Source organism: Dreissena polymorpha, chromosome 16, assembly GCF_020536995.1.
Source record: "Dreissena polymorpha isolate Duluth1 chromosome 16, UMN_Dpol_1.0, whole genome shotgun sequence".
NCBI lineage: Eukaryota > Metazoa > Mollusca > Bivalvia > Myida > Dreissenidae > Dreissena > Dreissena polymorpha.
The window spans coordinates 30,724,832-31,013,189 of record NC_068370.1 but is presented as its reverse complement, the minus strand read 5'-3'; the positions used below and the strand labels follow the sequence as shown (position 1 = coordinate 31,013,189).

Below are 288,358 nucleotides of genomic sequence, written 5' to 3'. Positions count from 1 at the left end.
GATAAAACACTATCTGGACATAGATTACTATTCCAATTATCTGATTATTGGATAGATTATGGTACTGACAGCTGTAAATGGTTCAAGCAATTTAATCTGGCTAAAAAATCTTGTTTCATTTTATTAGCAATACACTGAACACATGTTTTAATTGATACAAGCATGAGGTAAGAAATAAAGTGCATTACAGGAAATTAAAGCAAATGTATCAAAGAAACATTAATTGCAAGCAAAATTCGATTCTATGTCAAATGGGTTCAAAAACGAGGTCACCATATTAAACCTTATCACTCAACATGTGCTCTCTCTATAAGTCATATGTATTACTCAATCTTGTTGAAACTTCGTAAGAAACTTAATCTATACAATATTTAGACCAAGTTCAAATCTGGTTCAGGTAAGGCTAAACACTAGGTCATCACAAGGACAACCTTTAAAAAATAAGGATCAGTGATTCAGGTAAATCAAATTGAAATAAACAATTAAATAAAAAAATACTCGAATCGATCGTAATAGATGGAAATGTATACAGAAAAATTATCTTTTTCTTTCGTTGATACAGTTACAAATTTAAACAAAAAGAAAATTAAATTTGAGTAATCAATTGATAATTTGTTTATAATCGCGGGCTTGAAACCATTGATATGTATTGCAAGGACAAACATCCCTTGTCATTTCTAACAATGGATCCCCTTCACAGTCAATAATTCGGGTACTGTTTTCAAATTTATGGCGAATTAAGGAAATCTAACTTATTTTGTTATTACCTGGTCCGGATTTCCCTGCATCGTCAATGTCTGGGTTCTGTTTTCAATTCTACCAAAACCTGACAGTTTAGACAGGTATTCCTCAATTTCATTGTTAGGCTCGAATGTTATTGAAACTTGAACATGAACAGAGTTCCCCTTTAGATAGGCTTCAGCCTGTGGTATTTTGTCATGGCATTTTCTGCTGGCTATAAAAGACAGATCTAGATTGCTTTTATCACATATGTCCTGTATGGCATCTCGAAGTCGTTTCAATTCATCCCGAAGAGTGGCACATTTGTCGACATCACTTTTAAGAGAGGACTGCAGTTTGGTCAAAGCATCTTTCATTTCATTCAGTGTCTTTTTTTCGATCTGGTCTAAGGCTTCATTTATTTTTCGGCGAGTTTCATGTATCTTCTGTACCTGCTCTTCGTATGAGCTTTGCACGGACCGAAAAGAAGCATCCTTGTTGTCTAGAAGTTTCTTCATATCTTCTAGAATTTTTTGGATACAATCGGATTGTTGCTGCAGGTCTATGGCGTTATATTTTACGTAGTCTGATATAAGTGTCACCGTCTTGCATAGTCTGTAATCAAATTTTATTTTTATTAAAACGCTGAAACAATGTATTAATTTTGCAAATGTACCTTATTTTAAAGTGCGATCTTTAATATATCTCTTGATAAAATACAGTTAGCTAAAAGGTTACCATAAAATGAAGGTTCTTTATTTTAGAAAATATATTTTATAATAGATCTCTTTTATAGTGTTGCATTTCGGTCAAAACATCATAGCTACAAACATGACCACTTCGTTCAACAAGTATCAAAGGGATACTAAATTTCTAACTGTATACGTACAAACGAATTGCAGGATAGAATTATTTTATAGTTAACCTACTATTACTGATTTATTTTACATCAAACATTATGCATATAAAATCATCGTTGTGGCAAACGAAAGAATCAAGATTACAAATTTCTTTAATTGCTCGCAAAGGATATGGATTTACGTACGTTTTCAAATTTTAGTTTCCGGTGTATGATATGCGGCGTGTTCTGAAACTTTTGGTCCTAATTTTCAAGCCTGTTTGAGAAAACGTCATTAAAAGGCGTCACATAATCTACGCTTAGTTTTGCCTTCATTGATACGTATTTGAGAGATTTTAGTGAGAATCATTATGAATAAATACAACGTAATATAAAGTCTTAAATTTGTTCCCTGACATATGTTCTTATAAAAAAGTTGTTGATGTTATTTTTAAAAATCACTCATAATATCACTTTTATCAAAGTTGGAACTAGCTGATATTTAGCCACATTCAACTTTCTTACACATTATTATGACGTTTTTAGCTTGGTGATAATCATTCTATTTTGATTTAATTTCCTTTTGAACAAGGTAAGTTTTTTTCTATGCTCCATTAAAATTACTTTTGATGGTACTATAGTCGAATTATTTTAAAAACAAAACATTTTTAAACCGAAAACCATAGTAAAACATTGAAGAGAAAATTTTTGTTTACATGTGTACAAATATCACTGTTTTGTTAAGAATGACAATGTGTTCCCATCTGATAGTTGTACCACTTTTCCACCTACATTTGTCGCCAATGAAACAAATGTTAATAAAAACGTTCTGGAGATGCTTCAATTGACACACTCAGTGTCACTGACACTATAATACGATTATATGATTACAGGCATTTAGCCAAACTGTAGTCGATAGGTGTTGATGTAAAGAAATGATGGCCATGAAAGTAACATTAGTATGTGAATGATTCTTGTCATAAATTTGACGTATAAATAAACAAGACTTCAATGTTGTCCACCAATAAACGGTCAATTCAAAAGAACGGTCTGTTTAAACTGATTTTATGACGCCCAGAACTATTCTTTGAACATTAAAACATCATACAAAAATAATTGGTTAATAGGAAATAGTGCAAAGAAATGATATTATAAGCCCAAAAAAAATATGTTAACATTTTGTTAAAAGTGTTGTCATTATTTAAATGTTAATGGAATTCTCTGATCGCCACTTCCAACTATAAACACAAATAAATACATGTTTTAGCTTTACCTTAGAAATTGCATCTGCAACAGGTATGCTATGAATTATATATATGGTTTTTGTCTTGACGCTTTAAGATTATGGTTTATTTTAATAAACGACTGAAATAATTATGTGAAAACCTAGACTCCCGTTGATTTGAAATGTTCATTATTGATGGCAATCAATGTTGAATTTATGATTTTAACATTGTTTATTAACACCTAAGTGGTATTTATTGTAGCACTGTAAAATAATACACTACTAATTTATTTATACATTTGTATATGTGTTGAAATTTCATTTTCTTAAGTTACTGACATTGAAATATAATGTTAACTGTCTACTTTTGTGCTTTCGTGGGTATTTATTAGGCCTCTGTTTTCATCTTGAATAGAGTAATATTGCACAGATAATTGTTCCTGTGTTTGACATACATTAAGGCTTATGGCCATGTACATATCTCAATTTCGTCAATACACTCGATTTTGACGGATTGTCTCAGATCAGGCCATACATTATCCCACGTACATTCCTAGCATGCATCGTTCTCATAAATTAATGGTTATTAAACCAAAAACAGTTTGAATCTTATTGTTGCTAAATTAAATTGTAAATGTCAGAGGTATTAAAAAAGGAAGTAAAAAACTGCAAGAGTTTTTGCACATTACCTTGTCTGTATCTAATTACAAGTACATGTGCTTTGTTGCAGAATTCAAATTAACTTCAAAGAAGTTGTAAAACCCTACACTTTGTTTCTAGTTATTACCGAACATATTGACAGAATACCTGTGATCAATGAAAGCACAGTTGTTGCAGCATAGTTGACTGTGATCTTGGCAAAACATTTCCAGGTTTTTATCTTTGTGAACGACACATTTTTGAAGAAAATCTTCCACTTTCTTGGAAACCGGCCATTTCTTCACATCCTCCCTTCCATAAGGGGAATGTTTCTTAAACAACTGGTCGTGTGGGTTGATACATTTTCGACAGTAAAACTTCATACAAGTTTCGCAGTAGAAATCGGCCGATTCTTCTAGTTTCATGTCTTCACAGGTCGAACAACAGAAGTCCTGGATCGTGTCAGATCCCTTTTCAATGGTAGATTGCGAAAAAGTTGCCATTTTTGTTGACCTAGTTTAAAAAACACAGCAAGTTAAGAACTGTTTTTTACTTTAACTCAAGTATTAAAGTATCTAATAAAGAAAAATATAAAAAGTCAAATCACTTTTTGTCCAAGTCAAGAAAAAATAAGGTCCATATTAACGGACATATTAGCGGAGTTAAACAAAGATTACATTTGAGTTTGTTTTAAATCCTATCATTTCAGGAAACAAAATATCTGTATGTAAACTGTCACTTGACATGTACTGTCTGCATCCGCCGTAAAGGGTTGTGGTAGATTGTTTGAAAGCGATATTTGAAGATCGTTTGTAAGCGATAACAAAATGAAACATTTCAACAGACAAATGTATCTACCAGTCTAGATAGTTTAAGTTTACGGTAAATTGATATCATGGGCATAGCCAAAGAAGCATTGGACTTTAGACTGCTTTCTTTATATTAATTGTTTAAATAATTTCTTGTGAAATGTACAACCAATTTATTTTATGCAAAAACATTCAGCTTAAAGATACAATCAAATAATATTATGTAAAGCGAAGGAATATCTATTTGAATAAAGAACAGAACAGATAATTTATTAAGACTTGCACATAGTACATCGTCTTCTTAATATGTGTACATAATATACAAAAGGTCTTGTGTCAACATGGTAATGACAATGTTTGCAATACATGTTTTATCTTATATATTCAAATAAATAAATTTCAGTAACAATATACATTTATAAAGTAGTAAGCAAAGGGGATGTAATCTAATATATTACAATAACTTAATTTTCTATAACAGTATACAATTATAAAGAAATAAGCAATGAGGATGAACATATATAATTCTAAAACAGTATACATTTATAAAGAAATAAGCAATGAGGATGAACAAAAAGAATAGTGTGATCCTTTATAAACAAACTTAAGACCAAAAATAAGGTAAACAACACACCACAACTACAAGAGTTTTACAATCATTTTAAAGAAATTAATACCAACACCATCAATGACCACCGCTTCAACAACACAAACTCAAACTGTCCAACCAACACAAGCAACAGACTTAACAACCCAATAACTAACAAAGAAATAGAAAAATGCATTCAGATAATCAAAAAACTAAAAAAACCGAGCACTTTTGACAATATCCTTAACGAATCTATCAAGTCTACCAAACATCTTCTAATGCCAGTTTACATTAAACTATTCAAGTGTGTCCTGGAAACCGGCTTTATCCCACAAAAGTGGTTAAATGGTATAATAATCCCCATATTTAACAAGAGGGTCATGATGGCCCTGTATCGCTCCACTGCTGAAAAAAGGCTATTCAAATATTCTCTGCATGTGCAAATACTTAAATATAGGCCCTATTTAAGCACATGTACACTTTTGTGACCCCCTGGGCTTGGTCAAATGTAACCCCAGGGGCATAATTTGAGCAAACTTTGTAGAGGACTACTATATCTCACTACATGTACATACAAAATATGGTAGCCCTAGGTCCTAGAGTTAAGGACAAGAATATTTTTAAAGTTATCACAAAATAAGCATGATATAAGCGTATATAATGTTCAATTTTGTGACCCGCGGATCAGGGTCAAATTTGACCCAAAGGGCATAATTTGAACAAACTTGGTAGAGGACTATAAGATGTTCCTGCATACCAAATTTGGTAGCCATAGTCTGAATGGTTTTCAACAAGAAGATTTTTAAAGATTTCACAAAATAGGCGCTTTATAAGCGTTTATTCAATTTTGTGACCCCCCAGGGCAGGGTCAAAGTTGACCCCAGAGGCATTATTTGAACAAATTTGGTAGAGATTTATAAGATGTCACTACCTTTCAAATTTGGTAGCCCGAGACCCAATGGTTATGGAAAAGAAGATTTTTCAAAGTTTTCACAAAATAGGCCCCATATAAGCTTATGTTCAGTTCTGTGACCCCCCCCCCCCGGGCAGGATCAAATTTGACCCCAGGGGCATAATTTGAACAAACTTGGTAGAGAACTGTAAGATGTCACTACATACCAAAATTTGGTAGCCCTATGCCTAATGGTTAAGGACAAGAGAATTTTTTAAGTTTTCACAAAATAGGCACTATATAAGCATATAATCGATTTTGTGGCCCCCAGGGAAGGGTCAAATATGAATCCTGGGGCATAATTTGAACAAACTAAGTGGAAGACTATACAATGTCACTCCATACCAAATTGTGTAGGCCTAGGCCTAATGGTTATGGGCAAGATTTTGTTGTAAGTTTTCACAAAATAGGCAATATATAAGCTTATGTTCAATTATGTGACCTCCGGGGCAGGTTCAAATTTGACCCCAGTGATAAAATTTGAACAAATTTGGTAGAGGACTACAAGATGTAACTACATACCAAATTTGATAGCCCTAGGCTGGATGGTTATGGACAGAAAGATTTTTGAAGTTTTCACAAAATAGGCCTTATATAAGCATATGTTCAATTTTGTGTCCCCCGGGGCTGGGTCAAATTTGACACCAGGGGCATAATTTGAAGAAATTTGCTAGAGGACTTTTAGATGTCTCTTCGTACCAAATTTGATAGCCCTAGGCCCAATGATTATGGACGAGAAGATTCTGAAAGTTTTCACAAAATAGGCCTTATATAAGCAACTTTTCATTTTTGTGACCCCCGGGGTAGGGTCAAATTTGATCCCAGGGGCATAATTTGAACAAATTTGAAAGAGGTTCACCCCAGGAACATTCCTGTGAAATTTCATCAGAATTGGACCAGTAGTTTAGGAGAAGATGTTTTAAGGAAAAGTTAACGCACGCACGCACGGACGCACGCACGACGGACACAGGACCATGACATAAGCCCCGCTGGCCTCTGGTCAGTGGAGCTAAAAACAAAGGTGATCCCAAAGACCCAAACATCTATACTTAATGACAGGCTTACTTTATTCTTAAATGAAAATAACAGCTTAGATGAAAATTAAGCCGGTTTCAGGAAAGGCTATTCATGCTCTGACCATATCTTCACTTTACATTCATTAATAGAAATTCTGAAAAAGAGAAAACAAAAACTTTTCTGTGCATTCATAGATTTTTCTCAAGCGTTCGACAAAGTATGGCGTGCTGGCTTATGGCATAAACTACTCAAACATAATATTAATGGAAAATTTCTACAATTGATTCAGAATATGTACAACAATATAAAATCAAGCATTTCTGCAAATGGTAATATATCCGAGCCCTTCATCACAGAAATAAGCGTTCGCCAGGGCGAAAATTTATCACCTTTACTCTTTTCACTCTTTTTAAACGATTTACAAACAAGTTTGCATCTCAATGGCTCAATTTGCATAGAGTAAACACATCCCTTGGATCTATCCCTATGGCTTAAACTTCTTGTCCTTCTCTATGCTGACGACACAGTGATCCTTTCAAACTCAAAGACTGATTTTCAAAACAATCTAGACATCTTCAATAACTACTGTGATAACTGGCATCTAAAAGTAAATTTAAACAAAACTAAAATCATAATATTTGGTGCTAGACAATTACAGAACTTCAATTTTAAACAAGGGCTGTTTATAAAACATGCATGCCCCCCATATGGGCTGTCAGTTGTAGTGGCAGCCATTGTGTGAATACGTTTTTTGTCACTGTGACCTTGACCTTTGACCTAATGTTAGTTATCATCCGGAAACCATTGTACTATTTCGAGTCACTGTGACCTTGACCTTTGACCTAGTGACCTGAAAATCAATAGGGGTCATCTGCCAGTCATGATCAATGTACTTATGAAGTTTCATGATCCTAGGCGTAAGCATTCTTGAGTTATCATCCGGTAACCATTTTACTATTTCGAGTCACTGTGACCTTGATTTTGACCTTGTGACCTAACAAGAGCTGTCAGAGGACAGCACGCTCGACTATTTGAGTGTTTGACAGTATAACGTAAGCCATCATGGGGAAATTGTTCATATTCAATAATGTTTTGGATGATCTTTTAAAAATAAAAATAAAAAAAAATAATTTGGGGGGAGGGGCGGTAGGGGGGGGGTAGAGGGGGTAGTGGGTGAGAGGGGGGTATAATGTGGGGTGTGGTAATTTATTAGATGTTTAAAAAAATATAATTGGGGGGTGGGGGATGGGGGGTAGGGGGGAGTGAGAGGGGGATATAATGTGGGGTGTGGTAATTTATAAGATGTTTAAAAAAAACCTTTTTTTTCGGGGTGGGGGTGAGGGTTGAGAGGGGGGTATAATGTGGGGTGTGGTTATTTATTAGAAGTTAAAAAAAAAATTGGGGGGGAGGGTGGGGGCTGGTAGGGGGATTGGGGGGAGGGTGGGGTATAATGTGGGGTGGGGTAATTTATAAGATGTTTAAAAAAATAAGGGGGTGGGGGTGGGGGGTAGGGGGGTAGGGGGAGCGAGAGGGGGGTATAATATGGGGTGTGTGGTAATTTATTAGACGTTTAAAAAAAATTTGGGGGGGAGGCGGTGAGGGGTAGGGGGTTGGTGTGAGAGGGGTTTTGGTGGGGGGTGGGGGGTAGTTCGGGTAGGGGGGAGTGTGAGGGGGGTATAATGTGGGGTGTGGTAATTTATTAGATGTTTAAAAAAAATTGGGGGGTGGGGGTAGGGGGATGGGGGTGAGAGGGGGGGTATAATGTGGGGTGTGGTAATTTATTAGATGTTTAAAAAAAATTGGGGGCGGGGAGGGTAGTGGGGGTGGGGGGTGGGTGTATGGGGGGTGAGAGGGGGGAATAATGTGGGGTGTGGTAATTTATTAGATGTTTAAAAAAATAAAATAAAAATTGGGGGGTGGGGCGTAGGGGGGTAGGGGTTATGAGAGGGGGTATAATGTGGGGTGTGGTAATTTGGTAATTTATAAGATGTTAAAAAAAAAATAAATCGGGGGGGGGTTAGGGGGAGGGGGAGTGAGAAGGGGGTATAATGTGGGGTGTGGTAATTTATTAGATGTTTAAAAAAAAAAGATCTCACACTGACATGAACAAAATTTCGAGGGGTTAGAGCCAGAACGTGGAAAGTGCACTTTTTATCACTTTTTTGCACGTTTAGAAAGCTATTCCAATACTCTTCAATTTGCACTATTCCCTGGAATCATATCTTGTATACAACATAGTATATCCGACAGAACCAAGGTGCACTAAGTGCTTATCGACAAATCCCTTGTATGCCAGAATGCTTTATATCCTTTTCATGCCTGCAAGAAAGCTTAAATAGCACTAAAGTCTTTTTGGCACAATATGTTTTCATACATATTGAGAGGTAATACATGTGCCAAAAGGATTTATGTGCACTTAAATCATTTTAGCATAAGCCAGTTGTGCCCCTTATTCACGGTAAAAAATAAAATATGAAGCCCTTACCTTGTAAAGGAATTACTGTATCTGGTTTATATCAACTCGAAACACAAACTATTGTGCTAATGGGTAATTAGATAGGGAGAAATATGACTTTATCGGTGTTTATGTTGATAAAAGACACTGTTCTCCCAATAAGATGGTAAAATAATATAATTGTTTCAACACCTTTCACATTGAAAGTTATTTCTTATAGAAAGAAGATGTTTTCTAAGAAAACTACTTTTGCAGTAAAAGATAAGATTTTTAGGTATTATATTTGTGTGTAAAAGGCTGTCTATTATAATTAAAATACTAAAATGTTTCAAATTTGGACTTGAAAGGCAGGAAGAAATTAATGCTTATATTTTTTAGATTGTGCAGTAATTAATTTTATACTTGTATTACAGGTATATGTCTCTCTGACTTCAGTGCCATTTGATATGGTCACTATAGACAGGCTTTATTGCAGATGTATACTTTTATGGTTATAGCATTCAAGCAGTTCATTACACATTGAAAGATTGAAAAAGCATGTTAAAAGCTGTGCATCTATTAACTTATTTTCAAATAAAAGTTTAACATGCCAAAGTTGTGCTTATATTTTAACAAATAGTTCATATCAACGTCAGAAGAACGTCTTATGTTCAAACATAACGGCATAGGGTGTTACGACTGATCTGATTCGACGTTTCACTATGAACGTGAAGAATGCGGAAAACCTAATTGGTAAATATTCCAGTGATCATAAATTGGAGAAATGGTAGGTGTGCGAAAATGAGACCTCCTTAAAATAAGTGAATCCACAATATGACGGCATTAGAATGTGCGTTTAAAAACGTCAATCTTTATGTTTAAAAGTATAAACTGGTGGACAAAACTTGTCATAGTGTTCGCATCGTTATAACTTTTTTTCTAATGATTTATGATAAACACATGGTTTGTGGATATTCTGAAGACATAAAATATTTTAATCATTGTTCTTATATGTTTACTGTAGTGAATAACATATTATCTTTAATTTTTTCATTGAAAATAAAGAAGTGAAACTCCAGGTGCTGGAGCAGTATTGCATGTTAGTGACATGCAATTAGTTGGTCATTAATTTAAGGCAAGTGACCAATTGCCAAATAGTACAACACAGCACAATACAAAACAACATAAACATATAAAAGAATAAAGCTTGGGTCACCGCCTTGGAACGGTCAACCTCACACTTGGCCCAGCAATATTCATGATACATATAAGTGTGAATAAAATTTAACCTCATAGCATTGCAACTCAAATTAAACAGTGATAAAAGGAAACCAAAACGCATTCACTTTAATCACCATTTAATTACTCAATGGTAGGGAAGAGACCAGAGCAACAGAGTTACAACCTTTTGAGGAACGATAAAATGAAATTACGAACAAGTGTCAACTACATCCCTTATTTTTAGAAAAAAGATTTGAGAATATAGCAAACCAACTTTTATTTGAATGACATAAATCTTTACTCAAATTAAAATATATAAGGCGTAGGTTAAAACTAAATCCATACATTCCAGAGTAGGTAAGCAGCTAGAAATTCTCGCATGATTTCTTGGCTTCCTTAACTGACTTTTATTCTCCTGGCAGTATTTGATGTAACATTATGCAATCAATTTGTTTACTGAAAATGACGAACACATATTTTATATAAAATATTTAAAGACATATTCATGTTCTGTAATCAAATCCCTTATCATTAAAAGAAGGCAACAATTTTTCCCCATACATGTTGCAAACTGACACAGATTGAGCAATATTTAAAGGACACGTTCTTGATCGTTCTTTTTGATCCCCTGTGTTATTTTCTTAACAGATTATGATGGAACAATATTGCATAAATTGGTTAAAAAGTTCGCAATTTATTTTAACAATAATTATTAAAGCGAGACTATACGATTTTTGTATGTGTTAAATTGTAATATATTGATTAAAATATGTTACAATAACCCAAATAGGCAAGAACAAATATACATTGAAGACGAATTTCATAAAATGCAGCAAAGACAAATTAGACCCCCGAGCCGATTGTGACGAATATATTTCGTACATATTTTCCTACAATAACCGAAGCATTCATCTTTTTATTAGGTTCGGAGTTATTGTTTGTGTGTCATATGAATATATATCGTTGCAGGAAATTAAAATGATCCGTAAAACAAAATTTAGATTCACATCGTGCATGCATGATAAACATGCTGGCGAACTCGACGGTACAGACATTGTCGATTTCAGAATTAAATATCAGGCTTATTTCGCATTTTTCGACACATGTCCTTCTTAACTTTTATTTTAATTTATATTGAAATATATGTATAATAAGTTTTTACACGTTTTATATAAATTCATAAATATTTGACAAAATCGTACAGTCTCGGTTTAAAACGGAAATAATACAGTTTATGAAATGACATAAAATAAATATTTAACAAAGATATGCATGTCTATTAAAACATGCCTACTTAAAATAATATACAGATTAAAAAAACAGTAAAAGCATATTATAATACCATACAATATGTACTGCTATATATTTGTATAATTTGTAGTTACCGGTATATGTCTGTTTTTGTTTAATTTAAATTTGTTGCTGTATTAATTTCTTTTAGTTATATCACTGACTTATGTCAGTCAACCTTCTCACAAACTATGTGAACAAGTCCCTTCAAAATCTTAAACTTTCTTCCTTCCATGACCATCCCAGCCCATATGACAATAAAAATGACCCACAGGTCAGTACAGGGGCAAAGTGGGGGCCATCCTTAACATTGTTAGAAGAGGCAGAATGATAAAAACAATGAACAATTATTCAAAGCAAAGTTTAATATATCAATATGCTTAAATGTTTTTTGAAACAAATATAACTAGTTAATATTAAATGATTGAGAATAAACTAAATTTATACAGACATGTTTGCATTCATATTTAGATGTACAGTGGCATAGAGATAACATTAACTCCTCTTTTTATAAACTGCACTCCTCTTTTTTCTCCATCGTTCCCACGACATACTTACTAGAGGGAACGAGTTAACTATGTCGTGGGAATGATTTATTAAGTCGAGAGAACGAGATACAAACAAGAGTAGTGCAAAACTAAATAAATGAAGAGTGCTATGAACAAAAGAGCAGTGCATTAAATAAAGGAGAAGTGCATTAAACACTTTACTGCACCGCTCTTTGTTTCGTTGCACTCCTCTTTTATTTAGTTGTGCACTCTTTTTTTTCTATCTTGATCGTTCCCTTAACTTAGTAAATTGTCCCACATCATAGCTTACTCGTTCCCACAAGTTAGTAAGTCGTTCCCTTGAGATAGTTAAAATGCTCTCTTCTTTTGTTTAATGCACCCCTCATATATTTACTGCACCGCTCTTTTTGATTTTTCACTCGACTTAGCTGACTGTCCCCTCGAGTTCGAGTTAGTAGGTCGTTCTCTCAAGTAAGTATGTCGTTGGAACGAGATAGAAAAAAAGAGGAGTGCAATGTAAAACAAGAGGAGTGATTAACAAAAAGGAGTGAATGTCACCTATATGCCACCGTACTACTGATGATCAATACATGCATCTTACTAGATCGTTTTGAAGAACTTTGATAGAGGATCACCCATTGATCATTTATGTGAAGGTTTGTTCGAATCTTCCCAGTGGTTGAAGTGGAGATTTGAAGCTGATTGTAGACAACACAAAGAGAAGCCAATAACCACGTTAGCTAACTCTCAGTAGAGGACCAAAATACAAGTTGCAATGCAAATACTAAAGCACAGAAGATTTAACAGTATGCAGTCGATAAAATTGTGACCAACCTTCAACTTCAACTATGCATTCACAACATAGGCATCAATTTACATAACCTAAGTGACAAGGCGGTTCAGAATATAATAAGTTTTAAGTAGTTTTTGGTCTATCAATGTGTTTAAAAGGATGTTGTCCCTGGAGTGCGGAATGTAAAGACTCCAGGATCATAATTAACAAGGATGTTAGTCAATATATATAATATGAAACTTATTGGCATTGCATTTTGAATGCGCTGATGTTGAATATTATGTTGATATTTATAAAATCTATATAACCCATGCGACCCTAAACCATTCAGGCTATATTTCATTTGACTAAGTTAAAACAATCAAAGCATTAAAGTGTTCATAAGCTTTTTCTCATATTTGACATGGTAACCTAAGTTTTGAATACACTTTACTTAGATTTCATCTTTGTTGTGATATTGTGATGATACAAATTCTTACCAAATGTGATCAACATTTAGTCATAAGGGTAGCTTCTACAGTTGTTACAACTTTAGCGTAACCTTTAACCTGTTGACCAGGTTTTTGATATCAATTGGCCCAAATTTTACTTTGATTTAAATATTGTCGAGATAAACATTTTTACTTTTATATTTTATTTGGCCTTTACCGAAAATCGGAGTTTGCTTTATTAGATCTGTACTGTAACTTTGCTCTACTTTGCTGTCGGTGTCATGAACTGTAATAAAATCCTTGTAGGTCCCGACTTTGATGGCATGAAAGTATTAAACTTTGCATGTTTTGTTGATTTACCCAGACAAAATGGACATGAGTTAATTAGAAGCGAATTAATTATTGTCTTCGTGAGGTAATCACCAACGGTTTGGAGTTCCAATGAATAGGAATTAATTACAAGCATCAAAATAACAAACCGTTGGTTATTACCTTAACAAACAACGTAAGCTATAAATTATTTTAAATCTAACATGATTGTTTATACATAATATGCCCTTTTTGCACACAAAAATACATACATTTGTTTTCATGACGACAACAATCTTAAATTATAATAACTTTTGTCAGGTTCATTAAGATTATTTGAGGAAATTACATTTAATAACAATATTAAGCTAATCATGCAAAATGTATACCAAGTAAACTATGGAAGGGAATATCCGCCAGTCCATTCATGTTACCAAATGACAATTACATATTGCTAAATGACAATTGCATACTGCTAAATGACAATTGCATTTTGCTTTATTTTATTTGTCACAAAAAACTTCGTCTTCCTTGCGTCTTTATGCTTGTTTCTATCAGCTAGTGAAACATTGCTTGCATACTTTGTTTTAATGTTTACTCGATGTAAGTTTATCATGTATTATTGCGAGTAAATGACAAATGAATTATTTCTGTTAATTTTCATGTGGCTATCTTCTTGTTGCTAAAAAATTATCATTTCAATACTTAGTAAAAACGTAAAAAGGCATATTTTTGTAAGCTCTACGCGAAAGGAATAAGCACAAGGCAGCAGCTAACATGAAGTAAGCCGAATGCCGAATGCATTAAGACGAATGCATTAGTAATATTGAATTCATACAAGACGGAGAACAAGAGTTTTCTGTACTTTTCGGTAGTTTTCGTAAAAGGTTAATATTTAGAACGGTGTTGTATTCCATATCGACCAAATGAATTACTCTGCCGCGTCTTTTCGACCGTATCTTCCACTGTTCTTATTCAGGTAAAAGTTGCTTATTTATTGTACTTGCTTATTAGGTAAATTGCATACGAGCGTAATCCCCATTTCTAACGTTTCAAGTTGTCATTTGGTTTGTGATTAAGGTCTACTGTATTTAAAGTTAATGGACGTATTAAATCTTGTTTCATTTACACGTTACACGTACCACTGTCAAAACGTCCCATAGTATCATTGTGACGAAGGCGAGTTACGATGATCAAAACGTCTAACTGTTGGCTTGTTTCAGTTTAACTATTAATTTCATACTGTTTTCATTGCATATCTTCGTAACACTGTCTTTATAAAATCAAATCGTACCTATGTTCATGGTATCGTCAATGAGGTAACAGTGCATACTTATTTTCTCACATTGCTTTCCATTTTAATTAAATATGAATGTCTATGCCGTATTTGGGATATAGTAAAAAATAGTGAAATTGAGTGCTTTTCGGTCTTCAAAAATAATTATGTTTTCTGGAATTTAACGGTTTCTCTTTTCCATATCAAATGTTTATATTTCTGATACTGTTGTATATTATTATCAATATATATTGACCATCTTACACCTATTTCTGTATATTGGGTACGAGATGACTTTGGATTGGTACCAGTTGACCAAAAAAACAGGTATAAGTTGACCAAAATGGGTTTGAGTTGACTACAGTAATACCTAACAGGAATCTTCAAACAGACACATTTTGATGAAGATAAGAGTGTTGACTGTATACTTAAATGGTAGATTGATCTTGTTTGTCTTTGCATCTATAATGTGTAGCTCAGTGACCCAGTTAATGTTTACGATTTGTAACTCAGGGGTCCTGGGTTCGATCCTCACATGCGGCGCTGAGTTTTTTCATGGACGTTTTCTCTGGCAAGACTGCAGAGCCCTAGCCTAGTACTGGTGAAAACCAGGAAGCATAAATAAGTGAATCTTTGTCTTAATGTTAGTTAAATACATGGACATAAACACCATACAAACAAACACATCAAGATGTTGGTACATGTAGGATTATGGGGATATGAAGATTTCCCATAAAGATGGTACTTAGATAAACAAAACAGATAAGATCATATAACTGTGAAAAAAGTATAGATACTTAGATCAGCAAGTGTAATATCTGACTACGTAACAGTTATTATCTCTCGAATCTATCATTATACTACATAATAGTGACTTGTTTTGTAAATAAACAATAATGTACATGAATACATTTGCAGATATGAGCCAACAGCAAAGAGCAGCTGCTCTTTTAAGGCAGGCAGCAGATTTGTTGAATGTCAACACAAGTGACAGTACATGTAGTACACAATACCAGCACCTGCACCAGTAACCTCTGTCAGTAGCACCAGTGCTGCAAAGGCAATTTTTGCACCCGACAGTAAAAGAAGGAGGCATGGACATGCAAATACAGGAACTGTGGCAGTGTCAGCACTGGACTATTACACTCAGGTGTTATCAGGTAGGCATCACGAAAGAGGACTGTGCTAGATATTTTGGAACTACAGTCTATACCAAATTAATTCTTTTTTAATGTAAAGATTTCTATTGTTTCATAATATTCATGCATATACATTTTATTTTACTGTGCAAACTTAAAGAAGTCATTTATTATTGAATACTTCCTAATTATTGTTTACAAGACCTTCCTGTTATTTCAATTTGTTCTGGAAACCCTCTAAATAATTAATGATGAGGAAACATGCTTTTAGCAGCTAACGTTAAAAAAAGGTTTATGGTTTGAGTTCCATAGTTTAGGATATTTCAAACACTTTTGAATTAAAAAAAAAATTAATTCCCAAGTGTACCCGTCCTTTTTCCAATTGGGTAAAGACATTACTGCAATACAGACAATAAGATTCCACAACATGGCACTTATAAGTACTGTATACAAATAAACATGTGTATGGTGTTGAGTCAGGTTCAAACTGCAAAGGCTATACCGGTAACTCTGCTGGTATCAGTTATAGCATTTGCCCTTAAATCCAAGGCCAATAACTATAATAAGTAATCAGTTATACAATTGCATATACTTAACATTTCTTAATAAGGCCTAAGCACTTGCATACATGTAAGTCAAGCTAAATATTAAATGATTTCAACGTTAACAAGACAAATGTGTTGCATTCACTTTCCTACTGTAAATGCAGGTCCCTGGTTACAACTAAAGACCACCTGTTGACGGAGCTAGACAGACCCGGGAGAGACACCAGTACAGAGGTGAATCAGATTAACTGGAGCTACAAGCAGGTTAAGAAAAGTCTTCAGGGACCAGTCTAAATGTTCGGATAATGATAATAGAGTGTACTATGTGTTTTATTTCTAAGAATTTTGGCCACTCTGTATCCAATATCCGAAGTGTTATTTAATTAAGATTTAGGAAAAATAAGGCCAATCTTAATAAAAAATATTCTGCTAGTTGGAACATATTGAACTGTTTATTCAATCATACAGCCATTTGTTGTTTGCCATTTGAGCATTTGGCATGCTTAGGCTCAACAAAATATTAGAGAAATTGATTTATTTCACATTATTTAACTTATCTTGCGATGATTTTACAAGCATATTGTTCACACATCTTGTACATTGGTAAGCAGATATGTTCCTGCTAGATTTCAATAGTGTATTTTTTAGTAAAAATGTCTTGCCTTTCTATTTTGTTGTGCTGACATTGAGACATTAGTTATAATTTGTTTGCAGTAAACGGCCTAGGTTAAGTAGACCTGGTATTCAGTCAAATTGAGCTGCGTTCTGGGGAAATTGGCTTTATGCATGAGTGTGAAGTGTCATCCCAGATTAGCTTATGTGGTCCACACATGCTTATCCGGGACAACAATTTCGGCCTAGTTTCTTCCCTGATTAGCCTGTGCGGACCGTACAAGTTTATCTGCGACAACACTTTAGGTACATGCATTAAAACCCATTTTCCCCAGAGCAAGGGTCAATTGTATGTTTTTCCTTTCAATATTCACATGCCCTTTATTTAAGGATCATACAGATTCTTAATGCCTATTTATTGTAAGCTGACTATTCAGTCATAACCAAAAAGCGTTATAAGATCTTTGTTAAAGACAGGACACTGAATTCTAGCATTTAATGAGGTTATGTGCTTTTCCACACTTATTCTATGTCTTTTATAAGTAATAGGTGAGCACTAGCAACAATACAATTTGCTACCAAAAATGTTTTCCATACATTATTCTTTTACATGAAAGAAGTTAACACGTGCAAAAAGTTTGGCAATCAAAATGACAGGTATTAATTTCTTTGTGGTTTAATTGCATTTATTTTACACAAAATTATAAAACCATGATGAAGTATATGTAATTAACAAATATAAATCAGTTTATTTATTTAGCATCCATGCATTTACATATAACCGGACAGTAGTGCAATCTCACATGTATGTGTAGGTTTTTAACTTACATTGCACCAGTGTATATATTGTTTTGAAAACAATTGTATGATCATGGTAAAGTTGCATATGTCTAGTCATAAGCAGTATGTGTGGGATACACTAGCAACAGGACCGGAGAAATCATTTTGTTTTCACATGATGTTTATATAATGTGTGTTTCATCCTAATATTTATTTAACCAGTATACCATGTAATACATATATTTAACCAGGTTTTCCGAAGGAAAAAACTGGTTATTAGATTGGCGAATGCGGGCGGGCTGGCTGGCTGGCTGGCGGGCTGGTGGGCTGGCTGGCGGGCGGGCGGAACAAGCTTGTCCGGGCCATAACTATGTCGTTTATTGTCAGATTTTAAAATCATTTGGCACATTTGTTCACCATCATTGGACGGTGTGTCGCGCGAAATAATTACGTCGATATCTCCAAGGTCAAGGTCACACTTTGAGTTCAAAGGTCAAAAATGGCCATAAATGAGCTTGTCCTGGCCATAACTATGTCATTCATTGTGAGATTTTAAAATCATTTGGCACATTTGTTCACCATCATGGGACGGTGTGTCGCACGAAAGAATCACGTCAATATCTCCAATGTCAAGGTCGCCACGACTAAAAATAGATTTAAAAAAAAAAATTACAACAAAGGGGGTTAATTTTGTTTGTTCATTTCAAAAGTTCTGTTTGAGTTTTCTCCCTTTATCAGATTTTTTTTCACAATGAAAACCTGGTTTTGTGACAATTTTGTCCCTTGTTTCTAATAAAATTGTAAAAAGGTTATTCAGTATTTTGATTATGTTGACATGCTATTTCATGATGGATGGCTTCATCCAAATTCATTACAAGACACACAGCAACAACATAATTGAGCCTCTGTCTGGGAAAATGGGTCTTAATGCATGTGTGTCGAGTATTAATCAGGGCAAATCAATGATGAACTTTCCGCTAAATGGAATTTTTCGATAAAAAAGTCTTTGGCAGAAAGTGTTGTCCCTAATAAGCATTTGCTGACGTAATTTGAGACAACATTTTGAGCACGTGCATTGAGTCAAATTTTCCCCGAGCCAGACTTGAATGTTAAAGCAATGGTCGTTAAATTAAGAAATATATCCAATGAAGAGCAGCAATAGTGGTTTGCAATTTATTGAAAATCTCATAATTGTTCAAATAAAAAAGATTTATACATTATTTACAACAAGATGCAATTATCTTTTCAAAACAACAACACAATTGGCATTTCATGTAAAGGCTATACACACTAGATGATAAATTAAACTGGTATTTATTACAAACAATACCATACTAAAGAAGCACATACAGTTCTCAATATTCCATTCATAGCAATTCATATTGAATTAAACAAAAACTACCATAAACAACATTCCCATTTGGGTCTTTTAAAAGTTACAAGTATTTCAAATGCTGTATTTCAAAACACAACCTTTCATGGAAACAACATGTTGACTTTTGAAGAGGCACTGTCATATAAAGCTCTGTCTTAAAATGCACGTTTTTTAGTCATTAACATAGAAAATTACGGTACCTCTTCGACTACTTCAAAATATATTGGTACATAAAAAAACACAAACTCATAATGATGTAACCACCGGTGACACGCAGTCTGATGTCTGGTTATCTGCTGAAACACCCTTAATATAGTGTGAAAATTACATCAAAATATTATTTTATCTTAAGACATTTCTGGCTGAACAAAAGCTTATTATAACATAAAACATATTCTACCAGGTAAATATAAACAATAAAATTTTAAGTTATATCTAAGAAAAGGTTGTTGTTGTTTTTTACAAAATCATTACCTCAAGTGTAAACAAGAGCTGTGTTCGTGAAACGCAATGCCCCCTACTGCGTCGCTTTGATGCCATATATTTTACCTTTGACCATGAAGGATGACCTTGACCTTTCACCACTCAAAATGTGCAACTCCATGAGATACGCATGCATGCCAAATATGGAGTTGCTATCTTCAATATTGCAAAATGTGACCTTTGATCTTGACCTTGAAGGATGACCTTGACCTTTCACCACTCAAAATGTGCAGTTCCATGAGATACGCATGAATGCCAAATATCGAGTTGCTATCTTTAATATTGCAAAATTTGACCTTTGACATTGACCTTGAAGGATGACCTTGACCTTTCACCACTCAAAATGTGAAGCTCCTTAAGATACGCATGCATGCACAATATCGAGTTGCTATCTTCAATATTGCAAAATTTGACCCTTGACATTGAAGGATGACATTTCACCACTCAAAATGTGCAGCTCCATGAGATATGCATGAATGCCAAATATCAAGTTGCTATCTTCAATATTGCAAAATTGACCATTGACCTTAAACTTGAAGGATGACCTTGACCTTTCACCACTCAAAATGTGCAGCTCCATGAGATACACATGCATGCCACATATCAAGTTTCTATCTTCGATATTGCAAAATTAGACCTTTGACCTTGACCTTTCACCTTGAAGGATGACCTTGACCTTAACTTTTCACCACTCAAAATTTGTAGCGCCATGAGATACACATGCATGCCAAATATCAAGTTTCTATCTTCAATATTTCAAAAGTTATGGGCAATGTTAAAGTTTTCGGGCGTACGGACAAACGGACGGACTGACTGATGAACAGACAGAGTGACAGTTCAAAAATTATATGCCACCCTTCAGGGGCATAAAAAAGTTATGGCGAAGATTAAAGTTTTCGGACGGACGGACAGATGCCATATATTTGACATTTGACCTTAAAAGATGACCTTGACCTTTCACCTTCCAAAATGTGCAACTCCATGAGATACACATGCATGCCAAATATCAAGTTGCTATCTTCAATATTGAAAAAGTGATGGCCAATGTTAAAGTTTTCGGGCGGACGGACAGACGCCATATCTTTGACGTTTGACCTTGAAAGACGACCTTGACCTTCACCTTTCACTACTCAAAATGTGCAGCTCCATGAGATACACATGCATGCAAAATATCAAGTTGCTATCTTAAATATTGAAAAAGTTATGGCCAATGTTAAAGTTTTCGGACGGACGGACAGACGCCATATATTTGACCTTTGACCTTGAAGGATGATCTTGATCTTCACCTTTCACTGCTCATAATGTTCAGCCCCATGAGATACACATGCATATCAAATATCAAGTTGCAATCTTGAATATTGAAAAAATTAAGGCCAATGTTTAAGTTTTCGGACGGACGGTCAGACGCCATATATTTGACCTTGAAGGATGACCTTGACCTTCACCTTTCACCACTCAAAATGTGCAGCTCCATGAGATGCACATGTATGCCAAATATCAACTTGCTAACCTATGTTCAATATTGAAAAAGTTATGGCCATTAAAGTTTTCGGACGGACAGACTGACACACTGATTGACTGACGGACAGTTCAACTGCTATATGCCACCCAACCGGGGGCATAAAAATCTTGTATAATCTATAAAAAAAATCATTTTAAAGTTATTTTTCAAATTTCTTGAATCATTAACAATAGTTTTCTTATAATGTTCATTCATGTATTTACATGTTTTTTAGTGGATACATTTAGGAAATAATAATAGTACATAATGATGTTATTTATCATGTCTTTTGCTTGTTCTAATCCTGCAATAATTTAAAAGCGAACAAGAAGTCTTTCCCATCAAACCCGTGATTAGTCATGATGCAGTAAATCTGATGAGAAAGAGACCCATATGGTGTCAGTGACTTCACTGCCTTCACTGCGTTTTGAGCAAGACCCAGGTCCTACAATGTTGAAAATTAATGTTTATGAGCATTGTCATGCGAAATGGGTCTTAGAATCTAACTTCAACAGATGCAGACCAGCGTGCACATCTGCCTACCTGTCTGCCATAAAGTCACGCAAGGTTTTGTGGTCGCATAAGAGGAAATTATGACTACTTATCAAGTTATCAGAGTGTACGGATGGCAGAGGCATATCTGCAGCACTGCGCTGATATGTCTTAAGACCCATTTTTGCAAGATTGTCTGAAGTAAATTTCTCCTTTAGACATTTTGTGTGATCAAAATCTCAAAGATAACATGCTGGTATATATTGGTTATAACTTGTTTGTAATGTGGTAAAATAAGAAGCACCTGTGGATTCTTCGCCATAATAAAACTATTAAAGGGAAAATAAACCAAAAAACAAGAAAATTCAAAATCAGAGGCACTAATAGTAGAGGAATCGTTCGTAAAATGATTAAGGGCTAGTCTATAGATGCATTTTAACAATATTGTTTTCACAATAATAGATGGATGTGGATGTTCTGCTATTGCAGTGGTATATTGAATGCTTACTTTGGTAACCAGAGATCCTCACACAATGCCGCATTGTCATGACAAAACGTCATAAACTTTAAAAACAAACACACATACAAGATATGCACTCATCTTGGTCATAAAGGATGTCCCGATTCCACCATTGGAGTGATTGCTGGATTGAGCCCCCTAAACAACACCAGGGCCTAGGTTTAACATTTCAGAAGATCAGCATTGCCCTGAACGCATGTTAAGAACCTTGGCCAGCAACATTGGACACAGCCGGCATCTGCAAAAACACAGCAGACATATGGGTTTTTGATGGCATTCACACTTACACAAGAACATGCCTAAAGTAATTAACTCATCTCTTCAAAGTCTTTTAGTCATGCTAAAGGGACTAAGAAACAATACTTGACTGAGTAACTCACTTTATGCACGTGTTCAAATTTAAACATGTGGCATAGTTCGTCATTTTTATGCCCCCGGATCGCATGATCGGGGGTATATTGCTTTTGGTCTGTCTGTCTGTCTGTCTGTCTGTCTGTCTGTCCGTCCGTCCGTCCGTCCGTCCGTCCGTCCGTCCGTCCGTCCGTCCGTCCGTCCGTCCGTCCGTCTTTCTGTCTGTCTGTCTATCTGTCTGTCTGTCTTTCTGTCTTTCTGTCTGTCTGAGTGTCATTGTGCGTGTCTGTCCAAAAACTTAACCTTAGTCATAACTTTTGCAATATTGAAGATAGCAACTTTATATTTGGCATGCATGTGTATATCATGAAGCTACACATTTTGAGTGGTGAAAGGTCAAGGTCAATGTCATCCTTCAAGGTCAAAGGTCAAATGTATGGCTTCAAAGCGTCGTAATAAGTGCATTGTGTTTCATAAACACAGCTCTTGTTCCAGTCCGAAAAAACAAATGAACTGACTATACTCAACACAATAGGAACCATAAGCTTAAGGTATGCTTCTTGACAGTTTGAATACATATTTAGAATCAAGAATTAGCCATAAAGCATTAATACATTATGATAAACAATGGTTGTGAGACAAATTCTCCAAATTTATACTATCACTCTCTAGTCTGCCACCTGGATACCTAACCAGTAGGCCTACTTGTTTCTGATGTTGATTGATGCATTGTGCTTCAGTGATGTTACGCTTGACCACAAATCCAAAAGTCTAAGAATGGAATCCAACGCAGGGCAGTGGGTTTTTCAGAGACAATTTCCATGTTTTCAACCCAACTAGAGGTGAACTTGTATGAAACCCAGAGGGTAGCCCAAGTATCTGTGCTTTACACAGAGGGGACGCCTACACAGAGCACGATAAAGAAACAAGAAAGTTCATAGACATTTCATAGAAAGAGCTAGGGTATCGCACCCTGATATCCATTTGTGACTCTAATCTTTATATGCCATTTTATGTTGATATTTATATTTCTCTTCGCTACACACCGGTAGCTGTATGTAATAATTGAAAAAGGTGTTGGCAGGAATTAGAGAAAAATGGGCTGCCTCCGCTCTTCACGGGACTCGAACCAATAACTTTCGTATCCCGATGCTATATCCCTGGACCACCATCCTACCCAAGTTATTGATTCAGTTGTTAAGGCTTTGGGCATTCCTCTATTCCTTATGAGCCGGACATTATAAATGAAATACTGTTGACGCGATGTAAAATTCAAACCAAATCAAATCCCATGCGATACATGTTACAACAGTGACACGTTAAGCTTTTAAGTTTCTGTTATAGCGTAAATAAATCACAAAAAGTTAAACTTACCTGGGCATCATTTTTCTCAAAGCGATAACAACAGGAATAAGGTGTCGATAGTGGGATTTTTAACATTCCAAGCAAAACAATAGGCATTATGTAGACGGGTAAGTTTTTTTTACTCTATCACCGCTTTTTACGGAGAATTCCAGAGATAGCCGATGCATCACGGTCGATACCGGAGATTTTGATTTTGATGTTTAGAGTGATCTCCCGGCCATAGTAATTAACGCTGCAATTTGCGCTGGAATTAGGTTTTCTTATACTGGTTCCCCTTTTCGCATTGTGAACTATTTAAGCAAAACCGAAGACTAATTCCAAATCAGAGATTTGGTCGATTAGCAATCGACTAAAAAAGAAATATAGATCCACAAAGATATTAACAGCTTGTTAAATTCAGTAGCAACATAGCCAACTGCACATTGTAAAACAAAGAACGCCGTTAGAATTAGCAATAATACAAATTCCAAAAGTTTAACTGCAGTTGTCAATAACACACACGAAGTATAGATATATATGAAGTAATTATTAACTTATCAATATGTGACGTCTCCTATATCACATATTTAAGGAGCCACATTTTACTGAACTGAACATCTGGGAATTTCTTGAATTACCATGACAACAGAGGGCTCTCTTTCCTTTTTTGTGAAGTAAAAGTAAGACGCTCAATTTATTTGAAAAAAAAATCCCACAAATTTCAAAATTGTGAGAAATTTAGTCACAAACTCCTCAAAATTTTACAAACAATATTCACATACTTGTAGAAATTGTAAAATGATGATTTTTATGCATAGGTTTAGTAAAATATTTTCATTGGCTGGACACTTATGCTTTCGAAAAATAAAATCATACATCATATGAGCAACTAAATTCTGACAGGTTCAATGATCCATAGTCAATATTTTTGACAAACATTAAAATGTTTGTCTATGTGATTTCTGTTGTGTGGCTAGACACATTAGTTATACATTGAATTTTAGTTCTCGTGTGAGAAATGTACGCCATATAATTTTTCCAAGTTTAAAACCTTTGTCAATAACAATTGTGCCATGTCACATGCGCATAGGATTCCCTATAAATCATACATATTAACAATATTTGACATTAAAATGCATTTCATGAAAATGCAATTTAATCTATTTGAAAAGAAATTATTCAAGCGTTAAAGAATATTTACACATATAAACGGATAAGAATACGAAAATCTACTCCAAATTGCTGCCCTTTCCCTGCTCTCTGCCAGTACTACATTACTCAAGTGTTTTCACTTTCGTCACATGATCTTTCTGATTCAAGGTATTTCCGTTGTAAAAGTGCATGCTTAAATCTTACTGTAATATCTTTAAAGTGACTCCTCATTTAAACAAATCTGGATCCCCATGCTGACTTTTTAAACAAAGGATCTCAAGTTTTACTATACAATTTACTGACGGTCCAATGCACTGGTGTGGTTTTTTAACCGAACTAACGTTACAACACTGGTTTCAACAGTTTCATACTTGTAATTCCTTAACAACAAGCAAATTTGTTGAATTGATATCCCCTTCTCCTCATTTAAATATAAACACCTATGAAGTTTCATGTTTAAAAACTTAAATAGTTTCTGAGATATAGCTCTAAAAAGTGTGTGACAGGCAGACGGATGAATTGTACTTTTGAATATAAATTGTCTGTTAAATGTCAAACAACTTACAAAGGCTGGTTTTGTTAAATAGTGTGGATATATTAGATTTCTGAAATGCTTGCATCAAAACTGTGAGATGGCTGACCCAGGCCACACGCAAAGAAGGAAAAAAGCCCTACAACATTTACAGGTTTTGATAGCAGACTAACTCCATAATGTATTGCAGTATAACCACATGATTTGTCGCAAAATAACCTTTAATTTCAAACTATGTCTACATAAAATAGGTAAGGGTGGTGGAAGAATGATTATTAATTAAAGCAAAGTTAAAAATGATTCTGTAAATTGCAGTGGAATTGTAAACTTGTTAAAATCCACTTTATACTGCAATTTGAACCAAAATGTTTGCTTATGCCATTTTAATAAGGCAAAAGGAAATTATTACTTATATTGAGGTATAAAAACCATTGAAAACAAATGCTAGATAGATTTATTCGGCATATACATGTCAAATAATAACATAAACAATTGATCACATTTTACATACGAACAAGATAAATTTAAAACAAACACCTATACTGTGCACTAAAAATATCACAGATCAAATTGAAATAATGTGGTATGCATGTGTGTTACATTTACAATACCTTAATACAATTTCTCAGAAATTTAAAACAAACACATATACTGAGCACTAAAAATATCACAGATCAAATTGAAATCATGAGGTATACATGTGTGTTACATTTACAATACCTTAATACAATTTCTCAGATGCTTAAAACAAAATCAGATTAGAACAAACACATATATTTAGCATCACAGAATTAAAATTGACTCAATGAGGTACATTTACATACCTTAATAAGATTTACAATTTTCACAAAGAAGTTTAAACCAAATTCAGCTGAAGGCAATCACATACATTGAACACAAAAATATCACAGATTAAATTGCCTTCATATGGTATACAATTATAGGTACATTTACATTAGACTGTTTACTTATAGTTTATTTTAGTCTGATATAAGGACATGTACTGCCAGGAAAGCCCTTGAAAGTCTTGCGACTTATTTCCAAAGGGGTCCTTTATCCTTGATAAAAAAAATTATATGCAGAAATATGCAAGAACTATACTGCCATAGATGATCTAGGACATAACATAGCACATGCAAGTATTCTATATGATTAAACTATACATGTCAGTCAATTACATTTAATTTGCAAAGTATCTTGTGGAGCTTGCTTAAAATAGTATAATAAGTGTACGAACTGAATGTTCTAAAAACAAACCTCTTTAACCATTGGTGGGTTTTCATACTCAAAATACTTTTTCCAAGTATATAATCACAATGATGGTAATGTTAAGTTGAGTGTGTCTTTCAAAAATCACTTAGTTTCAATTAATCATTTCTCATTATGAATAAAATCTTCCTTGTTGAGGAGAACACTTCTATTTATTAACTAGTGGTTGAAGTATGCATTCATGACTCTGTATTGAACCACTTGAGAACAATCTACCATTCATCCTCCTCCAGTCTGAATGTTAAATTATTAAAAGTGTTTTTGGAAGAGAGCATAACAAAATTGCCAAGTAAAATGTTTTTTTATAGATTAAACAATGTCTAGCATTCATATTTCATGTACAGTAAATTGTGGCCTTCAATTGTTTGCGTAAAATCTACTTAAGTTTACATGGAAGGGGCCAGATTGTTTGCGTGAAATCTACTAATGTTGACATTGGAGGAAGATGCAAATAGCATGAACATACAAAAACATGTGCGCAATTATATCTGCCATCAATTTTCTCGCTGCATACAAGTATGGAAAGGAATCTAGGTCAAAACCTCTGGATAAGACAGCTACAGTAAAACAAGAAGGTCAACACACACCCTTGTTGACTGTGAGTACTTAAATAGTGGATGGCTGGAAATAGCAATTAATAAAAATTGCATCCGTTTTCTGAATTAGCGGCTCTTGACTGACTTCATAGAAATGCATATTGAATGATATTAAGCACGAATCTTTCCCCACTGCTATGTGTTGATAAAGATACATAATTATGTATATTGGGCACCTATTATACATATTTTCATGTGAGCTGGTAGGGTGTTGGTAGTGAAATTCTGTCTAAAAGAGGACTTATAAAAACACATGATGAGACAGCATACTTTGCACAAGAAACAGATTTTAAGATACGATGTATAGATCAGTATTGTTAAGTCAGTAATTAGTCACTAGCCTTAAAGGGGCAGTCAACCAGATTGACAAAAACAGAAAAGTTCTAAAATACCGTTCTAACTCTAACCCTGCGAGTAACTCGCAAACTGTTCAGGTTTTTATGCTGTTCGCTGCTAATCAATATCTAAGGGTTGAAAATGAGGCCTTTACAACTTGCATCTTGTTAAATAGGAATTTAATTTAATATTATTTTGTAAGAGACTACAAATGTGTACAAATATGTATCTAAGTGGAAAAGGGTTAAACAAGAGATTTGACTCTGCATTAGTCTGAGCAAAATGTAGGTCAGCGTCAACAGCAACATGAGGTAAGGTTAGAGTGGGTGTGTTGATAGTGTTCAAGGACAACATCCATGCAATTATGAAAGCTTTGTAGGAAACATAATTTATATTCTATGGAATGTGTCATTTTGTGTTAACCATGTAGAGATGGAAGGATGAGTCAATCATTATATACCTCTCAGTCAGTCAATGCCGGGGCATACACAATATTTTCGGATTGGGTCTACTTTGTAATATATTACTATAAGTACCACATACAATTTGGTGTCACAATCAAGATCAACGGAAATAACTACTTGTGAGGAGCGGCAGATGTGGTAAACGAAAGGGCATACTTAAATGTTGACTGTGAAGGACCGATAGTTAAGTATTGCTATTATGAACATCATAGTTCATTAATACAATAACAACCAAATTAAACACGATAAGAGTTAACAAATTAACAGATATATCAGATAGTCACTAACAAATTGTCCTATGTATATTTCGCTCCGGATTCATACAAACATTGCTAATTTTGACCGGAAAACATCAGTTGGACTGCCACGATCATGCTGACAAGCAAAACTTAGAAAGGCAATATACATGTTATAATATTATCTGCAACATAGCACTTTTTTAAATTGCCATATCCTTAGGGATGTTTCCTATTGATTATTTATATTTGTATGACACGGAAGTTTTGCCTAACTGATCCAGATTTTGTTTTTTTGTTATTAAAAAACAATTAATCAAATAGAAATGTAATGAAATAGGTTGTGGGTAAATGACGTGTATTATTTTACAAAAATTAGGTCTATGCTCTGCAATGTTGTTACCTTCTAGCACTTAAACAATATATCAGAGGAAGATAAAACGCTGCAATTTGAAAACTCGGATATCAATAAGAAGAGCAAATGAACGAAAAATCAAATGCATACATCACTGTAAAAACTAATTTCTTTGTCAAGGTATTGACATGATTTAGTTTTATTATGCAGCGAGCACACTGACCTGATTGTTGTATAAAGCAGGGAGCACATTTACCTCAGTGTTGCATTTTACAGATAACACATTGACCTGATTTTTGTATTATGCAGCCATCACTTTAACCTGATAGCATTACGCAGCGAACACATTTATCTGATTTTTGTATTATGCAGCAAACATATTGACCTGATTTCGTTGCATTTTGCAGCCAACGCATTGACTTGAGTGTTGCATTATGAAGCAAACACATTCACCTGATTTAGTTGTGTTATATAATGATCACATTGACCTGATTTAGAAGTATTATGCAGCGAATACACTGACCTGATTTCGTTGCATTTTGCTTCAAACACATTGAAGCGAGTGTTTAATTATGCAGCATTCACATTCAAGTGATTTAGTTGTTTAATTAAAAACAACACATTGACCTGATTGTTGTATTATGCAGTGAACACATTGACCTGTTTGATGCATTATGCAGTGAACACATTGACCTGATTGTTGTATTATGCAGTGAACACATTGTCCTGTTTGTTGCATTATGCAGTAAAAACATTGGCGTGATTGTTGTATTATGCAGTGAACATATTGACCTGTTTGTTGCATTATTCAGCAAACAAATTGTCCTGATTGTTGCATTATGCAACAATCACATAGACATGAACGTTGCATTATGCAGCGAACACAATTTGATCTGACTGTTGTATTATGCACCAAACACATTAAACTGATTTAGTTGTTTTATGCAGTGAATACATTAACCTGATTGTTGCATTATGCAGCAAACACATTGACCTGGTTTAGTTGTATTATGCAGCAAAAACATTGACCTAATTTAGTTGTATTATGCAGCGAACACATTGTCCTGTTTGTTGCAATATGCAGCGAACATATTGACCTGTTTGTTGCGTAATGCAGTGAAAACATTGACCTGTTTGTTGCATTATGCAGCGAACACATTGATCTGATTGTATTATGTAGTGAACACATTGACCTCATTGTTGCATTATGCAGCAAACACAATTTTACACGATTTAGTTGTATTATGCGGTAAACACATTAACTTGATTTAGTTGCATTATGCAGTAAACATTTTTACCTGATTGTTGTATTATGCAGCAAACATATTGACCTGATTAATTTGTATTATGCAGTGAACACATTGACCTGATTTGGTTGTATTATGCAGAAATCATATTCATGTGATTTAGTTGTTTTGTAGCGAACACATTGACGTGATTTTGTTGTTTTACGCAGCGAATGAATTGACCTGGTTTAGTTGTATTATGCAGCAAACATATTGACCTGACTAAGTTTTATTGTGCAACGAACACATTGACCTGGTTTAATTGTTGTATGCAGCAAACACATTGACCAGATTTAGTTGTATTATGCAGCAAAGTCATGGACCTGATTTTCAAAATCTCAATTTAAATAGGTTTATGTTAATTCATTATCTACAAGGCTGTCCGGTTACGGTTAGAGCAGTGGTTGGTACATGCACTTTACACTTCTGCAACTGGGGTTCAATCCCCATCCCCAAGGCACCTGAGTTTGGTAGGTGGTCACTATAACGACCAGGTGGGTTTCCTCTGGGCAATCCGGTACCCCCCCCCCCCCCGCCAACAGCATAAGACCACGCCAAAATTGAATAACTTTCAGTAAAACCTAAATACATATGTAGCTAAAAACTGAAGCTTTAATTTAAAATTCGTTTCAACTCTCATGAGTCTAGTACTTAAATTAGGTAGGAGTGGTGGGACACACTATGGGTCTCCACATAATGCAGGCAGTGTTCCGGAAGGACCACATGGACATTATCTTTGATTATAATCTTTTTTTTTTGCAACACCCCGCATCAATTTACTTAGATCACTTGTTTAAGCAATGAATGAGTATCAGCATGTTTCTCAGCATGTGACATCCTGCCAATCTCTCTTAGAGTAATAGTTACGTCCACCTTAAGTCTCGAATAGCATCACGCACATCACGGTGTTATACTTTACTACGCATGTATCACTGTTACCACATAGTTTTTATTTTAATGAAGGACATGACCACAAAGGCCAATAAGAAACATACAAATATAATTAAACACAAATAATGCTACATTTATGAATACAATCAGTCAATATGTTAGGGTCGAATGGTATAACAAGGATGTATTTTACTCAAGTTCAAAATGTAATTCACGCACATGAAATGGAGAACAAACATAAGTTTCCCTCCTACCAGTTTATAATACACACATTATAATAATTTTAAACACAGTAACCATACTAGTATTATGCATGAGGAATTTGAGTTAAAACCTATGTTACTTTTTTTTTATACCAGACAATGGGTATACAATGTATTAAATATTATAGTCTGATCGGGATATATGTTAATCCAACCTCATTCATATTCACATAATACAGAGATTGTTGTCAATATTTTACAATTGCCATTCACGGGGGATGTGCCGAGTCGTGTAATGACACACTCATCAAAGCTCAGAGCTATTTCCAGAGTATATCACTTAGATACGAAATGTGTTTGCAAAGCTTTCTTCCAGAAGACGTTAGCTATTTGTGGCAGAATGATAGATACAGCACTGAAATCACATCATCAGGAACATTTGCTTCCTTTGACAAGCGTGGAAAGCACACTCCCCAAAACAAAACCCCAGATGCAATCATAGATGTTCGTAATCATATAGAATCTTTTCCTACTGTAGAAGCACATTACACACGCCAAGACACTAAAAGGCGTTTTCTACGATCTGATTTAAATATTATTAAATTGTATTAATTATACAAAGAAAACTGTAAAGAAACGGGCAGGCAATACATATCAAGTTCAATGTATCATACAATTTTCTGTGAGGAGTTTAACTATTCATTCCATATAACCAAGAAGGACCAGTTTCAGACGTGCGCTGTGTATAGAAATAAGGAGATAGCAGGCAAGCTAACCACCGATTTGAAAATTGCTTTTGAATACCATATCAAAAGAAAAAACAGAGCGAGATATGAAAATAAGTTGGATAAGTCTCGTGCAAAACAAGACAAGTCATACCATGTTGCAACATTTGATCTAGAGGCTGTTTTACCGATTCCATGTTCTCTTGTGAGTAAAGTTTATTATAATCTTAAGCTCAATAGTTACAATCTTTCCTTTTATTATTTACAAAACGCAAGTTCGACATGGTTTTTGTGGAATGACACTGAAGGAAAACGGGGCTCTTGTGAAGAGGGAACTTGTCTTTTGACTTACATGAAATTTCTTCCTATCACAGAAGAGAATGTCTGTTTTTATTCTGACTGTTGTTGTGGTCAAAATCGAAATAGGGTTGTTACTGTTGCATTGATGCATGCTTAAGAAAAATGTAAAAACATAGAGACACTATTGAACAAAAGTATTTAGAAAGTGGACATACCCACATGGAGTTGTGATAGTGTACATGCTTCGATAGAACGAGCAAAGAAACTTACATCAGTATATGTACCAAGCCAGTGAGAAACAATTGTGAAGGCTGCACGTAAAAAGAAATCCGTATGTTGTAGTGCCGATGAAATACTATGATTTTTTAGATATCAAGCATGTAGCCAAATATGTACTACTGTTAAACGTTGTAAATGTAAGTGGACAAAACGTTTTATGGACAAAAATAACATGGATAAAACTGCAAAAAAGTGATCCGGGCGTGTGTGTTTTAAGAGCAGTTTCGATGACACCAGTTTTCAGTGTGTGCAACTTAAATCCTCAAGGAAAGGACCTTCTATAAAATGTGACTTAAAACCCTTGTATGATGCCAAACTTCCAATTACAGTAGCAAAGAAAAAATACCTGCTATCACTTTGCTCTGATGAATAATTCCTTCAGAATATGACCAGTATTTCAAGGACATTCCATCTGATAAGACAACTAGGGACAGTCTTTCAGAACCAGATACAATGGAAGAAAGTAAAGATTCGAATGTGGAATAGAAAATCTGAATCTTGACTTTCTTCCATTGTGAAGGTTAGAGACAAACAAGTCCATACTGATTGAAATATATGTATTGTTACATGTGTATGTCCTGTTAAAATCTAGAATGCAAAAGGAAATACCGATGTACTTCTGTATAATAATATCTTGTATTATGAATATTAATATGAACTTGTGCTAAGTGCACATGTTTCGTTCAGTCTCTCAAAATAAATGCATAGCACAGGGCTGTTTTGCCTTAAGGGCACTTAGACCTGTATGGCATAGGAAAAGCAGGGTACTATTCTTATGCTAAGTAGCACCAAGTGCACTTAACACAGTGGCACACAGAAAATATATATGTTTTACCTTTATGCAATAATGAAGTAAGTGCTATTTTGATAACAAAAGCATTAAATATTGTATGCAATTCTATGATATGTTTATAATGCCATAACAATACTTTTACCTAATATTGTAACATAATATTATGCTAATATTCATATTCAAATAAAAGTTGTAGTTTGTTAAACCTTCTTTTGCGTTTTTCTCCACTATTTGAAAAATGGACTTATTACGTTCTGGCTCTAACCCCTCGAACTATCCTCTATTTATTAAACATGAAATTTAAACTTATTGCATTTGTTTCCTCTGTATATAAGAAAGATATAATAGTGTATTACCTCCCCTGCCCTGCTTATATTTATATCAATCAACAAAATTAAACATTAACACAATATTTAATATACAAAATATACAAAAAAATCTCATATTCTGAAAATATTTTTACTGATCCACTTTATTTTACTCAAATGATGACGTTTCATTGGACTGATAATTATAGATTTAGGATTACAGACCAGTTGCTTCAGTTATATTGTTCAGAGTTCGCCCTGTAGGCCAAATATGCGTTCATGAGTTATCATCCAAAAACCATTTTACCATTTCGAGTCATGGTGACCTTGACCTTTGACCTAGTGACCTCTAAAATCAATAGGGGTCATCTGCGAATCATGATCAATGTTCCTATAAAGTTTCATGATCCTAGGCCCAAGCGTTCTTGAGTTATCATCCGGAAACCACCTGGTGGACGGACCGACCGACCGACTGACCGACCGACCGACATGTGCAAAGCAATATACCCCCTCTTCTTCGAAGAGGGGCGTAACTAGGTAACAATCCTATTGAGATTACTGACCGTTATCACTACCTAGGCACAACCCTTTCTAGCAATGGTTCCTTCCTTAATGCCAGAAAATATATCGCTGAACAAGCCAATAAAGCGATGCACCTTTTATACACATGTGCAAACAACGCACACTTGCCCATTGACCTTACCCTAAAACTATTTGATCAAACTGTTTTACCTATCTTAACCTATGGCTCAGAGATATTTGGCTTCGAAAACATAGATATCCTTGAAAAAATTCATAACAACTTTCTCAGAAAAATCACAAATGATAGAAAATCAACGCCAATGGCCTTCCTATATGGAGACTATTTTTGGGAGAACTCGGCAGATACCCTATAGCAATTAAAATCAAATGATCTCATTCTGGAACAGACTATTAATAGGCAAAGAACAGAAAATATCTCACCAAATTTACAAATACATGATGGATCTTCCAAACTCTAAGTTTAAGTGGTCTAACAAAATAAAGGAAATTATCACCTCAGTAGATTTAAATGACCTATGGGAAAACCAATTTATAATAACACAAAATAATAACATAAAACACCCAGTTAAATCTAAACTTCTTACTCAATTTCAAACACAATGACACACTCAACTACAACAAACAAACAAAGGACAAATATATAAAAGTTTCAAACAAACCCCATCTTTTGAAAATTACCTAATAAAACTCACCAAATCTGAATACACATACCTCTATAAATTCCGAACAGCTAACCACTGGTTACCAGTCAAAACTGGCAGATACGATAGAACCCCATTTGATGAAAGAACTTGTTCATTGTGTAATTCTGGTCAAGTTGGCTCTAAACATCACTATCTTCTAAACTGCGCTGTCTTTAACCCTAAAGAACAATTCTTGGGGCATGAACTGCATGAAGCCAATCTCAACACATTTTTATCGTCCGATTCTATACATATACTTAAAAACACATGCAAATTTATTCGTTTTATCTTTAGTAAATTCAGGACTAGTCTATAACTCAACAATGCCTCCAGCCATCCACTTTTTACTTGTTGATGTATTAAATAACTGTTTGTTGCTGTTACTATGTTGAATACCAAATTTAATTGTAATGTCTGTAGTTATTTCAAATATGCTATTTGGCCTTGTGCAAATACAATTTTGTATGATATGCTAACACCAATTATATATTAAGTATTATTAACACATTCTATTTTACAATACTGAAATTGACTGGGATAACAAGACCTCAGTCACTTGCATTATCAAAAATATTTTATGATCACCAGGAGACAGACACAAGCTACAGTTACAGCCCCTAACAATAAATAGATATGAGATGTACAAGTTAAGTCAGTGTAGTGAATACAAATTTATAAATAATATGTATAACAAGAGATCATATTTTCCCGCAACATCAATCGGTCCGGATATAAATGGGGAAAAAGTATCCGAAAATTTATGTCCGAAATCATGACAAATTACCTTAAATTATATACCATTGATTTTGCCATTCATGAAGGTGATATAATAAATGTACAAGCAAAATTCCCTTAGGCATTTTTGTTTTAAACGGAACGAGTTTTCTCAACTGGTTTAATCATTTGCTATTTTATGGTTGTTTCGTGTGCTGTTTTATCAGACTTTTTCATAAGTCTATATAGATACCGATGTTTTAAATTGTTGTCGACTCGATAATAGCTTACAAACATGCATTGAACCAAACAAATGTCTGTGCGTAGGTTGGCTACTGACAATAACACATCAAATAATTAAGAAATAATTCGTGTACATTATAGTTTGTTGTCAAATAACCCACGGCCACGGCCGATAGTTCAGATGCGTAGGGATTTAATCACGTGAACGAAACATTTGAAACCACGCATCTAATTTTCCGGTCGTGAGTTATTCAACAACAAAGTATAAAGTACACGAATTATTTCGATTCGGTTTTACTAAAGATTTTTACAATGTATATTATTTTCTTGTGTACTATGTTATGTGAAGTTCCGCCCATAAAAATAACTTTCGGCTGTTCTGTCGATCAGATCCGCGACTTTCATTCATAATTTTATTACCGGATTATTACCGGTACGCTGGTGGAAAATGTATGGGCATGTTTTGTTTAGTTACAGCGCGTGCTTTCAGACGCGTCTTTTCGGATGCGTCTTTAATCCGCTGTTCACATTTTTTTTATTCTTGGTCTGACGTGCAATAAACCGGTCCTGACCGGTTTAGAGACTGCAGCGAATGATTTATCACACCTAATCGAGATAAGACACACTGTGTAATCGGGAAAACACTCATTTCCATATTCGACTTTCCATATTCGACACGCCATTCGCTGTTTCGGTTATGGAAGCTTTAGTTTCATGGCCATAGTCGGGCCATAGCCAAGAAAGACGTCGGAGGACTAAAAGATATAAAGTAAATTATACTACAATAACATAAATTTCATTCTAAATACGAATTAAATGATATTCACTGTTAATAGTATTCTTTATACAATGGTCGAATATGGATGTTTATGGTGTACTTAATAAACTAAACGTATGGTTTATAAGTTTAATGTATTTCCATAATAAAAATATAATCAGACAGCTTGATAGTGCGCGTGCATGTGATGAGCGCTAGCAATGGACTGAGTAGATTTAGGCATGTATGTTTATACTAGCAGGCTACATATGGCTATAGTGAATGACTCTTATAACGGCACCATTGTTCATTACTGCAAGTCGACTATGGCTACAGTGAGTGCCTCTTAAAATGACACGATTGTTCGTTACTGAAAGTCGAATATGGCCACAGTAAATGACTCTTATTATGGCACCATTGTTCATTACTGCAACTCGACTATGGCTACAGTGAATGCCTCTTATAATGGCACGATTGTTCATCACTGCAAGTTGACTATGGCCACAGTAAATGACTCTTATAATGGCACCATTGTTCATTATTGCATGTCGACTATGGCTACATCGAATGCCTTATAAAATGACACCATTGTTCCTTACTGCAAGTCGACTATGGCCACAGTAAATGACTCTTATAATGACACCATTGTTCATTACTGCAGGTCGACTATGGTCACAGTACATGACTCTTAAAATGACACCATCGTTCATTACTGCAAGTCGAATATGGCTACAGTGAATGCCTCTTAAAATGACACAATTGTTCGTTACTGCAAGTCGACTATGGCCACAGTAAATGACTCTCATAATGGCACCATTGTTCATTACTGCAAGTCGACTGTGGCCATAGTAGACTTTCAGTAATGAACGATGGTGTCATTTTAAGAGTCATTTACTGTGGCCATAGTCGACTTGCAGTAATGAACGATGGTGTCATTTTAAGAGTCATGTACTGTGGCCATAGTCGACCTGCAGTAATGAACAATGGTGTCATTTAAAGAGTCGTTCACTGTGGCAATAGTCGACTTGCAATAATGAACAATGGTGTCAATTTAAGAGGCATTTTCTGTGGCCGTAGTCGAGTTGCAGTAATGAACAATGGTGTAAATTTAAGAGTAATTTACTGTGGCCATAGTCGACTTGCACTAATGAACAATGATGTCATTTAAAGAGTACTTTACTGTGGCCATAGTCTACCTGCAGTAACGAACAATGGTGTCATTTTAAGAGTCATTCACTGTGGCCATAGTCGACTGGAATTAATGAACAATGGCGCAATTATATGAGTCAATTACTGTGGCCATAGTCGACTTGCATTAATGACAAATGGTGCAATTATAAGAGTCATTTACTGTGGCAATAGTCGACTTGCAGTAAGGAACAATTTCGTCATTTAATGAGCCGTTAACTGTGGCCATAGTCGACTTGCAGTAATGAACAAAGGTGTCGTTTTAAGAGTCATTTTGCTGTGGCCATAGTCGACATGCAGAAATGAACAATGGTGTCATTTAAACAGTCGTTCACTGTGGCCATAGTCGACTTACAGTAATGAAAAATGGTGTTAATTAAGAGGCATTTACTCTGGCCGTAGTCGACTTGCAGTAATGAACAATGGTGTAAATTCAAGAGTAATTTACTGTGGTCATAGTCGACTTGCACTAATGAACAATGATGTCATTTTAAGAGTAATTTTCTGTAGCCATAGTCGACTTGCAATAATGAACAATGGTGTTTTTTTAAAGAATCATTTGCTGTGGCCATAGTCGACTTGCACTAATGAGCAATAGAGTCAGTTTAAGAGTCATTTACTGTGGCCATAGTCGACTTGCAGTAATGAACATTGGTGACATTTAAAGAGTCATTTACTCTGGCCATAGTCGACTTGCAGCAATGAATAATGGTGCAATTATAAGAGTCTTTTACTGTGGTCATAGTCGACTTGCCGTAATGAACAATGGTGTCATTTAAAGAGTCGTTTACTGTGGCCATAGCCTACTTGCCGTAATGAACAATGGTGTAATTTCAAGATCGTGTACTGTGGCCATAGTCGACTTGCAGTATTGAACAATGGTGTCATTTAAAGAGTCGTTTACTGTGGCCATAGTCGACTTGCATTAATAAACAATGGTGTCATTTAAAGAGCCATGTACTGTGGTCATATGCGACTTGCAGTTATAAATAATGGTGTCATTTTAAGAGTCATTTACTGTGGCCATAATCGACTTGCAGTAATGAACAATGGTGTCATTTTAAATAATAATTTACTGTGGCCATAGTCGACTTGCACTAATGTACAATGTTGTCATTTTAAGAGAAATTTACTGTGGCCATAGTCGACTTGCAGTAATGAACAATGGTGTTTTTTTAAAGAATCATTTGCTGTGGCCATAGTCGACTTGCACTAATGAGCAATAGGGTCAGTTTAAGAGTCATTTACTGTGGCCATAGTCGACTTGAGGTAACGAACAATGGTGTCATTTTAAGAGTAATTTACTTTGGCCATAGTCGACTTGCCGTAATGAACAATTCTATCATTTTAAGAGTCATTGACTGTGGCCATAGTCGACTGGACTTAATGAACAATGGTTCCACTATAAGATAAATTTACTGTGGCCATAGTTGACTTGCAGTAAGGAACAATGGTGCCATTATAAGAGTCATTTACTGTGGCCATAGTCGACTTGCAGTAATGAACAAAGATGTCATTTGAAGAGTAATTTACTGTGGCCATAGTTGACTTGCAGTAAGGAACAGTGGTGTCATTTTAAGAGTCTTTTACTGTGGCCATAGTCGACTTGCCGTAATGAACAATGATGTCATTTAAAGAGTCGTTTACTGTGGCCATAGTCGACTTGCCGTACTGAACAATGTTGTCATTTAAAGATCGTGTACTGTGGCCATAGTCGACTTGCTATAATGAACAATGGTGTCATTTAAAGAGTCGTTTACTGTGGCCATAGTCGACTTGCCGTAATGAACGATGGTGTCATTTGAAGAGGCATTTACTGTGGCCATAGTCGACTTGCAGTAATGAACGATGCTGCCATGTTAAGAGCCATTTACTGTGGCCATAGTCGACTTGCAGTTATGAACGATGGTGTCATTTTAAGAGTCATTAGCTGTGGCCATAGTCGACTTGCAGTAATGGTCAATGGTGTCCTTTTAAGAGTCATTTACTATGGCTATAGTCGACCTGCAGTTATGAACAATGGTGCCATTATAAGAGTCATTTACTGTGACCATGGTCGACCTGCCGTAATGAACGATGGTGTCATTTTAAGAGTCATTTACTGTGGCCATAGTCGACTTGCATTAATAAACAATGGTGTCATTTAAAGAGCCATGTACTGTGGTCATATGCGACTTGCAGTTATAAATAATGGTGTCATTTTAAGAGACATTTACTGTGGCCATAGTCGACTTGCAGTAATGAACAATAGCGGGATTTTAAGAGCCATTTATTGTGGCCATATAAGACTTTCAGTAACGAACCATAGTGCATGTTTAAGTGTTATTTACTGTGGCCATATTCGACTTCTAGTAAAGACTATAGACTATTTATAGTCAATAACAATAATTCGATTTTATAATAATCCACAGTGCTAGAAGATGAGGTGAACTTACGAATGCAATTTGAATTATTATTTTCTCACGTCGTGGCTAGACTCCAAGAAGGAAACAACAAAAAAAATTACAAGAATTGTTTTTAATGTATAAGTCCGTCGGTACCGCACATATTACAAAATTATTGCTTTATACTGTAACCGTTTGAAGATCATGCACAAACTATTAAGCGTTAAACTGTTTTGCTAAATAAAACAAAATTGTTACGTAATTTGGCGTTTCACTGCCTATTTTGCCGAGTATGGAAAAAAGACTGTGCCGAGTATGGAAAAGAGACGTACCCGTGTAATCGACTGACTGACTAATGGGGTTGTTTAACCTCGGTACTTCGGTTAATAAACCATTGCCCGAGCACACTGCTTAACATAAAACTCTGCATTAAAAGGTCGAAAACGGCCATAAAATGGACAGCCCTATTTTACTTGGCTGTACCATGGATATAAATAGAAAACTTTGCAGTGTTGGTGCGGTGCTTTAATAAAAATCTATTGGTTTAAAAATATCTATAATTATTCAAGAAGCGTTAAAAACGCAGAACTCAATAAAAGTAATAAGCAATGTCTTGCCTAAAGCTGTAAGAAAGCGGTGTTTTTATTGGTTGACAGTATTTAAAAGCATGGCTATGATTGGTTATTTCTGTCACGTCCGCGCAAAAGCAAGTAGGTCAATCCGTTTTGGGATGAAAATTTCGCACAGAGAACGACCTTGACACGCGTTCCGGTCGCCATCTTGTAGAGAGGTAGAAAAAGAAAAGTGAAGACTGGCGTAAAACGAAGAAGAACCTTCCACTTCTATACCATTACCATCAAGCCACCGCTACATTATTGTACCTTGCCCGTCTATTGACCCTTTTTTTCTTTTTTCGTAATTATCCAAAACTTACAGTATTTCGGACGTATTTTGGTATTCGGAAATTATTTTTTTTTGCTCTTTCATTATAACAAATAAATTACCAAATGACCTAATTAACTAACTCCATTAACATATATACTTTATTGGGTTGTTTACCGGTGCGGTGCTCACATTTAGTGCTGTACTTTGTACTGTTATAAAATTACTGTGATAATTGACACTATATTGGTTGACACACTGCATACTTTACCAAGGGTTATTAACTATATCATTATTATTCCTTTTTGGTTACTATTTTTTTCCAATCCAATACAATGGTCTCTAATAACAAATTCAAGGGGCAGAGTCAAAACCTGACTCCTTAACTAGGGGAGGCACTTTCAGGGTTAGATTCTCATCACCTTACCCACAACATCATGCCCTTTAGGTACCTCCTCCAGTCAGTCGGAAGTGTAGGCTCCATTATGTCTTTCTTTTCTATAATCCAACTGGCCTCGTGTTTGGCTAGGGAACTTCCTGGACTCGTTGAGCGGACTGTGCATCTTGCGTCCGGCTGCGTCTTATTGCAGCTCAAGTCCGCTCAGGCGCTTGCTACCCTTCTCTCTAGGGGGACTTTCCACCTTGGCAGCGTCGCAGTCCGGGCCTTATCTCCCTCAAACATGAGGTCAGTTTCAGGTCTTATAGCAGGGATCCCGAAAAGTCAGGAACTAACGGAACTTCAAAGATGCCTTGAATTTAGCCCTGCGATTCCCCTTTCTGAACTTTCTATTACCAACTTGGAAAGGGTTGGTCCCTATCGCCCCGCGCCGCCTGGCTTTCCGAGACTGGTTAAAATATCTTTTCTTACCTCTATTCCAGTCCCTAACAAAATTCGTGTGAAGGGCACTTATATTGCCCTTGACATTCGTCCCTGCCCGGTCCATCCTGCCCGGTGTTTTAACTGCCAGGGTTTCGGCCACATAGCCAGCAGGGGCAAATGTTCAAGTATTACTACCTGTTGCCGCTGCGCCGGATCTACTTGCCAGAGAAGGTGCACCAACAAAACACGTTGGTGCGCCAACTGTGGCGGCCCGCACTCCGCTTCCTACCAGGGGTGCCCCTCCTATAAGAAGGCTGTTACTTTAGCCACTTTTGCCCATTTTTATGGGGTCACCTGGTCCGAGGCGGAGAGCAGGCTATTTGCATCTGATACTGCGAGCCACAGCGTTGGCGCCCGTAACACGATCAACACAACCGGTCCCACGTCATCACCCAAACATGCCTCTACTGGTAGTATCACGCCCCAAACCGAGAGGTCATGTTCTATAGTTGAGGGGTTAGTGGGTAAGAGTACCCCACCTCAACCTATTAATAGGGACCCCCAAAGGTTACTTTTGTGGAACCGGTACCCATTCACACATCTGATTTACGCACCGACCCTCCTGTATCGCCTATCCAGGGGGATTCACCCACTCAGAGACGCCCTCCTGTGGCTACCAGGGGGTCCTCCCCGTCCAACACGTTGACCGACGTTGCTAGCGACACCACCTGTAGTGGCCCTACACTGTCGGACGACTCCATGTTTGATGTGACGGGGAGAGACTCTCTGGTGTCAAAGCACTCCAGTATATTGGAGAATCTTACTATCTCTGTTGTCTGCGAAATAGAGGAGGAGCCCCGAGTTAGTGTCCCCCCTAACCGTCCCAGAATGGTCGACTCCCAGACCAATGAGCTCCCCTGCCGACAACACCAGCAGACGTAACTCGTTTGCTGGGGATTCATTCATCAAAATCAAGGATCCGCCAGCAACAGATCCTACATATAGGAAAATATATCTCAGCGAGCTGGCGGATCTGGTTGCTGAGATACTAAAGGACCAGAAAAGGCCCACTGGGAGTCGTGTTATCTCGTACATCTATAACAAAATTGATTCTCGGTTCAAAAATTGCAGAGAATCACTAACAAAGGTCATCCCCCCTGATAAATCCCTAAATAATAAAATCCATTCTGGAACTGGGGATCCTCCAAAAATAGCAGACCCAGGATGCCCCCCCCCCCCACCCGGCCGGCGGTCCCCTGTCCGTAAACAAGAAACCTGTTCGGCTTGCCAGGACCCCCGCGAAACTCAAAGGGGCCTGTGCAGGCCATAAACTAGGGGTAAAATCTCCACATCATAAAATCAATCAGTTTAAACTCAAGTTAATTTCTCACCACTATGGACAGTAATCTGCAAATCATTTCTTTCAATGTCGGTGGTCTTACCGCCAACAAACTTAAGAGTTAAAGTATTTTATTGATAATAACCCTAATACCCATATCCTATGCTTACAGGAAACCAAATTATCCAATAGTACAGTATAGCAAATACCTGGGTACAACTGTGAAATAAAATTTTTGTTAATTTAAACCATAATATTGCTGGTGGCCTTGCCATATATATTAAAAACTCAATTAATTATGAACACCTGGGAGTGAACAACCAATTTAAATCTGATTGTAGTACTGCTATTGAGGCATTAGCAATTAAATTGGTTATTTACGAGAACCGGCCTCTTATCCTGGTCAATTTATATTCAAGAGGATGTGTTCTTGAAACTATGAACGGCCTCTTTAAGGAATTAAGGACCATTAAAGGACCCTTTGATGTAATATTTACAGGCGACTTTAATGCACATCACCCTGCTTGGGGTTCCATCAATTCAGATGCAGAAGGTCGGGCGGTAATAGAATGGTTGGACGAGCAAGATCTTATACTGCTCAATGACGGTTCTCCAACCAGACTTAACCCCACTGGTTTAAACTCCCACATTGACCTTACTGTTGTTAATGCCAGGATAGCAAGTGCGTCTGCATGGGCAACGTTAATGATACCATGGGATTTGATCACCTCTCACAACAGGTTACCCTGCTCAACTTTAATGCACAGGGAACTGAGGCTCAATGCTCAGGAGAGCAAAAGTTTTTATTAGAAAAAGCTAATTGGGCTCAGTTTAGGGACCTCTGCTCAGATCTCTCCCTTGCAGATGTTCACTCCCAGGACCTAAATCTGTTTTGTAACAACTTAACTAGCAAGATACTGTCCATAGCGGAATGTAGCATACCGGTCTCCTCCGGCAAGGTTAAGACCAGAAATAGGGTCCCGTGGTGGAATGAGGCGTGCTCCAATGCGGTACAGGCCCGTAAAAATGCTTTAAAAATTCTTAAAAAGGACCCCGCTGAGCATAATTTTCTTAATTATAGGTCCCTTGAAAATCAGGCAAAGCGGGTTATTTTGGACGCAAAAACTCAAAATTGTAAAGAATTCTGTGATTCAGCTATCATTAATAAGAAAAATACTAGGGATTTTTGGCAAAATATTCACAGAATTAAAGAAAATTCATTCACCCCTGTACCGCTACTTAAATACAAAGGCGAAATTGCCACTACCCCAAGGGAAAAGGCTCAATTTTTGGTACGACACTTCCAATCCGTCTTCAGTGACTTAAACCTTCCCGTTGAAACTTTGAATTATCAAAAGCGGTTTGAGACTGAGCACCAAAATATTTTAAATGAGCCTGGGGACAACAGCACGCCTCTCAATTTATCATTTACTATAACAGAATTATTAAGTGCCATTAACACCAGGAGTAACACCGCCACGGGCCTGACAAAATAGCATATTTAATGTTTAAAAATATGCCAGCCATAACTCTCAAAATTTGGCTTAACCTATTCAAACAGGTGTATAGGACAGGCCCCCCGAGTGAAAGCAGGCCACAGTGATTCCAATTCCTAAACCCGGTAAGGACAAAAATGATCCAAACTCATATCGTCCAATAAGTTTCACATCACACGCAGGTAAATTATTAGAAATAATGGTCAAAAATAGATTAACACTTATTGGAATCAAATAACACACTAAACCCCTTCCAGTCTGCCTTTAGGAAGGGGCGATAAACTCTAGATCAGCTAGCCAGATTACAACATGATATTCTTTCTGCAAAAAATCAAGGGCAATCAGTATTAGCAATGTTTTTGGACCTTCAGGCTGCCTTTGATTTAACATGGACCTTTGGCATATTAAAAAAGCTAGCTGACTATGGAATCACTGGATACAGTTTCCACTACCTCAGAGCTTTCCTAGAGGGCCGAAAAATCCAGGTCACTATCGATGGGGAGTTATCAGAGGTAGCCATAATTGACCGCGGAACCCCCCAGTTTGCCGATGATTCAGGCACTTGGTTAAAGGGGTCTAACATGTTACGCCTGCAAAAGAGGGCTCAAGCAGGCTTAGACTCCATATGGAAATGGGCCATTGAATGGGGATTCAAAATTTTACCAACCAAAACAGTAGGAGTACTATTTGGCGACCAAATTCAGAACTCTTTGGACTTAAATTTAGGCGGCACCAAAATTATCTTTGAAAAAATGGTGAAATTTCTAGGTATATACCTAGATAAACAGTTAACTTTTACTCACCACTTCAAATATTTGGCAGAAAGGTGCGAAAGGAACCTTAATTTAATGAGAACGTTAAGAGGCACAGGTTTCGGATCAGATAAAAATAGCCTCTTAACTCTCTACAAGTCCCTTATACGTCCAACGCTAGATTTTGAAGCCCAGATCTATGCATGTGCAAAGCCAAACGCCCTAAAAATGGTTGATGCCATTCAACACAAGGCCCTAAGGATAGCTCTGAGAGCCCTAAACTGTACACCGGGTGCACTGCTTGAAGAGGAGGCCGGAATGCTGCCTCTTGACTTGCGCAGAAAACAACAGTCCCTTAACTTCTGGGCCAGGGCTAAGTCTCGGCATGGTTCAAACCCCGTTAACAAACTTGTCGGGACTGGCGCCTTCATCAAGGGCAAAATACTTAAGCGTAAGAATGTCGCCCTACCTTTTGGTGCGAGTATTAGGACCCTTGTTGAAGATGCCGGCCTCGACAAGGTACCTGTAGCAGACCTGAGGCCCTCCAAGGCCCCCACCCCCCCCTGGACGCTGGGACCCATTGATGTTGACCTATCACTCTCTAATAAAATAACGAAAACTGACTTGCCACAACTCATCAAGTCAGAAGCTCTCTCCCTTATAGATAATATGTATGCTGAGCATCTAAAAATCTACACTGACGGCTCCAAATGCCCTAACTCTGGTTTGGTAGCCAACTCTTTTATAATTCCTTAAAAAAATATTACCAAAACGCACAGGCTCAGCAACAATCTCTCTATTTTTACAGCAGAACTTTTGGCAATTAAATACTCTTTGTGCTGGATATTGGTCAATAAACCTACTAAAACTGCTATTTTATCAGACTCAATGTCATCTCTTGAGTCTATAAAAAACAGAAATAGCAGATCTAGGCCTGACATTTTAGCTAGCATTTTGGAACTTCATCAACAGTGCCTAGATAAATCTTTAAAGGTCACATTAGTATGGTGTCCAGCACATGTCAACATCAGCGGGAATGAGCAGGCTGACAGGGGGGCCAAGGAGGGCCTCTTGAGGGGGCCGAAGATGCTGGGGAACCCCTGGCACCTACTGAGATCTTCGCCCTGACAAAGAAATTTGTCGTGGGTGAGTGTAATCTCCGGACCGACAATTTGTCTTCCCGTCGACATACTTTTACCAGACCCGCGAAAACCCTCAGGCCGCCTGACAGATACTCAGCAAGCATTGTGCTTGACAGAGCCATCACGCGCCTGAGGATGGGAACCACCCTATTACCCGGTGGCGCGGGAAAGTATGTCCTCGGTGTGGACCCTGCATGTCCTGGGTGCCAGGAACTCCTCATTGCGCCCCACATGCTGCTGCACTGTCCTAACCATAAGGCGCAGAGGGACCACCTCGAAGCTGCATTGCACTCCCATCAACTAGTTTTAAACCTTTCCAACATGCTAGACCCCAAGGGAGCAGCTAGGGGCCCGGTCTTCTCTGCCCTCGCCAAATACCTTCTGGATTGTCAGATAACTGACAAAATCTAGGTCATTGGGGGAGGGAGAGCAGCCAACACCCACCCAATTATTCAGTCTTGTGACTATCTTCTTTTAAACTGTGTATCTTTGCACAAACCTGACGTAATCTAGTAATTGTGTTGGATTTGTGTCACTTTTACACAATTTTACACGGACATGACAGAGATAACCAATCATAATGATTGCGTCTGCTCTTTTGCACTTTTGAAATGTAAACAAAGCATATGAAACAAGAGGGAATATTACTACTTGAATCTGTTTGAATTTAATATGATTGGTGTATGTTATTTAAACTATTATGATGAAGTTATATTAATATTATAAAACTCATCAAGTCAGAAGCTCTCTCCATTATAGATAATATGTATGCTGAGCATCTAAAAATCTACACTGACGGCTCCAAATGCCCTAACTCTGGTTTGGTAGCCAACTCTTTTATAATTCCTTAAAAAAATATTACCAAAACGCACAGGCTCAGCAACAATCTCTCTATTTTTACAGCAGAACTTTTGGCAATTAAATACTCTTTGTGCTGGATATTGGTCAATAAACCTAATAAAACTGCTATTTTATCAGACTCAATGTCATCTCTTGAGTCTATAAAAAACAGAAATAGCAGATCTAGGCCTGACATTTTAGCTAGCATTTTGGAACTTCATCAACAGTGCCTAGATAAATCTTTAAAGGTCACATTAGTATGGTGTCCAGCACATGTCAACATCAGCGGGAATGAGCAGGCTGACAGGGGGGCCAAGGAGGGTCTCATGAGGGGGCCGTAGATGCTGGGGAACCCCTGGCACCTACTGAGATCTACTCCCTGACAAAGAAATTTGTCGTGGGTGAGTGTAATCTCCGGACCGACAATTTGTCTTCCCGTCAACATACTTTTACCAGACCCGCGAAAACCCTCAGGCCGCCTGACAGATACTCAGCAAGCATTGTGCTTGACAGAGCCATCACGCGCCTGAGGATGGGAACCACCCTTTTACCCGGTTGCGCGGGAAAGTATGTCCTCGGTGTGGACCCTGCATGTCCTGGGTGCCAGGAACTCCTCATTGCGCCCCACATGCTGCTGCACTGTCCTAACCATAAGGCGCAGAGGGACCACCTCGAAGCTGCATTGCACTCCCATCAACTAGTTTTAAACCTTTCCAACATGCTAGACCCCAAGGGAGCAGCTAGGGGCCCGGTCTTCTCTGCCCTCGCCAAATACCTTCTGGATTGTCAGATAACTGACAAAATCTAGGTCATTGGGGGAGGGAGAGCAGCCAACACCCAGCCAATTATTCAGTCTTGTGACTATCTTCTTTTAAACTGTGTAATCTTTGCACAAACCTGACGTAATCTAGTAATTGTGTTGGATTTGTGTCACTTTTACACAATTTTACACGGACGTGACAGAGATAACCAATCATACTGATTGCGTCTGCTCTTTTGCACTTTTGAAATGTAAACAAAGCATATGAAACAAGAGGGAATATTACTACTTGAATCTGTTTGAATTTAATATGATTGGTGTATGTTATTTAAACTATTATGATGAAGTTATATTAATATTATTGTTACTATTGTTATTATTATTATTATTATTATTATTATTATATGTATGTTGTTTGTGTTGAAAAGAGAGAGAAGGAGGAGAATAGCCCAATGTTTATAAGTATTGATGGTAAAAACACATACTATTATATGCGGTATCATCATTACTAGACCCATTGTTCAGTATTTACTGCAATGGGGTGTTGGAGTCTTTAAACTTTGTGATCTGTGTTTTAAATGTTAAAATCCAAATAGGATTACTTTTAGTATTATGCCTATAGAAAAGTAAAGGAATACACGGATGTGTAATATGTTTGAAAAACAAAAACAAAATAATAATATTTAAAGATTTTCCAGATCACAAAGTGGTTTAACATTGCCACTATATATTTGCATACATAGTAAAGTACCAAAATTAGGTGTATATTTAAGGTTTAAATGAAATGTCATACAACAAGATCTAATCGATGGGAAAATATGCTAATCTTCGAACATTAATTAGTAGGAATGCTAGAGCCTGATTTAATAGCTCTCATATGTAAAGTGAATTTGCATGTAGACATGCAAGTATATGGAAAAACAGAAAAGAAAAAAGATAATATATAATAACAAATAGGGAGTATAACTCTCAAATCTATATTAATGTTGCAATTGAGTATTAAGAGTTATTAAAAATTGTAATGTGTATAAATTTATGTATGTGGCTCAATGTTTAACACTTGCAGACAGGGATTATAGCCGTAATGCTCCAAAGTAAGACCATGTCTGTATAGAAATTAAAGAGGATTGGGCTATGGAGAAGAGAAGTCCCCCCAGAGTGGCGTTAAAACAATATTTAAAAGTGAGATTCGTAAAAAACTTATATATTAAGGGTAATGACTTACGTGTCTCCAAACGGTCACCTTTATAGGGCCACATAAAAATAAATGGTAAAACAATGTGCTTTACAGTTAAAAATGAGACAAAACAACTAAATTTGTATTAAAAGTACATTATTTACAATTGTACAGTACTGTATGCGTTTATATATTTAAAATACAAGTTGCCACCCTGGAGGGTTTAAAGAAGAAGAGATTTTGGAAGTGGATGCCGGTGTGAGTGGGGGAAAAAGCCAGCAGGGGTGATGTCACTCAGTTGAACTAAGGGAGGTAATTGTGGGGATGGAGTCTACAACGGTTGTTTCCCCAGGACCAGAGGGAGTGCACGGTAGATGAAAAATAGTTTGTATACAATTGAAGGAAAATTGGAATAAGGTATGATGTAAAATGGTAAAAAGACCAAATATTACCTAGATGCAGTAAAACAAACCCAAAAAGCTCTAATCCAACCAAAATTATTTATTTATTGGTGATAACAATGGAAGAAATAGTACTAAAGTACCTTGTGTAATCGATTTCATGACATGGGAATTTTAGCAAACAGAATCGGACCGACTGTTTGGGATTTTCAATCGGTCTTTCATGACCCCAATCGGTCTAGGACCGACAAAACCGAAAAAATATGATCCCTGTAAATTATAACCCTATGTATCTGTATCTGTATCTATACGTTGAAGATCCCGACTTGCGGTTTTTATTCAACGGGGTGAGAGAGCGCGTTATGTTGCGCGGTAGTTCTGTAGAGCGTTTTTGAACGACTCTACGCTTCTGCATCACACTGTCTGGGAGGTGGTTCCAATGAATGGCTGTGTCCACAAAGAAGGAGTTTGTATACTGTATAGCTTTGCTATCTGGGATTTGTAGGCCTGTTGAGTTGTTGCAAACTTGACTGTTTACGAAATTTGTTGCTTTATGGTCCGAAAAGGTTTTTGCTTGAATTTTGCGTTTAGGTTTAGAGAATTTTAGGAATTTGTCAGGTGGAAGTGACGGTACCAACCCCTCAACCACCTTGTACATAAGGATGAGGCGAAGACTGATCCTTCTTTCCTTGAGCTCTTCCAACTTGAGGTCATATTTCATGCTTGTTACTGCACCGGGGCTTCTGTTGTTATAGTCTTTCTTTATGAACCTAGCTGCTCTGTTCTGTAGTCTTTCTAGTTTGTCAATGTCCCCTTGTAAGTATGGGTTCCATATGGTTGCCCCGTATTCCATGGTTGATCTTATTTATGCTATGTAGGCTGTTTTTCTGCATGCTTCATATGTATTTATTTGTAAATTATTGTTTGTACAAACAAATGTATATACGGCGCAATTAACGGGTTAATCCCTTATTTTATATATGTTATCCTCAGTGAGTTGACGAACAAGCTAGAAATGATTAAGCTTGAAATGAAAATTATCAATGAAATTATATTTTTTTAAGTACATACAGTCAGTTTATCTATTCCGGCTCCTGTCCGATTCCGACATATTTCTAGATTGAATGGCTGGTACGGAGAGAGTATGTTTAGAAACTTAATTTTGTCTGTTGTTTCATGTAAAGTAATTATTTCTTTGTCTACTGAATGGATGTTTACAAAATGTATAAACTCTTGGTCTGCCAGCGCTTGGATTTCCAAAACGAGGCTTCAGATCGGTTGAATTTCCTGCGCGTTTTTTCGGACGTCTGAAAAGTCGGTGGACAACATTAATCTGTTCAATGACCGAGGTTACCAAAAGGTTCGTGTTATTTTCTTGAATTATATATATTTTACTCGTTACAGTCATCAATATGCATTTCCACCTTCATTTAAGAAAGATAAACACCATTATATAAAGGCCAGTCAGTGTATCTATTCCGTACCACCTGGATGCATAACTCGGGGGCCGTATAAACATTACCGTAACTTCGACAAACATTTTTGGTGCATGTTTTGCGGATTTGGTCTGTTGTTTAATGCTATAGTTCGTCATTAAACTTGGTTGACATGCAAAGTATGCCTTGAAATAAAATGTTTGCAATATTTTCTCCCCATTTGTAAATGTGTAATGAAAATAAATAAACTTTCAGTGGTCAGACAAACTGTCTTAACTGTCAGAATTACACCACAGGAGCTTGAAATTCTTTCACTACATAAAGTCTATGCATAAATTATTTAAAAAAAAATACCCCACCCACCCCTCTTCTCTATATATAAAAAGACAGCTTGTCTTTTTATATATAGAGAAGAGGGGTGGGTGGGGTATTTTTTTAATAATTTATGCATAGACTTTATGTAGTGATAGAATTTCAAGCTCATGTGATTACACACACACACACACACACATATACATGTATGAACACTATTATAAACAAAAGCTATGATGAATTCTTTCAAATAATTGGTCTCATTATTCACAGTGTGTCACAATGTGTTCACTATATCCCTGCTGCAGGCTCATTAATGAGCAGTTTATAATTTTGTCACAATATTTACACAAATTATCCAATGCATTGAATAATATTCTTTGCATAAGGGAAATGCTAAATGTATGCTGTCTCAGAACAAATTTAAAGAGTATATGCTGACAGATATTATTATAAAGATAAAGTTATAATATTAATTCAAATAAATTGGCGGATTTCTAAATATTCATGAAACATTCTGTGTAGCACGCATTACCTTAATTTTTAGGTTAAGACCATCCCAAACTGAAAGAGGTTGCAGATAACACACTAAGTTGTAATGTAATAAGACAAAGTTGATTTAGAAGGTTATATATCATTTTGATAAAAAGGGAAATTGCTCAAATTTGAGCAATTTCTCCTTTTATCACAATTATATCTAGTGTCATCATCAAAATCTTGTAAAACCCTGTTATTGCATTGTAAAGGGTTAACACTTGTTATATCATTTACATTTGCAGATACAATTGCCATGGGAAAGCAGAAGACAAACAGATCATCAGTACATTGTAGTCCAGCTGTAGAGGCAGCAAAATCTGTAAAGCGGGTAATTAATTATCTTAATCAATCAAATAGTTATGCGGTAAAAAATATTTCAAAGTATAATGTGCATCTTATAATGGTACACATAACAATTTTGACTTAAATACCATTTTGATTGATGTGTGTTGTTAACTTAGTTGTGAACTTCCTAAAGCCATTTTCAAATTCATTGAATACAGAGCACAGTTTCATACTTAACTTAGCTATAAATTAAAATGTATGTTATACTCACGCAGTACTGTATAAATAAACTATGATATCATAGGAAATATTTGCCTTTAATAAATGTAAACATATAAGGTTACATACAGTATGAACTGTAATAAAAATGAATACAGTATGGTACATGTGGTATTTTCTCACATGATCAGTTGATCACATTGTGCAACAAGGTGAACACAAAAGGATTTAGTTTTTTTAATTTTACCCCATGTACAAAGTATGGGGCTGAATTGGATTCACATCGGTGGGTTGGTCCAGTGTCTGTTAACAAAAGTTGAAAATCTTTGTGGCCATTCAACAGAGTCAAATGATATGTTATACTAATATGCAATACAGTACTCCACAATTGCCTGTAGGTTTGTTTAATGATTCACTTCAAAATATACTTGTGGCCATTTGAATATGCCTGTCATTTATGACAGGTTGTATAATGTGATCACTTGTAGCTGGTGTGTGGGTGGGCTTCAGAGTTTGATTTGCTAAATAACTTAAGTACCCTTGCATAATGAACACCAAACTTTGTGTATAGACAGCTGGTACTTACATGAAAATCCCTTTAGAATTTAGTCAAGGTCATTGTGGATATAAATATAATTTGAGTGTCCGCTTAATTACTCAATAGTTTCTGCATGTATGGACAGCACATTTTTATGTCCACCAGTATATGCTGGGGGACATATTGATTTTTGCCCTGTCTGTTGGTCTGTTGGTTTGCGCCAACTTTAACATTTGCTATAACTTTTGCCATATTGCACATAGCTACTTGATATTTGGCATGCATGTCTCTCTCATGGATCTGCACATTTTGAGTGGTGAATGGTCAAGGTCATCCTTCAAGGTCGCACAGGTCAAATACATGGGTCAAACTTGCTCATTTCATTCACACTTTTGCACTAATTAACATACCGACTTGATATTTGGCTTAAGCTGTAAGAACTTGTTTCCCAAATGTTGTAAAATTATTAAGTTTAAACTAAATTGTTGCTGTAAATTGTAACAGGTATGAATGAGTTAACACATAACCAAACAATAAAGATATTTTAGATGTTTGTTGCAGATGACATAGGACATCACTAGGATAAAAGTAATATTTACTCATTTTAGCAATTTCTCCTTTTATCATAATGATTTCTACCCTACCAAATCAATTTCTTCCTTCTCTATCAAAGTTCCATTTTTTTCTGCAACCTCATTGAATTTAGGACATTCCAAATGTATTGTTTGGTAACAAGTTGACACCGAACTTCATTTTTTCTCCCACAAAATATGTGATAATATACTCAATGAATATGCTAGTCCTTTATGTCTTGTTTGTTAATTATATATTTTTATATATTTTTATTTTGTTATTGATTTTAAACCTTTCAATGCTGCATTTCAAGATTTGGAATTAATGTGTCTATGGACTGGATTTAAGCACTTGCATCCAATTAGCTCAGCCTTCCAAAATAGCCAAAATGATTTGAGACAGTTTGTAACAAAGATTCAACTACACGAATGTGTGTGTTATCTTTGAAACACATTGTTGATAAGACACGCAAAAAATATCCAGCATTGAAAGTGTTATTTCAACAGGCAGTTGATTTGCTAGAAATAAAATTGTAAAATTATTACTTAATCGTGTTTTTTTATTTACACCCCATATTTTGTAACAATGTCTCGATACCTTTTTGTACAAAAATCTGCTCAAAGTGACAGTCAAAAATCATTTTGAGATGACCCCCGAGAGCACACATCTAAAAATAGATATGCGATTCGGAATAGTTTCTCTGCTATCGCAAACGGACACGTCGGGTGCAGGTTTACACGCGTGGTTTTACCTACTTACACGTGCTCGATTTAATTCAAGTAAGTCTTAAATTATCGATAAAAAAAAGTGTCTCTCATCATACGAAAACAGAGAAATGTGTCTATCGCACGTGAGAAATTTGCAGCGAAAAAGCGTAAGGTGTGACGGAATAGATACACTGACTGTACCAGGGCTCGAAATTAACACTCGCACACTCGCAAAATGCGAGTGAAAAATACCAATTGCGAGTTTAGTTTTAAGCCACTAGTATTTTTTTGCGAGTAAAGAAATAGTGAGAAAAAAAGTAATATTGCTAAATGCGCTCGACGTCGCGAAGGCCAACCATAGGTCAATTTATAGAATGTCCAAATACCCGTATGCGGAAGTGCGCACCTTGTATGTAGACGGATATACTTATGGTACAGATACGCGGATTGTATTGGTACGAAGATAGTGAAACAGTCGACTAATTCACACGTATTCATTGAACTTGAACAGACAAGGCGTCAAAGCGAAAATTAACTAGTTTCTTTTTGCCCACAGACGTAAATAACAATACGAAAGATAAAGCAAGTTAGCCGTTCAGTCAGAAAAAAAACGGAAATTAAATTGTGTTTCCAGCTAAATTTGCGATAATGTTTTTGATTTTGCGAGTTGGTATTAAAGCTGCTCGCAATGTTTTGCAGGTAGAAAAAAAGTAAAATTTGAGCCCTGCATACATGTTTGGCATGTCAATGCTGTGCATGTAAATTGTTACAAGAGCTCCAGATAAGGGTCGTATTTTCGTAATTATGAATTATTTTCAAGTCAGTTACTTATTTATTTTAAAATCTTGTCGTACCATTAAGAATTACAAAATCAAGTTACAAATATTATTTTTACATCGGTTCGTTTCGATTTTTATTTAGTTCTTTTCGCGTATTTAAGATCTTTTCGGTGCTTATATAAAATGGTTATAGGGTTTGACAAAGCGCATTTTTTGCAATAAAAGCGGCGTTTACAGTCTATCTGTCAAAAAACAATGTCGGCGATCAGAGAGCTTCCTAAAAAACTGCAAAGCGTGCAAAAACACGTTTTTAACATATTGTACGCAAATCGAGCTGAAGTTGAATGCTAAGAAAGACATTATAGAAAAGATGTGGAAGGGACAATGCCCGTGGCCAATCGTTGAAAAGATTGGAGGGGAGACCCGTTTTAATTGTGAAATATGTAAAAATTCATCAAAGGCATGCAATCTTAGCACAGTTTGGGCATATGAAGGTATTTGAAAAATAAAATTGTATAATACTGAATAGACACTGTTGAACTCGTATAAATAAAGTTGCTAGTATGTTAATTTAGATTTTTTACATGAAAATAACCATTATTAATTATATTTAGGTCATTTAGAAATGTTAAGAATTATTTTCCAAAACTAAGTAGTCACGTTAAGAATAAAATTTCAGAGTTAAGAATTCTTTTTGAAAATCTGGTAGTAACGTTAAGAATTTCACAAAACCTTATCTGGAGCTCTGTGTTACTATATATATATATGTGTGTGTGTGAATGTTTGTAAATTATTGAAGATGATTGTTTCATCCCAAATCCACTAATATAATGTAACAATGTTCATTTGCCTTACCCTCAAAAACACACCCTTTTTTCTCTTTCTGATCACATTATTCCCTTTTAATTTATGTGTATTTCTTTGTAACCACAGTTTGAAGCCTAAAAAAACAATAATTGCTTTAAGGCCTTTTTAGTTCAATTTTCGGCCTTTTTGATACGCTTTGAGGCCTTTTTGAAAGGCCTTCTTGGTATTCGGCCTTTTTGTATGCGGCCTTTTTGGTTTTCGGCCTCTCTGGACCTAAACCCTTGTGTCGCAGTTAGGATTTTGAGCTTTTTTGCATGAAAGGTATCGTTTTAATTTAATGAATGATCGTAGTTTATTGCCAAGTTTATTATTTTCTGAAAGATAAATGTCTCTGCTGTTGGTATACCGTTTATTTTGTGTAATTAATGCTTTTGGAAGATATTTTTTTGCTTTTGTTCAGACCATGGTGTTGTGCAGGAATTTTGACAGATGTATCCCTTGTATACTGTTATATAGTATGTAGGTTTTTTTTCTTAAAGATCCCTGTGTTTCTGATAGTGTCAGGTACAAATGCAACTAATAAAAAGACACTTGCATGCATGCTCGACCAGCCCATATAGTATTGAACGAGTATTATTAACGGTATTTCTATTATCTGCCTATTAGGCTTAGATAATCTGTAATTACCTTTTCAACCTGCCGTAAATTGCCTTTGTACTGTCAACACGCCTACCTCGTGACTTCCGTGTGTACTGGCGCACTCATGCGTTTACAATGCTCGTGAAATGATTGTGGATTGAAACTTTCCAACAATAGCCACATGGTGAAATCCGTTACGCAACCATCCTTCCTATATGATTTTAAGTTCCTTGGTAAATAACTAGAATTGAAACTATCGATATTCCCAAACATTTAAACAGACATCTATCTTTCTGGAAAATACGCACTCTCTAACACTGCGAAAGTTCTGGCTACCATAACTTTAAATGTCGCTTTTTATGATTTTTGCATACATGCCAGACGTCCCGATCTCGGCGGGACAGTCCTGCTTTTGGGCTCTATGTCCCGGCATCCCGATATGAGACGATTTGTCCCGACATTCGTTAAAAACGATGTAAGGTCTATAAGTTCCCAATAAAATTCGCTTTTCAAGCTCTTTCTGGCTAAAACTTACCATCGCTAATCCCTTTATTGCCCCCAATTTACAACCCACTGCTACTACTCGGGTGCACCAGTGTTGTTTTTGGCACCTTATCAGCGATTTATTGGCAACTTATTGATTTAATCAGCATTCACACGCTAATTGCTATCCAAACATGTATCGTACAGAAATAAACGCCGCCTGCGTTTGTATTTCATGGTCCAATCAAGTACAACAATAATATTATCCTGTGTATTATACAACCCAAAGTTATAAAACCTGTCAAAACACCGATTTTGTACATCAAACAAATTGAATACTGACCAATACACATTGATGTTTCTCACAAATTACCTTTCGTTTTCGACGGATTTTCAGAAAATAGTTTGTACATATTGCATCAATCTAAATTTAGAGTTAATTTACGATTGGTTGAATAAGAATAGTGCTCGATGCGCTCACATCGTGTCACACGAGGGAGGCGGAAAACTACAACGGGGCGAGGCATGGTATGGTATTGCGCAAGGGGGGTAAGAGGGTTAGGGTTAGGGTTTGGGTTAGTGTTAGGGGTCGGGTTAGGGTTTGGGTTAGCCTTAACCCAACCCTAACCCTGACCCTAATCCTAACACTAACCCAAACCCGCCTCCCCACGATTTACAGGTTCAAGGGGATATCCCTGCACCAATTGGATGTCAAATCGAGGCAAACAGGGACACCCCACATTTCAGTTCATGGAGTGTGTTTACTTCTGGAAAATGGAGAACGTATGCGTTCACGAAATTCTGAACACACATTTATCATCAATATTGGGCAGAAATTAAGAGTTTTTTAAGTAATATACTGACTACTGACTAAAGAAAAGGTGAAATGATTGATCGTTTTAGGTGTCCCGCTTTGGTCAAATGTCCCGACAATTTTTAAGGAAAGTCCCGATTTGGACCTGAAAAATTCTGGAATGTATGGATTTTTGACAGGCGCGACTTAATAGTTTTGGACCAACCCCATTAGGAAAGTCAACCAGAAATTTCCGAAACGTTGACAGTTGACAAAGACCGGTCCAAAACAGCTTTTAAATGCAGTTATTGGCCCAAATCAACAACTTGATCGGAAAGATTGACATTTTTCACATTTAACTGATATATTCTTTCACAAAATACTATCTTAAACATTTAAAATTTATCTTTTCTGCTCTTACATATCGAGAAAAACAGTGATGTGACAGACTTTTTTGAAATGCGAATCTCCCGAGATTTCACGATAATATGACGTTATTTCTATTTTTAGTAACATACCATGTGCTGAAGTATTTTCAAATTCAGAATGACATTTCCTGGTATTTTAGATTATTCTGGCTTGTTTTGTAAACAAATTGTAGTGTAGATACAAACTCAAGGTAAATATTATTTAAAACTACCTGATTCACACTGAAATCAGTCTTATAATCCATCAGACGTAAGTTGTTAATCACAAATAATATATTTCAGAAACAAAAGTAATGTTTACAATTTTAGCAAAACATGTTAAGGTCGATCCGAAAGTATCCAAATGAAAACTCGTCACTTGACAAAGCGACAATGGCGTCAAAATTGTGAATTTCAGACTGATGAGAGTTATTTTCATCTGTTGTAAGATGCATTTTAAACATTTGAACCTTAAAATATTCCACGATGCAGTAATTTATATTCATTCACCAATATACGTAGAAATGTATCCAAGAAAATGAGCTTTCTTTGATTTATAGCGTGACATAAATATGTTACGACTCTGAATGACTTTCGATACGGGGTTGGCTTCAGCGTACAGGTATGTCAATACAATATAAACTGTACGCTGAAGTTTCTTTAGATAACACTGCGGTTCATTGCATTCACATGTATGGTGAGGAACGAACGACAACTCTGCTAGGAGAATGGAAAATACGATGGCTAAACGCCGTGTGCAAAACTTAATGCTATACCGCACATCTCCGGCCAAAAAACACTAATTATCGTAAAGTTTGTAATATATTTACCCACATAAGTACCCCCCACAATTGTCCATACTCCATCAATCATATTTGGCAAATATCTTTTGTAAATATTACCGGAAGTTTATCATTTACTTAAGATATTTTTTGTTTTGTTATATTGCCCTTATTGTATATTTTGTATACTTGGGTGAAACAATAAACGTTTTGTTCTGTTCTGTTCTGACAATACAAATGTATTAAAGAGTTTTTCGGAGAAACATAGCTTCTTTGATGTATAAGCAAAGTTTGATAAGATCTTCTCTTTTACACAACGAGTGCAGTGTTTTACTTTTTTCCCTTTCGATCCAAGTAACACCCGATATTTCCTCGTATTCGATTAACGAGTATTATATCAGAGCGTAAATACAACAAACCATTGATATTGTTATTATTTTCCAAAACTGAATAAACTTGGCAATCGCAGACATCCCGATTTAAGTTCCAGTTACTCGCAGTTTAATGTTTAAGTCTCACGAGTGCCATATTTGCATATTTTATTTTTTTGCGTGTTTTTATTTGCAAATTTGAAAATGTATTATATGGAAAATAAAAGTCAAGCTGTTGAATTCAAAATCAAAATATGTAGCAAAAAGACCTTATTTGCGCGAAAACAACTGTCAAAACAACATTTAAACAGAAACATGTTTGAGGTTCTTATAAGCGGTGATATATTCAGTTTGTTTTCGTTTTTTTTTACGAAACTGTTTACATTTTAGACAAAGTGTTTTTAAACACCAGAACTATTTTCATGCTCACATTGAAATAATATATCAAATTAAAATTAAAATAAAACCAATTAAAACACAGACATTTGATAAATCACACCAAAACTAGTGAAATACCTCACCAATGAACAGTATGTCTTAAACATCCTATATATGTTATATATATATTATCAATGGATTTGGTCTGACATCAAAGGCTTTGATGTGAGTGCCCAGTTGGGTCAATTTCAAGGTAGTTTGAGCTGTAAGCTGTAACAATCACCACATTGCAATTAAGAAGGCAGCAATAACAACTATTGTATTGCAATAATGCAAGCTCAGTTAATCGAGTATTTTTTTAGTTATTAGTTTTTTACTAGGGTTTTCACTATGTGATTTTCTGCGAAAATAAAGATAATAATCAATAAAGATAATAATCTGAAGTAATTGCAATAATTAATTTGAGTAATAGAAAACTTCGATAATAAGAGTTTTGGTTTGATGATCATGCTTCTGAATTCATCACCAGTATCATCATGGCCTTATTCTTCTTCTTTTCATCATCACAACATTCCGCCCATTCTTATAATCGCTCATTCTGGTTCATGCACTGGAAGAATTATGCTAAATACCTCAAAGCTGTACCATTTGTTTATGTTTGTATACATGACATGTTTTGGATATGAGAATGATCATAAAATTATCCAGTGGGAGAACTATTTTAATGTGTTTGACCAGAGCACCACGATATGTTATGCAAAACAACTATAGATTATCATTTAGGCAAAATTGTGTTTAAAGATTGGAAATCAGACAAAGGCAGAATACTGCATTTAGTCTTATCTTGAATACCAGATATAATTGAATACCAAACTCATCACTATTATCGTAGGATTAGCGCTCAAAATATCAAATAATTGAATACAAGACTCATCAATATTATTGTAGGATTAGCGCTCAAAATATCAGTTAATTGAATACAAGACTCATCATTATTATTGTAGGATTAGCGCTCAAAATACCAAATAATTGAATACAAGACTCATCATTATTATTGTAGGATTAGCGCTCAAAATATCAAATAATTGAATACAAAACTCATCATTATTATTGTAGGATAAGCGCTCAAAATATCAGACAATTGAATACAAGACTAATCACCGTTAGTGTAGGATACCGCTCTAGGCATCAGATAATTGAATGCAAGACTCATCATTATTATTGTAGGATTAGCGCTTAAAATATCAGATAATTGAATACAAGACTCATCACCATAATTGCAGCATAGCGCTAAAAGTATCAGATAATTAAAAACCAGAATCATCCCAAATAATGTTGGGGTGGCGCTCGAAATATCAGCTAATAATAAGAGCACCGCATGGCGGGTGCCAACGCTCGGCTGCGGGTGCAGTTTTAAATTATTAGTTTTTTAGAGGTCACAGTGACCTTGACCTTTGACCTAGTGACTCAAATGGGTGTGGCGTGTAGAACTCATCAAGGTGCAGCTACATATGAAGTTTCAAAGTTGTAGGTGGAAGTAATTTGATTTTAGAGCCAATTTTAAGGTGGGTTCCCACTGTCGCTCCGATCAACTCGATCATCCCGATCACCGAAATTTCCCGACCAAACCCGACCAAGTTCGACTAAAAAGGGTATACACATGTACACGACTTCTTCTCGATAACATACGACTCACTCACGACTTATTCACGACCTTTACGCGAGCCCTATACGATCTCAGCTCGACCAAGTGGACCTCAGATCGATCGCCACCAGATCTTCACACGACCAGATCGTGATGGTCGCACTACAGTCGTACAAAGCGATCTAAAATAACTCAGGTAGAGGTAAAGTAGATCGGGTACAGAGCTCGTGTATGGTCGAATAGCAATCGGAAAGTGATCGTGTACGGTCGAGTAGCCGTCGGGTAGCAGTCTAGTAAATGTGTACATCAAATCGAATAGAGGTCGCGTGGATCGTGTTGCGATCTAAAATAACTCGGGTAGAGGTCGAGCGGATCGGGTACAGATATTGTTAAAGATGTCAATACGATCGCCACACGATTGCTTCACGATCAACTCGATCTTCTTATCGACTAATACACGACCACTTCCCGAGCGATTCTCGATCCATTTCCTACTCGACCGCTACTCGATATTTTTGATATGTCAAAAACTATCGGGTAGGAAGCCCGACCAATGCCGACCTACCCTACCGCCCCCGACCACTCATGCCGACCGAACCAGACCAGTACCCGACCGCTTGATCGGGCTTGATCGAGTTGATCTGATCGGCAGTGGGAACCCAGGTATTAGCACGACGCGGACTGCAGACGAGCTGGCTCTGACAATACCTAGGTTTTTTTCCGAAAACAGCTGAGCTCAGAAACAGAATTATCACAATTTACATATTTACAGCGCTCGAAATGTAAATAAATAAACATTTAAAAGATATGAAAACGTACAATACTGTTTCACCTTTTGGTCAGTGTCTTCAGCAACGGTTTTAACTGATATCGGTTGTTTGTATAACGTATTACATAAGTCTTTCGATTTAAATTATAAAACAAATCTGTATAAATGATTTTATTTCACTCAGATACATAGACATGGCATTTTAAGCACAAAATAAATGACAATAATTCTAAATTATTTAAATTACCATAATATACAACATTAAAAGTTTATAGATAAACTTATAAATAGTTCAACCGTAATACAAATCTTTGGCAATTGAACTTTTTCGAAAATGTTAACACTTCAAACTAAAATATTAACTTACGTTGCATGAACATTTGTTTCCCAAAATTAACTTACATACTTAATTTCAATTAGTTTGTCATTGCCCATAGAGTTGACATTTAATGTCGTGGATGTTATTTTTCAGAATATTGCGAACGTCAGTTCAATATCAACACAAGGCTTAGCAGGTTACTGTGTCTTACACCGCAACACGACGAATGATACATGCTGTTATCTCCCAAATGAAAGTCACACGATAAAGTTTGGGGAAAAAATTCCCTAAAAAACACAGGATTTTGTTTTTTTGGAAGGTTCCTGGAGAGGTTTCATGAAGGCCAAAAATATCGCGTTTTGGAAATGGAGGCAAAAAGATCACATTTTGCAATCTCTCTCTGGAAGCAGCAGAACTACGTTTTGATAATGTACCATGAAAGATATAGAATGAATTTTGGAAATGTTTAGCGGAAGCCAAAATGTTTTGGAAATGCTACATAGAAGCTTCAAGATTACGTTTGAAAATGCTTATTGGAAATCACAAGATTGTGTTTTGAAAATGTTCCATGGAAACTACACAATTTCATTTGACAAGTGTCATGGTAGCTACAAAATTAACATTGGAAGCGTTCCATGGAAGCAAACATACTTTGTGTTGGAATTGTGCATTGATGCCAAATTATTGCGTTTTTTGGGATATAGCATGGAAGCAACAAGATATGCATTAGTTGTCATGCATCGTACCCAGAGCGATTTTTTTCAAAATCGAATCAGAACAGTTTGTTTACTTTTTGCTGACATATTTCTATATATTAGAAATAGTGATACGTTTTAAGCTCTGCAGTCAGTAAAAAATGTAATAAGTTTACAATCAAATGAGTACATGCAAGATTATTCGATTCCGCTCTTTTTCAGTTCAAGTCATTTGTGGCAAAGAAGCGCAATTTCGAAAGCAAAAACTAATCGATTCATCATTATGTAGTGGGTATGCTCGATCTTTCCAACATTTCATCCGAATCTTGAATCAGGCGCTCCGCCGGGCGACGTAGAGAGCGCCTCCGATTGCCAATGATGGATTTCAGGATGACAGCTAGCTCCTTAAAGTCCGGTCGGTTATTTTTACTGCAACAAATTGTAGATCAGAAATAGTGACAGTCGTAATTATATATGCTATTCAATGGATGTTAATCTGTATTCGGTTTGATTTTTTAAACGTGACCAACCACTCCATTTTCATTAAGATTCATTTGTGCAACAATGCGGTGTTATTAAATCTATTATTTTTAATATGAGTGTGCAAAAAGGGCGGGCACGTAAGACCACAGTTATCACATTAAGTTGATACATATACTTTCTACAGTAATTGCAAACCTCTAAAATTGAAATGCAGAATCATCACCAGTATCAGAGAAAAGCAGTGGCATACCTTGAACTTTGAAAATTATGCAATCCCAATAGAATGAGTTAAACATTAAAAATGAATGAACTTCGAGCTTTACAAATTAGAATTGATAGTGTTTCAAACCACGGACTCTAGAAGAGACGGATATGAAACGGGACCGTATCGGCAAATAACTTGTCGATACTTTGTCACGTGACCGGTAGCTATCGATTAGCGTACATCGAAGCGCCGAGGTAATACATTTTGATGTAACCACTCGCGTCTTCTTTTTAATTATACTTTCATTTCTCGTGACAAATTATATATCATTAGAAAGCCTACGCTACGTAGTTTTCAGATATATAAATATATATTATGTTTTCATTCTGATTCGGGCAGCCCGGCGAGTTATAACTTTAACTTTATTTCTCGGTCGGGATTTTCAAGAAATTTTTAATAATTTTAATTAATTGATAATTTAAGGTGAATAACCTTTCATATAATTATACATAATAACCTCTTTGAAAAAAAACAACAAACGATGAATGTTTTGACACCCATTTCATTTTAAGTATGCAAAGCCGAAAAATATCAAGAGGGTCCGCTATATTCGCTGTCTCGTCATAAAATTAACACCCTGTCTGTATTATAAACAAGAGTTGTAATCGTTAATTTATTAAGCTTCGATAATAATTAGCTTAATTGATATGTTTCTAGAACAAAATATTTCAATTTATTCCATAAACAAGAGATGCGTTTGTCAGAAACACAATGCACCCTACTACGCCGCATTGAAATAAAATTTATATTTATCATTTGGCAGATATAGAAATCATCTCCCTTCACTGACAACCAAGGCCTGTGGTTTAAAAGAGATCATAGCCAGAGTTGAGCATGTATCTATGGACATAAGTACACAGGTATGTAATGAACATCAAAGAAATTATAATTGCATCATTAAAAAAAGAACTTTGAAAAATCAATCATTTGGGTTATAAATAATCAAAATAATAAATTAATACAGTAACTGTGAAAAGAACTTCAATTCTTGGTAAGGAAATATATAATATGAGATTTATAATTATCTCAATTACTTCCCTTGAAAATAATTGTCTGTAACAAATCTCTATTTTAGTAGCAAATAATTTAAAGCCACTACCGTGACTGTAGATTCACCACTCACAATGTGCAGCTCCATGAGATACACATGCGTGCCAATTATATAAAGTGGCTATGTTCAATATTGAATAATTTTCTCCCTTTTTAAAGCTTATTACTTCCCTTAAATCTGTATTTTTTACCGTAGACCGTAAAGGTTGACCTTGACCTTGACCTTTTACCACAATGTGTTCGTCAGAAACACAATGCCGCCTACTGCGCCGCTTTGATTTATTTAACAACAAGGGCTCTTTGTAAAACATGCATGCCCCCATATGGGCTCTCCGTTGTAGTGACAGCCATTGTGTGATAATGTTTTTGTCACTGTGACCTTGACCTTTGACCTAGTGACCTGAAAATCAATAGGGGTCATCTGCCAGTCATGATCAATGTACCTATAGAGTTTCATGATCCTAGCCATCAGCGTTCTTGAGTTATCATCCGTAAACTATTTTACTATTTCGGGTCACCGTGACCTTGACCTTTGATCTAGTGACCTCAAAATAGATAGGGGTCATCTGCGAGTCATGATCAATGTACCTTTGAAGTTTCATGATCCTAGGCATAAGCGTTCTTGAGTTATCATCCGGAAACTATTTTACTATGTCGGGTCACCATGACCTTGACCTTTGACTAAGTGACCTCAAAATCAATAGGGGTCATCTGCGAGTCATGATCAATGTACTTATGAAGTTTCATGATCGTGGCCATTAGCGTTCTTGAGTTATCATCCGGAAACCATTTTACTATTTCAGGTCACCGTGACCTTGACCTTTGATATAGTGCCTGAAAATCAATAGGGGTCAACTGCGAGTCATGATCAATCTACCTATCAAGTTTCATGATCCTAGGCATAAGCATTCTTGAGTTATCATCCGGAAACCATTTTACTATTTCGGGTCACCGTGACCTTGACCTTTGACCTAGTGACCTGAAATTAATAGGGGTCATCTGCGAGTCATGATCAATGTACCTATCGCGTTTCATGATCCTAGGCATAAGCGTTCTTCAGTTATCATCCGGAAACCATTTTACAATTTCGTGTCACCGTGACCTTGACCTAGTGACCTGAAAATCAATAGGGGTCATCTACCAGCCATTATCAATCTACCTACGAAGTTTCATGATCCTAGGCATAAGCGTTCTTGAGTTATCATTCGGAAACCATTTTACTATTTCGGGTCACCGTGACCTTGACCTTTAACCTAGTGACCTGAAAATCAATAGGGGTCATTTGCGAGTCATGATCAATCTACCAATAAAGTTTCATTATCCTAGGCATAAGCGTTCTTGAGTTATCATCCGGAAACCATTTTACTATTTCGGGTCACTGTGACCTAAACCTTTGACCTAGTGACCTGAAAATCGATAGGGGTCATCTGCGAGTCATGATCCATCCACCTATCAAGTTTCATGATCCTAGGCCTAAGCATTCTTGAGTTATCATCCGGAAACCATTTTACTATTTCGGGTCACCGTGACCTTGACCTTTGACCTAGTGACCTCAAATCAATAGGGGTCAACTGCAAATGATCAATGTTCCTATTAAGTTTCATGATCTTAGGCTCAAGCGTTCTTGAGTTATCATCCGGAAACCACCTGGTGGACGGACCGACAGACCGACCGACATGTGCAAAGCAATATACCCCCTCTTCTTCGAAGGGGGGCATAAAAATATATACGTGGGCAGGTCAGATAACTATGTCCATTTAAAGCTTATAACTTCCCTTGACTTTGTTTTTTCGACCCTAGACATTGAAGGATGATGTTCACCTTGAAATTTTACCACTCAAAATGTGCAGCTTCATGAGATACACATGCATGCCAAATATCAAGGTGCTATCTTCAAAATTTAAAAAGTTATGGCCAATGTTTAAGTTTTTTTCGAACGGACGGACAGACTGACATACTGACTGACGGACAGCTCAACTGCTATATGCCACCCTACCGGGGGCATAAAATATAATAAGTATGTCAAAGGAAATTAAATGGCCGATATCTAAACAAAAGCATAAGCGCCAAGACCGTAGCATCAGTTCGGTGCGTTAAGACCGCGCAATCCTTTCTTCCGTCTTCATTCCTTACTTACTTTCATTTTTAACCCATTTTTTTCTATCGTATACAGAATTCTTTTCTACTTAGCAAGATGTACTTTTTAAAACTGAACTCCAAATATAAACGCTACAAATCGGTATAAAGTACGAACATGTCAACCTAGATTCTAAAACTCCAAACGTTCGGAGCGTTATGACCGCGCGCTACTTTCGTACAAATTCATTCCTTATTTACTTTCATTTTTAAACCATTTTTTCTATCGTATACATAATTCTATTCTCCTAAGCAAGATGTAGTTTTAAAAACTGAACTCCAAATATAAACGCTACAAATCTGTATAAAGTACGAACATGTTTACCGTAAATATAGATTCTAAAACGGTATGATATTTGCAAAAGTTAAAGTTATAACTCGCCGGGCTGCCCAAATTAGAAGTAAAACTTCATATATATTTATATATCTGAAAACTAAGAGACGTAAGCTTTCTAATGATATATATAATTTGTTAAAATTGGCCGAGAAATAAACGTAAAATTAGAAAAAAGACGTTAGGGGGTATATGATCAAAGTACTGACAGTACTGGTGTAACGATGCTTTTGAACAGGATTGATATAAAAGCATCTATTTAAGTTTATCTACATCACCACAATTGTGTATGTGGGTACGAAAATTTTGGGTAGGAAAAAAATGGGTACGAACATTTTGGGTACAACAATTATGCCCAAAAAAATTAAGTACGTAAAGAGATTTGGTTACGAAAAAAATTTGGGTAGGAAAAAAATGGGTACGAAAAACAATTTGGTTATGAGCTAAAATTTGGGTACGAAAAAAAAATTGGGTACGAAAAAAATTGGGTACGAAATATTTAGGGTACGAAATAAAAATTGGGGGTACGGGGAAGTAGTACCCGTGGGGAACTTGATCCTTTCTGCGAAACTGGGAGGCGGGTTACATTCTCGATCAAATATAACAAGAAATATCTTTAAAAAGGTATTCGACGTGTATTTTCTGTACCACTTATCTTAAAAAACTGTCTGTTACAGTAAAACGTTTGTGGGTTATAACATTACGTGTCAGCATATAAATTCAAAACTTGACATGCTCTTTAATTACACCATGCTCTTTAATTTCACATGTATATCATACCAAACTTTATATTTCGTTGTTTCCTTTCCTAAGTTAATGATGCTATGTGTACGGACGTGATTTCACAATCCCATGTGCATGAACATTTACTTTTTCTCTTTTGATTATTGTTCTTTTTCTCTAATTCAATAAGCTTAGGCATGTTTGTTCGTTAAGTACGGCAATAATTTCATGATGATTCCCGATCAAAAGTGGGTATGAGCACATAGTCGTAAGAGCACTTGAATACGTGAGTTCGCCCATGAACACATGGTAAGGTTAACTAAATCTCCGCGATATGACCTAATATGTGTTTAAAACAGCAAACAATATCCAACAAACGAATGAATTGTCAAACATAGTATGTGCACTGATGTGGCTCTGTAATTTATGTTTGAAAAGTTTATAAAATATGCAAAATGAGAAAGCACGCAGAAGAGCGAGTATCACAGATATGTAATGGCTATTATGCTGTTTATATACCATAGTCGCTTCTACGTTTACAAATGACAGGTTCGAAATAATTCGTTTTCTTTACACTCATGATCGCGTTGAAAGTTAATTATACACGTTTTAATTCGCAATGTATTTACTGAATCACGACAAATGTCAAATACAATACAGAAAATGCATAGTTGTTTCATTGATCTATAAACATATAATGGATTGAATATAACTGATTTAAAATTAACGTTTTCAAACTATTATTAAATCTTTTCCCAGAATATGTTGTCCTATTTATAGCTGAGCTTCCTATACCTTTATCAATGATAATCAGCGAAGTATGCCGATTTGAAAAATCGAGCTATCTCAATCGGACTGGCTCGGTCTATTACATAGGTTGCCATTGTGAAGAATTTTTCATGATATGATAACTTAGACGAAGTTATAACCATGACGCTTCGGTGTACGCTAATCGATAGCTACCGGTCACGTGACAAAGTTACGACAAGTTTAAACGCGCGGGGGTAAAACATAACATGTTTATTTCTCGTGTTTAACTCGCTATAAATCCATTTATAACAACGGAAATATACTGAAAGTTATTTTTTTTTAAGAGAAATTAATAAGCAACAAGTTAACGCGTATAAACCAATAAAATCAGATGATTAGTTTTTTGGCATAAAATTGAATTTACTACAGTAAGGGTCAAGTACTCGATTCAACTCCTGTCAATATACGCTCCGTGTTCAAACATAATTTATAGCCATCATACTCGATTGTTTCGAAATGAATTTAATACGTTGAATGGTGCTTAAAAGTAAGTCCCCAAATGTTAACCCTTTTTTACAAACAAGCGTGCAGGATGCACGTGAAATATTATATTAACAGTGTGTACATTACAATAAGAGCTTGTCACCGTAGTGCCAAATCCCCGCCGAAATCTGTTTTGCATGTATGACAACATTTGTGTTAGAGAGTAGAATAATATTTGTAAAACATGGCACCTGTGTCATCTATTTATATTTCAATGATCAATTAGTTATTTAGTGTTTGAGTTATGCTGTAGAGAATTGAATATATGGAAAACAAAGAAAGAGAGGTAACTGAACAAGAGGGCCATCAGGCCCTAAGGCGCTCACCTGAAAGCCAAAGGAACTAGACTATTCTGAAAAAAATTCAAGCTGATTCATGAAGATTATTTTGGACCTAAAAAGTGACTTTTAACATGTTTTTTTTATATTTGACCTTGTGACCTAGTTTTTAAGCTCATATGACCCAGCTTCAATCTCTGGCAAAATTTCATTGGGACAAATGTTCTGACCAAGTTTCATGAAGATTGGCCAATAAATGTGGCTAATATAGTGTCAACAAGTTTTCACTAAAGCCATATAAGGACAACTGCCCCCCCCCCTGGTGGCCATGTTTTTCAACGAACCATAACCATTTTCAAACTCACTCGAGCTATTGTTAAAACAAATGTTCTGATCAAGTTTCATAAAGATTGGAAAATAAATGTGACTTCTAGAGTGTTAACAAGGTTTTGTAGTAAATAGCCATTTAAGGAAAAATGCCACGCCCCCTGGCGGCCATGTTTTTTAATTGATGTCAACCATTTTTAAACCTAGCCCAGATATTATTAGTTCAAATATTCTGACCAAGTTTCATGAGCATTGGACCACAAATGTGACTTCTAGAGTGTTAAAACGGTTTTACCATACAGTAAAGCCATATAAAGAAAAATGCCCCGCCCCATGGCGGCCATGTTTTTCATTCAACTGGAACCATTTTCGAACTCGTCCAAGATATTATTGGGACACATGTTTTGACCAAGTTTCATGAAGATTGGAGTAAAAAAGTGACTTCTAGAGTTTTAACAAGGTTTTACTATAGCCATATAAGGAAAACTGCAACACCCCTGGCGGCCATGTTTTTCAACCAACCGGAACCATTTTCGAACTCGTCCAAGATATTATTTGCACACATGTTCTGACAAAGTTTCATGAAGATTGGATTTAAATTGTGACTTCTAGAGTGTTAACAAGGTTTTACTATAGCCATATAAGGAAAACTGCCCCGCCCCATGGCGGCCATATTTTTCATCCAACCGGAACAATTTTTGAACTTGTCCAAGATTTTATTGGGACACATGTTCCCACCAAGTTTCATGCAGATTGGACTAAAAATGTGACTTCTAGAGTGTTAACAAGGTTTAACAATAGCCATATAAGGAAAACTGCCACGCCCCCTGGCGGCCATGTTTTTCAACCAATCGGAACCATTTTCGGACTCGTCCAAGATATTATTGAGACACATGTTCTAACAAAGTTTCATGAAGATTGGACAATAAATGTGACCTTTAGAGTGTTAACAAGGTAAATGTTGACGACGCACGACGGACAAAAGGCGATCACAATAGCTCACCATGAGCACGTTGTGCTCAGGTGAGCTAAAAAGAAGACTATTTAAACAGTAATTGTTCTTGATCACTCTATTTTTCCTTAAACTCATCTATTCATTTTACAGTGAATACTTTAGTGTTCAAATTAAAATATTATTGTAAAATGAGATAAAGGAAGATATTAAAAAGTGAAAAGCTAAAATATTTACTATAAAATTAAATTAAATATAATTTAAAATTATAAATAAATAAATAAAATATAAAAAAATAACAAGGGCTGATTGTAAAACATGCTGCCCCCCATATGGGCTGTCAGTTGTAGTGGCAGCCATGGTGTGAATACGGTTTTTGTCACTGTGACCTTGACCTTTGACCTAGTGACCTGAAAATCAATAGGGGTCATCTGTCAGTGATGATCAATGTTCCTATAAAGTTTCATGATCCTAGGCGAAAACATTCTTAAGTTATCATTCGCAAACCATTTTACTGTTTTGAGTCACTGTGACCTTGACCTTTGACCCAGTGACCTGAAAATCAATAGGGGTCATCTGCGAGTCATGATCAATGTACCTATGAAGTTTCATGATCCTAGGCATAAGCATTCTTGAGTTATCATCCGGAAACCATTTTACTGTTTCCAGTCACTGTGACCTTGACCTTTGACCTAGTGACCTGAAAATCAATAGGGGTTATCTGCCAGTCATTATCAATGTACCTATGAAGTTTCATGATCCTGGGCGTAAGCATTCTTGAGTTATCATCCGGAAACCATTTTACTATTTTGAGTCACTGTGACCTTGACCTTTGACCTTGTGACCTGAAAATAAATAGGGGTCATCTACCAGTCATGATCAATCTCCCTATGAAGTTTCATGATCCTAGGCCTAAGCATTTCTTGAGTTATTGTCCGGAAAACATTTTACTTTTTCGAGTCACTGTGACCTTGACCTTGACCTAGTGACCTGAAAATCAATAGTGGTCATCTGCCAGTCATGATCAATGTACCTATGAAGTTTCATGATCCTAGGCCTAAGCGTTCTTGAGTTATCATCTGGAAACCATCTGGTGGACGGACCGACGGACCGACGGACAGACCGACATGAGCAAAACAATATACCCCCCGAAGGGGGGCATAATAATAAAGAGAGATAATTTAAAAAAATACGGCCTAAATAGTTATGGTTCATGTTCACTGCACTTCTGTTTATATTTCTAGTTTCAAGTAAATCCCTTCAGTAGCTTTAGTTATGCTCAGGACAAAAATTTACATTGAAATTAAATAAAGGGAGATTATTCAAATACTTAGGTAGATAGAGTTATGGTTCTTAGTCACTGCACTTCTTCTACTTGCCATCTGTTAATATTTCTAGTTTCAAGTAAATCCTTTAGGTAGATTTAGATTTATGCTCCGGACACAAATTTACTTTTAAATTAAATAAAGGTAGATAATTTAAAGAAACTAAGGTAGATAGAGTTATGGTTCTTAGTCATTGCACTTCTCATACTTGCCATCTGTTTATATTATAAGTTTCAAGTAAAACCCTTCAGTAGATTTAGAGTTATGATCCGGACAAAAATTTACTTTGAAATTAAATAAAGGGGGATAATTCAACAAGAGGGCCATGATGGCCCTGAATAGTTCACCTGACTAACCAAATACAATCTCAACCCAGATTTCATCAACATAAACATTGTGACCAAAATTCATAAAGATTAGATAAAAACTGTGACCTTGATTGTATACACATGGTTTTCCTATTATTTGACCTATAGTGACCTAGTTTTTGACCCCAGGTGACCCAAATACAATCCCAACCCAGATTTCATCAAGATAAACATTTTGATCAAATTTTATAAAGATTGGATGAAAACTGTGACCTCTATTGTCTACACAAGGTTTTTCTATTATTTGACCTAGTGACCTTGTTTTTGACCCCAAATGACCCAAATACAATCCCAACCCAGATTTCATCAAGATAAACATTCTGACCAAATTTCATAAAGATTGGGTGAAAACTGTGACCTCTATTGTCTATACAAGGTTTTTCTATTATTTGACCTATTGACCTAGTTTTTGACATAGTGACCTAGTTTTTGACCCCAGATGACCCAAATACAATCCAAACCCAGATTTCATCAAGATAAACATTCTGACCAAATTTCATAAAGAATGGATGAAACTGTGACCTCTACTGTCTACACAAACAAATTGCTGAGGGTCATTCTATTATTTGACCTAGTGACCTAGTTTTTGACCGCAGATGACCCAAATACAATCCAAACCCAGATTTCATCAAGATAAACATTCTGACCTAATTTCATAAAGATTGGATGAAAACTGCGACCTCTATTGTCTACACAAAGTTTTTCTATTATTTGACCTAGTTTTTGACCTAGTGATCTAGTTTTTGACCTCAGATGACCCAAATACAATCGCAACCCAGATTTTATCAAGATAAACATTCTGACCAAATTTCATAAAGATTGGATGAAAACTGTGACCTCTACTGTCTACACAAGGTTTTCTACTTCTTGACCTAGTTTTTGACCTAGTGACCTAGTTTTTAACCCCAGATTACACAAATACAATCCCAACCCAGATTTCATCAAGATAAACATTCTGACCAAATTTAATAAAGATTCGATGAAAACTGTGACCTCTACTGTCTACACAAGGTTTTTCTATTATTTGACCTAGTTTTTTACCTAGTGACCTAGTTTTTTACCACAGATGACCTATATTCAATCCCAACCCAGATTTTATCAAGATAATCATTCTGACCAAATTTCATAAAGATTGGATGAAAACTGCGACCTCTATTTTCTACACAAGGTTTTTCTATTATTTGACCATAAAGATATAATGAAAACTGTGACCTCTACTGTCTACACAAACAAATTGTTGACGGACACACACACGCCTGCACACACATACGGACGCCGGACATCACACGGTCACATAAGCTCACCATGTCACTTCGTGACAGGTGAGCTAAAAACTAAGGTAGATAGAGTTATGGTTCTTAGTCACTGCACTTCTCCTAGTTGCCATATGTTTATATTATAAGTTTAAAGTAAATCCATTCAATAGATTTGGAATTATGCTGTGGACAAAGTTTTGAACGGAAGAAAGGACGCACAGACGGACGCACAGACAGACGGACGGAGACTATTACTATATCCCCTCCAAAAAAAAATTCGGCGGGGATAATTAACATTTGAGGAGTTTATGTGTTATGAAGAAAAAACTTTGAATTTTAATCCACATAATTATCATTGACAAGAAACACATCAATGATGTAAATGCGACGTTATTTTAGCTGGAATTTAATAACTAGTCTTTGCGTTTTAGATTTTTTGGAAAATAATTAATTTGTCTTGTTTTTCGCCTGTGAAAAAAATCTGTGAAAGACAACATAAAAAAGTTTAGATGCCACGTGACTTTAAAGTAAAACAAGGGACAAAATTGTCACAAAACCAGGTTTTCATTGTGAAAAAAAAATCTGATAAAGGGAGAAAACTCAAACTGAACTTTTGAAATGAACAAACAAAATTAACCCCCTTTGTAAGTTTGTTTTTAAAAAATATATATTTTTAGTCGTGGCGACCTTGACATTGGAGATATTGACGTGATTCTTTCGTGCGACACACCGTCCAATGATGGTGAACAAATGTGCCAAATGATTTTAAAATCTCACAATGAATGACATAGTTATGGCCAGGACAAGCTCATTTATGGCCATTTTTGACCTTTGAACTCAAAGTGTGACCTTTACCTTGGAGATATCGACGTAATTATTTTGCGCGACACACCGTCCAATGATGGTGAACAAATGTGCCAAATGATTTTAAAATCTGACAATGAACGACATAGTTATGGCCCGGACAAGCTTGTTCCGCCCGCCCGCCAGCCAGCCAGCCAGCCAGCCAGCCCGCCCGCATTCGCCAATCTAATAACCAGTTTTTTCCTTCGGAAAACCTGGTTAATAAGCGCCTTTCAATGCTTTGACATATTGCAGAATATAAAGGCTTAGTCCTGACTCATTTGTGACTGGACTATCAATACTGGTGAATACTGGTGAATGTGCCACGTTAGTTGTGTTCAGATATTGGACATATACAAACTAGACTTTTAATTGTGATCATAGAGATGCATGAACTATGCAACAAGGTACTGGCTATAATATCTGCATTATAATGAACAATATTACAGTTGATTAGAGGTTATAGTACAAAATCAATTTGCCTTGACTAATAAATGTGACATAGACGTTTTAAAGACAATCATAAGTCATGCGGGTGACTCCATATCTGGTCATCTGAATGCAATGGGTTTAAAATACTTTCCTGCAATAAAAAGTTATGAAACACAACAAGTTTGATTTAACCTTGCGTTGTGCTATTGAATCCATTAACATGCACGGTACATGTACGCGACAGATATTTATCTAGTTAACTGTGAAAATAATTTGCAGCAATATGCATATATTCCTCCTATAAACAAGAAATGTGGAGCAGTTTTAATTAGAATTGCACTTGTAACCTTGACTTAGTGTCATTTACGTTGCTATCTGACCATCTGGTAAAGTTATTTGCAGTTAAATCATCACCCGTCTAGTTGATTGTGAGTTATCGAGAACTCTATTTCTCTTTATGACCTTTAATTGTGACATTGACTTTCATTTAGTATAAACATACGACAATATGTCATGTAAACATTTGACACAAAATCTCTTCAGTTACGTTTTTGTGGGCGCGCGGACAAACAAACACACGTAAAACAATAAGATCCCCTATCTTTTTCGTCAAAAGTCGCCCACTGAGTGGTTAAACGATAGTGAAATAAATTATAAAAGACAGAGGATTGATAAATGAGATATTGCATTACTATAAATAAAGGTAACAAAAATACTATGGAACACATGACATATAATATAAACTCAAAAAAGGCACGATCTTTCTAATAAGTTAAATTCCTTATAAACTATCTTTCTCATAAAATAAATTTCCTTATAAAAAGAAGCGAAGTAGATAACAAGAAGAACGGCAACTTAAAGATATACAATGTAGGACATGCTAATCAATTATACACTCAAAATCATGCATTCAAACTGAAAATCAGGCATAACCAGTCATATCAATAAGGCAGAAGCATGTTTTGATTATCGTACAATGTAAATCAAACAGGAAAGCGATTGAAAAGAACAAAAGGCTTTTATTCAAAGATTGGTATTACTTAATGCACTGGAATAACCTATATGATGCATAGCACATGAGATAGATTGGAATTTTTAGAAAGAAACCTCAAGCAAAATGCAAAATGTTTAATTTACTCCTAAATTTTATCTTATTTTAAAAGTATGTACTTATATGAAAGGTATTTTTTATATCAGGTGTTCCACAATAAGTATTGGTCATGTTGTCCGTTTGATACTTAGCTCAGAGTTCTTAATTGATAATAGTAATAATGTAATCATATAATTATTACAAAGCATAATCATGAACAATGAAATTGTTTATGTGAATAAATATATATTCATTAATTAACGGTAACAACAAAATTCAGTATAAAAATATAGTTACAAAGTCATAATTTTGAAATCCGTGAAATAGCTAGTGAAATAATTTTGAACATTAGAAAAATAAAGTCTAAAACTAAGTTAATGATTAATTTACGGTAAGAACAAAATTCAGTATAACAATATAGTTACAAAGTCATAATTTTTTAATCCGTGAAATAGCTAGTGAAATAGCTGTGAACATTAAAAAAATAAAGTTTAAAACTATGTAAATAATGAACGGTAACAACAAAATTCAGCTACAAAGTCAAAATTTTTAAATAGCTAGTAAAAGACTTTAAGAAAATCATAAAGCATACTTTAAACAAGTTAGCAATGGTGGCCATGAAGTGCTCACATGAGTTTCTTGGAAAATCAATTTATAAAACTTGACCTGTTGACTTTATTTTTGAAAAACGTGACCTGACATGGCCTCTGTAGTATTGAAAAGCTTTTTCTCAGATTTCATCAGGTGACCTAGTTTTTCGACTCATGGGAACCAGATTTAACTTAGCCTTGATATTGAATGGATAAACATTCTGGCCAAATTTTGTAAAAATGTATGTTCTAAATCAGGCTTATACAAATGAAACAAGGTTTTCTAGGATTTGACCTAATAACCTAGTTTTATTTTCCCGTGACCTAGAGTCACAAACACCTCATAGACAAAGTCAATTAACACATTCTGACCAAGATTTATTGAGAGTAAGTTATAAATGTGGTCTCTCAAGTGCTTTTTCCCCTAGGATTTGACCTTGCAACCTTGTTTTAGGATCCAAGCGACCAAGATTCTTAGCCAATCTAGATATAACCATGATTCATCAAGATTTACTTATAAAAGTGAGTGCAAAAGTTTATCTAAGATTTATCCAAAAGGCGGCAAGTTTTTTGGAGGCACAAGATCCAGATTCAATCTCAATCTCAATATTTATACAATAAACATTCTGACCACTCTAATGAAATGCATAGATTTTATTTACCTCTATAATAGCAGTCAAGTTGAATTGTTAAAAAGAACTCTATTTTAAAGAACTGTATTATATACTAACAAATTAACATGTATACTAACAATACAATTTGTAATGCATGGAGGTGAATAAATGCTTTAAACAAAAATACGTTCTGACCACGATTACTTGAGATTGAATTTTAAATGTGGTCTCAATACACTGAATCTTCATCAACAGTCTTCCTTTAAACCAAAAGTACAATAAAAGCGAGAAGTGTCTTCCCTGATTAGCATGTGTGGACTGCACAGGCTACTCTGGGGCAACACTTTACACACATGCATTTAACCCTCTTGTCATGAAGCCCGGCCCATTTGCATTTAAATTAGCCTTGTTACATACTTACTTGCATGTTGCAAAAACATCAACAATATGTAAAATGATTGGACAATATGGTATGGATATCACAAACTAACTCATATTTAGACAGAAAATTACAATTAACTAAGGTGCATTATTATTAACATTATTTGTATTTCTGGCTCTTACTTTTAGTATATCTAACAAATCAGATATGGTTCTATATCATATCTGTAACAAAAATAAAACCTTATTCTTCCAAACAAAACAGTTAATAAGCAAAATGCATGTATTATGCACTCAATATGGCTTTTGTTTAGCGGAACACGTTCAAACAAGTAAAGTGTGTTGATTTTGCATATGAAAAATATACCATCAAACACCACTTACAACAAGGGCTGTTTGTAAAACATGCATGCCCCCCCATATGGGCTCTCCATTGTAGTGACAGCCATTGTGTGAATATGTTTTTTGTCCCTTTGACCTTGACCTTTGACCTAGAGACCTGAAAATCAATAGGGGTCATCTGCCAGTCATGATCAATGTACCTATGAAGGAAACCATTTTACTATTTCGGGTCACCATGACCTTGACCTTTGACGTACTGACCTCAAAATCAATAGGGTCATCTGCAAGTCATGATCAATGTACCTATGAAGTTTCATGACCGTAGTCATGAGCATTCTTGAGTTTTCATCCAGAAACCATTTTACTATTTCCGGTCACCGTGACCTTGACATTTGATATAGTGACCTTAAAATCAATAGGGGTCAACTGCGAGTCATGGTCAATCTACCTATCAAGTTTCATGATCCTAGGCCTAAGCGTTCTTGAGTTATCATCCGGAAACCATTTTACTATTTCGGGTCACCGTGACCTTGACCTTTGACGTACTGACCTCAAAATCAATAGGGTCATCTGCAAGTCATGATCAATGTACCTATGAAGTTTCATGACCGTAGTCATGAGCATTCTTGAGTTTTCATCCAGAAACCATTTTACTATTTCCGGTCACCGTGACCTTGACATTTGATATAGTGACCTTAAAATCAATAGGGGTCATCTGCGATTCATGATCAATGTACCTATGAAGTTTCATGATTCTAGGCCCAAGTGTTCTTGAGTTATCATCCGGAAACCACCTGGTGGACGGACCGACCGACAGACCGACATGTGCAAAGCAATATACCCCCTCTTCGAAGGGGGGGCATAAAAATGAGCCAGGAAACAGATTATGTACAAATATGATGTAAATATAACAAGATCAAAATAAAAATCTAAGTCTAATGTATACAATTATCAACAGAATTCAAACATTCGAAACTGATTAAACATGATCTAGAAACATATCCACAATTTTCCACATATTTTTGCCTACCTGTAACTTGAAGTTTGTCACTTAAGAAACATGCGATTTTAGTGGTTTTTTAAGCTTGTCAATATAAACGTTAAAATGATAGAATAAAAAAAATGAATTCAAAGGTTACATTTTAACAACAACTAAATCCACAAAAGAAAAAAAGAAAAGTTTACCTAAACTGAACCAGTCCAAATATGATTAAAAGGCTTGTTCAGTCATCCATTTTAAACTTTATGTAAGCCATCTATGTAATCTTCACAATATAATTTAATAAGAAAAAATAAATAAATTATCCAATTCTTAAGCATATAAGCATGTAATTCTTTATTTCATCACTTTCAAATGAGAATGATTTATTAATAAAAATGTTTTTATCACTATGCCCCTGCTCCCAAATGTTGTTGTTTTGTAATCTGAGTAAAACAAGTTTACCCAAAAAATATTTTTTTAAGTATGAACAAGTTTCTTTAAGGACTTCTCTTACAACAGATTTTAGCATAGAAACTGCAAAGGTCAATATTAAAATACAGAAACAAATCAACCGCATCTTTTGGAGAGTAAGCACTATCACAAAGAAGCAAACAAGGGCTGTTTGTAAAACATGCATGCCCCCCATATGTGCTGTCAGTTGTAGTGGCAGCCATTGTGTGAATACGTTTTGTGTCACTGTGACCTTGACCTTTGACCTAGTGTCCGGAAAATCAATAGGGGTCATCTGCCAGTCATTATCAATGTATCTATGAAGTTTCATGATCCTAGGCCTAATTATTCTTAAGTTATCATCCGGAAACCATTTTACTGTTTCGAGTCACTGTGACCTTGACCTTTGACCTTGTTTCCTGAAAATTAATAGGGGTCATCTGCCATTCATGATCAATGTACTTATGAAGTTTCATGAACCTTGGCGTAAGCATTCATGAGTAATCATCTTATCCATATATATACTCATACCAAGTTTCAATGAAATCCGCCAAAGCACATCTAAGTTATCATCCAGAAACCATTTTACAGTTTTGAGTCACTGTGACCTTGACCTTTGACCTAGTGACCTGAAAATTAATAGGGGTCATCTGCCAATCATGATCAATGTACCTATGCAGTTTCATGATCCTAGGCGTAAGCATTTATGAGTAATCATCTTATATATATATATATATATACTCATACCAAGTTTCAATGAAATCCGCCAAAGCACATCTAAGTTATCATCCAGAAACCATTTTACAGTTTTGAGTCACTGTGACCTTGACCTTTGACCTTTGACCTGAAAATTAATAGGGGTCATCTGCCAATCATGATCAATGTACCTATGAAGTTTCAGGATCCTTGGTTTAAGCGTTCTCGAGTTATCATCCGGAAACCATTTTACTGTGTTGAGTCACAGTGACCTTGACCTTTGACCTAGTGACCTGAAAATCAATGGGATCATCTGCCAATCATGATCAATGTACCTATGAAGTTTCATGATCCTAGCCGTAAGCGTTCTTGAGTTATCATCCGGAAACCATTTTTCTGTTTCGAGTCACCATGACCTTGACCTTTGACCTAGTGACCTGAAAATCAATAGGGGTCATCTGCGAGTCATGATCAATGTACCTATAAAGTTTCATGATCCTAGGCGTAAGCGTTCTTGAGTTATCATCCGGAAAGCATTTTACTATTTCGAGTCACTGTGACCTTGACCTTTGACCTAGTGACCTGAAAATCAATAGGGATCATCTGCCAGTCATAATCAATGTACCTATGAAGTTTCATGATCCTAGGCCTAAGCGTTCTTGAGTTATCATTCGGAAACCATCTGGTGGACGGACCGACGGATGGACTGACATGTGCAAAATAATATACCCCCTCTTCTTTGAAGGAAGGCATAATAAAGAAAACAAGAGGGCCATGACTGTCCTTAATTAAGTCTGCACAAGAGTCTATAGAACACATTTTGGCACACTTCACTGAAATTAAAAAACATAGCCTTGATATTGTGAAGATTCTGTCAAAGTTTTATGGAGATTGAATTTTATTGTAATTGAAGATTGAGTAACAAATATGGCCTCTATAGTGGATACAATATTTTTGAAGATTGACTGTCTGAACTAGTTATTGGATGAAAATGACCCAGTTTGGAACTTGGCCATGACATTTTACAGAAAACAATTCTGACAAAGTTTTGTCAACATTGAGTTAAAAATGAGGCCTCTTAAAGGGTAATTTTTGTTCTTCAGTTTGGCCTGGTGACCTAGTTTTTGGACTCATGTGAACCAAATCGGCCAGGATATTGTGAAGATTAACATTCTGCCAAAATGTATCACGTTTCATCAAGAGTATCATTTTAAGTTATATATTTTATTGCTGGGTTTGTATGGTAGTGTTCAATATCACTCAAATGCATGGTCAGTCATTATTGAAATGATCCTGCATGTTAACAATATTTCAGCTTCATACTTGTGATGTCTTCACATGACAACATTCATAAATTGTATTGAGCATGCACATATTATGACAATTTTTAAAAAGCTTTTATTGTATAAATGAAGCCATTTTTCTATAAAGGCCATGTAAACAGTATGTGTTATTGTCTTGTTTTATGTAAAAAGCTATACTAATTAAAAATGGAATGAATTCTTAATCTTGAATATATATCGAACTGTATGCTAAACTAATGTATGTATAAACATTCATCTTGGTTTAAATGAAAACCTGACATTAAACCAAAGTAGAAATGTATATTATTGTACAATAACAATACAAAATAGTATTTAGTTTATGTTTTTGGAATGTAGCAAAGTGTAAAATACATTCAAAATCTCGAAACTTATTCCTACATATTGTAAGTAGAGGCAAAACATATATCACAGTATGTGGAATAAAAAAAAGCAAATCAGGTTTCCACAATCTTTGCCAAAATCCCCTTGACATTGTGGTAATAACAATCCTGTTCAAATACAACACACACATCAACTTGGATGACATAATTCACAGGATTTTTGTGGAACATTTTTTTGTTATATATTAGGTTTTCTGTAGTTTTATCATGAATAATTCATTAATAGGTCGGATTAATACTGGATAAGCACTGATAAGGTTTAAGCTCCAGCAAAAATATAAACCCCTTCCAAAGGCTTCATTATTTGAATATGCATACCTGAACAGAATTTCGTTTAAGACAATGTGACAAGTTTGAAAAACAACATAAAATGGGAATGATCTGGAATGAACATATTTGGTTTTCTGTAACATATATTGTTGCAACATAATGACGATATGAATAATAATGATGATGAAGGGGAAGCTCAAAAAGATAATGGCAATGGTGATGATTATTTGCTTTGATATACTGGGGTATTATTACATTTCACAAATATGGCAACTTACTAAAATTTCAATTAAAATGTTTTATTTATTTATTATTATAGGGCTGCATAGGCTTATCAGGGGCAACACTTTTATGGTATTTTTCTTTTAATATGAGTCTCTTCTCTGAGACTGCAAAAAGTGTTGTCCTTGATTAGCAGTTGCAGACAACAAAAAATAATCTGAGATGACACTTTACGCACATTCATTCAGCTCTATTTTCCTTGAGACCAGCTCAATTGAACTTTACCTGTTAATTATTAACAGAACGTTCTCTGTGTAAATGTCAGAAGATTTAAATATAAGATTGCTGAAATTTGGGTACAAATGCTTAAAAGGACCGTCAACCAGATTTACGAAAAAAATAAAAGTTCTAAAATACCGTTGTTGTTTTTTATTATAAGTTTATATTGATTAAAATATCACGACTGGTATATTACATTACTTGAAAAAGTTGTTAAGTTTACATATTTTCAGTATATTCAGTAATATAATTTTACTGGGTATGTGTACCAGATAACTACCGTTTAACTATAAATAACGCAAGTATATTGATCATCATCGTCACGTGGTAAACTCAGGAATGCAAATTGTGTATGCGTAGTGAATTGTATATATTTTATATATAAAATGATCACTCTATTTGCGTTATTTATAATGTGTATATCGTTATGTCACCTATTTTCGCGATGTACTTTCGACTTCACATCCGACATTTTATTACTAAATATACTAAAAATATGAACTCTTTTCAAATTATTTAATCAGAGCTCCAGATAAGAGGCGTATCTGCGTATTTACGCATTGAAAAAATAAACAAGAGCACCGCCTTGCAGGTGCAGACCGCTCATCTATTTTCTTTTTAAAGGTGAAGGGACTCTCATTTTCAATCACAAAGGAGGGAGGGGTGGAGTTAAGAGGGGTGTAGTGTGGGGGTGTGGACATTTATTACATTATCTTCCAAAAATGCGGAAAAAAAATGCAAACAAAATTGCAAAAAAAATTTCGGGGGGGAGGGGGGAGTGGGGGTAGGGGGGGATTCTTGGGTGCGATGGTTGGACAGTATTTCAAACTTAAAATAATAAAAATAAATATTTTTGTTTTTTAACCGTTTAAAAAAAAATTGGGGGGTGGGTGGGGTAGGGGGGGTATAGTGTTAGGGTGTGGTAGTCATTTGTGAGATGATCTTAAAAAAAAAAAAAAAAATTAGGGGGGGGGGGGATTCGGGGGGGGAAGGGAGGGGGGGAGAGGGCACGGGGGATGGTTTTGGTGGAGTCTATTGTGGCATGTCAGGTAAGAGTAGTTTTGTCAAAGTATCAATCAAATCTAATCATAAATAAAGAAGTTATGGCAATTTTAGCAAAATTTAATAATTTTACCTTGAGAGTCAAGGTCATTCAAAGGTCAAGGTAAAATTCAACTTGCCAAGTACAGTAACCTCATGATAGCATGAAAGTATTTGAAGTTTGAAAGCAATAGCCTTGATACTTTAGATGTAAAGTGGATCGAAACACAAAATTTAACCATTATATTCAAAGTTACTAAGTCAAAAAAGGGCCATAATTCTGTAAAAATGACAACGAGAGTTATGCAACTTGTCCTTTTACTGTACCCTTATGATAGTTTGCGAGTGTTCCAAGTATGAAAGCAATATCTATGATACTTTAGGGGTTAAGTGGACCAAAACACAAAACTTAACCAAATTTTCAATTTTCTAAGTATAAAGGGCCCATAATTCCGTCCAAGTGCCAGTCAGAGTTACAAACTTTGCCTGCACAGTCCCCTTATGATAGTTAATAAGTGTTGCAAGAATGAAAGCAATAGCTTTGATACTGTAGGAATAAAGTGGACCTAAACACAAAACTTAACCAAATTTTCAATTTTCTAAGTATAAAAAGGGCACATAATTCTGTCAAAATGCCAGTCAGAGTAACATTACTTTGCCTGCACAGTCCCCTTATGATAGTTAGTAAGTGTTGCAAGTATGAAAGCAATAGCTTTGATACTTAAGGAATAAAATGGACCTAAACACAAAACTTAACCAAAATTTTCAATTTTCTAAGTATAAAAAAGGCACATAATTCTGTCAAAATACACGCCAGAGTTATCTAACTTTGCCTGCCCACTCCCCTCATGATAGTAAGCAAGTGTACCAAGTTTGAATGCAATAGCATTGATACTTTCTGAGAAAAGTGGACCTAAACGCTAAACTTAACCGGACGCCAACAGACGCCGACGCCGACGCCAAGGTGATGACAATAGCTCATAATTTTTTTCAAAAAATAGATGAGCTAAAAAACGCATTAAAAATCAGCCCAGTACATAACAAAACGCAATACAACTCTTGGTACGTAATTTAAATTGATTAAAGTGCGTAACCGGTTTTACCAATAATCTAGTTGAGTTTTTAGTGTAAGTTTACCATTCCTTTGAATCAAAAGTAAGTCAATCAAAATAAGCTTGTAATGAAAATGGCGGCCCATCATGTTTGTGGATCAAAAAAGGACGTTTTAAGCGACCAACGGCTTCTGCTGGAATATTTTTAAAGAAAGTCTGTTCATATCATCATTTTAAATTCCATCTGTTTGCATTTAATAATATAAATAACAAATGATAATAATATTTCTAGATTTAACACGCCATTTTATTTTCCAGTTTTCTATGGAAATGATAAATACCCCTAAATATTCCTAAATACTCTTTATGGCTGAAACAAAGGAGTAAAATACGCTTTAACAATACTATCAGGGGGTGAAATACCATTTAGACTTAATCCTTATCTGGAGCTCTAAATTTAATATACCGGTCATGATATTTTAATCAATATAAACTAATAATTGTAAAAAAAATACAGTATTTTGGAACTTTTCTTTTTTCGTCAATCTGGTTGACAGTCCCTTTAAGAATTATTATAAAAGATTATAATTCAGATTTATAACAAAAATAGTTGCTAACATCTGTCTCAGACTAAAAAAATACTTATCATTATTTACCATGTTATACCTATTAATTGCCTTTCTTGAAAAAAGATTATAACAAATTGTGTTGCCATTTATAATACATGTTCAGATTTGTAAAAAGCCTGTACAAACAATGAAAGAACATCTGCAAATAAAATTGATGTAAAACTCCCACACTCAATAATTCATGAACAGTTTTTGCGTGAAATATAATCAAAATATCTCCACCGTTGAAAACAACAACAACAAAACACTAGTTCTTGTTGCCATAAAAACATGCTTAGGATTATGCACTAGGTCCGGGAATGAGTTAACATAAATTTATGTATTTTGCTCATCTTAATTACAATCTCTCCAAACTTCGGACGGCGTTCTTTTCTGAAATGAAGAAAGCAAACAAAGATTTCTAAGAATAATATACAGAAGTTTGTTTGTACAGACAAATGCAAGAATACCATGCTAAAAGGTATGCAAAAGCAATGTCACAAGAAACGAATATTTCAAAGACTCATCAAATGTGCATAAGACATGAAATTGAAGTTTTTTTAAGAGTTTGTAAGTTTATTGCAACTCTTTAGACTTTCAGCCGATACAAACTAGCAAGAATGGTTTGAAGATGGAAATGTAGATAGCTGATACAGAATACAAATGTAAAATCAAGACAAATATATTTATGATTAAGTTTTTTCAACATACAACAGTCTGACCTTTAAATCTGACCTTCATATTTAAAAAATATGAGGTTTAAAGATGCTTTTTATATTCTAGCTTTGTTAGTTTGTTTGTATTCTAGTTTTGTAAGTTGCACATTGCATAACGTGAAAGTCACTATATTTACTTATAATTTATCAAAACATTTATCCCTTAAAGTTTGATATAACATACCCAATATGTGGCTATGTCAACCCTATACTTAAAACTTTGACCCATTGATCTTTAAGATATATAGCAATAAATGGCCTTGATTGTTAAACCCCATAAAACAAACTTAGAGGATCCCATTTTACAGTGATGGTTGTTTTTTGCAACATATTGTACGCATATATATTTTACACAAAAAGAAAATCATATAATTTTTAATAAAATTAAAAATTGTCATGAGTACTGCATTTGCAAGAAATATTATATGGTGACATTTTTTTCAGCCCTCATTTAAGTCACTAGAACCATGTAAAACATGAAATATAAAAGCAGTCTGGACGTTTTTTTATGTAAACTTAACATTGATCCTACTCATGTGAAACAGAGCTGCTGCTACGGGAGTAGTTATACCTGCCAGAAAGAATTATAAACTGTTTGCTTCTATGCTGGTCAACTCAGCCGAACAACAAGTTCTAACCTGCTCATCTCAAGTAGCTGAACAGATAAACCAAGCCAAATGGAATGTTCAAAGGCATGACTGGGCCCTCTGTTTAAACAAGACCCATAATTCTTAAAAAAAAATCTTCAGAAAAGCAGACAAGTAGCAAACGTAAACAACCAATTAGCTTTAGGTGAATAGGAAAAGTATGACTAGAACTTTGACAGTTCAAATAAAGGTCTTTTGTTTATGTAAGTGGACGTCTGATTGCTTTTGTCTGGAGAACTTATGTAGATGGATTATCATCATTCAATTTATAAAGGAGGAAATGTGAACGATGGACAGACAAGTGTGAACTACAAACACGGAGTGCCACCTCTACAGGTCAAACTCAGAAGGTAAATCTCGTAAGGTAAAACTCTGAATATCAAAATATATGAAGGTGAAACTCTGAAGGTCATACTCTGATGTCAAACTATGAGGTAGAAACCCTTATGTCAAAGTCTTTAGGAAAAACTCTTAACGTCAAACTCTGAAGGTCAAACTCGTAAGGTTAAACTCTGAATGTCAAACTCTGAAGGTCAAACTCTGAAAGTCAAACTTTGACGTTTTAATCTGAAAGTCAAACTCTGAATGACAAACTCTGAATGCAAAACTCTGAAGGTCAAACTCTGAAGGTCAAACTCTGAATGCCAAACTCTGAATGCCAAACTCTGAAAGTCAAACTCTGAATGCCAAACTCTACATTCCAAATTCTTAAAGTAAAACTCTGAAGGTCAAACTCTGAGGGTCAAATTTTGAAGGTCAAACTCTGAAAGTGAAACCAAAGTTTAATGTTCAGAACTGTCTCAGAGAGAAATAGACACTTACTCGTATTTCCAGCAGCTGAGCATTACATTATACACTGCTTCATCACACAGAGGGGGCTTCTCCATTCGCTTATCTTCCTCTACGAGGAAGTTGAGAATCTCCTGACCACGTTTGCCCTGAATACATGGCACGTATGTTAGCTATTGATCTCCTTACCATGTTTGCCCTAAAAGCATGGCATGTATACAAAAAATTGATCTCCTTACCACGTTTGCCCTGAATACATGGCATGTGTATTAGTAATTGATCTCCTTGCCATGTTTGCCCTAAATACATGGAATGTATGTTAGTTATTGATCTCCTTACCACGTTTGCCCTGAATACATGGCAAGTAAGTTAGTAATTGATCTCTTTACCATGTTTGCCCTGAATACATGGCATGTATGTCAGTTATTGATCTCCTCACCATGTTTGCCCTGAATACATGGCATGTATGTTAGTTATTGATCTCCTAACCATGTTTGCCCTAAATTGATCTCCTTACCACGTTTGCACTAAAAACATGGCATGTATACGAGAAATTGATCTCCTTACCATGTTTGCCCTAAATACATGGCATGTATGTTAGCTATTGATCTCCTTACCATGTTTGCCCTATATACATGGCATGTAAATTAGTAATTGATCTCCTTACCATGTTTGCCCTATATACATGGCATGTAAGTTAGTAATTGATCTCCTTACCATGTTTGCCCTATATGCATGGCATGTATGTTAGTAATTGATCTCCTTACTATGGTTTCCCTATATGCATGGCATGTATATTAGTAATTGATCTTCTTACCATGTTTGCACTGAAAACATGACATGTATGTTAGTTACATGTATTGATCTCCTTACTACGTTTGCCCTAATTAAATGGCATGTGTGTTAGTAATTTATCTCCCTACCATGTTTGTACTGAATACATGGAAGACATGTCAGTTACTGATCTCCTTAACACTTAATACATGATAGACATGAAAGAATTTAATCAGTTAACCCTTGACCTATCAGATATGCATTTTGATCCTTTTGTCATCCCTTAGAAAATCAAATTAAATGTAAGACCTTTCTTAATAAATTCAAGTGTTAAATGTCTCACATCCAACCCTAAAATACTGATAAGCAGCAAACAGCATCTAACCTGAACAGACTGCGATTTTCTCGCAAGCTGTTCTGGTTTAATGCTGATTGCATAAAGCCACTTTCACTTTGCTTTGAGCCAGAATGAGAGAGTAAATGGCAACAGTGCCAAGCCCTACCTTATAAGGTTTGTCTCCATACGATGTTGCCTCCCACATAGTGACCCCATAGCTCCACACGTCAGACTTTGAGTCAAACTTCCAGTAGTACACACACTCTGGGGCGAACCACTTCAGTGGCCACTTGTCTACGTCTTTGGCCTACATAAGGAACAGAAGGAGCCTTGTTCTGAGATAACTGGGCTTAATGCATGTGCGTAAAGTGTTGTCCCAGATTAGACTGTGCAGTCTGCACAGCATATCAGGTACAATATTTTCCCTCTAAACAAGATTTTTGTTCCTTTAAACAAAAAAAATTAAAAGAAGATAAAATCCTCTCAGATAAGCCTGTGCCAACTGCTTAGGCTCATCTGGAAAGTCACTTTGCACACATGCATTTTCATTTTTGTCCAGTTTTCCCAGCAGCTCATTGCCCTAAATTTTAACTTTATGAACTTTGATAGCTGTAAATGCACTAATTACCAGAACATGTGTTGGGCTTAGAGAGAGTCCAGTTTGGAGAGGATTTGGTTTTGATGGTTTCCACTGTAAAAACTCAAGTGCAAGTTCTTGCTTCAAACAACTTGGTCCATATTACATAGACAGAGGCTTTGAGCCGAATATGAGGTACCATAGTTAACATACCAAAGTTTTCATAAGTAAAATTTGGATTTAAACAATTTTAGTGCGTAAAGTGTCATCATGGCAACTTAAAACTTACTCTGTCATATATTTTCTGATAACTTAACGGCATAATTTATGTATTCAAGCACATGACTCGTTCACCTTAACAGTTCAAACAAATTGTGTAAGAAAGTAGTTTTTGAAACAAATATGTTCACATATAATTGTTTACAACCAACACAATTTATTCACAAGGGCCGTATGCCCATAAGATAAAGACCATGCAACAGAATTACAAATGGTTGTATATTGGCAAAACAATGATGACAATATGAACATTTTTGTGATTCTTGCACATCTAAATTTCATGGTGATGACATATTTTGAAGTTCCAATTAAATCACACAAAAATCTTTACAACATTTTAAGCAAACTGACAAACCAACCAAAACTGTGACCCTGATATACTAGTGTAGCTCTCATATTTGGTTTGCAGGTTTATAATTAGTAAACAAGCAAATATGTTGAGGTGATATCCCCAGCTGCAAAAAAAAATGTAACAGATGGACGGACTGACGGACGGACGGGAGACAGACAGACAGACGGACGGACTACGCCAAATCTATATCCTATTGCTTTTTGTGGGGTAAAACAAGAGCTGTCAGAGGAGAGCAGGCTCGTCCCATCTTGTTCTTTTCAGGGTTTCTGACATTTTAACCTAAAACAAAATGCTTGATATCTTATGAATCAACCCAAGTAACTCATTGTTGCAATCAAGCAATCCAGTATTTTCATATTAGCAAAATGACCAAATGGTTCACCTGAACATAGATTTAAAACAATTATCATTAATTCATTCATTCAGAAATGCTGCTTTTGAATGTTGACATAAACAAATCCAATCCTTATGGCATATAAAACTATACAACATAGTTTTATATTAAAATGTATGTATGCTTGCTTTTTCATCATAAAAGCTAAATTAATTCACGAGATATAAAGCCGCTACCTTTTTCTATATTTACGTGCAGTGACCTTGACAACGCACATCTCATGTTTAATTAAAATCCCAAATTTATTTAACCGTCTTTAAATAACAGTAAACCATTTACCTATGATTAGTCATTGTGACCATGATCCTTTCTGAAAAGCTAAATGAAGTTTTGATACAACAAATCTTCATTTGTAGTTTCAATCAATAGCTCCATTTGTTTTATTAGTTTTTTAAACATTAAGCATAATTGCTATTTTTAGTAACAGTGACCTTGACATTCACCTCATGCTTGCCTCATGCAACCCTAGCGATGTCTAGATAATTGGTATAAATGTATAATGAGTTTTATACAAGAGTAAATTTGTCACTGATTTGCTACGGAAATGTGTCTCTGTACATTTACTAGATATGTTAGTGGATGCAAGAATTCATATAAGGATATGTTTAGAATGCCATGTAATATCCGGATAACCATAAAGATCTGCACCATCTGCAAACAATATGCAGTCATATTTGAAATAGACAACAAGTAATAATACCTGTATGAGTAATTTGTGTTTAATGGATTAACACCAATCAAATTACTAAAATCCACACAAAAATGACTCGTTAAGTTTATATGTTTTGCCATTATTACAATACGTAACATGGTAAATATCAGCATATGGAAAAATTCAACAAATGTACTGTATTCTTACCTAGTTTTTTTTTCATTTTCATTGGTTTTGGTAAATAAGAGATAGTTTCATCAACTTATAATTAATAATTGTGCGTGAACTAGCTTACTTAAAAACTTGGAAGCCCATGTTTACACCGAGGCAAATATGATAGCTTGCATTTTCTTAATAATCAAGCATCACATAAGGGAATGTAATACATGTGCATAAAGTGTCTCCCATATTAGCCTGTGCAGTGTGCACAGGCTAATCACGGACAATTGTTTCCGTCTAAACTGGATTTTTTATCAGAAGAAACTTTTGTTTAACAGAAAATATCATAAAAGCGGAACATATCGTCCCTGATTAGTCTGTGCAAACTGCACAGGCTAATCTGGGATGACACTTTACGCATATGCATTAAACCCTCTTTTCACAGAGCATGGCTCATATAAGTTCTACAACTAGGAGTTAAATACTTGCTTCATAATAATTGTTGTCTCGTTGAAGAGCCTTAGACATTCCAAAGTCACTGACTTTGGCAAAAGTCTCTGTAACAAGAAGAACGTTTCTGGCCGCAAGATCTCGATGCACAAACTTCATTGACTCGAGGTATTCCATTCCCATGGCCACCTGGTGTAGCAACAAAACAATGCCAGCTTGCGGAAAATTTCTGAAAGAGTAAATTAATTGATCAAACTTAGACATCTTCATAAATACGAACTGCCATGGCAACAACACTTGTTGCTAGCATAAAATTTCTAAAAGTGTAAATTATTGATAAAAGCAGTCTTCGTCTCCAATTTTTCAGAGCATAAGTCTATTGGGCTCAGCAAAATCCTAAGGCTGTTCTTTGGTCCAATGTTTGGTAAAAAAGCTCATCTAAATGCTATAAGCTTCGTTGATTAAGGTTGTTTTAACAGTAACCAAGTTTCAAATTATTCAATGGGCATGTCAATAAAATACTTCTATTTTGGATGCTGCTATCATAAATTGACAATTTACTTCAGGTAAAACAATTGTTGTAATTTATAAGCTTAAAACTTTAGATTGACCATAAATTGGTGCAATTATGCCTTCAAAACTTTTGGAAACAAGAAACCGTCAGAGACGGATGATGCTCACCAAAGGTTTTTTTTTGTCACAATATTGCACTATATATTCAGAAAAAAGGAAACGTCTTGCGGGGCATAACTTTGTACAAAATAATACGATGGATGGTTTAGCAACTTAAAAATTTCAAAGGGCCATAACTCTCTAAATAAATCATCTAGCCAGAACCCACAAATAACATGCGCATCTCCTCAAGGTAGTTAAGCTTCCCATAAAGCTTCATTGAATTCCAGTCAGTAGTTGGGGGGACAAGAATTGCACTATATGTACAGTTTATAGAACATTTTAGAGGGCCATAACTCTGTGAAAAATCATCCGACCAGAACCGGTTGATAATATGAATATCTCCTCTTCTAGTGAAGCTTCCCATAAAGTTTAATTGAATACCGGTCATTAATAGCTGAGAAATAGCCCGGACAAAAATTGTGTTCTGACGGACGCACGGACAGACGAAGAGGCGACTATATGCTCCCCCAAAAAATTTGGGGGGGGGGGGCATAAAAACACAAGCCAGATCGAACCAGTGTGTACAAATGACCACCAGGCCCAAATCAAAAGTACTCGAGCTTTAATTCAAGCTAGTTTGTTCAGGTAAAGACTGCTAGTTAAAAAAAATAGTGCAGTCAATGGTAGATAACATAAATCTGTATAAAAACTTTTAAAACTTTTTAAAAAACATGTCTTTTGTACTTCTTGGCTGGTAATTGAGTTTTTTTATCAATCAAGTGCAATCTGTAATCCATAAGAACATAAAATAAACTAAATTCTGTCTTACTTGTGAGCACTCAAAAAGGTGTTTAAACGTCCTAAGGGAGCCAACTCCAGCACCAGCATAAGACATCCAGATTTACACACCCCTGAAAATAGAACAAGCAGGTTTTGCAATTTCAGAAACATACAACAAACACTGGCTTACTGAAACGCATCAAAACCTGAGCTGAGACCATACTTAGTTTTTTTTAAGTTGTTTGTTTAGTTTTTGTTATTTATGTACTTGTTTGTGCTTGTTTTTTGTTGTTGTTGCTTTTTGTGTTGTTGTTGTTTTTTGAGGACATACCTGAACTGTATCGGGGACTTGAAATCACAAAATCCAAAGGTATAGTTATTATTATGAAGGATATAAGTTTAAAATATTTATTATACATATATATTACTTGCATAAAAATTACACAAATAATATGGGAACACACAGAACAAATATTTACATTAACATTTTAATTAAAGAAAATTTATTCCATTAAAATCATGTATATTATTTTGCATCTTAAATCACTCACCAATCATACGAACAATGTTTTTGTGACTCAGGGGCATCATGATTCGGGCTTCCTTCAACAATTCAGGCTACAAATCAAAAATAAATAATGAACAAGACTATTGTCAAGCAATATAAGTCCCCTACCGGCTCCACCATTGTCAGAAATTCCACCATTTTCAGATTTATATATATATATATATACATATATATATATATATATATATATATATATATATATATATATATATATATTTGTTGCCATAGCAACTAGAATTTTTGACGTAGGAACAAAATGAAATGACGTGCATAATGCCAATATTGCCATCTATCCATGTTTCAAGTTTCATGAAAAAATATTAAGAACTTTCAAAGTCATCGCAGGATCCAGAAAACCACCATTTCAATAGTATTTCTAGTCTATTTGTTGCCATAGCAACCAGAATTTTTTACGTAGGAACAAAATGAAATGACGTGCATAATGTCCATATTGACATCTATCCATGTTCCAAGTTTGATGAAAAAAAATTAAGAATGTTTAAAGTTACCGCAGGATCCAGAAAAGTGTGACAACAAACACAATTAAACAAAAACATCAAATAAACTATAGCTACAAACTTTCGAAATTGACCAAGAACTCATTACATTGAAAATTTTATCAGATTTTGACACTCCTGACATTTTCCGCTGGCAGATTAAATAAAGGCATGTTTTCGGGAAAATTTTGGGTTGAAATTTGGCTCCATTTTTCCCCAAGCCAAAAGTATATATTATAATAAACTTGATTTGTCACGAGTTTAACCATGTTTTCAACAAAGTTAAAAGTCCTGATTATTAGACTTGGGTATGGATGGTGGGTGGTAGTGTCTTGTGACAATTGTTTTAATAAAATAAACATTGAAAACCTGATGTATGGTGTTTAATGGTCATAAGTCTTGAAATTAGACTAGAATTATTCTTACCCTTTGTTACATTATAGTTAAATTCGAGATATAAAAAGGAGCAAAATGGAGCCGAATTTCAACCCCAAATTTTCCCGAAAACATGCCTTAATTTAAACTGACACACTGACCTCAATATGTGGCGTCCCGTCCTCTTGTTTCAATGTCTTCACAGCAACCGGAATTGTCTTGCCATTACGCAGTTTGCACGTCCCCTTACACACACGCCCAAAGTGGCCCTCACCTAACGTGAACACAGGTATGGTTGCATTCTTAATGTGATGTGCATGTTAGAAAAGTGTTGCCCCATTAAAGCCTGTGAAGTCTGCACAGGCTAATCAGGTAAGAATTTTTCTCCATAAAAACTGGATTTGTGCTTAGTGGAGACTTCCTTAAAACAAAACATAAAAACACAAACGAAAAGTGTCATCCCTGATTAACCTGGCTCGTCTGAGATAAAAACTTAACCCACATGAATTAAACCTCGTGTTTCCAGAGTGCGGCTCAAATACTGTTTATCCAATTATTAGACGTTTCACTGTACAATACAGAGATATATTTGGACGAGCACACAGTTTGACGTCATATTGGACGAGCCATTTGGCGAGTCCAATTTGACTTCAAACTGTGTGCGAGTCCAAATATATCACGTATTGTATAGTTTAAACGTCTAATAAGCTTTTTATTCTATATCCCTTTCTTCAGCTCTTTGTTTCATTTTAATTTTAATTTTGATTTTAAAATGCTTTAATTGCATCTATGTTATTTTCAAGACAAGCGCTCGTGTGAATCGATTATAGAACATTCAGATACTTTTTCTCGGTAACGGCTTTTATCGTTAATAAACAATTGCTTAGTGCACTTGTACTCAACTGTCCAATATGGAAAAAATACAGACTTTTTGGATCCAATACCGGAATATATTGGACGGTCACGTGGTACATATGAAGAATGCCTATTGGATGAATTTATTGGATATAGAATAAATAATCTTATCACTTGCCTTTAATTCTTTCCTCAAGCATAGTATTCAATGTCAACACAAAATACTCTAAGTGCTTAATTAGTATAAACTAATAAAGTATTTTTTATAAAAATATATTGTAGTCACTAATTAAAAGTCAGTCGGATTGTTCTTTGCATCGTTAAATGTGCTAGTTCTTATGTCTATACATACAAATGAAATTGCTCTAGAGTCGTCTCTACGAAACATCAAAGGCCAATCTCAACTTTGCCGGTGTATCCGATGGCCATATACACGCGCCATAGTTGGTAAACGTTACGTTTCTAACTCACTGTTCGTAATTAGATCTATTTTCGTCTTAATTACAGTCGTCTTATTTACATGGATTTATGCTATCATGTTGCTTTCTGGGGATATCGAATTGAACCCAGGCCCTGTATCGATTAGCTCTCTTGATTCCAATATAACGGAGTACAATTCACTAAACTGCTTATTAGCAATGCCCAATAACCTTTCCTTCTTGCAATACAATGTCCAGAGTATACGGAACAAAATAGAAATTCTTACAGCAGAACTTTCAAATTTCGATATATTATCCTTTTCTGAGACGTGGCTTAACAACTCTATCGAAACTGATGAACTCCTTATCCCTTCTTACCAATGTCCCGAACGCAAAGATCGAATACATGATAGCCATGGTGGGGTTATGCTTTATGTTAAAGATTGTATCCATTATAAACGCAGAGTTGACCTCGAACCGATTACGTTAGAGTGCATTTGGATTGAGCTCCACTTGCTGAGTATGAAGCGTGTTTTATTTTGAATATTTTATAGACCACCAAACGCGGATGCATCATATACCAGCTTAATTGACGACTCGATTGGTTTGGCAATCGAAACTGGTATATCTGACATCATTATAACCGGTGACTTCAATATGAATAATAGTCAACCAATACTAGTAAGAAAGCTTGACTCCTGGTGCCTTGAATACAATCTTGTTCAAGTTATCAATGAACCTACGCATTTTACGGAAAGATCCTCGTCAATTCTTGACCTATTGCTATTAACAAACCCCAGCAGCTTGGTATTGTCAGGTGTTGGTGATCCCTTTCTTGATCAACAACAACGCTATCATTGTCCTATATATGGTCTTTTTAAATATAAAAAGCCAAATGCGAACGTATACGAGCGTCATATATGGAGCTATGAGGATGGTAACTACGATTTGCTACGTGAAACGTTTTCTTCACTTAATTGGAATACAATTTCAAGTTTGGATACTGACACATATTGTACTAATATCACCGACACTATTATTCGTAATGCCAAACTTTGTATCCCAAACAGGGTTATAAAAATCAAACCGCGTAATGCTCCATGGCTAAATACACATATACGTCGAATGATTAGAAAACGCAAACGGGCTTACCGTATTGCAAAAACTAAAAAAAGTGATTATCATTGGTCCAAGTTTCGAACAATCAGAAACCAGACAATTTTTTTTTATTCGCCAAGCGAAAAATCAGTACTACGACAGTCTAAGCGATAAACTTAAAGAAAATAATGACACACCTAAGAACTGGTGGAAAATACTTAAGTCCTTTATCAATAAACCTAATAATAACATGAACTCTCATATTATTAATCCATTGGACAACTCCACCGTGACTGATTGTTTTGAAAAGGCGAACATTTTAAATACATTCTTTCAAAGTCAATCAATTATTAACATTGATAACGTAGGTACACCAGAGCTCACTTATGCTCCAATTACTAACTCTTTAGAAACTTTTATTATTTCACCTTCTGATGTCCATGACATCCTTAAGTCTCTTTCTGTTGACAAAGCATCAGGACCTGACGGCATAAGTAACCATATTTTAAAGGAATGTCGAGCTAAATTATCCACTCCTTTATGTGATTTTTTTAACTTCTCACTTAACAAATGTATAATGCCAAGCTGTTGGAAAGAAGCTAATGTCACTGCAGTACTTAAAAAAGGTGATCCTAAAGAAGTGAGTAACTACCGTCCAATTTCTCTACTTAACACGATGGAAAAAGTCTTTGACAAAATAATATTTAAACATGTGTACAATCATCTTGTAAGTAACAAAATTCTTACCCCATTCCAGTCCGGTTTTCTGCCGGGGGACTCAACCACCAACCAACTCACTTATATATACGTTTTGCAAAGCCCTTGACAATGGATTAGAGGTCAAAGCTGTCTTCTTTGACATAAGCAAAGCCTTTGACAAAGTATGGCACCAGGGTCTATTACTTAAACTCAATGCCTATGGCATCCGCGGTAAGCTGCTATCTTGGATTCAAAATTATCTTAATGGTAGACGCCAACGAGTAGTCATTCCAGGCGCCGTCTCTAATTGGGCTTTACTAGAGGCCGGGGTTCCCCAGGGCTCTATACTTGGGCCCCTCCTATTTCTAATCTTCATAAACGATATTGTAAATGATATCCAAAGTAGCATCCGTCTATTCGCTGACGACACATCCCTGTACATTATTATAGACGAGCCCAACCATTCAAATGCAATATTACAAAATGATATCAATAAAATTTCTAACTGGGCTTTAAAATGGCATGTTCTATTTAATCCATCTAAATCAGAATCACTAACATTCTCCAGAAAGCAACAACCTAATCAATACAACTTCACAATGCTCGCTACACAAATACCTGGTGTTAGTTCCCACAAGCATCTAGGAGTCTTCCTGTCGAAGGATTGTAAATGACACATACATCTTAAATATATAACTGATAAAGCATGGGGTAGAATTAATATTATGCGCAAACTAAAATTTAAGCTTGACCGAAAATCTTTAGAAATCATTTATACGTCCTTTATTCGCCCACTTATCGAATATTCAGATGTTATCTGGGATAATTGCACACAAGAAGAAAAATATGAACTGGACAAAATTCAAAACGAAGCAGCGCGAATTGCCTGTGGAGCAACCAAATTAGTGTCCCTAAATGATTTGCAACACGAAATTAACTGGGAACCGCTGCAAGATCGACGCGATAAACATAAACTCATATTATTTTACAAAATGCAAAACTCTCTAAGTCCTCAATACTTATCCGATCTGGTACCCCAACAGGTAGGATCTATTGCGAGGTATAATCTTCGAAATGCAAATGATTTACGCACTACCGAATGTAGATCAACCCTTTATTATAATTCATTCGTTCCCGCAGTAATACGAAAGTGGAACACATTACCAGACGAGGTTAAAAATAGTGAATCGCTAAACATCTTTAAATCCAAGTTAAACAGAACCTTAGTTAAAACTCCGGCGTATTATTATGTAGGTAAACGCTATCTCCAACTAACTCACACGCGGTTAAGAACCAAATCAAGTGCGCTAAATGATCACCTTTTTGCGAAAAACATTATCTCGTCGCCTCTTTGCTCTTGTGGTGCTATTGAAACTACTAACCACTTTTTTTTCTTATGTCCGAAATATAACCACATTCGCACTGAACTTATTAACATCATAACCGGTATAACTAGTGATGTGGAACTCGATACACTACTCTTTGGATGTTCGCACCTCGACGAAAAGGAAAACTCCAAAATATTTAAATGTGTACAACAATATATTAAAGAATCCAGGCGCTTTTCATAACAATCTGATACTGACCCAGTCACAAATTGCTGCAACCTCATGTACGATCTCTTGCATAAACAGTCCTTCATCCCCATATTTCTCTTTCAACACTTTTTATTTTTCAGATTTATCGCGTATAGCTCTTATTTCTGGCATATCCACTGCTAACTAGTCTTTTAATACACCCATATATTGCGTAACTATTACTGCAAGGAGAGAAACTATATAAGATTTATTTCTTTCGTTTCAATCCTTTTCTTATACTGATTGTTTTGTAAATTACTTGATGTACACTGTGTTTGCCAAAAGAAATAAATATGTTTGAACTAATTAAAAGTTGTTTAAAAAATGCACATGTAAAAATTGTGTACCTAAGTTAAAATATTTCAAGTTAAACTTAGGAAGTTTACGTAACATGGTGTTGGGATTACAAAGTATAACTTAGTTATCTAAACGTTCAGGAAAGGTTTAAGTGAATTACAACTTTATACCTTTCTAATTGAATTTAAAATAAGAACACTTAAAATTGTAATGTTTAACTCAATTTATTGAATATCTCCAAGAGGTTTCCTCTCTCGACAAGAGCCTTTACAAGAATTGTTTCATGTTTAATTCTTAAGCGTTTAAGCCTTTTTAGTTAAATAATTGATTGGTTTCAGCTTAATAAATGTAGACGCATTCTTGGCAATCATAACATATTATAAAATAGTATTATGTAATGGAATAGAATATATATAATATTAAATTATATAATATAATATTAAATAATATTATATATTATTAAACTATATACAGATAATATACGATCAATATTGTATATAATTATATAATATACGTATATATTATTAATATATTAACACTAGATAATAATTAACAATATATTTATCAAACAATATTAGCACTTGCAAAAGCCAATAACTTATTTAAGTTTTTTAAATTCAGGAAACATCTACAGTTTTCACTCAACGCAAATATGGACCCAAATCCCTACCTAATGCGTCTAGCAAATCAATCTTATCCCTTCGCAGCTCAAAGTCGGCCAACGTTTTTGGCACGGGGCTATAAATCACCTCAAAATCTTCCGGATCCACAGCCAGACCTTTCAAAGCCACGCGCGGACTGTCAAACCCAGCAGTCGCTCCTGAAGCACAACGTAAAATAATCTTAACAAGGGCTGTTTGTAAAACATGCATGCCCCCATATGGGCTCTTCGTTGTAGTGACAGCCATTGTGTGAATATGTTTTTGTCACTGTGACCTTGACCTTTGACCTAGTGACCTGAAAATCAATAGGGGTCATCTGCCAGTTATGATCAATGTACCTATGAAGTTTCATGATCCTAGCCACATCGTTTTTGATTTATCATCCTGAAACCATTATACTTTTTCGGGTCACCGTGACCTTGACCTTTGACCTAGTGACCTGAAAATCAATAGGGGTCATCTGCGAGTCATGATCAATGTACATATGAAGTTTCAAGATCCTAGGCATAAGCGTTCTTGAGTTATCATCCGGAAACCATTTTACTATTTCGGGTCACCATGACCTTGACCTAGTAACCTTAAAATCAATAGGGGTCATCTGCGAGTCATGATCAATGTAACTATGAAGTTGCATGATCGTAGCCATTAGCGTTCTTGAGTTATCATCCGGAAACCATTTTACCATTTCAGGTCACCGTGACCTTGACCTTTGATATAGTGACCTGAAAATCAATAGGGGTCATCTGCGAGTCATGATCAATCTACCTATCAAGTTTCATGATCCTAGGCATAAGCGTTCTTGAGTTATCATCCGGAAACCATTTTACTATTTCGGGTCACCGTGACCTTTACCTTTGACCTAGTGACCTAAAAATCAATAGGGGTCATCTGCCAGCCATTATCAATCTACCTACGAAGTTTCATGATCCTAGGCATAAGCGTTCTTGAGTTATCATCCGGAAACCATTTTACTATTTCGGGTCACTGTGACCTTGACCTTTGACTTAAGTGACCTGAAAATCAATAGGGGTCATCTGCGAGTCATGATTAATCTACCTATCAAGTTTCTTGATCCTAGGCCTAAGCGTTCTTGAGTTATTGTCCGGAAACCATTTTACTATTTTGGGTCACCGTGACCTTGACCTTTGACCTGGTGGCCTCAAAATCAATAGGGGTCATCTGCGAGTCATGATCAATGTACCTATGAAGTTTCATGATCCTAGGCCCAAGCGTTCTTGAGTTATCATCTGGAAACCACCTGGTTGACAGACCGACAGACCGACCGACATGTGCAAAGCAATATACCCCCTCTTCTTCGAAGGGGGGCATAACAATGCGTTACACGCCTCGCTGAGCCCCGCTCATGAAAAGCTTTACGCTTTCAATGCAATTGAGCTTAGATAATTTGGTTTAAACTTTACTCGTAATGCAGTGGCTGTTCCTTGTATAGTAACTGATTGAATTCCTCTATTTAATTCAATACTCAAAATTTAAATTAGGTGCGTTTCAGGTTTTTAACTTAAAACTGTCATGAAATCACAGCGCTTCCGTTAGTGGGCGTCCGGGCGTAAATTACGCCCGATAACGGCAGTCGTACGTCCATTATGCAAATGGTGGAAGTCCCTTGGAAGTCCGATAATCCGCTATTTTCTCATACACAACACGTACAAATGTCAACGGTAAATCGGGTTATTCAGGCCTTTTAATCCGCCCAAGAGCTACTGTTTTCAATGAATTTATCAGCGAGTGGCCAATATTGATTTATCCAGCTGTCAATCAAAGTCTTCTTGGTAAGCGCATCAGCCAATCAGCGCTCAGGCAGCCAAATACACGCCGACCCCACGTGAAGCTGTAAGCTGCTGTATGCAATAATATTGGCGACCTCTGCAATACGAAGTTTTTAGTCAGCAATCAAATATTTGAGTCCACGCTTTCCCCCGAGGAAGAATGATGTGACGTACATGAAGTCTAATTTTAGCATGATTTTCATCTGTACACGAAATACAAAAGAAATGTTTATTTGTTGCTATAATTTTCGTAACTTTCTGTGAATATTAAAATCTTTAATTTTTCGGAGAAGACGTTTGATTATACTTATTTGAAAATAAGAAGTCTGCAAAATTAACCATCCCTGATCGCCTATGCGATGAAATCTCGGCTCTAGAGATAGCAAAAATCTGAAAAGACAGTTAGGAAATAAACCGACAAATTATCAATTCACGAAAATTCGTTCGCGTGCGCGATCATTTGAGAACTAATTCGGAGTTTCGGAAATGTTTGTTGGTACCGATTTTTCCCGGTATTTTATTTATTTCCGATTTGTTAGCAGATAGTACGGACATGGACTGCAATTGACAAAATATCTTCGCTAGTTTTCAAAAATCTTAAAAGTCAAATGTCCGCCATCTTGAAATATTTTAAGTGTCGATTTGCAAAGTAAAGCAGTGCAAACGCATATTGTAAAGCAATATGTTAACGAAATTATATATTGATGACGTATTTAATGAGTAATTGGTTTTCATTTTCTGCAGTCAAAAGATATGCTCATATTATTTCATGTACAAAACACTACATTCTTTTTCGGACAGTCGTTTTCGGATAAAGTATTTGTCGTCGATCATAATTTACATGTTACATTTTAAATTCAGTCGTTGATTTGTCATATTTACTACGTATGAACAGTGCTCTATGCTCTCAAATCGTGTCACGTGATTAACACATGTTCAATGGGAATTCCCCCATCCCACAAGTCAACTTGCGTAAAATAGCACACGGTAGCGGACGTCAATATTGTCCGTATTTTGGTTTTGAAAATAGAAATCGTAATAATACTGGATTATCGAGTAATGGATAGAGTTGGAACATGTACGTAAATTAAAATTCTAAAATAAAAGTGGGACTTCAAAATTTATGTCTGGGACGTCCAAAATTTTAGGCTTGGAAGTCAGGACTTCCAACTTTTAAAAGCTAACGGAAGCGCTGAATTATGACATATAACATGACCAAAGTATTTATTTAATAATTTTGCAGCACAACAAATTTTACTGTTATCCAATTGAAGAATTATATGTAAAATAGTGTGCCCTAATCACTGAATAAGTGTTAATTCATCTAATATTTCTGCTCAATCTATTTTAGCAATATGATTCATTTTGTGTTAGTTATATAACATTTCAGTCATTAGAAAAAACACTTTAAGTTAAGTAAATAACATAATCCAAGGCAAAATTACACTTAGCAATAAAAAATGAATTATGGATTTGATCTAAACAAACTACATCCTACTCTACTATATTGCAATCAACTGTTGTATTATTAAGCCATTATTTCACAAAGTGTCGTTTGATACATACATGTTTGCATTGTGCAGAGCTTTAACAACATTTACAAAAACATGTCTTGGTCAGGATGTTCATATGTGGTTTAGAAAAGCAGGGCTTACCAAGTCTATTTCAACTAATGTATTACTCATATCAACTATTTAATTGCACGTGTATTGTTGATGTCTAATGTGGTTTTTATTATTGCACATGCTTTTTACATTCTAAAGCAACAAGTCTATTGCACATGTAACTATTTTATTGCACTTGAACTGTTCAAGTCTTAAGCAAGCCCATGCACTTTTGAAGTCTCAAGCTACAAATCTATTAAACATGAACTTTTTAAGTCTCAAGCAACAAGTTTACTGAACATGCACTTTCAAATTTCAAGCAACAAGTCTGTTGAACATGAACTTTTCAAGTCTCAAGAAACAAGTCTATTGAACGTGCACTTTTCAAGTCTCAAGCAACAAGTATATTGAACATGCAGTTTTAAAGGTTCAAGCAACACGTCTATTGATCATGCACTTTTTAAGTCTCGAGCAACATGTCTTTTGCACATGCAGGTTTCAAGTCTCAAGCAACAAGTCTGTTGAACATACACTTTTCAAGTCTCAAGCAACAACTCTATTGAACATGCATCTTTCAAGTCTTAAGCAACAAGTCTATTGAACATGCACTTTTCAAGTCTGAGGCAACACGTCTTTTGATCATGCACTTTTTAAGCATCAAGCAACATGTCTTATGCACATGTAAGTTTCAAGTCTCAAGCAACAAGTCTGTTGAACATACACTTTTCTAGTCTCAAGCAGCAAGTCTATTTAACATGCACTTTTCAGGTTTCAAGCAACAAGTCTATTGAAATTCACTTTTAAAGTCTCGAGCAATAAGTTTATCGATTATGCACTTTTCAAGTCACAAGCAACATGTCTATTGAACATGCACTTTTTAAGTCTCAAGCAACAAGTCTTTTGCACTTGCAATATTCAAGTTTCACGCAACAAGTCTATTGAAAATGCACTTGTCAAGTCTCAAGCAACACGTATATTGATCATGCACTTTTCAGGTCTCAAGCGACCAATCTATGAACATTCACATTTTAAGTCTCAAGCGACACGTTTATTGGTCATGCACTTGTCAAGTCTCAAGCAATAGGTCTATTGATCGTGCACTTTTTAAGACTCGAGCAACATGTTTTATGCACTTAAGTCTCAAGCAACAAGTCTATTGAACATGCACTATTCAGGTATCAAGCAACATGTCTATTGAACATTCCCTTTTCAAGTCTTGAGCAATAAGTTTATCAATCATTTTTAATAAGTCTCAATCAACAAGTCTATTGAAAGTGCACCTTTCAAGTCTTAAGCAACAAGTCTATTGAACATGCACTTTTCAAGTCTCAAACAACACGTCTATTGATCATGCACTTTTTTTATTCAATATAACACATACAATGTATACATGTATATAATCACACAACCAAGTGAAACCATGTAGCAGCAATAATGTTCAAAACATGTTATAAAAGATATGCTAATATATCTTTTTGACCTTGTGGTTTTCTTTTGGTTTAAAAAAGGTTAATATGTATTATTTTTCTTTGGTTGTTTGTGAAACATGTAGGAGTTAAAAAAAATTAAAAAGGAACAGGATAGTTATGAATAAGGATGGGTTGCATAAAGAGGGTAGAAAGCATACTGGACTTGTTTATGAAAGTTTAATGCGTTTCCATTTTTGTTCAAAAATATAAAGTGTATCATTGTTTAGGTCTATTTCTTTTTCAATTTGAATCTTCACTTTTAAATAATTGATAAAACAGTTCATTGTGGGTATTTGTTTTCTGTTTTTCATGCGGAATATAACATATTTCATTAATATAATTATGTAATTCACAGCATTATTAATATCTTGAATTTTGAAGGTATTTACTCCTAAACTGATGTCTAAGAGAAATAGTTCAACATTTAATTATTGTTTCTCTAGAAAGGTTGTCGATTGATTGCATAGAGATTGAATGTTTTTACACTCCCAGAAAATGTGTTCTATTGTTTCAATATGTTCACTACACATATCACATAGATTTGTTGCAGGTTGGATAGGTTGCATTTGAAAAGATATTTATTCGTAGCTATTATTCTCTGGATATGTTTATATTGAAAATTTCGTAGTGTGCTATCAGTAGTTGATTTGTATGGCATGACAAATATTGGTTTCAGATTCAATTATTTTTCTCCAAGAAGGTTTTGCCATTAAGTTTGAGCTTTAGAGCTTTCGGTTGGGTTTTTAATTTGAAGTGTGTAAAAAAAAATTTTTTGCAATTATATTTTCTACACATGTTTTTTGAGTGCATGGTGTGTTATTTGTATTGGTAACAGCTTAAATATGTATGGGAATACTTTTGATCAATGTGTAGTACATCAGGAAATTACTTGAAGGTAATCCAAATATGTAGCAGAAGTTACCAAAAGAATAGAAGTCGTTTATTCTGTAGTCGTACAATTGATCTACATATGTTATGTTTCCTTCAAACCAATGTTTATAGAAAAACGTTTTATTGTTAGAAGTTATGTCTCTATTATTCCATATAATGACTTTACTGTTTATTTTGGTTTCTAAATTATGAGTAACTTTACACCATGCCGATAGAAAATTCGATAGAAATATGTTTTGGGTTGAAATTTCATCTAAGATTGTCGATATTACATTCAAAAAGTAAGGAGTCACCATATTTTTAAAGAATTTCTGGTAGAATAATTTCCATTTACTCGTGTTGGTATTATCTAAATATCTTTTGACCCAACTGCATTTGATTGCATTCAATAATGAATCTATATCGGTTAGTTTGATACCTCCAAATTCTACTGATTGAATTGAGTTCGCTTAATTTTGTCAGGTTTACCGTCCCATATGAAATTAAATATTTCTGATTTTATATCTTCAATGATATCATTTGATGGGTTTGGGAGAACTGTTAGTGTATAAATAATTTTGGGGAGTGCAAACGTTTTCAACACGGTGTTTTTTCCGATTAGTGAACGTTTACGATGCTACCGTGATTTCAAACAATATTTATGTTATTGTAGTTTAGGCAATATGTTTTTAGAACTGTTTCATGTTCATTGTTTGTAAAGGTTATTCCTAATGTTGTTGCTTCATTTGATGTCCGATTGAATTTCATTTTTTTTAAGAAGAATATTACTTTGTTTAAATTTACCTCCTCGAAGCACAGTGCATTTACTTTTGTTTAATTTAAGACCTGATGTCCTTCCAAAAAGGGTTAGCGATTCGATAAGATTATTGAATGAGTCACTACTGTCATTTAAAAAATAAGTTGCATCGTCAGCAAATAGGGACTGTTTATTTTCTTCGTCAGGTTCCAGTGATATTCCCTATATATATTTATTTGATTGGATATATATTGTGATAGATACTCGATGCATATAATAAATAGCGAGGATGAAAGTGGACATCCTTGTCTCAATCCTCGTTTGCTGTTAAAACTGTTTGAAAAAAACCATTGTTGATAAGTATACTGTTAATATCGTTATATAATAGTTTAACCCATTTAATTAGACTTTCACCGAAATTCATATTTTTTAAGCAAGGGAACATAAACGAATGGTCTATTGAGTCGAAAGCCTTTCCGAACTCTGCAAAGAAATTGAAGCTACACTGTTCGAGTCTCGAGCATCAAGTTTATTGATCATGCACTTGTCAAGTCTCAAGCAACAGGTCTATTGAGCATGATTGTTTAAAGTCTCAAGCAACAATTCTATTAAACATGCACTTTTCAAGTCTCAGGCAACATGTCTATTAAACATGCACTTTTCAAGTCTCAAGCAACATGTCTTTTGCACATGCATTTTTCAAGTCTCAAGCAACAAGTCTATTGAACATGCACTTTTCAAGTCTCAAGCAACAAGTCTATTGAACATGCACTGTTCAAGTCCCAAGCAACAAGTCTATTGCACGTGCAATTTTCAAATTTCAAGCAACAAGTATATTGAACAGATACTTTTCATATCTCAAGCAACATGCCTATTGATTATGCAATTGTCAAGTTTCAAGCAACACTTCTATTGATCATGTACTTTTTAAGTCTGAAGCAACAATTACTGTAATACATGGCCCATACATAGCCAAATAAGGAAAAATACCCAGCCCCCTGGTGGCAATGTTTTTTAAGAACCCGAAACATTTTCAAACTTGTCCAAGATATCATTAGGACAAATATTCTGACAAAACTTCATGAAGATCGCACAATAAATGTGGCCCCTAGAGATTTAACAAGGCGAATGTAGACGCAGCACAATGCACAACGGACAAAAGGCGATAACAAAAGCTCATCATAAAAGAGCAAAAAATTGATTTTTTTTATCAGACACTACAAGACAAGAGGGCCATGATGGCCCTGTATCGCTCCACTGTTTTTTTATGCGAACAAAAAACGTGCAATTCGCATGGGTTGAAATGTACTCAAGCATGTGACTTTCTCTTTCTATCCCTTGGCCCACTGAGCGCTCAAAGTTGGAAGGGTGAGCATTTTTATATATGGAAAAAGTAACTGCCGTGTTAACTAAACAGACTAAAAAGCCTGGGAATTGTTGCACAGGTCCTTTGCTTATAACGTAGGTACATTTATCTCTCCAAAAGATATTGTCGTTCTTTCTATTTCACATATTTTTAGATGCTGAAGATCAAATCTACCCATTTGATTTGAAACAGATTCACAAGACCCATATGAATCAAAATGCCTTAACCCTTTACCAAACGACACATTTTTGACATTCCCAATTTGAAAGAGGTTGCAGACGCCAATAAAATTGTAATGGAATCTGAAGGAAATGATCAGGGAAGAAATAATTGTGATAAAAGGAAAAATTGCTCATCTTGAGCAATTTCTCCTTTTATCACAATTATTTATAAAGTCGTCAGCTACAAACCTGTAAAATCCTGTTAGTGTTTGGTAAATGGTTAATAATCTCTGGTTCCTTCTTAAGAGCCTTTCACACATTAATAACAAATACAATAGTAGCATCTTTCTTTGTAAAGAATCGTCTCAAAATATAACAAGGGCTGTTTGTTAAACATGCATGCCCCCAAATGGGCTGTCAGTTGTAGTGGCAGCCATTGTGTGAATACGTTATTTGGCACTGTGACTTTGACCTTTGACCAAGTGACCTAAAAATAAATAGGGGTCATCTGCGAGTCATGATCAATTAACCTATGAAGTTTCATGATCCTAGGCATATTAGCTTTCTTGAGTTATCATCCGGAAACCATTTTACTGTGTAAAGTCACCGTGAACTTGACCTTTGACCAAGTGACCTGAAAATCAATATGGGTCATCTGCGAGTCATGATAAATGTACCTATGAAGTTTCATTATCCTAGGTGTAAGCCTTCTTGAGTTATCATCCGGAAACCATTTTTCTAAGTTGAGTCACCTTGACCTTTGACCTAGTGACCTGAAAATCAACAAAGGTCATCTGCGAGTCATGATCAATGTACCTATGAAGTTTCATGATCCTAGGCATAAGCATTCTTGAGTTATCATCCAGAAACCATTTTACTATTTCAGGTCACCATGACCTTGATCTTTGATCTAGTGACCTAAAAATCAATAGAGTTCATCTGCGAGTCATGATCAATATACCTATGAAGTTTCATGATCCTAGGCATAAGCGTTCTTGAGTTAACATCCGGAAACCATTTTACAATTTGGGTCACCGTGACCTTGACCTGTGACCTAGTGACCTGAAAATCAATAGGGGTCATCTGCGAGTCATGATCAATGTACCTATGAAGTTTCATGATCATGCGTTTTTGAGTTATCATCCGGAAACCATTTTACTATTTCGGGTCACCGTGACCTTTGACCTAGTGACCTGAAAATCAATAGGGGGTCATCTGCGAGTCATGAACAAATTTGGTAGAGGACTATTAGATATTACTACATACCAAATTTAGTAGCCCTAGGCTCTATAATTATGAACAAGAATATTTTTTAAGTTTGCACAAAATAGGCCTTATTTAAGCATATGTTCATTTTTGTGACCCCCGGTGCAGGGTCAATTTTGTCCCCAGGGGCATAGTTTGAACAAACTAAGTAGAGACCTATTAGATGACTCAGGGCCCTCATTCTATCAAATCTGCCGCCGAATTTCGGCTGCAGTCCCCCACCTGAAAAGTATATTTTATTCCCCCAAAATCTGATTTTTTCCCCCTCAGAAAATGTTTTTAAAAAATCAAAAAAATCGCTGATTTATAGTTGCAAATTGTCTCCAATATATCACGGTCCGTTATATCGCTTTGTCCAATATAGGCTAACAAAAAAGAAGTCTTGTTTCCGGTTACCCAACCGACCCTGTTTTTAACAGCCGACACAAAAGTTTTTTTCTGTTATGAAATCCGCATCCGAATTTAATGTCGAAATTTACGAAAATGCGGAAAGCGTCTGAATCGTTCAGGACTGTTATTTTTGTTAATGTTTTGTTTCATTTACATTTATTCTAATCAATAAATGCTTTATTCAAAATGCAGTCTTTAGTTTTCAAAGAATATTTATTTGTATAGTAATTTACAGATAAAGACAAAAGCTTTTTCTGTTACAAAATCCGCGTCCGAATTTTATGTCCGAAATTTACGCAACTGCGGAGAGCGTCTGAATCGTTCAGAACTGTTATTTTTGTTAATGTTTTGTTTCATTTACATTTATTCTAGTCAATAAATGCTTTATTCAATATGCAGTCTTTAGTTTTCAAAGAATATTTATTTGTACAATAATTTACAGATAAAGACAATCTGGATCAAACATCTTCTCGTTAAGAACTATATCTGAAAGTTAGTACTATGTTTTCATGCATTTCACACTGCTTATTCCTGAAAATTATGACATTCTCGTTGAGTTAAATATTCAATTAAGTGTTGTAGTAAGAGAAAAAAAGCCAACCTACTGACCCACATTTAAATTAGATTACTATTATATAGATTGAGTTAAAGTCCACTCTTTTGTCCTATAGATAGTCCCATATATAGAAATATATGTTTATAACAGTTAAACACAGTTGTAAAACTTGTTGTTTTTTATATAAAAAATCCCCCATTTACAAAAAAAATAAAATTAATTCCCCCTCCTATGGGCTGCGGACCCCTTCCCCCAAAGTAGTGTGAGGGCCTGGATCATGTCACTACATACCGAATTTGGTAGAAATAGGTCCCAATAGTTATGGACAAGAGGATTTTTAAAGTTTGCACAAAATGGGCCCAATATAAGCACATGTTCCATTTTGTGACCCCTGGGGAACGGTCAAATTTGACCCCAGGGGCTTAATTTCAACAAACTTGGTAGAGGACTATTAGATGTCATTACATACCAAATTAAGTAGCCCTATGCCATACAGTTATGGACAAGAAGATTTTTAAAGTTTGCCTTATATAAGCAAATTTTCAACTTTTTGACCCCCGTGGCAGGGTCAAATTTGACCCCAGGCGCATAATTTGAAGAAACTTGGTCAAGGACTATAAGATGTCACTACATACTAAATTTGGTAGCCCTAGGCCCAATGGTATGGACAAGATTTTTTTAAGTTTTCACAAAATAGGCCTTATATAAGCAAATTTTCAACTTTTTGACCCCCAGGGCAGGGTCAAATTTGACCACAGAGGCATAATTTGAAGAAACTTGGTAGAGGACTATAAGATGTCACTACATACCAAATTTGGTAGCCCTAGGCCATATGGTTATCGACAAGAAGATTTCTAAAGTTTTCACAAAATAGGCCTTATATAAGAACATTTTCAATTTTTTGACCACCCGGGGCAGGGTCAAATTTGAAGAAACTTGGTAGAGGACTATAAGATGTCAGTACATACCATATTTGGTAGCCCTACCCCAATGGTTATGGACAAGAAGATTTTTAAAGTTTTCACAAAATAGGCCTTATATAAGCAAATTTTCAATTTTTTGACCCCCTTGGCAGGGTCAAATTTGACCCCAGGGGCATAATTTGAAGAGACTTGGTAGAGGACTATAAGATGTCACTACATACCAAATTTGGTAGCCCTAGGCCCAATGGTTATGGACGAGAAGATTTTTAAAGTTTTCACAAAATAGGCCTTATATAAGCAATTTTTCAATTTTTGACCCCCCAGGACAGGGTCAAATTTGACCCCAGGAGCATAATTTGAATAAATTTGGAAGAGGTTCACCCCAGGAACATTCCTGAGAAATTTCATCAGAATTGGACCAGTAGTTTAGGAGAAGAAGATGTTTAAAGAAAAAGTTAACACACAGACGGACGGACGGACGCACGCACGCACGACGGACACAGGACCATGACATAAGCCCCGCTGGCCTCTAGACCAAACATGATCATGAGAACTAAACACTTCAGTCATAATCAATAGACTGCTTACATATTTGCCATGAATAATTACAACTCTAACCATACTATTTTCAAAGATTTATATCCATTCATCAAATATCACAAACGTAATTAAATGCGCTTTTGTATGAAATTGTCCACAACTTACCCAAAATACATTGCAGTTCAGCTATTAAGAAGTTTGTGGGTCAACAGACCGACAGATGGCATCATTAAAAGCAATCAATAGAGAATGTTGTCAACGGCAACACGCGCAATGAAGTAAAACTAATATTATTTTATTTTTGGCAAGATGGTATTTGTCTCACCCACTACACAAGTCCTGAAAATCTGGACCAAACTGGTTTTAGATCAGTCCGATTAAAGAGAAAATTAAAGCACATGAAAAACAAGAGATATGTTTGTCAGAAAAACACTGCCCCCTTTTGTGTCGCTTTGAAGCCATATAATTGACCTAGAAAGATGACCTTGACCTTTCACGACTCAAAATGTGCAGCTCCATGAGATACACATGCATGCCAAATATCAAGTTGCTATCTTGTGTCAGAAACACAATGCCCCCTTTTGCGTCGCTTTGAAGCCATATATTTGACCTTTGACCTTGAAGGATGACTTTGACCTTTCACCACTCAAAATGTGCAGCTCCATGAGATACACATGCATGCCAAATATCAAGTTGCTATCTTCAATATTGCAAAAGTTATTACCAAGGTTAAAGTTAAGTGACAGACACACAGACAGACAGGCCAAAAACAATATACCCCCGATCATTCGATCACAGGGCATAAAAACTGGGGTCCATGGCTGACTTGCAATATACTGGACATCTTGGAATAGCAGATCCCGACATAGCAGATCTGCAGTATATATATCCTAGTGTGATGATTGGATATATGTCTCATATCTTAGACCTTTGTTAGAGTATGCGTCCATTGTCTGGGACAACTGCGCAAAATACAAAAAAGAACTGTTAGACAAAATTCATTTGGATGCAGCTCGTATTGTAACAGGACTAACAAGATCATTTTAAATTACTCTACTTTTAAAAGAAATTGTTTGGGTTTCTCTCGATGACAGACGGAAAATTCAAAAACTTGTTTTCGTTTATAAGCACAATAAAGGTGCCTTACCACAAAATTTAAACGATATTTTCCCAGCCACAATAGATAACATTCCTTACATGTTACGTAATCGTGGCGACTATGCAACAATCGCTCGTAGACTGCGATTTACTCAAATTCAACTACTCCTTCGTCTCTTATGGAACGAACTTGACATAGATACAAGGTCTTTACCAACGCTTTCTAGTTTTAAAAGTGCAGTAAAGAGGAAGTGCAATCCTTCTATAGTTCCTTCGTATTTTCTTGTTGGCGAACGTAAGCAACAAATTCTACATGCTCGGCTAAGAAACCACTGTAGCTACTTAAACTACGATTTACACTTAAACCACCTATGTGACCATCCAAAATGCGCTTGTAATAGTCCTGTCGAAGACGTGGATCATTTGTTCTTCAAATGTCTTCTTTTCTCCGAGCAACGTATCGTGCTATTTACCAACACTCGTCCATACCACACTCTTAATGCAAACAAACTATTATACGGTATCCCAGAACTAACTGATAACCAAAACAATGTGTTATTTTTGGAAGTTCAACGATATATCAAGACTTCAAACAGGTTCATTAAAATATTTGACTGTAAACACATTTTCAATGTTGTTCGCTTGTTCATCTTATTCAACAGAGTTCAAGATTTTTCGCTGCAGATTTTGTGCTATATTGTAGTTCGTAGAGTCGGGATGTGTGGAACAATTTATTGTTATTTGGTATTCTTTGTTGTGGAGCAGTTAATTTATTAATTAATTATTTATTTTTGTATTTGTTTTTTTTTTCACTTCTTTTGTTCTTTTGTATATATATATAGGGAGGAAGGTGTGTGAACAACCAGATAACAGACATACAAACAGACATACATATTCCCATTTGAGACTTCGGCGTGTGCGCCTAGCTACGGTGCAGAACGAGGCATACATACTATGAAATCCCCATCCCCCCCCCCCCCAAAAAGGATGGTTCATTCACAGTTATATATCTCGCGCTTACACCGCAACACATCTCGACGTGGGAACAATTTTTACATACACAGAATGGACAATGTTACACACATAAACACTTATTTACAAACATGAAACCATAGTTGTATTAGGGCAAGATCTGATAAGGATTCTAAACTTCCCTCACACTATGTTAGAGACACCGCGGAAATCCGTTATATTTATATATATATATATATATATATATATATATTAGTTCAGTTAAGTGTTATATTATAACATTCTTTTAAAACTTAGTCTACATTTTTTCTCTAAACCATTTTGAGTGTAAAACAGTGAATGACACTAACTCTTTGTTTACACATTTACCCAAATGTTTTTGTCGTCTGCTAAAGTCTACTTATTTACTTACTGAATTGTCAATATTACACTCACTTTATGCACTTTGAATGTCCCTATTTACCGAATCGGAAATACTGGGAAGGGTCGTCATCTTATGTTTTTTAAAACTTATGACCCAAACCTTTTGCTTTTTTCTATACATTCGATAACATCAATTTGTATTATATCTACTCTATGCACTATGAATCATGTGTATATTTGTATGAATGCATGAATAAAAGAAAATGCAATAAAATAATATTAAAGTATGATATTCTATAAAATATAACTGGCAAAAACTCTGGAATAATACATTTTTAATTTGTAAGCGTGTTTATTATAGTTAAAACATCTTTCCATTTTATAGTAAGCAACCTAATTATTATCCCCACGCTTTTTGAAAAGCGTGGGGAAATTGTGGTTATCTCCGCCATCTGTCTGTCTGTCCGTCCGTCCGTCCTGGCCACTATCTCCTCCTACACTATAAGCACTAGAACCTTGAAACTTACACACATGGTAGCTATGAGCCTATGTGTGACCCTGCACTATTTGGAATTTTGATCTGACCCCTGGCTCAAAAGTTATGGGGGTTGGGGTGAGGCCAGGTCAGAGATTTTCACTCATTTTTTTATGTTATTTTACATTAACTTCTTCATTTCTACACCGATTTACTTCAAATTGATACTGAACATCTCTTATGACAATATGGTCAATCTCAACTATGTATGGCCCCATTACCAACCCTGGGGCGCCCCCGCCTACATAGACCACGCCCACCCAATGATGCCTTTTACTATTAATTCCTTATTTCTACACAGATTTACTTCAAATTGAAACTGAACATCTCTTATGACAATACGGTCAATCTCAACTATGTATGGCCCCATTACCAACCCTGGGGCGCCCCCTGGGTCAAACATGCGGCGTGGGGATACGCGTCGGCCTCTGCCGCGCAATTTTTAAAGTATGGTACAGTCCCCTACCACCCAAATTTTCGGGGAATGTTAAAAATATACACTTTATTTAACTAAACTTGGGAAATGCAGAAGGGTTTTTTGTTTCTCATAGATACTTCAAAATTGATAAATAAATTGTGATAACATTATATTTATTAAGGTTCGTATCAAAGAGCAGGTTATTTTGCAATAAATAACAATATGTACTATGTTTCACCTTTCCCCGGTTCTGGTTTGGCTTGCTCAGCAGATATCACTGGCCCTCTATCTGGCAGCTTGGGAGGCCCTGGTTTAGACACAGCAGGCTGGACAGGGGGAGGGGGCTTCTTAGGCTTGGGCTGCAACAACAAGTCACATCAGCAGATCCATCTAACACACAATGATGAACATCCATCAGAAAACAGTAACATATCAACGATATAAAACCTTTAGAATAGAACACTTATCATACACGAAGTCCATAAGAAATATCTGAATTATAAAGATGTTTGAGCAGGTGATAAAATATATTTAATGAACAGGCATGCGTTACGTGTAAAGCATTTCCATTTGCATAGAATGACAAAGTAGAATACAATAAAAATTAGGTACCTCAAAGCAAATATGTGCAATATGTGTAGAGTTTTTATAATGAAAATGTGGCTAATTTATTAAAGTGTAAACATAATTATAGAACAAATAAATCTGGAAATACGATTTATTTTAGCACAATTAAAACAGATTTTGTATAAATAATATTTGCAAATGCACTGTCGCCCTTCTAAACTAATATATAAGTTAAATGTTATTATATTCAAAATTCAATCTCGACGCCATTTCAATGTGTTGAGTAATGCTCATGGGTTAACTCAGATACAACAAGATACAATACTGCAAGTTGAATCTATATTAGCCGTAGCCAAAAAGGCCAATACCTACTTAAATCTCAAATCGGCTACTAAAATTAAGGTCAATAAATAATAATAAAATAAAGCAGTTTTTCACACTTTTTGAGCTAAAATTCTAAATATCATACAATTTGGGTAGTTACAAGTGATCCAGATTTCTATGCACTAACATAGCATCAGATCACTTTGTTTATTTGTTAAAATAATCCTATTCATCGTACCAAATATTCTGTAATGATATCGATAGTCTACTTTATCATAAGATTTACAGTTTAATGGTGTTTTAGTCTATTAATATAGAGTTGAATGCAGTCAAGATCTATGTACATTAAGCTGATATGAACCACTGGAAGTATAACTAAAGCACTTGTTATGCTCACTGCCAAGTTGTACTGCAAACTAATCATAGTTTCATTGATCATCATAATTTCGTTTCTCAATCCAAAGCTGATGACAAACACTCTTAAGTCTGTCTCCTGGGTAGAACATGTACTTGGACATTTTTTGAGATTGCTACACATACTTATCTGTGACATCCCAGTCAATTTTTTGCTCTATTAATTTATTTGCGAAGACATGATGCTGACTACCATATTATTTGTGCATAAAACAACATTATGTAAACGACAACTATGCAGCTATCGGTACGTTTCTTTTTAACTCGTTAACCTTATAAGTTTATCTTTAACTCATGAACCTTGTATAACTGCTTAGCATGTGAATGTCAGTTTAGTGCTGTTGTGTAACTTACTAAGGTGTAATGAATTCGTATATCAACTTTTTAATGCTTGCACTTTTTTTCTTAATACGCTTGCTGACCACTCAAATTAAATAACTGTAAATAATCCATTTTTTATAAGCATTTATATTTGATTAAATGATAAGATTTTTGCCAAAAAAGAAAATTTAATCAAACCACATACTTTTTCCTGAAATGGTAAGAAAAAGAAAAGCCTTGAATTTCAGATAAGCAAAGTTGAACAAGAATTATGTTGTTTATATTACCAACAATTAAAAGATGCCTTTTTCCATTTGCATGGTTTGTATAACAAGAAAATCCCCATTAGTATTTGTATGGCTAATTAGAGGCCAAAAACTGTATAATGTATTTCCCCCTTTATTAACCTAACATTTCTAATTAAATTGACAGCTTTATTTGACAACTAGAAATGTGTCTGTAGGATTTCGCTTTAGTGTGAAAAATCCACTTATGTCGGAAAAAAAAACACACTAAACCTTAATGTGGAGTAGTGCAAGATTAGAATCTGATGGACAAAAGAAAATATGCATGACCTTCCATATACAGTTTGGGCATTAAAATGATCACAATATGTCAAAAAAGACTCAAATAGACAAATTTTTACAAATGATTCAACCAATATTTCATCAAACAAAGTCTTATTTATAATTTGTAGTATGTCAGTTCATTATCGTTGTAAAAAAAAGGAATATAATAATGCTTTTTATTATATTATTATATAATATTACAAATATTAAAAGTTGTCATTTTGAAGCCATACACCCTACTTAAGGTTTTCCTCTAACAATTTTTTTTGAGACATAAGCAATGATTTTAAATATAACAACTGTGACTGCTAATAACAGGTGGCTATTTGAGTAACATATTCTTGGGTAACAAGCAGTGAGGTTGGGTTGACAACATCAAGGCAGATAATGAACACATACTTGAGGTGCTGGAATAACCATGGGCCTCGTAACTTTGTCTGACGGCTGAAACAATGAGGCCAAACATTGTCATGCAAAACACAAAGGTCCGGCCGAAGTCTTGGCGATGGAATATTTAAAAATAAACATGCATACATAAATAGTGAAAAGAATGTATTACTTTGATTGTATAAATACTTCATAAGACGAAAGCTTTTGAAAACAGAAAATGATGCTTCACAGAAATTTAAGTTATTAAACAGCGCATTGCCTGGACTGATGCAAGGTTATATTTATATCTGCTTTGATGTCTAAACAGCAAACTTGTGAACAAGAAACCGTCGGAGATGGGTGATGCCATCAAAAGTTTTTTTTGTCTCCATATTGCACTATATATTCAGATAAAAGAAAACGTCTTGAGGGGCATAACTTTGGACAAAATAATACGATGGCTGGTTTACAATTTCAAAGGGCCATAACTCTCTAAATAAATCATCTAACCAGAACCCACTAATAACATGCGCATCTCCTCAAGGTAGTGAAGCTTCCCATAAAGCTTCATTGTATTCCAGTCAGAAGTTGGGGAGAAATAGCCCGGACAAGAATTTCACTATATGTACAGTTTATAGAAAATTTCAAAGGGCCATAACTCTGTGAAAAATCATCCGACCATAACCGGCTGATAATATGCACATCTCCTCTTGGTAGTGAAGCTTCCCATAAAGTTTTATTGAATTCCCGTAATAAGTTGCTGAGAAATAAGTCAGACAAGAATTGCACTATATGTACAATGGAAAATTTCAAAGGGCCATAACTCTGTGAAAAATCATCCGACGAGAACAGGCTGATAATATGCACATCTCTTGGTAGTGAAGCTTCCCATAAAGTTTCATTGAATTCCTGTAATAAGTTGCTGAGAAATAGCTCAGACAAGAATTGCACTATATGAACAATGGAAAATTTCAAAGGGCCATAACTCTGTGAAAAATCTTCCGACGAGAACAGGCTGATAATATGCACATCTCTACTTGGTAGTGAAGCTTCCCATAAAGTTTCATTGAATTCCCGTAATAAGTTGCTGAGAAATAGCTCGGACAAGAATTTAACTATATGTACAATGGAAAATTTCAAAGGGCCATAACTCTGTGAAAAATCATCCGACGAGAACAGGCTGATAATATGCACATCTCCTCTTGGTAGTGAAGCTTCCCATAAAGTTTAATTGTATTCCGGTCATTAATTGCTGAGAAAGAGCCCGGACAAGATATGCACTATATGTACAGTTAATGGAAAATTCAAAGGGCCATAACTCTGTGAAAAATCATCCGACCAGAACCGCTGATAATATGCACATCTCCTCTTGGTAGTGAAGCTTCCCATAAAGTTTCATTGAATTCCGGTCATTAGTTGCTGAGAAATAGCCCGGACAAAAATTGTGCACGGACGGACACACGGACTGACGGACAGACGAAGCGACTATATGCTCCCCCCCCCCAAATTTTTTGGGGAGCATAATAAAAGCAGCATCTCAAATGACAGTTCTAGAATGTCTGGCAGAGCTCTTAAATGTACAAGCATTGAACAGACTGGCCAGAATACTCAACCTTGGGACGATTTCCATAATAGACAAATCAAGCACAACTATGTTAGTTCCTGCACATGTCATGCAGAGTGAATATGTATATTACATGATAAAATAATGATTGTACATTTCTATTATATGCACTAATGCACAGTGAGTATAATACATATTAAATCATGAAACAAAATAACCTTTAAATGAGTGATTTTTTTCCCCTACCGGTGAAACCGGAGGGGACTTATGGTTTGCGCTCCGTGTGTCAGTCAGTCTGTCAGTCCGTCACACTTTTCTGGATCCTGCGATAACTTTAAAAGTTGTACATATTTTTTCATGAAACATGGATAGATGGCAATATGGAGAGTATGCAAGTCATTTAATTTCGTTCCTACGTCAAGAATTCTGGTTGCTATGGCAACATTTTTTTATTTTTTATTTTTATTTTTACTGACAATGGTGGAGTTTCACTGGTAAGGGACAATATTGCTTGGCAATCTCTTGTTCTTAATGTGTGTAACATATAATGAAGCAACACATATGAAAATAGCCACCCCACTTCTGCATTGTTTCACTTCATTATGCGTTGGATAAAAAGATTGCAAGTGTTAATTGAAATTGACTGTCTTGTTATGTTTAAGAAACATGTACAAACATAAAAAGCGAAGAATTTTAAAAACTGAAATAAACCACCGAGGACAAGTGTTTTGCCTCCAACTTTCAGTAAGAATACAATGTATGTCTATTGTTATTTTATGAAAAAAAATGTTAGTGAAAAGACTTGGCTGTCATTTGATTATGAAATGTTTGTTTGTAAATGGCAACCAGTAGTTAAAATGATGAAATGGATCTATAATTGAAATATAGGAGAGCTATAACTTTGAAAAAAATACATCTAAGAAAAAGTCAGTAGTATTAAATTGTACCACCGGACCAGGAAGTGAAATTCTGTCAAAGAAATACATGAGAGAGTCAATGTCACTTTTGTTCATGTTACATAGGCTACACACCACAAACCCCAAGTCTTCTGAGTGCTACATGAACCACTATGTAGCTGTTACCAATATCAGTAGTATTACACATAGTTTACCCGATACAAGGCTTTTCTGCGTTCCTTCAAATATTGCATGTACATGTGTGAAAGTTTGAAAGATTATGCTACCAATACACAATATCACAACCTAAATGCTTTTAGACACAGGAAATAAAATACTATTTAATATACATTAATAAATGTGCATATGATTAACTCCAGTATTTAGTATTCAGTGATTAAACCAAATCCACAAATACCCTGAATGTTTTGGTTTTAAAAGTCAATTTTTACTACCTAAAACATAACTTGTTCAGGACGAGTGAAATACACACAACATGTAACTAAATGAATTGAAGAAATCTATATTTACATAAAACCAAACACAAAAACCATAATTATGAAATATGGAAATACAAAAATCCCTTCTCCCTTTCCCTACCATCAGCACAAACTGTGCATAATTGACACCTCAAAGCATGCAAGCAAATCCACAATCCCACCTCTTCCTTGATTAGCTCCACAAAGTTGTCGGGGAAGGTTCTGACGCCCCCGTTGAGTTCACCGCACCACAAGCCACTGTATTCTAGATCCTTGTCCAGCACGTTAATTATCTCCCCCTCAGTGAGGGATAACTCATCCTCATGCTCCCCCACGTAGGAGTAACGCACCAGGGCCTTCTCCACGGGCTTTGTGTCTGCAACAGATATGTGGTTGTAAATATGATCAGTAAATCAGAGTCAAGTCTCCTGCCAATTGTTAGTACTAAAAGCAGTAAAGGATCACTGGAAATTAGTAATAAACGAAATAATTGTGTTTATTGAAATATATGATTCATGGATAAGCGGGCACTAAGAAAAGTAATTTAGATGCAAACTATCCAGGTTAAGTTAACCATAAAAAATAGAAAATACATAATTATACATTGGCACAATAGTGTAAAATAATACCGCCCAATGCCTCATGTAGTAACATACGTGTATTGCATGATGTTATACAAATTCAAAAATGAACAACAGCTGTCCAAAGACATTATTTTGTTATTAGTTTGTTTTTGTTTAATTTCTTGGGTTTTCATCAGTATTTTAGCTATTATTATTGCTATAAGTTAACCAATTCACATATTTTCTTTGTAAGCTGGTAAGCCAGTAACTGACTCTGCTTGAACCAGACGTAGAGAGCATGGCCCTAGAAAGAATGCTATGACCGGTCTTCGGAGTGATTTGAGATGCTGCGTGCAGTTCAACCAAACCACAGCATTACCGGGGTATATAGACGCCTACACTTGTGAGAGTACAATAGCTTGGACTAATTGCTAAACAGTCTAGTGTAAAAGAGGCATAACTTTTGTAATTACTCACGTACATGTAGGACAATACAAAATAGATCAATCATAATCCACAAAAGAAATTTAGATGCTTTCTTTAAAGAGTGAAGTATTTTTAATAACAGTTACAGCTTTTCAATTCTTTTCAGCCAAGGCTCACACTGCCATTTGCAATAGTTATACTCTTGAAAAGTCAAAACCGTCCAAATTAAACTTTCGACCAAACCCATATATCCTTTGTAAAAGACCATAAACATCTCGGTATTACGCTAAGTGAAGACGGTTCGTTGCACAAACATATTGACAATATTACAAAATCAGCTTCCCAAATACTTGGATCCATGATAATGCTAAAATACAAACTTAAGCGGGAAACACTCAATCAAATATATGTCTCATATCTTAGACCTTTGTTAGAGTATGCGTCCATTGTCTGGGACAACTGCGCAAAATACGAAAAAGAACTGTTAAAGTTCATTTGGATGCAGCTCGTATTGTAACAGGACTAACAAGATCATTTAAAATTACTCTACTTTTAAAAGAAATTGGTCGGGTTTCTCTCGATGACAGACGGAAAATTCAAAAACTTGTTTTCGTTTATAAACACAATAAAGGTGCCTTACCACAATATTAAAACGATATTTTCCCAGCCACAATAGATAACATTCCTTACATGTTACGTAATCGTGGCGACTATGCAACAATCGCTCGTAGACTTGCGATTTACTCAAATTCAACTATTCCTTCATCTCTTAAGTTATGGAACGAACTTGACATAGATACAAGGTCTTTACCAACGCTTTCTAGTTTTAAAAGTGCAGTAAAGAGGAAGTGCAATCCTCCTATAGTTCCTTCGTTGGGAAACGTAAGCAACAAATTCTACATGCTCGGCAAAGAAACCACTGTAGCTACTTAAACTACGATTTACACTTAAACCACCTATGTGACCATCCAAAATGCGCTTGTAATAGTCCTGTCGAAGACGTGGATCATTTGTTCTTCAAATGTCCTCTTTTCTCCGAGCAACGTATCGTGCTATTTACCAACACTCGTCCATACCACACTCTTAATGCAAACAAACTATTATACGGTATCCCAGAACTAACTGATAACCAAAACAATGTGTTATTTTTGGAAGTTTAACGATATATCAAGACTTCAAACAGGTTCATTTAAATATTTGACTGTAAACACATTTTCAATGTTGTTCGCTTGTTCATCTTATATATAGGGAGAAAGGTGTGTGAACAACCAGATAACAGACATACAAACAGACATTCATATTCCCATTTGAGACTTCGGCGTGTGCGCCTAGCTACGGTGCAGAACGAGGCATACATACTATGAAATCCCCATCCCCCCAAAAAAGGATGGTTCATTCACAGTAATATATCTCGCACTTACACCGCAACACATCTCGACGTGGGAACAATTTTTACATACACAGAATGGACAATGTTACATACATAAACACTTATTTACAAACATGAAACCATAGTTGTATTAGGGCAAGATCCGATAAGGATTCTAAACTACCCTCACACTATGTTAGAGACACCGCGGAAATCCGTTATATTTATATATATATATATATTTTAGTTCAGTTAAGTGTTATATTATAACATTCTCTTTAAACTTAGTCTACATTTTTTCTCTAAACCATTTTCAGTGTAAAACAGTGAATGACACTAACTCTTTGTTAACACATTTACCCAAATGTTTTTGTCGTCTGCTAAAGTCTACTTATTTACTTACTGAATTGTCAATATTACACTCACTTTATGCACTTTGAATGTCCCTATTTACCGAATCGGAAATACTGGGAAGGGTCGTCATCTTATGTTTTTTAAAACTTATGACCCAAACCTTTTGCTTTTTTCTATACATTCGAGAACATCAATTTGTATTATATCTACTCTATGCACTATGAATCATGTGTATATTTGTATGAATGCATGAATAAAAGAAAATGCAATAAAATATTATTTAAGTCTGATATTCTATAAAATATAACTGGCAAAAACTCTGGAATAATACATTTTTAATTTGTAAGCGTGTTTATTATAGTTAAAACATCTTTCCATTTTATAGTAAGCAACCTAATTATTATCCCCACGCTTTTTGAAAAGCGTGGGGAAATTGTGGTTATCTCCACCATCTGTCTGTCTGTCCGTCCGTCCGTCCTGGCCACTATCTCCTCCTACACTATTAGCACTAGAACCTTGAAACTTACACACATGGTAGCTATGAGCCTATGTGTGACCCTGCACTATTTGGAATTTTGATCTGACCCCTGGCTCAAAAGTAATGGGGGTTAGGGTGGGGCCAGGTCAGAGATTTTCACACATTTTTTTATGTTATTTTACATTAACTTCTTCATTTCTACACCGATTTACTTCAAATTGATACTGAACATCTCTTATGACAATATGGTCAATCTCAACTATGTATGGCCCCATTACCAACCCTGGGGCGCCCCCGCCTACATAGACCACGCCCACCCAATAATGCCTTTTACTATAAATTCTTCATTTCTACACAGATTTACTTCAAATTGAAACTTAACATCTCTTATGACAATACGGTCAATCTCAACTATGTATGGCCCCATTACCAACCCTGGGGCGCCCCCTGGGTCAAACATGCGGCGTGGGGATACGCGTCGGCCTCTGCCGCGCAATTTTTAAAGTATGGTACAGTCCCCACCCACCCAAATTTTCGGGGAATGGGTCCAATACACTTTATTTAACTAAACTTGGGAAATGCAGAAGGGTTTTTTGTTTCTCATAGATACTTCAAAATTGATAAATAAATTGTGGTAACATTATATTTGTTAAGGTTCGTATCAAAGAGCAGGTTATTTTGCAATAAATAACAATATGTACTATGTTTCACCTTTCTCCGGTTCTGGTTTAGCTTGCTCAGCAGATATCACTGGCCCTCTATCTGGCAGCTTGGGAGGCCCTGGTTTAGACACAGCAGGCTGGACAGGGGGAGGGGGCTTCTTAGGCTTGGGCTGCAACAACAAGTCACATCAGCAGATCCATCTAACACACAATTATGAACATCCCTCAAAAAACAGTAACATATCAACGATATAAAACCCTTAGAATAGAACACTTATCATACACGAAGTCCATAAGAAATATCTGAATTATAAAGATGTTTGAGCAGGTGATAAAATATATTTAATGAATAGGCATGCGTTACGTGTAAAGCATTTCCATTTGCATAGAATGACAAAGTAGAATACAATAAAAAAATTAGGTACCTCAAAGCAAATATGTGCAATATGTGCAGAGTTTTTATAATGAAAATGTGGCTAATTTATTAAAGTGTAAACATAATTATAGAACAAATAAATCTGGAAATAAGATTTATTTTAGCACCAATTAAAACAGATTTTGTATAACTAATATTTGCAAATGCACTGTCACCCTTCTAAACTAATATATAAGTTAAATGTTATTATATTCAACATTCAATCTCGACGCCATTTCAATGTGTTGAGTAATGCTCATGGGTAAACTCAGATACAACAAGATACAATACTGCAAGTTGAATCTATATTAGCCGTAGCCAAAAAGGCCAATACCTACTTAAATCTCAAATCGGCTACTAAAATTAAGGTCAATAAATAATAATAAAATAAAGCAGTTTTTCACACTTTTTGAGCAAAAATTCTAAATATCATACAATTTGGGTAGTTACTAGTGATCCAGATTTCTATGCACTAACCTAGCATCAAATCACTTTGTTTATTTGTTAAAATAATCCTATTCATCGTACCAAATATTCTGTAATGATTTCGATAGTCTACTTTATCATAAGATTTACAGTTTAATGGTGTTTTAGTCTATTAATATAGAGTTGAATGCAGTCAAGATCTATGTACATTAAGTTGATATGAACCACTGGAAGTATAACTAAAGCACTTGTTATGCTCACTGCCAAGTTGTACTGCAAACTAATCATAGTTTCATTGATCATCATAATTTCGTTTCTAAATCCAAAGCTGATGACAAACACTCTTAAGTCTGTCTCCTGGGTAGAACATGTACTTGGACATTTTTTGAGATTGCTACACATACTTATCTGTGACATCCCAGTCAATTTTTTGCTCTATTAATTTATTTGCGAAGACATGATGCTGACTACCATATTATTTGTGCATAAAACAACATTATGTAAACGACAACTATGCAGCTATCGGTACGTTTCTTTTTAACTCGTTAACCTTATAAGTTTATCTTTAACTCATGAACCTTGTATAACTGCTTAGCATGTGAATGTCAGTTTAGTGCTGTTGTGTAACTTACTAAGGTGTTATGAATTTGTATATCAACTTTTTAATGCTTGCACTTTTTTTCTTAATACGCTTGCTGACCACTCAAATTAAATAAATGTAAATAATCCATTTTTTATAAGCATTTATATTTGATTAAATGATAAGATTTTTGCTAAAAAAGAAATTTTTATCAAACCACATACTTTTTCCTGAAATGGTAAGAAAAAGAAAAGCCTTGAATTTCAGATAAGCAAAGTTGAACAAGAATTATGTTGTTTATATTACCTACAATTAAAAGATGCCTTTTTCCATTTGCATGGTTTGTATAACAAGAAAATCCCCATTAGTATTTGTATGGCTAATTAGAGGCCAAAAACTGTATAATGTATTTCCCCCTTTATTAACCTAACATTTCTAATTAAATTGACAGCTTTATTTGACAACTAGACATGTGTCTGTAGGATTTCGCTTTAGTGTGAAAAATCCACTTATGTCGGAAAAAAACACACTAAACCTTAATGTGGAGTAGTGCAAGATTAGAATCTGATGGACAAAAGAAAATATGCATGACCTTCCATATACAGTTTGGGCATTAAAATGATCACAATATGTCAAAAAAGACTCAAATAGACAAATTTTTACAAATGATTCAACCAATATTTCATCAAACAAAGTCTTATTTATATATTTATAATTTGTAGTATGTCAGTTCATTATCGTTGTAAAAAAGGAATATAATAATGCTTTTTATAATATTATTATATTATATTATAAATATTAAAAGTTGTAATTTTGAAGCCATACACCCTACTTAAGGTTTTCCTCTAACAATTTTTTTGAGACATAAGCAAGGATTTTAAATATAACAACTGTGACTGCTTATAACAGGTGGCTATTTGAGTAATATATTCTTGGTTAATAAGCAGTGAGGTTGGGTTGAAAACATCAAGGCAGATAATGAACACATACTTGAGGTGCTGGAATAACCATGGGCCATGTAACTTTGTCTGACGGCTGAAACAATGAGGCCAAACATTGTCATGCAAAACACAAAGGTCCGGCCGAAGTCTTGGCGATGGAATATTTAAATATAAACATGCATACATAAATAGTGAAAAGAATGTATTACTTTGATTGTATAAATACTTCATAAGACGAAAGCTTTTGAAAACAGAAAATGATGCTTCACAGATATTTAAGTTATTAAACAGCGCATTCCCTGGACTGATGCAAGGTTATATTTATATCTGCTTTGATGTCTAAACAGCAAACTTGTGAACAAGAAACCGTCGGAGATGGGTGATGCCATCCAAAGTTTTTTTTTGTCACAATATTGCACTATATATTCAGATAAAAGGAATTGTCTTGAGGGGCATAACTTTGGACAAAATAATACGATGGATGGTTTACAATTTCAAAGGGCCATAACTCTCTAAATAAATCATCTAACCAGAACCCACTAATAACATGCGCATATCCTCAAGGTAGTGAAGCTTCCCATAAAGCTTCATTGTATTCCAGTCAGTAGTTGGGGAGAAATAGCCCGGACAAGAATTTCACTATATGTACAGTTTATAGAAAATTTCAAAGGGCCATAACTCTGTGAAAAATCATCCGACCATAACCGGCTGATAATATGCACATCTCCTCTTGGTAGTGAAGCTTCCCATAAAGTTTCATTGAATTCCCGTAATAAGTGGCTGAGAAATAAGTCAGACAAGAATTGCACTATATGTTCAATGGAAAATTTCAAAGGGCCATTACTCTGTGAAAAATCATCCGACGAGAACAGGCTGATAATATGAACATCTCCTCTTGGTAGTGAAGCTTCCCATAAAGTTTCATTGAATTCCTGTAATAAGTTGCTGAGAAATAGCTCAGACAAGAATTGCACTATATGAACAATGGAAAATTTCAAAGGGCCATAACTCTGTGAAAAATCTTCCGACGAGAACAGGCTGATAATATGCACATCTCCTCTTGGTAGTGAAGCTTCCCATAAAGTTTCATTGAATTCCTGTAATAAGTTGCTGAGAAATAGCTCGGACAAGAATTTAACTATATGTACAATGGAAATTTTCAAAGGGCCATAACTCTGTGAAAAATCATCCGACGAGAACAGGCTGATAAAATGCACATCTCCTCTTGGTAGTGAAGCTTCCCATAAAGTTTATTTGTATTCCGGTCATTAATTGCTGAGAAATAGCCCGGACAAGAATTGCACTATATGTACAGTTAATGGAAAATTTCAAAGGGCCATAACTCTGTGAAAAATCATCCGACCAGAACCGCTGATAATATGCACATCTCCTCTTGGTAGTGAAGCTTCCCATAAAGTTTCATTGAATTCCGGTCATTAGTTGCTGAGAAATAGCCCGGACAAAAATTGTGCACGGACGGACACACGGACAGACGAAGCGGCGACTATATGCCCCAACCCCCCACCAATTTTTTTGGGGAGCATAATAAAAGCAGCATCTCAAATGACAGTTCTAGAATGTCTGGCAGAGCTCTTAAATGTACAAGCATTGAACAGGCTGGCCAAAATACTCAACCTTGGGACGATTTCCATAATAGACAAATCAAGCACAACTATGTTAGTTCCTGCACATGTCATGCAGAGTGAATATGTATATTACATGATAAAATAATGATTGTACATTTCTATTATATGCACTAATGCACAGTGAATATAATACATATTAAATCATGAAACAAAATAACCTTTAAATGAGTGATTTATTTCCCCTACCGGTGAAACCGGAGGGGACTTATGGTTTGCGCTCCGTGTGTCAGTCAGTCTGCAGTCTGTCAGTCCATCACACTTTTCTGGATCCTGAAGTTCTTCATATTTTTTCATGAAACATGGATAGATGGCAATATGGAGAGCATGCACGTCATTTCATTTCGTTCCTACGTTAAGAATTTTGGTTGCTATGGCAACATTTTTTTTTTAATTTTTACTGACAATGGTGGAGTTTCACTGGTAAGGGACAATATTGCTTGGCAATCTCTTGTTCTTAATGTGTGTAACATATAATGAAGCAACACATATGAAAATAGTCACTCCACTTTTGCATTGTTTAACTTCATTATGCGTTGGATAAAAAGATTGCAAGTGTTAATTGAAATTGACTGTCTTGTTATGTTTAAGAAACATGTACAAACATAAAAAGCGAAGCATTTTAAAAACTGAAATAAACCACCGAGGACAAGTGTTTTGCCTCCAACTTTCAGTAAGAATACAATGTATGTCTATTGTTATTTTATGAAAAAAATGTTAGTGAAAAGACTTGGCTGTCATTTGATTATGAAAGGTTTGTTTGTAAATGGCAACCAGTAGTTAAAATGATGAAATGGATCTATAATTGAAATATAGGAGAGCTATAACTTTGAAAAAAATACATCTAAGAAAAAGTCAGTAGTATTAAATTGTACCACCAGACCAGGAAGTGAAATTCTGTCAAAGAAATACATGAGAGAGTCAATGTCACTTTTGTTCATGTTACATAGGCTACACACCACAAACCCCAAGTCTTCTGAGTGCTACATGAACCACTATGTAGCTGTTACCCAATATCAGTAGTATTACACATAGTTTACCCGATACAAGGCTTTTCTGCGTTCCTTCAAATATTGCATGCACATGTGTGAAAGTTTGAAAGATTATGCTACCAATACACAATATCACAACCTAAATGCTTTAAGACACAGGAAATAAAATACTATTTAATATACATTAATAAATGTGCATATGATTAACTCCAGTATTTAGAATTCAGTGATTGAACCAAATCCACAAATACCCTGAATGTTTGGGTTTTAAAAGTCAATTTTTACTACCTTAAACATTACTTGTTCAGGACGAGTGAAATACACACAACATGTAACTAAATGAATTGAAGAAATCTATATTTACATAAAACCAAACACAAAAACCATAATTATGAAATATGGAAATACAAAAATCCCTTCTCCCTTTCCCTACCATCAGCACAAACTGTGCATAATTGACACCTCAAAGCATGCAAGCAAATCCACAATCCCACCTCTTCCTTGATTAGCTCCACAAAGTTGTCGGGAAAGGTTCCGACGCCCCCGTTGAGTTCACCGCACCACAAGCCACTGTATTCTAGATCCTTGTCCAGCACGTTGATTATCTCCCCCTCAGTGAGGGATAACTCATCCTCATGCTCCCCCACGTAGGAGTAACGCACCAGGGCCTTTTCCACGGGCTTTGTGTCTGCAACAGATTTGTGGTTGTAAATATGATCAGTGAATCAGAGTAAAGTCTCCTGCCAATTGTTAGTACTAAAAGCAGTAAAGGATCACTGGAAATTAGTAATAAACAAAATAATTGTGTTTATTGAAATATATGATTCATGGATAAGCGGGCATTAAGAAAAGTATTTTAGATGCAAACTATCCAGGTTAAGTTAACCATAAAAAATAGAAAATACATAATTAGACATTGGCACAATAGTGTAAAATTATACCGCCCAATGCCTCATGTAGTAACATACGTGTATTGCATGATGTTATACAAATTCAAAAATGAACAACAGCTGTCCAAAGACATTATTTTGTTATTAGTTTGTTTTTGTTTAATTTCTTGGGTTTTCATCAGTATTTTAGCTATTATTATTGCTATAATTTAACCAATTCACATATTTTCTTTGTAAGCTGGTAAGCCAGTAACTGACTCTGCTTGAACCAGACGTAGAGAGCATGGCCCTAGAAAGAATGTTATGAACGGTCTTCAGAGTGATTCGAGATGCTGCATGCAGTTCAACCAAACCACAGCATTACCGGGGTATATAGACGCCTACACCTGTGAGAGTACAATAGCTTGGACTAATTGCTAAACAGTCTAGTGTAAAAGAGGCATAACTTTTGTAATTACTCACGTACATGTAGGACAATACAAAATAGATCAATCATAACCACAAAAGAAATTTAGATGCTTTCTTTAAAGAGTGAAGTATTTTTAATAACAGTTACAGCTTTTCAATTCTTTTCAGCCAAGGCTCACACTGCCATTTGCAATAGTTATACTAATTTGGTAATAAAATATTTCATTTTGCCAAAACAAGCGAAAAAATAGCATGAGCAAATAGACTGTAGAACAGAGTCGGTATGCACGCATCTCAAACATGTATAATTGGTGAACTTTTCATAAGATCTTCCATGCATATAAAGCCATAGCTCCTTCCATTGATGGAGTCTACCAGGAAGAAATGTATTATCCAACTCTTAACATGCCCAAGTGCTACAATTATGAGTGTCATTATAATAGATTCCTTTTACAAAGCTTATGAGTTTGTTTTATCTGATGTTAAGTATCACTGTGATCCATATCAAAACTTTGTCATACTTGATAATTAATTGAAAATAAAGTAAGTGTATTATTACAGGGTTCTTGGAAACATTTAAATCCGAATATTTGTGGCATAAATTAAACAAAGGACACTTATGGGAAACCCATTGTGAGTTCATGTGACACATCTTTTTGCATTACTGTACGACGCAATAAAAATTGTTTTGTATACAGTTGCATTGAATCTTTTTTTTAATTCAATCGTTCATTGGTTATAATTTTATTTGAACAGTGCCTGAAGCATGCATATAAGATTACCTGCTTTGTGAATGTTATTTTTGAAAATCCCCATCCCATGTACACTGTACACTTCACAAAGGGAAAATGGCCTACTTTTGTGTTTATGAAATAATTCAACACATTTATCTTCAATATTGGTGGCCATGTACATGCATGTTAACGCTGATACCACGTTGACAACACAGCATGGCAATATATGAGCACATGTTTTGTGTTTTTGTTTTATGGAAAGTATTAAAATAAATACAAATGACATCACTTTCCTTACACACTACGAGAATGCATTGAACACATTGAAGACTATGATTTAAGAATGGCTACAAAATGGCTCTAATTTTGCAAAAGTTTTATAAATGGTGCAAATGGGTTTTAACACAGCGAGAGCCCAGTCCATGACGGCAAACAGGAAAAAACCAAAACATAAACAATACCATATTTATTCTTTTTTGGACACGATTTTTTTATTCCTGAATGGTTAATTCTTTTCATCCATCAAACAAAATTCATAATTACACAATAAAAGCTTTAAAATCACCGTCTTTTCATCATTTTATATAATTTTACTTATGAAGGTAGATTAATACACATTTTTATCTGAAAAAAAAAGATTTATATAAAAGTGTATACAAATTGTGATGATCATGAGTGTCCAAAAAGTTTTGAAAAACATAAATAACACAAATTCACATAAATATGGAAAATGAAACAAGAGGGCCTGAGATAACAAGATATTATTGGGACAAATCTTCTGACCAAGTATCATGAAGATTGGAAAATAAATGTGGCCTTTGGAGTGTTAACAAGGTTTTACTATACCCATAAAAGGAAAAATACCCCGCCCCTTGGAAGCAATTTTTTTCAAGCAAACATAATTAGTTTCGAACTCATCCAAGATATCATTGAGACCAATCTTCTTACTAAATTTCATGAAGATTGGATGAATCTTCTGACCGAGTTTCATGAAAATCGGACTCTTAATGTGGCCTCTAGAGTGTTAACAAGATTTTACTATAGCCTTATATACCCGGTAGGCATATAAGGAAAAATATCCCGCCCTTGGCAGCCATGTTTTTCAAGCAAACGTAACCATTTTCGAACTCATGCAAGATATCATTAAACAAATATATAGACCATATTTCATCAAGATTGGACAATAAATGTGGCCTCTAGAGTGTTAACAAGGTTTTACTATAGCCATATAAGGAAAAATGCCCTGCCCCCTGGCGGCCATGTTTTTCAACCAACCGGCATCATTTTCGAACTCGTCCAAGATATTATTGGGATGAATCTTCAGACCAAGTTTCATGAAGATTGGAAATAAATGTGGCCTATAGAGTGTAAACAAGATTTTACTATAGCCATATTTAGCCATAAAAGGAAAAATGACCGCCCCATGGCAGCCATGTTTTTCAAGCAAAGGTTACCATTTTTTAACTCATCCAAGATATCATTGGGACAAATCTTCTGAGCAAGTTTCATGAAGATCGGAAAATAAATGTGGCCTCAAGAGTGTTAAAAAGGTTTTACAATAGCCATATAAGGAAAATGCCAAGCCCACTGGCGGCCATTTTTTTCACCCAACCGGCATCATTTTCGAACTCGTCCAAGATATTATTGGGATGAATCTTCTGACCAAGTTTCATGAAGATTGGACAATAAGTGTGGCCTCTTGGTTCAAACAGAAATCTCAAACCTAAATTCAAGCACTTTTCAAGGACTTTCCAAGGCCAAATTTTCATTTTCAAGGCCGAAAACCGTACGTTAGTTTCCTTTAAAAAAATGCATTTTCCATTTGCTTGGATTGGTCTTTCTTGTTTAAACTTTCATCAAAAGACACTGAGTACTGAGACACTGAGTACTGTCCACTTATAGAACTATCAAGTACAGTTTTGAAATGTTCAGCTAGCCCCAAAACAGCCACATATGCTTTGCTATGGTAGTCTCATGGAACACAACCTGAAAAAACTGTGTAATGTTTTTATTGGAATTAAAGGATGGTTGTGTGCAAACGGTATGCAATACCCACAATACTTTCGCGTTCAAGATATCATTTTTTGAAACGAATTTGTCTATGGATGTCTGCGAGTTTGATACTACTGCTGAAAGTTGCGAAGGTCCTGGAATTTGCATCTTCTATCTGCACACTCTCCGTGGCTGTGCCTTCCTGGTTCGACCCCATTTTTTAAACGAATTTGTCTATGAATGTCTGCGAGTTTGATACTACTGCTGAAAGTTGCGAAGGTCCTGGAATTCGAATCTTCTATCTGCACACTCTCTGTGGCTGTGCCTTCCTGGTCCGACACAGATGGGCTGTTGTTGTTTATGTCTGTTTTAGATTTAACAGTTTTAACAATAGTACCTTCCTGTTTAACAAAAAACACATCGCAGGAACCCTGTTTGCTTCACAGGTGGAAGTAACCTACCCTGGATAGTATTTTTTTTAGGAGCCCAATATATTCAAATAAATATATAAAATCATGTTTAATGAGAAACAAGAAATATCTTTAAGAAAGATATACGGCGTTGATTGTGGTTGCAGTTAATGAAAGGTAAAGACTTCAATGAATGAGATCAAAGATAGCGAATGTCTTTTTCTGTGCAGTTCTTAGCTGCAGCAAACGCAGTACGGGATGATACGCGGAGTTTTCGCGGCTTATTTTACATTATTACATATTGCTGGTCATAAACGCATAGATACAAAACAGAAAACCAAAAGAAGAATGGAAATGAAATTAAAACATAGGAGTCAACCGGCCACACGCGAAGTATCCGTACATATTTTAAATATTTATACGCGCGTTCTTCGAACAAACCTGTTTTAGTGGTTTGTCTGGCGTTGCTATTTGATTCGATTATTAACAGTATCGAGAATCATTGCGCTCATGCTTAATTCATTAGTCAATATGATGGCATAATTCTTGTTAAATTAATTAAAAATAATATTTATCATGGTATTGTTGTAAAACACATTAAGAATCTATTATTGACATACAATATGATATCGCTGGATATCTTCATTTAACATCTGTCTGGTCTAAAGAAAATTCCAGTTCACCTAGTTCACACTATAGCGTCTTTATTATGTAACGATTATTTTCCTGGCCGCGAACTCCGATCAGCACATAGGGTAGAGACGCAGCGATGACCTGTACGTAAACTCTGACATTCACTCACAGTGGCCGCAAATTGACCCGATATACCTCGCGAGTTGAAATGCAATGCATTAAAGTGAGTCTTCGCTTCCACTGCTCTTTATACTTTAACATGTAAACATGTTGACAGGAATATGAAAGTTAGTACTAAATATGAAAACATAGCCTTTAAGTGCAAACGTTCTCGCGCTGAAAATCTTCTGAAAATAAAAGGTGGACGCACAAACTGTATTGATGTCGAGATTGAGTGTAAAACTGCTCTATCTAGTAAGCCTTTTCATTAGATATAAAATTGTTTCATGCTGAACACGCAGTAAAACAGTGTTACAAAGACGCGGACATGTTTCCAATGTTCTGGTCGTATTCTCAAATCAGCCAATGCAGTCAATGAAGTGTATTCATCTGTACTTGGCCGCGGGAAGTTTTATTTGAATTCTATTGGACGCTAACAAAGGTCAGGCTAAGGTGAAAAGCTGGCTTAATACAGCTTACGCCGAAAAAAATGACAAAGAGCCATAAAAAAATCCCCACCCTCTGATATTGGAATCATAACAAGGTCATTAACTAGAATTAATCATAGACCTGTCTTCGCGGGCCGCAAAAATGTCAAAAGTAGCTTTAATCAAAAGCATCCATTGATCCTCCTATGGGCAATTTAACAACCTTTGAAAAAAAGTTCACTTTAAAAAAATCTGTCCAGCCGTTAACTCACAGTCGGTCGATAACCAAGCAATATTTCCAGTCCGTATGTCCACCCGAATAAATCTTCGAGAGACTATCACTCAATACTTTTTTAAGTTTTTTCCCCTTAATCGATAGCTCGCGTCCTATTCCTTTAAAACAACGAGGCGTGTCAAATAATGCATGCATATAAATAATGCATGCATATGCAACCACTTAACCCTAAAAACTAATTCCAATACAATCAGAATAATAAATATTTTTCATTTATTTACATTTATTAAAACATCGTTGTTGTTGTTGATTGGATATTTATACGTTCTGGCTACCATAACTTTAAATGTCGCTTTTTAGGATTTTTGACTGGCGCGACTTTATAGTTATGGACCAACCCCATTAGGAAAGTCAACCAGAAATTCCCGAAAAGTTGACAGTTAACAAAGACTGGTCCAAAACAGCTTTTAAATGCAGTTGTTGGCCCAAATCAACCACTTGATTGGAAAGATTTACATTTTTCACATTTAACCGATATATTCTTTCACAAAATACTATCTTAAACATTTAAAATGTATCTATTCTGCTCTTACATATCGAGAAAAACAGCGATGTGACAGACTTTCTTGAAAGGCGAATCTCCCGAGATTTCACGGTCATATGACGTTATATCTATTTTTAGTAACAAACCATGTGCTCAAGTGTTTTCAAATTCAGAATGACATTTCCCGATATTTTAATTATTCTGGCTTATTTTGTAAACAAATTGTAGTGTCAATACAAAGTCAAAGTAAATATTATATAAAACTACCTGATTCACAATGAAATCAGTCTTATAATCCACCAGACGTAAGTTGTCAATCACAAATAATAGATTTCAGAAAACGAAAGTAATGTTTACAATTCCAGCATAATATGTCAAGGTCGATCCGAAAGTATCCAAATGAAAACTCGTCACGTGACAAAGCGACAATGGCGTCAAAATTGTGAATTTCAGACTGATGAGTTATTTTCATCTATTGTAAGGTGCATTTGAAACATTTGAACCTTAAAATATTCCTCGATGCAGTAATTTATATTCATTCACCAATATATGTAGAAATGTATCCAAGAAAATGGGCTTTCTTTGATTTATAGCGTGACATAAATATGTTACGACTCTGGTTAACTTTCGATACGGCCATTACGGGGTTAGCTTCAGCGTACAGGTATGTCAATACTATATAAATTGTACGCTGAAGTTTCTTTAGCTAGATATTTATGTGCCTGGCTCTGTCAGTGTAATTCACTGCTAAGCCGGGTTCAAGAGCGATGGCTACTTTCGTTTTCAAGTAAATCAAATTTAGAGTTAAAACAGTTGTTGCAAAGAAAATATAACATTTTGGAATGTGTTACGAGCATGCAAATTAATGTTAAACTATCTATCTAAACAGGTAATCAAAGGGTTAAAATAAACAATTGTACTAGTAAATGGCAAGAAATCATTAAGGGAGTGCCTCAAGGCTCTATACTCGGTCCGTTGATCTTTAATATCTTTATCAATGATATTTTTTTATTTTATAGATAAGTCAACCCTGTATAACTATGCAGACGACAATACCATTTCCTTCAGTCACAAAAACTTAAATACCTTAAAGGAAACTATTAAATCAGAAAGTAAATCCCTGATACACTGGTTCAATATTAACCAAATGCAGGCAAACCCCGATAAATTCCAGGCAATATGTGTAGGTAATAAGACTTATATAGAAGTTAAATCATTAACTATAGGTCAAAATGAAATTAAATGTGAACAAAAAGTAAAACTCTTAGGAGTCAGGGGTTTTTTTTTAGAGAAAGGGGAAGACGCTGGACGCTGGGTGAAAGGGGAAAAAAGAGTGCGAAAGAGACATATTAGGGGAAAAAATAAAAACTGTTCATTTCAATGTCTATAACTCATCAAAAGAGGCTTGTCTCCGTCCTTTTTGTTCTAAAACACATTTAACACGTATTAAAGTCAAAGTCCTTAATTAAGTTGCAGGTGTAGATCTAATTATGGGAAATGTTTTCAACTATATTTCTGTACTGGGGCCGGGGGACGATGTCAATTTTGTGATTTCAATTTCATGATGAATGGGTTGACGATCTTGATCTGCTACAGTATTGGAAGGGAAAGGAGCAGCAGCTGCCGATTGTCTACTTTCACTTTCACAATGTTCGATGTTAATTACCTCAGAATCCTGATGGGTTATAACGGTTTTCGATGATTCTTTCTTAAAAAATGCCTCGATGCGTTCAGTATCTTCTAATTCCGAATGTTTTATTTTGTTTGTGTAAGAACGCCAATTGTGAGACATTTTTTTCTGTTTTCATGTTTATATCTTGGCTTGCACATAGCCCGGATGAAAATTCGACTGGTTTCTGGTAATTTATTGACGAAACACCCTTCTCGCGCAAGACCGGTATCCAGTTAAATAGTCACATGATTATTACGATTAGTTGCCCAGTTTACATAACGTTATTTAACAGCTATATTTAGAATAACTGGGATTCCCAGATTTTTTGTGTTCGTCTGGAGAGAGAGAGAAAGATCGTTGTACATGGTGCAAATTGGATAATTGTCGAATGCCCAAAGGAAAAATAAACATTTCTTTGAGAGAAAATATTATATTTTGGTGAAAAATGATATTTTTGGTGGGGAAATTGTATTTTGAGGGGAAAAATTCTGGTAGGGGAAGACGCCGAATATCGGCGTCACTTTCTTAGTAAAAAAAACTCCGAGTGGAACTTGATTACCAATTAAACTTTGATCCACAGGTTACAAATGTATGCAAAAAGGCAGCCAAACAATTAAATGTTCTCCAAAGACTAAGCGAAAATTCCTGAATGTAAGCACTAGGTTAATAATCTTTAAATCCGGTCAAATTTTAATTTTTGTCCCCTTATATGGCATTTTTGTAGAAAATCCAACACAGAAAAACTAGAAAAAATACAGTTCAGAGCCCTTAGAATTGTTTTTAATGACTATGAATCTAGTTATGATACACTACTAAAAAAGGTTAACAGTACTACTCTTCACTTAAACAGGTTACGCCTCATTGCGTCAGAAACATTTAAATGTATACACAATCTTTCCCCAGAATATCTTCAATCCTTGGTTAAAGTTAAATCCTCTACCTATAATTTCAGATATTCAAACAACCTTGAGACACCACAAGTAAGAACAACAAGGTATGGCAAAAATTCCTTTCGTTTTGAGGCTGTACAGGTGTGGAACAGCCTCCCAGAGGATATTCGCACAGTCAATAAATATAAAGACTTTGAACGGCTGATCCGCACCTGGACAGGTTCAAAATGTAAATGCGCCATGTGTGAGTAACCTGCTTCTCACATTTTTTGCTTGCTTGCTTGTTTTTGCTGTCCTGCTTATATTATTTATTTATCTGTCAGTTAACCCCTTGTTTATTATCCTTGTATATAGTGTATATGAGTTTCTTGTGTGTTTAAAAAAAAAAATAATAATAAATAAAAACAAACATGTATATATGTGTATATATGTGCTATGTAGATGTTTTTCATGTGATTAATTATGCTTTTTTTATACTCCCTTCTTGTGTGTTTTTAAAATGTTATAAACATGTATATATGTGCTATTTATTTGTTGTGCTATGTAGTTATTGGGCATGTGCTTGTATATGCTTTTAAACATAAATTGTGTACAAAATATTATTCTTTTAATGAACATTTTTTACTTAATTTTGTGTTTTATATACTCTAAATATGTTCTTGTAGTATAAATGCTTATATAACAACGGCTGTTTGTAAAACATGCATGCACCCCATATGGGCTCTCAGTTGTAGTGACAGCCATTGTGTGAATATGTTTTTTGTTACAGTGACCTTGACCTTTGACCTAGTGACCTGAAAATCAATAGGGGTCATCTTCGAGTCATGATCAATGTACCTATGAAGTTTCATGATCCTAGCCATAAGCGTTCTTGAGTTATCATCGGGAAACCATTTTACTATTTTGGGTCACCGTGACCTTGACCTTTGACCTGAAAATCAATAGGGGTTATCTGCCAGTCATGATCAATGTACCTTTGAAGTTTCATGATCATAGGCATAAGCGTTCTTCAGTTATCATCCGGAAACCATTTTACTATTTCGGGTCACCGTGACCTTGACCTTTGACCTAGTGACCTGAAAATCAATAGGGGTCATCTGCCAGTCATGATCAATGTACCTATGAAGTTTCATGATCCTAGCCATAAGCGTTCTTGAGTTATCATCCGGAAACCATTTTACTATTTCGGGTCACCGTGACCTTGACCTTTGACCTAGTGACCTGAAAATCAATAGGGGTCATCTGCGAGTCATGATAAATGTACCTTTGAAGTTTCATGATCCTAGACATAAGCGTTCTTGAGTAATCATCCAGAAACAATTTTACTATTTCGGGTCACCGTGACCTTGACCTTTGACCTAGTGACCTGAAAATCAATAAGGGTCATCTGCAAGTCATGATCAATCTACCTATCAAGTTTCATGATCCTAGGCATAAGCGTTCTTGAGTTATCATCCGGAAACTATTTTACTATTTCGGGTCACCGTGACCTTGACCTTTGACCTTGTGACCTGAAAATCAATAGGGGTCATCTGCGAGTCATGATCAATCTACCTATCAAGTTTCATGATACTAGGCATAAGCGTTCTTGAGTTATCATCTGGAAACCATTTTACTATTTCGGGTCACAGTGACCTTAACCTTTGACCTAGTGACCTGAAAATCAATAAGGGTCATCTGCGAGTCATGATCAATCTACCTATCAAGTTTCATGATCATAGGCCTAAGCGTTCTTGAGTTATCATCCGGAAACCATTTTACTATTTCGGGTCACCGTGACCTTGACCTAGTAACTCATAATCAATAGGGGTCATCTGCGAGTCATAATCAGTGTACCTATGAAGTTTCATGATCCTAGGCCCAAGCGTTCTTGAGTTATCATCCGGAAACCACCTGGTGGACGGACCGTCTGACCGACAGACTGACCGACATGTGCAAAGCAATATACCCCCTCTTCTTGAAGGGGGGCATAATTAGTCCATATAAACGGACTGCCAGAGCCTTTGATAATTTTTGCTATGGCGGTTCTGGCAGTTCATATGCACCCCTTCATAAACATGGGTGCAGTTCAGCGCAGAGAATCCGTGCGCTTCACTAAACAGACATTGTTCGAGACAAATTGAGGAAAATAATGAATAAACTTCATAAACATGTTAAATTTACCTGAATGGCAACCTACGGATGTTATCCTTTGCATGCACCCTATAAAAACAGGACGATGTTTCAACACACTTTCCTCGCTGACATGTTTTTTGTTTAAATTTGAAACAGTGTATTCTGTATCGAATAATACATCGTTATCGACTTTGTAGGCTCCAACACATAACCCGACGTGCAAAATATTGGTGTACTGCGAACTAACCAATATTGGGTCAATTTTCCAATATGGCGGATACAGCGTACGAAAGCAAAACTAAGTCAATAAAAAGCAATTATTTTTTGTTTTAATGGTTCCATTTGTATGAGTTTGTGGTTTAGACAGGTAAACGTTGATAAGATCTTGCAGTTTCAATGTTCCTTAACCATTGCATTTTTTAATAAATATTGCACCCATGGGCAAGAGCCGACGCATTGCAACTATCAGCTAACCATTGGGTTATAAAGCTGAGAGTTGAATTCTTGCAACTACTTATATAATATGCTTAATATTTCTTTCTTTCAGCTCAATATACACTTGTTATATATATACAATTGTTTTGTCGGGAAATAGCTCATGAGCTTATGTTTATTGTTATTCACATCCGACGTTAAATAAAGATTCTTGTATCTTGTATCTGGTTTGCTTCTCAATTTCATGTTTTCTTCGAGGGCTTCCACTTTCTCGCGGCTTTTCAAAGCGCTTTCCCCCATACCCCCGACATCAATGGTCTTCATACAGACCCGAAAATGTGCTTTTCGAATGTCATTTATTTTCTGTAGCCAGGAATATTATTCAGATAACCACCCTGGTTTGAAACAACACATCCCCATCGCTGCGTTTTCACTCGCGAAAATTGATCACAACGAAGAACCTCTGACGTAGTACACATAATCTGTGACGTATACACATAACATTTCGTACTCAATAGTGTACGAAACTTATATTTCGTACTCAACTTTTTGCGCGAAGGAATCTATGATAAATTTTCGTAATATTTCCCTTAAGAACGATTTAAGTTTATAATTAAAGCGATGATAAAAGTAATTTTGAGCAGAAATAAACATTTTCAAGGCTTTTTTACATGAAATAAGCACTTTTCAAGCACTTTTTGAAGGCCAACCTTTGTTCAAGGGCTTTTCAAGCCTAGGACTCGTTTTCAAGCACTTTTCAAGCCTTGTGCGTGTGTGTGTGTGTGTGTATGCGTGCGTGCGTGCGTGCGTGCGTGCGTGCGTGCGTGAGTGCGTGCGTGCGTGCGTGTGTGTGTGTGTGTGTGTGTGCAGACTGGCACAATCATGCTCTTCTAAATATTATATCAACTATGTTATTGCACATGCAATTTTATGCCTATCGTTCAAAAACAGCACACACCAATGTACTTATCGCAAATCCGGTGATATTCATCAGTGTCAAACCGTAGACTGCTCTCGCCAGGGATGGGCGGCAAAGCACGCTTTCCGTGGGGACGTTGTTCACCCTGGGACTAAACATGAGGTACGTGGTTAGTGGGCGATTATAGTACAGTACAGGGCCGAGTGCAATCAAAGATTATACAATAGATTTCAAATACGAATGAATTTTTACCACGCAAACAAAGAATTAATTATCGATATATTTCTGAAATATGAGATTTGTGAAAGATGACAAGGAAATATATTGTATTCATGTAGGCCTACATGTTCCTGTTGTAACCAGTACAACTAAACCTCTTGAATAAATCTTGACAAAAATTCTTCATAAAAGTTCTTTTAATACATATTTAATTACGTAGTAGATGAGGTGAAAACAAAAGCGTTTTAAAGGAAATCAAAACAATTGACTCAAAACAAAAATTCATTTACAAGACCTAGGTTAACTGGTTTTCTGCATATCCTAGTTCGAATCTGGGTCAAGTGGGGGCTAAAACATAATTTCGTCATTTCTAATCTTAGAAAATCCGTGTTTAAAGTCAATTTAAGCTCCTTTTACTCTAAAGGTTGCATTCTCGTCAAACTATTGAAGACAAAAAACTATTTCATACTGGTAACCTTGACTAGATAATGGCCCAGTTGGAATCTTGGTATAGTGGCTTCAAACACTAGGTCACTAAATTAATTCTTAGAACTCAAAATGAAGCCACTGTAATATTAATGACTACATTTTGCTGAAACTTCTTATGAAACTTAATCACAACAATGTCTAGGCAAATTTCAAAACATCAGGATCAGTGATTCTTGTTAATCTAATTAAAATATAAAATAATATAAAAAATACTCGAATCGATCGTAACACATTGCAAATTTATACGGAAAAAATATCTTGTAATTTCGTCGATACAGTAACAAATACAAAAAATACAAAATTAAATTTGAGTTATCAATTAGTAATGTGTTTATATTCGGGGGCTTGAAACCATTGATATGTATTGTGAGTTTGGGGAGGACAAGCATCTCTTGTCATTTATTACGTTGGATTTTCTTCACTGTCAATAATTCTGGTACTGTTTTCAAATGTTTTGTAAATTAAGGGAAAACTAACTTATTGTGTTATTACCTGATCCGAATATCCTTGCATCGTCAATGTCTGGGTTCTGTTTTTAATCTTACCAAAACCTGACAGTTTAGACAGGTATTTTTCAATTTCATTATTAGGCTCGAATGCTATTGAAACTTGAACATGTACAGAGTTTTTCTTTAGATAGGCATCAGCCTGTTGTATTATGTCTTGGAATTTTCTGCTGGCTATAAAGGACAGAGACAGATTGCTTTTATCACATATTTCCTGCATGGCGTCTCGAAGTTGTTTCAATTCATCCCGAAGAGTGGCACATTTGTCGACATCACCTTTAAGAGAGGACTGCAGTTTGGTATAAGTATCTTTCATTTCAGTCAGTGTCTTCTTTTCGATATGGTCTAAGGCTTCAATTATTTTTCGGCGTGTTTCAAGTATCTTCTGTACCTGATCTTCGTATGAGTTTTGCCCGGCCCGAATGGAAGCAAATTTGTTGTCTTGAAGTTGCTTCAGTTCTTCCAGAACTCTTTTCATACAATCGGATTGTTGCTGAAGGTCGATTGAGTTATTTTTTGCGAAGTCTGATATAAGTGTCACTGTTTTGCATCGTCTGTAAGCAAATTTTATTTGTATTAAAACGCTGAAATAAGTTATTAATTATGCAAATGTACTTTATTTAAAAAAATAGCAATCTTTCATTAATCTCTTGATAAATTACAATTAATTAATATGTTACCATATAAGTCTTTTCTTTATATTAGACAATATATTTCATAATAAATATCATATTTCATAGTTTTACATGTAGGTCAAAACATCATAGCTATAATAACGACCACTTCGTATGACATGTATTAAAGTGATACTAAATTTCTAACTGTATACTTCGTACAAACTAATTGCAGCATAAAATAATTTTATATAAAACCTACGATTACTGGTTTATTTTACATCTAACAATATTTATACTTAGTATATAACATCATTATAGTCGTTAACGAAAGAATCGACGTTATTTCAAATTAAAAAACAAAAGTTTCGTTAATATTCCACAAAGGAAATGGATTTATAAAAGATTTTTGAATTTATTTTCCGGTGTTCGTCATGCGGTGTGTTCTGAGACTATGTATTTGTCCCAATTGCGCAAGCCTTTTTTTAAAGAAAAAAGTCATTTAAAAATACGTCACATTATGACGCTTCATTTTGTTTTAATGGACACATATTTGAGAGGAGAGAGATTTTGGTCACTAATGAAAGTAACATTAGAGTGTGCATGATGATTGTCATTGATTTGTCGTATACATATACCAGATTTCTATATTTACCACTCAATTCATTAAAATATAATGCTACGTGTACGTGTATCATTGATTTGTTTTGGAACTGAATGCATATGTGAATGTTATTTTAGTGAAGAAGAAATACACATGAAGTGAAAATTCGGCTGCACAAGAAGGAGAGACATCTGATCATGTATTACAAGTCCTAAATTTATGGCAACGAACCAATTGCCAAACAGTGAAACTCAATGCACATGAACTAGACAAAAAAACATACGTAAATAACAAACACACATACATCAACAAAACTGAGTGTGAAAAAATAGACTCCTGATTCATGTATACATTTTTGTGTTGAACATTCATCTTCTTAACTTATTGACATCAACATAAATTGTTAACTGTCTACTTTTGTGCTTTGGTGGGTATTTATAAAGCCTCTGTTGTCATCTTGAATAGAGAAATATTGCTTAGATAATTGTTCCTGTGTTTGACATGCATCAAGGCTTATGGCAATGAACATAACTCAATTTCGTCAATACACTCGATTTTGAGCGATTATCTCAGAGCAGGCCATACATAACCCCACGTACATTCCTAACATGCATCGTTTTCATATATAATGATTATTAAAACAAAATCAGTTTAAATCTTATTGTTACTAGTTGTAATGGTCAGAGGTATTAAAAGGGAAGTAAAAAAACTGAAAAAGTTTTTGTACATTTCGTTGTTGGTTTCTTAAAATTATATGTGCACGATTATAAAATAAACGTATTGAAGAATTCAACTTAATTTCAAAGAAGTTGTAAAACCCTTTGCTTTGTGTCTAGTAATTACCGATACATATTGACATAATACCTGTGATCAATCGATGCGCACTTGTTGCAGCATAGTCGACTGTGATCTTGGCAGTACATTTCCAGGTTTATATCTTTGTGAACGACACACTTTTGAAGAAAATCTTCCACCTTCTTGGAAACCGGCCATTTCTTCATATCCTCCTTTCCACAAGGGGAATGTTTAATAAACAACTGGTCGTGTGGGATGATACATTTTCGACAGTAAAACCTCATACAAAGTTCGCAGTGGAAATCGGCCGATTCTTCAAGTTTCACGTCTTCACAGGTTGAACATAAAAAGTCTTGGAATATTTCATATCCATTTTCAATGGTGGATTGTGAAAAGGATGCCATTTTATTTACTTTTTTTTCAACACGATATTTGTACCTGTTATCTACCTTTGTAGTTACCTTTAATGTAGATTTAGCTTACATTTATAGTATCTAAGCAATAGTAATATTATAAGTCACAGCAATATGTGTACGAAGACAAAAAACGTTACATACATATTATTTACGCAGTCAAACATATCTCAATTTCAAGTAGTTTGTTCAAATCCTATCACTCCACAAGCATAAGTATTTACATAGTATCTTTTCCTGAAACCATTTTACTTCCACGAAAAGTGCAAAGGGCAAAGGACAACCATAAGCCCATCCCTAGAACCACTCCACTTATGCTTGTTCACACGCAAATTTGCACTTAACTGAATAAGTGTATTTAAGCTGGTTTGAATGTTGTGAAATATCCTCTTTGCAATATGATTGTTTGCAGGGATTGACTGATGGTACTTTCAATAATGTGAAGAACACATCTGCAAGGTTTCAAAATATTGTTTTAATCGATATTCAAATTATTCCATATGAATTAGTTCTTGTATAAACAAAATATGATTGAACAGTTTTATTTTAATAACGCCGATAAACTTTCATCATAAAGTCGCTGGAGTTCCTAACGAAGCGCTCATTTATTTAGACTGAATAACGCTTATCATCTTTGGAATGGAGAATGACGCCATAAGAAGTTGGAGTACTCTGAAGAGATCAATTGATTTAACAAGAACTTTTAATAAACAATCTGAACTGATCATGAAAGATGCCAAAAGTTGTTAATCGTCGCAAAGCACTAAGGATTTAGGATTCTGCGCACAAGCCGATGCAAATGACTTAGAAATTTGGCTAAGCCAATCATAATGACTTAGGATTGCGACAGCCAATCATATGCATTTAGTAATTCTTTATCCTAAACAAAGTTCTCTAGCGGCAAACATTCAACAATTATATTATAGTTTAACTAACAAAAACATTTAAGGAGCATATATAGATAAGCAAACGATTCTACATTTAACAATTAACAAATAATATAACCGAAACAAAAATGCAGTTATGAAGGAGAAGAAATATTACGGTACAATATATCCGAAATATTGCAACAGCTGAAAACTGCTTTTAGGACAGGCGAATTTTACACAAAATACAACACATATGAACATTTTACGACAATGAAATAGTATCTTAAAGTAACTTGTATTCGTATTATTATAGTAATACAATGTTAAGTCACTTTGAAATGAATATAACCAATAGAATCATTGCAAGATGACGGTTGGACTAGTTTCCTTGAAGTTCGGACATTGACAGTAAGTTTTGGAATTTAAGTTCTGTTTATAATCATTATACAAAACATATTTAAATGATAACTATCAGTTAATATAAGAATAAAACACTTCTTCAACCGTAATCTTTTGTATTGGATAGTGCACTCGTTGAGTAAATTTTACTTTAAAACAATAACGATTTGTTTACATTATGTAATTACAGATACTAAACAAGTTAATGAATCGTCCAGGGCCTTACAAAACTTAAAAAAATAAAAAGTTCCCTAACTTCAACTACCACTGTGGCAAAAATACCAACCCTTAATACACATACTACACTTAAAAAGTGTATAAATTGGATTTCCCACTAAATATAGACATGTTACATCATGCACATTTATTCTGCAAAAGTTTATACTGATGATTTTTTCTCAGTTTAAACATATTTATTTTAGCTCGATTTCATCCAAAGCCTTAGACTTATTCGAAACACTCTCAAGTCCGTTTCCTGGGACTAGAACCAGTACGTGGTGTCTGTGGCGTAGATCTAAAGAACGCTCCAACAGTGAGGATCGAACCCGTGACCTCCCGGTCGCTAGGCGGACACCATATCCACAACGCCACGGCGCATGCTAAGTGGACCACCTTTATTTAAATAGACGTGCTAATGAGCATTAACAACAAGAGGTTGTGATGGCTCTAAAGCGCTCACCACACGTCATGGTACATCAGTTGATTTGAACAGGTTACTTAGTTTTATATCCCCACTTCACATAGATTCCATCAAGGCGTAAATAATGTCAAAATATATATTCTGACCAAGTTTCATCAAAATTAAGCCTAATGTGTGGCCTCTGGAGTGGAACAGAGCAAAATGGTAAATAGTCATGTAAAGCAACTATGCAACTAAATCCGTCTGAAAATAATCACCAATACACAATTCCAATACAATCTTCTAAAAACCAGTCGGGTACAATAAAACCAACCACAGACAAATTTACAGACATAAATGCTAGTATGATCAAGTTGTAAGACCTTAGTGTCGGATGGTTTTCCCGTTTATGAATGAATTTACGTTATGTCACTTTTCATTACATGTACTGGGTTTTATTGTTCGTTTCTTTGACAGGTTTACCTTGATCTGCCCAAAACATACAATCCATAAGTATTATACATCTCTTAGGAACGATCAGTAAAATATTATAATTTACTCACATAATGAAAACATGATATAAAATATTGCAATGTATTTCTTTCTATGCATTGGAAGAATTATGCTAAATACCAAAAAGCTATATAGAGCGGTACTATTTGTTAATGTTTGTATACATGACATGTATGTGGATATGAGAATGACCATAAAATTATCCATTGGAAGAACTATTTTAATGTGTTTGACCAGAGCACCACGACATGTTATGCAAAACAACCATAGATTATCAATTAGACAAAATTGTGTGTAAAGATCGGCATCCAGACAAAGGAAGAATAATGCATTTAGTCTTAACTTGAATACCAGATTCATCACTGTTCTATTATCGTAGGATAAGCGCTCAAAATATCAAATAGTTGAATACAAGACTCATCATTATTATTGTAGGATAAGCGCTCAAAATAGCAGATAATTGAATACAAGACTCATCACCGTTTGTGTACAAAACCGCTCTAAGTATCAGATAATTTAAAACAAGACTCATCATTATTTTTGTAGGATAAACGCTCAAAATATCAGATAATTGAATACAAGACTCATCACCATAATTGCAGAATAGCGCTTAACGTATCAGATAATTGAATACCAGAATCATCCCAAATAATGTTGGGGTCGCGCTCGAAATATAAGCTAATAACAAGAGCACCGCATAGCGGGTGCCAACGCTCGGCTGCGGGTGCAGTTTTAATTATTTTTTCAGAGGTCACAGTGAACTTGACCTTTGACCTAGTGACCCAAAAATGGTGTGGCGTGTAGAACTCATCACGGTGCAGCTACATATGAAGTTTCAAAGTTGTAGGTGGAAGCACTTTGATTTTAGAGCCAATGTTAAGGTTTAAGCACGACGCGGACGGCGGACGAACTGGCTATGACAATACCTCGGAGTTTTCTCCGAAAACAGGCGAGCTAAAAACAGAATTATCACAATAAACATATTTACAGCGCTCGAATGGTAAAATAAATAAACATTTAAAACATATGAGGACCTGCAACACTGTTTCACCTTTATGGTCAGTGTCAGTAGCAACGGGTTTAACTGATATCGGTTTTATGTATTATGTATTACATAAGTCTTTCAATTTAAATTATAAAACAAATCCGTATAAATGACTCGTGCTAAATATATTTTATTTAAATATGATTTTATTTCACTCAGATTCATAGACATGGCATTTAAAGCACAACATAAATGACAATAATTTTAAATTATTTAAATTACAATAATACTCAGTATACAACATCAAAAGTTTATAGACAAACTCATGAATAGTTAAAACGTAATATAAATGTTTGGCAATTGAACTTGTTCGAAACTGTTAACACCTCAGAGTAAAATATTAACTTACGTTGCATGAACATTTTTTTCCCAAAAATAACTTAGATACCTAACTTCAATGATTTTTACATTGCCCATGGCGTTGGAATTTAATGTCGTGGATTTTATTTTTCAAAATATTGCGAACGTCAGTTCAATATCAACACAAGGTATAGCAGGTTACTGTGTCTTACAGTGCAACACGACGAATGATACATGCTGTTATCCCCGAAATGAATGCCACACGATAAAGTTTCGGAAAATATATCCCGAAAACCACACGATGTTGTCTTTGGAAAGGTTCCAGGAGAGGTCCCATGAAAGCCACCATATTGCGTTTTGGAACTGGAGGCAAAAAGATCCCATTTTGCAATCTCTCTCTCTCTCTCTCTCTCTCTCTCTCTCTCTCTCTCTCTCTCTCTCTCTCTCTCTCTCTCTCTCTCTCTGGAAGCAGCAGGACTACATTTTGAAAATGTATCATGAAAGCTATAGAACGCATTTTGGAAATGTTTAGTGAAAGCCAAAATGTTTTGGAAATGCTACATAGAAGCTACATGGTTACGTTTGGAACTGTTTATCGGAAATCAGAAGATTGCGTTTCAAAAAGGCTCCATGGAAACAACAAAATTTCATTTTGACAAGTTTCATGGTAGCTACAAGATTGACATGGGAAACGTTCCATGGAAGCAAACATGCTTTGTGTTGGAATAATGCACTGAAGCCAAATTATTGCATTTTTTTTAATATAGCATGGAAGCAACAAGATATGCATTAGTTGTCATGCATCGTACCCAAAGCTACCTTTTTCAAAATCGAATCAGAACAGTTTGTTTACTTTTTGCTGACATATTTCTATATATTAGAAATAGTGGTACGTTTTTTAGCTCTGCAGTCAGTAGTCAATGTAATAAGTTTACAATCAAATGAGTACATTCAAGATTATTCGATTCCGCTCTTTTTCAGTTCCAATCGTTTATGGCAAGAAACTTAAACGCCATTTTCAAAAGTAAAAAACTAATCGATTCATTATATTGTTGTGGGTATGCTCGATCTTTCCAACATTTCATCCGAAGCTTGAATCGGGCGCTCCGCCGGGCGACGTAGAGAGCGCCTCCGGTTGCCAATGATTGATTTCAGGATGACAGCTAGCTCCTTAAAGTCCGGTCGGTTATGTTTACTGCAACAAATTGTATATCTCAGAAATATTGACAGTCGTAATTATATATGCTATTCAATGGATGTCTATTTGTATTCGGTTTGATTTTTAAACGTGACCAACCACTCCATTTTCATTAAGATTCATTTGTGCCACAATGCGGTGTTATTAAATCTTTTATTTTAATATGTGTGAAAAAAGGGCGAACACGTAAGACCGAAGTTATCACATTAAGTTGATACATATACTTTCTACAGTAATTGCAAATATCTAAAATTGAAATGCAGCATCATCACCAGTGTCAGAGAAAAGCAGTGGCATACCATGAACTTTGAAAATTATGCAATCTCAATAGAATGAATTAAACATTGTAAATGTTTGAACTTCGAGCTTTACAAATGATGTCAAATTAGAATTGACAGTTTTCAAACATAATTTATAGCCATCCTACTCGATTGTTTCAAAATGAATTTATTACGTTGAATGGTGCTTAAAAGTCAGTCCCAATATTTTAACCCTTTTTTTACAAACAAGTCAGCGTGATGCACGTGAAATATTATATGAACAGTGTGTACATTACAACAAGAGCTTATCACAGTAGTGTCAAATCCCCGCCGAAATGCGTTTGCTTGTACGACAACATTTGTTTAAGAGAGTAGAATGCTATTGTAAAACATGACACCTGTGTCATTTATTTATATTTCAAGGATCGATTAGTTATATAAAGTTGGAGTTTTGCTGTAGAGAATAAAATATATGGAAATGAAAGAAAGGGAGGTAATTTTAAAAGATGACTATAAACATTCACAGTTCTTGATCAATGTATTTTTCCTTAAACTCATCTATTCATGTTACAGTGAAAACGTCAGTGTTCAGATAATTCAAAAACTGCGGCCGAGAGAGTAATGATTCATGTTCACTGCACTTCTCCTAGTTGCCATCTATTTTTTTTTTTCAAGTTTCAAGTAAATCCCTTCAGTAGATTTAGAGTTACGCTCCGGACAAAAGTTAACTTTGAAATTAAATAAAAAGTGATAATTCAAAACCTAGGGTAGATATGGTTATGGTTCTTAGTCACTGCACTTCTCCTACTTGCCATCTGTTTATATTTCAAGTTTCAAGTAAATCCAACCAGTAGATTTAGAGTAATGCTCTGGACAAAAATTTACTTTGAAGTTAAATAATGGGAGATAATTTAAAAACTAAGGTAGATAGAATTATGGTTCTTAGTCACTGCACTTCTCCTACTTGCCATCTGGTTATATTTCAAGTTTCAAGAAAATCCCTTCAGTAGATTTAGAGTTATGCACCGGACAAAAAATTACTTTGAAATTACATAAAGGGAGATAATTCAAAAACTAAGGTAGATAGAGTTATTGTTCTTGGTCACAGCACTTGTCCTAGTTGCCATCTGTGTATATTCTAAGTTTAAAGTAAATCCATTGAATAGATTTGGAGTAATGCTCTGGCCTCGTGTTCACAAAACATTTTTGCAATCGAAAATCGATTTTAACTGACATCGATTTTCATTTTTGCTAATCAAACAATGAAAATCCATTTCCAATGACAAGCAAAATCGATTTTCGATTGAAACATATCAATGATGTAAATGCAACGTTATCTTAGATGGAATTGAATAATAACTAGTCTATGCGTTTTTAGATTTTTTGGAAACAATTAATTTGTCTTGCCTTTCGCCTTAGAACAAAATCTGTGAAAGACAACATACAAAGTGTAGGTGCCACTTGACTTTTAAGTAATATAAACGCCTGTCCATATGTTGAAATTGCAGAATATAAAGAATGAGTCCTGACTCATTTGTGACAGGACTATCAATACTGGTGAATACTGGTGAATGTACCACGTTAGTTGTGTTCAGATGTTTGACATATACAAACTTGACTTTTAATTGTGATCATGGACTTTGTCAAGAGATGCATGAACTATGCAACGTGGTACTGGCTATATTATTTACATTACAATGAACAATAGTACAGTTGATTAGAGGGTATAGTACAAAATCAATTTGCATTGACAAACAAATGTGACCTTGACGTTTTAAAGACAATCATGAGTCATGCTGGTGACTCCATATCTGGTCATCTGAAAACAATTGGTTTAAAATACTTTCCTGCAATGAAAAATATGAAACAGAACATGTTTGATATAACCTTGCGTTGTGCTATTGAATCGATTAACACGCACGGTACATGTACGCGACAGATATTTTTTTCTGATGAACTGTGAAAATAATTTGCAGCTATATGCATATACCTCCTATAAACAAGAAATGTAGAGAAGTTTTAATAAGAATTGCACTTGTAACCTTGACTTGACGTCATTTACGTTGCTATCTGACCATCTGGTAAAGTTATTTGCAGTGATATCAACACCCGTGTAGTTGATTGTGAGTTTTGGATAATTATATTTCTCTTCATGACCTTTAATTGTGATTACGACTTTCAATTAAGTTTTAACATACGACAATATGTCATGTAAACATTTGACACAACATCTCTTCAGTTACGTTTTTGTGGACGCACGGACGAACAAACACACGTAAATCCGTAAGATCCCCTATCTTTTTCGTCAAAAGTGGGCCAACTGAGCGGCTAAACGATGGTGAAATAAAGGACCGACGATTCCTAAATGAGAATTTGTATTACTATAAATAAAGTTAACAAAAATACGATGGAACACATGACATATAATATAAATCTAAAAAAGGCATGATCTTTCTTATAAGTTAAATTCCTTATAAACTATTTTTCTAATAAAATTAATTCCCTTATAAAGGGAAGCGAAGTAGATAACAAGAAGAACGTCAATTTAAAGATATACAATGTAGGACATGCTTATCGATTGTACACTCAAAATCATGCATGTTACTGAAAATCAGGCATAACCAGTCATATCAAGTAGACCAAAGCATGTTTTGATTATCGTACAATGTAAATCATACAGGAAAGCGATTGAAAAGAACATAGGGCTTTTATTCAAAGATTGGCATTACTTAATGCACTGGAATAACTTATATGATGCATAGCACATGGGAATAGATTGGAATTTTTAGCAAGAAACCTCAAGGAAAATGCAAAACGTTAAATTTACTGCTAAATTTTATTTATTTTTAAAGTATGTACTTATATGAAAGTATTTTTTATATCAGGTGTTCCATAATAAGTATTGGTCATGTTGTCCGTTTGATACTTAGCTCAGAGTTCTTAATTGATAATAGTAATAATGTAATCATATAATTATTACAAAGCATAATCATGAACAATGAAATTGTTTATGTGAATAAATATATATTCATTAATTAACGGTAACAACAAAATTCAGTATAACAATATAGTTACAAAGTCATAATTTTGAAATCCGTGAAATAGCTAGTGAAATAATTTTGAACATTAGAAAAATAAAGTATAAAACTAAGTTAATGATTAATTTACGGTAAGAACAAAATTCAGTATAACAATATAATTACAAAGTCATAATTTTTAAATCTGTGAAATAGCTAGTGAAATAGCTGTGAACATTAAAAAAATAAAGTTTTAAACTATGTTAATGATGAACGGTAACAACAAAATTCAGCTACAAAGTCATAATTTTTAAATAGCTAGTAAAAGACTTTAAGAAAATCATAAAGCATACTTTAAACAAGTTAGCAATGGTGGCCATGAAGTGCTCACATGAGTTTCTTGGAAAATCAATTTTCAAAACTTGACCTGTTAACTTTATTTTTGAAAAACGTGACCTGACATGGCCTCTGTAGTATTGAGAAGCTTTTTCTAAGATTTCATCAGGTGACCTAGTTTTTCGACGCATGTGAACCAGATTTAACTTAGCCTTGATATTGAATGGATAAACATTCTGTCCAAATTTTGTAAAGATGTATGTTCTAAATCGGGCTTCTACAAATAAAACAAGGTTTTCTAGGATTTGACTTAATAACCTAGTTTTTTTAGCCCGTGACCTAGAGTCACAAACACCTCATAGACATTGTCAATTTAAGCATTCTGACCAAGATTTATCGAGAGTAAGTTATAAATGTGGTCTCTCAAGTGCTTTTTCCCCTAGGATTTGACCTTGCAACCTAGTTTTAGGATCCAAGTGACCAAGATTCTTAGCCAATCTAGATATAACCATGATTCATCAAGATTTACTTATAAAAGTGAGTGCAAAAGTTTATCTAAGATTTATCCAAAAGGCGGCAAGTTTTTTGGAGGCACAAGATCCAGATTCAATCTCAATCTCAATATTTATACAATAAACATTCTGACCACTCGAATGGAATGCATAGATTTTATTTACCTCTATTACAGCAGTCAAGTTGAATTGTTAAAAAGAACTCTATTTTAAAGAACTGTATTATATACTAACAAATTAACATGTATACTAACAATACAATTTGTAATGTATGGAGGTGAATAAACACTTTAACAAAACAAGATGCGTTTGTGAAACACAATGTCCCCCTATATGACTTTTGACCTTGAAGGATGACCTTGACCCTTCACCACTCAAAATGTGCAGCTCCATGAGATACACATGCATTTCAAATATAAAATTGCTAGCTTCAATATTGCAGAAGTGACATTACATGAGCAATGTTGACCCATATATTTGACCTTGAAGGATGACCTTGACCTTTCACCACTCAAAATGTGCAGCTCCATGAGATACAAATGCATGCCAAATATCAAGCTGCTATCTTCAATATTGCAAAGTATTCATAAAATAAGCGATTTGGGCCACATATATTTGACCTCTGACCTTGAAGGATGCCCTTGACCTTGACCTTTTACCACTCAAAATGTGCAGCTCCATGAGATACACATGCATGCCAAATATCAAGTTACTATCTTCAATATTGCAAAAGTACTCATAAAATGAGCGATTTTGGCCACATATATTTGACCTCTTACCTTGAAGGATGCCCTTGACCTTGACCTTTCACCACTCAAAATGTGCAGCTTTATGAGATACACATGCATGCCAAATTTCAAGTTGCTATCTTGAATATTGAAATACTGCAAAAGTGTACATTAAATTAGCGATTTTGACCCATATATTTGACCTTTGACCTTGAAGGATGACCTTGACCTTGAGCTTTCACCACTCAAAATGTGAAGCTCCATGAGATACATATGCATGCCAAATATCATGTTGCTATCTTTAATATTGCAAGAGTTATTGCAAATGTTAAAGTTGGCGCAAACCAACCAACAGACCAACCAATCAACCAACAGACAGGGCAAAAACAATATGTCCCCCACTACTATAGTGGGGGACATAAAAATACGTTCTCACCACGATTACTTGAGATTGAATTTTAAATGTGGTCTCAATACACTGAATCTTCATCAACAGTCTTCCTTTAAACCAAAAGTACTATAAAAGCGAAAAGTGTCTTCCCTGATTAGCATGTGTGGACTGCACAGGCTACTCTGTGGCGACACTTTACACACATGCATTTAACCCCCTTGTCATGAAGCCTGGCCCATTTGCATTTAAATTAGCCTTGTTACATACTTACTTGCATGTTGCAAAAACATCAACAATATGTAAAATGATTGGACAATATGGTATGGATATCACAAACTAACTCATATATAGACAGAAAATTACAATTAACTAAGGTGCATTATTATTAACATTATTTGTATTTCTGGCTCTTACTTTTAGTATATCTAACAAATCATATATGGTCCTATATCATATCTGTAACAAAAATAAAACCTTATTCTTCCACAGTTAATAAGCAAAATGCATGTATTATGCACTCAATATGGCTTTTGTTTAGCAGAACACGTTCAAACAAGTAAAGGGTGTTGATTTTGCATATGAAAAATATACCATCAAACACTACTTACAAAAATGAGCCAGGAAACAGAGTATGTACAAATATGATGTAAATATAACAAGTTCCAAATAAACCTCACAGTCTAATGTATACAATTATCAACAGAATTCAAACATTCGAAACTGATTAAACATGATCTAAAAACATATCCACAATATTCCACATATTTTTGCTTACCTGTAACTTGAAGTTTGTCACTTAAGAAACATGCGATTTTGGTGGTTTTTTAAGCTTGTCAATATACACATTAAAATGATAGAATAAAAAAATGAATTCAAAGGTTACATTTTAACAACAACTAAATCCACAAAAGAAAAAAAAGGAAAAGTTTACCTAAACTGAACCAGTCCAATTATGATTAAAAGGCTTGTTCAGTCATCCATTTTAAACTTTATGTAAGCCATCTAAGTAATCTTCACATTATAATTTAATCAGAAAAAATAAATAAATTATCCAATTCTTAAGAATGTGTAATTCTTTATTTCATCACTGTCAAATGAGAATGATTCATTAATAAAAATGTTTTTATCACTATGCCCCTACTCCCAAATGTTGTTGTTTTGTAATCTGAGTAAAACAAGTTTACCCGCAAAATATTTTTTTAAGTATGAACAAGTTTCTTTAAGGTCTTCTCTTACAACAGATTTTAGCATAAAAACTGCAAAGGTCTATATATTAAAATACAGAAACAAATCAACTGCATCTTCAGGAGAGAAAGCACTATCACAAAGAAGCAAACAAGGGCTGTTTGTATAACATGCATGCCCCCCCCCCCCCCCTATGTGCTATAATTTGTAGTGGCAGCCATTGTGTGCATACGTTTTCTGTCACTGTGACCTTGACCTTTGACCTAATGTCCTGTAAATCAATAGGGGTCATCTGCCAGTCATTATCAATGTACCTATGAAGTTTCATGATCCTAGGCCTAATTATTCTTAAGTTATCATCCGGAAACCATTTTACTGTTTCAAGTCACTGTGACCTTGACCTTTGACCTAGTTTCCTGAAAATTAATAGGGGTCATCTGCCATTCATGATCAATGTACTTATGAAGTTTCATGATCCTAGGCGTAAGCAATCATGAGTAATCATCTTATCCATATATGTACTCATACCAAGTTTCAATGAAATCCGCCAAAGCACATCCAAGTTATCATCCAGAAACCATTTTACAGTTTTGAGTCATTGTGACCTTGACCTTTGACCTTGTGACCTGAAAATTAATAGGGGTCATCTGCCAATCATGATCAATGTACCTATGAAGTTTCATGATCCTAGGTTTAAGCTTTCTCGAGTTATCATCAGGAAACCATTTTACTGTGTCGAGTCACCGTGACCTTGACCTTTGACCTAGTGACCTGAAAATCTATGGGAGTCATCTGCGAGTCATGATCAATGTACCTATGAAGTTTCATGATCCTAGCCGTAAGCGTTCTTGAGTTATCATCCGGAAACCATTTTTCTGTTTCGAGTCACCATGACATTGACCTTTGACCTAGTGACCTGAAAATCAATAGGGGTCATCTGCGAGTCATGATCAATGTGCCTATTAAGTTTCATGATCCTAGGCGTAAGGGTTCTTGAGTTATCATCCGGAAATCATTTTACTATTTCGAGTCACTGTTACCTTGACCTTTGACGAGGTGACCTAAAAATCAATAGGGGTCATCTGCCAGTCATGATCAATGTACCTATGAAGTTTCATGATCCTAGGCCTAAGCGTTCTTGAGTTATCATTCGGAAACCATCTGGTGGACGAACCGACGGATGGACCGACATGTGCAAAACAATATACCCCCTCTTCTTTGAAGGGGGGCATAATAAAGAAAACAAGAGGGCCATGACTGCCCTTAATTAAGTCTGACAAGAGTCTATGGAACACATTTTGGCACACTTCACTGAAATTAAAAAATATGGCCTTGATATTGTGAAGATTCTGTCAAAGTTTTATGGAGATTGAATTTTATTGTAATTGAACATTGAGTAACACATGTGGCCTCTATAGTGGATACAATATTTTTGAAGACTGACGGTCTGAACTAGTTATTGGATGAAAATGACCCAGTTTGGAACTTGACCATGAAATTTTTCAGAAAACAATTTTGACAAAGTTTCATCAACATTGAGTTATAAATGGGGCCTCTTAAAGGGTAATTTTTTTTCTTCAGTTTGGCATGGTGACCTAGTTTTTAGACTCATGTGAACCAAATCGGCCAGAATATTGTGAAAATTAACATTCTGCCAAAATGTATCACGTTTCATCAAGAGTATAATTTTAAGTTATATATTTTATTGCTGGGTTTGTATGGTAGTGTTCAATATCACTCAAATGCATGGTGAGTCATACTTAAAATGTTCCTGCACGTTAACAATATTTCAGCTTCATACTTGTGATGTCTTCACATGACAACATTCATAAATTGTATTGAGCATGCACATATTATGACAATTTTTTTAAAGCTTTTATTGTATAAATGCAGCCATTTTTCTATAAAGGCCATGTAAACAGTATGTGTTATTGTCTTGTTTTATGTAAAAAGCTATACTAATTAAAAATGGAATGAATTCTTAATCTTGAATATATATCAAACTGTATGCTAAACGTATGTATGTATAAACATTCATCTTGGTTTAAATGAAAACCTGACATTAAACCAAAGTAGAAATGTATATTAATGTACAATAACAATACAAAATAGTATTTAGTTTATGTTTTTGGAATGTAGCAAAGTGTAAAATACATTCAAAATCTCGAAACTAATTCCTACATATTGTAAGTAGAGGCAAAACATATATCACAGTATGTGGAATAAAAAAAAGCAAATCAGGTTTCCACAATCTTTGCCAAAATCCCCTTGACATTGCGGTAATAACAATCCTGTTCAAGTACAATAAACACATCAACTTGGATGACATAATTCACATGATTTTTGTGGAACATTTTTTTTGTTATATATTAGGTTTTCTGTAGTTTTATCATGAATAATTCATTAATAGGTCAGATTAATACTGGATAAGCACTGATAAGGTTTAAGCTCCAGCAAAAATATAAACCCCTTCCAAAGGCTTCATTATTTGAATATGCATACCTGAACAGAATTTCGTTTAAGACAATGTGACAAGTTTGAAAAACAACATAAAATGGGAATGATCTGGAATGAACATATATGGTTTTCTGTAACATATATTGTTGCAACATAATGACGATATGAATAATAATGATGATGAAGGGGAAGCTCAAAAAGATAATAGCAATGGTGATGATAATTTGCTTTCATATACTGGGGTATTATTACATTTCACAAATATGGCAACTTACTAAAATTTCAATTAAAATGTTTTATTTATTTATTATTATATGGCAAAAAGGAGCTTAAAGCATATCCGTAAAATGTCATCCCAGATTAGCCTTGAGGGCTGCATAGGCTTATCAGGGGCAACACTTTTATGGTATTTTTCTTTTAATATGAGTCTCTTCTCTGAGACTGCAGAAAGTGTTGTCCTTAATTAGCTGTTGCAGACAACAAAAAATAATCTGAGATGACACTTTACACACTTTCATTCAGCTCTATTTTCCTTGAGACCAGCTCAATTGAACTTTACCTGTTAATTATTAACAGAACGTTCTCTGTGTAAATGTCAGAAGATTTAAATATAAGATTGCTAAAATTTGGGTACAAATGCTTAAAAGGACCGTCAACCAGATTTACGAAAAAAATAAAAGTTCTAAAATACCGTTGTTTTTTTTAATTATAAGTTTATATTGATTAAAATATCACGACTGGTATATTACATTACTTGAAAAAGTTGTTAAGTTTACATATTTTCAGTATATTCAGTAATATAATTTTACTGGGTATGTGTACCAGATAACTACCGTTTAACTATAAATAATGCAAGTATATTGATCATCATCGTCACGTGGTAAACTCAGGAATGCAAATTGTGTATGCGTAGTGAATTGTATATATTTTATATATAAAATGATCACTCTATTTGCGTTATTTATAATGTGTATATCGTGATGTCACCTATTTTCGCGATGTACTTTCGATTTCACATCCGACATTTTATTACTAAATATACTAAAAATATGAACTTTTTTCAAATTATTTAATCAGAGCTCCAGATAAGAGGCGTATCTGCGTATTTACGCATTGAAAAAATAAACAAGAGCACCCCCTTGCAGGTGCAGACCGCTCATCTATTTTCTTTTTAAAGGTGAAGGGACTCTCATTTTCAATCACAAAGGAGGGAGGGGTGGAGTTAAGAGGGGTGTAGTGTGGGGGTGTGGACATTTATTACATTATCTTCCAAAAATGCGGAAAAAAAAATGCAAAAAAAATTGCAAAAAAAATTTCGGGGGGGAGCGGGGAGGGGGGGTAGGGGGGCATTCTTGGGTGCGATGGTTGAACAGTATTTCAAACTTAAAATAATAAAAATAAATATTTGTGTTTTTTAACCGTTTAAAAAAAAATTGGGGGGTGGGTGGGGTAGGGGGGGGGTATAGTGTGAGGGTGTGGTAGTCATTTGTGAGATGATCTTAAAAAAAAAAAAAAAAAAATTAGGGGGGGGGGGGGGGGGGGGGGAGGGAGGGGGGGAGAGGGCACGGGGGATGGTTTTGGTGGAGTCTATTGTGGCATGTCAGGTAAGAGTAGTTTTGTCAAAGTATCAATCAAATCTAATCATAAATAAAGAAGTTATGGCAATTTTAGCAAAATTTAATAATTTTACCTTGAGAGTCAAGGTCATTCAAAGGTCAAGGTAAAATTCAACTTGCCAAGTACAGTAACCTCATGATAGCATGAAAGTATTTGAAGTTTGAAAGCAATAGCCTTGATACTTTCGATGTAAAGTGGATCGAAACACAAAATTTAACCATTATATTCAAAGTTACTAAGTCAAAAAAGGGCCATAATTCTGTAAAAATGACAACGAGAGTTATGCAACTTGTCCTTTTACTGCACCCTTATGATAGTTTGCGAGTGTTCCAAGTATGAAAGCAATATCTATGATACTTTAGGGGTTAAGTGGACCAAAACACAAAACTTAACCAAATTTTCAATTTTCTAAGTATAAAGGGCCCATAATTCCGTCCAAGTGCCAGTCAGAGTTACAAACTTTGCCTGCACAGTCCCCTTATGATAGTTAATAAGTGTTGCAAGAATGAAAGCAATAGCTTTGATACTGTAGGAATAAAGTGGACCTAAACACAAAACTTAACCAAATTTTCAATTTTCTAAGTATAAAAAGGGCACATAATTCTGTCAAAATGCCAGTCAGAGTAACATTACTTTGCCTGCACAGTCCCCTTATGATAGTTAGTAAGTGTTGCAAGTATGAAAGCAATAGCTTTGATACTTAAGGAATAAAATGGACCTAAACACAAAACTTAACCAAAATTTTCAATTTTCTAAGTATAAAAAAGGCACATAATTCTGTCAAAATGCACGCCAGAGTTATCTAACTTTGCCTGCCCACTCCCCTCATGATAGTAAGCAAGTGTACCAAGTTTAAATGCAATAGCATTGATACTTTCTGAGAAAAGTGGACCTAAACGCTAAACTTAACCGGACGCCAACAGACGCCGACGCCGACGCCAAGGTGATGACAATAGCTCATAATTTTTTTCAAAAAATAGATGAGCTAAAAAACGCATTAAAAATCAGCCCAGTACATAACAAAACGCAATACAACTCTTGGTACGTAATTTAAATTGATTTAAGTGCGTAACCGGTTTTACCAATAATCTAGTTGAGTTTTTAGTGTAAGTTTACCATTCCTTTGAATCAAAAGTAAGTCAATCAAAATAAGCTTGTAATGAAAATGGCGGCCCATCATGTTTGTGGATCAAAAAAGGACGTTTTAAGCGACCAACGGCTTCTGCGGGAATATTTTTAAAGAAAGTTTGTTCATATCATCATTTTAAATTCCATCTGTTTGCATTTAATAATATAAATAACAAATGATAATAATATTTCTAGATTTAACACGCCATTTTATTTTTTATTTTCCAGTTTTCTATGGAAATGATAAATACCCCTAAATATTCCTAAATACTCTTTTTGGCTGAAACAAAGGAGTAAAATACGCTTTAACAATACTATCAGGGGGTGAAATACCATTTAGACTTAATCCTTATCTGGAGCTCTGAATTTAATATACCGGTCATGATATTTTAATCAATATAAACTAATATTTGTAAAAAAAATACAGTATTTTGGAACTTTTCTTTTTTCGTCAATCTGGTTGACAGTCCCTTTAAGAATTATTATAAAAGATTATAATTCAGATTTATAACAAAAATAGTTGCTAACATCTGTCTCAGACTAAAAAAATACTTATCATTATTTACCATGTTATACCTATTAATTGCCTTTCTTGAAAAAAGATTATAACAAATTGTGTTGCCATTTATAAATACATGTTCAGATTTGTAAAAAGCCTGTACAAACAATGAAAGAACATCTGCAAATAAAATTGATGTCAAACTCCCACACTCAATAATTCATGAACAGTTTTTGCGTGAAATATAATCAAAATATCTCCACCGTTGAAAACAACAACAACAAAACACTAGTTCTTGTTGCCATAAAAACATGCTTAGGATTATGCACTAGGTCCGGGAATGAGTTAACATACATTTATGTATTTTGCTCATCTTAATTACAATCTCTCCAAACTTCGGACGGCGTTCTTTTCTGAAATGAAGAAAGCAAACAAAGATTTCTAAGAATAATATACAGAAGTTTGTTTGTACAGACAAATGCAAGAATACCATGCTAAAAGGTATGCAAAAGCAACGTCACAAGAAACGAATATTTCAAAGACTCATCAAATGTGCATAAGACATGAAATTGAAGTTTTTTTAAGAGTTTGTAAGTTTATTGCAACTCTTTAGACTTTCAGCCGATACAAACTAGCAAGAATGGTTTGAAGATGGAAATGTAGATAGCTGATACAGAATACAAATGTAAAATCAAAACAAATATATTTATGATTAAGTTTTTTCAACATACAACAGTCTGACCTTTAATTCTGACCTTCATATTTAAAAAATATGAGGTTTAAAGATGCTTTTTATATTCTAGCTTTGTTAGTTTGTTTGTATTCCAGTTTTGTAAGATGCATATTGCATATTGTGAGAGTCACTATATTTACTTATAATTAATCAAAACATTTATCCCTTAAAGTTTGATATAACATACCCAATATGTGGCTATGTCAACGCTATACTAAAAACTTTGACCCATTGATCTTTTAGGTAAATAGCAATAAATGGCCTTGATTGTTAAACCCCATAAAACAAACTTAGAGGATCCTATTTTCCAGTGATGGTTGTTTTTTGCAACATATTGTACGCAGATACATTTTACACAAAAAGAAAATCTTATAATTTAAAAAAAAAAAAAATTGTCATGAGTACTGCATTTGCAAAAAATATTATATGGTGACATTTTTTTCAGCCCTCATTTAAGTCACTAGAACCATGTAAAACATGAAATATCAAAGCAGTCTGGACATTTTTTATGTAAACTTAACATGATCCTACTCATGTGAAACAGAGCTGCTGCTACGGGAGTAGTTATACCTGCCAGACAGAATTATAAACTGTTTGCTTCTATGCAGGTCAACTCAGCCGTACAACAAGTGCTAACCTGCTCATCTCAAGTAGCTGAACAGATAAACCAAGCCAAATGGAATGTTCAAAGGCATGACTGGGCCCTCTGTTTAAACAAGACCCATAATTCTTTAAAAAAAAGATTCTTTAAATTTCTTTAAAAAGAAAGGCAGACAAGTAGCAAACGTAAACAACCAATTAGCTTTAGGTGAATAGGAAAAGTATGACAAGAACTTTGACAGTTCAAATAAAGGTCTTTTGTTTATGTAAGTGGACGTCTGATTGCTTTTGTCTGGAGAACTTGTGTAGATGGATTATCATCATTCAATTTATAAAGGAGGAAATGTGAATGATGGACAGACAAGTGTGAACTACAAACACGGAGTGCCACCTCTACAGGTCAAACTCTGAAGGTAAATCTCGTAAGGTAAAACTCTGAATATCAAACTCTGAAGGTGAAACTCTGGAGGTCATACTCTGAATGTCAAGCTATGAGGTAGAAACCCTTATGTCAAAGTCTTTAGGAAAAACTCTTTACGTCAAACTCTGAAGGTCAAACTCGTAAGGTTAAACTCTGAATGTCAAACTCTGAAGGTCAAACTCTGAAAGTCAAACTTTGACGTTTTAATCTGAAAGTCAAACTCTGAATGACAAAATCTGAATGCAAAACTCTGAAGGTCAAACTCTGAATGCCAAACTCTGAAGGTCAAACTCTGAAGGTCAAACTCTGAATGCCAAACTCTGAATGCCAAACTCTGAAAGTCAAACTCTGAATGCCAAACTCTGAATTCCAAATTCTTAGAGTAAAACTCTGAAGGTCAAACTCTGAGGGTCAAACTTTGATGGTCAAACTCTAAAAGTAAAACCAAAGTTTAATGTTCAGAACTGTCTCAGAGAGAAATAGACACTTACTCGTATTCCCAGCAGCTGAGCATTACATTATACACGTCTTCATCACACAGAGGGGGCTTCTCCATTCGCTTCTCTTCCTCTACAAGGAACTTGAGAATCTCCTGACCACGTTTGCCCTGAATACATGGCACGTATGTAAGCTATTGATCTCCTTACCATGTTTGCCCTAAAAGCATGGCATGTATACAAGAAATTGATCTCCTTACCACATTTGCCCTGAATACATGGCATGTGTATTAGTAATTGATCTCCTTTCCATGTTTGCCCTAAATACATGGAATGTATGTTAGTTATTGATCTCCTTACCACATTTGCCCTCAATACATGGCATGTAAGTTAGTAATTGATCTCCTTACTATGTTTGCCCTGAATACATGGCATGTATGTCAGTTATTGATCTCCTCACCATGTTTGCCCTGAATACATGGCATGTATGTTAGTTATTGATTTCCTTACCATGTTTGCCCTAAATTGATCTCCTTACCACGTTTGCGCTAAAAACATGGCATGTATACGAGAAATTGATCTCCTTACCATGTTTGCCCTAAATACATGGCATGTATGTTAGCTATTGATCTCCTTACAATGTTTATCCTATATACATGGAATGTAAGTTAGTAATTGATCTCCTTACCATATTTGCCCTATAAACATGGCATGTAAGTTAGTAATTGATCTCCTTACCATGTTTGCCCTGAATACATGGCATGTAAGTTAGTAATTGGTCTCCTTACCATGTTTGCCCTATATACATGGCATGTAAGTTAGTAATTGATCTCCTTACTAGGTTTGCCCTATATGCATGGCATGTATGTTAGTAATTGATCTCCTTACTACGGTTTCCCTATATGCATGGCATGTATATTAGTAATTGATCTCCTTACCATGTTTGCACTCAAAACATGGCATGTATGTTAGTTACATGTATTGATCTCCTTACGTTTGCCCTAATTAAATGGCATGTATGTTAGTAATTTATCTCCCTACCCTGTTTGCACTGAATACATGGAAGACATGTCAGTTACTGATCTCCTTAACACTTAATACATGATAGACATGAAATGTAAGACCTTTCTTAATAAATTCAAGTGTTAAATGTCTCACATCCAACCCTAATATACTGATAAGCAGCAAACAGCATCTAACCTGAACAGACTGCGATTTTCTCGCAAGCTGTTCTGGTTTAATGCTGATTGCATAAAGCCACTTTCACTTTGCTTTGAGCCAAAATGAGAGAGTAAATGGCAACAGTGCCAAGCCCTACCTTATAAGGTTTGTCTCCATACGACGTTGCCTCCCACATAGTGACCCCATAGCTCCACACGTCAGACTTTGAGTCAAACTTCCAGTAGTACACACACTCTGGGGCGTACCACTTCAGGGGCCACTTGCCTGCTTCTTTGGCCTACAGAAGGAACAAAAGGAGCCTTGTTCTGAGATAACTGGGCTTAATGCATGTGCGTAAAGTGTCGTCCCAGATTAGACTGTGCAGTCTGCACAGCATATCAGGTACAATATTTTCCCTCTTACCAAGATTTTTGTTCCTTTAAACAAAAAAAAATTAAAAGTGGATAAAATCCTCTCAGATTAGCCTGTGCCAACTGCTTAGGCTCATCTGGAAAGTTACTTTGCACACATGCATTTTCATTTTTGTCCAGTTTTCCCAGCAGCTCATTGCCCTAAATGTTAACTTTATGAACTTTGATAGCTGTAAATGCACTAATTACCAGAACATTTGTTGGGCTTAGAGAGAGTCCAGTTTCGGAAAGGATTTGGTTTTGATGGTTTCCACTGTAAAAACTCAAGTGCAAGTTCTTGCTTCAAACAACTTGGTCCATATTACATAGACAGTGGCTTTGAGCCGGATATGAGGTACCATAGTTTACCATACCAAAGTTTTCATAAGTAAAATTTGGATTTTAACAATTTGAGTGCGTAAAGTGCCATCATGGCAACTTAAAACTTACTCTGTCATATATTTTCTGATAACTTAACGGCATAATTTATGTATTCAATCACATGACTCGTTCACCTTAACAGTTCAAACAAATTGTGTAAGAAAGTAGTTTTTGAAACAAATATGTTCACATATAATTGTTTACAACCAACACATTTTATTCACAAGGGCCTTATGCCCATAAGATAAAGACCATGCAACAGAATTACAAATGGTTGTATATTGGCAAAACAATGATGACAATATGAACATTTTTGTGATTCTTGCACATCTAAATTTCATGGTGATGACATATTTGAAGTTTCAATTTAATCACACAAAAAATCTTTACAACATTTTAAGCAAACTGACAAACCGACCAAAACTGTGACCCTGATATACCAGTGTAGCTCTCATATTTGGTTTGCAGGTTTATAATTAGTAAACAAGCAATTATGTTGAGGTGATATCCCCAGCTGCAAAAAAAATTGTAACAGATGGACGGACTGACGGACAGCCGGGAGACAGACAGACAGACGGACGGACTATGCCAAATCTATATCCTATTGCTTTTTGTGGGGTAAAACAAGAGCTGTCAGAGGATAGCAGGCTCGTCCCATCTTGTTCTTTTCAGGGTTTATGACATTTAAACCTAAAACAAAATGCTTGATATCATATGAGTCAACCCAAGTAACTCATTGTTGCCATCAAGCAATCCAGTATTTTCATATTAGCAAAATGGCCAAATGGTTCACCTGAACATAGATTTAAAACAATTACCATTAATTCATTCATTCAGAAATGCTGATTTTGAATTTTGACATAAACAAATCCAATCCTTATGTCATATAAAACTATACAACATAGTTTTATATTAAAATGTATGTATGCTTGCTTTTTCATCATAAAAGCTAAATTCATTCACGAGATATAAAGCCGCTACCTTTTTCTATATTTACGTGCAGTGACCTTGACTACGCACATCTCATGTTTAATTAAAATCCCAAATTTATTTAACCGTCTTTAAATAACATTAAACCATTTACCTATGGACAGTCCTTGTGACCATGATCCTTTCTGAAAAGCTATATGAAGTTTTGATACAACAAATCTACATTTGTAGTTTCAATCAATAGCTCCATTTGTTTTATTAGTTTTTTAAACATTAAGCATAATTGCTATTTTAAGTAACAGTGACCTTGACATTCACCTCATGCTTGCCTCATGCAACCCTAGCAATGTCTAGATATTTGGTATAAATGTATAATGAGTTTTATACAAGAGTAAATTTGTCACTGATTTGCTACGGAAATGTGTCTCTGTACATTTACTAGAGATGTTAGTGGATGCAAGAATTCATATAAGGATATGTTTAGAATGCCATGTACTATCTGGATAACCATTAAGATCTGCACTATCTGCAAACAATCTGCAGTCATATTTGAAATAGACAACAAGTAATAATACCTGTATGAGTAATTTGTGTTTAATGGATTAACACCAATCAAATTACTTAAATCCACACAAAATGACTCGTTAAGTTTATATGTTTTTTCCATTATTACGATATGTAACATGGTAAATATCAGCATATGGAAAAATTCAACAAATGTACTGTATTTGTACCTAGATTTTTTTTTCAATTTCATTGGTTTTGGTAAATAAGAGATAGTTTCATCAACTAAACGCTTTCATGCAATTTTTTAATTAATAATTGTGCTTGAACTAGCTTACTTAAAAACTTGGAAGCCCATGTTTACACCGAGGCCAATATGATAGCTTGCATTTTCTTAATAATCAAGCATCACATAAGGGAATTTAATACATGTGCATAAAGTGTCTCCCATATTAGCATGCGCAGTCTGCACAGGCTAATCACGGACAATTGTTTCCGTCTAAACTGGATTTTTATCAGAAGAAACTTTCGTTTTACAGGAAATATCATAAAAGCGGAACATATCTTCCCTGATTAGCCTGTGCAAACCGCACAGGCTAATATGGGATGACACTTTACGCGTATGCATTAAACCCTCTTTTCACAGAGCATGGCTCATATAAGTTCTTCAACTAGGAGTTAAATACTTGCTTCATAATAATTGTTGTCTCGTTGAAGAGCCTTGGACATTCCAAAGTCACTGATTTTGGCAAAAGTCTCTGTAACAAGAAGAACGTTTCTGGCCGCAAGATCTCGATGCACAAACTTCATTGACTCGAGGTATTCCATTCCCATGGCCACCTGGTGTAGCAACAAAACTATGTCAGCTTGCGGAAAATTTCTGAAAGAGTAAATTAATTGATCAAACTTAGACATCTTCATAAATACGAACTGCCATGGCAACAACACTATGGTTGCTAGCATAAAATTTCTGAAAGTGTAAATTATTAATAAAACTTTTGAATCTTCATGAAGATATTTATCAAACTATTGAATAAAACTTCAAAAGTGTTGTTTGTGATAAAAGCAGTCTTCATCTCCAATTTTTCAGAGCATAAGTCCATTGGGCTCAGCAAAATCCTAAGGCTGTTCTTTGGTCCAATGTTTGGTAAAAAAGCTCATCTAAATGCTATAAGCTTCATTGATTAAGGTTGTTTAAACATTGACCAAGTTTCAAATTATTCAATGGGCATGTCAATGAAATACTTCTATTTTGGATGCTGCTATCATAAATTGACAATTTACTTCAGGTAAAACAATTGTTGTCATTTATTAGCTTAAAACTTTATATTGACCATAAATTGGTGCAATTAGGCCTTCAAAACTTTTGGAAACAAGAAACCGTCAGAGACAGATGATGCTCCCCAAAGGGTTTTTTTGTCACAATATTGCACTATATATTAAGATAAAAAGAAACGTCTTGAAATGCATATCTTTGTACAAAATAATACGATGGATGGTTTAGCAACTTAAAAATTTCAAACAGCCATAACTCTCTAAATAAATCATCTCACCAGAACCCACGAATAACATGCGCATCTCCTCAAGGTATTTAAGCTTCCCATAAAGCTTCATTGAATTCCAGTCAGTAGTTGGGGGGACAAGAATTGCACTATATGTACAGTTAATAGAAAATTTCAAAGGGCCATAACTCTGTGAAAAATCATCCGACCAGAACCTGCTGATAATATGAACATCTCCTCTTGGTAGTGAAGCTTCCCATAAAGTTTAATTGAAAACCGGTCATTAATTGCTGAGAAATAGCCCGGACAAAAGTTGTGCACGGACGGACACACGGACAGACAAAGAGGCGACTATATGCTCCCCCAATAAAATTTGGGGGGAGCATAAAAACACAAGCCAGATCTAAGCAGTGTGTACAAATGACCAGCAGGCCCAAATCAAAAGTACTAGCCCTTTAATTCAAGCTAGTTTGTTCAGGTGAAGACTGCTAGTTAAAAAAATAGTGCAGTCAATGATAGATAACATAAATCTGTATAAAAACTTTTAAAACTTTTATCTTTTTTTATCAATCAAGTGCAATCTTTAATCCATAAGAACATATAATAAAATAAATTCTGTCTTACTTGTGAGCACTCAAAAAGGTGTTTAAACATCCTAGGGGAGCTAACTCCAGCACCAGCATAAGACATCCAGATTTACACACCCCTGAAAATAGAACAGGCAGGTTTTGCAATTTCACTGGCTAACTGAAACGCATCAAAGCCTGAGCTAAGACCATACTTAGTTTTTTTTTAAGTTGTTTGTTTAGTTTTTGTTATTTATGTACTTGTTTGTGCTTGTTTTTTGTTGTTGTTGCTTTTTGTTGTTGTTGTTTTTTGAGGACATACCTGAACTGTATCGGGGACTTGAAATCACAAAATCCAGAGGTATAGTTATTATTATGAAGGAAATAAGTTTAAAATATTTATTATAACTATATATTACTAGCATCAAAATTACACAAATAATATAGGAACACACAGAACAAATATTTACATTAACATTTTAATTAAAGAAAATTTATTCCATTAAAATCATATATATTATTTTGCATATATCATATATCACTCACCAATCATACGAACAATGTTTTTGTGACTCAGGGGCATCATGATTCGAGCTTCCTTCAACAATTCAGGCTACAAATCAAAAATAAATAATGAACAAGACTATTGTCAAGCAATATAAGTCCCCTACCGGCTCCACCATTGTCAGAAATTCCACCATTTTCAGATTTTTATATATATATATTTGTTGCCATAGCCAGAGCTCCAGATAAGATGTGTATCTGCGTATTTACGCATTGAAAAATTAACAAAAATGCATTAAAAATCGGCCCAGTGATTAACATTACGCTATACAAATCTTGGTACGTAATTTTAAACTTGTAATAAAAATTGCGGCTCATCATGTTTGTTGATCAAAAAAGGGACGTTTTAAGCGAATATTTTAAAGATATTTTAAAGTCTGTTCATATCATTATTTTAAATTCATTCTGTTTGCATTTATTAATATTAATAACAAATAATAACATTTCTAGATTAAACATGCCATGCATTATAAATGTCAGTTTTCTATGGAAATGGAAAATACCCCTCATTATTCCTAAATATCCTTTATGGCTGAAACAAAGGAGTAAAATACGCTTTAACAATAATATCAGGGGGTAAAATACCGTTTAGACTAAATCCTTATCTGGAGCTCTGCATAGCAACCAGAATTTTTGACGTAGGAACAAAATGAAATGACGTGCATAATGTCCATATTGCCATCTATCCATGTTTCAAGTTTCATGAAAAAATATTAAGAACTTTAAAAGTTATCGCAGGATCCAGAAAACCACCATTTCAGCAGTATTTCTAGTCTATTTGTTGCCATAGCAACCATAATTTTTGACATAGGAACGAAATGAAATGACGTTCATAATGTTCATATTGACATCTATCCATGTTCCAAGTTTCATGAAAAAATATTAAGAATTTTTAAAGTTATCGCAGGATCCAGAAAAGTGTGACAGACAGACAGACAGACTGACTGACAGACGGAGCGCAAAACATAAGTCCCCTCCGGTGAAACCAGTAGGGGACTAATAATGATGATCTATAGAAATCAAGATGGTGATGTCCGTGCAATGACAGGTATTTTATGCTGTTTTATACCCTTTATTACTTGTATTATCTTCGTAAATGCCACTCACTTTTTAGCCATATCAGCAAGAAAGTGATTAATGTTTATTTTGTATAAATAAATGCTTTTTATCTTGACTTTACTCGCAACGAATTATTTTATTCAGATCACAAAATTACAGCTCCGGCTAAGAACATTTGTAGCAATAAAGAAAAGATAGAAAGCGAATATTTATATGAAATAAACAATTTTCACTTTCTTACTGATATGGCTGGAAAGTGAGCAGCATTTAAAAAGTAAACAAAGTAATAAAGGGTATATGACAGCAAAAAACACCTGTTTAAGTATGAATGTCAGCATCTTGATCGTCATGTGATTACCCCCTCTGATAATGCAACAAAAACAAAAGACAATTGAAGGAAGCACAATGACCAGTAAATATAGGAACAAAAGAAAAATATTTCAACCTTTTTGGTTAAGATTTATAAGAATTTAAAAAATTCAAGGCATTGCTGAAGAAATTAATGACAGGTATAAATATAATAAATATACTATATATATATAACAAGACTATTGCCAAGCAATATATGTCCCCTACCGGCTCCACCATTGTCAGAATTTTTTTTTATTTTATTTGTTGCCATAGCAACCAGAATTGTTGATGTAGGAACAAAATGAAATTATGTGCATTATGTCCATATTGCCAAAATGAAATGATGTGCATAATGTCTATATTGCCATCTATCCATGTTTCCAGTTTCCTGAAAAAATATGAAGAACTTTTTAAGTTATCGCAGGATCCAGAAAAGTGTGACAGACTCACAGACAGACGCACAGAGCGCAAACCTTAAGTCCCCTCCATGAAACTGGTAGGGGACAATAAATATAAATATAATATTTTGACTGGTCAAATATAAACTGAAAAGAGAAAGAGTGAAAAAAAAGTATAATGTAACAAGGATAACAATAGTTTAAGTTTAATTTCAAGAGGTATGACTTCACCATACAATGCCATAAAAACAAGTTTTCAAGGTTCATTTAATTAAAACAATGGTCAGCTACCACAAAACACAAAACACTACCATCCACCAACTTTACCCTAATCTAATAACCAGGACTTTCAACTTTGTTGAAAACATACTTAAAATCAATACAAATCAATATATTCTTGTGGCTGGGGGCAAAATAGAGCCGAATTTCAACCCCAAAATTTCCCGGAAAGATGCCATAATTTTAACTGGCACACTGACCTCCTGATGTGGCGTAACATCTTCCTGTTTTAACGTCTTCACAGCAACCGGGATGGTCTTGCCATTTTTCTTGCACGTCCCCCTACACACAGACCCGAACTGGCCAGCACCTGGAGTGAAAACAGGTAGGGGTCGCATTCTAAATGAGCTCTGCATGTGTGTCAAGGTTTCCCCAGATAAGCCTGTTCAGTCTGCACGATCACCATTGAATAATACAATATAATGTTATAATATGTTATGTAATATAATATAATAAAATATTCTACATTATTTTATATAAACAAATTATACGATCAATATTGTATATAATTATATCATATACATATATTTATAATATATTGTTTTTATTAATAATTAACAATATATTTATGAAACAATATTAGCAACAGCAAATGACTAATTGTTGCTTTTTTAATTCAAGAAACATCCACAGTTTTCACTCAAAACTATTTATGGCAGTCTTTCCGAAATACCGGCGGTCCTCGGATTTGTTCGATATTAATTTGGAAAATCCGGAAATGATTCTAAAATTGCCGGACCTCGTGTCAGGTAATAAAATTGTGGCGAAATTTGGAATTCCATAAGCTTTTTCCAGAAAAGTTTCAAGGCAAAAGTAAGGAATTTACCGAGTTATTTATGAATACTCCAATCATGAAAAACATTTTTTTATTGGTTGCATTTCTTGAATGACGTACGTGCATATACGGTATCGGAAGATTTTTGCTGCGTCGTCAATGCAAATTACACACTACGTCATCACTATATGAGTAGATTCGCAAAGGGAGAGAATGGATACCATATACTTTTGGTTCCCGTTTTATCCGATTAATTCGTAAGCAAGCAGGGCATTAACACAGGTCATTGTGATCTTCCCGCGATCTGTCAACAGCTACACAGGAGTTAGAAGCGAGCTGACAATATCTACACAGGAGTTCGAAGGAAAACAGAGTATCCAGATATATAACTGGTGATTTTGTTTTCATTTTATTTTTTAATATCTTAAAACGTTTCAATTAAAATTTGGTGAAAGAGCCAAACCAAACTCTCATGATGATCATGATGATCAAGCTCAGCACTTCAGATGTTACAGCTTATGACCATTCAGGAGCTGTAGACAAATGGCTGTTCAGATTCGATGGTTTTATGTAAAATTAAATATTGAATGAGGTTTTTACGTAACAAACTCACACCTACATACAGGACCAATAAAGTTTTCTACCATAATTAAAAACAAGAGCGCCGCATGACGGAGCAATATACGCCCGATTCGTGTGCCATTGGAGATGATACACTGATGATTGATGTATTTGTTTTGGAAATAAGCAAAAAAAACAACAACAACTTATATAACTGATATATTCATATATATGCATTGATATCAATAAGTGTACACTTAGTCTCATTTGTTCTCTAAAACACAATATTTAAATCATAATTGTTTAGACCTAAATAGGTATAGAATGGCAGTATTTCCTGTACTGATATTACTTATCTTGAAATTAAAATGCACTAATTGACCCTTTGACCTAGTTTTTGACCCAGCATGACCCATATTCGGACTTGACCTAGATATCAACTAGATGCAACTACTGACCAAGTTTGGTGAAGATCGGATGAATACAATTTGAATTAGAGTCCGGACAAAGTGGCGCCGTTGAAAATGCACTAATTGACCCTATGACCTAGTTTTTGACCCGGCATGACCCATATTCGAACTTGGCCTATATATCAACTAGATGCAACTGCTGACCAAGTTTGGTGAAGATCGGATGAATACAATTTGAAATAGAGTCCGGACAAAGTGGCCCCTTTGAAAATGCACTTATTGACCCTATGACCTAGTTTTTGACCCGGCATGACCCATATTCGAACTTGGCCTAGATATCAACTAGATGCAACTGCTGACCAAGTTTGGTGAAGATCGGATGAATACAATTTGAATTAGAGTCCGGACAAAGTGATGCCTTCCGCCCGCCGCCCGCCCGCCGCCCGCCCGCCCGCCAAGGGGTTTCACATAATACGTCCCGTATTTTATACGGGCGTATAAAAATCATCCGAATAATTCACTCAAAAGCATAGGGATTGACTTTAAGACTAGTATAATATTATAAGGTATGCTAGCCTACAACACCTTAGCAAAAAGATTAAGTATTGAATGCTTATGATACAGGGAGATGGTCTTCCTGGACTTAATTATTAGCGCCCACCCAAGGCTATGCCTGATGGGTATCCAACGAAAGAAGATTAGTTAAAGGATGTGTCTTCAGTAGAGGATTCAGATATCCAGGATGAAGAGACAAATGATAAAGAAATCTTGGCAATTCTGAATGATTAAATAATGCTTTGTATATTAATCTGATAATATTACAATATTGTTAAAAATGTCATCTTTGTCTTTCGTCGTAATTTTTTACTTTTTGGGCATGAAATAATCAGTCTGGGCCGGAAATGGCTGCATGATTATAGGACCTCATTGCCAGCCATAAATTATAATTTTGGGAAGGACTGATTTATGGACCCAGATCCATACCTAATTGGTCTTGCAAATCGATCTGATCTCGTCGCAGCTCAAAGTCTTCCAACTTTCTTGGCAAGGAGCCATAAATCCCCTCCAGATCTTCTGGATTCATACCCAGATCTTTCAAAGCCACACGCCGACTGTCAAACCCAGCAGTCGCTCCTAAAGCACAACATAAAATAATCTTAAAAACAAGAGATGTGTTTGTCAGAAACACAATGCCCCATACTGCACCGCTTTGAAATAATATATAAAAAAAAAATTATTTTGACCTTTGACCTTGAATGATGACCTTGACCTTGAACTTCCACCACTCAAAATGCGCAGCTTCATGAGATACACATGCAAGCTAAATATCAAGTTGCTATCTTCAATATTGCACAAGTTATGGCCAACGTTAATTTTTTTCCGCACAGACGGACAGACTGACATACTGACGGACAGTTCAACTGCTATATGCCACCCTACCGGGGGCATAACAAATTGTATTTGTGAAGCACAATGTCCCCCCCATATATTTGACCTTTGACCTTGAAGGAAGACCTTTCACCACTCAAAATGTGCAGCTCCATGAGATACACATGAATGCCAAATATCAAGTTGCTATCTTCAATATTGCAAAAGCGTATATTAAATAAGGGATTTTGACCCATATATATGACCTTGAAGGATGACCTTCACGTTGACCTTTCACCACTCAAAATGTGCAGCTCCATGAGATACACAGGCAATATTGCAAAAGTTATGGCAAATGTTAAAGTTTGACGCAAACCAACAAACAAGCAAACAAACCAACAAGGCAAAAACAATATGTCCCCCACTATAGTGGTGGGGGACATAATAAGTTACAATTTTGCATTCAGTACTTTTTATATATGAGCCTTGCTCTGGTAAAGCTAGTCTTTCAATACAATACAATACAATACAATACAATCGTGCTTAAATAACAAGGTTTAAACTTGACTCTGTATGCAGTGGCTGTTACTCGTATAGTAACTGATTGCATTCCTACATTTACTTCATTACTCAAACATTAAAAGCGATGCATTCCAGCTTTGTAATTTCAAACCTGTCATGAAATCGTGACATGACATGACAAAAGTATTTACTTAATCATTTTGCGTCACAACACATTTAACTGTTATCAAATTGATGGATTAAATGTAAAACAATTAATACCCTAGTCATTTTATAAGTGTTAATTCATCTAATGTTTCTGCTTAATCTTTTTTAGCGATATGATTCATTTTGTGTTATTTTAAACACTTTTCAGTCATTTGAAAATGTACCAAATTATTATGTTTCAAGTAAGTTAAATACCATAATCAAAAGAAATTACACTTAACAATAAAAAAAGATGAATTATTGATTTCATCTAAACAAAAAGCACTGAAAATCTACTGTATTGCAATCCATTGCTGTATTATTCAGCCAGTATTACACAAAGTGGGAGGGGGGTAGATAAATACTTTTTGCATTGTGCAGAGCTTTAACAACATGTATAAAGCATATCTTGGTCATATGTTTTTTAGAAAAACTGTGCTTACTAAGTTTAAGTCCATTTCAATTATTTTATTACACACGCCCTTTTCAAGTATATATCAACTATAACATTGGACATGAAATTTGTATGTCCATCTCAATTATTTAATTGCACATGCATTATTCATGTCTAAAGTGGCTTTTATGATTGCACTTAAGCGAATAGTCTATGGCACATGCACTTTTTAAGTCTAAAGACGCAACTATTTTATGGCACGATAAAGCACTTTTAAAGATTATATCAATTATTTTATTGCACATGCACTTTTTTTCATGCCAATTATTCACAAACAGCACACACCTCTGTGACTATCCCCCTCCCAGTCCCCTGCAGCAAACCATCGACTGCTCTCGTCTGGGGTGGGCGGCAGGGCCCGCTGCTTTCCTCCTACCTGTGCTCCAGCCTGTCCTCCCACTGCCCCTGCAGTTGGGCGGTTGAGACTCTCTCGTTTTGTTAAAGGCGGCAGCGGGGGACGTTGTTCACCCTGGGACTAAACAGGAGGTACGTGGTTAGTGGGCGATTACAGTACAGGGCTGAGTGTTATCAAAGATAATACAAAAGATTTCAAATACGAATGAATTTTCACCTCACACAAATTAAGCATTAATGATCAATACATTTCTGAAATAAGAGTAATGTGAAGGATCAAAAGGAAATGAATATGAATCATGTAGCCTACATGTTCTCATCAGTAACCAGTAAATCTAGACCTCTCGAATAAATCTTTACTGAAAATTCTTCAAAAAATGATGTCAAAAAAAACAGTGATTATTTGAATGCACATGTATACAAACTATTTCAAATACGCTCTGGGAAAAAGGCATGTGCTTACAGTGTTGTACCCGATTAGCCTGTGCAGTTACACTTCCATCTGTTATGGTATTTTTCATTTAAAGGAAGCCTCTTCTTAGCACACAATCCAGTTTAGGTAGAAATTGTTGTCCTTGTTTAGCCTGTTGAGACTGCACGGGCTAATCTGGGACGACACTTTACCCACATGCATTAAACCCCATTTTCCCTGAGCATGACTAATTTACATACTGAATTCGAGGCACTCGAGGGATTTCTTGTCACCTTTGGTTTCCCAGGCAATCGGAAATAATCCATATTCTGTCTGTTGAACTCCATATATTCTGCAATAAAATCATTAATTCATTATTTTACAATTTTTCATACAAATCTACATAGCAGAATTATTTATGTCCATAACACTCCATAATTTATATTCATAAATTAACCATTTAACAGTTCTACATACAAATAGACACAACAAAATAATCATCATCATCATTATCATCATCATCATCATCATCATGAATAACAGCAGTACCCTCATAGCAGCATCACAACTATTCATCCACTAAAAATCAGAATACACAATTTTCATATCAATATTTGTTCATGATACAATTTCAAGAAAAACATGTGAATTTATCTATTGCGCAATACCCTCAAAACAGCCCTACTTTTCAACTGCTCCTTGTCATAGCCTGGGCAAGCAACCGGTTCTGTCAGCTTACACAGTAGGCCATCTTGTTTGTTATGATAGTGGTCAATTAACTGGAACACAGAGTTGAAAAAGATATGAGTCATGCTTTGGGAAAAGTGGGCTAAATGCATGGGGAATTTTTCATTTACCTGAATTTTTTTCTAAAGGAAAATCCATTCCAAGTGAAAAGTGTTGTCTTTGATAAGCCTTAGAAGACAGCACAGGCCTATCGGGCTTACACAACGACACTTAACGCACTTGCATTAAGCCCCGTTTTCCCAGAGTTGGCTCAACTAATCTCTCAGTCATGGTTTTGCTTTCAAGTTATTGACTGATATAACAAACACCAACTGTATCCACATGCTGAACATTTGTTGTGAAGTTATCATTAAAGTTCATGATAAAAGATAAGTTACAGACAGACACATGAACAAAAATGGTTGTGACCGCCATATGAAGCATACTGCAAGCAAACTTAACAACAATAATTTAACAATACACAATGCTTGCCTTATAAACAAGTCATTTGAGTACTGTCAAGGCAGGTGATCAGTATCGAATAAAAATAACAATTTATAGAAGTCATTTGGGTCATCTGGTCACATCTGGCATATAATGATGATTTTAAAATTGCAACAACGGCAAGACTGTATGAGACTCATTCTCCAAAAACTGGGCTTAATGCAGTGAAAGTGTCTTCCCCAAGGAACGACACTTTTATCAAATTTTTCATTTAAAAGAGGTACAATCTAAACAAAAATCCAGTACAGGAAGAAAGTATTGACCCTGATTAGCATGTGTGGACTGCAATAATAATGGCTGACAACCAGCCACGGTCCAGGTTTCTAAGAAGGAAATCTAGCATTGTCTGATGGGTTACTTTTGTAACAGATTTAAATGGAGCTTGACCCTATGCAATTATTTTTTTTGCACATGCATTAAGCCCAGTTTTTCCAGAAGGTGGCTTAAATCATTCATGCTAAAATAATTCATTCCATACATCTCAACATCACAGTCGTAGATCACTCACCATCATAATACAGTCGAACTTTGGTCCGTCCTGAATGCCGAACTTCTTGTTTTCGTCTTTGTCGATTTTGTAATGGCGGGTCTCCGACTTAAAGCTGATACAAATTGCGAATGTCTTCTTGTCCTCTCGCATTCGAACTCTGAAAAATCCGAGAGTGAAAAAAGCTTGATTCCTGCTGCATTCATTTTTTATGACCAGTCATAAGAATGTAATAAAATCATTTTTATATATTCTTACTATATTTTATCATTTAATTATTATTTAAATGCATATTTAGACAACCAATAAATTTAAGCTTGCTGGTTAAGGTTTGAATTTTATCTTAATTCACTATCAACAATAACACTTCTTGAATATTTCACAATGTTCATTTACAAAGAAAAAAGAGCTATGTTTGTGAACCAGAATGCCCCCTACTCAACTTAAGTTTGGTTTAGAACTATTTATTTTAGCTTGATTGCATTGAAAGCCTCAGGCTTATTGAAACGCTATAGAGTTTGTTTCCTGTGGCTAGAACAAGTACTTGATGTCTTTGGGGGAGATCTACAGAATGCTCCCCTAGTGGGGATCAAACCTGTGACCTCATAATCGCTAGGCGGACACCATATCCATTATACCACTAAACTTTGAAGCCGCATAGCAACTATTGTAGCAATAATTGTTAAATCCAAGGCCCGATCTTCTTTAAATATCAATCCACTGGAACAAAACTCAAACTTCATCTGTAGATAGACTGTCACACCAAAAATATATTCATTATCTGAAAACGTTCGAAAAAAGTCCTGAAATGTGTTATTTTAAATTAAATTTAGTCCAAGAACTGTAACTTTGTCAAAAATTAATTGACCAGAATGAAAATCAAACTTAATCTGTAAGTCAAGGTAGGCTCACACAACAAAAATCAGGTCAATACTGCAAGTGTTTAGAAAAAAAGTACAGAAAAAAATGTTATTCAATTGAATTTTTAAAAGTCCAATGCATATTTCTTGGCCAAAAATCAATGGACCAAAATGAAACTCAAACTTGATATGCAAGTCATGAAGGTAGACTCACACACCAAAAATTAGGCAAATATTTGAAAGCATATAGGAAACAAGAGGGCCTGAAAGGCCCAAAGTCACTCACCTGAGATTCAAAGGAACTAACCTGTTCTGTGCAGACAAAGATGTCATTAGAACAAAATGTTCTTACCAACTTTCAGGACTAGTGACCACCCTGGCAGCCACGTTTTTCAACAGACCAGAACCATTTTCAGACACATCCAAGATATCATTTAAACAAATATACTGACAAAGTTTCATGAAGATTCATAAGTCCATATATAAGAAAAAATGCCCCGCCCACTGGTGGCCATGTTTTTCAAGCAACTGGAACCATTTTCAAACTTGTCCAAAATATCATTGCGACAAATCTTGTGACAAAGTTTCATGATGATCGTACAATAAATATGGCTTCTACAGGGCCAAAATTTCTTTGAGCCAACCAGATTTCGTTTTTCGGAGCGCGAAAAGTGGTTTTAAAATAATAATATATACTATCAACTTGTTCATATTTCTTTTTATGACAACAAGGGCATATCACATATAATATAACATGCAGTTTTCAATAAAGAAATAATTATTATGGTACTTTTCAAAGTACAATCATAAGTTAATTTATACATGTTCACTTTACAGTGGAGTAAGTTGTCCCAAATTTGAAATCCTGAAAATAAGGCCGGGGGTCTTAGAACCAGGAACCAACAGGAATAAAGGCCAAAGCCCCCAACCCCATCCAGAGCCCTTACAAATTGTTCTTTGTTATAGTCTTTCCAATTGCAATTTCAAGTGAATGCAATTTGAAATAATATAAACCACATCGTCAGTATTACCGCATGTGTATTCGTCATTCTATTTCTTCTATAAAGAACTCCGAAAATAAATTTAAATCAGCGAAAATAATGTATCCGAAAACGACAGTCCGAAAAAATGTACGCGTTCTGCACTTGAAATAAAATTTGCATATCGTTTGATTGCAGAAAATGAAAATCAGTAGCCTAGCAAATACGTTAAAAAATATACCATTTGGTTGACATTTTTCTTTACAATAGCATTGCTTATGGGTAAAAACAACTTAATTATCACCTTTTATTTCAAACGATAACGTCGATAATCGGTAGAAAGTCATAACATTATCAACACAGAACTAATTATTTAATGATCGTCATTTAATTCAGATCCATAATCGGTAGAAAGGTCTAAAGTGATCAGCTGAGAAATTATTTATTGTTGCTCTTCTTGTCATTTGTTTATCTTTAAATACGACGTTTGCCATTGTCCGCTAAATTGTTGGCAGACGACAATATCAACTGTGTATTCCAAGTGTCTACGCATGATTGACCCAATATTATGTGAGAGCGAACTCAATGTTGATTGGCCAGCAACCATGTGCGCTTCAATAACAGTAAGGTCAAGCAATGTCTCATGTTCTGGTGCAGACCGGTTTTCGTTTAATGTTCAATTTGCGAACACTTTCAATGAAACAAAGAGAAAACTATAGAAAACCAGTCTAGATTTAAATGGCGGATAATTTCAAAGAAGATTTGCGAGATTTTAGCATTTTCGCAAATCAGAATTTTCTTGAGCCAAATTCTCAATATTTTCACAAATGGCTCAAATGGCGAAGTTCTAGAGTGTTAACAAGGTTTAACTATAGCTAACTAAAGCATGATATATGGCAATTATATAGGAAAAAAGCCCCGTTCCCTGGTGGCCATGTTTTTCCTTCAACCGGAACCATTTTTGAACTCATCCAAGATATCATTCGGACAAGTCTTCTGACCAAGTTTCATGAAGATCGGAAAATAAATGTGGCCTCTAGAGTGTTAACAAGGTTTTACTATAGCGGCTATAGTAAAACCTTGTTAACACTCTAGAGGCCACATTTTTTTTCCGATCTTAGCCATATAAGGAAAAATGCCCCGCCCCCTTGCGGCCATGTTTTTCAACCAACCGGAATCATTTTGAACTCGTCCAAGATATTATTGGGTAGAATCTTCTGACCAAGTTTCATTAAGATCGGACAATAAATTTGGCCTCTAGAGTGTTAACAAGATTTTACTATAACCATATATAGCCATATAAGGAAAAATGCCACGCCCCTTGGCAGCCATGTTTTTCAAGCAAACATAACCATTTTCGAACTCATCCAAGATATCATTGAGACCAATCTTCTGACAAAATTTCATGAATATTGGACAATAAATGTGGCCTCTAGAGTGTTAACAAGGTTTTACTATAGCCATTTAAGTAAAACTGCCCCGCCCCCTGGTGGCCATGTTTTTTCACCGATCTGGACCATTTTTGTAGTCGTACGAGATATCAATGAAACCAATGTTTTGACCAAGTTTCATGATGATTGGGCAAAAACTGTGACTTCTAGAGTGTTCACAAGGTTTCTCTATAGCAATATAAGGAATACTGCCCCGCCCCCTGGCGGCCATGTTTTTCAACGGATCAGAACCATTTTTGAACTCAACCAACATATCATTTAGACAAACATTTTGACAAAGTTACATGATCAATGTGACTTCTACAGTGTTCACAAGGTTGTTTTTGTTTTTTTACCTAGTGACCTAGTTTTTGACCCAGCATGACCCAGTTTCGAACTCAGTCGAGGTATCAATGGGACAAATGTTCTGACCAAATTTCATGAAGATCAGAAATAAATGTGGCCTCTAGAGTGTTCACAAGGTAAAATGTTGACAATGCACGACGGACAACGGACAAAAGGCGATCACAAAAGCTCACCATGAGCATGTTGTGCTCAGGTGAGCTAAAAACTGCTTAGATGGAATGCCAGACGGCCGTAGAGACAGACCAACTGACAAACGGACTGTCTGGCTGATACATGTATATGCTTCCCTACAGGTTGCATTAAAAAAGGTTAAAGAGTTTTTCTTGCAACAAAAAAAGTAAATATACTAAAGAACACATCAATCATTTTTATGACATCAACAATAATACAGCACTCACAAAAATTTCCCATCTTTGTGACCAGAACTGCGCAATCGCTTTTCTGAATCATTGCGATCAATTTTTCCGTGGTACCATGGCTGTTTCAAATGCAGATCTCTGGACACTATCACCACCAAATGTTCTCTCTGTGTGCCTAGGGCTTTTTGTTTGTCAACTCCCTGTAAATTATACAAATAAACCTTGCTTTTGTAAGCTAAGTGGCACTTTCTTCCTGCACTAGATTTACCCTTAGAAGAGACTTCCTTACAATGAACAACACCCAAAAAGCAGAAAATTTCATCCATGACTAGTCAGTGCAGACTGCACAGGCTTATTTGGGACAACACTTTACGTAAATGCATACAGCCCCGTTGTCCCAGAGTGAGGCTCAAATAATAACCCTTTGCATGCTGGGAAATTTGTCGTCTGCTAAAATGTTGTCTGCTGAATTTCTAAAATAAGCAATTTCTTCGATTTTTTTCAAAGAATACTATCAGAATAGCAAACAGTTTGGATCCTGATGAGACGCCACGTTTTGTGGCGTCTCATCTGGATCCAAACTGTTTGCAAAGGCCTTTAAAATCCGGTTCCAGCGCTAAAAGGGTTAAAGCAATAGCAAAAATCATTAACATACTATGGTAAACATAAATACACAATAGATACAAGTTTACAATATATTCAATAACTTCTGACTATTTCAAGATTTTATCCATGTATATTACTGCTTTAGTAATTGTAACAGTCATAAACCTTGGCAATATTTTCCTTATATTAACATTTAACATAAACAGGATTTAAATCATGTTGACAAGAATCTTACTTCATGCTTGCCATTTCCTAATATTTTTCTGAAGAGTCACATGAACAATCCATAAACCCATACACTACCGGTATATTAGATATTTAGAAACATGATTTTGACGCTGCATTTTCACAATGTCTAGAAAAGTAACTACAAATGATAAAGAAAAAAGTACAAATGTCTGACTTACTTTAAAGAGACGTCAGCCTACATGTCAGTTTTGAGTCTTCACTTTTCAAATGTAAGGAAAGTAAAAAATTTAAAAAATCATTTCCTTAAAAATCCTATCAAGATTTCTACCTTTATGGAATCAGCTTTCCGAATCAACTCTGACTCCAAGTCGGAATACGTCATTCCCCTAAATGCCACGGGGGCCATGTGATCTGGACGGTTGCAGGCTTTCCGTAGTAACGTGATGACGCCATCTTGACTTTGCTGGTGATGAACAATGAGCTCTATTGGTCCCAGGAATTTTTTCCCTGCTGGTATCATGTAGGTACCATCTGTCTGCTTCTCAATGCTGTAGTGATGAACTCTGAAAAACATTGTGACCTTTTCACCATTAACTGACTAGTGAAAAAAAAGACTCCAAACGATAACACAGGGCAGCAAATTAATAGTTGGCTCGACGTTAATAAAATTAACTAACCAAGGGATTGTTTTGCCGAATTGGAAAAAGTACCTGTACTGTATCGATTGGGAAAAATTAGCGCGAAAAACCCTGAAATTGGGAAATTTGAGTCATGTAATCTTCAGATCGGGAATTATGGTTCTTTTTAATAGCTCTGTATGAATCGCACAAATCAATCAAATATTCATTTACATGCATTTTGGCTTGAAATGTTCAGTTTTAGTGCTCATTTCATTTGTAAACTTGCAGATAATGCACTTTTGAAACAAAATTGACTAAATTGTCCTTACTTTTGAGAATGTTTCAGACAGCAATTGGGACTTTTGTAGTTTTTCCTCAATTGGGAAAGTCCCTTTTACGGCTACTTTATAATAAAGAAGGAAAAATTCGCTGTGGCCCTGCTGTACCACACCGTACCAGGTCACTATGAAGCTACGATGGCATCTAATAATTTATATATAAATAAAAATGTTGCAGCTATTGGATGATTACCTTACTTACTAACTTACTTTTTATCATGGCACAGGCTGATCGCGTAATTCCCCAGAGGACTGATGCTTTCTCTCAATAGAAACATGCCTTCCTCACAGAAATGGTCGTTCAAGATTTCCTCAGCCTCATCACGTGTTATCCGCCCATAGAAGTACGGCACTGTAGAGGCTTTCATCGGCCCGTTGCCCCCAAGGGCCATGTTGAGTTTTTTTTTTAGGATTACCTTCAACAAAAATACTTAACTCTTTATATGTTTGATGAAAACATTTTGGAAACAGTGAAAAAACACAATTTTAACAAACACATTTATATATCATTATTTATATATCATTAACATGCACAATAAAATTATAGGGAGTTTACTAAAATGTCTCAATATTTCTCTATCTTTCATTAAAAAAAATAAAAATGCTGGACTATTTTTATGCTAATATTTGTAATTGATAATAATGTATCAAGTTATGATGAATTACAATATTTGGTGATAGACGTTTTGTGCCACTGATATTTGTGTAGGGAGGGATTGGACGTTTCGACCCACTGATATTTAGTGTAGTACTATACTGTATAATGAACTTTTGTTATCACCAGTTCAATGATGGATATTATAGATGTTATATTACTGTATATTATATTCAAATATATTAAACATCATTCTATTACAAAATTGTGTTTCTATGATCAATATTATTAAAATCAAGTTTGTGTGACTTTCAATTATGAGTGACTGTGTCATTCAAATTGTAAATTTGTTCTTAATTGCATAAATATATTTAATTTGTTTAATAAAGGACAAATTTATTTCATTACAACAGCGTTTAATTGCAACACATATGATATCTCATAAAACAAGAGTAGCATGGGCCTTAAGGCGCTCACCTAAGACCCTAAGGAACTAGACTATTCCGAAAAAGTGACAGCTGATTCATGAAGATTGGACAAAAACAAGAGCACCGCATAACAGGAGCAACGCTCGGCTGCGGGTGCAGTTATGAATAAATAAAAGCGTGAAAGAATTGTCTTTTTGTTTTTTTTGTTCTTTAGAAGTCACAGTGATCTTGACCTTTGACCTAGTGATCCAAAAATGGGTGTGGAATGTAGAACTCATCAAGGTGCAGCTACATATGAAGTTTCAAAGTTGTAGGTTAAAGCACTTTGATTTTATAGCCAATGTTCAAAACTTTGACAAAATGTTAAGGTTTTAGCACGATGCGGACACAACACATTCGAGCTGGCTATGACAATACCTCGGGTTTTCTCCGAAACAGCCGAGCTAAAAATGACTTCTTAAGTATTAACATGTTGTTTTTTATTTGACCTAGCTTTTGAGCTCACAAGCCCCAGTTTCAAATGACAATCCCAGCCAAGATTTCAGTGGGAAAAATGTTCTGACCAAGTTTATAAACATTGCCCAATAAATGAAGCTAATATAGCTTCAACAAGTTTTCACATTAGCCATATAAGGTAAAATGCCCATATAAGGTTAACTAGATAATAAGATTGGACCAAACATGTGACTTTAAAAGCGAACAAGGTTTAATTATAGCCATATATGAATAAAAAGAGTTTTACACAATCACCATTGTTTTGCTTATCAAAAATGCAACAAAAACAGGTAAATATGTTAATTTATCATAACTCAATATGTTTTTATAAAAAAAATCCTCTTTTATGTATTGTTCAAATAGGATTTCGAAAGTAACACAAAATTGTATTATATTTTTCCCAAATTGCAGGCAATACGACAAGTTTGATACTTTTGTATTGCATGCAAATATTGTCAATGTATTAAAAATGTTTTTCTGATTTGTATGTTTTCACTTTCAATATTGTAAATCAATTACATATAAAATGAAAAGTAAATCTCACTATGAAATCACTTGAAATGCATTTAAAACATACATGTATCCTAAATAAATAATCTTGAAATACAACAATGTTGTTTTTCATTACACATTATTTATATATATATATATATATATATATATATATATATATATATATATATATATATATATATATATATATATATATATATATATATATATATATATATATATTTGGATTCACACCTTACAATATTATTGTTGCCTATTGAGCTATAAATTACTACTGGGACGAAACAACAACCCCTTTCCACCACAAATATCACAAGAAACGTCCATTAAACACACTGTTTACCTGTTGTTGTCACAGTTTTGATTAGCGAAACGATTTAAACAATCCCCCCCCCCCCCCCCCCCCCCCCATTTTGTGAGAAATGATTCCCAAACTGTTCAAAATTTTGGAAAAAAAATTGTCGCGAACTTTTCAAAATTGTGAAAAAAATATTCGCAAACCTTCTAAAATTGTGCAAATTTTAGTAAAAAACTTCTTGCAATTGTAAAAATTTGAGTCATGAATTTCCAAAATTTGTGAAAAACAGCCATTCTGACAATTGGAAAAAAGCCCTGCCAGAACAAACGGCAATAGTCCATTACCGTAATAACTCTAAGTTTTCTGACACTCTAAATTTTTGGACACCCTTCTTTTTAGCCAAAATAATTATGATCATGCCTCTTAATTTTCCTACTTAGGGATATTTGTCCATATCTGTCAAGACTCTAAATTTTCTATCAGTCAATTTTACAGCACTATTTTACTAGATTTCAGTCCTGTTTTCGCTTATCTGGTGACCATTTCATCATATAATGTGTTTTTACAACTGGATTAAAATAGTAACACACAATGAATGCCTGAGGGCAATCAACCGTAACCTTTCCTTTATTGGGGAACCAGTAATAAGCAATGGTTTCTTTCAACAGCATTTAAAATGATATCATAACAAGGGCTGTTTGTAAAACATGCATGCCCCCCATATGGGCTGTCAGTTGTAGTGGCAGCCATTGTGTGAATACGTTTTTTGTCACTGTGACCTTGACCTTTGACCTAATGTAAGTTATCATCCGGAAACCACTGTACTATTACGAGTCACTGTGACCTTGTCCTTTGACCTAGTGACCTGAAAATCAATAGGGGTCATCTGCCAGTCATGATCAAGGGGGAGTGAGAGGGGGGTATAATGTGGGGTGTGGTAATTTATAAGATGTCTAAAAAAAAAAAAAAATTTTGGGGGGGGTGGGGGGGGGGGTGGGGGGTGAGAGGGGGTATAATGTGGGATGTGGTAATTTATTACATGTTTAAACAAAAATGAGGGGGGGTGGGGGGTAGGGGGGGGGGTAGGGGAGTGAGAGGGGGTAAAATGTTGGTGTGTGGTAATTTATTAGATGTTTTAAAAAAAAATTGGGGGGGGGTGGGGGTCGAGAGGGGGGTATAATGCGGGGTCGAGTTATTTATAATATGTTTTAAAAAAAGATGGGGGGTGGGGGGGTAGGGGGGATGGGAAGGTGAGAGGGGGTAATAATGTGGGGTGGGGTAATTTATTAGAGGTTTAAAAAAAAATGGGGGTGGGGGGTGATTGGTGGGGGTGGGGCGGAGTGAGAGGGGGGTATAATGTGGGGTGGGGTAATTTATTAGATGTTTAAAATAAATGGGGGGGGGAGGTGGGGTTGGGTGGGTTGTGGGGTGGGTAGGGGGAGTGAGAGGGGGGTTTAATGTGGGGTGGGGTAATTTATAAGATGTTTAAAAAAATGGGGGGTGGGGTAGGGGGGTGGGGTGAGAGGGGGTAATAATGTGGGGTGGGGTTATTATAAGATGTTTAAAAAAAATTGGGGGTGGGGGGTTGGGGGGTAGGGGGGAGTGAGAGCGGGGTATAATGTGGTGTGTGGTAATTTATTAGATGTTTAAAAAAAAAGTGGGGGATGGGGGGTAGGGGGGGCAGGGGGGGGGTGGGGTGAGAGGGGGTAATAATGTGGGGTGAGGTTATTTATTAGATGTTAAAAAAAATTGGGGGGGTGTGGGGTTGGGGGGTAGGGGGGAGTGATAGGGGGGTATAATGTGGGGTGGGGTTACTTATTAGATGTTTTAAAAAGTAGTATGGTTATTTATTAGATGATGTTTAAAAAAATTGGGGGGGGGGGGCGATATCCTCTATTCATTCAACATGAAATTTTAACTTATTGCATTTGTTTCCCCTGTATATAAGAAAGATATAATAGTGTATTACCTCCCCTGTCCTGCTTATATTTATATTAATCAACTTAATTAAACATTAACACAATATTTAATATACAAAATATTCAAAAAAAATCATATTCTGATAATATTTTTACTGATCACTTTATTTTACTGAAAGGATGATGTTTCATTGGACTGATAATTATTTGTAGATTTAGGATTACAGACCAGTTGCTTCAATTATATTGTTCAGAGTTCGCCCTGTTGGCCGTGTATGCATTCTTGAGTTATCATCCAAAAACCATTTTACTATTTCGGGTCACCAAGACCTTGACCTTTGACCTAGTGACCTCAAAATCAATAGGGGTCATCTGCGAGTCATGATCAATGTACCTATGAAGTTTCATGATCCTAGGCCCAAGCGTTCTTGAGTTATCATCTGACAACCACCTGGTGGACCGACCGACAGACAACAACCTGGTGGACGGACCGACAGACAGACCGACATGAGCAAAGCAATATACCCCCTCTTCTTGGAAGGGGGGCATAATAAGAATAGTAGTCCATATCAACCGACACCCGTTTGCACAGTTCTGCGCACAGATTCTGTGCACATCACAAAACAGTTGTCGTGCGTTACCAATTAAGGAAAGCAATTAATAAACTTTAAAAACACATTAAATTTACCTGAATGGCAGCCTACTTACGTTATCCTTTGCATGCAAACTAGAAAACACGACGATGTTTCTACACACTATTCTTGCTGACAATTTCATTTTAAAATTTGGAACAGTATAAATATTCAACATCTGTTCGACATTGTTAGCGACTTAGGTTACATTTAATATCATGATGTGCAAAATGTTCGTGTACTGCGACCTTACCGATAGTGACACTTTTAGTCAGCAACATTAGGACAGTTTTCCAATATGGTGGATAGAGCGTACCAAAGAATAAAAAGTAAACAAAAAGCAATTATTTCTTGCTTTAATAGTATCATTTGCATGAGTTTGCGCTTTAGACAGTACAACATTGATCAGTTTTTGCATTATCAGTGTTCCTTAGCCTTTGAGGTGGTGATCAAATTTTGCAACTTTGAACAATAGACGGCGCAGTGCAACTCTTAGCAACCCTGTGGGTTTAAAAGCTGAGAATTATTGCAACTAAGATGTTATAATAAGTTGATTTATTTTAAAGAAGAAAAAAGAAGAGTACAATACAATAAAATTATAGATTTATTGTTTTCATTTAAATACAATACTTGAAACAAGAGGGCCTGAAAGGCCCAAAGTCGCTCACCTGAGATAAAAAAGAAATGACCTGTTTTTTGCAGCCCAAGATATCAATGGAACAAATGTTATTACCAAGTATCATGAAGAATTAACAACAAATGACCCCTTGGCGGTCATGTTTTTTTTAACAGACCTGAACCATTTTTTAACTCTTCCAAGATATGTCCAAATTACATGAAAATCGGGAAAAAATGTGTCTTCTAGCCTGTTCACATGTTGTCACTATATACATATAAAGAAAACTGCCCCACTCCCTAGCTACCATGTTTTTTCACTGATCACAACCATTTTCAAACTTGTCCTAGACATTCACATAACTAATGTTTTGACAAAATTTCATGATGATTAGGCAAAACATGTGACTTCTAGAGTGTTCATAAGCTTTTTTACTATATAAATATAAGGAAAAAGGCCCCCCTGGCGGCCATGTTTTTTTACCGATCCAAACCATTATCGAACTCAACTGTCCTATCCAGGTGTGGTAGTGTGGTCTCCTTCGCTTACGCAAATGAACCAGTCACAGGACGGTTACAAGTTATGTAACTTTGTAAGCACTTATGTTATGCGGAAATATTTGTTTGACAAACTCTTATTTCTGGTCAGGATGAATATACTGACTGGTTGTAATTCAATTAACTAAAGGCGTTCAGTCAGGGACGCCTAAATACACTCAAAGAATTTATTTATAAGTGAAAACCAAGGCAGCTTTAACAAAAATAACTAATTTTTATTCCAAGAACTCGGAAAATGAAGAACAATGACAGAAAATTAAGAACAGGTACAAGCCAAGTCTAAAGAATCTAAGCATCGTTACAAAAATGAACAACATACAGCAAATACCTTAATGAATGTAAAAGAAGTTCAAAATCTGTCAAAAAAACCTGATATAAATATAAGTTACTGTTAGTCTAGAAAGTACTTCAAAAATCTAGTTTACAAAATAGGTCTTATTTAATCTAAAGAACAATATTTATGGAGATTACAGAGCTCCAGATAAGGGTCGTATTTTCGTAAGTACGAATTATTTTCAAGTCCGTTACGTATTTATTTTAAAATCTTGTCATACCATTAAGAATTTCAAAATCAAGTTACGAATATTATTTTTACATCGGATCGTATCGATTTTTATTGAGTTCTTTTTGCGTATTAAAGATCTTTGCGGTGCTTATATAGAATGGATTTCAGGTTTGTATAACAAAGCACATTTTTTCCAATAAAAGCGGCGTATACAGTCTATCTGGCAAAAAAAATGGCGGCGCCCAGAGAACGTCCTAAAAAAATGCAAAGCGTCCAAAAACACGCTTTTAACATATTGTACGCAAAGTAAGCCGAAGTTAAATGTTAAGAAAGACATTATAGAAAAGATCTTATATGATGTTGTTTGTTCAGTTGCCGACACAGTCAGAAAAGCTAAACAAAAACTCGACACGACGGGTCCAAACTTAAACACAAAAAAAAACATTGAACGAGTGGAAGGGACAAGTCCCGTGGCTAATCGTTGAAAAGATTGAAGGGGAGATCCGTTTTAATTGTGAAATATGTAAAAATTCATCTAAGGCATACAATCTAAGCAAAGTTTGGGCATATGAAGGTATTTGAAAAATAACATTGTATAATACTGAAAAGACACTGTTGAACTCGCATAAATAAAGTTGCTAGTATGTTTATTTTGATTTTTTTTTGCATGAAAATAACCTTTATTATTTATTTTTAAGTCTTTTAGAAAAAATAAGATTTATTTTCCAAAACTTAGAAGTAGCGTTAAGAATAACATTTCAGAGTTAAGAATTCTTTTTGAAAATCTGGTAGTAATTTAAGAATTTCACAAAACCTTATCTGGAGCTCTGGATTAGGAAACTTCAGTGAATCAAATGTAAAAATAAGAAAAATTTACGACAGTTATTGAAATAGTATAGAGTCTTTCTAATTTAGAAAATGCCAAATTAAAATAATCCAAATAATAAGAATAATTTAGAAAATAATGCCAAAATGTCATGATGCTGGTGTTAAAAATAATTTAGAGTTTAATTATTTCAAAATTCCAACCTTTTTCAAGAGCTGTTAACTTTTTAAGAAAGCATCAAGAGGTGTTTAAATCAGCCCAAACAGCTTATTTTATACAGTTCAGAAGAGATCAATGGCAGAGTAGTCAATCTTCCCTCAGAACAGTGCATTTATCAATATCTTCCCAAATTCCAGAGCAGAACTAAAATAGATTACTGAGCCAGGTTAAACAAGGGAGATAAATACTGCATAAATACTGCAAAATCATGTACATGTTGTCTTTCTTTCAGTTATCTCTTAGTTGAAAGGCTTATCATAAGTGTCAATGACTAAAACAGTTATGTTAACTATGAACATTCTGTGTTATGAAAAATTACATTACACAGTTAATGTCACATACCGGTAATATTGACATAGTAAAACCAAACTTTACTACACAGGAAACCAATGTTCTGACCAAATTTCATGAAGATAGAGCAAACTAGAAAGTTAACAAGATTTTACTATAGCCATATATAGCCATATAAGGAAAAATGCCCCACCCCTTGGCCATGTTTTTCAAGCCAAGGTTACCATTTTTGAACTCATCCAAGATATCATTGGGACAAATCTCTGAGCAAGTTTCAGGAAGATCGGAAAATAAATGTGGCCTCTAGAGTGTTAACAAGGTTTTACTATAGCCTTATAAGGAAAAATTCCCCGCCCCCTGGTGGCCATGTTTTTCAACCAACAGACATCATTTTCAAACTCGTCCAAGATATCATTGGGATGAATCTTCTGACCAAGTTTTATGAGGATCGGACAATAAATGTGGCCTCTAGAGTGTTAACAAGATTTTGCTATAGCCATATATTGCCAAATAAGGAAAAATGCCCTGCCCCTTAGCAGCCATGTTTTTCAAGCAAATGTAACCATTTTCGAACTCATCCAAGATATCATTGAAAACAATCTTCGGACCAAATTTCATGAAGATAGGACAATAAATGTGGCCTCTAGAGAGTGAACAAGGCAATTGTTGACGTCGCACAACGCACGACGGACAACGGACAAATGGTGATCACAAAAGCTCACCATGAGCAAGTTGTGCTCAGGTGAGCTAAAAAAACACATAACATATCCTTTATTATATTAGTATCGGCCCTCCTTATTGTGTTTTGCCTTTGATGAAAAACTCTCTCGAAGTGCTGGACAGTATATGTTTTTTCATTTATAGAAGTTTTTATTTATTTGCTGCTTATTAATGACTATTACAAAAATGTTTCTCATGATTTCCAGTTTTCATTTGAAAGTAGGTCATGTTTATTCCAGGGTGATGCTATGATTTTTAATTACGTAACATGCAATTATGTAATATGTTTATAGATTAATAGTAGATTTATGAAATGTTTTAAATGCTGCTAATTTGTGAATAAAATGTAAACATATTTTAAGAACAATATGTGCAAGAGTTTTGTATTTCCATTAAGTTACTTTTTTTGGAACAAGCACATGTGCATAGTAGCAAATCTTAACAACCAATCAGAAGAGCCGATACTATGAAACAATTGTACATGTACATGAAACAGTTTCCTACAGGGAGCTTAGTCTAGCCAGTATATTTCTCAAAACATTGCAGATTTAAATGCAGTATTTGTTGTTATGTCTAAGAGTACACATTTAACTATGGATTGACATATAACACGTGCATTTATTGTATTTGATCACTTCCAAAATTCATATGTATTCATTAAGAGGGCTGATACTACGGATAGACATGCTACATGTCTCTGATTTAAGGACATCTGTATTTTTTCGGCGTAGCTGTATTAAGCCAGCTTTTCACCTTACCTGACCTTTGTAAGTGTCCAATAAAATTCAAATAAAATTTCCGGCGGCTAGGTACGAATGAATACACTTCATTTATTCCATTGGCTGATTTGAGTATACCACCAGATCATTGGAAACATCCGCGTCTTTGTTGTAACACTGTTTTACTGCATGAAACAATTTTATCTCTGATGAAAAGGCTTAATAGATAGAACAGTTTTACACTCGATTCTCGACATCAATACAGTTTGTGCATGCACCTTTTATTTTCAGAGGATTGCTTGCGCAAAAGCGTTGATACTTAAAGGCTATGTTCTCATATTTAGTACTTACTTCCATATTCCTGTCAACATGTTAACATGTAAAAGTATAAAGAGCAGTGGAAGCGATGCTTCACTTTAATGTATTGCAATTCTACCCGCGAGGTATCGGGTCAATTCCCGGCCAGTGTGTGAATGTCAGAGTTTATATACAGGTCATCACCGGAGTTCGAAGCTAGTAAAATAATTGTTATATAATAAAGACGCTATCCGTGAACTATCCGTGAACTAGGTGACCTGGAATTTTCTTTAGACCAGAAATATGTCAAATGAAGATATTCAGCAATATAATTATGGTATGTCAATAATAGATTCTTAATGTGTTTTCAACAATACAATTATACATATTATTTTTTATTAATTTTACAATAATTATTCCACCATATTGACTAATGTATTAAACATTAGCGCAATGATCTCGATACTATAAATAATCGAATCAAATAGAAATGCCAGACAAACCACTAAAACAGATTTGTTCGAAGAACGTGAGTATAAATACGGATACTTTGCGTGTGGCAGGTTGACTCATTTGTTTTAATTTCACTTCCATTCTTCTTTTGGTTTTCTGTTTTGTATCTATAGGTTTATGACAAGCAATATGTAATAATGTAAAATAAGCCACGAAAACTCCGCGTAACATCCCGTACTGCGTGTGATACAGCTAAGAACTGCACAGAAAAAGACATTCGCTTTCCTTGATCTCATTCATTGAATTATCAACGCCGTATATCTTTTTTAAAGCTATTTCTTGTTAATGCAGGCTTCCTGAAAAGGCCGGACTGCCGGTCTTGTCCGGCAAAATTTTTTACGGTCCGGCGAAATTTCTAATATCGCCAGTCCTTGTGACAGGCCAAAAAAATTGTGACTTAATACCGAAAAGTCTAATACTGTGAAACCATTATTAATCGTCAGGCATTAATTTTCATAAATTTCGTCAGTCGACCGATCGGCGAATTTAAGATCCTAACGAACAATCATGCTCTATGTTTGAACAAAAACAAACACTAAGTTGAACAATATTTTAAAACTTTACCGTAGACATGAGGCATTAAATTCCAACATAATCCATGCACACATTCACTGCTGTTTCGTAATCAAGATTAATCCGGTTTTGACACAGGGATGTTGATTACACAAGGTACTTAACTGACACGTTACACTTCTTTAAAACGCGTGTGCAGTACAGCTGTATCGAATGCGTTGACTTCGTTTATGTAGAATGGTAATGAATTAGCGCTAATTGTTTATAACTTTATTACCCATTAGGTGCATTGTGTTTTTAAGGGGTGTTGCATATTAGCCATCACGCAGCGAATGCCGATGAAAGACAATAAACCAAATGAAAAGATGACGATGTGTGATCAACATGCGTATTTATCACAAATAAATAAAGATTATTTTAATTGCTGTTTGTTGTTTGAATGTTTTCGTTTAACCTCACTTATTACTATTTTATATGTATCAATTTATTTATTTTTAAATTATTGACATTTTTTATTTAGATCTATATACCGGTAGTTTACTTTTTAAGAACAAACACACACATAGAGTTTATAATTTTAATGTTGATATCAGAATAAAAAAGCATTTTATTTGAAAAAAAAACACTTAATAATCTGGAACCTCTTTTGTATAACACAAACAGTTTTAAAACAGTATCGACAGCATTTTAATAAAATTGTTATCAGTATGGCAATTATAATAATAGAATAAAACTAATTGGCAATTGGCTTCGTTGTTACAAACACTCGTTAACAGTTAACAATGAACGTGTGAAAGGCATATATTATGAGGGTCCATTACTGTCCCTTGATAACAAAAGACTAGTTAATTGGCATGTGACAAACAGGCCCCAAACAGGCCCCACCTCCTGCAGTGATTCTCAAGTGTGTTCCCGCATTCGTACCACGATTTTTCGCAACTGCGATTGATCGCGAATATGTATTACACACAAATCGGATATTGACTGACGCATTTTTTTAAAATTCAAAATCAGAAATCGGCGAATTTATGTGCTGACGAAATCGTCATTTTTATAAAAATGGCGAAATTTTGTGCTGTTGAAAATAAATGGTTTCACAGTACTTGGCAAAAGAACGAAAACACCCCATTATAATCCCTCTTTTTTTTGTGAAGTTCGAGCCTTTTTGTCATTAAGAACACTAACGCGTCACTAGTTTATAAGAGTGCTCTCCCTTTTCTTTTTTTCCAAAAACGTCAATTTTATTGGTCCGACATATTACCACCTATCCAATTACAAATGTTGTAACAAAAACTACACGTGAAAAATGTTGTTGCTAAAGTTTCAATGGCGCTAGACAAGGCCATAAAAGGAAGCTAAGCGATGAGGAAAAAAAAATTGAAAGAATATGAAGCAAAACAAGTAAAAAGAACTTTTCAACGTAGTGGAAGTCTGACAAAAGTTGGCTGCATTATGACGAGTCACAATCAATATGTTTTGTGACGTATGTTGAAACGATCCAATACAGTGCAAGTCTACTAATCAATGCGTAGTCATGTTATGTTATTTTGTTTTCAGTCTGACTATAATTTAAAGATGTTGTCCATCATACACTCTAATCACAAGAACACGCAAACGTTTTGTTTTACTTTATCGAGTGTACTTGTACACAGGCTGCACATTAACAACTAAAAAAGTCCCACATCTCAATAAAAACAAGTCATATTCAAGAACTGAACAAGGAAGTTATAGATATTTTGCAACACAATGTAACTGTTTAAAAGAGTAGCAATATAATAGATCCATACTTAGTTTCTGCAGATTATAATTAGTTGATTTAAATGCTCAACTTATCTTTCCGGAAAAGTTGGATACAGACAAAATGAAGCCAAAAATGTACCTTTTACTGAAATGTGTATATTGTAGTTATAAACATCAATGCGGAAGTTTGGATGCCGCTTATATCAATCAAAAGTAACAACGGACTAAATAGTTCAGAATACCGTAAAATATCAAATATATATTTAATTCACTCAAAACTAACTCGATATGTAATTAATATGCGAAAACTTTACAACTAAATACAAGATGGAAGTATCATATAAATGAATCGAAAAAGGCAGTAACTCAGTATGTTTTACGATATAATAATAATAATAATAATAATAATAATATAATAATAATAATAATAATAATAATAATAAAATAAAATCAAACAATAATAAAATAATAAAAGAATAATAATTAAATAATAAAATAATAATTCCGATAATGACAATACAATAATATAAATAAAAATGTATCCCTTTCATATGTAAAATATGATAGATGGTCGTCCAAGCTAAGAATATATATTAATTCACCCATTCATTTAGTCATTCATCCATTCATTAATTTAATTATTCATTTATTCAATTTATTATTTACTCATGTCTACATGTATTCATTTATTTATTCATTTATTCATTACTTCATTTATTCATGTATTTATCTATTCATCTATTCATTTATTAATATATTCTTTTATTTATTTATTCCTTTATTAATTAATTCATTCATTCATTCATTTAATACCTGATTATTTCTTTCTTTCTTTATTTATTTATTTATTTATTTATTTATTTATTTATTTATTTATTTATTTATTTATTTATTTATTTATTTATTTATTTATTTATTTATTTATTTAATAACTTACTTACATACTTACCTACATACTTACATACTTACTTACTTACTTACTTACTTACTTACTTACTTACTTACTTACTTACTTACTTACTTACTTACTTACTTACTTACGTACTTATACTTACTTATACTTACTTATACTTACTTATACTTACTTACTTACTTACTTACTTACTTACTTACTTACTTACTTACTTACTTACTTACTTACTTACTTACTTACTTACTTACTTACTTACTTACTTACTTACTTACTTACTTACTTACTTACTTACTTACTTACTGACTGACTGGTTAGCTGGCTAGCTGGCTGACTGACTGACTGAGTGCCTGCCTGCCTGCCTACCTGCCTACCTGCCTGCCTGCCTTACCGCCCGCCCGCCCGACCGATTGACCAACCGACTGACTGACTGCTAAAATAAGTTGTCTATTCTGTTACTTTTGCCAATATGATTTTTTCTTATGAGCAGTTGTCTGAGAATTACTGGAGAGTATCGACGGGAGTTGACAGATTATGCCATCAAGGATTTGCAACTTTGTTTATACGTGAAAAAAACGGCATGGTGCTTTCGCTATGTTTTATTATCATATAATACAGTATCAATATTTGTATCTTACGAAGGTAAATATTCACTACATGAACTATTCTGACATGCTATTTTCAAGCCCCGGTCACACTGTCATGATTTTTATTTGGCATTGCTGTTTAACCCAGCTTTTCAGCTAAGACAATTACTAGTATCACATTTACTTTAATATGTTATTCAATAATTTACTCTCTTTATCAATACTTGTATCTTAAAAAGGTTAATGTTCACCACATGTACTATTCTGATATGCTTTTTTCAAGCCTCGGTCACACTGTCACGATTCTTAATTTGGCATAGCTGTTTAACCCAGCTGTTCATCTAACACAGTTATCACATTTGCATTAATATGTTATTCAATTGACTCTTTATTGTGTTAAGTATTTAGGCATGAAACAATATACACAAATGCTTGAGGGATACACCCGTTTTATACTCAACTCCCGACATCAATACAGTTTTTGTGAGCCCCTTTATATTGAGAAGATTGTCCGCGCCAGAGCATTTGTATTTAAGGGCTATGTTCTCATACTTAGTAATAAATACAATATTGCATTCTGTGCACAAGAATATTTTAGATCATGTTTATCATTATTGTTGTTCCCTGCCCTGATATTCGTTTTATTTTTATTTTCGAAATTTAACGTTTTACATGTACAAAGATTTTAACAAGCCGTCGTTCTAGCAGTGGACTCGTGACCTAACTTTAATGCATTGTGTTCCATCCCACAAGGTATCAAGGTCGGTTCGCGGTCAGCTTCAGAATCCTCATATATATACGCTATCACGTTGGCTAGGTGAATTTGAATTTTATTTTGACCAGAAAAATCGTAAATGAAGATTTTCTGCGATATTCTTATGATATGTCAAAAATAGATTCTTAAAGTGTTTTCATGATTTTCTTGATAAGTATTATTTTGATTAATTAAATAAGAACTGTTCCACCATATTAACCAATTAATTCATATGGGCGTAATTTTTCCCGATACTTTTAATAATCGAGTCAAATAACAATGTCCGACAAACCACTAAAACAGGTTTTTTTGAAGAACGCGCGTCTAAATTATTCTAGTATGTATGGATGATTAGCGTTTTGCCGGTTGAATTGTATGTTTTCATTTTATTTCCATTCTTCTTTTATATTTGTATTCTGTTTCAAATATATATGTGATCAATGCTATCTAATAATGCAAAATAAGCTACGAAATCCGGCGCAACACCACGTAATTTATTTGCATATGACGCAGATCAGAACGGCGCAGATAAAGACATTCGTTATCTTTAATATCATTGATATACTGGTAACTCTTGATCTTTCAACAACATCAACCACAATAAACGCCTTACATCTTAAAAAAAAGAAATATTTCTTTTTAAATGATGTCACTACAGATCGTGGAAGCTGTAATCGTTGTCAGTTGAAATTTGAAATGTCTTGATTCCATAAGATATCTTCTTTCGTATGACGACTGCTGCGGCGCAATGTTACTATGAATGTTTGCCACACTTGTAGGAAACACGACTGATTTACCACGATTTCACCAAGATATGGTACGATCTGTTACGGTTGCGATACTTTTACATCATGCATGCGTAAGGGGGAAAAACGATTGCAGCCTTTAATGTTCATACTATAAAAAAGATTTATCCATATGGTTGGCCCACGATGCTCTAGTTTAAACATACTTCAAGTCGATTGGAAAATGCTATGTACCCGTAATCGAGAATCCAACGAAGACAAACTTAACCAATCTGAAATATGTTCATATGTTTGCGCAAAATAGTAATTTTGTGCACAGTCAATATATATTGCGTGCGAACCCACCGCAAAACTATCACATATTGATCAATAAGAACGTGCCAGATAAATTGCTTTCGCGAGACGTCGATCGCTTCAAATAACTGCCGCCTTCGAAATCATATAAATCAGATTTTCGGGCCTTCGGAATATTGGAATTTCAGAATATAGGGCATTTGGAATATTTTACCTTAGACCCATCGGTCCGTTAAACCGATACTAACTTTTGTCATCAATCAAGTTCTTAATTTTGGCAACAAATTGTTTGGTATGAAAGAATGCAGTATAACAGCGCCCCATGATAATAGAAATGAGCCTGATTTTGTTTGTGAATAACAATGAGATCAAAAAACTTGTTTTCGTGCATTACAACATATTCTGATATCTGATGATAATAAGATTTTAATTTTTAAGTAATTGTCTTACATTAACATTTATATAAAAAAAAAACAATAGTCAAATAAAAGATTGCATACGATGGTATAATAGTATTTGAAAAATATACTGTTTTATTGAATTTCGACCGAATGAGCATTTTATTACAGATTATGTTAGTTTAAGAAATGCAACTCTGTTAAAAAGTGTCCGAACTTTGTTGATTTTGAACTTATTTTATCACTATTAATTGGAATTGCTTCAACGTAACATCATATCGGCATAATAACATTAAAATTATTTTTATATATTGACTTACACTGTGATCTGTTTTTAGCGAACCCTTGCAGGAATCGGAACGACTTTTATGCATACCCATCGTATCGTAGACTTTGGCGTGTGCTTGTTTGAATACGAGTGACCGTCTAAGCATAGCACAGACTGACTGCGTTTGTTCGTTTGAAGTTCCAAGTTGGAAGTGAATTTGAAGGTGTGGGACATTACAATATATACATATTGTTTGCTAAATTACATTTAAAGAATCGACAAACTGTAACATGGTTTCTTAATAAGTAAATAAATTAATTAAAATCACTATGATCGGCTCATGTTGAATTGGCTTACTTTTAACAATTAAGTCGGTAATTTAAATTTTGGTTAATTATAGGTGTTAGCCTTTGATCGGCGTATACCGGTACTACATTTTGCCGTTGAGTCAAAATAATGTATGAGCAACTGTCAGTGTTGACAAAATAATGTAGGAGCGATTTTCCAGGTTGGCAAAATAATGTAGTAGCGACTGTCCGCCATGTCAAACATCATAGGAGCGAATATCCGCCCTGACAAATTTAGCGTAGGAGCGATTGTCCGCAGGAACGATTGTCCGGATACCGTGTTCGTCATTTGCTTATTAACCTTGCACGTGTTCATTAATTAAAAAATGCAGAGAAATATAAAGCCATATTCTAATACATTCACTTACTCCATCTTATGTGAGTTTTATTGTTGTTGTATTATGGGAACCTTCTCTTGAGATGACATTTTTGGCGTGATTAAAATATATCAATGAACATATTAATTTATAGATCTTTGTAACAATCCAATGGTAAACAATATTGTAAGGACGGAAACATACAAACTTTTTTTTTTTATATATAAATGTAAACTTGTTTTGTAGTAACCTGATTTGCGTATATTGAGAATTATGACTTCCGTCGTGAAATGTCCATGTGTTTTACGCACACTTATTCTTTGTGTCACACAAAACTCACAATAAATAAAGATATGATGATGCATTTCCACATCGTCTAATACCCACAATCCAACAGTGAGTGAAAATTTATTTCAATGACTTTATATTTCTTCCATGTGTCTAGTTGTGGTTTTTTTGTTGCACATGTACCTTGATGAGTTGGTTAGCAATTGTTTAATTGTTTAATTTGAATATGATTTTGAGGGTAATGTAACGACTCGCCCTCTTAATGACTCGCCCCATAACGACTCGCCCCACTTTTTATAACGACTCGCCCCACATATATAACGACCCGCCCTATCAAAATGAAATGTTATATTATATATGGTAATATAAATGAAATCAATTCATAATATGAATTTAAGGTTCGGTATTGTTTGATAAATATCGTTCAGCAGTTTTTTGCCTTATACCTGACCTTATATACGTCTATTGCAGGCATATTCTGAAAAGTAATAATTTTTATTTTATGATGTTTGTTTTTACATCTTTGTTCAGTGACAATATTATCATAAAGCAAGACTATTGGATATCGACACATTTGTCTCATGTCTACTTTCCTTTATATTTATAAATAGAAGCAAAGGCTAAGATCACATCGACAATTAAAGATTCCCAGGTTAAATTACTCAAGAATTTAGGGATTATCGTTATAAAGGAGACCGATGAATTAACAACATAATTGACAGGTACATTACCGCGGGCGGGTGATGACAATCAACAATACACGTGTCATAATCGCGAAAGCGTGAATACCTTGCTTCGTGGTAAAGATATTTTCATATATACGGGTATTGAAAGGTAAGAAAAATGAAAAAAAGGTCTTTGCCGATCTATTTTGCAGAAATTTTACGGACACAATTCATCTGTAAGATAATTTTTTATTTATAATTTTAAAATTACCATTATAATCTTAAATCTACCTATTTATTACCTGGTGATATGAATACACAACACACGTTTTAAAAATCTGTTTTCATATTATAAAAATGCGTATCAGTCCTTTTGTGTTTTTCACACAAACTTTACTTTAAAATGCTAATCAAATGGCGTTTCTTTTAAATTTTGGTGTGAACAATTAGCGCGGAAAGTTTTCAATGGTTTCAAATAAAACATTAAATGCTAATTAAATGGTGGTTCGTTTAATTTGTAAGTGTGAACAATTATCGCGGAAAATTTGCAATGGTTTCAAATAAACAAGAAACCATTTGTGATAAACCAATTAATTCCACGATTTGTTTAATTACTTTAATGGTTATAACTTTAATTGAGTAATACGTGCCACTGAGGAGTTAAGTATTTCAAGATGTATACATGATTATAGTATACCATTATTTTAAATTGATAATTCGACTAACACCATGCCTGCGCCTCCTTGTTTGTTTTGTCTACGACGGGTGTACCAAAACTCCAGAGCGGTGACATGTGACAACTGTGGTAACACTGGTAAGTACTTCTAAAACGTACAATCGAAGATAAATTATTTTTTTGCGTTGTAGTATTTTCGTGTGTCAACTATGCACTCTGTATTTGCAGCGCAGCATTGTTTACTAATATATATAAAAGTGTATAAAACTGTTTTTCTCTTGTAATCTATGCTTATATTATAGTCTATGTATATCAGAGATTGAATAAACTTTGTACTCTGTATTTGCAATGCAGCATTGTTAACCGATATAATATATATATATATATATATATATATATATATATATATATATATATATATATATATATATATATATATATATATATATATATATATATATATATATATATATATATATATATATATATATATATATATATATATATATGTATATATATATATATATATATATATTATATGAACAAACTTTGAAACAAATACGTTATACAGTTTATAAATATTTAAGTATATAATTTCGGGGAAACAGATGAGCAATACGACGCCGCTGTTGCCGAAAATAGTTATGTTACTGTGGTAACGCATAATATTAATTGCAAGAGTTGATAAAGTTCCAGGTGTAGAAATCTTGAACATATCATGCAGGATGCGTTACAGTATTCCAGTTTCTGTTGAAAGTTCCTGAAAAAGGTGAAAGTTAAAGTAAAGTAGTTTAACAAATTTCATTAAACTTTGAGATTTTGAGGTGTTACCGCGTGTTTAGGTGAGGTAGCCATTACTGTGAACGACAACCGACAAGGTCATGATGTTTTTATGAGTAAATCAGTACATGATAACGTGATAATCACAATAATTTAAGCAATTTCTTAAACATAAGCGCATCCCACATTTTTAAACATATTCATCCGTATGCGCTTCATAAAAGAGAAGCATTTATGCCTCAACGCTTCCATCTGTAGACTGTACCCTTTGGCGGATAGGGTTTACCGGCGGATAGAGCTCCTGTCGACTCGCGTTTGAAAAATGTATATTTGCCAGTCTTAATATTTTTTGTAGACAATAGCTTTACACGTTTATTTTCTATTTTACAGATGGCGCAGCGTATAGCAGCTACGACTGGCTCCTTCACCAATGCTATTTTCAAATTAGGTGTTGTCACTTGTTCAAGCACTGCTGCTTTAGGCGTTGTCTACTACTTTGCCTGGTACAGACCCAGGAAAGAAAAGTTTGAGGGTTTTCTGAAGTAAGTAGTTTTTCTTTAAGTGAGCTTTTATGAGTACATACATACAAGTTCTTCCTCGTGAAGGCAAAAACCATGTTAAAATAATTGTCCATAATATGTCTTTAAAATCAACCTCTTACATTGCAACAAACACAATAAATGTTACCCAAGACATACATTTGCATATCTTTTGTGGAGAAATACTCAAAACAAAAACATAACAAAAAGCCATCATCAAACAGTGGAAGTTTTGAATTTACAGTTCAATCTCATTTGCACAACAGTTCCAGAAAAAGCCATGTACAGTACAGCCCACACAGAACCAACATAATCCTCGGTCATGCCATGGCCAGAATCTTAGTACTCGGCTGCAGCGTCGTGTGTTCACTGGTGTATCGCCAAGGCATTTGGCATCAATCCGCGCAAAAACGCTGAGTCTATATTAACCTCGCGTACTTTCACAGAGTAAATCAAGTGAAAAGATACACACCTGCATGTACATTTGTGTAGCTTAGAAACCTAGATTTACACTACATTCATAGTTATTATTTTCACGCTTTAATAAGCGATATGGCATGTAATGCGCTTAAATAAATATTCGTTGTAATACCGTAAAAATCCAGTCATGAGTCGAGATTTTTTTCCTAAAAAATTTGATTAAATTTACAGCCTCGACTTATGAGGTCGTCCATGAAAAAAATGATGACATTCTAACAAGATCGATCCTCGTGGTAATGGTAAACTTTGTTGTTGTTGTTGTATAGAAAACTTGTTGAAATACTACACACGAAATGTTGTCTTTAACTGATACTTACCAATTAATATAACCACAGTTTGCAACATTTCCATTGTTTTTATTTTCATAATTTAATCCAAAGTTTTCATGTTGGTCGGTGTTTTTTATAACTTAACGCGTAAAAAAAAGATCAAGTCATTTTTAAAGTCGAGCAATAATTGGCAACGTGTGTGAATTGACAGTTTGACATCATCAAAGGAAAGCGGCTTCCTGTCAAGAAGCCCTAAAGCATCACCCTTCTCGCAGATAAAATAAGATTCCTTTAATTTTTTGAAGCGACATGTGTAACCAATCGCGAGTTTGTTATTCACTGATAATCGTCCAATTATGTTTGAGCACTTGCATAGCTCGGTCTATTGGTTATGTCAATCATTGTTATAAAATCGTGTTTTATTGAGGCACTTATCAATTGGTTTGATAGTCAGATTAAAGTACAAAGATTTGATTACAGTGATCACATTGTGTCATCGGATTATAAAGTTGTGGATTGTTACTAGCGTGGACATTTTAGTGCAAACTTTATAATTATAAATTAATAATTTATTAATTTGATTCACATTTGATTTGTGAAAATGCCTGAAAAACGCAACCACCAGGCGTATGACAATGTGTTTAAGATACGAGTGATAGAATTTGCAGAGCAATCAAATAATAATGGTGCTGCTGAACGCGAGTTTGGTGTGAGTGAAAAGCAAGTGCGTGATTGGCGTAAGATGAAGGTTACAATAATGAGTGGACATGCTAAACAGAAGCGGCGTGTTGTGCGGATTAGCCCGTATGATGCAATTGAGACGGACTTGCACGCTTGCCGTTGGATCTTGGTACAGCGGCAATGTGGTTTTGCCGTTTCCCGTAATGCCATCAGACTTAAAGCACAGGTTATGGCTAAGGACACTTAGTATGGCATCCACACTGCCGTCTTTAACCCTTTCCTTGACAGGTTCGCGTTTCTACGACCCTATCGATTCCCTGCCAAATACGCGTATCTAAGCCTGTATCGATTCCCTGTTATCTATGCATTTCTACTACCCTATCTATTACCTGATATATACGCGTTTTTACGAGGCATGATTTAATTAGCTATTTAAATGCTTAAAATGACGTTTTAAGTGTAACAGAAATGCATATACACCTACATTCATCATTTTTCTAAACTGTCGAGTAAACATCCCAGGGTTTTTGTTCCCACTTTTTGGGAAGATAGCCCATGGCTTTGGAATTGGGAATTTTATCGGCATTTTCATGAAATTGGGAAGATAAATTCATTAGCGTTTTTATTCCAAATGAAAAGTCCACTGATTAAGGAAATACTAAATTTGCTATAACTCTTTATAATCATTCAAATTAAAAGAACAAAATCATATAATACTTTGTTAGATGTAATTGAAATAAAATTGAGATTAAATACGCATTAGACACTTTCTAAAAAAAAAATAATAATATTTTTTTTTTTTTTTTTCGGAAATTGGGAATTTTTGCCACATTTTGGAAAAAAAGTATACTTTTTGGGATTGAGAACATAGGCGATAGAAAATCGGGCCAAAAAAAAGCCTGCATCCGGTAATGTTGCTATTTAAAGTTATGATGCAATTGGCAACCAATCAAGACGAGGGTTTACCATTTGACATGCGTATTTCACGTTCCGGGATGTGCGCGCTTCGGGCATTTCGTAATGTCCTAAAATAACTGCTTTTCTCGAACCGTATTTAATTTGGACATTTTCTGAAAATGTCTTAATAACTCGTTAAAAATGCCGCAAAAATAAACACGTTCCATAGGGATATAATATGATTTGGGTGTAAATCGATTTCATTCTTATTGTTGTTTGATTCCATTATATCGTAAATGTTTGTTTCCAAGATCATATACGAGAATGACATCGATATGTTTAATGGCATGTACACTCAAATGTTTTTACAAACGACACCTGCTTATCTAAAGTATGTGTTTCGTAATACACAGGATATTGGATTATTGGTGCTTGATTGGGCAATAAAGCAAAGACGCAGTCGGCGGTCTTCAATATGCCTTTGAACTGACCAACATAATAATTAATAGCGCAGGTGCTAATCTAACATTTAGGGATAAGAAACACAGGTTCTAGACACTTTGAATAAACATGTTTACCGGACGCAGCAGTAGTCTTCAGATGACGTTGGCGTTCATGCCATGTTACCTCGGCGTTTTGTAATTTGGTACACGAATACACGGGTTTGTCAGCGACTTCTGGGTTATAAAGTTATATGTCAGCGATCAGATTATAAACTGGAGTATTTGATAATAAAGTAGCCGCCTCAAATTGGAATTTTGCAAATAAATACACGAACTGAAGACGCCGACATTGCCGGATTTCGATCGGTAATAAAATGCAAATTGATTATATGAATATTCATGGCACATTATGCAACATCCAATTAAATGGTTACCGGTATCTATTAATGTTTATAAATCATTTGGTGAATTAATGTAATAGAAATACCAAGTATTGTAAGAATTTTATAAGAAAGAATACAATTGATTTTGAAAATGAATGAAGTTGTTTGAGAAACTTATAAAATAAAAAATCTTCAAGAAAGAAGAATTGTAGTTTGGAAAGTAAGAAAAAAAATTAAGATTCCAAAATATAATTATTTGTATTTGATTCAACACACCAACTTCGCAAAGTTTCTATATGAGCTGGAAAGAGATTTGCATTTAAACCCAGTAAAACACACAACGGTCAACTTTACATGACTATAACTGATGAATAAAATAATGTAGAAACATAAGTTTACACCACAGGAAAGGAAATTTTATTAGCTAAAACTTTCATAGTGAGTGTTTTTCAATAATATTTCAACTTTTATGAGAAAATCAGGTTTAAAGGCAATGAGGGTTGCGTTTCCAAAGAAGTAGATTTGCATTGAAACGCAGTAAAACACACAACGGTCAACTTTGCATGACTATAACTGACCAATAAATTAAGGTAGAAACATACAGTTTACACCACAGGAAAGGAAATTTTGTTAGCTTAAACTTTCATAATAGTATTTTTCAATAATATTTCAATTTTTATGAGAATATCAGGTTCAAAAGCAATGAGGGTCATAAAACAGCGTTTTTCCAATAATGCCTGTAAAGATGGGGTACTGATATTGATAGGATGGCTATCAGCCACTGGTCAGCAGGCAGCTAGGTCTTATGGTAACTGGAGAGGCTTATATTGGCTAAATGGCTGTCAAGGAAAGGGTTAAGGCATCTGCGGGTTGGTGCACCCGCTTCATGAATCGCTTTGGCCTGACGCTGCGCCAAAGGACGCACATTGCCCAGAAATTGCCGGCTGATGTCGATGCAAAGATGTTCTCCTAATGTGAAATTAACAAATTCTAGCGTCATATAAACAGTGCTTTATGCTTTGTCTCAATGAAAAGCGCGCGAAATTTATGCAGTCATGTAGAACGTCGCATGGAAAGTGTGGGTGTATTTTGTGTTGTATAAAAACATGAACATCACGTCGGGCGATTTACGTGTGTTCAGTGGGAAAAAACGCTCCGATTGGACATTATTTCATCACATCTTTAAATAGTAACAAATGCCAAAATTTATTTGATACTTAAGAAAAATGTTGAATGTGTGTGTTATCGAGCACTTCTATCGTAAATATTTACCAGGATTAGCTTTAAAACTGGAATATACGGGAATATCGGGTTATAAGTAGTGATATCAACTGTATGATATGAACAAAATAAAACAAGTTTATATACGCATATTCAAATAATAGTTATAATAAGCTGATAATTAACAAAACAACAATCAATTCTTGATTATTGATGTGGCTTCAAACTGCTAACTGTCTCTGTTAAAATATAATAATAAAAACAACATGCAATTATAAATCCACCCTCTGCTAGAGACCTGACCACTTGTAGGTGCCAAAACAGCTGCCTGGTCTCCTTGATGTCTCGATATGAAAAGGAAAACAATTGTACATAATTACGTGACCTTGTTCATGTGTGAATTACATACACTACGGGCAGGAAACAAACAAACTTGGCCATGCACCAGACATTCCCACAAGTATTTTAAGTCCACAGGACATCCGGTCCGGTAGTCTTAGATAACTTGCAGGACCGGTCTGGGATTCATAGGACCGAAACATCAATGTACAAACATATATATCATATTTATATATTTGCGAAGTTAAGTGTTATGTCGTTCGACAACAACTCAGATGCTCCATTAATACTAAGTGTTGGTTGTTTTCCTAAGTGGATAAGTTGTATGGTTACATATTTGTTTTCTTAATTCCAGGGGTGTCAATTTACCCAAATTTGAAATCCAGAAAATTACGCTAGGGGTCTTGGACCGCAGGACCCCAACGGGGATTAAGGGCCGAGTCCCTATGGGGGACACCCCCGTGACCTAGCTTATTGTACTTTTTTGTAGTATTTCCAGTTGCAATTTCTGGTGACTACAATGCGAAATATTATAAACCATACCATCCATATCACCGCATGTGTATCGTCATTCTATAAAAAAATTATAACGAACGTCGAAAATAAATTAAAATTGACGAATCATACTGTATCCGAATACGACAGTCCGAAAACATGTACATGTTTTGCACATATAATAAAATGCGCTTTATACATATCGTTTGAATGTAGAAAATGTAAACGAGTAACCAGTAACCTAGCAAATATGTAATCAATATATAATTCAGTTAACATATTGCTTTACAATATGCTACTGCAGTGCTTAACATTGCTATAAATCGATCACTTAAAATTTCAAGATAACGGACATTAGCAGCATTTCGAAAAATCGTAAGATTTTTCAGAAAGTAGCGAAGAGGTTTCGTCAGTTACCGTTCATTCTTTGCCAGCCGCTAACCATTTAGAAATCGATAAATAAAAGACCGGTCGAAATTGGAACCAAGTGCAAATTTCCGGAATGCCCAGGAATATTCTTTTTTAAATGATCGCACACTGGAACGAATTCTATTAAATAAATCAACTTTTCTTCTTGAATTATTACAAAAATGTTTGTTGATCGTTTAATATAAAGATAATAATCATACCGCGCAATAAGCGCACACAAAGTAACTCCTTCATTCCTACAGGTTCGTGAATGTGTATTAATTCGTAATTTTTTTAATGACGTAATTATTTAGCCGTCCGTGCACTGCACGCGTCCGAATTCGATACAATTACAACCCGAATATTTTTCACTGTCAACAAAATCCAAAAAATGAGGACAAACAAGGTAATAGTTGTATAATTAAATAATAATAATTAAACACACAATGTACTCAAACACCAAATAAATGGAAAAAAATCACCTTTTAAGTTAAATATTTCCAATATGTATGTTTTCGAATAATCTGGATTCCTGTGCTCCCATTTGTCAAGGTCATTTTACTGTGCATTATCGACTCAGATCAGCGTTGTCATATTATAGAGGCCCATAAAGGGGTTTATGGTATCCACACGAAAATCAATTAAAATCTTATTAACGCCACGCAGATTTTTTAACGTTGTAGGCCAAACCTCAGAGATACCATGGAGGGAATAGAGCATATACCCCGATATTCTGCTTAAAGCAGTAGATGATGTTAAAATGAAAAAAATATCTGTTCCTCGAGTGGCACTTCAATATTCCATCCCCTATCAAACATTAAGAGATAGGATTAGCGGACGTGTAGATCCCAACAAGTTTCTGAAGGAGACAATTTTTACACATGACGAAGAGTTAGGCCTTGTTGAGCATGCTGAAAATTGCGCAAGGCTTGGCTATGGGTTAAGCAATACAGCCATGCAGAAGTTGGGTGGTGAATTGGCGCACCACCTATGGAAGCGTGATTCGGAAAAACCACTAAGCATCTGCTGGCTGTATGGGTTTCTTAAACGGTGGGAATCAAGGATCTCTACCCGCAAACCAAACTGCGTTGGAGTCAAACAGGGCAAAATACTCAACCCCAGAGGTTGTTGAGCAGTTCCTCAACAATCTAGAGGCAGCTGTGGCGGAATACGGGTTACAAGAGAGGCCGGACTGCATTTTTAATCTCGATGAAACCGGAATCTCCCCTGAGCATCGTTCCCCTAACATAATCGCTCCTGTGCATGAAAAGGCACAGGCAGTAACATCACCACGCTCAGCGACCACAACGCTGATCGCATGCGCCAGTGCTTCTGGAAATCACCTTCCGCCATATTTAATATTTAAAGGTTGATAATAATATGATTAACAAACGAATATGAAAATATTTTACGAACAATATCACCAACATTAGTTCAATTCTAACTTCATCAAACTTCTTAAATACTTAGTATAACAGTATACATTCAGTTAGCCCAATTAGTACTTAAGTAAAAACATTTAATACATGAGAATATGCTTTCATTAATTAAGTGTTACAAGCAGTAAATATGATCAGAATTAATCAATTCAATTAAAACATAAATTATGATAAATATCTTCAAATGTTGATGTCGTAACTTTCATAACAGCAGGGAAGAGAACCAATGAAAATCTGGCGAAAGACCTGACGCCAGGTGCGAAAGTCACAATGTCTGAAACAGGGTGGTCAACGACCTCGACCTTCAAGGACTACCTTGAAAATCATTTCTTGACAAATATCAATAGGGGTGATGGCAGTCAACCCGTGATCTTATTACTCGACGGACACACAATGCACACCTCAACGGAGATGATGAAATGGGCCTGCGAGAGAAACATTCATCTGTTCTGCTTGCCAGCGCATACTTCTCATATCCTTCAACTGCTTGACGTAGGTGGTTTGGTCCATTAAAGTGATTCTACTACAGCGAATGTGCTTCGTACATGAAGGCCAACCCTGGGAAAGTGGTAACGAAGTATGAAGTTGCTGGAATGGCTTGCAGCGCTTACCTGAAGGCACTTAGCCCTTGGAACATCGTGTCAGCCTTCAGGAAGGCCGGTGTGTACCCACTAAACAAGAATGCGGTGCCTTCAGAAAAGCTCGTGTCATGCGAGTCATTCCGAGACTAGACACCTCTTCACCTCTTCAGAAGTTACAAGAAGTACGGGCTGGCAAGCAGGCAGTTGAAGAGTATCTCCGGGCAAAAACAGAATCACCAACCCCTACCACGTGCAGATACCAAAAGAAGATGTTGGTGAAACCAAAACCTGGCGGGAAATATATTACAAGCGATGCATACATTGAAGAGGTGGAGATGTACGACGCCAAGAAAAATGCCAATGCCGTCACATCTCAAAGCCAGATGATGTGTTAAAGCCCGATGCTGTCAACAAGTGGCATACAAAAGTTGCACGCCAACATTGTTAGAGAAGACTCTGATACCGAATCGGACACGGACGATTTCCGAAAACTGTTGCGTATGTGGACAATTTAGTCCAACAAATCTGGACACGAGGCCGCACATAAAAATTGTTAATTGGAGGCAGTGTGACGAGTGTGGGCATCGGGTCCACCTTTCCTTCTGCCATACAAAATCGGTGCTGCGAAGAGGAGACAGTTTTTTGCCCACACTGTTGTTAAAATTAAAATTTGTTTTGCACCGTTTATGTTATGCTTTCGTTAATAATTGTTAAATCGTTCAATGCTGACCATTAATGATTCATTACATTTGCTTGAATGTATCATTTGAATGCGTTCAATGTTCATACTTAATACGTTATTTGTTAAATAAGTTCATTATGTATAGAGGATAAAGTAATTGCAAGATAGAGAAATTAAAGACTCTGCGTTTGTATCAGCAATTTCCCTACACAGAGCTTCACAGTAGAGCGCGAGTTTGAATGCGTAGGTGGCCAAACCAACAGGAAAAGTGGCTACTTTAGCCGATTCTAAAAATGACAATAATAAATGATTATTGCAATTGAATTAATATATGCCCTTGATAATCGTGTTTTGTCTTTATAAATTTGATTTGTTTTTTAATTTGCATTCTTTCTAAATAATAATTATTTCTATCAGGATTACAGCAACTTCTTTAGAAACGGGAATGCAATCACTAAAAACAAAACAACAACATGCTTTTCTATTAACAATATTGAATCCGGGCACATTTAATTAATTATGATTTTAAATATTATTATAATAGTTCTTTTAAAATTCATTGACTAACAAATCTTTTCTTCTTTTTTTTTTACAATACGCATCGACTCGTCATATTGCGGATCGCGGTCGGACAGGTGTGAAGCATCGCGACGAAATGTGTCTTGCCACCGCATACTGCCGCGGCTTCAACTGACGCGGCATTGAACCGTTTCGCCTTGCCGATGCGGATCGCGAAATATGTTTGTGTGCGTTGGCTGAACTGTATCATGATGATAAAACACCTCATCACTAGATCTATCTTGCACAGCATTGTCTGTTGCAAAAACATGTACTGTTGTTTGAAACTTGGATTTATTACGCTACCCCAAAAAAATTTGGAAGGGAGCATATAGTCGCCGCTTCGTCCTTCCGTGCATGTGTCCGTCCGTCGTTGCACAATTCTTGTACGGGCTATTTCTCAGATTCTAATGACCGAAAATTCAATGAAACTTTATGGGAAGCTTTACTACCAACAGGAGTTGGCATATTATCAGCCGGTTATGGTCGGATGATTTTTCACAGAGTTATGGCCCGTTGAAATTTTCTATAAACTGTAAATATAGTGCAATTCTTGTCCCCCCCCCAACTACTAGACGTTTCCTTTTATCTGAATATATAGTGCAAAATTGTGACAAAAACAACTTTGAGGAGCATCATCCGTCTCCGACCGTTTCTTGTATAATTTTTGTGCAAGCACACCATTAACAAGTAAGTTGTTTTAATGTGTGCATTAAAGATATATTTTAGATATTTTTGTGTTTGTGTCAGAAAACAAATGTGTGTGACTCACATTACCGCTTAAAGTGGTAATGACAGAAAATGAAGCTCTATTACACCAATGTATCAACTTCCACTTTTTGAAAATGTGTCATGTTTTGTAGAGCATGTACCACAGATGAAAGTTTGATAAAAGCCCAGACTGAGAGGCTCCAGAGAATGGGTTACCACCCTGGCAGGTAAGATTTCCATGGTAACACATCTGAAAACAGACTTGTGATGTGTATTTAAGTAAACATGTGATCTTCTGCATTTTAGCGTAAGTTTTGGAGTTAAATGTTAGGTGGTCAATGTATTATGTCCTTTGGGTCTACTGTGTGGAAAAAGTTAATATTTATCATAATTGATCCTTAAAAGAGGGTTGAGAGGAAAAATAATGGAATAACTTACTTGTTCAGTCACTAAGTCCACAAACAATTTTTATGCCCCCCTTCGAAGAAGAGGGCTATATTGTTTTGCTGGATGTCTGTTGGTCTGTATGTAGACCAGTTTGTTTCCGATCAATAACTTGCGAACGGATTGACCAATTGGCTTAATACCTCCTATGTACATTATCTTTTTTCAGTAGATGACACCTATTGAAATTGGGTTCACTAGATAAAAGGTCACTGGCACAATAAAAGTGAAAATTGTTTCTGCGAAATAACTTGTGATTAGAGGGAAAGATTGGCTTGATACTTCACATGTGCATTGGCCTTGGGCAGTAGATGGCCCTTATTGAAATTGGGTTTACTAGGTCAAAGGTCAAGGTCACTGTCACACTTAGTGTGAATTCATTTATGATCAATAACTTGTCAACTGATTCATGAATTTGCTCGATATTTCCTATGTGCATTATCCTAAGACAGTAGATGACCCCTTTTGAAAGTGGCTGAGTCACACTAATTAGATAAGATTAACTCTTATGGTCAGTTTTGTTGCAAAAAATCCTGTGTCAAGGCCCTGTTGTTGTTGTTGTTTTGTGTTGTTGTTGTCTCCGACTGCAGAAATCTTGTTTAAGCTTGTGAATCAAAGAACTGGATATACGAAAAGCTATAAATATATCATCAACTTGAGGTGTTGATGTGCCAGAGGGTTCACCTCCTGTAATCCCCATACATGTCCAAGTTAAAAACCAAAAAAGCCGTTCAGGGATATATTAAATGTTTGTGACAATGCTCTTGTTTTTACTTAACAAAAACTTTCTGAGACCGGCTTTGGTAAGACAGGGTTTAATACATGTTCATAAAGTGTTTCCCAGATAGCACCTGTGACAACACCTTATGTCATGCATTAAGCCCCCCAGATAGCACCTGTGACAACACCTTACATGTATGTCATGCATTAAGCCCTGCTTTCCCAGAGCATTGTTCACCTCTTCCACCTGTCTTGCAGCTACACATTGTCAGCAGACAAGTTCAAGGGCTTGTTTGAGAACTGTGACGGCAAGGAATTCCTCGAGGCCATGACCCAGTTCTACACACTGCAGGGAATGAAGGAGGAGGGGGCCACTGCTGATAGAGAAGCCTACCTCAAGGCTCGTAACCAGACCAGGTAAGTCAATTATGACCCAGTTCTACACACTGCAGGGAATAAAGGAGGAGGGGCCACTGCTGATAGAGAAGCCTACCTCAAGGCTCGTAACCAGACCAGGTAAGTCAATTATGACCCAGTTCTACACACCGCAGGGAATGAAGGAGGAGGGGGCCACTGCTGATAGAGAAGCCTACCTCAAGGCTCGTAACCAGACCAGGTAAGTCAATTATGACCCAGTTCTACACACTGCAGGGAATGAAGGAGGAGGGGGCCACTGCTGATAGAGAAGCCTACCTCAAGGCTCGTAACCAGACCAGGTAAGTCAATTATGACCCAGTTCTACACACTGCAGGGAATGAAGGAGGAGGGGGCCACTGCTGATAGAGAAGCCTACCTCAAGGCTCGTAACCAGACCAGGTTGGTAATAAATGATGTTGGGCACAATCTAGGTAAAGGGTGCTTCATGTAGTATTTGTATGTATCATTTGCAGACAAAGGTTGGTAAATATATTCTATTCAGGGAAAAAATCACCATAACTGACACAACACCCCATAGTGTGTGTTCCTTTTGTGTATATTAAAAATTTATATTTAGGTCGCAGTGCTGTAGTGGATATGGTGTCTGTCTAGCGATCGGGAGGTCATGGGTTCGATCTCCACTGTGGGAGCGTTGTTTACATTTCCCCATAGACACCAAGTACTGGTTCTAGTCCCAAGAAGCGGACTCGAGAGCGTTTCAAATAACCCTTAGGCTTTCTATGCAATTGAGCTAAAATAAATAGGTTTTTAACTATAAAAAAATGGAATTCAATACTGTTAAAATTGCAACTATCTCTTTTGCTTCATTTCAGAGTCAGGCAATTCCAGGCACTTGAGTAAGTTCTATTTTCATATAAAATTTGTATAATATTTATCATTATAAGCTGAATAGTATTTGCATTGAGACAAAAAAATAAGCATATTTATTATATTAAAATATTTTATTTAAGGAACATAAGCTTTGTTATCTGTTTCTTAACACATTGAAATGCTTTAAAAATAAACTGAAAATAGCATAAAACACATTATGTTCCAAGGTTCCATGATTTCATAGTTAAATAAAGCATCTGACCAGATTAATAATGACCATTTTATACATAGATGGTTATGTCACTACATTATTGTCAGTAAGACCAGTGTGCACACACTAATTTGCGACGACATACATCCGTTTTCAATCTGACTTAATCCGACCTTTATGGTGCATGTATTTGTAAAGTGTCTGTACTTTCATTTTTTATTACGATGCGAAATGTCCAAGAGAGGTTGAAAGACATCCACAATTGTAGTGCCAAAATATCAGTCAATCGCAAACTTTTTTCGCACCCTAAAAGTTACCCAATAAGAGCCGAATCATTCTTGTTATCGATGTTAGAAACTGTGTATGCAGCAGTTGATATACAAAAAAACATGGTCCCTGACTGAACAAACCTGTCAAAAGTGGAAAAGGATTAAAGATGTTATGAAAGATCAGTTTATTAAAGTTAATTTTGATAGTTTACAGTTTTATTGAATCAATACAAGTGTGAAGCTTCAACAGAAGTAAAGCAGCAATGATTTTAAGGTATGCATTTTTAGTCCCCTACTGATTTCACCGGAGGGGACTTACGGTTTTGTCTCCGTCCGTCCGTCACACTTTTCTGGATCCTGCGATAACTTTAAAAGTTTTGAATATTTTTTCATGAAACTTGGAACATGGATAGATGGCAATATGGACATTATGCACGGCATTTCATTTTGTTCCTACGTCAAAACTTTTGGTTGCTATTGCAACAAATAGACTAGAAATAGTGCTGAATAATGGTGTTTTTTTCTGGATCCTGCGATAACTTTCAAAGTTCTTAATATTTTTTCATGAAACTTGGAACATGGATAGATGGAAATGGGGACATTATGCGCGTCGTTTCATTTTGTTCCTACGTCAAAAATTGTGGATGCTATGGCAACAAATAGACTAGAAATAGTGCTGATTATGGTGTTTTTTCTGGATACTGCGATAACTTTAAAAGTTCTTAATATTTTTTCATGAAACTTGCAACATGGATAGACGGCAATATGGACATTATGTACGTCATTTATTTTGTTCCTACGTCAAAAATTGTGGTTGCTATGTCAACAAATAGACTAGAAATAGTGCTGAAAGTGGTGTTATTTTCTGGATCCTGCGATAACTTTATTAGTTCTTAATATTTTTTCATGAAACTTGCAACATGGATAGATGGCAATATGGACATTATGCACGTCATTTCATTTTGTTCCTACGTCAAAAGTTGTGGTCCCTATGGCAACAAATAGACTAGAAATAGTGCTGAAAATGGTGTTTTTTTCTGGATCCTGCGATAACTTTAAAGGTTCCTTATATTTTTTCATGAAACTTGGAACATGGATAGATGGCAATATGGACATTATGCACGTCATTTCATTTTATTCCTATGTCAAAAATTGTGGTTGCTATGGAAACAAATAGACTAGAAATAGTGCTGAAAGTGGTGTTATTTTCTGGATCCTGCGATAACTTTATTAGTTCTTAATATTTTTTCATGAAACTTGCAACATGGATAGATGGCAATATGGACATTATGCACGTCATTTCATTTTGTTCCTACGTCAAAAGTTGTGGTCGCTATGGCAACAAATAGACTAGAAATAGTGCTGAAAATGGTGTTTTTTTCTGGATCCTGCGATAACTTTAAAGGTTCCTTATATTTTTTCATGAAACTTGGAACATGGATAGATGGCAATATGGACATTATGCACGTCATTTCATTTTATTCCTATGTCAAAAATTGTGGTTGCTATGGAAACAAAAACCAAAAATATTCTGAAAATGGTGAAATTTCTGACAATGGTGGAGCCGGTAAAGGAATTTAATTGCTTGGCAATAGTCTTGTTATAACTAATTTCCACCTATTTAAAGCGAGATTATACGCTTTTTTAATGTGTTAAATTGTAATTTATTGATAAAAATATGTTACAATAACACAAAATAGGCAAGAAACATTATACATTGAAGACCAATTTCATAAAATGCAGCAAAGACAAATTAGCGCCCCAAGCCAATTGTGACCAAGATATTTCGTACATATTTTCCTACAATAACCAAAGCATTCGTCTTTCTATTAGGATCGGAGTTAGTGTTTGTGTGTCATATGAATAGATATCGTTGCAGGAAATTAAAATTATCCGTAAAACAAAAAGGTATTGTATGAACGAATCTGTACTAAAACTAAATTTAGATTCACATCGTATTTGCATGATATAAATGCTGGCAAATTCGACTGTACAGACATTTTCGATATCAAAATTAAATATCTGGCTTATTTCACACATTTCGGCACATGTTTTTCTTAACTTTTATTTTATTATATGTATTATTACACATTTTATATAAAATCATAAATATCTGACAAAATCGTATAATCTCGCTTAAAAGAATAAAAAAGCCCTATTTTTCAAAATCAATGGGTGAAAACTCTATTTCCCAAATAATTATCTGAGGCACTGTAGAGAGGGTTTGTATTGGAATTGATGTCAAAAGCTCATTGTGATTTAATTTAAGCAATCAAATTACAGCTTGAGAATAATATCATTTGTGACTGTCATACAAATGTAATGAAGATGTGGAGGCCACTTGCTCTTCCTTTATGATCCACACATTCCTGAAGTGTTTGCCCTTGAACATAGCAGATATTGCAGTGCGTGGTATGGTACAATGTATAACTATTTGCAAGGTTTGTAACACAAAGTTCTAATGTAAATATGAGCTGCGGTCTGGGAAAACTGGGCTTATTGCACAGGCTTAAAATGTCAACTCTGATTAGCCTGTGCAGTCTGCACAGTCTAATCAGAAACAACACTTACTGCCTAAACTAAACTTTTGCTATGAAGATAACTTTCTTCAAACTGAAGATACCTTAACCCTTTCAGTGCTGGAACCGAATTTTGAAGGCCTTTGCAAACAGTTTGGATCCAGATGATACGCCACAGAACGTGGCGTCTCATCAGGATCCAAACTGTTTGCTATTCTGATAGTATTATTGAAATAAAATCGAAGAAACTGCTAATTTTAGAAATGCGGGGGACGACATTTTAGCAGACGACAAATTTCCCAGCATGCAAAGGGTTAAAAGCAGAAAGTGTTCTCACTGATTAGCCTGTGCATACTGTGTAGGCTAATCAGGGACAGCACTTAACACACATGCATACATGTATAGCCAGATTTTCACAGAACAAGGCTCAAATTACATGTATGTGTACATTTTATTTGAATCATATATAAAACAGCTCATTAGCGTATCGCACCGATTTCCAGTCCTTTTCCGGCAGACCTGAGCACCATGGAGTCCCTGGAGAGAAAGTACAGGAGTCATGTGCCCACAGACAAGGCCAGTATTGATAGCTTTGTTGAGCGCATGGAGAAGTTCAAGAACGGAGAATCAGACGAATTCTCCTTTGCACTGGCTCGCTTAAACAACATGTAAGTTAGCCTTTGACACAAGGTAAAGTCTTAAGTAAGAGCTAAGAAATCTGAATGTGTAGCAGAAATGTTAGATTAGAAAGTCTGAGAATCTGCCTTATTTTTTAAATAATTTACATTCATTTTTGCAACATATCTGAGAATTCAGTAGCCAGTAAGACATCTCAGTAGCCATTTGCTTTTTTGGCTACAAGTATAGCTAACATAGAATTTCACAGCCTTCTTTGCCATTCGCCAAATTAGCCAACGGCTTAATTATTATTTAGCCATTTTGGGATAAAGAATATTGATGTCAGGTTCCCACTGGCTCAAAATAATGTTTACACTAAATTTCGCCACTTTTATAAAGTTGTCAACAAATTTTGTCAAACATTTATAATTTGAAGTCGGTTAAAACTCAATTGTTTCCATTAAAAAGTAAAATGTAAATAAATATGATTAAAACTTACAGCTTTTAACTGTAATATTTGTCAACATTCTGCATTGTTTAGAAAGATTGCAAACATGTATGACAATATAAAAATAAGAATACTCTTAAAAATTCCAGATCCTTCTATAAATTAAGTACTCTCTTTGTTGAAAGTACAACTTTTTGTCCATTATTAATGATAAAATGCACAGCTACAAAGTACAGACATTTACCTTTTTCCTTATAGTCTGAAGGGTAAGCTTGTATTGGAATGAAAGTAAACCATAGGTGCCACACTTTCAGCCTAGACTGGACTTTTGTTTAGATGAGATTTCCTTAAAACTTAAAATTATGTTAATCTGTTAATGCCGAAATAGTCATCCATGATTATCCTGTGTGGACTGCAGGGGCTATTCTGGGAGGGCACGGCGCACATGCATTAAGCCCAGTTTTCCCAGAACGAGGGTCTTTAATCTTCTTGCAGACCAAGACCAAAGCTGAGTGAGGCAGCCGTAGACGAGGGATTGAAACGCATCAAGGCCGGTGAAGAACGAGCCAAAGTCATCCTGGAGACCGCTAGGGCTGCAGTGGAGGCGGAGGGAGCCATCTAAAATTCTGTGCACACATGGACATTAAGGAATCAGATTGCCTGAAGAATAGATAACACGAGTCACCTGATATTGTGATGATACATTTTAGGGGAATTAACAGTTTATAAAGAGGAAAAGTTGCTTATAAAAAACATATATAAAAAAACACTGACTTAATTTCAGAACAATGACTGTTTCAATTGTGATGTTTTTACACTGTAACAGATGGACGTAATGAGTTGTTTGGAGAAAGAAGTTGATTAAATAATTTATGATATGTGCATTTGTGTTGTCTATGCTTCTTTAGCCAGCAAAAATACAAAAAAATTATAGTTGAATACTAAGTACTGATCCGTCAGGGCCTTTGGCACCCTTGACAACCAATCCATTAAATACCATTATTAATTTTAACATTATTACAATATCACGATAAGAAAAGATATCGGTTTTAGTGCAAAAATGGATTCCTATATGGTCACAATAATGGGGAGCGTTGCCAGCGTCGTAGCCACGCTGAGACATGCCGAGCAATATTGAGATTAGAAGGGGAAAAGGAAATTTTTTGTCAAAGAATAAACTATATACATGTATAAGAAATTGAGGCTATTTAATGAATTTTAGGCACTATGATTTTCACTAACAAATATAATCATTGAAAACAATCGGCTCATGTTGAGGCAGATAATTATTTAAATTTAATAACTTCAATTGATGCCAAAATGATTCGGAAAATCCGTAAATTAAACAAAGCGTCGCACTGTACACTTTGAAGCTAAAATCATGGTGGACATCGGAACGTACCGAGCTAGAATTGGGTGTTTAACGGCCAGGTCTGGGTCTATTTTAGACCTAGACACACTTCGGCCACACTTCGGGTGGTTGGCGTTTTCGGTTTTATTGGTATTCTCCTCTTTATGGCCGGCGTCGAGTTAAAAGTTGAAGAATAATAAAACATGTTAAGACAGTGAAAAAGTTTTTCACAATTCATGAAACATTATTCGCTTAAATGTTTGATAGATCTGTTTTCTTCATATTATATATTAACAATATACATATCATGGCTTGTATGAGAGAGCTGCGTTTCAATTTTTTCTTTTTCTATCTGACTTCAAATGAATTATATGACTATTTTTCTGTAGTAATGGTTGTTACATAATTGCTTCTTCAAATACCGTTTATGGTAACAGAATCTAAAATTGACAATATACTTGTAGCAGATTTTTTTGTTTACTGTATTGATGCCAAACGGTCCTGTGTACCGTCCTCGATTCCGATAATTTAGGTATAACATTTAAAACGCACCAGAGACGTTCTGGGTATAAAAAAAATCCGGGGGGGCATGCCCCCGGAACCCCCTAGAATGACCTAATTAAGGTACTGCCTCGGCTAAAATTTGGGTCTGGCTACGCCACTGGTTTCGTGTGTCAATATATATTAAAAGAATAAGCGTTGAACTATATACTAGTAACTCAATTAAATATTTTATTGTACGCCCTAAAGACATGCACTCTACCCAGTGTTTCGTCGTTCCTTTGATCACAAGTACATCAGTGGGTTAAATTTCAGTCACACCAAAAGTGTTTAAACAAAAAAAAAACTTCAAGGTACACTCCTGGGGAATTCTCGGAAACTTTTGCGCAATAATATATTGTTTTTGCCCACTAACATCTCATTAAAAAATATGGAAATTTAAGTCCGCAAAACGTTACACTGCGGGTACTATTTCTCACTTTATACGCTTGTTCAATGGTAGAAATCGGTCAAATCTCTCTGGAGCATCTTGCATTTTGTAGAAAATAATTGTAGGAATATTCTTGAATATTGAAGACTACCTGATATTAGTACTGCCCATTGGGTCATAGTCGACCTGAAATGGCTTGAAGCCACCCGGAGTTGACTAGAAGCCGATTCTTGTCACCCTAGGGTGATTTCAAGCCGATTCATGTCACCCTGGGGTGACGTCAAGCCGACCGGGTGACTAGAATTGGCTTGAAGTCACCCCAGGGTAACATGAACCGGCTTTTAGTCACCCCAGGGTGACTTCAGGCCATTTCAGATCGACAATGACCCAATTAGCATGAACAAAGTTCAGCTCCGGCAACACACATTAGGGTTGGTAGGGTTAAAAATAATGGCAATACATGTTCTTTTATATAGATTGACGCAAATAGCATCTGCTTGTGGATATGTAAACACTATAAAGGCAGAATTGTCGATATTGCAGATTGTGTTTTAAAGCGTGGTCATTTGAATATATCGAGCGAGGGGAATTCTTTCCGGACTCGCTACAGAGACGATGATGTGCAGTCAGCGTTCAAGAAGTCCAAAAACAAGCGAGTGCTGGTACCGGTTTTCATACAAAATCGTAGAACATATTCACACTACACCACATTTGAGGAAGCATCATTGCTTAACATCAGTATACACTCAATTGCACGTCTAACTCAACACTTAAAAGTTGTAAGTGTATAGATATATTTTTAATAGTAAAAATGTTCCAAGATAACAACTTGAAATTTCATATCTTATTATCCGCGATTATTTTTCCACACAGGTGTATTACGTTTATTAAGTTCTAATACTTCTGTATCACGTGCGACAGTTGTGCCCTCGTGCTGCACGTTCAAATGGAAGTATGCAACTATTATTGTGTTTTATTTCTTTCGCATAATATCCTTTTCATATGGCAACCTTTTCGAAGAGACACATTTTTAATTAATATTATTTGATGCAACACTCGTGATACACAAGTTTCACCTACATTTAGTTTGAACTTTGTAAAGTCATCTAAATCACCCGATTACCGGGTATAAATCATTTTTGTGCTGAAACAACCCGAAGACAAGGGCTGTAGTCAATGCTCTTTTCACAAAGGAGTTACCTCCACAGTACACGTACATTTTTGTGGAATTTTTCATTAGCGGTGTTGCGCCTGTAAAAGTTCGCCTATTTTTTCGGCGTGCGTCCAAGAACAAAAGTGTTAAGAAGCTTTTACTTAACTTGTTGACTCCAATGAACGCTTACAAAAAAAGTATTGGTCAGAAACGTTAGTCCACATATACTGAAGCGCAGTACAGCTTGCCGACGTCAGGTCCCTGAAGTGCTGTGAACGCGTTGACCATAAGCCGAGCCTTTGTTATCACCCGCCATTGGCGGAGGGATATTGTTTTCGCGTTGTCCGTCCGTCCGTCTTTCCGTCCTGCCGGCCGTCCGTCCGGCACTTTTGTGTCCTGACCCATATCTTGGAAGTGCTTTGGCGGATTTGATTGAAACTTGGTATGAGCATATATATTGATAAGAGGATGATGCACGCCAAATCGCATTGTGCACCGTCTGTTAATAACGGAGTTAAGGCCCTTTGTATCTTGAAAAAATGCTTTTTTGTGTGTCCGGATCCATATCTTGGAAGTGCTTTGGCCGATTTCATTAAAACTTGGTATGGATGTATATATATGGATAAGAGAATGATGCACGCCAAATGGCATTGTACCCCATCTGTTAATAACGGAGTTATGGCCCTTTGTATATTGAAAAAATGCTTTTTTAGTGTCAAATATAACACTTTTGTGTCCAGAAGCATATTGGCGGGGGATATCAATTCAACGAATTTGCTTGTTTTCTAGAGACTTTGAAACAGTTCATGAGGCACTGACACAAATGAACAGTGTCAAACATGGAAATGGGCAATGATTCCGAGCTAACACTGTATTCAAGCTACATTAACCGCAACGTTTGTTTAGGTGTTCATGGATTCTTGTAGGATTAAATTGGGATAAAGTCGAACTGACACTGTATTCAAGCTAAATACCGCAATGTTGTCGAATGTGTTCCTGTGTACTAGAGAGGTAATTAAAAGTTTGGTTCCCTACAGAACACTGTCGAAAGTGAGAAAATTTGAAAAAAGTAAAATGTTGAATTGTATTGTGAAATGTTCAATAGTGAAATTACAACTTGCACAATTTACACTTGGAGCAGATTAGTTTGTAGAAGGTAACACATGTGAAAAATGATGATGTTGGTTTTAATCATTCAAATGTAGTTTTATATCAAGCAGTTTGCAAATTGCATAAATGATACTTTACTTTTGGAATGTTTGACATGTTAAAAATCGCGATCTTCAATTTGATTGTGTTATTATATGGATTTGCAATACGTTTTGCAACACTTATCACTTTCACGATATGGATTTGTTTTAAGAAGGCATTTACAGTTTGCGTGTGTGCATTGTTTAGTATATATTGTATGTATTGTGTAAATTTCACATGAACATTCACCACTTGCAAAATTGCTGTTAAAAATGGCGGCGATCCCTATCCAATATAATTGGGCCAAAATGCCGAACTCAAGCTAAACAAGCAAATTCGTAGAATTGATATCCCCCGCAACATATGCTTTGTTTGAGGATGGGTGCAAATCGGACGGACCGACAGCGCCAAAACAATATCCCTCCGCCTCTGGCGGGGGATATATACTCATACCAAGTTTCAATGAAATCCGCCAAAGCACTTCCAAGATATGGCTCCGGACACAAAAGTGCCTATAATAAAAAGCATTTTTTCAAGTTACAAAGGGCCATATCTCTGTTTTTAACAGATGGTATACAATGCCATTTGGCGTGCATCATCCTCTTATGCATATATATACTCATACCAAGTTTCAATGAAATCCGCCAAAACACTTCCAAGATATGGCTCCGGACACAAAAGTGCCTATAGTAAAAAGCATTTTTTAAAGATACAAAGGACCATAACTCTGTTTTTAACAGATGGTGTACAATGCCATTTGGCGTGCATCATCCTCTTATGCATATATATACTCATACCAAGTTTCAATGAAATCCGCCAAAGGACTTCCAAGATGTGGCTCCGGACACAAAAGTGCCTATAGTTAAAAGCACTTTTTCAAGATACAAAGGGCCATAACTCTGTTTTTAACAGATGGTGTACAATGCCATTTGGCGTGCATCATCCTCTTATGCATATATATACACATACAAAGTTTCAATGAAATCCGCCATAGCACTTCCAAGATATGGCTCCGGACACAAAAGTGCCGGACGGACGGACGGACAGCCGGACGGACAACGCCAAAACAATATCCCTCCGCCTCTGGCGGGGGATAAAAACGCAATAATGTTAAAGGTGTGCAAGTACGGTAGACGTAATTGCTGACATTCTGTTCACGCTGTATACCACACTATTCTCAAATGTGTGCCTATGTGTTTGGTGTTTAAAATAGATTGACATGACTTCCTAAATTTCAGTAAATGGATTGTGGGATGTCAGTAATAAAAGCAGTAGTTAATGGGGAATCCTTTGGTAATTAAGTATTTCCACTTTTAGGTTTTTCCAAATATTATTCCATACGTATCCGATTTATGTTGCCGTGACAAAGGAAATGGAATATACCGGTATATTGTGTACCTCCCAAAATATCAATATGAAAACTGGGTATATTAAGCTTTGTATAATAAAGTTTTAACAAATAAACTGTCTAATAGATCAATAACATTTATTGCAGTATGTGGTATATGCTACACAAAGTACACAGACTCTACAACAACATGATTGTTAAACTGTTGTTTGAAATGATTATGCTTACCGGTATGTATCAAGATAAAATACCAAGGATTTCTAATACAATAGTAATATCGATGAATACAGACTTGAGATTCACGTCTAAGATACGGAATGATTAAAATTACTATTAAAACACAGGCAATAATAACAATAATTAAATACAAATCTAAAAAGTACACCTACAATAAGGTTGTTACATCCACATAAAATCGCAACTCTTCAATGCTTCGGTTAAAATAACAAATATTATTAAAAGAAAAAACTGCTTGCTATTTGTATGCAGGCCGTTGCGGCCTTTTCAATCGTAACTATTCGTAAAATGAAATAATATGTAAATAATCGCGCACTAGAAAAAAACTATATCAAACTAAAGTTTGCGCAGATTGCATTAAAAACGTAGCTTGTATTTAGTCGCACATTTTATAAAAACAATGATATAAAACGTAAACGTTAATGAATATAAACATTTAAGTTTAGTTTAGAAGTATGTCATTTGCGTTGTAGTGCCAATAAACATTACTGTACATCACAGTTTTTGTTATTTTAAATTAGCCACGATTGAATGGCTCGTGCAGATCTATTAGTAGTAACTTAGCAAGATGCGCAGAGTCTAGCAAATATAGTTCTCATTCAATTGCTTTAAAGTGAATGAATTTACAGACCGAGATAGAGTATACTGTTTTCTGTGCTCATGTGGGTTGTCTATAGGGAGTATAGGTTTGCGTGTTATCTGAAATAACTCGTGCTCCGTACTCGTGATTTAATTCTTTCCAATATGGCTGCCTCACGGGACGTCATGTTTTTGCAGTGTCACTGACTGTTCGCTTGCACTTTCGGACGATATTTGCCCAATCACTCGCCCACAAGGTCGATCATTTTTAGATTTCTGAAGTTTTCAAAAAATCTGAAATTACAAAACAGGCCATTGTAGTTCAGGATAAAAATTAAACACGACACTTTATTCCTCACGTGTTCTACCGATGGAAAAAAGTATTTGCGCAATCGTAAGTCTTACACGGCAAACTGATCTTATATAAAAAAAAATATGATAAACTTATGAAACAGTCGCGTCGGTTTTATGTATAAATACACCTTTTTTCATCAGTTGTTGGCGTCGCACTGAAGTGCCGCGACTATCGTCGGGTGACCTGTTATGACGCGAACCTATTTCGACGCAGTTTTTGTTTTTCTCGGTTTTAATACATAAGCGACTTCCGCTGACGTCATTTTGCTTTAAATCGTAGTAAACACGTACTTGCTATCGCTTGCGCAAAACATGTGGAAAGTGAGAGATGCAAAGGTAAGAATAGATGCATTCAATGTATTTCAATGCAATTTTGAGTGATTTTACTAATGCAAAAATACATCTCAACGGAACATGATTTTATTTACCTAAATTCATCGTGGGAAAAAATGACGAATGTTCGTCTGCAAGTTTTTTTGTTTCATTTATAGATCACGTGACTGTCATGTGATAGATTACGTCAATTCTGTTATTTTTAGCCATCTGGTAAGATGTACGCGTTAAATGAATAGCACTGCACACACACACACACTCATTGGATTTTAATGGGAATTTACCACCAGAATTATTTACTATTGTTACTTATATTGTGATGAGTGGTAAACTAATTTAAATGTAATTTTATTTCCAGGGCCCACAAGGGAAGTACCGGTGTTATTCACCCACTTCTATGAATGCTGCCTATGTACATATCAGACAGACAGGGTCCAAAATCAGAACAACTGCCAGAGAGTTTGGGGTACCTGAAGCATCCCTGAGGCACAGGCTGTGTGGCAGAGTGAATCCGGAAAGTTTACATTCGGGTCCACAACCGATGTTTTCCAACGAGGAGGAAGCCCATCTTGTGGAACACATCAAGACCATGGCAGAGTGTGGATATGGCTATCGGCGGGCTGAAGTTGTGACCATGGCCTCGGAGTATGCTGTTTACCTAGAAAAACGGGACCAAGCCCATCCTCTATCAATGAAATGGTTCCGTGGCTTTATGTCAAGGTGGACGGAACTTAAAGTTTTAAAACCTCGTGGACTTGAATTACAACGGGCCAAGGCGATCAACATGGCGTCAGTGACCAGATATTATACTGAACTAGGGTCTATTCTGGCTAAGTATTGTTTAAAGGACAAACCAGAAAGAGTCTACAATATAGATGAGAAGGGCCTGTCCACGTCACATACTCCACCATCAGTAGTGACCACTGAGACCAAAGTTCCAGCCGTTACATCTGGTTCCAGAACACTCATCACTGTGATTGGCTGTGGCAACGCATTGGGGTATAGTGTGCCACCATATTTTGTTTTTCCAGGGGCCAGAATGCGTTCGGAATTATTGGAAGGAGGTTGCATTGGTGCTGATGGAACTGTGTCTGAATCTGGTTGGAGCAATAGCAGCGTGTTTCGCAAATACATTGCAGAACACCTTATGAAGTACTTACCTGAACGTTCTCCAGACAAACCTGTTCTCCTGCTGTATGATGGCCACAAGTCTCATATAAACCTTGGCTTAATTGACTGGGCAAGAAAACATAATGTGATTTTGTTCATACTGCCTGCTCACACCAGCCACGTGCTACAACCGTTAGATGTGGGATGCTTTGGACCTTTCGAACGAATCTACAACTCTGTGTGCCATCAGTTCATGAGAGAAAACTGTGGGAAGAGTATAACTCGCTACAACGTTTGTAATCTGGGTTGTCAGGCATATGCAAAGGCACTCTCTGCTAGCAACCTACAAGCATCCTTCCGAAAAACAGGCATACACCTCTACAATCCATCAGTTGTTGATGCATCCCACTTCAAGCCTTCAGAGGTCCTACATTCAAGCCCTGCGATGCCAGCACCACAGAGTGACGCTCAACCCACTGCTAAGGAATTCTTTAAAGGCAAAGTAGCTGTTCCCAAGCCAAATGACAGCACAACCATAAAAAGGAAGTATCTCAGCACTATAGTCAGTGGTAGGGCAATCACTGAAGATTCAGTTCTTGAAAAAGTGAGGGACCATGAGCAGTCTAAGCACCAGAAAAAATCTGCAACCCAGCAAGACCATCAACCTGGACCATCTGGATCAGCAAGTCAGTCAAGGGTTGATAAAAGTGCCATGTCAGAAAGTGACCAGGATGACTCAAACACTGATGTATGCTGCGTGTGTAACCTGTTCACACCTGTTGAAGTACACAACAGTGCATCTGTTGTGTTTGTCAAGTGGGTGCAATGTGACAAATGTGAACATTGGGTCCATCTGATATTTTGCACTCAAGTGAGGGTTGTTAGAAGGGGTGATAAGTTTCTATGTCCTCACTGTGCCACCGAGGAATAAGCACCTTCATATTGCAGTGTTATGTAATCAACACTGTTGTTAGTATTGAATGTTACAATAAATTTTGAATTTAATATGTGTTTTACATATTTTAGGTACCAGTGTACAAGTTCAGTCTGCATGGTTAGGTACCGGTAAGTTAAATTTCAGCGTACAGTCTCCAATGTTAACAAGGCAGCCAATCAAATGCGATGTTGACAACATACCAAGGCAGCCAATCAAATGCGTCATTTCAGGTCACTCTCAGAAAACATGGCCGCTTCCATAGTGTAGCAAACTTTTAATCTGGTGGTGTTTTTTGTGTGACTTATGTCAACTTTTTGTTTCAAACGACATAAGAAGGCATTCAAAAAAGAAAAGCATTGTAGGTTTATGAAAGTTGAAGATGTTATAAAAACTTATTTTGTTTAATTGCTTACATGCGTCAAAACAGGTCACTCGAGGATAGTATGTAATACGTTTTTTTCGCTTATGGGAGAAGTTATTTTACGGATCAATGTATATATTTTTGTTGTCAGAATATCTTGCATAGTGGTGATTTTTTGTGTAAATTAGTGTAAATAAGTACTGCATTTGTGCCTATTATATTTACTACAACATTTATTGCCAATAATGCAAAACTAATTCTTTTAATTAATAACTGATCACAGGGTCTGGGCAATAATAAAAGATCACAGGGACTGGGCAACAATAAAAGATCACAGGGACTGAGAAAATACGCGAACCGGTGAAACTTTCTGGTTTTGTATAAAAACAAAACTTCTTTGTTCCACTATCCTAGCAACCACCTAGTTACTAATAAAGGCGCTATAGAGCGCGAAGCGCGACACATATTATTAATTGTAATAATGATAAAGGAAGCAGCCGCTTAACAATGAGGAGCAACATCACAGCACCCCAGTCTCATTACTATCAAGTCCTCCTACAGGTTTTTTTAAAGAACCACATATAGAAGGCCGCAGGGCTGACCCGTATCTTGCCAGAGGTATGAACCCTTTGGTATGGACCTTTAACCCCGCTCACTATCCAGCGTTTAAACTTCCGGGTTTACATTTACAAGAGGGCCTGAAAGGCCCAAAGTCGCTCACCTGAGATTCAAAGGAACTGACCTGTTCTGTGCAGCCCAAGATGTCATTATAACAAATGTTCTTACCAACAAGTATGTGATGACTAGTGAACACCCTCAGGCAGCCACGTTTTTCAACAGACAAAAACCATTTTCATACACATCCAAGATATCATTTAAACAAGGGCTGTTTGTAAAACCTGCATGCCCACTATTACAATCTTAAAAATTACAATCGTATGATTCATTCAATTAAAAAAAGCATTAGATAAAAAGTTTCAGGTTAACATTTACACAACAAGGGCTGTTTGTAAAACATGCATGCCCCCCATATGGGCTGTCAGTTGTAGTGGCAGCCATTGTGTGAATATGTTTTTTGTCAATGTGACCTTGACCTTTAACCTAGTGACCTAAAAATCAATAGGGGTCATCTGCCAGTCATGATCAATGTACCTATGAAGTTTCATGACTCTAGGCGTAAGCATTCTTGAGTTATCATCCGGAAACCATTTTACTATTTCGAGTCACTGTGACCTTTGACCTAGTGACCTGAAACTCAATAGGGGTCATCCGCCAGTCTTGATCAATGTCCCTATGAAGTTTCATGATCCTAGGTGTAAGCATTCTTGAGTTATCATCCGGAAACCATATTCCTGTTTCGAGTCACTGTGACCTTGACCTTTGACCTAGTGACCTGAAAATCTATAGGGGTCACCTGCCATTCATGATCAATGTACCAATGAAGTTTCATGAACCTAGGCGTTAGCATTCTTGAGTTATCATCCGGAAACCGTTTTACTGTTTCGAGTCACTGTGACCTTGAAGTGTGACCTAGTGACCTGAAAATCAATAGGGGTCACCTGCCATTCACGATCAATGCACCTATGAAGTTTCATTATCCTAGGCCTAGGCGTTCTTGAGTTATCATCCGGAAACCATCTGGTGGACGGACTGACCGACAGACCGACTGACCGACATGTGCAAAACAATATACTCCCCTCTTCTTTGAAGGGGGGCATAACAAGTTGATAGTACATGTATATATAATTATTTCCAAACCAGTTTTCCGGCACCTTATAACAAAAAACTGGTTGGCTCAAAGAAATTTTGGAACAGCAATAGCCCTGGTAGATAGACCCCACGACACCAGTACATAATATAATCTGCAAATGTGGTCCTTTGGAAGCATAAACTGCATCAAAGAACAAGTCACTAGGACCTTGACATTTTACCTAGTGACCTCAAAATCAATAGGGGTCATCTGCCAGTCATGATCAATGTACCTATGAAGTTTCATGATCCTAGTCATAAGCCTTCTTTAGTTATCATCCGGAAACCATCTGGTGGATGGACGGACGGACGGACCGACCGACCTACCGACATGTGCAAAACAATATTTCCCCTCTTCTTTGAAGGGGGGCATAACAAATATACTGAAGAAGAGATGTGTTTGTCAGAAACACAATGCCCCCTATTGCGCCGCTTTGAAGCCATAAATTTGACCTTTGACCTTAAATGATGACCTTGACCTTTCACCACTCAAAATTTGAAGCTCCATGAGATACACATGCTTGCCAAATATCAAGTTGCTATCTTCAATATTGCAAAAGTTATGAAGAAGGTTAAAGTTTTGGTTGAAGTTTTTGAATTTATTTTTTTGACCTTGAAGGATGACCTTGACCTTGACCTTTCACCACTCAAAATGTGCAGCTCCATGAGATACACATGTATGCCAAATATCAAGTTGCTATCTTGAATATTGCAAAAGTTATGAAGAAGGTTAAAGTTTTGGTTAAAGTTTTGGGACACACACATACAATGACAGACAGGCCAAAAACAATATACCCCCGATCTTTCTATCCGGGGGCATAAAAAAGTTTCATGAAGATTCATAAGTCCATATAAGGAAAAATTCCCCGCCCACTGGTGCCATGTTTTTCAAGCAACTGGAACCATTTTCGAACATGTCCAAGATTTCATTGGGACAAATCTTCTGACAAAGTTTCATAATGATCGTACAATAAATATGGCTTCTATAGTGTTAACAGAGTTTTACTATAGCTATATAAGGAAAATTGCCACGCCCCCTTTGCGGCCATGTTTTTCCACCAACCGAAACCATTTTCGAACTCATTCAAGATATCATTGGGACAAATCGTCTGACCAAGTTTCATGATGATCGGAAAATAAATGTGGCCTCTAGAGTGTTAATAAGGTTTTACTAAAGCAATATTATATATAGCCATATTAGGAAAAGTGCCCCGCCTCCTGGTGGCCATGTTTTCAAAGCAACTGAAACCATTTTCAAACTCATCCAAGATATCATTGGGACAAATCTTCCGACCAAGATTCATGAAGATCGGAAAATAAATGTGGCCTCTAGAGTGTTAACAAGGTTTTAACAAGGGAGTTAACTACCGGTATTAGAAAGTATGTACAGGTTATCTTTCTTTAACATTAGACTGTTCACATGTTTTCACTATACAGTCAATCTTGTGGATGCGACCACTTGTATTAAGCGACCTTCATCTTATGCGACCATTTTGAAATCCCACGGAGCTTTTTCGCTATATAATGATATTGTATTCAGCGACTTTTGTCTTACGCGACCAGCGACCGCTGATTTCTATGTATTTTGATGTCCAAATCTTGAATTAAGCGACCACTAGGAGGTAAAAGTGGTTAATGTATTCATCTTTCAGGGACAAATCCGTGTTAATTGTTTATCTAAGCCGATAAGATGTACTGTTACACCGCTGCTTTGTTTTCACACCAACCATTATGATTATGCTTTGTCTCGTTGACCGGTTCTGACCGGTATTGTTGTAGACTGCATTTCAATTTATTGAGTTCAATAATAGAGGAACGTTTTACGCACAGTCTACAGCTTAAAAAGTTTACTATGAGACAACTGCCGATTTTTCTCGAGTATAGAACAGGTGCAGAAACAATGCACTGTACGCGACAAACATTTCATGAGAAGTGCGGAAAATAAACTATTAATCAGCAACATCTGTCGAAATCCGTACACTACCAATTTGTAATTATGCTACTTAGTAGATATTTGTTAGCCAATCACATTGTTATTTACTTAATAAATTTTCCAATCAGGTCTGTTTGATTGTTTTCAATTGACGTGTTTTAATTTTTTCAGCTCATTATGTATCATAATCGAGTCAGATTTACTTAAGCGTACATGCAGAAATTAAAATGTCAAAACGAAAAGTGTTAACGTTGAACGAGAAAATTCGGGTTTTGGAATTGTCAAAGAGTAAAAGTGCACGTAAAATTGCAGATGAGTTTGGAGTCGGTAAAACTCAAATTCAGAACATTCTTAATGGTAAAGCCGAGGTGCTTAAAGTCTTGGAAAATTATGTGTCAGGTGAAAAAAACGCGAAAAATATTTCCTTGTCTATGTTGTTTTTGCAAATAAATATGTACACACAATTAATTTATAATATATGATAATTTATAATAAGTGAAAAAATAAAACACATTATAAGTAAAATATTGTTTATGTATTGTGTTTATATTCATTTTATTATAAAAGTTAAAATCATTGTTGACAAAAGAGATCATCCTTCATATAGATTAAAATTGAGGGTAAGCATTCTTCCAGAATGGCTTTTTTTATTTAAAAACCATTTTATTTAGAGACCACTTTTGATTACTCCCTTGAGTGGTCTCTTAATACAAGATTGACTGTATACATATAGAGAAAACTGCCCCGCCCCCTGACGCCATTTTTTTTCACCGATCTGGACCATTTTAAAACTCGTCGGGATATAAATGAAACCAATGTTTTAACCAAGTTTCATGATAATTGGGCAAAAATTGTGACTTCTTGAGTGTTCACAAGGTTTCTCTATAGCCATATAAGGAATACTGCCCCGCACCCTGGCGGCCATGTTGTTCAACGGACCGGAACCATTTTTAAACTCAACCAACATATCATTTAGACAAACATTTTGACAAAGTAACAAGAAGATTGGGCATCAAATGTGACTTCTACAGTGTTCACAAGGTTTTTCTTTTTTTTTTACCTAGTGACCTAGTTTTTGACCCAGCATGACCCAGTTTCAAACTCAGTCGATGTATCAATGGGACAAATGTTCTAACCAGGTTTCATGAAGATTAGACATTAAATGTGGCCTCTGGAGTGTTCACAAGTAAAATGTTGACGACAGATGACGCAAGACCGACGACGGACAAAAGGTGATCACAAAAGCTCACCATGAGCACGTTGTGCTCAGGTGAGCTAAAAAGTATCAGTTATTATTATCAGCAAAATCTATTACTCGGAATAATTCCCCAAATTTGCCATATAAACCCTTAAATGCAGTGCTTTTCAGTGAAATACCATTTCTTTTTAATTGTATTGAAGCACTGATTCTAAATCAGTTAGTGGAAGAAGCTCCATGAGTAATTATGTCATCGTTTCCAGTTGAGCCTGAGGAACCTGTAAAGCAAGTGTAGCAAAAATATTTCAAATTGCCCAGCTTTCTTAGGTTATCATTCACAAATCAGAAACAAATACATTCAATAGGAGTAATCTCTGAGTACCGGTAACCATTAAGTGATTTGTAACAGAAGTCAGACTTAACAAAAATCATCATTAATACATTAGACATTATTTTTATATAATTTAAAACAATACAAAAAGTAAAGATTGTCACACAGCGCTCACCTGAGTTCAAGGTACACCATTGAACCCAATTAACTCAGATTCAACCATGGCCAGCGATGTTGTCAATATTAACATTCTTACCATGTTTTATCAAAGTTAAGTCATAAATATGGATTCTATTGTAGTAATATGGGTTTTTATAAGATTTGTCCTTGTGACCTTACTTTTGAACACATGATCCAGATTCAAACATGGCCATGATATTATAAAAGTAGTCATTAAGATTGTGAAATAATGAAAGCCTGGTGACCTAGTTTTTAGAAGTATGTGTCTCAGATACACATTCTGTCTAGACATTGTCTAAATAAACACAGTAATCAAGTTTCATCATAATCGGATAAACAAGAGGGCCATGGGCCCTAAGGCGCTCACCTGAGACCCAAAGGAACTAAACTATTCTGGGAAGGTGGAGTTCAAAATAACAAGGGCTGCTTGTAAAACATGCATGCCCCCCTATATGGGCTATAAGTTGTAGTAGCAGCCATTTTGTGAATACGTTTTTTGTCACTGTGAATGGTGGTGGTGGTGGTGGTGGTGGTGGTGGTGGTGGCAGAAGAAATAGTAGTAGTAGTAGTAGTAGTAGTAGTAGTAGTAGTAGTAGTAGTAGTAGTAGTAGTAGTAGTAGTAGTAGTAGTAGTAGTAGTAGTAGAAGTAGTAGTAGTAGTAGTAGTAATAGAGTAGTAGTAGGTGGTGGTGGTGGTGGTAGCAGAAGAAATAGTAGTAGTAGTAGTTGTAGTAGTAGTAGTAGTAGTAGTAGTAGTAGTAGTAGTAGTAGTAGTAGTAGTAGTAGTAGTAGTAGAAGAAGTAGTAGTAGTAGTAGTAGTAGTAGTAGTAGTAGTAGTAGTAGTAGTAGTAGTAGTAGTAGTAGTAGTAGTAGTAGTAGTAGTAGTAGTAGAGTAGTAGTAGAAGTAGTAGTAGTAGTAGTAGTAGTAGTAGTAGTAGTAGTAGTAGTAGTAGTAGTAGTAGTAGTAGTAGTAGTAGTAGTAGTAGTAGTAGTAGTAGTAGAGCAGTAGTAGTAGTAGTAGTAGTAGTAGTAGTAGTAGTAGAAGTAGAAGTAGTAGTAGTAGTAGTAGCAGCAGCAGCAGCAGCAGCAGCTGCAGCAGCAGCAGCAGCAGTAGTAGCAGTAGTAGTAGTAGTAGTAGTAGTAGTAGTAGTAGTAGTAGTAGTACTAGTAGTAGTATGCATTACAAAAATGCAGTTAGCCTTACATTTGGTAAAATTTAAATATATATTACAAGGGAGGCAAATCTGTAACAATAAATTTAAACTTATTTTATTTGTTTCCCCTGTAGTGTATTACCTCCCTTATCCTGCTTATATTTATATTAATTAACAAAATTAAACATTAACACAATATTTAACATACAAAATATACAAAAAATCTCATATTCTGATAATATTTTTACTGATTCACTGTATTTTACTAAAAGGATGATGTTTCATTGGACTGATAGTTATAGATTTAGGATTACAGACCAGTTGCTTCAGTAATATTGTTCAGAGTGTGCCCTGTTGGCCGCGTATGCATTCTTAAATTATCATTCAAATGAAAGTTTTCACAAAATAGGCAAAAACGAATAAACATGCAAAGTTCAACGAGCTCCTGCGGCCATGTTTTTTGACGAATCAAATTTCTTTGAACAACTTCTTCAGGGGAGCCTTCAAAGGTCATCCCTGTGAAATTTTTTGAAAATCTGATGAGCGGTTTCTGACAAGAAGATTTTTTAAGGTTTTTACCATATATGGTCATGGCGGCCATCTTGGTTATGTGATCAATTTTTTTTTAACAATTCTTTTGTCCCATGACCTAGGGATGCTCCACATGAAATTTAGTTGAAATTGGCTCAATGGTTTAGTAGAAGAAGATGTTTACAAATTGTTTACAGACGGACGGACGGACGCCGGACGCTGAGTGATCACAATAGCTCACCCCGAGCTATCGCTCAGGTGAGCTAAAAACGACTATTAAGAGCTTATTAATATCTTAGTTAGAAGGTGATTTTTCAAGCGGTTCCGTATGTGTTCTATGTTAACTTTTTGTTTTGATGTAGACATTTTAGTTTAAATAAATATGCTGTTTGATTGTAACCATTTTTTTATTATGCCCATGAAATATATATGTGAGAGGGTGGGGGGGTTCGCAAATACATCACAACTTTTACAGTGTTTTCATATCAATGAGTAATCAACCCCTATCGTAAATGAGCAACGTAAGAATAAGTTCAGAATCATCCCCCCTTGAAGTTGAGAAAAATATGAAATTACGCTTACAAGATGAAGCAGATTTTTTAAAACCTACACAGTTCTGTTCCATTAATGAAAACTGCACACGGATGTCAGTAAAAAAAGGGAAACCAATGTAAATAAAATGAAGTATGAAATATTTTGGGGTTACAACACAAAATCATAGATAATAGTTATTTGGGGGTTATAACACAACATCATAGATAATGGTTATTTGGGGGTTATAACATAAAATCATAGATAATGGTTATACCAGTATCTTTTTCTATTTTGTTAAAATATATCGGCCAATATAATAATATTTACAGTAGAAAAAAAAATCGGTCCATGTAACTTCACTGAGTGCTTTTTACACTGAAATTATCCACGCCCTTTGATGCTTTGCATCAATACTTATCTTGTATTGTCTATCAGATGTGCAGAACACGTGTGATACAACCTTTCATTGAGTGGTAATACATTGTATGGATATTTTAATGTGATATAACGTAACGCATCATCACCGGAAAGGAAGGCAATACAAAATGTTCTTTGAAAATTGCAAAATTGTCTCCCTACGCTTATATTTATACCGAAAAAAAAGATGTAACATGGTGCCCCTACGAAAATGTTTACTCTGACATATTCAAGCATTTCAAATGAATGAATAGCAATATTCGCTGGCATGTTTTAACATATTCACGACGAAGCATCAAATAAGAAAAACACATCAATAATTCATTTGGGTCGATTCACAAACATTTACAAATGTATCATACATAATCAAACTGTATTTCGAGAGAGGTGATTTAAAGATAGCGTACCCCTATTTTTTACCAATAACATCGGGAACGATTACCACATGTTCAGCATTGCAAGGCAAGACTTTTTTTTTTCGTCTCGCAGTGATTAGACTTTCCAACAGTACCAGGTAATTACGAGGAAACGGCTTTTGGTAATTTGCAAACCTGTCGTAATCCATAGAGTAAGTGAATAAATATGTGCCATTTGCTTTCTTCTTTCATACTTGGTTGTTTGCCAAATCAATTTGCACATTTGTGAACACTAAACAGAACCTAATGTTGTACATGAGACACGAACAACACCACTTGTTTGTGAGCTCAAGGTTTTCTATATATTTTGAAAAAAACGCTTGTACTAACGACGTGAATTTAACGCATTTCGAGTTAGTATATTAATGCATTGTATTCACCGATAATCTGTACCAACTACTGGAAAATACGATTCGCGGAATAGAAATGCGTTAAATTCACATCGTTTATACAAGCATGTATACATACATATACATATTATACATGCAAATCATCTGATTTAATACTATTTTGTCCTGAAGCTGGCGTCTAATCTAGTAAGATGATCATTATATGCGTACTAAGTATTTATTAACTTAAATCAGCCTAACATTTTAAGAAAAAATTTAATGAGGAAAATGAACGTTGGGATTTTTTTTTTGAGATGGAGTTGCTTTGTAATTTATGGGCAATCATAATTAAAACCTCTATTTAACACTTCTCTTACCTATTCTTTTTTTGCCACGCCACATGGCTTATTAGCTTTTCTTGTCAATACTGTATTGAACATGCTCGTATAGGTTTTCATCTGCAATTAAACGAAAATCTATCTGAAATACAAGTACATACAAATAAAATCATAATAATTCAAGAATAATATTTCTAAAAAACGGGTTAATTATGTTAAAAAAGTTGAGTGAAATATTAGGACAGAACAGAACATACTGTTTATTCCAGGTATGTGTATTATACACATACCTGGTTTATTCATGCAATTTTAACTAGTCCAGTTCATCGTTATATATACAAAACTGTTAATATATAAGCAATAAGCACATGCATAGTAATGCGAAAGTGACCAGAATATTATATAATATATATTATCCCACGTTTGCATTCAATGCTTCAGTTCTCGTTTAAAAAGAAAAACAGTTTTACAATATAGATGTATCGCAAAATCATTCTTGCCAACAAAGACAAAAAGCAGGTTCCAGGTCACGTACCATCATACTGGTCCCCGTCGTCCGTACTGTGAATGGACCCGGCTCCATACATCTGGTTCTCCACCGCAGACGACGTGTCCGTACTAAGCTCCTCCAGATTATTGGCACTAAATCGCTTCTTTATTTTTGTTAATATCTTTGGCCGGCTCTTGATCATGGTGTTGAAGGTCTTGGACAGTCGTTTGTTGAGCTTTTCCTCAGAACCCCGTTTGCTCCTACAACCAGATTATTGAGCCTCGCTCTGGGAAAATGTGTCTTACTGCAAGTGTGTAGTGTCGTTTCAGATTATCCTGTGCAGTCCGCATAGACTCATCAGGGACGAAACGTTCCGCTATTGTTTTTTTTTTTTTTATAAATCCATTTAATGCGGAGTGTCGTTCCAGATTAGCCTGTGCGGATTTCACAGACTAATCTGGGACGACACTTTACGCATTTGCATTTAACCACGGTTTCCCAGATCGATGCCCCTATATTTGTCGAAACTCTTTGTTAAAAGGCCAAAATTATATACTGTAACCAAATTGTTAAATTACGGCATTAAAGTAATGAATTATGCAGATGTTTCGACTAGATGAAAAGTTCATACTTCTGTTTTAAATTCAAAATATATCACCACCATGGGTTTTCCACATTTCACTATCTGTTACATGAACCATTACATCAAAATAATCTGAAATTGTCACTATTCGACAATTAAAAAAGCGTTTTTTTTAAGTTGCGTATATACGAGTTATATATGAACAACCAATAACCAACAAAATTCCTGAGTAAATTCTTATGCGTTATATTTATTACATGAACATGTATAAAGTAAAAAAATCACAGTTCGATTGTTACAAGCAATCTGTCTAATTGGTAAATATTTTTATTTTTAGGACTTAGTATATAATAATGTAAAGTCGTAGTGAAAGGACATGCTTTCATTACACCTTTTTCAAACATGCTAAACCAAACTCTGGAACAGAGAGGTTCCTGCCAAATAGTTTTCGGACATTTGATAGGATCTACGTTCGGAACTTTTCCAAACTTTGCGCACAGATCGATGTTTACTATGTTGCAACTCGAGCACGTGACTCACTTGTATGGTAGAATGGCGGCACTCTCGGCATTTGCTGATGGCATCCCATCGTAGTCCTCGTAGGACAAGTCATTGTGGCGTATCAGGTCGTCAAACGCTTGTTTGCTGTAACATAAAGCGTCCAGTGAGATATTGTGCCGTATCAGGTCTTCAAACGCTTGTTTGCTGAAACACAACGCGTCCATTGAGCTATTGTTAACAAAGGAGAAGACAGTGTGGCGTATCAGGTCGTCATACGCTTGTTTGCTGTAGCAGAAAGCGTCCGATGAGCTATTTCAATGGAAGGAGAAGACATTATTACGTATTAGGTAGTCAGATAGTCAAACGTTTGTTTGCTATAACACAAAGGCGCCTAATAAAATATTAGTACACGTAGGACGGGTCATGTCGCACGTTTCAGGTTGTCAAACGCTAGTCTGCTGTAACATAAGGAAACGGTGAGCTATTTTAACACAAAACAGCGAAATGGGGACCAAACTGAATAAAACTTCACACATTCAATAACATTGGTAGGTATTCAATTTAAATGGATGTAAGAAAACAATTTATCGGGACACATTATGACAAATGTGGAATAAGACGAACTTACTGATTGCTCTACCGGAACACTTTTCATACCAAAATGTTTATGTTTCGGTTTATACAAAAGACCACCTGCCTGATTTTCTCCACTGCGCATCCAATAAACACATTTTTGTCCGGAAACATGAAGTAATTGGACGGGAAACCGAGACGCTCCTTCACCGTGAGCATCATGAAGTGACGCGCGGGAACCAATAAACAGTCCCGCACACGGTTGTCTATATGGCGGCGGGTGTCGCTATCTTCGTCTGCTTTTGACAATTGGGAAATGACGGCAAGCGGCTCGGTGACAAAGTTTGTGAACATGATTTCGGACGAAACTGGTAGACAACCCCACATGGAGTTATAGTCGGCGAGAAAATCGACGCTGAACGGAAGTTCCGGGCGATATCTAAACACCTCGTCGATACAAAATCCGTCAACTTTTGAAGGTGACGGTAATTCATGGACTAGAATATCAAGGTCGTCTGGTAAAAGTATTTTTTCGAATTTTCCATTTTCGCGCCGTTTTTCGCAATGAATCACAGAACATTCGCTATAGGTCTTCGATTTTAATTTAACTTTATGCGTTTTAGCTTGAAACGTTTTAAATTTAACTACGTCACCAGTAGCCAGCGAAAACTGAACAGGCGAATCGGAAGCAACCTCTTGAAGGATTTTTACACAAACATCTTCCTGCAAAGGGTCTGGAAACATATATTTCATGTCAGCAATAGACCTAAACTTTCTCAGCGTTTTGCGGAATTTCCCAGGCATGTTTCTAGCAATAGAAAAATACTTGTGCCCGGCTTTCGCAAGAAGCCTATCCTGGCGTTCGATGTTATGGACAATGAGTTCACAGCCGGGCGACAGACAGTGCGTAAATTCTACTGGCATGTCCTTGTAATGGACTAGAGTGGCCAATACGGGAAAGTCTTCGTGGTAAGTGTCTAGTAGCTCGCAAAGTTTGTACACTTTGAATGGCGGCGGGGGACTGCCCATATCCGGGATCTCACAGCTTGACAGCGGTTTCTCATAGTCGTCTGTGCAAAAAGCCTTCACCTGAATCAAAGAGCGCCTATGTGCTTGAGATGAATACAAAAACAGTACTACCGGTAAATAAATTATTTTTATTTTTCAGGTGTTCGTCTTAAAAAGTAATCTTTTGAGTAAATGAACACTTCAAGCCCATGATTTCATTGCATGTATACTGTAAAATCATTATTATTCGTTGGGCATTAATTTCCGTTGATTTCAGGTTTGACCGATCCACGCATTCAACACAGAAACACAATACATGTGCGTGCTTAACCCATTTATGCCTAGTGGACTCTCCCATTCTTTTAAATTGGATCAATTTATTTCCAAAATTAGAGATGTCTAGTATATTTATTTCTATATTTAGAATATTCCTTACAGAAATTCCTTTAAGCAAACAGCGCAGACCCTGATGAGACGCCGCATCATGCGGTGTCTCATCAAGGTCTACGCTGTTTGCCATGGCCTTTTTTCTAGACGCTAGGCATAAATGGGTTAATAATTAGTAACGCATTATAATATCTGAAGAAAACGACTCCCATATACGTCAGAAAAGAAAGACTAAAATTAATAGATTCAATGCGAGTTTGTAACAGGTCGATAGATACTCGTTGATAAATACTGCACATATGAACTCTTCGAAAAAGAATAATCATGAAGCCACTTCTGGCTACTGTTTGTCACAAATAGGATAATAATGGGTGGGTGGGGTTGCAACATTACAAGGATATACCCACATACAAAGACATAACTGAATTTTTGTTACACCGATCTCCGTCCTAGAAAGTTATGGTTTATTTCCCGTTCTCACTAAATTGCATATAGTATCGATTTAGAAACATGGCGTATTTGTGTGAACGTGGGATGGACCAACTCATGTATATATATATATATATTCAGGGATCTATACAAACTAATACGTCCATGATTTGGGAGAATGGTATTAAACCAATTATATTGGACACATCGTTTTTTATCATACTATTGAAAGGTATTCATCTACATCGTCTTAGCATTTTAAATATACGCAAATAATTATATAAAGCCTGGATACTGCCTTCCGATAATAAGAGTCGCGTTCTGACAAAACTGGGCATAATGCATGTGGGTAAAGTGTCGTACCAGATTAGCCTGTGCAGGCCGCACAGGCTAATCAGGAACGACACTTTCCGCTTTTATGACATTTTTCGTTTAAATGAATTCTCTTCTAAGCAGAAATCCAATTTAGGCGATAAGTGTCGTCCCTGATTAGCCTGTGCGGACTGCACAGGCTAATCTGGAACGACACTTTACACACGTGCATTCAGCCCAGTTTTCTCAGAACACGACACATATTATGATGACGGTAAAGGAAAGCCGATGCATTCTTTTCCACATTAATCCTGGTAGTTGCATAAAATACACCACAGGTGGTTAGCGTGTGGCTATGATATTAATTAGTAAAAACATCATTTTGAACGCAAAATAATCAAATTATAACGAAAACCCAACTTCTCTGAAAAAAATCGCTGTATACGTTGTAATTTGATTATGTTTTGCTTACTGTCATTTGATTCCCCCGCTCATACTGAAGCTCCATATTTAAGTTATTTGATGATTCGTGATTCTGGATTAAACCGGATCTAGTTCAGCTATTGAAAATCAATTGTGTTCTTTTTTTTTGGACGAATTTGAAGATCGATATGTTTTTGTTGTTTACATATTACTGTGCAGTGGCAAAATACTGTTACAGTTATAAGATTCGACTAATGAAGCGTCTGGAATTTGAAAAAAGAGGCGTGATTTCAATGTATCCGATGTAAAGCGTGATTTCAATGTATCCGATGTAAAGAGGCGTGATTTCAATGTATCCGATGTAAAGAGGCGTGATTTCAATGTATCCGATGTAAAGCTTTCAGTATTTTTATGTTTTGTTGCTCACTTACATCTTGACATCGACACCAACTTAGGGTGGTTCAATTTATTATTTTTACCCACGGACTCTAGATTACAATATACACTCCGTGTTTTACCTTATTGCTTTCTATTTGTTGTTTTGTATAAGATATATGTGTTTGTATTGTGCAAGGTTTCTTTGTATGCCTAAGTCTTTTTCTTTTTAAAACGCACGCGTTTCATATACCTCCACGTGTGCATAATAAGACACATTTATAGACGAATTACGCTATTTAAATATGCCAATATCATTTAAACGGATATTACTCATTGCAAAACTGAAATGGCGTACCGTTTCCGTTTCTCTGGTTATGTAAAATACTGTATAGAAATCTGTTTAAAACAAAAATAGGTTTATTAAGGTAAAATCGATCTCAAGATATGCAAATTAACATTTTATTGAGATTTATTGGAGTCATTAAATATAATAAATTCCATCCAATAGTTTTTTTAACATTGTAGGAGGAAGATTTCAAATATTATTCGATCTTATATTAACAACACAAAGGCATGGTTATATTGTTAGGGTGATACAGCATTTTCACACTCAATCAAGTGAAACTGGTATGCAAAGATCGATTAAATGTGGCATAAATATCAAATTTCAATAATAAGGTATTTATGCCCAAGGCTTTGTGTGTTAATCAAGCACGTTGCCTGTCCAGGCATTTAATGACTGATGATAATCTGTGCTTGTTTAAACAATGGAGGCTTTGATATTATCTACCAGCTTTTGTTGCGCATTTTGATGATTAACTTGCCTTCACTCTTGTTTATAAGCTTGTATAAATAAAATTTGACATGTTGCTATCGATAAGCGACCACCAACACTCTACGAAAATAAATATAGTGTAATACAAAATGCGCATCTTAATGGAAATATTCACTGTAAGGTCATAAGTTTAAGCAAAAAAAATGTATAATAAAACATCAACATTATAAATGTAGTTATAGTATGATGAAAAAATAGCGTCAACTAAACAGCTTTCATTAAAGATGTGTATATGTAAGGTAAAAACGTTGCACTGTTAACTCCATTAGCTTGGACCGAATAAAGGACCCTTCCCACAAGAGAATTTCTTTAAAATGATGCATTTTTCTGAACAGTTAACGTTAACCTTGGACAATAACTCCGTTTTCTTAGTTATGTCGATAAATGTTCCCCCAACATGAACAGGTATCCCCGTTCATCATATACATGTAAACTAGTAAAGTAAAAGCCTTGGAAAAAACGAAACACTACCAGAAACATTTCATCTGACCCTAATGTGTACTTTGAGTTTGTTTACAACCCCCCCCCCCCCCCTCCCCTGCGCTTTCACGACTGCAAGTATGTGTGAACATGCCCTGTGGCATTTCAGAGATTTTTTTAAGCCAAAATAAGTCAAATTTACCCCGGCTGCCCGGGTATTCGCCAAACATATAATTTGGGGAATCTTCTGACCCCTGTCATGTTCAATACCTTTATATCGATGTCGAGCGGAACTTTCCAGACTTCCTGTTGGTTTTCACTCGGTGATGCTGCCAGGAACATCTTTGGCTGGTGGAGGGTCAGCAGCCCGTCATAAGACAGGGGAAGTCCCATGATCCGCTGTAACAGGTTCGAGCTCTCCGAGCCCTTCAAATTACTGTACAGATCATGGCCGTTGTCACCAGCTTCTGGTACAAAACTCAACTGTACATGGTCACGTGACAGCTTTAACTTCCTATCGATAGGCCCGAGGTCCAGTAACTCTTTGAGCGTGTACGATTCTTCATCCTCAACAGCCGTGAAATCGCCCCGGCACTCTTCCGGAAGTTCAATAATATTTCCCTCCGGGTCCCTGCACTGAAGGTACATTCGGCGCTCATTGGGCCGCCGTAGCTTTCGGATGAATTTAAAGACTTCGCCGGCTTTGACAATTGCTGGAAGGTAGGGGTCGTCGTAAAACACGTTTGCCTTAAAGAATGTTGGACACACTTTTAATAATTCGGCCACCGTGTTGTAAACCGTCCGAGGTGCGGCCGGATTTTTGAAGTCCGGATATGGTAACTGTACGGTAAACTTTACCTGACTATTAGGTGACACACTCACTATCCGTTTACCTGTTTCAGCATCGTTAAATGATAGTGTAACGCTATCCACAGCTAGGGTCCTTAATAATAGTATCATCCCCTTCTGAATATTGCACGGCCCCGATCCAATCGGACCCACGTCTTTTCCACCTACTACTGCGACCCATTTCGGTAAATCAAAACACTCGGAAAAATCCTTTAAAGAGAAAACTTCGTCGCATTGATCGTTACTATTTCCGTCACTGGTGTCAGCCATTTTACAAACATTACTGATTCATAAACAGGCAGTCGTACTTAATGGATTGTGTCGCGGTGTATTGGTAATTTAACACACCTGTATTTTACCTGTGTACTTGAGTTACGTCCCTTTATAGAGCTATTATTATGACAGCTTGAGTCGTTCCCCTTGCTAATTTTTTTCTTGTAGCCGTCTTCATTGTCATCCCATATGCCAGCATACAGTTAAACAATCTGATTACTTATAATATAAGCTTAAAAAATTAATGTTCCGGATGATTTTTTTTATTGTTTAGGGATAATTAACTTATACCGGTAAACGTAACAATGTTTACTTGATTATTTTGATAGTTAAAAAACATCCGTAAATACCAAATACACGTAAAACGGATTGGACGTTATATGCGTGAATTTTAAACAAAGTAATATTTGTCTTTAGTAGGTAATGGTATTTAAACATAAACTCCTATAAGATAGCATACATTTGCATATGTAAACAAGATTGTCTGTCGATGTTCATGTTATTAACACTCAATACAGGTTATTAACCACCAAACGCTAATTATATGAGCCTTGTTCTAAGAAAACTGGGCATAAATCATGTGCGTAAGGTGTCATCCCAGATTAGCCTGTGCAGTCCGCACAGGCTTATCAGGGACGACACTTTCCTCCTAAATTGGATTTTTGCTAAGAAGGGACTTCATTTAAACGAAAAATGTCATAAAAGCGGAAAGTGTCGTCCCTGATTAGCCTGTGCAGACTGCACATGCTAATCTGGGACGACACTTTACGCACATGCATTATGCCCAGTTTTCTCAGAACGCGACTCATATATAGTATATCCGCTAGATGTCATGCAACGCAACACATTATCATAGTTACTCTATTTATACATATATCAGCTGCGAGTTATTAATGCATTGCTTTCAAAAGAAACTATTGAACGGCATGCTAAAGAATGCCATATTGACATTGTTTCAAATCATGTACGCAAAGTGATGTCAGCTAGTTAACCGTTTGAATTGCAAGAAAACGAACTGTATTATAGTGCTTGTGCATACATGTGTACAAAGAACGACAATGTGAATACTTATATAAATATTTATTTGATTAATATTTATAACATAGTATAACACATCTTTTAATAGATATACAAGTTCACATATACATATCAGCGGACAATATTGACGATGAAAACGCATATTCATCATAAGCATTTGAAAGAGAATTATGAGATGATAATATTGACAATGATAAACTTGATGAAAAAGAATATGATGATGATGAAGATGATGATGATGAAGACGATTTATCTTAACATTCATTTGCACAATCACTTACTCATAGAGCACTTTTTTGATTGGTTGTGTCAAAACTCGTCAGTGAGACACAAATTAAGCCAGGGGAATGTCCAATATTCAGTTCTCACCAACCTCTCCATTTATCTGTAGCTTTCACTCAGCTCTCACAGTTATTGGCAGTAATATCTGATATACTTTGAGATCTAGTCAGTTAACAACTAAACGTTTCAAAATGATGTAACATTCCAGATTTTGCCTATATAAATAAAGAGCTAAATACTCAAATTAGAATTCTGGTACTAGCTATATTCAACCTTTTTACCCGTGATGTTGCACAATAATATTATACATTATCTATAGACAAAACAGTCCATATATTTTCAATGTTATATTTATACAGACATTCCCCTTATTATCTAATTGAATTTCAATTTTATCGCAAGACTAGTAGTATTTTCCAGTTTTTGTCAAAAAGTTATATCTGGAGATACATTCTCTGTATTGGCTAATATCTATGTTACATGCACCTCTCTATATTATGGTACAAACCGGTTCAAACCCCATTGTGAGAGCTTTCTTTCGATTTCCCACAAAGATACCAATTACTGGGTCTACCCAGGAAACGGAGTCGGGAAACAGACTCGAGAGAGTTTCAATAAGCCTTAGTTTTCAATGCAAAAGAGCTTAAATACATAGTTTTAAATTATAAAAAAATGTTCATTTCAAATATATGTATATCTAGCACTACAAAAAGTCCGAAAACGCACACATCTTCAAATAATAACAAGTACACTATATTAAAAAGGATTGTCTGTGTACTAACATTGAACGGTTATGTATAACATACATTTATACGCGTATTTTGAGACATAACAAAAATGAGCAACAAATCATCTGCTATCAATCATCTTAATTTGAAATAGTGTTCGTATAGCGAAAGTACTTTATGTGCTTTTTCAAAGTGTTTTGATAAAGTAGATAAATATGGACATTAAGAAGACATAACGGATGGGTAGCCATTATAAATGCAAACATGTTTAATAATGCACTAATTCATTGTTCCTCACGGTCCTACATTTTCAGGTGTGTGTTTTTTATTTGTGAGTTGTATTACATTCGTAACGCCACAGACTAGCGGTGTCGGTATGCTTGAACTCAAAATGTAAGATGCAACTTGTTTTTATAGACCTTGTAAGCGTCTGCAAAATACCATTGTTTAAGTCACATTTGCTTAGTGCCTAATAAGAATTACAAGGGCTTACCTTAATAAATAAGCAGACATACACTTGGCCACTAAGGTGGCAATTCGCAATTAAACATTGTCTTTTTTTGCCCTCATAAGATGCATGAATGGGTGCATGCTTATATGTACAATAAACAGGCCTGACAATGTGCAGTGAGCTCAGAATATGTGCACAAACATTTAATATCAACAGTTTAACAAGAAGGTAATAAATGGTCAGTCAAAACGTTACATTTACATGATTGAATAAGATATCTTTCGTGTCATATCACACTGAACACGTCACTAAGGGCACATAACTGCGTCGGTTGAAGTTACAGAAGAAACGGTATCTTCTTTTTCCCGCCCTTTTCTCGGATGCTTTTATCCCGGAAATGGCAAATGATTGGATTTTTCATGGATAGCCTCTCGAGGTCCGAGTCTTTAAATTTCGAGAACTTTCTACCATCGAGTCCCTTCGAGTGCACGTGCGTAACGATGCGCTCCTCGACGCCCATGTGACGTAAGAACGTGGACATGTCGTCTGCCGAGAACTCGTGCAGACTGCCGTCTTTTGGAATCTCGATCTCGCGTTCCGGTATGAACCTTTCTGTGGCTAGAAAACGAAGATGCGTATATTTTCATTATTTGCCTTTAACCTTACTGTTTTTTATCTAAATAATAATGATATTACGTTTACTGATATGTATTTACATTTAGTTATTTAGCCGTATAGGTATTACAACATTATCAAGTACTTGAATAGTTTCAGAAATAACGCATAAACATTGAATACATTTGCCACTGACAGCGGCATTATATGTGCCGTACATGGGGCAATGAAATTAAGTTATAATTCAGGTATTTAATCCATTTATGCCTAGCGTCTAGAAAAAAGTCCTTGGCAAACAGCGTAGACCCGGATGGGTCTGTGCTGTTTGTTTCAACGAATTTCTGTAAGAAATATTCTAAATTTAGAAATAAATATACTAGACATCCCTAACTTTGGAAATAAATGGATCCAATTTAGAAGGATTGGAGAGTCCACTAGGCATAAATGGGTTAAAATGACGTAGAGCTTTATCAACCAGATATCAGTAAACTATAATTTTACTGTCAAATCGTTCTAGGGAAACTGGGCTTAATCCATGTGGGTAAGTTGTCGTACATATTAGCCTGATCAATTCGCAATGGCTTATAAGGCACGTTTCTGTCCGCTTAAACTGGATTTTCGTTTAGAAGAGACTTCATTTAAACGAAACATCTCACATTTGCTCCGGATGTATTTTGTATGGAACTTTCTAAAATAATCTGTGCTCTTTTACGTTATTTATGATTATTTTTTATTCTACTTCGGAATGTAGGACATAGACTGATCGTCTGCTATTCTCGTTTCGGGCTGGTATTATTGGACATTGTAAGCCGCGCTGTAGGAAAACGGGGCATAGTGCACGTATCCCAGATTAGCCTGTGCAGTCCTAATAGGCTACTCAGGAATGACTCTTTCCGGCTAATTTAAATTTTCGTTAAGAATTGACTTCCTTATAACGAAAAATGTCATTCAAGCGAAAAGGTTCACCCCTGATTAGCCTGTGCGGACTGTATATGCTTATCTGAGATGAAACATTTAGCACATGCATTAATCACAGTTTTCCCAAAAAGTATGTAGCGACACGTACGTCTGGTACTGCTTCTGCTAGTCTGTCGCGCCATCTGGGCGGGAATACTTGAGGGAACGCCGTCTGCTTTCGTTGGGGATGGGATACTGAAATGCACCGAATAAAAATGTTCATGTGATGCATTAATAGTAAATACTACGTTGTACACTTTTATTCCGGTAGAATGCCGGCATAACAACATTATAATTGCTAAGAACAAGCACGTACAACATTATAATTGCTAAGAACAAGCACGTACAACATTATAATTGCTAAGAACAAGCACGTACAACATTATAATTGCTAAGAACAAGCACGTACAACATTATAATTGCTAAGAACAAGCACGTACGTTCTTTTCAGCATTGATTCATCACTCGTATCATTCGTATCCTATGTTCTTTTTCACGTCCCTTTTATCTCATTAAGTTTTTCTTGATTTAAAAACTTCAGTCGTAATATAAACTTGTATACATATTTTTTTTATTAGACAAGACCCCGTTATAATGAGTTTAAATTGCCCTCCATAACGAAGGCGTCATGCATGGGATGCATCTATCGAAATAAAAAAAGAATATCACCGAAACTGATAGAAGCCCACCAATCATGCGTTATGTAAAATTTTGGGGTTAACTTTGTGAAAACGCATTATTATTTAAGGAACAGTAAATCCCTGAAAATTCACTGGAGCGGGACGTCATAAGAATACATAGAGGATATTTGTTGGATTCAATGGAATATCGATTTTATTTCACGAGTGATCATATAAAATAATATTTTCACGAGTGGCGCAGCCACAAGTGAAAATATGTATTTTTTATGATCACGAGTGAATTAAAATCGATATTCCATGCAATCCAACAAATTTTCTTTTTATGCTATGCTTTTTTCCCCCTTAATGTACATTGTAAAAGAGTTTAACTGGATAATTTGCTGGATTTATGACGTTATTTCGTCGAAAAAATGACGTCATTTCACATTAAAAACAGTGAAAAATATCGATATTTTTCACTTTTATTTCTCACTGTTTAAACAGTGAAATACCAGTTTTATTTCACTGATATTTCTCTATAAACCACCGGAAAGCATAATATAAAGCATCATAAAGTTCAATTAAATTTGGATCATGTTTTACTGCAATATGACAAAGAAATGTTGTCATTTCACAATGTCACTTTATAGTTGAAAGGGCTATATCTGTCTGTTATTTTTTTTTGGAGAGGATCAACCAAAAATAAATTCAATTTCTTCACAAACGGGATCCTTGGTATGAAGTGTCATAAAATGAGGATCATGTCATCGCGATCGGTAAGAATGGCTTAAAGATTACCAACTCCATAAACTAGACATGTGCTCGTTGTACACGGATGTCCCCATATTCCGCTATCGTATAAAAAAATCCGCTAATATCGGAAAAAACTGAACCAAAACCCGAACGTTCGCAGTTTTACACGCGGGTTAATATGTTTCTTAAGTTTTAACTGTCTAAAGCAATACTTTTTGAAATTCTCCGCAATTTAAACACGGTTGTTTCTTCTAAAAAGAGGCCAAAACTTGCAATTGTCTAAAAAATATCCAAACCAAAATATGTAGGAGCCCGATTTAACATCTAGGCTTATCATCTTTGTATAGTTTCAACTTTCTAGATGCAAGAGCTGTCCCAAGACAGCGTTCTCGAATATGCTACCACCCGAACTTAAAATATGAACAGATATTTGATTTTTATTTTTAGAAACCTTGTCCTTAAAGGGGCCTTTTCACAGATTTTGGCATATTTTGAAGTTTGTCATTAAATGCTTTATATTGATGAATGTAAACATTGGATTTTAAAAGCTCCAGTAAAAAAATCAAGAATAAAATTAAAACAGGAAAAATAAGTAGCCGGTACCAGGGCTCGAACCAGTGACCCCCGGAGTCCTGGAGTTAGTCTGAAGTAAAAACGCAATAGCCCTATCGGCTATTCCGCCGAGTATTCACAAAATACGTATTTTATACGTTATATAAGCAATCTTCGTAGTTTCGTAAATTTAAACGACAACAACAGAACTCTCCAAATCATTCAATCGTTTCGCGTTGCAACGCTTTATAATTTTTAGGTTTTCAAATCGTCAAAAGATACATATAATGGCTATATTGGACTATGGTAAATGTTCAGTAATACTGTTTCCTCACAAATATCATAACTAAATCGAAAATTTGCGAATCTGAAACAACTTTTTTCAATTTTGTCAATTTACCAAACCGTGAAAAGATCCCTTTAATCTGCCTCCCCACCGAATACAAGTTCACGCTAGATCAACATGTAAGCCTCTAACACACAAAATGTCAACAAAATATCTCCATCCTTACTAAAGTTATTTAAAAGAAACTCTGCATCTATTTTTGGCAACAGTGACCGTAACCCAACTGGGCCGACATGCAGGATCTCGATGCATTCTTGCTAGAACCTAAGTGTCATCAAGTTTCGCCGATGCTAACTAAAGTAAGTTACTAGCAAACAGTAATCTGAATAGTGAGTTGTTCCATGCAGACTTTAATGTGATTTGTTAAATTACACAATTGGGCATACATCTGCTAAATTGCAGGACTTGGCATGACACTCGGTAAGTGGCCTGCACAACAACCCCAAACACATGTGTGAAGTTTCAATAGAATATCTGTAGTAGAAACAGTGAAATTGTTGCACGTTTACCTTAAAGGGAGTTTTCTTAGATTTTACAGAGTTCCAGTGTAAAACAAGAGCACCGCATAACAGGCTCCAACGCTCGGCTGCGGGTGCAGTTTTGAATAAATGAAAGCTTGTCAGATTTTTTTTAGAGGTCACAGTGACCTCGAACTTTGACCTAGTGACCCCAAAATGGATGTGGCGTGTAGAACTCATCAAGGTTAATCTATATATGAAGTTTCAAAGTTGTATGTGGAAGCACTTTGATTTTATAGCCAATGTAAAGGTTTTAGCACGACGCGGACGGCGGACAACGAGCTGGCTATGACAATACCTCGGGTTTTCTCCGAAAACAGACGAGCTAATAAAATTATAGAAATAAGCGGCACCTGGGCTCGAACCACTGGAGTAAGCCTATCGCTTAAACCAATTGGCCAAGTGTACTCACGTATCATTTTTATGTATTTTAATCCAAATACAAAAAGTATAACCAATCCTCGTAATGTCACACAATATAGCGATAATATCGGAACTTTCCGAATTATATAATCGTTGGGCGTTTGTAGAGTTTTAAAAATTTCAGGATTTTGAATCGTCAAAAGATGCATATAATGGGTATTTTAGAGCAATGTACATCTTCAGTATTTGCTTGCAACAAAACAAGATAACTACGACGAAAATATGCAAATATGAAACATCTTTTTTACAATCTTGTCAACTTATCAAAACGTGGAAAGATTCCTTAAACAATATTCTGGTTACAAAAAGGGGCAAAATTCTTCTAGATTGCCAGTCAGAGTTATGGAACTTTGTCACAAATCTCACACAATGACACCCGAGAAGATGTGTAGTTTAAATCGAATATAGCTTTCCATGATTAATATTGCACTGCCGCATAAATATATTTAAATACCGTTTTGATGAATATATGTGTTTACTTGGTGAATGCGAATTATATCTACATTTCATCACTTCTTCCCATAATGAATACGATACTTATACGTGCACATGTAGGAAACATACCTTTAAATGAACCTATGAGCTTAATACTTTAACATTGAGCTAGACATAAGGTAAACACTTTCTGACACTTGCAACTATTGAAAAATAACCAATTAAGTCAACAACACACCTGTCATTTTCTGTAGCCATTATTCCATTGAATTTCATATTTATACACGCAACAATATCCACCACTGTATACCCAACCTCTTGTTCACCGAACAAAATGACCTTTGTTGAGATATTAAGTCTACCACAACTGTCAGTATGAAATTACAGGCGTATTTTAAATCCTTCTTCATGAATTCATGAATCACTCATTCGTCATATCCACCTCGTACTTGTTTGCACATTTAACAAGTAGTATACGTAGGCGAACATTAAAAATGTCTAATCCATCCCAACCCTTGGTGTAGGTGTCGGTGATACGGTCTAAGGCATTATTGATTCGAGCACGGCTGACTGCACCAGAGACATGTCATCTTGCATAGACTCTCAATACGAAGAAACGTTTCCAATTATGAAAACGTGCCTTTAGGCAAAATGATGTATGACACGATTGTTCATGACTGAAGTTATTTAAGTTTAACAAAAAGCAATTTACAGTGTAATTTACAAACTGTTGTTAACATTATTCATTAGTTCGAATGTTTGTTTAATTTACGAAGGCTCGAGTAAACTAATATAATCTCTATCAACCATGCTATTTTGGATATTCAAACGCATTCGCTATTGACTGAAATCAATACTACTTAAAATACCGGTTTAAGCGGTAAATTTAAAAGTAGAACCTTGCGGTGATGACAGGGGTGGAGGGGGGGGTCAGAGGCGAGCTCGGCCCGGCAACATAGTTTGTGTGGAGATCGATCATGACATCATTTCTACGGTTTTTCTCCTCCAAACTCTGATCCAGGTAGGGCGGTTGTCAGTTACTGGCATAAGTTTGTGCACATAGGACTGGTAAACCAGCTAAGCCAGGAAATGTGAGTTGGCTCAATTGACATGACGCCTTATCTATGATCGCTCCGCCCACTTAATCACGTGGCTCAGTGGGTAGCATACCTGCACAAGCTAACACCAAAATGGCTTCTTTGCGTATATACTGCATGTAGATTAACGCGGTATTCCGGATTATATTTATGGACTTTTTGACACCATATGACACTTGTATAAGGGGTTTGTGTCATTTAGTTATTCAGCGAATGCAAAAAATATACGTTTATAGAGAACATCAGCTAATTATAACGGATTTTTCGGTACATGAATAACGCTCTCAAACGCTTGCGCGCTGACCGAAATCGAACCTGTTATCACGTGTGATGTTGGTATTGGCAATAAATTAATACTTCTTTAACGTCATTTACCCATGTTATTTACGAAACATTTCCACTCGTGTATTTGACACGAAATAGCGCTTTAAACTGGGAATTCGGTGAAGTTTTTTTTTTTTTTTTTATTCAATATAATACATACAATGTATACATGAATATATACAACATAGTGATTGTACAAAGCAATAAAGTTCAGACATGTTATACAAGATATGCTAATATGTATTTTTTTTTAAGAGAAAAGAAAAAAATAATAGAAGAATTGTTATGAAAAATGATGAGTTGTATAAAGTCGGAAGAAAGCATTCGGTGAAGTTTTACACGCTTTCTGACACCGGGTATACCAAAATCCCACATGTTATTACGTATAAAAGTGATATTGATAATATTAAACATTGCTTATTGGACATTTATCAATCACCATAATTGAAAGTGTAAGACAGCACAATAAGTTTGGCCATTGTCATATATAAAGCAGCGCTGTATGAAGGGGAATTCAGTAAAGCTACCTGTATCAGACGCTGGCGCAGGTACCGACTTCTCCCAAGTTCGGCATTTATTGGTTATAGCAGTAATAATAAATCTTATTATGTGTCATTTATCGATTCTATTAAAATAGAAATATATAATTGTTTTCACTTGTTTCTGACACACACAAAACTCGATTTACAACGGGGGTTTCGTTAAGTTACGCAAAGTTGGTACCAATCTTCGCTATTGTTCTACAAGCACACGTGATATAATTCATACTTAATAATGCGTAGTTATTTCTAACATAACATTTCCAGTTTTTTTAAATAAATAAATGCTCCATAAGGGTGATCTCGGTAATTCTACACATTGAAGCTTCCACTTGCTCTTGTCAAGACCGCATTTCCGCGTTTGAAATTGTATATATTTAATTAATCTAACTTATGGATACCGAATGTCAGAGTTACATAAAACCTATTCACACCGTTTTTGCCTTATTTCATTTCCGCTTGTTTTTCGAACAAATCAAACGAAACTCGTTGAAAAAAATGAGAACTAGGCATTCGATCTCAAAGGTGGATTAAAAGCGTTCATTGGTGACATCACATGTCTGCACATGTGTAGATACCGTTATTAAAATAATATATCACGTGTCACCTTCTAATAACATGTATAATGGCAATAAAGTGCATTACTATCAGAGTAATAAAACACAGCACAAATTAGGCGTCATGCTGGGTTGTATTTCTCTTTAAGTAATGCAGATGAATCTCGCTTCTGTATATTAATGACCTAGTAACTAATAAAACTATTAAAAAAACGTGAAATATTATGTGATAATCAGATCGATAACATAAACTATTTTAATCTGCTAGTATATCCGATAAAAATATAGTATAATTGTCTTTGACAGTGTTGACGTTCAGTTGTTCGTGGTGACGACCGCATGCATTTATACATCTCTTACACTTCTCAAGATCTCTTCTTTTGAAACGATATAAATTAAATGTCACCAACTAATCTTTCAGGATATAGATTGTCCGAGTTACATAGTCCCTATCGACACCGTTTAACCATTTTTAATCTACTTTTTTTACGAGGAAAACAAAAAGAAACTCGCTAAAGTTAAAGTGAACCTATACAAAGCTTGTCTAGAAAATGGCGGACAGTTCGTTGCTAACTAACGCGCCCGATTAATCGATCGCTGATTGGTAGATCAGTTCTTAGATTAAACCTTGATTGACAGGCGGCGTCATGTCAATTGACCACAGTGATGTTAATGAACTTCTTTTGAAAACGGCAAATATTTCAACGAAACAAACAAACACACATGAAAACGCGGTTATGAGTACAACTGTACAATGTAAATTTTGGTTAAGTAATTTCATTAGAAGAAACTGAAAACGTGAGGAAGAAGAACACGACGTCGCCGACGACTAAAAGGAAGAGTACGATGATAATGAGAAGAATCAGATTATGATATTAATGAGATATTGAGGATGCCGATGACGACGATGACGGTGACGATGATGATGAAGGTGGTGAAAACGACGATTTCGACGACGACGACGATGACAATTCTGGTGACGATCACGATTAGGATGACGACATGAATAACACCGACGACGATGATAATGTGCACTATTACGTCTAAGGTGATTAAAGAGGATATGGAAATATAAAAAAGCCGACCTAGATATTGACCTGTACTTTGCCTCCGTGTGTTTTCGTCAATGACCAAAAATAATGACATCACAAACATGAAGACATATGCAGTTTTAGTTGAATATCGGTATATATGTACGTTAACATAAACTTTCATATTAAGTGTAGTCCTGAACTCTGCAAAATAACAGATAATATTTTTTGGCCAACTATCACATATTAATAGGACATGTGCATACGAATGAAGATCAAGTAAATAAAACGTGTAGTTTAAGAAATGTGTACAAAGCATAACAAGGGCATACTTCTGTTCATTTGCATGCCATTGTAATGGATCTTGGTAACTCGTCTTACATTATGACCCCGAGGACATGTGTCAATTATAATAAATGTTGTTGTTTCAGAGATATTTTCTTAATGAATCATAATAAAGGCATACATCTGTTCAATTGCAGGTCATTGTTATGATCTGTTGTAACTGTCCCCACCTACTGACCCAGAGGATGTGTCGTATCCAGGGTGGGTAATCGCGTTGATGTGAAGCATGACCTTTGTCAATAAATCGCCGCCACATTGGGTGTAAAATGTAGTTATACGTATTTTTTTTATTCCATGCGTATTTAAAATGTGTTTCGCAGCGTACACCATATTGTATAACGTTGTGTAGATACATTTATGCTCATAGTGTCAAATCAGAACGTCCGGTTTAAATGTTACATTATACAATACAAGTTAATTTTATCTTCAATTAAATGCATTTGGCAATTTCTTTTTAAACATTTACATTCGAGCCCTAATCATCACGTGCAATACTTAAACGGAATTTTTCATACGTTACATTTAAATACGCTTTAAATAAGTTTGACAAAATAGCGCCCGCAAAATGCTTTCTGTCACTTTATTACATATCTTAAGCAGTGTGCACCGCACGAAAACAAACTGGCGTTTTCATGTATGAAGACATAAGAAAAGGTCCTACGTTAGAACGTACTGTTGAAATCAGTCACAATAAATGTTCCTTCTGCACACATTGATGTTTTGGATTGTGCTTGTCATATATCTGAATAAATAAGTCTTTTTGAAAACTAATATAGACTTTTTGCCATGAAGCGTCTTTGTAGTATAATTCATACAGAACACAAATGAAATTCGGTTGCTATTGACAGGGGAACTATGCATTAATACCTGTATAAAAACAGTTCCGCGCCTTTTGACGGTCTTTCAAAGCTTGTACAACTACACCACCACAAACAATATTTATTAAGCAATAAAGCTTATGCAAGCTCATAGCCTACATTATATATGCATTATACAATTTATAAGTAATGGTAGAAGATAGAAATTGGACGATAGTGTTATGCACTGTTGAACATGGTAAGTTATAAAGAGAATAAATGCATGTAATTGCATCTAATGTTGCAACAGCACATCCAATATTTACTTATTTACTGACATGGCAAACGAGTAGAAAAAATTGCAGCACGTGGAGAAACATATTGATACAGATTTTTCAAAACGATAATTATTAAAATGAAATATTTATAATAGATGATTTAAAATAAACAAGCAAATTCGTTGAATTGATATCCCCCGCCATTATACTTCTGGACACAAAAGTTTTCTGGACAGATGGACAATGTCAATGTGCATCATTCTCTTATCCATATACTAGTATATACTCATACCAAGTTTCAATGAAATCCGTCAACATTTTTTTTTCAAGATACATAACTCCGTCAGTATCCGATTGTGTACAATGTCATTTGGCGTGCATCATCCTCTTATCCATATATATTCTCATACCAAGTTTCAATGAAATCCGCCAAAGCACTTCCAAGATATGGCTCCGGACACAAAAGTACCGGACGGACGGACGAACATAAGGACGGAAAGACGGATGGACGGACAACGCCAAAACAATATCCCTCCGCCTATGGCGGGGGATAATTATTTATGTGGAACTTTATTTGTAATTGCATATGCAAGTTTGTAATAATGACTTACTGTACTTGCAGTTTGAAAATTCAGGTAAATCAAGTCATGCACAGTTTGATCCAATTATTATACAGTTGTTTTAATAATGACTTGAAAATGCTGAAATTAAGTACACACTATGGGTAAATGTTCTATGAGTTAATGTTCTATGGGTAAATGTTATATAAGTAAATGTTCTATGGGTAAATGTTCTATGGGTAAATGTTATATAGGTAAATGTTCTATGAGTAAATGTTCTATGGGTAAATGTTATATAGGTAAATGTTCTATGGGTAAATGGGCATGATATCGTTAACATATACACATTCATATTATGCATATGTATCAATTGTTTAGTTATAAAAACAAAAAACAATCCTATTTTTATCATGATATACATACATGCATGCATTTATATATACACCTTTATAGGAAAATTTACACATTATGTTATTTCAGGATGAACACACATCTATGTGATTAATTTAAACCATCCTAGGCCACATATGTGCTGTAACGTGCAATTCTATGGTTGGTTTCATTTATTTGTTGTGAATACAAGATTAGTATAAAAAAGTAACAAATAAAAAATAGAACAACTTAAAGAGGCCTTTTCACAGTTTTTGGCATGTTTTGAAATAAGTAATTAAATGCTTTATATTGATAAATGTAAACATTGGATCTTAAAAGCTCCAGTAAAAAATCAAGAATAAAATTTAAAAAAGGAAAAAAAAAAAGTAGCCGCAGTTGGACACGAACCAGTGACCCCCGGAGTCCTGGAATAACCTGGAGTAACAAGAGCACCGCCTTGCGGATGCAGACCGCTCATCTATTTTCTTTTTAAAGGTGAAGGGACTCTCATTTTCAATCACAAAGGAGGGAGGGGTGGAGTGAAGAGGGGTGTATAGTGTGGGGTGTGGACATTTATTACATTATCTTCCAAAAATGCGGAAAAAAATGCAAAAAAAAAAAATAAAAAAAAATCGGGGGTGGGGGGTGGGGGGATTCTTGGGTGCGATGGTTGGACGGCATTTCAAACATAAAACAAGGGCTGTTTGTATGACATGCATGCCCCCCTATATGGGCTATAAGTTGTAGTAGCAGCCATTGTGTGAATACGTTTTTTGTCACTGTGGTGGTGGTGGTGGTGGTGGTGGTGGTGGTGGTGGTGGTGGTGGTGATTGATACAATGCATTACAAAAATGCAGTTAGCCTAATATTTGGTAAAATTTAAATATATTACAAGGGAGGCAAATGCTGTAACAAAAAAAACATGCATAAACGGTAGTTGTTTCCCTTGTTTGAACCATGCTAAATCCTTAAAATGCCTATTACCAGTAAATGTGACTTTAACCTGTGACCTTGACCTTTGACATAGTGACCTCAAAATCAATAGGGGTCATCTGCGAGTCATGATCAATGTACCTATGAACTTTCATGATCCTAGGCCCAAGCGTTCTTGAGTTATCGTCTGACAACCACCTGGTGGACGGACCGACCGAAAGACAGACCGACAGACCGACATACCGACATGAGCAAAGCAATATACCCCCTCTTCTTCGAAGGGGGGCATAATAATAAAAATAAATATTTGTGTTTTAACCGTTTCAAAAAAAAATTGGGGGGGGGGTGGGGGTGGGGGGGGGTATAGTGTGAGGGTGTTGCGGTCATTTGTGAGATGTTCTTAAAAAAAATAGGGGGGGGGATTCGGGGGGGGGGGTGGGTGCGATGGTTGGACGGTATTTCAAGCATAAAATAATAAAAATAAATATTTGTGTTTGTTAACCGTTTCCAAAAAAAATTGGGGGGGCGGTGGGGGGGGGGGGGGTAAAGTGTGAGGGTGTGGTGGTCATTTGTGAGATGATCTTAAAAATAAAAATAAAAAATAGGGGGGGGGGGGATTCGGGGGGGGGGGCACGGGGGATGGTTTGGGTGGAGTCTATTGTGGTATGTAAGGTAAGAGTAGTTTTGTCAAAGTATCAATCAAATCTAATCATAAATAAAGAAGTTATGGCAATTTTAGCAAAATTTAATAATTTGACCTTGAGAGTCAAGGTCATTTAAAGGTCAAGGTAAAATTCAACTTGCCAGGTACAGTAACCTCATGATAGCATGAAAGTATTTGAAGTTTGAAAGCAATAGCCTTGATACTTTAGAAGTAAAGTGGATCGAAACACAAAATTGAACCATATATTCAAAGTTACTAAGTAAAAAAGGGCTATAATTCCATAAAAATGACAACCAGAGTTATGCAACTTGTCCTCTTACTGTACCCTTATGATAGTTTGCGAGTGTTCCAAGTATAAAAGCAATATCTATGATACTTTAGGGGTAAAGTGGACCAAAACACAAAACTTAACCAAATTTTCAATTTTTTAAGTATAAAAGGCCCATAATTCCGTCCAAATGCCATTCAGAGTTACATAACTTTGCCTGCATAGTCCCCTTATGATAGTTAATAAGTGTTGCAAGTATGAAAGCAATAGCTTTGATACTAAAGGAATAAAATGGACCTAAACACAAAACTTAACCAAAATTTTCAATTTTCTAAGTATAAAAAGGGCACATAATTCTGTCAAAATGCCAGTCAGAGTTACATTACTTTTCCTGCCAAGTCCCCTCATGATAGTAAGTAAGTGTACCAAGTTTGAATGCAATAGCATTGATACTTTCTGAGAAAAACGGACCAAAACGCAAAACTTAACCGGACGCCAACGCCGACGCAGACTCCGACGCCAAGGTGATGAGAATAGCTCATTTTTTTTTTTTTTAAATACATGAGCTAAAAACGCATAAGCCCGCTCGGCTTTTCTGCCAAGCATACTTTGCTAAAGTATTTTATGCATTATATGAGCAATCTTAGTAGTTTCACAAATTTAACGACAACAACAGAACTCTCCAATTATTCAATCGTTTCGCGTTGCAACGCTTTATAATTTTAAGGTTTTTAAATCGTCAAAAGATGCATATATTGGCTATATTAGACCATGGTAAATTTTCAGTAATACTGTTTCCTCACAAATTTTATAACTCAAACGAAAATTTGCGAATCTGAAACAACTTTTTTCAATTTTGTCAATTTACCAAACCGTGAAAAGATCCATTTATGGTAGTATCGTCATAACTCATGCGAAAGCGATGATTATTGTTAATTTTACAACTATATGCAGTTAACATCACGAACACGCATTAATTACCGGTTAAATATAGAGATTACGAATCGTGATGCTGTTTTTAGTTCCTTGCCTCGCAAATAAATTTTGCAGCACTCATCTTTTCAGTTTCACTTTCGCTGGACATTAAAGGGGCCTTTTCACGTTTGGGTAAATTGACAAAATTGAAAAAAATGTTTCGGAATCGCAAATTTTCGTTTTAGTTATGATATTTGTGAGAGAACAGTAATACTGAACATTTACCATGATCTAAAATAGCCATTATATGTATCTTTTTACGATTTAAAAACCTGTAAATTATAAAGCGTTGCAACGCGAAACGCTTTGGAGTGTTCTGTTCGTTATATTTTGTGAAACTACTAGGATTGTTTATATGAAGCATAAAAATACATTCACAGTATTTGAAAGAATGGCCGAGTGGTCTAGGCGGTAGGCTTTTTACTCCAGTACTCCAGGGGTCAGTGGTTCGAGCCCTGCTGAGGGTTACCTTTTTTTTATTATTCTTGATTTTTTACTGCAGCTTTTTAGATAAAATGTTTACATTTATCAATATAAAGAAATTAATGCCAAACTTGAAAACATGCCAAAGTCTGTGAAAAGGCCCCTTTAATCTTGCAAATTTATTAATTGTTAGCCGTCTGAATAAGTGCGGTTTTAACTTTTTTTCGTAGGTGTGCATATATTGGACATACTAGTAGGAAATGTTATTCATTTTCTATTGCGTTCATCGTGCACAGTTTACACTTGATATTTTCTTATTCGTTATTATGATGATGTCTGCTTTCTATTTCAAGATTATGTGATGATAAGGGGAACTTACTAAGTGCGATCCTATATTTGGCTTCATTTAATTAATCTTAATATGATTCAAGCGTAAAATGGTGTTTTAAAGTAATATTATGGGCATCTAACACCTTATAGATGTTATTGCAACCGTTGTTTATTTTTGGTGTTTTCACTGCATATACACTTAAATTCGTTAATGCAGCATCAACATACTAAAACAATATCCCGGAAAGATAAAAAGTATACATTTGAATATCAACCGTACTTGTTTTGACAACTGACGACAGAAATAATTCGGTTTACGATGCGAATCTAAATTACGTTTTAGTGCAGATTCGTTCATACGACACAAAGACACTATTTTATTTTACGGATCATTTCGGCTTAGAGGACTCACCAGTCATGTAAAATATCGAATATAATATATATATATATACAACTTGAAGCCAGATGAGTTGAGATAGTGGCCAGTAAACATATTTTAACCTTTTAATTCTTTTCAACTCAATTCAACAGTGAAAAATGCCCATAATATCACTTTAATAGGCAATACGACGAGAGACATGGGGAATTTGCTACTTCGCTATGCAATGTTTGTGTATAAATATCGCTCGATTAGTCATTGTCGGCTCGGGTACTACTTACATGTACCTCGGGTAATATACTAAAACGTACCCGGGAATTTTAACGCTAAATTGGTCGTTGTCGGCATTTTTTTTAAATTAATTATTTTCACATGTATGTCAATTTTCTGTTAAATTGCCTCCGTATTTTCGAAACTCATACTCAACAAACATGTTAATGCAGTTATTTTTAAAAAGAAAAGTTTAAGATAAACAATATCGTTTTACGGTTATCTTAAGCGCGTTTTACGACATCGGATTTTGGGCGGTAAATAACCTCGGGTACAGTCTAATATCGACCGGGTACGTTCAAGTTTATTTACGGTACCCGGGGTACATGTTAGTATACTTAAGAGTACCCGGGGTACAGAAGTAGTATCCGAACCGACAATGACCAATCGAGCATAAATATCCAGTATCCTTTATTGACAACATTGTTAATGTATTTCAGTAATGGTTTGGTTGACCGAATTCTCAGACATTCCAATGTTTTCCAAAATGATTTTCACGTGCCAAGCCCAGTTTTGATTGCCGTGAGCATTACCGTTATTTGCAACGTTGTACGTTAGTAGGATCACGCGGCTTTCCTTTGACGATAGCAGTTTAACTCAATACTTGACGATATTTATTTTTATATTTCTGTGAATGGAATTCTTCCTCATTCACCGTACAGACCGCTGAGATTAGTTGACTGATTAACGCATACTATGTTCCTTAAAATTTGTGTTTGCACGGCTTATTTATGTTATACATATATTGATTTAAAAATATCTCGCCCTAGTAGTTATAATAGCAGGACCCCAGACCGAAAAAAGAGTTATTTATTTACCGATAAGAATAATAATGCGGGCGTTATTGCGACAATAACAGGACTTGAATTCTGCAACTGGAATGAGGCTCCACTTGAGTGATGCGCTCAGGTTCACAACTACATATGAAATTATTTGATGTTCTGAGAAAACTGGGCTCAATGCATGTGCGTAAAGTGCCGTCTGCACAGGCTAATCTGGGACGGCACTTTCCGCCTAAACTTGATTTTCGGTAAGGAGGAACTTCCTTGAAACTAAAAATACCCTACAAGCGGAAAGTGTCGTCCCTGATTAGCCTGTGTGGACTGCACATGCTAATCTGGGACGACACTTTACGCACATGCATTAAGCACAGTTTTCTCAGAACGCGACACATTTGAATTCTTTATGAGGGGTGTATTCTTATTCCAGCTATTGGGGATGGGGCCGGGGTCCATCCAGGAGGGGGGATTTTTAAAAGGGTACCTTACCATGTTAAAATCTAAGAATAATTTTTATTAATTTTAGAATAACGAATATCTAGTTACTATAACTCGATATCCTTATTGAAAATAAAAGCAAAACTGGTTTTAAAATAATATTATTCTGGCTTTTCTGAAATTAACTTAGCTGTTAAGATTGTACTTTTAAAATTATTTAAAGGGAATTTTTATTGGGGAAAAATATATATACTTCTTGCTGGCGTTTGGGAATCGGTAGAATTTCGTATTGTAAAATAGAAGAAAGTATGGCGTGTTTTTAAGTAGATTTAAATTGGTAATTGTTTTCGCTGTCTAAAGATAAATTATCATGTAAAATGTTAGAATATAACATAAACAGCATTGCAATGTTATAATAATCTTTGTCAGAACCCATTACTTCAAATGCAGTCATCTCTGCAAATATAACTGAAATCAAAACCATTCATTGTATAAAAAATAAGAAGACTGTCAATAAAACTATTACCTTTGAATATCTGGTTAAGTACTATAATTGTAATTAAAATTTAACATAATTAACTACGCAAGTTAATGAATTTAAACCCTACGTATTTGGCTCGCTGAACGTTGATTTGTGACAATCAGCAATAATTCACCATAGCTGGTTCTCATATCAAAATTAAAACCAACTTACCATTTGAAGCAAAATGTTTTCGTTTCGTTTATAAAGGTAACATAATACTTCACCCTCGTGAACTTTTTCAATGTAACCCATACCTTAGAGGCAATCATTTTCAATTATGTAATACTAAAAATCTTTCACCGAAGCACTGCGACCCATAATCCATTGTGCAGAGTTTAGCGAATTTGAAAAGGATAATACTATTATTAACTGAAAATTCTACACACTTAATCAAGCGTAGTAAGTAAATGAAAACGAGTATGAACAAGTAAACATTACTATATTCAGCCGTGTTATGCATTCACTGACTATAAACAAACATAGAAAGACGATACGAATATGCATTCATTACAAAAGAAACGAACATGTAACTTAGCAAATTTAACTTTAATAATCCGTCAGTAAGACTTTTTCCCTTCTAGCCAGTCAGTAAAATCGTTGCCATAATATCTTTTTCATACTCATAGAACATACATTGGGGTTGATATGTTCATTTTAAGTCAAAGGAATTCACACAAAGGGTATTGTCGCCCTTAAAGAGGACCTTTTCACATTTTGACAAAATTACAAAAAAATGTTCCAGATTCGCAAATTTTCATTGTAGTAATGATGTTAGTGAGGAGTCAGTAATACTGAACATTAACCATTCTCTAAAATAGCCATAATATGCATCTTTTGACGATATAAAAACCTACAAATTATCAAGCGTTGCAACGCGAAACGATTGAATAATTTGGAGAATTCTGTTGTTGTCGTGACACTACGAGGATTGCTTATATTAAGTATAAAATACATTTCTCACTGTATGAGCACGGCTAGCCGAATGGTCTAAGCGTTAGACTTTTACTCCAGGGAGGAGTGGTTCGAGCCCAGTTGAGGGTTACTTTTTATCCTTCTTTAATTTTATTCTTGTATTTTTACTTGAGCAGTTTAGATCTTATGTTTGAATTTATCAATATAAAGCATTTAATCACCAACTTTGATACACACCAGTCTTCGAAAAGGCCCATTTAAATCGTGACTGTAAGAGGGAACTCGCGTTGCAATTATTATAAATACGTAATAATGCAACACGATCTTTATGTCACAATGAAAAATAATCGAGAGAAAATATCATATCATAGCTCTAATGTATGTATGTATGTTATTTGTAATAACTCTTTGAATATGTAGTGTTTACATATGATAAATGGTCTTTCACTACTAGCCCCCAAAGATATCACGTGATTACTGCTTAATAATACAGACCGTTTTGTACGTGATTACACTTACGTGTCAAAGTCCCCGTACTCCTTGTTGCGTATGAATCCATTCTGGTAAGAGGTCCGAGAGGAGCTGTCCTGATACATCTTACCGGAAGAGCCGTTTCCACATCCGGTCACAGACTCCCCCTGGAATCCGAAGTAAAACGCGCCATTAGCGCCTCCGTTTGTCTGCGTTGTCTGCTTCGAATGAAGGACACCGTTACTCATCTTGATAAATGACGTTTGCAACTTCAAACATCCACATTCGGCTGTTTTTATTGAAACTGAAAGCTAATTTGCTTTAGCACGTGCTTTTTCCCACATAAATTGTTCTCACAAACAATCGTTTTCTCTTGTAGAATGTAGTTATTATTAACGGTTTACCGGTTAATCCTTGTTTTATTTAAATATGCGTCCAGCGTAGGTAAGATTTTATCTTCCTTTTGCAAATATTTGCGTAGGTGTCTTCACAAAAGTGCTACCTATATTAAAATGATAATTTTTAAAATATCGGTTTTATGTGTACTCAGCCATGCATTGTCGACCAAAAGAGATGAAATATAAAGCTTCCACCATTGTACTAAGTTTTGGAATGAACCATAGCTATATCGTCACTTCACGGTCTTTTCATGCACGATATGACAAACTCGATACTCGGCTAAACTTCTGACAAGTTGATTAAATGACACTGTTGTGTGTATCATTGAGTAGACCGATGGACACTGTATATGTATTTAATACACACTAATTAACATCTACATAAATATCAAGTTTACTTATGGTTTAATGACCACCTCACTCCCGCACCTTAAATATAGAAGAGGTCTTCTAAAGTTACAGCTTTTAGGGACTTGTTCAAAGTTATGCAAATTGAAATTTTTCAAATAAAATACCGTGTATTTAGAAAGATTGTATATCTTGCATTCAAACAAGCGAAATAACACTTATGACTAAAAAAATATATTTGAAAATCCGTATCGTTTGATTGATTTAAAAAATATCAATTATGTTCAAACAAGCAAAATAATAATACTCATGGCTGAGAAAAATATAGAACAAAAACATGGTCGCTTATGATAATCATCAACCGAACTCGTACACAAATATCTCCGAGTATGGGTTTGAACTTCGTATTGGTTTCTAAAGCTGGATTGGTGTAGTGGTAGCGAGTTAGTTTTTACTACTAGCTATCCTGGATTCGATCATCAGAGAAGGTCCTTTTTCAAACTATTATTTCCATTTTATTTTAATTATTTAAAACTATTCCAAACTCTACAGTTTAGATAGATAAAAAAGATTTTCGATACGAAAGGCAAATCAGTAATTAAAGTAAAATCCCTGAACAAAATTTATATATTGTATCTGCAGAAAAGTAAGTAAATAAAAACGATACACACGCTACCTTGAACATGTTTAAGGTAAGGCTTTTCAATGTGTCTGCATTACATGGGTATTTCTCCTAGAACGTATTAAGCGCCATGAAAAAAACATGCAGGTAATGAGTCGGACAAGTTCATTGATCTTCGTAACAATAACCAGTATGTTTGTTCAGGCTGAAGTTTCCGACAGTAAAACATTACATTTAAATTTATGAATGCGGAATGTTTTAACAGCATTTTTAAACGCATCACTTACGCTATTACTGTCTAATTTAAACAACATAAAATGAGTACGCGCATCAAATGCGAAAATGCAGTTCTTCATTACACAACCTGTTTTGAGCACACTAACGTACCTACATCTTCAAAGATATATACAATCATTAAAACCGAATCGAATGTATTAACATTAATGAATCTGGTGTCCGCCCTGTGTCAACGAGGTCACGTGTTCGTTCTCTACACTGTGAGCTGTTCAAATAAGGCTATATGAAAAATACAGCAGAAATGTGGGGTACACACGAATCAAACAAAGCAGTCTCACAAGAATCGAGGGACAATGAATTGTTTTTTATAAACTCATCGTGTCCGTGGTCATGTCATGATGAAAAGATACGCTTGCGTACCTCATGAACTACGATCGCGAAGCAAAACTTTCCCCAACACATCACGTGGTGGTGATTTTTTTCAACGCCACCAAAACCGCATCGATAAGCCACACCTTCAAAAGCGTGTTGTTTTGTTTGTTGTTGTTTTGAATGTTCAATAGAATTTTCGTAAATAAGAATGTGCTCACATGACACGACGGCCTCGCTTTTTGTGATGGGTCACAGGAATTTTGTTAACGGACGGACGGATGTACGCAAATGTGTAAAACTTTGCTGCCCCTTTGTCATGATAAGTATATCAGGGTGCGGGGAAGGTGATGGGGGGGGGGCTAGGTGGCTGGGTGAAGGAGTCATTAAATATATGTAGTGTCTCGTTTGAGTTATACCTTCCCGTGTATACCAAGTACGCATCATATATAAGAATGTACTTGATTATGATTTCTTCTTTGAAAGCGGTTTAGTATTTCTGAATTAGCATGAACATACGCGACAAGCAAACGGTATGCCGATAGGTCTTTGCACTTTTGTGAAGAAAGCACAAGTTATTGACAACTCCCATTGTTGAGTTGATTGGATGCTCTAACAATACCTGTCTGTTTACGACATTATCCTCCAAACTAACTAACGAAAAATCAATTATATTTATTTCGCTGAGCGATCTCAATTATTTCGGAACATAGTTATTAACAAAGCAATCCTATTTCCGTATTTGTGAAATCGATCTGAAAAATGGAACGTATCCCATCCTTGAGCAAATCACGCATGGCTACCATACTTTATTACGAACTGATGCGCTTTAACATGCATGTATTCGGTTCCAATCCTTACCTTCAGATACATATATATTTTTGTTAATCCTAATAAAAAAGCAAGATTTGTATAAATATTATGATAATAAAGTTTTGAATTACAATTACGTGGCGCCCTTTAAGATCATGCATATGTAAGTTACAAATAAAAAAATATCGCAGCAATTCAATGATACTAAGGAGGTTTACTGTCGACTTTTTAAAAGAAACTAACACAAATATATGTGGTAACTGAAGATATTAAGGCTGACAAGTTTGTGTGGATGATATTGGTTGGCAACGATATGGGAAAATGCCAGTGTTACACTAGTTTTATTTGTTCACATAATACTGACCATTGGTTATACATAAAATATTTACACATATGTACAATTAAAAAGGCACATATTAACAGGAACCTCAGCAGCAACATAAAATAGTTTGTCAAACAAATACATTAACATATGTATATATACCTGCATGTATCATAAAAGAACTAAACATGGATGAAATTATTTTTCTGTATTTCCTTCAAAACAACGGATTCATGAGATTGCGTATTCCTTCATTAGCGAGTCTTGAGAAACTTACTGTAAAATCTTTATTTTTCGTGGGACATTACTTTTCGTTGATATATATGGCCTAACCGATTAAATAATTTAGCGCAAAACATCGGAAAATGACCGTCGCATATACTGTGAAACCATTTATTTTCGTCAGGACGAAATTTCGTCATTAAAAATATGACTTAAATTTGCCAATTTCTGATTTTAAACTTTTAAGTTCCGAAATCAGAAAACCATGAATTCTTTTAAACCACGAATTTTTTTTTAACTCGACTATCGCGTAATTACAAACACACGCTTGTCGCAATGAGATGTTCATTCTTAAATTATGAACTTGAAGCGATATTTTCTTTTAGACATCACTAGTTTAAGCATGCGTATAAATGTTAAAATCGTTTAATAAATTGATGATCACAGAGCGAGGTGTCGTGTTCTGTGTTTTCAAAACGTTGCAAACGCATACAGAGACCGCTATGTACTAACACGGCATGTTCTATAGAAACACGGCATGCATGTATTGATATGGAAATAAAATGGAATTCAGATGTCAGAAACCGTATTGCAAATTGTTCTGAATTGATGGTTGACGTTTCATGAATTATGCAAACTATTTTATCTAATACTACAGTGGAATATATGTTACTGCAGGTTTTTAATGTAAACAAGCCGTAATCATGAGTTTACAAAACAACAAACACGGGTAGGTGAATATGTTGCGTTATTTCTTTACATTTCTTGAAATCGTTGGCTTTGATGCTATGATACAATATTAATAGCACATCTGTTTAACTTATGCTGTCTACATACTTGGTAACGTAATAACGACAAATTCAGGCCAACCATAGGCCGATGGAATTATAATCACCAATTTAACAGCGTCAGTAACAACGGAACAACGACAATCTCAGGCCAAAAAGACCCAGTGAGGCTAAAGTCATCGTTGATGCTTAGCGAGTCCGAGTCCGTGAGGGAAATGTTTTCGCAGGTCCTACACGCGTTCGATGTTATAAAATAAAGAGCTTCTTACGCCTCTGCCGCACGACGGCGCTTCGATCCCGGAAGTAACGCACAACAGGATTGTTCATCCTCAAGTCATCGAGTTCTTTGTCAGAAAATGCGGCGAATCGTCTGCCGTCGACATTGCACGAGCTGAGTCTGACAACGAGTTCGTCTGGAACGTTAAGCAGACGAAATACTGTCACCATCTGCGGCACGTTCAGGGAACACAGATTACCGTCTGCGGGTAATGACGTCACTTCCGCCGCTGGAATCTGGGTCACTGAAATGTATTGAAACGATGCATAAAATGTCAGGTTTCAAACTTACTTAAAAACACGGGAGTAAAACACATGTGAATGAAACCAAACACAGAAGGCGATTTTGTATGAAAGCAGCTTTGTTGCGAATGCATTCTATACTTTTGAGATATCAAGCTCGTAATCAACATGGACTCCTTGTAATATTGGTAGGTAAATAAAACTGATATAACAACACAATCGTTATAATAATGACTTACCTACCGTGCGGCTCTTGTCCTGAAACCGGTGCCTAAAAATGGAAATGTTGGTACATAAATAAAGCGTACAAAAGTAATGCTTTTGGTTTTAATGCATTTACTGCAACAGCGCGTAAGATTATTTATTTTGAAGAAAATAAAGCATAAAAGCCTTATAGCAAGAATATATTAATTGACAGACTACTATTGCATACAGTAATATACGTTTTTCCCACACACTTATACAGGGTTTGTAAACAGTAATATACGTGTTTCCCACACACTTGTACAAGGTTTGTATACAGTAATATATGTGGTTCGCACACTCTTATATATGGGTTTGCATACAGTAATGTACGTGGTTCGCACACACTTGTATATGGGTTTGTATACAGTAATATTCGTGGTTCGAATACAGTAATATACGTTGTTAGTAAAGATTATTATATAAGTGATTCGTAAACATGAATATGCGTGGTTCGTGTTCACTGATTATCGTGATTTTTAACATGATATTGATCGGTATACATTTATTTATTATTTCTTATTTGTAGCTATTGAATTTTTATTTATGAAACGACACCATTAATATTTAGATGTGAAAATAAGTTACTAAATACGATATTTTACGTTTCCCTTTCTTTTACAATGTCTTAAAATGCTCTTTCTATACTTTCATCATCAAATAAACAAAGTCAATATAAGTACATAATTAATATTGTATATGTATTTTTTTCTTCTAAAATTGGCTACAATCTCACGTACGCATGAAGACCAGTTTACACTGTCTTTTCCCAGAGATATTTCAATAATAGGTAACTTATTCTCTATCGTCTTTTAAACATAAGCCTCTTACTTATTGTTAAACCTCTTAGACTGTCCACTTCATGAATAAACCCTCAATCAATGAGATTGCCATATAATAACTTAGTTTGAAACATTCTTTGATCCTTAATCCAAATTTATTTTTGTTACGCTGTACTTTTTCGCCGTTTTCGTAAAGTATGTCAGCATTATACATTAAATGTGAATAAAAATTATGCATGTCATAAGAAAGCCGTCATGTTTTTTTTTATTCTGTATCAACTATAATATCGTTGTGTCTGTATTGGTTCATAATTTTATTACAAATTGCATGTCCATTTCAACTCGCACCGGAAAACCATTTTATTAACGTTGTAGTTAAATATCGTGACGGTCGTTCACCTGACTGCTGCAAGAATTTTCGATTTCTATAGGACAAATTGAATGCAACCATTTAATGTCCCATTGGGTAATTTACTACGACTTCTATCAGATCAATCGAATTCAAACACTTAGTGTATACCTATTCAATACACCGTAGAGTTAAACGAGTTTCAATGTCAATTAATGCTTTTACGGTTACAAGTTGTTAACGAAACGTTTTTATAGAAGGTTGTCTTTCATGACTAAACGCGCATATATAGAAGCATTAAAAAGCATTAAAACTTTGCGATTAATAATTAACCTAACATTACACGATTTACCACCTTTATTAAACATGTGCCATACTCTCCAGATAAATAAATTTCAAAAGGATAGTCCCCTTACAGTTTATTTACATTTCGACCAATTCAATATGTTGAAAGTTTTGATTTGCATTGTATTTTGCGAAAAAGTTAAAGAAAGACCAAAGTATTGGTTGGTCCATCAGACAAATTTAGCGATAACTTCACGTTATATAGTTCTAAGTATACTCGATGTCGAATATTCATGAAGCTGAGCGTTTGTCCGTTTAAAAAATGTTAATTCAGCTAGACTTGTAAACTTAAATCAAAGCAATTGAACTATACGTACGTACCCAAATATTTGACCTTTCACAGAAATGTTATCCAGATGTTCCGTAGACGCACCGGTCAATCTGGGGTTCTTCTGGTAAATCCCTTTTGCGACCTTCATTCGGGGCTCAGGGGTCATACTACTACGCGCATGCCCAGCGACCTTTGGCCTCATTATCAAACTGGAATGTTCGAGTACTGGCTGGTGTTGATGAACGTTATCACTGGTGCCTAAATTATCGCGCATCTGATTGTAAGGCTGCCGATTCTCGTTCGTTGCACTGCCGTTACTTAGTACGTTAAGTTCGCTGTGTCCAGCGTTCGGTTTCATGTTGTTATCCGTTACACAGTCGTTATTCCGTTCGTTAACTTCACCTTGTCGAATGTCTGAGGTGGAACGCTGGTATGCTAAGTTAATTTGCCCATCAGGGGTCGATGTTTTATCGCTTACTTCATCGTTGATGACCACCGTGTCATTTGCACCCGGGCTTTTGACAGAGTGTTTACCAATTATTGTCCCATTTTCAAATTGTAATTTGTTCTCAGCGCACTTAGTTGGCGTTCTTTGTAATTCGTTTTCCTTACTTAAGTCCATCACTATACTCTCAAGTTTTGAATTGATTTCACCCTCACAACCGATATCTTCCGAATGTCCGTTGACGTGACAGTTCGTCCGTGCCTCCGGTGTCCCGTCGGACATTTTTCTTGCCGGCTTTTCCCGATATTTGGACAACCGCCGTTCCAGGGCTACTTGGTCCTCGCGAAACGACTGCCGAGTTTTTAACTTCACCGCCACAAATTCCTTTTTAGTTTCGAATTTCTTAATGCTTTCCTCGAGGTCTCCCGGCATTGTTAGTATATCAATATTAAAAATGAACTATTGGAAAAACAAATATTACGCTGTTGAAAGCGTCCTAAATGTAGATAATCGGTTTATCTATACAATTTATGACTAACGATCAAAGATTGTGTTGGTGACGCACCTACAGTTTAATCCTGGTTAATACTTGTTATGAAAGTAGCCTTTGATTATTCTCTTTATGTCGTATTTTCCATTTTAATTGATGCCAGCATAATTTAAAAAAAATAAATGCCTGCTATATTTGCTATTCCATAAAATATTCCAGATTGTTCACGTATGCAACAGTAATTGTTTAAAACAATAAAATCTATAATTTATTACAAAGTCTCTTAAGCGTGTAGAGCGTATTGTTTCAAAATCAGCGAGATTTCAGTGAATGAATGAACTGCAAATTCCGCATGGTTGAAGATGCGTATCAGATATACACTGCCCTAAAGCTACCATACCGAAATGTGTTTTCAGCAGAATTCGCAAACTATGTTGTAAGTTAACAAGAAATAATAAAATACAAATTACTTGAAAATTCGAAAAATATTAATAATTTCAGCTTTTTTCTATGCAGTTAAACATAATTGCCGGTAAAATTAGCAAATTATAGCATATGCAATTCTCATACACATCATTCTGCATATATTGAAATTTTATCGTTTCAATATGGTATTTTTCAAACGAAAACCCAGCTTATGAGGAAAGTGTTGTCCATCATGAGCCTTTGCGGACTGCACAGGCTAATCTTTGATGACACTTCACGCTTTAAGCCCAGTTTTCTCAGAGCGAGGCTCATATTAGGAACTAGACCTAGACTAGACATACATTATAAGTTGCTATGGAAGCTCTTTAAGATATTAATATATGCATTTCCGACATCACCATCTAACATTTATCCGTGAATCAACATGGAGCATGTTTTGTTATTATTTGTACAGGCAGTCTGTACAGGTTAGTCAGGGACGACACTTTCCGTGTAGACTGGACTTTCGTTTAGAAGAGTATTCATTTAAAAAAAACGTGGGAAAGTTCGATAATTCTCGTCCCTGATTAGCCTGCGCGGAATGCACAGTCTAACCTATGATAACACTGTATGCACATGAATTAGGCCACGTTTACCCAGAACGAGGCATAAACTAACTTGCAGGTACTAATCCCAATATTCACGTCGTACACGCGTTATACCAATGCAAGCTAGCTGTCATCAAACGTTGTTTCTAATGTACCTCAGCCATTTTCTAACCGATGTGTTTTTCTACGCGTGGACAAATAATGTTCACAAGGTAAAGCATATCATGTTGCGCCTACCAACAGTGGCATTGCGGTGTAACGTTTCAAACATTATTTACGTTTACGGCGAATGATTTTTTACATTATCTAAATTGAAAATGAAATCTCGCATACCTCATTACATGGAAAGATATACAATGTATTATTTGAACCAGCTAGATAAGAAGAAAGGTTAAAGGCGTCCTCTAAAGGCGTCGATTTTATAGTTGAAATGATTTGAAATGGGAAAACTACGCAAAAATTGTATTCCGCAAATGTTCGCATTCCGTAGCCCGTGTACGCCTGAATTGTTTTCGGGACAATAAACGCGTCATTTTCTCCAACTTTCTGTACTGCTTACAAATATAAATATATATATAACACGAATAAAGCCCTCTTTGCTAACATTGTATATATTGTTGGTCTAAATATATGCACATTGACGAAATTTTATATGTAAAACAAACAAATAAATTCTTCATTTAAACTCGACAGTTTCTCACGTCGAATACAGATTATTATCTCAATTATTTGATTTTACCTACGAACGAAATGATTGTATCTTACACAAACACACTATTATCCAAACAAACAACCATTGTTTCAAGTTTCCATTACAAAACGCTTTGTTATAAAAATCAATAAATACTGTGATTTTAAATTTGTACGTTACCGTTCCTATAAATATCTCAGATTTTACATAACAGTGAAAGTATTGAAATAAAAGCTATGTGTTTTGCTATTGTAGAAAGATTTGGGATCTCAGTTTGGGTCATTACCTTCAAAAAGGCTATCAAGATAACGGTCACTGCCCTGATTTCAGTAAAACGTACATGTATTTTAATGTTCGCTTGTTTTCAAGTGATCTATCCGTCGTTTGCTTGATTCACGTATTTTTATTTGCTCTGAGAGAATAATGGTTCAGTATATCGGATCTATTCAGTAGGTACGTTCGGTCATAAAAAAAAACACGTTTCAAGTTTATTTGAATATAACATCCAGAAGGCCAAAAGCCCAAGTGGACAAATTAAGTGTACAGTGTTTACAGAGTAAATAATCATGATTATACAAAGTAATAATACGTACAATTGCAACAATACATATATTAATAATTTTTTACATCAACTATGTCTTAATATGAAACAATACTCTCTACTTAACCAAATAACCCAATTCATTAAATAAACAAGAAAAGGTGTAGTTTAAAATAATGAAAAAAAAACAACAACATAATGCAATATTAAATATAATTTCTAAGCACAATTTTATTTCCGAACTCAGCTGAAATATAGAGAAAATTATTTACTTGAATTCATCCGATGCGTTGAAGAAAGCTTTAAATGACGAGGCTTGCCCACATTATTAAAAAAAATTGTTAAGGCAAACATATTGGAATTTTTACGTGTTATTTGTTTTTAGCCAAAACAGATTAAATAAGATGAATCTAAATGTGCATAGTTATTTCAAAATCATTTGTGATCTTTTCTGATAACGCCGGGAAAACACTCCTCAATACTTCAAGACAAAACCAGAGTAACAAGAATACACATATCTATATACTTCCTTTCAAATTAAATCAGCATTCTAAACAGTTGCACACTCAAGTAGAACGCATAAGATTTTGTTCAATCTTAAATTCTCGTTTAACCAAAGCAAAAGACAAAAAAATGACTGCCATTTTCAACTCACAAAATGTGTACCCCTACGTCAATTATGATGCAGCATTTTATCCCCTTCGATATTGTAATTTTCAGTCCATAAACAACTCTCATTTTTACTAACTTTTAAATAACTGGCATATGCAGGTCAAACCTCTACTGGCTCTTAATCTACTCACCAATGTTTGTGCATGGGTTAAGATCACCATGATCATTTTCGTCTGGCTGCGTTTGCTCCATTTCAAATCTTCAGGCTGTATACACGATACATTTGTTCATCGCAATCCTCTTTTTCGATTTTAAAACAGTTGGTGAAAGCAGTCAATTCTTTGTTGATAGACTCTCTTTGATCATCTAACAAAGGATCGACCTATTTATCAAACTGAACTTCACGTCACTTTTAGTCTAAAAGTAAAAGAAGAAAGCACCACAATCATGAGACTTAATAGTCTACTCTTTTAAAGTGATATGATGCACTGTTAAATTGAGCTGAAAAGAATTAACAGGTCAAAATAGTTAGTTAAAATGTGGTAACTGACCAATTATCTGCAACTCATCTTGCTACCAGTTGTTTATAAAAAAACATATAATTTATTCGATATTATACATGACTGTACAGTCCTCTAAGCCGAGCGAAACTGTCTTTTTATTAGATTCGGAGTTAGTGTTCGTGTGTCGTATGAAGAGATATGAACAAATCTGCATTAACATTAAATTTAGATTCATATCGTGCATGCATGATCACTTGTCAAACGAAAGTACGGTTGATATTCAAATGCATTATTTTTCTCTTTCCGGGATATTGTTTTAGTATTTTGATGCTGCTTTAACAATTATAAGTGTATATGAAGTGAAAACACGAAAAATAAACAACGGTTGCGATAGACACCTATAAACATAGCATATAGTGTTAGATGCGCAAAATATCACTTTAAGTTAATGACACTGTTCTCAATCCGTTAATTGTTCAACAAAAATACTCAATTTAAAACATCGCGTTATTCGAGTAAATTCTACATGATTTCAGAAATCTATATCGGTTTCATTTTCATTCAAGTCATATACTCCATCACTTTTATTTACATTTTATCAAAATGATTAATCACACAGCAACAAACTAGTCATATATTAATGAAACTGGATTTCAAAATGCACAGACACTCGCACCCTTGAACTGAATCCAGTGACGTAATGACAGAAGGCAAGCGCGTGTAGTTCGGCGATTTGTTTTTTGATTTGTTTTGAATTCAGTTAAAACAAATTAAGGTAGCGCAACTGTAATGGGCACCTTTTCAAATATAATCTTATGTATTATTTTGTTAATCAGCTTTATTTCACTGTCAGAAAAACATGTAAAAATTTCGGTGGGCTTTCCGTGATTTAAAAAAAAAATACTGATTTTTTCAAAACCACCCAAACGCTCGGCTTTTGTCCAGTTTATTTGCACCCCTGGGGTATATGAAAGTTCCATAACTCATCCAGATTTCCAAATATGGGCATGCAGTTGGTGTGTACAGATGCAGTAAAGGTGTTTACTGTTTAAACAAGATTAAATAAGTATTCTTTACAGACATTTATTTTTTATAACTTGTTATCTATGGAAGAGCGCCATTTAAGTGGTTTCAGCCAAGTAGATATTGGGTTGGTTAAAAACAAAGTGTCATAAAATTCAAAATAGTATCCTTTAAGTAATATTTTGAACTTAGTTTTTATAGGTGCACTATGTACAGCAACAAAACCAAGAACTGGACATATTAACCGTTTACTTTTTGAAATAAAAATAAAAATGCAACATGCATGATTCGTATTGTCAGCAGTTAGCCACCCAATTGAGCCATTACGTTGTTTTAATTTAAAAAAGTAAAGAATGTGCATAAAAATTGCAACATATTTAACAATAAACATACTTTATATGCTATATTAAATCAAATTACGTGAGAAAAGAAATAAAACGCGTCGCAAAATGTATGCATTGTCGGCAGCATTCGAACCTGCGCGGGAAGATCCCAGAAGATTTCAAGTTTATCGCCTTAACCACGGGAGGCGGAAAACGACAACGGGCGAGGCATGGTATGGTATTGCGCAAGGGGGGGGGGGGGGGGTTAGAGGGTTAGGGTTTGGGTTAGTGTTAGGGGTCGGGTTAGGGTTTGGGTTAGCCTAAACCCAACCCTAACCCTAACCCGACCCCTAATCCTAACCCCCACCCTAACCTTTTTTGGGGTTACCATCCCTGACCATGCCTCGCCCGTTGTAGTTTTCCGCCTCCCCCTTAACCACTCGGCAACGACAACTTCACATTAGCACCTGTTTAAATAAGATATCTATAAGTAAACAGGTAAAAAGGCTCTTCAATCTTCGAAGAAATCGCGGGAAATCATTACAGTTGCGCTTCCTTAATAGACATGCTGTATATGATACATAACTCACGGCTATTATTCTTTTATGGCACATTGATTAGACATTTATTCATTTAATGCATTAATATATTCAAATTTAAGACCACATGAATAAGGATGTGGATACATTTTAATGGGTTAATTCGTCTGCAAGTCTTAACTTCATTTGACCTTTAACCGGAAATGAAAAGCCAACAAGTTGTCAGCTATGTACATGTAGTAACAGGATAAATCATAGTAAGCATGCACAGTAAAAGTTTATCCGACATCCATAGTTACATTCTATAAAATCATTCAACTGTGGGATAAATCCTTAGAAAAAATGTCCTGTCCGAGGCCAATTAAGATTGCTAAAAAAATGAATCTAGACTGAGTGACCTAGTTTCTCACACACATGATCCAGTTTCACACTCAACAAAGATTTTATTTAGACAAATGTTATCAACAAGTTTCAAGACAATTGGACTAAACACGTGTGTTCTATATTTTCAACAAGGTTTCATGATAGCTTTATAAGGAAAACTGCCCCGTCCCCTGGTGACCATGTTTTTCAACAAACCACAGCCATTTATAAACTTGGCCGAGCTATAATTAGAGCACATGCTAAGACCGAGTTTCATGAAGATTGCAATAAAAGTGTAACTTTTGGAGAGATCACATCGTTTTTACTATAGCCAAATGAGAAATTCTGCCCAGAATCTAAGCAGCAATGTTATTCAAACAACCAGAACCCTTTATTAACTTAGCAGAGAATTAATCAGAATACATGTAAATGTTCTGACCAAGGTTCATGAAGATTGTACTATAAATGTGACTTTTTCAGTGTGAACAGGGTTTTACCAAAGCCATATAAGGCAAACTGCCCCGCGACCTGTTGGCCATGTTTTTCAACTGTCCGGAACCATTTAAGAACTAGTGTATTATCAAGTTTCATAAACATTGGGCTTGTACTGTAACTTCTATGATGTAAACAAGCTTTTTCTTTAATTTCACATATTGTGATAGTTTTTGACCTCGTGTGACTTAGTTTTAAACTCGGCCGTAACAAATGTTCTAATCAATTGCATGAAGATCGGGCAATAAATGTGGCCTCTAGATTGTTAACAAAGAAAATATTGAGTGTTGATGTCACGCATCACAGTCATGATTCACACCACATGGGAGACTAAAGGCAATCTTAAAAGCTTATATATAGATTGAATGGCATGTACCTGTTCAAAAAGTTTAAAACAATGTTATTAAACTGAATTTTTAAATGCAAGTTTTTTTTTACATAATACATAAACTTGTTTATTTCTGTGTTAGACACTTGAGATTGACACATATGACTTATCGATAAAGAAACACATAACATAACAGAAAAAAAGAAACACTTTTTTAAGAAAAAATGTGTTTCCACATTTTAACAAACCTTCGTGCATTGTTACAAAACACTAATTGATTAACAGCTATCGTAACTTATAGCAGTTATTATTACATAAATCAGATATAAGAATGATAGGTTATTGCACTTTGTACACTAGAATCTTGTTGTTGTAGAGTTTCTGGCTTTTGTTCCACTGGCTCAAAATAATGGAGGCAGTGTTGCTGTTGAAGCAGACTGACAACGGGTTCTGAAGCCCATCCTTCTGTGTAGCCAGAATGGCCAGCTTCTCTCTGCCCTTAATGTCCACCTGTATGATAGTGTGTAATCCCTCTCCACATACCAACACCTGGCCTGCAGGTGTCACATGGACACTAGTTGGCCATAACAAGTCACGACCCGTGAAGCTTGAAAGCACAGATCCATCCCTGGCCAAGGTGAGGAGCTTGTTCTGGGAAGGGTTAGTGAGGTACAGCTTGTCACCTGTCTTGCTCACTGCACAAATATAAACTGCATAACAGAATACATGATTGTCATCTTTTGGCATAAATATGAGCGCAAATTTCAATAGCATACAGTAAACATGTATGTGAATACACACTTATGACTGCGGTTATGTTTGTTACTTTTATCTAACGCCAATAATATTAGAAAACAACCATTTATAAAACTTTTCCGCTATATTCGTTTTAACCAGTTACAATAGAGGGCTTTTAGAATTATAATCATATTAAAAGTTTTTTTTTTCTTTTCTTTTTAGTTGTTTGCAAAAGTTTAATGACAAATTAGAATTGTAGAATTTCTTGTAAAGCAATTTGCACTTGAATGTTTATTTAAAAGCAACAAAATATAAAGAACATATAGTGACAGTCAATTTACATTTATAGCCATTTATAATAGTGATACAGATTTTTTTTGTAATAACAACTTCTAAAATGCCTTTTAAGTCATTGTCATACATTTCTTGTTTATAATGAAATAAATGCAACATAAATCTTACCTATGAAAGTATCTGACTTAATCTAATGCAGTTTGCTGACTAATTCACCACTTAATGAGTATTTGTACAGTGCAGTACGAGATGCAACAAACAAGTTTCCCTGGTGGTGAGAAATACTAAAACCGTGTAATCCTGAATTCTTGGAATCTTGTAACTGAAACTGTCTGTCTGTCATCAGTCGATTGTTGTTGACTTTGATAAACTGGATCTCTGAACCGACAGTTACACCAATCTCACCGGGTGTAATCTGACACATGCCCAACGGCTGACCAGATTCACTGGTACTGGTAAGCTGGTACTGCTGGTTCAGCAGCATGAAATCATCATTTTCTGTGTCTGCTACCATGACCTGTCCATTAGGGAGAACACATATGTCTCTGATACTGCATATCGACTCTTCTTTTGAATCAACTGTCACGCATACATCATACTCAGACTTTCCTTTTATTGTAATTATTTGGTATTGATTTCCCTGCACTTTCAATATCTGGGTACCGTAATTAATCCTCCCTAGACCTGATAACTTTGACAGGAAATGAACAAGTTCACTATTAGGCTGGAAAATTATTGAACACTTAACTTCAACAAAGTTGTTATTATATTTTTAAACAGATTAATTTTGTTCTGGCTTTTAATGCTGGCTATAAGAGATAGTTCCAGCTTGCTTTTATCGCTTATGTCCTGAATAGCGTCTCCAAGTTGTTTTAATTCATCTCGAAGATTGGCATATTTATCAGCATCACTTTTTAGAGGGGCTTGTAGTTTGGTAAGTATATCTGTCTTTTCGTTCAGTGTCTTAATTCTAAGAATGTCTAAGGCTGCATTTATTTTCTCGCGAGTTTCCTGTATGTAGTCTAACTGCTCTTCGAATGAACATTGCAAAGACTGAATGCCAGCTTCTTGGTTGTCTTGAAGCTCCTTCAGTTCTACCAGAGTATTTTGGATAGTAACTGATACTTGTTTAAGGTCTGTGGATGTATTATTAACGAAGTCTGATAAATGCTTTACCTTTTTGCATTTCCTGTACGAAAAAGGATCTTGCTTTTATTCAAACAAATAAAGCATAGACGATGCATATTAACCTTTTTCTTTAACAGCTTGATTTATTCAATTTGGATAAATATCTTCTTAACAATACGTATTTATTGATTATTTGTATGTGATTTTATAAAACTTTATTAATCATTTTATTGTGAACCATGACTCATACCACACATAATGGTGTAATACGTATCCAAAAATAATGGGAAATGTGATTTCTTCGTTTGATAAGTATTCAATAGATATAAATGTTTGAAGTGTATAATTTTACCAAAATTAATGCGGGACCTTGTTACTGATAATAGTTTACCTCTTATTATACTTGAAATATATTGTAAAGTTCGTAATCTAAAACCAAGTTTTGATTTCATCAGCAGGTGTTTGAATTGAAACAGAATCTTGCTTTAAGATGCAAAATTTTATCTTTTTTGACTTCTGCATACAATTCATACTGTTTGGATAGTGTTTCATCTAGGTTTATGCAAAACAACATTTGGAGGGCATTAAACAAATATTCATAAACTAAATCTTGACGAAATATTTGGATCCCTAAATTTCGATGGACCCCTTGAATATGAGGAAAGCATAGGTCTACAAGATCTATTGAAATCCCTAATCAGACCAAATAAATTACCCGCTTAAAAAGACGTTTTTAAATCAAATCTTTTTATTAATGAAACAACAAATGCAGGTTTCTTAAAATTACATTTGTATGATTCATATTATTAACTTGATCTTTGGATAATTATTCGAGTTCATTTTAGACCATTTAAACCATACACATTTTGTCTTAAATGTTTTACCACAAATACGACTCAATTACCTGTGATGAAGGAAAGCACAACTTTTGGAGCACAGCTGGCTATGGTCTTTGCAAAACATTGCTAGGTTTTCTTCTGTGTGCACATCACATTTAAGAAGAAAATCTTCCACCTTCTTGGCAACTGGCCATTCCTTCATATTTTCCCTTCCATGAGGAGAATGTCTCGTAAACACCTGGCTGTTCTTGTTAATACATTAATAACCCTAGTTATATCAATTTATTACATAATATTTTATTTTTCCTGTGTTTTAATATCGTATCCTGTATTGTTATATTGCTTAAGTTTCTTACAGTATTTTTTATATATATCACACATTTTTAGATTATTAATCCTTTAATTAATGCTGCATAAAAGTATCAATCACTCTTATTTTTATCAATTGTATGTATATTTATATGTTTTGAACAACGCCATTGAAAATAATTATATAATTAGGCGTTTCATCAAATTAGCAAGTTTCAAGTCTACATTTTTGACAGAAAAACTTCACACAACATTCGCAATAATAATCAGCTGTTATCTCCAGTTTCTCGTCTGTGCAGACCGAACACAGGAAGTCTTTAATCATGTCACATCCTTTTTCAATAGTGGATTGTGAAAAGGTCGCCATTTTGCTGACCTCGGAAGCTTTTGAAATCTTTTGATTTAATTCACACAATAAGGTATCTACGTGTAGGCTAATAGACAAATAAAACAAAACACACAAAATCTACGTGTAGGCTTATATACAACTAAATACAACACATCTAGCTAATGTCCAAAATCTATCAATACGTAATATCAAGCTTAGCAGGGTAACATAAAAATCAATTTTAAGGTTTTGCTATGTCATTTCTTCAGGAAAACAAAATGTAACTATGTAACAAGTCATGTTACACGTATGGTAAGACAAAACCATATAATACTGGCCCAAGACAGTGGTTTTTCAACATGATTGTGTGTGAATACATAAAGAAGGCATTTCAACTTCAGAAATGTGCTCAATCAAACAAATCAACCTGGGTAACTTGATAATACAGGTATACAAAAGAATCATATATCAATATACTTTGAAAACAGTTAAATTGTAATTACCCTTTTCAAAATGGAAAGAATATTTATTGTGGCTTTAGTTGGTAACATAATGGACATATCTTTATTTGATATATAAAAGGATAATTTAACATCAAATTAATTTAATTTATTTATTTAAATTTATTATTGTTTAATAGTATTCAATTTACCTTAATAAAATCACATGGATAATAAATGAACATATTAAACTGGAACTGTAACTCAAATGTCTACAATATCATCTGCATGCCACGTTCTCAAAGGGCAATCACAGTTTAGTTTTAAAAACTTGTTTATCAACGATGCAAGCCTCCCTTGACGTTTCATATTAATGCCTCATATTATAGTCAAGATATATTCTGAACAAAATGTCAGTACATTTATGTACATTAAAAAGAGGACCAAAGACCCTAAGGCACTCAGTTGAGACTCAAAGGAACCGAACTCTTCTATTCAGGAAGTATTCACTAGATTTCAGAGAAAACTGACCCAATACCTGACAGCCATGTTTTGTAGCAAACCACAATAATATCAAACTATGTCCAGATATCGTAACACAATTTTTAGATGTAAACTATAGTGCATACATGCCAAATGTGTTCAGGTCCAATTTAGGGGCTATCTATATAAATTGTCAGGACATTTGACAACAAAGCGGGACTGTTCTGTCGGGACATCTTATACGATCGTTCATTCTACTTTAACTTCAGCAAGTAGTCAGTATATTACTTGCAAAAACTCTAAATTTCTGGAAATTATTGATAAAAAAATGTGTTTGAGAATTTCATGAACACAATGAGTTGAATTACAGAATCTTGTTAAAAAATAAACATGTTTATGTATTAAAAAAATAATGTATAAACGATTTAGGAATAAAGCCAAGTCATGATTTACAAATCGTTGTCT

The 288,358-nt window shown here is 35.3% G+C and overlaps 8 protein-coding genes and 2 long non-coding RNA genes across 20 annotated transcripts in view; 4 read left to right on the top strand and 6 right to left on the bottom strand.

Moving 5' to 3' along the window:
• LOC127861745 (uncharacterized) overlaps positions 1-4,191 on the bottom strand; it is a 111,533-nt gene extending 107,342 nt beyond the window's left edge. The window contains exons 1-2 of the mRNA XM_052400426.1: positions 3,591-4,191; positions 768-1,335 (exon numbers count right to left, since the gene is read on the bottom strand). Of these exons, the coding sequence (XP_052256386.1) occupies positions 768-1,335; positions 3,591-3,925 (903 nt within the window). The 5' untranslated portion in view covers positions 3,926-4,191. The remainder of the gene's footprint in view (positions 1-767; positions 1,336-3,590) is intronic.
• Positions 4,192-14,704: 10,513 nt separating this feature from the next.
• Positions 14,705-17,932, top strand: LOC127861462 (uncharacterized). The gene is made up of 3 exons (XR_008040231.1): positions 14,705-14,755; positions 15,971-16,212; positions 16,901-17,932. It is a non-coding gene; the product is annotated as an uncharacterized LOC127861462 (long non-coding RNA).
• A 44,753-nt stretch (positions 17,933-62,685) lies between these two features.
• LOC127861441 (tyrosine-protein kinase SYK-like) lies at positions 62,686-198,526 on the bottom strand. Of its 4 annotated transcripts, none has more exons than XM_052399928.1 (16): positions 198,412-198,526; positions 186,087-186,292; positions 185,247-185,481; positions 184,163-184,323; positions 180,150-180,288; positions 179,097-179,190; positions 178,672-178,763; positions 177,931-178,120; positions 176,100-176,249; positions 173,570-173,679; positions 171,265-171,331; positions 170,777-170,858; positions 169,341-169,530; positions 166,583-166,723; positions 165,319-165,434; positions 62,686-63,943 (listed from the first exon to the last, which is right to left on the bottom strand). In XM_052399928.1, exons 2-16 carry the CDS (start codon positions 186,266-186,268, stop codon positions 63,796-63,798), a joined length of 2,097 nt encoding a protein of 698 aa, XP_052255888.1. In that variant the 5' UTR covers positions 186,269-186,292; positions 198,412-198,526; the 3' UTR covers positions 62,686-63,795. The 4 variants fall into 4 exon arrangements, with proteins under 4 accessions (XP_052255888.1, XP_052255889.1, XP_052255886.1 ...); XM_052399929.1 differs by lacking the exon at positions 62,686-63,943 and adding an exon at positions 85,957-86,294; XM_052399926.1 differs by lacking the exon at positions 62,686-63,943 and adding an exon at positions 150,490-150,940.
• LOC127861463 (uncharacterized) lies at positions 76,678-154,224 on the top strand. The gene is made up of 2 exons (XR_008040232.1): positions 76,678-76,776; positions 154,089-154,224. It is a non-coding gene; the product is annotated as an uncharacterized LOC127861463 (long non-coding RNA).
• Positions 120,768-146,262, bottom strand: LOC127861445 (uncharacterized). 6 transcript variants are annotated; one of them, XM_052399948.1, is made up of 4 exons: positions 145,657-146,262; positions 143,561-144,128; positions 142,400-142,511; positions 120,768-121,423 (listed from the first exon to the last, which is right to left on the bottom strand). In XM_052399948.1, exons 1-4 carry the CDS (start codon positions 145,989-145,991, stop codon positions 121,125-121,127), a joined length of 1,314 nt encoding a protein of 437 aa, XP_052255908.1. In that variant the 5' UTR covers positions 145,992-146,262; the 3' UTR covers positions 120,768-121,124. The 6 variants fall into 6 exon arrangements, 2 of the variants coding, with proteins under 2 accessions (XP_052255908.1, XP_052255906.1); XM_052399946.1 differs by lacking the exon at positions 120,768-121,423 and adding an exon at positions 130,199-130,584; XR_008040219.1 differs by lacking the exons at positions 120,768-121,423; positions 142,400-142,511; positions 143,561-144,128 and adding an exon at positions 130,199-130,584.
• A 6,771-nt stretch (positions 198,527-205,297) lies between the features above and the next one.
• On the top strand, positions 205,298-222,783 carry LOC127861447 (uncharacterized). The gene is made up of 7 exons (XM_052399950.1): positions 205,298-205,400; positions 205,693-205,844; positions 215,581-215,655; positions 216,851-217,009; positions 217,843-217,866; positions 221,343-221,507; positions 222,401-222,783. The coding sequence occupies exons 2-7, from the start codon at positions 205,693-205,695 to the stop codon at positions 222,525-222,527; spliced, it is 702 nt and encodes a 233-aa protein (XP_052255910.1). The 5' UTR covers positions 205,298-205,400; the 3' UTR covers positions 222,528-222,783.
• A 5,217-nt stretch (positions 222,784-228,000) lies between these two features.
• LOC127861440 (uncharacterized) lies at positions 228,001-248,420 on the bottom strand. Of its 3 annotated transcripts, XR_008040217.1 has the most exons (7): positions 247,509-248,420; positions 243,171-244,135; positions 242,513-242,617; positions 241,435-241,649; positions 240,939-241,019; positions 229,178-230,040; positions 228,001-228,989 (listed from the first exon to the last, which is right to left on the bottom strand). XR_008040217.1 is itself a non-coding variant. In XM_052399924.1 (6 exons), exons 1-5 carry the CDS (start codon positions 248,355-248,357, stop codon positions 240,970-240,972), a joined length of 2,184 nt encoding a protein of 727 aa, XP_052255884.1. In that variant the 5' UTR covers positions 248,358-248,420; the 3' UTR covers positions 228,001-228,989; positions 240,939-240,969. The 3 variants fall into 3 exon arrangements, 2 of the variants coding, with proteins under 2 accessions (XP_052255884.1, XP_052255885.1); XM_052399924.1 differs by lacking the exon at positions 229,178-230,040; XM_052399925.1 differs by lacking the exon at positions 229,178-230,040 and having other exon boundaries at positions 228,001-228,971.
• LOC127861443 (uncharacterized) lies at positions 229,325-231,871 on the top strand. Its single transcript, XM_052399940.1, has 2 exons — positions 229,325-229,385; positions 229,741-231,871. The coding sequence occupies exons 1-2, from the start codon at positions 229,362-229,364 to the stop codon at positions 231,421-231,423; spliced, it is 1,707 nt and encodes a 568-aa protein (XP_052255900.1). The 5' UTR covers positions 229,325-229,361; the 3' UTR covers positions 231,424-231,871.
• Positions 248,421-249,427: 1,007 nt separating the features above from the next.
• LOC127861448 (uncharacterized) lies at positions 249,428-269,947 on the bottom strand. The gene is made up of 3 exons (XM_052399951.1): positions 269,392-269,947; positions 252,541-252,626; positions 249,428-251,477 (listed from the first exon to the last, which is right to left on the bottom strand). The coding sequence occupies exons 1-3, from the start codon at positions 269,589-269,591 to the stop codon at positions 251,197-251,199; spliced, it is 567 nt and encodes a 188-aa protein (XP_052255911.1). The 5' UTR covers positions 269,592-269,947; the 3' UTR covers positions 249,428-251,196.
• Positions 269,948-272,551: 2,604 nt separating this feature from the next.
• Positions 272,552-276,848, bottom strand: LOC127861744 (uncharacterized). Its single transcript, XM_052400425.1, has 3 exons — positions 276,022-276,848; positions 274,221-274,252; positions 272,552-273,983 (listed from the first exon to the last, which is right to left on the bottom strand). Exons 1-3 carry the CDS (start codon positions 276,846-276,848, stop codon positions 273,709-273,711), a joined length of 1,134 nt encoding a protein of 377 aa, XP_052256385.1. The 3' UTR covers positions 272,552-273,708.
• Between the last annotated feature and the right edge of the window lie 11,510 nt (positions 276,849-288,358).

What these genes read in the sequence shown, in the direction of transcription:
- LOC127861440 (XM_052399924.1), bottom strand. Translation starts at nt 248,357, where the DNA reads ATGGCTGACACCAGTGACGGAAATAGTAACGATCAATGCGACGAAGTT. An exon ending in GCCGCCATTCTACCATACAA is followed by an intron (nt 241,650 to 242,512) that starts GTGAGTCACGTG and finishes ATCTGGTTGTAG; the next exon opens with GAGCAAACGGGGTTCTGAGG. An exon ending in CGACGGGGACCAGTATGATG is followed by an intron (nt 241,020 to 241,434) that starts GTACGTGACCTG and finishes GTTTAATTGCAG; the next exon opens with ATGAAAACCTATACGAGCAT.
- LOC127861744 (XM_052400425.1), bottom strand. Translation starts at nt 276,848, where the DNA reads ATGCCGGGAGACCTCGAGGAAAGCATTAAGAAATTCGAAACTAAAAAG. An exon ending in GTGAAAGGTCAAATATTTGG is followed by an intron (nt 274,253 to 276,021) that starts GTACGTACGTAT and finishes TTCCATTTTTAG; the next exon opens with GCACCGGTTTCAGGACAAGA. An exon ending in GGACAAGAGCCGCACGGTAG is followed by an intron (nt 273,984 to 274,220) that starts GTAAGTCATTAT and finishes AATACATTTCAG; the next exon opens with TGACCCAGATTCCAGCGGCG.
- LOC127861447 (XM_052399950.1), top strand. Translation starts at nt 205,693, where the DNA reads ATGGCGCAGCGTATAGCAGCTACGACTGGCTCCTTCACCAATGCTATT. An exon ending in AAGGCTCGTAACCAGACCAG is followed by an intron (nt 217,010 to 217,842) that starts GTAAGTCAATTA and finishes GCTTCATTTCAG; the next exon opens with AGTCAGGCAATTCCAGGCAC. An exon ending in AGGCAATTCCAGGCACTTGA is followed by an intron (nt 217,867 to 221,342) that starts GTAAGTTCTATT and finishes ACCGATTTCCAG; the next exon opens with TCCTTTTCCGGCAGACCTGA.
- LOC127861441 (XM_052399926.1), bottom strand. Translation starts at nt 186,268, where the DNA reads ATGGCCCTTGGGGGCAACGGGCCGATGAAAGCCTCTACAGTGCCGTAC. An exon ending in CCTCGAGTGCCTCGAATTCA is followed by an intron (nt 178,121 to 178,671) that starts GTATGTAAATTA and finishes CCTCCTGTTTAG; the next exon opens with TCCCAGGGTGAACAACGTCC. An exon ending in ATGGAGACAAACCTTATAAG is followed by an intron (nt 165,435 to 166,582) that starts GTAGGGCTTGGC and finishes CCATGTATTCAG; the next exon opens with GGCAAACGTGGTCAGGAGAT.
- LOC127861445 (XM_052399948.1), bottom strand. Translation starts at nt 145,991, where the DNA reads ATGGCATCCTTTTCACAATCCACCATTGAAAATGGATATGAAATATTC. An exon ending in TGCGCATCGATTGATCACAG is followed by an intron (nt 144,129 to 145,656) that starts GTATTATGTCAA and finishes ATTTGCTTACAG; the next exon opens with ACGATGCAAAACAGTGACAC. An exon ending in GATTTGCGATAAGTACATTG is followed by an intron (nt 121,424 to 142,399) that starts GTGTGTGCTGTT and finishes TATCTGTTGCAG; the next exon opens with ACACAAAGCCCGTGGAGAAG.
- LOC127861448 (XM_052399951.1), bottom strand. Translation starts at nt 269,591, where the DNA reads ATGAGTAACGGTGTCCTTCATTCGAAGCAGACAACGCAGACAAACGGA. An exon ending in GAGTACGGGGACTTTGACAC is followed by an intron (nt 252,627 to 269,391) that starts GTAAGTGTAATC and finishes GGTGCATTTCAG; the next exon opens with TATCCCATCCCCAACGAAAG. An exon ending in TAGCAGAAGCAGTACCAGAC is followed by an intron (nt 251,478 to 252,540) that starts GTACGTGTCGCT and finishes TTCGTTTTCTAG; the next exon opens with CCACAGAAAGGTTCATACCG.
- LOC127861443 (XM_052399940.1), top strand. Translation starts at nt 229,362, where the DNA reads ATGTGGAAAGTGAGAGATGCAAAG. An exon ending in GGAAAGTGAGAGATGCAAAG is followed by an intron (nt 229,386 to 229,740) that starts GTAAGAATAGAT and finishes TTTTATTTCCAG; the next exon opens with GGCCCACAAGGGAAGTACCG.